The 276,546-nt window shown below is 42.3% G+C and overlaps 2 long non-coding RNA genes across 2 annotated transcripts; both read right to left on the bottom strand.

The window, feature by feature from the left end:
- Positions 1-1,362: 1,362 nt before the first annotated feature.
- On the bottom strand, positions 1,363-42,239 carry LOC128115347 (uncharacterized). Its single transcript, XR_008220133.1, has 4 exons — positions 39,595-42,239; positions 35,569-35,660; positions 6,999-7,091; positions 1,363-1,472 (listed from the first exon to the last, which is right to left on the bottom strand). It is a non-coding gene; the product is annotated as an uncharacterized LOC128115347 (long non-coding RNA).
- A 3,735-nt stretch (positions 42,240-45,974) lies between these two features.
- On the bottom strand, positions 45,975-238,170 carry LOC128115348 (uncharacterized). The gene is made up of 4 exons (XR_008220134.1): positions 238,048-238,170; positions 104,081-104,103; positions 100,431-100,533; positions 45,975-46,541 (listed from the first exon to the last, which is right to left on the bottom strand). It is a non-coding gene; the product is annotated as an uncharacterized LOC128115348 (long non-coding RNA).
- Positions 238,171-276,546: the final 38,376 nt, after the last annotated feature.

The raw sequence follows: 276,546 nt of genomic DNA, 5'->3' as shown, positions 1-276,546 counted from the left end.
GGCTTCCCTGGATGAAAGATCCTATTATTTGTACTGCATTTCATGCTAGCAGAAATATCCTAAAGGCCATGCTATGTCATATTTCCATTGGGTGACATAAATAAATATATCTGCTCACTCAAGCTAGGGCACTGGTGACAGAGCAGAGAAACAAGTCCATCAAAGCATTTATTAAGCCACTGACTATATTGGCATTATTTACAGTAACATAGGTGGGCTGTGACTCACGGGAGCCCCTTACAGAAACATCCAAGTACTATTCATGATGACTCATGAAGCTGGCATCCTTAGAACTCCCTGCCCCATTTGGAGGCTGCTAGTCCAGCTAGCCTCCTGTCCCCTGCAATGTTACCACTTATTTAACCTTGTAGAGATGCCTGCGGGGTCTTGCAACTTTCAGAGTTAGTAAGCTTTTTAAGCTTTCTGACAGAAGAACCTCTCTCCTCTAAAGGAGAGGATGCTTCTTCATTTTAAAGGAAACAGCCATGTAGCAGGCCATCTGAATGGATGCTCAGTCACAAAGTACAACCTTAAGGATTAATTGGCTTGCTGAAAATGTACTGCAAACAGAGTAGGAGCTTCCTAAGGTACAAACATTACTATTTGGAAAGGCAGAACTGTACAAAACTCTGAGAAGGCCTGCTTCCAAATAATCAGGCTTGTAAGAAAATGATACAAAAACTAGTATTCCTGTTCTCCTTAACAAATAGGCCCAGACTCTTGAATTAATTATAACTAATAGGACTAGACATGCTGCTTAAGAAATGCATGCTTTCTAATAGAATTTAGGGTGAATCTAATGCTTCACATATAGTTAGGATTATATTTTGTAAATATCTTTAATCAATTTTAATGTATACAAAAAAATCTAGTTTAACATTTGAAAATAATTCTTTTCTTGATAAATCTGTGTTCATATAAAAATAATCATAAAGAATATATAAGTAAATATTTTAAATAAAAATTAAGTTTCCAAATGTTGCTACTCAAATGATACCATTATTAAATCTTTTTATTGCACCAAGTGCAAATAATTATTTACTCTACCATTTAGGACTAGCAGTATATTACAAGATAAGTATTTTTGATGTTCTGGAACTTGTCTATTTTGCTTATCATTTATGAAATACATCTTAACGTTTATAACATGTCTACAGATGATATACTGAGACCACTCTGCAGTCATAAACATGTAAGGAGCAAAAGTCAATACATGACAAGAATGCACTGAGTGACTTTCTTTCACAGTAGAACTTACCTCTAACCCTTCACCGGTGCAGTGAGCTGAGCCCATTCAACAGTGACCTCATCTGGATCTGATTCTCACGTAGAGTTGAGATCATACTCTGTCAGTCGTTTGTGGTGTAAATGAGGTCTCACTATTTGACTCAAAAGGTCTTATTTGGGATGGTGAAATATTGTCAAGACATGCATTGCAGCTAGATTCCGTGTCCTGTTCTGTAATCTCATCACTGGGGAGACAAAAGAGAATCAGCTGTTCAAGATCATCCTGGATTGCATGAACTCATGCCTCAAAGAAAAGAACAGCATGCAAAACCTGCATGGTGTGCATGTTGGGACTGGGCTGAGATTCCTTCACTGTGTCCTGCTTTCTCTTAGGGTCTCTACTTGCTGTAAAAAGAGGCTTCTTTAAGGAGGAGGTAGTAGCTGTACTTACCTGTTGGTATAAGAATAAGATTTAGAATGTAGTTGGGGGATTATGCTGGTCAAGTAAGGAGACAATGTGGTTATTTTCCTAAGGTTTGTGACTTCACTAGTTTTCAGGAAACTGGCTAGATTTCCAATATCAAGTATAATTTCCCACTTTGTGAGTGGACTTTAAGTCTACTTAGACAGTGCCTGCATCTATGATTCAAGGAACATTGCAGGAGAGGGGAGCAAAAATGTGGTAAGAGTGAGAAAACCAGGAAGTCTAGTGGAAACAGTCTCTCTTAGAATTGGATGCATAAACAAGACCAGGCAATGGTAAGATCAATGGACATGTTAACATGGAAGGAGAAAATTTTGGGAGGTTCACCCCTAGACAAGGAACTGCAGGCAACAAATGACTGGTGGGAGAAGGAGAATTTGCCTCTCCCAGGAAAGAAGTCCCTTATTGGTTGTACAGTAGAGCAGTCCACTCTAAAACCATTTACACAAAAAAATGACTCAGCAGGCTGAGTCATGTATATACAAACATGTATATGTATGTACATATGCGTATATCTACGCATGTATGTATATAGATTCAGATCCGGCACTAAGAATATCAGAAAAATGTCTCTATTGTTAGAACATTCACTCATTTGATATATTTACATTATGATTCATAACTATCAAAATTATAGTTATGAAGTAGCAGCAAAAATAATTTTATGACTGGGAGTCACTACAACATAAAGAACTGTATAGAGGGTTGCGACATTAGTAAGGTTGAGAACCACTGCTCCAGAGGGATAGGTAGAGCCTTCTAATTAACAGAGACATCAAATTAAGCTTTTCCGTCGTATTCTCCCATGAGGGGACTTAACAAATTCCACCTCAGCTTGTACTAAATTTGTGTTTTCTCGTGTTCCTTGAAAATATTATTTGTGGCTGTTCCTGCAGGTTATTCACAGAAGCTAATTATTCAGTCGTTCAGTACTGACTTCTCAAACAGTCTCAAAGAGTAGTGTTGGCCACCTCATCAGGAGCCAAGGGAAACCATGTGGAATACTCCTTGTATTTCAGTTGGCTATACACGTTCATGCTGTTGTTTCTAGTGTCTAAAACCACTGTTTGCACTCAAAGCTCATAGCTTTTAAACATCGTGTTCTTTTTCCCTGTTTCTGCCAACGTGATTGAATTCAGTAAATGGCCCTCATGACTTGGCTAACAAATGTGCCACTTGGAAACTGACTTTTGTCACATCCTCAGTTCATTGAGAAGAAATTGTACTGTCATCACATTTGGTTTTACACTTGATTTTTTTTAATTTGTGAGTTTCAAATGTTGCGTGATAAATATTTATTAACAAATCTATTTTGTCTACTTATATAATTACTAAATGCTTTATCACATATCGTTGTGCTGTAGTTACAGCTACATCTCAGTAGATCTAAACCCACAACAGAGATCTCAGAAAAAAACTATTTAGTCAGTGTGACCGACATAGCAGATCAACAGCAAACACAGACAAATATGTAAGTAAATGTGGATGGCAAGGTACTTTAGTTGGGCTCTGGAGACAAAAAAAAAAATCCATTGATTCTGTAAGCAATAAGCCTTTGATACTTACAGACCTACCAAAAAAGGAGTCTTTCTGCCTACAGTAGGCAGCCTCAAAGAGATGGTCTGCCATCTTCTCAAAGGAGGACATCATCAACACACCCTCCATCTTGGCCAGCCAAACTTGGTAATAACCAGGACCTTACCCTGTGTCAGAGGAGATGGTCAGAAGAGTCTCAAGCCACTCCAAGAAGTTCCAAACCAAAGCAGCAGATATCCCAACACCAGAGACAACGAAACCAGCCAAGCAGGTATTCGTGGTACCACTAAAGGCAGATGGTTATCAGGTCAGCCTGATAGACAATGCAGTGGGCCCAGCAAAGGCATGGAGCTTTTCGATCACATACAGATGCTGTGCCACGAGAAATGAGGGATCTCAGTTTAAAGAAAAAGGGAGAGAGCTTCTGCTTTACTATTCTCAAGGAGCTAAAACTAGAAACAATTAGGTGCTTCCAGCCATGTAAACCCTGTGCTATACATGCACAAGACCAGTTCTGTCAACACCTTAGTGTGATGAAGCCCTACTCTTCCCTGAGGATTTTTAGCCAGGTAATGGTTGATGGGGGCAGGAACAGACAATTGTTCCAATGGTGTAAGCACTGGTAAGGTGCTCATGTTCCTGTAAATCACACTCCATTGATCCGGATATGGTAGGCAGCCCCAATGAGATTCATTGGGTTATATATAAAAAAAGAAAGAAATGTAAGTAGAAGGACTCATTAGGAAGAGGAAGGGGCTGAGTAGAGGCAGAAAGTGGACAACAGAGTAAAAGGATGTGGATATGACCAAAGCACGTTGTATACCTACATAAAAGTATCATAATAAAACCCATGCTATGCATAATTTATGCCAAAAACCTTTTTTTTTTTTTTTTTTTTTTTTTTTGGTTTTTCGAGACAGGGTTTCTCTGTGTAGAGTTTTGGTGCCTATCCTGGAACTCACTCTGTAGACCATGCTGGCCTTGAACTCACAGATCCACCTGGCTCTACCCTCCTGAGTGCTAGGATTAAAGGCATGCACCGCCACCACCAGCCGGCCAGAAAAACTTTCAATGGCTCATGAGGTTGACCTCAGGCCTCAACACACATAGAGGGGCACCCACACAATTATGTGCACACACAAGCAATAGAAATAAAATCTGTATGGCAGATTCAGTAAAATGATATATGCATTTAGAAAAAAAAAAAAAAACCAGACCAGAAGAATAAATACTTGAAACCTATCCTCAGGGTTCCTACTGTCATACATGGTCTAGTTTATGTTTTGGTGCTTGAAGTGAGCCCAGATATCAGGGATATTTACCATGACCTTGTTCTTCCTCTTTCTTACACCTCTTGTTTCTAAATGTCCTTCACTATAGTATAGTCTGATCAGGAAAGGGTCAGGAAAAGCTGATGCCCTATTGTATGGTGAGGAATCGAACACCCACAGAAGCTTTTGCCTATACTCGTGTGTGTGTGTGTGTGTGTGTGTGTGTGTGTGTGTGTGTGTGTATGTGTGTGTGTGTGTGTTGATGGATATCAAACACAGTCCCCATGCATGTTAGGCAAACGCTCTACCACTGAGCTACACCCCCAGCCATACTCTGGAAACTGCTATTGTGAAAGTAATACAGACAATGCTGTGGGATGGTCTGTATGCCAAATGTGTTGCTGATTGGTCAATAAATAAATCACTGATTGGCAGTGGCCAGGCAGGAAGTATAGGCAGGACTAACAGAGAGGAGAATTGAGAGAACAGGAAGCTGGGAGGGAGACACTGCCAGCCGCCATCAGGACAAGAAAGATGTAAAGTACCGGTAAGCCACAAGCCACGTGGCAAGGTATAGATTAATAGAAATGGATTAATTTAAGCTGTAAGAACAGTTAGCAAGAAGCCTGCCACGGCCATACAGTTTGTAACCAATATAAGTCTCTGTGTTTATTTGGTTGGGTCTGAATGGCTGTGGGACTGGCGGGTGTCAGAGATTTGTAAAACTCTAGCTACAGACAATGGGTTAAGGAACCAAGACCCCAGGTCACCATGGACATCTTGGTTTTGGTAAAGGCCAGTTTTCCTGTAGGGTAAGACTCGCGGGGAAAAAAGCCACGTTCCATCCAGCTTGTGTCATCTAACAACTGGCTGTGTTACAATTCTCACAGTGGGAATTACTAGAACTCCTGGCCACATTATAATACTCAGATCTTTTATTGGTGACACCTTACTTTCTGTCCAGGCCAGTGCTCACGGCAGTGTGCTTTACATGCCATAGATGCTCCCAGCTTTGTCAGAGAACTTCAAAACCTCTGCTAACCTGGAGCTTCCCCTCCATAGCACCTTGTAGGTTAGGAGGCCTCCTGTTGATGCTCAATAACAGAACATAGTGTCCTGCATCTCACTGATGATAGTTGTCTGGACAGCCTGGAGGTACAGATGGAGTACCTCACTGTCTCAGCATTCACCTGCAAGGTGCCAGGGGAAGTTAGCACAGGATATCTGCAGACTTTTGTGACAACAACTTTTATCCTTGGTTTCCTGGTGACCTTTGAAGAATTTATTAGTAATGTTTATGCCAACTTCTATACAATAAAATATTTTAAATTCTTATTCCTGTGTATGTGTCTTTGCCTGTATGAGTATATGTCACTTGTGTGGGGTTACATATGAAAATCAGAAAAGGATGTTAGATCTCCTGGAACTGGAGTTCCAGGAGGTTGTGAGATACCCTACTTCGGTGCTGCAACAGAACTTGTGTCTTTTTGGAAGAGCAGTGAATACTCTTATGCACCATCTCTCTAGCTGTATTTGATGTATTACTTATGTATGTTTAATATCTGTGCTTTATTCATAAATAGACTGTTTACTAAAAGCATGACCTTTTGTCTCACTGAAAATTCATTCTCAACTGAGGGAAACAAGTAGATCCCATGGAGCAAGTTCAGGAATGTCTGGAGGCCAGAGGCCAAGAGGGATGAAAAGTTTATTGATACGTGCTATACCCCAAATGTAATTCGATTCTGCCTTTTTCCCCATTTTCTTGGTCCTAAGATAAAACCAAAGACCTTGTGCATGCAAGGCAATCACTTCACTACCAAGCTGTATACCAGGCTTCTAAGTCAGTTCTACCACCAGAGTCATAAGCACACAGCAAGACAGACTTGACTGTCATTGGGGAACCACAAGATTATGGCACTTGAGAATGGTTTTCACAATTTTTCACATCTAAGACAAGCTTAAGTAGCAAAAGGCAAGGAAGGTGGCAATTATCAGTCTGCAATCACTATCCACTTCAGTTGACCTCTAGGAATGTGGTTATCGGTCAACTGTTATCTACCTCCACCAATATCTGTATGAGAGCTCTGGATAACCTTCCAATTGATAACATCACAAAATAGCCAAGCATTATTCTTAGGAGCCACAGGTGAGTGAGACAGAACTGGTCCATTCTCCATCCACAGGATATGAAGGTAGATGAAGAGATCAAATATCCTAACACCGCATGATGATAAACTGACAAACTGAGATCACACTGAGTCTCAAATAGTTTCTTGTGCATCTATAAGGACCATGTCTTGTCTACATTAGAGCCAACTCAGAAGGAGGTGACAGTTCAATGGGGTGACCCACAGCAAAGACCAGCTACATCCTCTCTTCTGCTTCTCTGGCTGTTGACCTATAAAAATCCATGACCATCAGCACCTGTCTGAGGACCCACAGTATCATTTCTTCAAAAAATTTACTCTCTGACTCACCTCCAATTGCAGAAGTCGAATCTCTCCCAGGGAGAATTGGACAAGAATAATGCAGTCATCAGGAAGAAACTCTTCCTCAGTGTAGTCTAAGATCTGCCATGGCGAAAGAACAAAGCATTAGTCTCCACTCTCATGTGCCCTCTCCCATCTGAGGGCTGCACAGGCACACTCTCCACCATAGTGTGTGGCCTCTGCTGCAGGCAGTGTACAGCCACTACTCTACCAATTCCTCAATACATTGAGAGGAAACTCAATTTCTTAGTATTAACAGGGATTCCTTCCCCCAGGCAGACATAATCACCACTGCCATCCTTGTCGAGCTGTGCTGTGATAACAGAAATGATGTAAGAAGTAGAAACAGTGAGCGCACAGGAAAGGACCAAGACTGTGTGCAGTGCACTGTTTTATTAAATCAGTGTTACTCGCAGCTATGAGTACTTTACTAGAACTCACTCAGGGAGTCCTGCAACAAATGACTTTCAGAGCTCTCACTGGGGCTAATAGTTTTAGGAGACCCCAGGTGTCCATTCCAGCAGTGAGAAGATTGTAAGGAAAATTTTTCTGACAGAGGGAGCCCTTCCTCATCCTCACCGGACCTGAAAAACATTTGCTGACATTCTTCTCCACAGGGAACCCTCTCCTGTGCATGTGACCTCCCTCTGCCTCTTGCCAGTCTACCCCTGCCCTCTATCATCTTCTGTCTTAACAGTAGACAGCATCCTCTCAACACAGGCCTTTGGGGCTAATCTGACCACAGCCAGGAGGATGCAGGTAGGCTTCCACACCCCTGGATGTTCACAGTTGCTGGTCTACAACATGGAATAGATATTTTTTCCTGTTTTTTTATTATTAAGAAATTTTCTATTCATTTTAGAATAGACGGGTAATGCCTGGGAGGCGCTCACCAACCTAAGAGAGAGCGCCTGTGTGGCCTGAGCAGGTGTCTCCATGACGGGTAAGGTGACCTGCTGACGTCCCATGAAACCTAAGCCAGAAGCTCATTTTTTAGTAAAAGGGGGACCTATAGGGCCCTGGCCCCTGTTTTGGGTAACTGTTGCCTTGCTTGCTGACCTTGACCTTGATATCCTCTCGATGCTAATTCCCTGCCTGGTTCCACCCTCCTGAATGCTTAAGGGAGGATACTTGTCTGTGTATCCTGCATAATGGGCATTAACAGGTTAGATGCAAGATTGTAAACATCAGTAGCGAACTTCTGCCCTCTGGGGTTCTCCCATTGTGCTGTAAGCCTGTATTTAAGACCTCCTTCCTCCTTCAATAAATTCAGCATGAAAAAAAAAAGAAATTTTCTATTCATTTGGGTAGTCAGCAGAGCTGGGTACATTCAGTTGAGGCAGGTCCAAGCCCTTCCTCCTATACCAAGGCTGAGCAAAGTATCCCACTATAGGCCCTGGGTTCTATCCAAAAAGCCCACTCATGCACCAGGGACTGATTCCAATCCCAATGCCAAGGGGCCCCCTAAACAATTCAACCTAAACAACTGTCTGACTTATCCAGAAGGCCTAGTCCAGTCCCATGGGGGCTCCACAGCTATTCGTCCACAGTTCATTAGTTTCCAGTAGTTTGACCTGGTCTTCTCTACATTTTCCCATCATGATCTCGATGTTCCTTGCTCAAGGCTGTCCACTCTCCCCATATTTATTCAATATAGCACTTGAAGTTCTAACTAGATCAGTAAGACAACAAAAAGAGATCAAGGGGATACAAATTGAAAAGGAAGAAGTCAAACTTTCACTATTTGCAGATGACATGTTAGTATACATATTTGACCCCAAAAATTCTACCAAGGATCTCCTACAGCTGATAAACACCTTCAGTAATGTAGCAGGATACAAGATTTACTAGGAAAAAACCCATATAGCCTACCTGTATACAAATGATAAATGGGCCGAGAAAGAAATCAGAGACACATCACCTTTTACAATAGCCACAAATAATATAAAATATCTTGGGGTAACTCTAAGCAAGTGAAAGACATGTATGACAAGAACTTTAAGTCTCTGAAGAAAGAAATTGAAAAAGATACCAGAATATGGAATGATTTCTCATGCTCATGGATAGGTAGAATTAACATAGTAAGAATGGTAATGTTACCAAAACCAATCTACAGATTCAATGTAATCCTCATCAAAATCCCAACACAATTCTTCATAGACCTGGAAAGAACAATACTCAACGTCATATGAAAAAACAAAAAACCCAGGATAGCTAAAAGAATCCTGTATAATAAAGCAACCTCTGGAGGCATCACCATCCATGACCTCAACCTCTACTATAGAGCTATAGTAATAAAAACAGTTTGGTACTAGCATAAAAACCTACATATGGACCTTTTTATTTAATGCAGTTTTTTCACAAGACTTAAAGAATAGGTATGATTATTATCCCTAAAGCAATTTGATATATCTCTAGTTCTTCTATTCCATGTCTCTTGAAAACCTAAGTCACTAGATACATACAGAGCATGGCCACCAACCAAGCAGGAGAAATACGATTCAGGGCTATTTGGGCATGGAGTAATGACACCAAGGGTGAAATGTCTGTGAAGCAGTTACTGCTCAATATTGCTAGCTCCTTTATTATTTTCTCTTTCATGTTATTGTAGCCACCCGAAAAAACCGAAACATCTATTCCATTTTTTACTATATTCAGTTTTGACTTTAGCGACTCTCTAAAAATCCAGGCATTGATCAACACAGCAAACCTGCCCTCTGAACACCACATGTTGCCCAGTTAACAAATCATAGGCATTCATGAGCACAAGGACCACTGGTCCTCTAGAAACAAGTCAGAGAGAAGCTACCTGATGGCCTTGGAAGTGTGGATGATATCTTTGATCAGAGGCACAGCCACAGTGATATTCATGGAGACTACTCCTGCAAATAAAGTCTTTAGAGCCATCGCAGTGCCTGGCTCACCAAGGCTCTGCACAGAGGGCACCCAAAATCAGGAACCATTTTGATCAGGTTGACTCTGGGCATGGCTGTGGGTTTTATAGATTGTTAACTGAGATGGACAGAATTGTTTCATTGGCTGGGACTTGAACTCTGTAACAGTGAAGAAACCTGGAACATATGAAGAGTCATTGGGCAGCACGGTAGCATTCACATCTCTCCACTCTTGACAATGGATTTGATGTGACTAGCTGACTGAGTTTCTGCCTTGATTTCCCCAAGATGGACTATAACCTGGAAATGTGCATTAAAATCAATTCTTCCTCTCATAAGATGCTGGCCCTGGGGCCTGGATGTAATGAAGATGCTAAGACACCCCTCTGTGACACTGGGGTTGCCACAAGTCAGGGAGATGTGAAAGTATTGAATAACATGCTCAGCAGCAGCACATCAGTCCCAGAGCGGGAACTCCTGCATCCTTCTGAGCCCAACCCCGTGTTTCCCCATCACTATATTACAGAGACACACAGACACCCATTGACCCACACAGCATGTCATCCTGTCCACAAGTCCCTGTGCGTACTGTCTTGCCATAACAAGTGCTACCCCAATTTCCTCTAATCTATTAAATAAAACAAGCTTCACTTCACTGGAAATTATTTCTCTATGGATTTACTGACCCTGAGAATTTTGAAATTTGGGGAATTAGATTTGGAATCACAGCCCTAAAGATGAATATCCACCTTATGGTGTATCCTTCCTTGGAGGTCAGGAGAGGCTCCTTAAAGGTCAAACCAGACAAGCACTTTACCTGCCAGGTATGGCGGGTGGACATAATAAGTGGTAATGTGTCCACTAGTTTCTTTAGTTCCAGGCTGCACTCTAAGTTCTGTGCTTCCTCAGAAAGACTTCTGGAAACTGATTTTTGACAAACTTCTTCCTTAAAAAAATATATATATAGAAGCAATTAGAATGGGAAAGTCATCTGATGAGGTCCTTACGCTCCTAGCTGCAGGTGACACTCCCTTCTGAGCAACTTTAAAGGGCTAGCCAAGGAGACTACCAGCTTTGCCCAAGAACTCTAATAACCACATTTACAGGGATAGGATATAGGTCTGAGGAACAGAGTGCAAACGCCACATGTCCAAGGGGGAGATGGCAGGAACACTCATGAAATTCTCTGCTAAGTGGCTGGCTCTTAGGGTCAGTCCTGGTATAAGAGAGTCTGATTGAAGCTAGACATGAGTCAATAGTATGGTGCGGTAATATGAAGCAGAGGTCTTAACAAAGTGGTCCCCAGAAAAATCAAAAAACAAAACAGAACAACTGGTCCTGTTATGGTCAGTCCTTATAAGAAGGGGATGACTGCTTCAGTAGAATGCTGCTTCCCATTCTTTTTTCTCAGAATGACCTCCCTGCTCCTTCTCTATGATTACGAGAGACCAAGGGGCTAGTCCAGTGTTTCAGAGAGTGAGGCCTGAATCCTGGGTCTCCTTGAATGTGATATTCATGTTTGATCTTTCTTCCTGCAAACTAAATGTCTCCTTTTCAACCTTGAGCTTCAAAAATCACTTTTCAGTTTCTAAACTACTTTCATTTTTTTTGCTTGTTTGTTTTAGGAACATGAAAGGTTACACTTTGACATATAAACTACCACAAATATCAAACCAATTCAGTAACTAAATGAGGTGGAAAATGCTCTATTTTTCTGGGAATACCTAACACTGGCAGCCTCTTACATTTTCTTTGGAAAGATAAAAAGTGCTCTGAAGATCTTAAGCCACTATTGTGAAGATGGCCTTCTGTCCTTTTCCTTGCTTATATAATAGCAATGATTGTAATTTTTTAACGTGAGAATCCATAGGCATGTTAGGTTTGAAAAGCCTTCACTGCATGCAGATTATCAGCCATGTGACTTCATACTGTTGTGTGTAGCACTTTCCTCTCAGGTTGAATCATTCCATCTGGCAGGGAAGGTCTGTGAGACAGGAAGTAAGCAACTCCAAACAGCTTCAGGGAGTTCCTGAAACCGAGCAGATTCACAAGGCCCCTCCCTCCCCAAGAGTATGTGCACAGTAAAGACTGCTGAAAGTCACAATCAGACAGGCAAGGCTGCCAAGAGAAATCCAATGAAAAGGCAGAGTCTATCCAAACTAGAATCAAAGACCAGCCGAGCTGCTTGGGAGAGGTGCCATGTGCTCCAGGTTTCTATCTTTTGTGAGTTGTCACCCAGGCTAGGCTGGACTTGGTCATGCAGATGTCTTTGAGTCATTCCTGTTCCTGTAAGTAATCTCTCTCCCACATTCCTGTAAATAACCCCAATGAAACCCATTGGTGGTTGGCATAGTTCAGTTGGTTATGAGTTCCCTGTCTGGGGTGAATCGATATTTGTTCAAGTCTCTGACGTGGACATCCCCTCTTATAACAGGAATCACCCTAATAGAGCCAGCTGTGTTTTGTTTTGTTTTGTTTTTTCCAGGAGCCAGTTTGCTAAGACCTCTGCCCCATATTATCCCACCATCCTATTGACTTGTGTTTGGCTTCAATCAGACCCTCAGTAAGTATGTCCAGTGTCATAGTCAATCAGGGTCCTTCCCGGCCACAAGCAGGAACTGTTCTTACTATTTTCAGTCAAACAGACCCCTGACACAGCAGACAGACCCCTGACACAGCAGACAGACCCCTGACACAGCAGACAGACCCCTGACACAGCAGACAGACCTCTGACACTGCAGACAGACCCCTGACACAGCAGACAGACCTCTAACACAGCAGACAGACCCCTGACACAGCAGACAGACCCCTGACACAGCAGACAGACCCCTGACACAGCAGACAGACCCCTGACACAGCAGACAGACCCCTGACACAGCAGACAGACCTCTGACACTGCAGACAGACCCCTGACACAGCAGACAGACCCCTGACACAGCAGACAGACCCCTGACACAGCAGACAGACCTCTGACACTGCAGACAGACCCCTGACACAGCAGACAGACCTCTAACACTGCAGACAGACCCCTGACACAGCAGACAGACCCCTGACACAGCAGACAGACCTCTGACACTGCAGCCACAGTTGCTGACCAGATGTCATGAGCCAATCATAAAATGATTCCTGGACCAGGAAGGGTCTGTACCCAGTCACTTTCAGAGTACACTTACCCACAGTTGGAATTCCCCAAATCCTGCTTAAAAGGAGCCTGCGAGCTTCTCTCGGAGCCCTCATTTGCCACTGTGTCAGACGGTTTAACTCCTGCATGCTGGAATTTTTTATTAACCGCTCTTGTTGATTGCACATGTGACTGGTGGTCTTTTATGGGACTTCTCATGGACCCTAGCATCCACATCTTAGGAAAAAATACTTACTGAAGCATTCATATTTTTATGGGGAAAAACAAAACAAAAATAGTTTTCCCTATAGATCTCCCAGAATGAAAACCTCTTTCTTTTATGATCTTGAGGCAAGTTAGAATATACACTAATAGGTTTCCGGAAAGTAGGCAAATGACCCAAAGATAGAGCCATAGACATCCCCTGCAGAAGGACCCAGCACTGTGTGTCACAGAAAGTACTTTTCTAGAAGGTGGCATTGGCTGACAAGACACAGCATGGTTCTCTCAATAGAAAATGAATGAATGTGACCAGACTAAACAAGGGAGCATTGACTGAATCTTTTATTCTATCTACCATCATTTCCTGTTTGCAGAACATCAGTAGTTTTCTGAAGGCTATGGTGGAAATCAATGTCTAGAATCTGATTGAAAAAGTGAGAGTTTAACTCTCTGACCTCTCACGTTTACATTCCAAGGTGGAACCAGCTGAATCATATTCCAAAGTAAAGACTACAAGAAAAGGCTAATTTCAGTGCAGTTGAAGTCTATGTCCTCTGTCATTGGCAAATGTTTATCTTCAGTGAGTCTGTGAGATATGAGATGACAGACAGATTGCTCCTCCTCCATTGGGAATGTTTATTTCAGCACTGATTGGATCTTTTAAAGCCCAGATTAACCAACTGGTAACATACACAAGTTTTCCAGGGGACATTTTTTTGAATTTGAGTTTTAATCAAACCTAAGTCCTGAGATTTATATCTGACACAGTCAGAAAACAGAGATTCTGGGTGCACGTCAATCATCTGAGGGGTCCTGACTAACCCATAGCTTCTACTTCAGTACACACTGTGGCTTCAGTTACACGTAAGACTGGAGGAATCCATGTAGGAGTCTGAGAGTGTCAAATTAATCTGCACCGTGACAAAAGAAAACAGTCCCAACAATGACCTGTTGGTGGAGAATGAGCAACGTCATTAAAGTTATGCCTAGATGTTTTCTAAAGAGAACAATTAATGTCTCCAATGAAAAAAATGACCACCTGCAGATTGCTTACTAAAAAAAAAAGGTAAAAACACCAACACTTACTAAGGAACATGTTCAGATCGTTAGATAGTGGTTACTTATCTTCCATTTAGTACATAAGAAAAACTATACTCAAGGAAATAAATGATTTTCTATTTGAGATAGAATCTTGTATATCTCTGGCTGGCCTTACTAGGTAACTGATGTTGACCTTGAACTTCTGAACCCCCTGCTCCTCCCTCACATGCACATGCTGAGATTGTAAGCAAGTGTCACTATGCTCAGTTTTATGCATTGCTGGTGTCTGACTCCAGACATTCTGCACACACATGAGATAAGCATTCTACTGCCTGGGCTATCTCGCCATCCCTGAGTTCTCATTTTCTGTCCACCACGCTATTCCTTTCCACTTAGACCTAATGAGAAAATAAACATTAACAAAAATGAGTGAAAATTTATTTTTTGAGCAAAAGAATGTAGGGTTAAATAGATTTAGTGCAGAAAACCAATACTTGGTGAGGAAATAAACTAATCATCACATGAATAACAAGTATTAGTTTATCCCTACTACCGAAGAAAATAAAAATGACCACAGTGTTAAAAAATTCAAGTAAAGGAAAATCTTTGGAGTCTGGAAGAAATCTGGGATACAAATTAATGTTTTTTTACAAAATTTTCATTTATCTTTTGGGACATGAGGAAAGCAGGCATGTCGATATTGAAGCCAATTTGTTCCACATGAGAGATAGTACAGTATGACTGGCCATTTGAGCTGTTTCCATACAAATTTCAGGGTCAGGATTTATTAGAAACAAAAGGTAACCTTGGAGCTACCAGGTCACTTTAAAAGACAGGAACTTTTCCTGCAATCTCAGATGATTGCCACTGAAAAAGCACAAGGATACCTGTATATGTATTCACAGAATAGCTATTATCAGTGAGGCTTCCCGTAAGTGACAATGACTGGTAAAATTGCACTTTGAACACGTGGCTTCTCCAGTACCTCTAATCCCACATATATTTCCAGAATCTTCAAACTGTTTAATCAATACATGGAGTCTAATTCTATTCTCTTTCAATCTTGGCGTGTAAGTGACTTGCCTATAACCAAATAATCAATGTTCTAGTGATGATGCTAAATGACAAGTTAGGTTTTATCTTTGCTAGATAGAAAACACTTTTACTGATCCCTGCCTCTTTGAAAGAAGTCCAACTGAACTGAGTCAATCTTCTTTGAAGATGTCCAAGTCAGTTCTCCCTAGACAGGCAAGGAGACATTCTGAGATGACCTGAATGGAGTGAATTACCTACTCAGCACCAGGCACGTGCCAGCCTCCTGTGTTTCTAACTCTAGTCATTATCAGACTGCAACTTCCAGAGCCAAGATGGCCCTGCCAAGGCAACCATAAGTCCTGGCTTAGACACACCAGAGAGATAACAAAACAATTGTTCTGGCTTCAGGCTCTGAGTTTGGAGTCGATCTTATTTTGCCCAGCAATCACTAATAAAAAAAATATGACCAAAGCCCTGAATATAAGAAAAGAGTGGACAGAGAGGAGGAGGAGGGATTCACCCACATGTATTGCCCGGCATTGTTTGTATGTGAGCAGTCCACCTCACACTGCTTGTGGATCTGCACAGCGAGGCTGGAGTGTCCAAGATGAGAGCCTTAGAACTGCATTCTCATTCTGAAGAGAATATATGGAGCTATACAGTGTGTGGAAGCACTCCTGGAAAACCAGTCACGGTCCATGCTCTCACTATGGGGAATAATATGCTTTGTGAACTCCAGCTGCCTAAGGATGGAAAAAGAAAAAAGACTAAAAATGAATCCATTTTGAAGCTTCTTACACATTCTCTATATTCAGTCTCAAAAGCTAAAGAACCAGAGACAAACCCTCCCCCCAAAAAAACCCCAATTCCAGAAACCTAGAAGGGCCAGTGAAGTTATCTAGCATGAAAGGCATGCATGATGTAGTGTATCCTTGGATATTTCAGACAGGTCAATATAAGAGTAAAGGAGGGAGTCTTCCTTGGCCCTAAGAATGCTATACCTCAAATTCAAGGAGTTGGAGAAGGCTCTGAGCTTGCTATGTTCATCAATAGAATAACAACCAAGGAACTGCTGTAAGGAATATGTGACCTACATAGTCCAAACATTAACCAAACAGCTGTATCCTTTGCTGTTTGTTGATATGGTGATATGGTTAGTTTTATTGCTTCATCTTATCTATAGTTTAAAAAAAAAGCAATAAGGTGACTGTAAAATCCAACATGTAATAAATACAGTCAGAAACTACAGCTTACCCTGTCTTCCAATTTGGGAACATTTTAGTTCTCTGACCAAATTGCCCATAACTTGGAAAGAGAATTAAGTTGTTTCTCCCACCTTAATCTCCTGTGCGTTAGGTTTTTTTTTTTTTTAACCTCAGTATGGGAAGGAAAACTTTATTTCAAAAGTAATTGATTAATTACTGAATCGCAAATTCAGCACAATTTGGCATCAACTCTGTAGAATTCATACTCTCATTGATGTCTCTGAATTTGTTTTATTTTGAACATTCCAAGGAGCTGGGACTACAAGAGGCCACACTGGTCTTCTCTCTAATAAGTTCTGTAAGAGATAGAAAACTTTGCAGAGACAGGACCAGGATACCTCAAGCCCAGTACCCCCAGAAGTACATTCCCAATTCCACTCCCAGGAGAGGATTCAGTGTCTGCTCTGATACCAGCTTCTTGCAGGAAAGCCAGACCAAAAGTAATGATCCAGCCAGCCACAGACCCAAACACTGCCTTGCTTGTATTGTCACTGTGAACTTGTTGTTTTCTAGACACTACAATCTCACACAACACTTCGGAGACCCTGTGTTCTCAACTGGCAGTCAATGGACAACTCCAATTCTACAGGCTGTGGGAATTTTTTTTTTTTTTTTTTTTTTTTTTTTGTCTTTTGATTGGGAGCTTGGGAGCTGCTTTGGAATAGCTAAGTAGATCTACTTGATATAGCCATCCAACAAAAATATTCTTAAAAATAAATACAAAAGGAAAAGCTACTGGGATTCAACACTTCAAGATAATCTAATTCAAATTCAGTTAGAAATTGAAAGATGCACAAACTAGCCCTTGAAACTCACAAGTAATTTTCAAAATAAAGTTGGAAGGTTTTTTAATTCCCCAAAACTACTCAGCTCCATTTTTCTACCTCCTTCCTCACAACTTCTTCTGTCTTAGAAGGCTAGCTTTTCCAGTATAGAACAGTCAGTGCATGAACGTATAAATATATAAACACTTTGCATACTCAAATGGCTGACTTAACGATGTCTTTTTACATTTGCTGTTCTTAGAAACAGACATAAATCTAGCAAATGCTTGCAGGCCTCTCCATTAGGTAAATGTGCCTGAATGGTGTTCATTATGTTGTGCATCCCCCAGTCACCACTATGAACACACATTCCCATCCTTCTTGAGTCCTGCATAGCTTTATCTATGCTGTCACCCTAATACTAGACTGCCAGAAAGAAACCCAGAGGGTGGATAAGCTTTTCCTTACAAAACAAACAAACAACAACAACAATAAAAACAAAACAAAACCTGAGAAGTTGTTTTAAAAAAAAAAATATGGGGCAGGAGAGAGGAGAACAAGGGAATCCGTGGCTGATATGTAGAACTGAATTGTATTGCAAAATTTAAAAAAAAAAAAAAAGAATATGTATGGTTTTTGTTTTGTTTTGTTTTTATTCTTCTCTCATACAATACATCCTGACTGCAGTTTCCCCTCCCTCTACTACTCCACCCAATCCCTTCTCTCAACCCCCCTCCCCCCCAGATCCACTCCTCCATTTTCCCTTCAGAAGAGAGCAGGCCTCTCAGGGATATCAACCGAACACAGCAGAACAAGATACAAGTCTAGGCACAAACCCTCATATCAGGACTAGATGACGCAACCCAGTAGGAGAAAAAGGAACTCAAGAGCAGACAAAAGAGGCAGAGACATCCCACACTCACTGCTAGGAGTACAAGAACACCAAGCTACACAACTATAACATACATGCTGAGGACCTAGCACAGACCCATGTAGGCTCTGTGATTGCTGCTTCAGTCTCTGTGAGCCTCAGTGAGCCCTGCTTAATTGATTATGCAGGCCTTGTTCTCTTGGTATTCTTGATTTTTTTTTTTTTTTGGTTTTTTTCGAGACAGGGTTTCTCTGTAGTTTTGCGCCTTTCCTGGAACTCACTTTGTAGACCAGGCTGGCCTCGAACTCACAGAGATCCGCCTGGCTCTGCCTCCCGAGTGCTGGGATTAAAGGCATGCGCCACCACCGCCCGGCTCGATTTGTTTTAAAAGCACAAGAATGAGGTAGTTCATTATGTCCTTGCCTGAAAGAGACTTAACCATACTGAAGAGTTACATATTTCAGTCTAGAAGATAAAAAGAAAGGGATTTGTATGCATGACTTAGTTTGAGATAAAGAGATAAGCCTGGAGCAGGAGCCATGTTGTGCAGGGAACAGAAGGGAACAATTTCAGTTGTCGATGTGAGAAGGTAAACAGTACACATTCCTATTGAAAGTCCTTGGAAGGGAGGTCCTTCCTCTCCTCATACCCAGGCTCACACGTTCCACTGCTTGTGGATCTGCACAACATGGCTCAAGTGTCCAAGATGCAAGTCTTAGAACAGAGTGCTCTCATTCTACAGAAAGTTTGGTCACATCTGGGGCTACAGAGGTTTGTAGAAGCACTCCTGAAAAGCCAGTCATGGTCTATGCCCTCACCTTGGGGATATGTTTTGGGAACTCCAGCTACAGATAGAACAAAACAAAACAAAACAAAAAACCATGACTTTGAAAATAAACCCATTTTGAAGCTATTTCCACATTCTCCATATTCAGTTCTCAAAAGTTACCAACCCAGAGGCAAAAGTCCAAAACACAATTCCAGAAGCTCAACAGGGCCTATGAGGAGACCTAGCTGAAATATACACATGATGACATAGATACTTCTCAAGTCAATGTAAGAGTAAAGGAGAGAGATTAGCTCCAAAGTCCACTCAGTCTTTCGGTTAGTTCCCTTGTTTGTCTGCTGACATAATGTCTCTTGCAGGTTTGAACTTGCTGTGTAGCCATGGCTGACCTTGAACTCACAAAGATGATCTGCCTCTGCCCCCCCCCAGAGTGCTGGGATTAAAGAATGTGTCACCGCTCCTGTCTTTCAAAGTCTACCTGGTCCTAGCCAGAATTTCTACATTCCAAATTTGTGTTCAAATGTGCAACTTGGACTTAAAAGGTCACTTCCAAAGATTTCACCGGAAGGACAGGGACGATGGCACATACCTTTAATCCGAGAGAGGCAGAGGCAGACAGACCTCTGAGTTCAAGATCAAGGTCAGCCAAGGCTACATGGTGAGACTACGTCTCAAAACACAAAACAAAGAGGTCACTGGGGCAAGAGAAGAGCCAACTATAATTTAAACCCAGATTAGCAAGAGGAAATTCTCAAAAATCCCCAGAGAGACGGCACGCACTTTGAGCTCTTTGAACAGCCTGAATAAAGCAATTACTATCTTTTTTTTTTTTCCCCCGAGACAGGGTTTCTCTGTGTAGTTTTGCGCCTTTCCTGGAACTCCCTCTGTAGACCAGACTGGCCTCAAACTCACAGAGACCCGCCTGCCTCCGCCTCCCGAGTGCTGGGATTAAAGGCGTGCGCCACCACCGCCTAGCTAGCCATTACTGTCTTTGTTTTTCTCCTTTTGTTTATTTCTATCCCTTTATTAGCATGTCTCATATCAAGGAAGAATATATATATTCTTTGTTCATCAACTTTAAATTTCCAGTGGAGTGGGTTAGAAGTTAGAGCCCCATTTGGTATTTTATTTGTGTGTGTGTAATATATATATATATATGTATATATATATATATATATACATATATATATATATATATACATATATATATATATATATATGTAACAGGACACAAAACAGAAAAGCTGTAAGATCACTTTGAGGAAGTAACAGGACTTATCAGGCCTGGAATTCCCGCTACTTGTGAAGTTCAGGTAGGAGGCTTTTGAATTCAAGGTCCATCTAGGCTACAGAATCAATTCAAGGCCAGCCTGGACAATTTAGTGAGACCTGTTTCAAAATAAACAGTAAAAAGATCTGTGGGGGGGGGGGGGGAGAAATTGTGAAATTTCTCCAGTTGTGGTATTGAAATATAATAATCTGTAAAATTTGAGCCGGGCGGTGGTGGTGCACGCCTTTAATCCCAGCACTCGGGAGGCAGAGGCAGGTGGATCTTTGTGAGTTCGAGGCCAGCCTGGTCTACAGTGTAAGATCCAGGAAAGGCGCAAAGCTACACAGAGAAACCCTGTCTCGAAAAACAAAAACAAACAAAAAAGAGCTGTGGGGATGAAACTTATTAGCAGAATATGGGGTTAGTATATGAGTCCTGAGGTTCAAAACCCAGTCCTGGAGAGGAAGGCATGGCTAAGTCCTTTGATGTTTGGTAATGTCACAAAACAAAATTATGTCAATATGTATAAGAAATGAAAGGCATGCTCTCTCAACCCATCTTTCTGCCTCTTGCCACCTACTCTTAGGTCACTATTCTTATTTTTGGAGAAGGTATATACAGGACAGCTATGCTGAGGTGACACGTGATTTTATAGATTTGGATATTGCCCCTCCCATTTTCCATGTGCTCATTATAGATAGTCATAATTGAATACTGAGGATACTGGACAACAAATCACTGATGGACCACTTGACTCCATCTTAAGATTAGAAGCCATTTTATTACAAGGTCAAAATAAGTTCATTCCTGTTTCTTATGAAATGTGGATTTGACCAGGTCTTGACCCATTTTCTGGAATTTGACAGGTTCCGTTCCTTGTACCCTGACCACCACCCTGATGAGATGTTCTGCCAAATAATGTTAAAACATTCAGCCAAGTTCCTATGTAACCAAAATTCCTCCGGAAATCCTTGAAAATCCCCAATCTTGCAGTTTTGGGGGTGGGGGCGCTATATAAACCCCACTGTCTTCTATGTTCGTCGCTGCCATTTTCTCAAACCCCACTTCAGGATACAAACCCCTATCTGATGGAAAATAAAGCTTGTACAATTTGACCAAAGAATTTGGGTAACGGTCTTTACTCTCTTGGTGTGGGATCAGCATCATGAAACCATTTGTCTGGATGTTCTCATATACTCACAGTGTCTACTATGGATCAGGTCCTGTGGAAGTGATGGGGATAGAGTCATGGAGACACAATTAGTGCCCTTAGGGGGCTCATTATCTAGGAAAGGAAAGTCTGCTCTAGCATGAGGTAATGGAGTAGGTCTATCAAACACATCTATCACATCCTGAGTAAGGAAAACCCCCCAGTCTACAATGGTCCGTATTTCTCATCTGGGAAGCATTATTGAAAGTAGTTCTACTCTCCACTTTTGGCCTAGTCTTCTATGAAACTGAAAATCATGCACCTGATCTCTGCAGGCTCTTTTTTAAAAATCAGGTTCACTCTTTATCCTTCTGCTAGTGACACCCACATCTCCTTGCTGTGGATATCGCTCTGTATAAATAAAATGCTGATTGGCCAGTATCCAGGCAGGGAGTATAGGCAGGACAAGCAGAGAGGAGAATTCTGGGAAGTGGAAGGCTGAGGCAGAGAGCCACTGCCAGCCACTGCCATGAAAAGCGAGATGTTAAGATACCAGTAAGCCACGAGCCACGTGGCAACTTATAGATTAATAGAAATGGGTTAGTTTAAGATATAGGAACAGCTAGCAAAAAGCCTGCCACGGCCATACAGTTTATAGAAAATATAAGTCTCTGTGTGTTTACTTGGTTGGGTCTGAGTGGCTGTGGGACTGGCAGGTGAGAGAGATTTGTCCTGACTGTGGGCCAGGAAAACTCTAGCTACACTCTACTGTCAACAAGGTTTAGGGTTTGAGAAATACCCCTGGGAAGGACACACCCAGCAGAGTTGTGCATGTGTCCTGGGATGTAAGACCACCTTCCAGGACACAGATGTAGATGTCATGGATGGATTTAGTTCATCTGAAGATGGGCTCTTCACAAGCTCTATCACAAGGAACTAGGGAGAGATTAAGAAGTAAGAACTCTAAACCCTCCAAGTCTTTGCAACAGAGGTTAAAATTTTGTGAACTATCAAGGAATCTTGAGAACTGCTTAGTTTTAAACTTCTTTAGGGATGCTGTTAAGTCAGGTTTGGAGAATACTGCCCTGGAGGCAAATATTCTTTGTCAGAGTGAGAAACTTTGCCACCTAGACTGTCTCTCGAGGCTGGGTAACGATCATTCACTAAAAGAGTGTTGTGCCGTCCTCAGACATGACCTAAAGCTATTATGGGGCTAACGGGCATGCTCGTGAGTGGAGAAGGCCAAGAGAAATACGGCACCTCTTAAACCAGAAAACACGGGCACAGAGTTCCTCTCTCACGGATTAGACAAAAACAAAGAATCATTGTCAACCTAGAGTTTAAAAAAAATCTGTCATTTAAGAAACAGAGAATAATAAGAGAAAAATCCCTTGTTTTTTAGCTAAGCATAGTAGCAGAGCTAGACTGAGATAAGAATGTCAAAATATAATTTCAGAGTTAGAAATACAACTTTCATAATATTTCAGAATAAAAACGTGTCACTTAGCTAGTAGAGGATCTGGCCAGATAAATCTGGCTTATAAGAGAATTCAAAAATACATACAGATGAATATGGATACGTATGATGGTGAGAGAAAACTTGAGGATAATGGTTGTTGGGCTAGAAACATACCTCATGTTCTCAGAGAACTGAGACTTCACTGTATGGTTTTATCTTCTCTGATGAGTAGAGACATTTGATCTCTACAGGACAAAATCCCACAATTAAATGTATAACTTCTTAAAACTTGAGTTAGTGTCTTCTAGAGCAGTGGTTCTCAACCTCTGGGTTGAGACCCTTTGGGGTCAAATGACCCTTTCACAGGGGTCACGTATCAGATATCCTACAAATCAGATATTTACATTAGGATTCAAAACAGTAGCAAAATTACCATTATGAAGTAGCAACAAAATAACTTTATGGTTGGAGTCACTACAATGTGAGGAACTGTATTACAGGGTCGTAGCGTTAGGAAGGTTGAGGACCACTGTCCTAGGGGAACTTCAAAGACTATAGCTGTAGAGTACTAAAGGGACTTTTGATGGGCCAGGATTTGGAAAAGGTAGGTATCAACATTTTTTTTTTAACTTATTTCCAAGTTTGAGGTAATTTTTCTTACCTCTGGTCGTCAACACTGTAGTGAAGTTGACACTTTACCACAAAAAGGCTTGCCTCTTGGTGTGCCAGCATAATTGATTTACCAACAACAATATGGTACAGCATTTAGTACAACTAATCTAAGGTAGTGACCCGTGGGCTGTAACTCAAGAGGCTTTGTGATGCTCTTTAGTACGCTTTTAAGAAGGCTTTTGGTTTTTTTGCATTTCTGCTCCAAGGCTAAGAAACCAAACGCCAAATCTTCATTCTCACACTATTTCATCTGATTCATCTGTACATGGGAGTGAATTCCTCTTTCTTCGGTGTCCCTCAAATCCTACTTTTTCCCTTTTGGTATTTAGAAATAAGAGTCTTACTCTACAGTCCAAACTGGATTAAACTCACCGTAACCCAGGCTAGCCTCAAACCCCTGACCGTATTTTCACCTCAGCCTGCCAAATGTTAGGATTTCAAGCCAAAGCCACTATGCCCAGATGCCTCCCAAATTTCCTAAAGTACTTAGCCTACCAGGAAGTAGGCCTTTTCTGATCACAAAGTTGGAATTCTGTCAGCGTAGAACAGGCTCCAGAACAGACCTCCAGAGGGATGTTTGGCATGCCAGTTCCACTCAGGAAGTATGCTCTAATTCCATAAGGGTGAGTTTATCATAACTAATGAATGAGATTTCTTTTCAAAGATTACCAGCAGGAATATCCTTCATTGCACCATCATCTCTTTTATTGAATTTTTGGAAACAAACATTCTACCAGAACATAAAGGGACCGAAATAAAACTGGGGATTTTTGATAGGCAGGTAAAACAGGGCATCTTTTTTTTTTTTTCAAGTTTTCTACTAGGAGGAGAGTTAGAGATCAATCATCAGGAAGAGAAATAAAAGGCTTCCACATATATTCATAACAGAGCATTAAGAAGAGAGCCAGCGACACTCTGGGATGAATGACCACAATTAGTCTGCATTTATCAGTTCATTTAGTTCTGTGGAATTAATTTTTGTTTAGCTGGAGCGTTTGTCTGCAGCCTGCTGTCATAAATTCATGTGGGTTTTTATTTTTGCTACAAAGAACTCGAAAAATAGGTGCCCCCTGGTGCCCTGTATCCGTTGTCTAAGTGACGTCAGTGGAGAACTTATCTCTATGTCAATTCCTTCGAGTAGAGTTTAAAATACCGGGCACAGGGCTGGGGAGCAAGCATTAGGACCTCGGTTTGAATACCTAGCACCCATTTAAAGAGGCATGGGAGCTGGAGAGGTAGCTTAGCAGGTAAGAGTGCTTGCTGCTCTGCCAGGCAACCAGAATTGGGTTCCCAGAACTCACATCTGAGGCTTCACCCGACTGTAGCTCCAGCTCTTAGGGGCCCTATGCCTTCTCCTGAACATACATAACATTCATTTACAGATATCCACACAAATAAGATAAACTGGGCAGTGGTGTGACCATGTGTACCTATAACCCCAGTGCTGGAACCACTGCTGGGGATAGTTTGGGAGAGGTAGACACAGGAGGCTGACTGAACCTTGCTGCCAGGCCAGGCAACCTAGCCAAGACAGTGGTCCAGTGAGACACCTTGCCTCGAGGGAATATGTGGAGTGTGAGGGAGGAAGAAGATTCCTGGCATCCTTCTCTGAACTCCAGACCTGCACATACAGGTGCACACGCTTGCATACATCGCACCCACACCCCCACAGAATACCTGATACAGTTCTTTCCACACAACTCTGAAACTGTCGCCGCAGAAACTTCAGTTTCTATTCTGTAGCTTGTACCAATGCCTCAAGAAACATGAGAGGAAAGTAAACCCACCATTGATGAGAGAGGTGGGGGAGAGAAAGGGAGGGGGAGGAGGGATGGAGGAAGGGAAGGGGAGAGGGGGAGAGAGAGGGGGGGAAAGAGGGGGAGGGAGGGAAGGAGGGAGAAGAGAGAGACAGAGACACACACAGAGAGAGAGAGAGAGAGAGAGAGAGAGAGAGAGAGAGAGAGAGAGAGAGAGAGAGAGAGAGAATGAGAGCACGAGCGCATACTGCACAGCTGTCCCATTAGGGATAACTAGCGCTTAATCTCAAGTCTTTCATTATTAAAAAATATGTTAGGGACCTGGATTCATTGATAAATTGCTAGCACCTTAAGCTGCATCTTGAGAATGCAAACTTAATAACCTTTTACTACACTGAAGAGAACAATCTTCCCTTTTCATTTGCCCTGACCCCTAAGCACTACCATGGTGTTAAACAATGTCTAAGAGGTAAGCATAACAAATTCATATGATTTTAAGGTAAAACAATACATTTCTACATTTTCAGCAACTTCTTGGGAAACCCAAAAGGTAGCTAAGCTGTAAGTCATCTGGGATGTTTTCTTCCTGGATTTAGTGGCTGACCTCAGAAAAAAAAGGTCAAAACTATTATCAGAAGAGAGATGTGGTGGCTCCCTCTTTTGGTCACTTGAGATTTTATTATTCGTGATATAAAATTCGATCAACAAGAGATGAAGCGATGAAGCAATAGAGCCATCCCATGGAATATTATTTGGCCTTAAAATAGAATGAAGTTCTATGCTCCCTACTGCGACAGGAATGTACCTTAAACAGGTATGCTAAGTGAGAGAAGCCTGTAAAGAAAGATCGCACATGATATATTTCATTTACATAAAATGTCCAGCAGAGGTAGATCCACAGACAGAGAAATACGTTGGCGGACGGAAAGAAGAAGCTGAAGGAGGAGTGACTGCTGATGAAAACAGTGGTGAGATTCTGGGGGTACAGTGTAACACGAATCTCTAAAAGGTCTTATTAATAAAAAAAACCCATGGAGCCAGGTATGGGGGTGAACGCTGAAAGATCGGAGAAACAGAACAAGCCACATGCAACCTCACCTCGCCAATTCCTCAGCTGATCCTGTTTCCTCAGTCTCTGTGTCCTCATCCAAATGGATCTCAGCTGGACTGATGCTCAAAGCCTAAAAGCTTAACACACCTAGTTCCTGGTCCTCACACCTTATATACCTTTCTGCTTCCTACCATCACTTCCTGAGATTAAAGGTGTGTGTCACCATGCCTGATGGTTTCCAGTGTGGCCTTGAACTCACAGAGATCCAGATGGATCTCTGCCTCCCAAATGATAGGATTAAAGGGGTGTGTGCCACCATTTTCTGGCTTCTGTGTCTATCTAGTGGCTGTTATGTTCTCTTTTCCCAGATAAGTTTATTAAGGTGCACAATATATTGGGGAACACAACATAGGTCAGGACTCCAAATGTGCTAAATGCACCTGATCGTATACCTGTAAAGGGTGAACTTGATGGGATGTGAATTATATATCAGAAGCCATTATGTTGTAATTCCCAGGCAATCAATAAATATATTGTGGTAGTTTGAATGAGATGCCCCCTGTAGTGTTGGGGATTTAAATGCTTGGGCCCCCATGAACAGCACTGTTTGGGGGAGGTTTAGGAGGTGTGGTTTTGTCAGAGGAAGAATATTACTAGGGGTGGACGCTAAGAGTTTAAAGATTCACATTGTTTCTATTTGACTCTGTCTACTTCCTGCTTGCAGTTAAAGATGTGAGCTCTCAGCTTGCTGTTTCCAGGCTCTGTGCCTGCTGCAATCCTCCGCTGTCATGGACCCTTTGAAGCTGTGAGCCTGAATCATCTCTTTCTTCTAGTAATCTGCCTTGGTCATGGTGTTTTGTCACAGCAATAGAAAAGTCACTAACGCATACATTTTTATATTTATTTCTCTATCGAATCAATAATAAGTCCAATGATAACAGAGTTAAATGATGGTTTGTCAAGGATATTTAAAGGCTATGGAAGAAGAATCATCATTTTCCATTGATTATTAGGTTAAGTCTACAGAGTTTCACTTTCATTTTCAATGGCTGCTGATACCTGTGTTGATGTGTTTGCATTTAATATATTTTATTATATTTTTATTTGTATGTACATATATTTCATGAGCTGTAGTTCTGTATCCAAAGTTCTATGATCCCAGCATGGAAGAAAAGGAGACAGAATATTCAGTAGACATAGCCTTCAGCTCTAAAATGATATTATTTAGATTAATTTATATTTCTCTTATTTCGAAATGGTTTATTTAATTATATTTAGAAACTTTCAAAACTGCATTATCATTGTAAAATACTATTTTACCAGTAAAATATTTTAATGTGAAAATAACTAAACAGAGCAACTACCAAGAAAACAATAACTAGGAAGGGAATCTGAAAATCATAAAGCAAAGGCAAAGTCATTCAAACAACAACAAACCTGTTAGGATGATTAATAATTTAAGCTCTTTAAAGTCTATTCTGAAAATCAACTATATCGCATAGAATTAAAAATACACATTGCTCGTAAGAGACACGCTATTCATGAAAGAAAGCTAAAACACAAGTGCGGTATGTAAAGTAGACATAAAGGAGACATTACTGTCAACACTAAAGTGCCAACAGAATTATAGATACTAAACAATAGAGCAGAGAGAGTAAATTAGCCCCAATGAATGGTTTCAGTCACACCAAAAGTCTCATTCATAAAATCCTAGGTGAGAAACAATAGAGGTGTCAAGTATATGAGGAAGTTTTTAAGAGGGTTAAGAGTAACAAACCAATACACATATTGAGGAAGAATTTTATATGCCACTCAAAAGTCCATCATGCAGCCATCAGTAATTTGAAGGACAAAAATCAGAGTTAATCAATAGGACCCTGTTGATTTACAAATGCCATGCTGTGCAAGAACTATGCTTCCCTTTCAAGTATCCATGATATATTTATACACATTGATTGAAGAATTACTGGAAAACAGAAGGGTCAAATCAACTCTGAGGGACACTAAAAAGTACATTCTACCCATGCCCTCAAAAAATTTAAACTAAGTGCTGAGTACTATAAAAATATACATATAATGCATTTTTAGTTCAATGGAACAAAGTAAGTATATAATTGTTTAGATGAGGCTTTACCCTGATTTAGTTACTTAATATTTTATAAAATGGTGTTTTTTTCAAACTGTCCCTCCTCTGAGAGACTTAATTTTACAAATAGCTTTTGACTCCATTTTAAGGGTTGGGGTAACTGTTTGCCTGAGTGGACCCACAAAAACATCATCTGTTCAGCCCTACCTCAGAGGCAAAGACTGATGTAAAAAGAGTACCACCCCATGAATTTATCATTGGGTGAATTGAGACTATACGGCCACACAGGCATATTAAATTCCTACCAAAAAGATGAAGCCCCCAAACTTATCAGAAACCAGATCAAAGAAATGGTGCAATACTCCCCACCCCCGCTTTGGACCCCGTGGAAAGATAGACACCTGCCACACTGATGGCAATGGCCACCCCCTGACCTGTCATCTGACATACAGTATGTTCATAAGAATTGATAGGTAGAGAACTCCTAACTGTCTCAAGGGCTGCTCGATCCACTTTGTTGGCGTGGCCTCTTCAGCTGCCCATTTTTTCTGTTGAACAATCTGTACCTACCATTCATCTATCTATCCACCTGTTCCAACTCTAGACCCTGCCCTACCCTTTCACTACCTACCTGGACTTAGCTTCACATCCTTACTCTCAAGCTTACTCCAGAACATGGGCAGCTTCTTTTCCAGCTGGCTTGGGGTTGTCTTCAAATCAATACAGACCCCATTTATATTTTTATCAGCCTACAACTGAAATTTATTAAAACTCAACACAACATGGTCGTCTATGCTTCTGGCATGGTTCAATCATGGCAATAATAGTAAGTATTATAGAAAGTGTAACAGAATATTAATTCACTAAATTTCTGGGCTACAGAGACTGCTATACCAAGCTAAACTTATCAGAAAGAATGGGAGGGAGAAAGGGGGAGATGAAATGAAGGAGTGAAGAAAAAATAGAATGGAAGAGGCCCATTTTAAATTTAAGAAGCCATAATCATCACCTTGGACATTAAGTTAAATATAGAAATAAGTAAATGACATCCTAAGCAAAACATAAATTAAAAATATAATTTAAAATTAATAATTTAGCACAGTAATTTAAATAGTTTAAAATAAGCCCAAGAACTTGCTTCTCTTTAAGTTAAAAAAAACAAGTTGAAATATAGCTCACACTAATCTAATTCAAGAAAAAATTTCTGAGTTAAATAAAACTTGGTAAAATGTCACAGAGCAAAAACGTGGCTTCTCAACCAGGAGACTGCTGTGCCTGATTCAATCACAGACTGCTTAAGGGAGAGCCTTCCCTAATGCATCTTTTTTGTCTGCACGTAGGACTGAAAAGCTTTACACATAAAGCCTGTTTTGCAGAAGGCTTCCCTCTTTTTGAGAACATTAAAGCAGAAATTTTTACCATATATGTTTTTCGCAACAAAGATGATTCCTGGCGTTTTACCAATACACTTCACAACTGAGAAGCATTTTTATTGCTATGGTTATCAATACTGTGGAGTCCTTTAGGAAGATCCCTGGCCAAGTACATTATTTGGCTAGGTAAGATGCCTTGTTCATCGTTGAGGAACATAGATTATGATGAATAATGTATTGGGGCTTTTTTTCATTTCTTTCTTTTTTTGCATAATGTACCTTTGATATTTACCAAAGAAGAGCTTTTCAGAAAATAAATTTAATCAAGAGCAGAGTATTCACCAGCCATGGAAAAGAAGTATTTGGGATAAAATGTATACTGTAAGCTAGCTCTGGAAACAGGGCCCAGTAGAAAGTCGAGGGGTGGGATCTGCTGCTCCTATTTCCATTCAGTTGTGCCTGGGTATCTTAAAACTCAGTCTGATGTTTCCAAAGAAAGTACGTATAACACATCAGCTTGAGCGGTTGGGAGACAACGGAGAAGTTGACTAGGTCTCTGAACCTGGCTACTAGCCTTAAGAACTGGCCCATTGTATCCTAAACCCTCTTAGAACACCAATGCCAGATTCAACCAGTGAATGATGCCCTAAGCAAAAGACCAGGCTCAACTTACACATCCCTCCCCAGGACTCAGTACATAATATTGTGAGGAAAGTAAAAATTCTAATTTCAAAAAAAAAAAAAAGGACATCAGAAACCCACCAGCCTTTGATGTATATTCAGACAGATGTCGTAAATCTCTTAATGAGTAAATGGCAACATTTTAATCAACAGCATGAGAATGAAATATGCAAAACTGCTTAGCTTTACTTGAAATAGATTTTGTTCTAACAAATCGCAGCAGGAACAGGTACTCAGTGGTCACCTCTATCAACTATCATCATTTAAGCAGCTCAGCAGTGCTTCTAAAGTTTGTTCTGTTGGGTTGGTTGGTTAGTTTGATGGCATTGTGTTGTTGTTTATTAAAAAAATTTGATTTTTATTAATATTCTTTGACACTTTCATATCTGCATGCATATATATGTAAAGTATTTTGATCATATTCATGACCATAACTCTCTCTTATCTTCTCTTATTACCACTGAACACTTTCTGCTTCCCAAGCCCTGTTGTGCTATAGTTTCTGCGATATAATGTTGCTGTGATAAAACATTCTGACAAAAGGGTTTATTTCATCTTATACTTTCAGGTCATGGTTCATCATTGAGAAAAATTGGGGCAAGAACTCAAGTCAGGAACCTGAAGAAAGGACTGTGCTATTCCATGCAGTATGACCCATGAACAGAGAATTTACTCATTTACAAGGAAGTACAGCTTGATAGCTTATTCTCAGGCTGATAGTTAGCTAGCTTTACTACACAGCCAGTATTACTTGTCCCAGGAATGTTCAACATCAGCTTAGACCTCCTCTATCAATTAACAATAAAGATAATCTGACACAGACATGCGCAAAGGCCAACCTGATCTGGGCAATCTCTCCAGTTGTGGACTTCCTTCTCACGTCACTTTAGGCTTTGTTCAGGTGATGGTTAAAGATAACTAAGAGAACCTTTTTTTTTTTTTTTTTTAAGAACCATTGAGTTTCATTAGGATTGCTTGCATGAACATTAGTGGGAGGCTATTTACTGGCTCATCTACAGCTTACCAAAGGTTAAAATACAAAAGAAAAATGACTTCCACTTCCTTGGCAGAAATTACTAGTAACTCCTTGAGAATGGGCAGAGCCTCATGAAGCCCTCCCCCATCATGACGGAATGTTGACAGCCCAATTTTTTGTGTAAGTCTTGTGCAAACAACCACAGCTGCTCTTGTTCATCAGTGCAATAGACACAGCCTGCCCATAAGAAGCATTTCTCAGAATTTCTCCCCATCTACTGAATCTCAAGGTTCTCTGTCTTCTCTTCTACCATGTTTCCGGAGCCTTTGAGGGGGTGACGCAGATGTCTTGTTTAAGGATGAACACTCTGCCATCACTTGTTCGTAGCATTGTGGTTATTTATGAGTCTATGCATTAACTGTTTCTCAATGCAAAAAAGAAGCTTATCTGGCCAAGGCTGAGTATGGAATCAATTTCTAGGTATAAACATAAATAGTTGGAAGGCAAGTTGACAGCATGTTCATTTAGCAAAATAGCAGTAGGTCCCCCCGTAAGGCATATGACTTCTTTAGCTTTGGGCTACTGATCCTGTCTATGGTACCATAAATTCTTTACTCCATTTGGACCTCAAATGCAACCAGAAAGCCATTGCATACTCATATAAAAGCCATGCCACTAATGTATCTATGCTGATTGATTTTTTTTTTTTTGGCAGCTCATAACAAACTAGAGTTATGTGGAAAGAGAAACCTCAAATGAGAAAACACCTGTAATCAACTCTATAATGTATTTTCCTGATTAATGTAGAAAGTCCTAGACCAGGAAGGGTGGTGTCATTCCTTGGTCAGTGGGCAGTAATCTATAAGAAGCAGGCTGAGCAAGCCATGAGGAACAATCTAGCCAACAGCATTTCTCCATGGTCTGCTTCAGTTCCTACCTCCAAGTTCCTTACCGTTTGAGTTCCGGCCTTGGCTTCTCTTACTGATGGACTGTGATCAGGACATATAATTCAAATAAACCCTTTCCTCCACCAAGCTGACTTTGGTCATGGTGTTTATTCCAACAATAGAAAACAAACTAAGACAGCAACAGTGGTCATATCTTGCCTGGAGAGTCACTGTTTTTGTATACAAAGTCTACCTCTGGGTAAGACCTCTGATGACTGTTCTCTCCCTGCTCTCTGCACAACACCTTCCCATACTATGAAAGCTAACCAACAAGGAAGAAGCTTAGAGCTCACTTCCAGACTGATTTCTCTGTGTCCTACAGCTATGTGGTGTCTTCAGCAACAGGGTCTTGCTTTATAGTTCTGGTAAACAAGCAAGAGTATTGGCCATAGTTTGATTTTTAAGCTCCTTTATCAACAACTGATGGAGACCAGAAATTGGAAACATTCAGTACCAAGGGATTCTGCGTTTGGCATTATCTTTCATTTCATTTTCTTTAATTTCTAATAAAAATGGTAAGCCCAACTTCTAAAGATGGCTAATTTCTAGAGACTGATTTCAGTGAAAGGAATATCATTAATACCATGCCAGCATCTACTAGAGATTCTAAGTCAGTCAGTCCTGCTTTGTCTGATACTGTGGTCACTACCCACATGTCTGTGTATGGATCTAAATTTGAATTACCCCAAACTCTCAAGTCAAAATTCAGTTCCATATATTCACCACACTTCAAGTGCTCAATAACAGATATAAAACATTTCCATCAGGGAAGAAAATTCTATTGGTACTGTACTCCAAAGGCAGAAATGAAGGCATGCCTGTGTTGTGTAGGTCCCCAAGTCTTTGTGATTCCAGAAGCTTACCATTTAATCTGACATTGAGAAGTACAAAAATGATGATACAGTGAATATCCAGAACCTGTCAGGGACCAACCTCATTGCCAGAAATGGTTAACTATTGTTTTAGCTCCTTTGTCTTAAAAACATGCTTTTTTGTAAAATGAAATATGTTTCTCTTCTTGAAAAAATTAATACATAAAATCCTCTTGTGTGATGTTGAAATAAAGTGTCTTAGGGTTTCCATTGCTGTGAAGAGACACTATGACCATAGCAACTCTTACAAAGGAAAACTTTTAATTCAGGTGATGGCTTACAGTTCAGAGGTTCAGTCTGTTGTCATCATGATGGGGAGCATGGCAGCATGCAGGCAGACATGGTGCTGGCTACATCTTTTTGTTTTGTTTTGTTTTTGTTTTTGTTTTTGTTTTTTTTTTGTTTTTTTGAGACAGGGTTTCTCTGTAGCTTTGGAGCCTGTCCTGGACTAGTTCTGTAGACCAGGCTGGCCTCAAACTCACAGAGATCCACATGCCTCTGCCTTCCGAGTGCTGGGATTACAGGTGTGCACCACCACTGCCCAGCATTATTGCATTCTTTTTTTTTTTTTTTTTTTTTTCTTGAGACAGGGTTTCTCTGTGTAGTTTTGGTGCCTGTCCTGGATTCCACTCTGTAGACTAGGCTGGCCTCGAACTCACAGAGATCTACCTGGCTCTGCCTCCCAAGTGCTGGGATTAAAGGCCTGAGCTACCATCACCTGGCCTGCTGGTACTCTTGATCAGAAAGCAATAGGAAATAGTCTCAAACACTGAGCAGTATCTTGAGCATGGGAAACCTCAAAGCCCACCCCAACAGGGACATACTTCCTCCAACAAGACCACACCTACTCCAACAAAGCCACACCTCCTAATAGTGCCACTCCCTATGAGATTATGGGGGCCAATTACATTCAAACATTAAGGAAATTAATATATCAATCAAACCAAGAAAACAGAAAGCACTTACCATTTCTTTATGACAAGAACATTAAAATTTTTCTCCCTTAGCTTAGTGTGGTGTTTTTTGCTTTGATTTTTGATACAGGGTCTCATATAGTTGGCCTGTGACTATGTAGCCAAGGATGGCTTTGAACTCCTGCCCTTTCTGCCTCCTCCCAAGTGCAAGGATTACACGTATTCACCACAATTTCCATCCAGAGCGCATCATTATCATCTACAGTTACTATATATGCAAAAGAATGTCTATCTAACTGTAACCTTTCTAGCTATAACCTCACTGTGACTTAGGACCTGTTGACCTGTCTTTCCTCAACCCTCCTTTCTCCTCAACCAGTTATCAGTCTCTGGTAACACTGGTGAGTTTCTACTCAAACTTCTAGAAACGCAGTATTTACATAGGCCCAGCTTGTTTAACACAGCATAATGTCTACCAGGTCCAGCTACATTTCTGCTAGTTAGCACGCAGACCTTAGTCCACACCTAGACTCATGTTCTGCTTTCAAACTGTTCTAAGTGTTGCATGCCCTTTCTAATCTACTCATCTTTCAAAGACCATTTCAGGGCTTGGCTGTTACCAAACCTTTCTCAACCTCTGTCCTAGTCACTTTCTCTCTTCCAAATGCTATAGTACTTATAATATTGCAAATGTACCATACTGTGTTTCTTTGAAAAGTGATAGGATTCACTAACCATGAATTAATTATATTCTGCCTCTTCATTCCCATTCTTATTTAATCTGTCTTTAAACTGACATGTGAACTTCTTCCATCAAGATGGGAACATTGATGCCCCCTCACCCCTGGAGAGATCTTTCAGTATTACTCTTGGGGAAAAGGTACCAGGTACCAGCATACAGCAGTCACCCTGACCTGTATCATTCTGGTTTTCTAGACTTCCTATTACCCACTGAGGTTTTCTGTGCTGTGTATCACTGTCCTGGCCATACTGCCCCCATAGCAGAAACCAGAACTCTAACTCTGTCTCCATTCTCCAAAATTGAGCTCAGTGAAGAATTTCTCCAACACTTTTTGATTGATATGAAGCAATTTCTCCATTTTTGCTTTGAAAAACTTCATTTTCAGAAGGTCAACATCCCCCTTCCACAGAGATTATTTTCTCTGCTTTTCTTCACTTACCTAACCTTAGTATCTGATTGCTTTGTGAATGCATAAACTTTGCAAATCAACAATAGAACTTAGATTTCTTGGAAAATTATGATCTCGTCCCATTTCCTCCCACTCACCACCAGCATATCCCCACAAAATCTCTCCTTATTTCAAATAAATGACAAATGAATAAAATTACCTGGGATGCATGAAATACATCTCTGGATTTCTGGACACCTTTTTCCTGCTTGTCTTCACAAAGTTCCTGCCTTGGCTTCTCTTACTGATAAGCTGTGATCAGGACATATAATTCAAATAAACCCTTTGAGTACACAATGCATACATGTATTTAAGCAATATCATATAATAATATGCCAACTACATACATGGGCAAAAATTTCTACTTCCAAAGACCACCAACCAAGCACTGTTGTGACTGCATTGCAAAACCCCCAAGCAAGACCACCACAGAGCCGATATCCGAAGCAAAACACACAGGGGTTTATTACAAGCCCGGGCTTGGTTCGTGTCCAACACACTGGCTAGCCAGGTAAAGGAGGTGAGCCCTGAGCTCTCAGGGTGACGGGTTTTTAAAGGCAAACACCTCAAGCAGTGTGGTACAAACCTTGGCATTATATGATTGGGTGAGGGTGTGTAACCTTTGAATTTACTGGTTTGGGGTTACAGTTATCATTTTGGGGGCAGGCCTGAACAAGTCCCAGGCTTTGTCCTTGAGCTGCCATGAGGGCTGGCTGGCCTAGCACGTACTGATTGTGGGGGCTGACTCAGTGGCCCAGGCTCTGTCCTTGAGCTGCCATGAAGGTTGGCTGCCCTCACACGTTCACAGTGACCCATGCACGTAGCTCTAAGTTGGTGAGGGGTCCCAGACAGTAAACAACTGGCTGAACCTTGAACAATCAGAGTACATGCAGAAAGGGAGCTACTGCAAGGACTATGTCTTATGTTCATGGCCCTCCCAGAAACTGCTTGCTCAAGTCCCAGGAAACTGAAATTGAGGCCTGATCTCTGAGAGAAGACTGAGCAGTCTGTTATGGCATCTGCTTGGTCCTTTCAGCACAAATCTACTAGATAAGATTGATTTAATGAAGTGAAGGAAAAACCATGGAAAGCCAAGATAGAAAAAGGAGAGCTTTCTTAGGGTTTTGGAGCTCTGATGATTCTGAAGACAGTCTAAGAATGTCCAACCTTTTCACCATGTGCCAGATGATTCCATCTATAATGTTCATGTGCAAGAACCATGCACATTTGTCTTAGGCTATACCCATAGCTAGCCTGGGCTGCGTGTGGCCTCAGGTTAAATGTGTTTGCCAGGGAAGCTGGGATCTGTTTGGGTTCGGCTGCTGTTTTTTGAAGCTGGATTAGGACAGGTAGGAGTTTAACTAGGATTCAGGTCAAGACTAAAGGTGGTGTAGTGAGATTAGATATCCAGCAATACCGGAAAAGAACCAAATGGATCTTGGGGACCCACAAGTAAAGAATCTATAGAGGTGGTACATGAGGATTTCCTTCCTCACTGCCATCTTTCCTCTCTCCCTTCTTCCCCCTTTTTTTTCTTCTTTCATCCATTGGATCCAACCCAAGTCTTTGTGCATGATGGGTGAGTACCACAGCCTTTTTCACTGGATTGTTTTAGCTGCCAAGTAATGTGGGAAGAAAGTGTGCTTCTTCCTAACGTCCTCTACATCTGTCCTCCCTGCTCCAGTGACAACCTGAGTCAGTATGCACTCCTCGACCTTGCACAGCTTTTATTTTAGGTAGATAGCTTTTGCCCCAGGGTAACGACGTTAGGCACTCTGAGTAGTACCTAACATCATTTCATATTTTAAAATTCTCAGCACAGTCCTTAAGGTGGAACCTTTAAGGTGGAACTCAGAGCCAGCACTGCCACCCACAATGCCAAGGCCATGCCAGCTAACCTGTCAATGCCGCACTAGGAGCAGAGGTACATGTGAGGTGGTAAAGCAGCGATGTTCAAATCCTAGACACTTTTTTTTTCATAAGCAAATTGTCAGGCAGGTTATTCTGAAATTGTCAACCTTCAGATAATTTTAGACATGATGTACAAACTTCCCAGATGAGCTCATGGGGTCAGAGGACCTTCTTCCCAGGGCCTCTAGCCCTTAGGTCATAAAATCAAGCTTCTTCAAGGAAGCCAAGAGAGGTCAGGCCTCATAGAGAGGTTCTGGAGAGACTCATGGAAGCAAAACATGTGTTGTATAATTCCTCATTCTTACAGTTGCAGAGTGGAGTTATTTCATCTGTCAGCTGTACAGCCCAGGAGATAAAATGAGTTCTGGAAGGTGAGGTTTTATATCTGAGACACTGCCTGCTTTACCAAAGTGGTGATGTAAGTCATTTTCACTGAGGTGGTGAGGCATGCTAGACAGAGTCCCTCTCATGGTGCTGTGTAGCCTCTGCCCCTACTGGTTAGTATTCACCTCATTTCTCTGTTTTCAGTTTGTGAGTGCTCTGACATCTACCCTTGGGTTCTTCAAAACCAATGCTTTTTTAGGGTGACCACTTGTCCCTTCATTCTGCTCTCAATTACGTCTATCATCATTTAACAGGAAGGAACCTCTACACTCTGAGGAATATGCTTGAATTTGGGTCTCTTAAATGCTCTAGAGACCCAGAGTGCCACTCTGTATGAATGGTCAGTCTACAGCAACCTCTGCAGATCCTAAATCTAAACACAAAAGAAGCATCCAATTTTGTTGGGATGAGACCAGGGTCAATGATTACCACATACAATTTATTTATTTATTTATTTTTAAATTTATTTATTATGTATACAATGTTCTGTCTGCATGTATCCCTGCAGGCCAGAAGAGGGCACCAGATCTCATTACAGATGGTTTTGAGCCACCATGTGGTTGCTGGGAATTGAACTCAGGACCATTTGGAAGAACAAGCTGTGCTCTTAACCTCTGAGCCATCTCTCCAGCCCCTACCACATACAATTTAAAGCTAAGGAGAAAGGAAAGACTCAAAACCAGCAGCTCTTTGCTAAGATCAGAATTCTGCAGGGTGGAAGCTTTAAGATCAGAATTCCTTTTCCCTCACTCAGAAAACCAATCAGGAATGGTTAGGAAGCTAGTATCTAAACTTCTGCCTGAGAAGGTGAGCTATTTTGTTCTCTTTGTTTCTCCAAACAACTAAAAGCTCTTGATGTTTATGCATGTGCTTCTGACAAATCAATCTGGTTGTGGTTTTGGTCTATCTGCCTTCTATGCTCATGAAAAAAAAAAAAAAAAAAAAAACAACTGAGCAGACACTTCTACAGAACACATACCTTTTTGTTTTTTCTTCTGTGAGAGTGTTGCTTGCCTGAAAACCTTGCTGAGTAATGATCTGAGGTCCTTGGGAAATGGCCTACCTGCTGCTGTTTACACACATGCTTATGCTAATGTAGAGTAACATAATGGAGAAGTCTTAGGACTTTAGCTGCTTGTGATGCCTTTTACTAAAATGTAAAATAAACATGAAATCAGAGAACCAAAAAAAAAAATCATAAAGTAATCAAGAGAAAAGGAAATTAACATTTTAAAACCCTAGATTCTTAATTAAATTTGAAAGTGGTCAAGGAAAAGACTTCTAATTCATACATAATAAGTGGAGAACAAGCATGGATTACTAAATATTTCCACACAATCCACTCCAGAGAAATGACAGAACAGAGTACAAATTTTTCCTCATAAGCTAACATAAAAGCCATGAGAAATCAAAAGGTTTCCAAGAACTAGGGTGTGGGGTATGTGTGTGTGTGTGTGTGTGTGTGTGTGTGTGTGTGTGTATGTATATGTCTATGCATGTGTGCACGTGTGTGTACTGTGTGCATGTGTGTATTGACAACATACAGCTGTTGTCAATATTCTTCACTTATTCACCAGAATTTTCTTCTACTTTTTTCAGTATTTCATTTCTTTACAACTTAATATTAAATGCATCACTAACTCAAAATTTCATGAATGTTGAACAAGGACCTAACTTTTGCCTCCACATGCTTCACTAGGAAAACACTAAAGTCTTCCACATTACAACCAGTCTGAACAGTTGCCACCTCACAAATATTTGTCACGTTAACAACTCGCAGTGGAAATCACCGTCCATCAACATCTCTGAAGGCATTAAAGCCAATATAGACTGGGTCTTAGTTAGGGTTTCTGTTGCTGAGAAAAGACACCATGACCACAGAAACACTTACCAGGAAAACAGTTTGAGGGGGCTCACTTGCAGTTTCAGGGATCCAGTCCATTATCATCATGATACGGAGCATGGCAGCATGCAGGCAGACATGGTGCTGGAGGAGTAGCTGGGAGTTCTACATCTTGCAGGCAACAGGAAGTCAACTGAGACTCTGGGTAGTATCTTGAGCATAAAAAACTTCAAAGTTCGCCTGCACAGTGACATGCTTCCTCTAACAAGGCCATACCCATTTCAACAAAGCCATACCTCCTAATAGTGCCACTCCCTAGAAAATTATGGGGGCCAATTACATTCAAACTACCATAGACTGTACTTTCCTTCTGCCAGAACTCATTGTAAACACCTCAAATGGAAGCATCTTCTTTAATTCTTGTAAATGCCTCTTGAGGGCCCCAACATTATTTCCATCTTACAGATGAAGAAAATAATGATTTTCAGAATTACATAGCAAACAAAAGAAGCTGTGAAAAGGGTAATTGTTATTGCTTAACAAACAAATTTGACTTTCATAAAAATTGTAGTGAGCTCAGGACACACACTGCCAGTCACAGGCACCTGAACCCTGAGCATTTTGACTTCTAAACCATCATTGTTTCTACCTATTTGATGCCTATCATTTTTTAATAAGGCTTCTGGCATATGAAAATAGCACTGATCTGCAGGAACTGTAGAGATGGACAGATTATTACTGAAACACTGTGAAATGTATATCTGCCTATTCATCCATCAGTCTACTGAGAGACAAGTGTGGATATTACTTATGAAGAAACCCAAGGAAGAGAAGAATCCTGAGCCAGTGTCTACTTAAAATTCACCTCAAGGATGTCACTGGTTGACAGAGGCAGTTCTTATGACAGTTTCAGGTTGACACCCACAGAAGCAGTCTGCAGTATTATCACAAAACATGCACACATCCTTCCACGGACACACCTGCAGACATACAGCCATGGTTTGCCATGTAGCCAAGATGTCAGGGACACCACGGCCTTTTCACATGCAAGAGAATCTTTGTTGACAATAACTATAAATTGTTTCAAATTCAGCTTCGCAGAGGCTATGGGAGATTTCTACCTCTGTGTATCTTTCTATTTCCATCTCCCCTTTCATACCCAAGTTCCAATGCCAGCAACCAATCCTGGAGTTTTCTTGCTTCCTGAATGCCAGAAAGCAACTTGCCTTCAGTATTTACCTTTGTTTCCAGTTACCAAAGCAAGAATAATCATGCAGACTGTGTTTTGTTTGACTGCCTCTCGTTCTACAGAGATAATCCTTGTGCCCTCTAGTTGGAGACTAGATCTAAAACTACTATGGGTCATGTGTTCAATCACTAAGTAACTATCAGCCCTGAATGTCCTTCTTAGTTCTTGTCTGCACATCTGATGGTCAATCCAGTGGGAAGTATATCTGTGACAAAAGTCACATATGAAATGGTGTCAGTCCTTAACGACTAAAGCTCCTGTTTGAGAAGATATTCACAAGAGTCCTATGCTAAAAAGAAATTTTCCTGAAATTATTAAACACCTTCTCTTTTAAATAGAGATGTTTGGACTTCTCAATTTGGTGTTGGGAGATCATAAAGGGGAAAATCCCAACTCTATATGGAAAAATGAGCCACACTTCTTGACAGAGCATCCCCACAGAAGCAGCGAGGAAAGGAAGAGAAGCCACAGGCTCCATGTCTAAGTTTCAGATTGTTTCCAGAGAGCGTGCTGAGCTGGTACTAAAGGAGACAGCTGTGGATGAGCCAAATGTTTGGTTGGCCTTTCTCTCACTTCCCTCTGCAGTGACATGATCCCTGTATGCTACTCTTGTTCCTTGCCATTCTCATCCTCCTGAAAGATTTTTTTTTTCAGTATCCTACAGGGTGCATTGTGAAGGTATAGATGCCTCCACTGAATATTTTCATAGAAACTAATCCTGTAAATCATCAGGCAGCTTTATAGCAAGGAACTAGGAAGCTCATTCTGGGAAACGGTGCCAGAGCTGTTGGATGGTGGAACCCTAAATCCAACTACCATTTGTCAGCCACACAGCTTCCCACATGCACTCCCATGTGGGAATAGCTCCTGTGTAATGTTTTCTGATATGTGAATAATGGTTAATATTTCTGTATGCCTTGGACATCCTCCAGTGTATGAACTTCAAATATATCCTAAATGTATCAAAGGATAAATGATGCATGATCAAGTATTACATCTGAGTTCATTTAAGCATTATTAATGGTAATAGGTCATGAATAAGCCTATGGCTCTCAAAGAGAATTAACGAATGTGGAAGCTGAAAGAGATCCCATTAAGGCTGGTTCTCTTGGCAACTGGCACAATTCGTCACAAATTAATTAGATAATGATTTTTAAAAAGCTCTAAATCATCTAATGCTAATTCAGAAGGTAAAGATTACAATTACACAGGGGCCCGACAGAAATGGCAAGTAAGGCTTACCCTACCGCAGTGAAATTGAAAAAGATTCTTCCTTCAATAGAGAAGAAATGAGCTGGGAGAGCTATCCACGAAATCCTGAAACTTACAGACTGAAAATGGGGCTTTGGACGGGGTCATTGGGAGCCACACTCAATAAACATAGTCCATGACCTATTTCATTTACATCATTGGTTTTAAATTATATTTGTGTGTGTGTGTGTGTGTGTGTGTGTGTGTGTGTGTGAGAGAGAGAGAGAGAGAGAGAGAGAGAGAGAGAGAGTGAGAGAGTGTGTGTATGTGTGTGTGTGTGTACTCCCATATGCAGATGCCCGTGTCTGTAGGTCCATACGAATGTCTATGCATGTGGACACCAGAGATCTACTTCAAGTGTCTTCTCCAATCAATCTCTACTTTATTTTTTGAGATAGAGTCTCTCATATTTAACCTGCAAATCATTGATTTGGCTAGACATGTTGGCCAATGAGCTCCAGAGGCCCATGTCTCTTCTCCTTCCAAGAACTAGGGTTACAGATGACCACCATCACTACATGCAGCTTTTACGTGAGCTTAGAGGATCCAAACATAGGTCCTCATGCTTATATGAAAACCGACTAAACAAGTATCTGCCTAGACAATAAATCATCATTTTAATGAGTGCTTATACTAAAATGCAAAGAACTGTAGCTTCACCAGCGGTTTGAAAAACTGGGGTGGGGGGGCGATGACTGGATGAGATACTGGAGCCTTATTGCAGCATCAGCAATTGTGACAGGAGAGACTCAGAACTCTGACAGGGGCAAGAAGTGGCTCCCAGGAAGTACAGACATCCCAAAATACTTCTGGAGGCAAAGAGAACAGAGTGGGGGAGAGGGAGGGAATGGGGAAGGGAGGCAAGGGAGAGAAGGAAGGGGGTAGGGAGGGAGGTTAGAGAGGTGAGTTTTGAATTTTCTAAGAATTTACCTCCTGGAAGATCAGCATTTAAGGCTAACTTCTACCTCTTTGGGGGTGACAACTCACAGCGGGGAGCTAGTCAACTCTAGCCTTGTTTTCCTCATGTCTAACCCTGCGATGCTCATGTTCAATGTGGAAGATCCGAGGGGATACGAGAAAAGAATCTAGGGTCACAGGTGTCCACCAATGCTGTGCTTGGGAAACCCTGGCTAACACAGGGCGTTACTGTATGAGCTAGAAACAGTCTTTTCAAGTGAGCACCACTGAAGACTATCCTACCAGCGGGAAGAGGTGCCACACAATCAACACAGGCTTGAGAGGGTGAGGAGCCAGTGAGCTTCTACAGTGAAAACCTGGGGAGAGGAAATGATGGAGGTACCATGTGACAGCTGGCTAATGTCTGAGTGTAGAGTTTATGTCTGATTAGCTTTCCATTTTTTTTTTTTAATGATTCAGACAAAAATGACCAGGAAAGTATCATAGATTCATATTCTACCTGGAAGATCCTTTAAGCCAAAATTTTATTCTCCTCACAGCTGATCTATTTAAAGACTTTTTTTTTTCCACATCGTGTTAATGTCTCAGAAGATAATTTTGAGTGCTGGATATGTGCCACTATACACGTGATTCAGTAGGACAAGACTTCCTTGCAAAATGTGGAAATGTGGAGCAAAATGTGGAGACGCCATCTCATTTCTCAGCCTGGTCTCCCCCAAGCAGTAAGCTGCAAGAGAGCAGGATCCATCCAGTCTCGGTCAGGAGCATCTCCTCAGTACAATGACTAGAACACGGTACATAGCAAACACATGCTTGCTAAATTAGGGAATAAACAAATGCAGGTAGAGCCTCTGCTTCAAATGTCTGTGGCACCTATGACTTAAAACATCCAGGAATTTAGCAAACTGATTTCACAGTGAGCCATTTTGGGTTGAAGCGACCAAGGAAGGCCCGTGGGATAGACCATGGTTCTCCTTGGCAAAAGGAACTTTCTGTGCCACCCTCTCTTTGTGAAATGCACTTGGTTCTTTGCTCTGCCTGGAGAGCTCTTAGCTTGTTCCTCAGGCATTCATTCTTAAGACTCAAACAAAGAAGAGAACGGATTTTTATCTAGGATACCCATACAGCTGCACTGGGAACTTCGGTTTTTAGAAAAGAGAAGATTTAAAGAGCTTGGTAGTTTTTCTCCCTTTAAGTCTTTAGTACAAAGCCTGCTAGTTAGACAATTCTGCTATGATTATTTTAAACAACGTTATGCTAATTAAGAAAGGTTACACCAAGATATTGTATAAATCTCACATTGTTCTTCTAAACACAATTTAAAAATATGTTATGAATATATTTTGTTATTATTTCTTCTAAGAATGTTCCCTTAGAAATACACCACAAAGATAGGCGACTGTAAAATATCCTTCAATATTTACATTTTCCCATTTATGAAGTTACCATGATTGATTTAGCTATTCTGTGTCTCATGGACAGTCACACTGTCCTGGGAGTGTTGCTATGATAAACAAGGCTATGAATTTCTTTTATATGCCCACTGGAATCATGTGTTAAGAGTTTCCTGAAAGTGTAAACATAAATATGGGAAATTTTGTTTGCAGGAAATGAACAATTGCTAAGAGATACTAAATTTTCCAAATTATTTCAACTTATAGCCCACAAACACTCTATGTGAATGTCCACATTTCCACATTTATACTAATACTTGATATTTTCTGACTTGTGATTTTTTCTTGAAAAACTGGTATGCATAATAAGTTATACTTAAACGTTTCATTGTGATTCAGTATTTTCTTCTGTGGTACAAAGGAAAATACTAACGAATACTTTAGTTTTGAGAGCATTTGATTTTTAACTACCAAAATTATTTAAAGAAAATAATAAAAGCCATACATATCCAGATTGGCTTTAATTAATGTGAATGTCAAGATTCTGGTTAAAGGGCATAACTAAGTGACCAGTTCATAGGAAGGATTTACCTGAAGGGTCTCCAACAAATGCCTCAAAACTTGGCAAATCCCCTCCTACCCAAAGAAACAGAAGAAAGCAAGAAAGTTATTCAGGGTACTACTTACAACTCCATTTCGAGTCCAATTTCCAGATTCTGTCCTGGGCTCATTCCTGCCTCCCGTCTCTGGAGGAGGAGGAGTCTGGCTAAGAATCCCAACTCCTTCTTGGACATGCGCTCTGGCCTCACCACTTACCAGCTTCCAGTCCTTGGGAGATACTACAGTTTGCTCATCTATAAGGTGGGGAAGAGAATAGTTCTCTAAGTGTATCGTGAATACTCGTTTGTAAATAGATGTGAGCTTAAGAAGTACGGGCCCAGTATACTATGAGCACTCATTAACTGTGAGCTCCACACACATCAGTGTTATTAGCTAACATGAGCCTTCTTGACTGAAATTTTTTATATATATTTCCAGAAATTGCAAATTCAGGTACTATTGTGTTTTGGTTTATTTGTTTTCTGGGGGATTTCGGTCCTAAATCGCCATCTCAAATGGTATCAAGCACATTTATTTGAATCTACTAGCTTTCTCAAATAACCCCTTGGACTTGAGAAATATCTATAACCTTTAGACCACTTTAAAGAATGAAATAAACTCACTGAAACTGCTTTGGTAACATAATTATTCCAACTGCACACCAAACAGAAGGCTAGAGAAGACCCAGGGTTAGCCGAGAGTGCACATGCTGCTCCTCTGAGGACCACACACAGGACATCAAGAAATAAAAAGCTCAGGCTACAAATAAGCACGTGAGGAGAGAGGGTGTCAACAGGAGAGATGGCGCATGCATTCCTGAACTCAGAATACAGATTAAGTTTGTGACTGACCCAACGGATTGGTACAAACCAGAGCACAGAGAGGCAGAGTTTGTCAGAAAGACTGGGAGAGGTCCCTGGGGCAGACATGGGGGATACAGGGACATGAAAATGGGGAGTAGAGAGAAAAAGAGGGTTGGGAAGAAAGATCAACTGTGGTTCTGAGCTACTGTCTCCACCTTCTTATACTACTGTCTATGGAATGAATGGAACACAGCCAGATATTTTCCCCAAGACAAATAAAACAAACAATACAAATAACAGTACCCGCTTCAAATGGGTTCCCTTATATAATGTCCCCAAGAAACAGACTCTGAAAGAAGTCTTTTTGTGCTTTCAAAAGAGAGTAAAGGAATGTGGGGAACAGGCTTGAGCACACGGAGAAGGTAACAAAGGTCATTGCGGAGTACCAAATGCCTCAGGGAACCCCAGAGGACACCGAGAAGCTGAGCTGGTCCTTTAGGTATTTCTAGAACTGAGGAATGAGGCCAGCTCATTTTCTAGCCCCACCCCACCTCACACACTGGTTCTTGTTGATCTAGATTCAGCTCACCTGAGGAGGGGGCAGGAGACATCTTCAAGAAGGGACTCTAAAAGCGACAACCTGAGCGGCAGGCTGGCAGGGATGAGGCCTCACTGTGGGGAGGAGGGAGGGGGTGCTCCAGGTAGCATGAAAGTAGCACCACCCATAAATTTCAGGAGCCACTCACTGTATCCGTAAAGCAAGAAAGGGATGACAAATGGCTGTAATAAAAAAGCAACGAGAAGAAAGGAAAACATTAATTTAATCCATAAAGTGTTTGCCAAGTGAAACATACTCCACAGACGTGTGTGTAAAGCAAGAAATCACAAGTGAGCAACCAAGAAAGAGATGGAAAAAAACACAACAGAGTTTAAATGAAGAACACCACTGTTAGGGAAAGAGAAACAAAAGCATGAAAAGAAATAAATATTAATAGAATAGAACTTACAGGGATGAAGAGGGGAAAGTCAGAAGATGAACAATATTGACACAAGACTTTTACAATAAAATCCATTGCTAGACACTTGTCCACTTGCAAAATTTCATACCACTGAAAATTCATCTCTTTAATATTAAAGAGAAGACTCTAAAGCTGTGTACAGAGGGACCGGGGACACACAGGAAGGTGATACAAGGAATAAACAGTTTCATCGCCAACAACACATCCATAAAGTGACCTTCGACCTAGACTTTTAACCCAGACAGCATACAAATCAATAATGAGCTCAGAAAACGTTTTCAGATACTTAAAAAATGGAGAAAATTCTCCTCTCACATTTATTTTTAAAAAATTAGTAGTTCCTTAAATATGTGCTCCAAGAAAATGTGGGGATAACCCAAATACAGAGATGAATGAAAAGTCAGAATCCAACTCAAGAAAGGAATGAAAAGATGCAGGAAACCCAGCATTAGTGTTCCTGAATTAAACTCCTCTTTCGCAGTTGTTTTTAATTCTATCTCTTCCTTCCTTGCTCACTTAAGATTTCTTGCCTTACACACACACACACACATACACACACACACACACACACTCTCACACCCCTGTGAAGTACTTTTTACTTGCCAAATACTTTATGTATTAAGTTGTTTTTCTTTCTTCACATTGCTTTTATTACATATAAATTTGTTATTTACTATAAATCCAGAAGGGAGACCTTCTACCAAGAAAGTAGTTCCTTGCTTAGAGAGTATTTTTCTTGTGAGCTGATAAACAAGGGTGGAGAGATGGACTTTTTCTTTTCTTTTACCTTTTTTTTTTTAAAAAAAAATGGAAAACGACAGGAAGAAAACTCCAAACTGTGATGCAAAAAGAAAACCAAGTCATTGGCATACAGTAGATAGTTTTAATCGACAAAAATAAATGCACTTTATTGATTTTAAACTTTTAGTCGACCCTCTCGGACAAAGCACCGGGCATTTAATTAAGGTTACAAAGAAGAATGGAAAAGTTGAAAGGTTGAAAGTAGAGGTGAAGCTCAGAAAAGCAGTTTGGTGTCCCAAGAAAGAAGGGACAAAATGTGGGCCCCTCCGATCCTCCTACACCACGGAGGCAGCCAGGAGATGCTACTAAGTGACTAACCCAGAAGCAGAACCTCGGGGGTATTAAAACACGAAATTAGCTAACAGAGAAACTAAAAGTAAACTGCTTTAAGTATCCGGGAAAGGGGGAAAGTCTCAAATTATTATAAGAGATAAACGCACATCAGAAAATCTCCAGCTAATATTTGAAGTTGACTGGCGACACAGAAGCACATATAGTTTTAAAACATAACATAAACTTCAAAGGAACACAAGTATAAATTCTATAAAGTACCCAATGTTAGTGTCTAGTTGGGAATTGGTCCGAGGGGGCCAGTAGACAATTGCTTATTAATCCTAATGCACCCTTTGACCAGGAGAGCTGGTGGGTGATGCAGGAAGAGATAATAGATGCTGGGTGGGTGGGTGGATAAGTACGTACATGTATGGGTGGGGAGAGGATAAATAGAAAGATCAAAATCAGAACAAAAAAAACTGGGAAAAGACTACAATGTGATCAGTTTCACATCCATTTTGTAACTATTATGAGCCACTTTTAATCCAAAAATTAAAAATAAGAACTTCCTGCTATTACTCTCATAATCATAGCTCTCTTGGGAAACAGCTCAAGACAGCAGCTCTTCACTGAGCACTTCTTGTGAGCTGGGAACAAAGGTCATTTCTGGACAGATACAGGTGTGACTACATCACAGGACTTGCCTTCAAACTCACGGGCCAGTTGTTTACAAAGAGAATACCAAGTTCACAGTAAGTAAAGGGAAAATTAAAGTGCATATTTAGAGTCGGCTTACAAAGGACAGTAATAAAGGCAGTGAGAAGAACGAACAGGTTGATTGCATGACATGGAGCAATCAAGCTGGAGCTCATTTCAAATTGTTGTCCCTGCCAACCAGATTCCAGGGAGCAATGCAAGCTTCCGGGAGAGAAAAGGCATCAACACTCTGACCTAGCTATGAACCCTACAAACTATCAGACCACCATGCCAGACAAGATGTAATGATGATACTCCTGGTATGAATTTGATGACCACTCCACAGGAAGTCATCTGTGTCTGGCACTGTAAACCTAGGGAGGAGAAAGGCATGGCCAGTCAGACACAGACCCCAGGAGGAAACTGAATACTGATTGCCATTTAGCTAAATTGGCCTCAAAGACGGGTGCATGGCTGGATGCCTTCTAAATATTCTTGTTGGTACCCATAAATGAATTCAGAGCAGCCTCCCTTTCCAGTGAATGGTGTCGAGACTTCTGGCTCAACAGTGTGCCTGAGAATGAGTGATGAATGAGGGCTCAGTCCTAAACAAGACGAGCATATAATCCTCTCCAGAACTCCGGAACAATGGAGAGAAGAGAGAAGAAAGAACACCAGAGTGAGAGATAGGAAGAAAGTCTCCAAAATGCTGTATTCTGGGCAAGACACAGACACCGAAACATGAACTCACTCAGCTGTGGGTGTCTGCACTGGGTCTACACAAGCATGGGCCCTGCAACAGTCAGGCATGGATGGAGGGGGGCTCAGGGGATGCTATCCTTCCCTGCTTAACTATTTGCCACTAATAGATTCAGGAAGAGGGAAGTCATTGCCGTTGCTTGCATAATCACTGGTGTCGCCCCCCTCCCAGGTTTCAGAAGACAGTTCCAACACAAGGGTCACATAGATTGTCTTGGTTCAACCAAAAGGGTCATAAAACAAACCCAAATGTCATGAATCTGGGAAAGAGACTGGTGTGAGAGGTAAATAAAAGAGAGTGGAAAAGATAAGAAAAAATGCATAATATACATGCATGAAATTGCCCAAGAAGCAAACTTATAAGAAAGTAATGAATGAAGGGGGGGGGGTGCGCAAAGGGCACAAAGGAAGAAATGAAGGGAGGAGGAGAGGAAGGAAGGAAAGAGGGAGGGAGAGAGAGAGATACAGAGAGAGAGAGAGAGAGAGAGAGAGACAGAGAGAGAGAGAGAGAGAGAGAGAGAGAGAGAGAGGAAATCACTTTCCCAGCCACAGCAGATCTGTTCATTTAGAGTCACAAGAGCCTGGAAAGCTACAGACTTCAGGATGGATTGTGCCCACATTCCCTCTCCCACTTTGCCTACTACGCACCCGGAGCAAGGTACGTAGATCATGTTGAAGTTTTAAGCCATTATTGGAATTAGGACATAGACGGCCACAAAGCACTCGTCTATAACTCAGTGCTGCTGGTGGCCACAGGACAAGATGGCGGGGGAAGACAAAGCGGTCCACTGCACACGGTGGAAAGAAGCTATTTAAAATGCCTTCTCGGAGGAAAGGGCTTCAGATTAAATGGGTAAATTCTAACTTCCTTTTAAAGGGCAGATGTTTCTTCGACAGGTTTCAGTATCTGTGCTGCAGCTATTTTATTTAATGTGCAAAACGAAGTGAGGAGCTATGCCTTCATGGCGACTTTTAATTTAAGTATTTGAAATGAGGCTTCACCTCTTACATCACTTTCTACATGAATAAATTCCCTGTACGTATGACGTGAGAGTAAGCCCAGCTGGAATTGCTTGTTAAGACAGTTATGAATACCAGCAGTCAGCAAAAAGTATAAAAGCCAAGGACACTCTAAACTGATTGATGAGGCCATCAGCATTAACCTATTAAGGATGCTAAAAATAAGTCTATTAACGTTGTCAGCATCTATTTTTTCTACTCTCATTGCAACAAATTCACAGCAAAAAAAGAAAATGATAAAGAAAATTCCATGTGAAACTGGCAGTTCAAGATAACACCACTTAACTGCTTTATAATATTATGCAATTATTTTATGGTAATCAAAAAGCACTTTAGTATGTATATTTGAATGTTTTTCCTTTACCCACGAAGTCACAGTGCCCTTGGAGTATTTACCTTGATTTGAATATTTAGGTTCAAAACAAAAGCTCAGATATTAATTTAGTAATATATCTAAAAAAAATAAAGCCCAATATAGAACACACACGTTTTTCCCAAAGACTCCTAAGAGATCAAGGCAGGAAAAGTGTGACTCTGTTGCTAAGTAGTATAGGTTAAGATCAACTGGAACAGAAAACTGTGAGCTCTAGAGGAGGCAGGCTCTTTGGCCTATGGTGGAAAAGCTATGAAATTACTTAGCGTTTCCAAGCTCCAAGTTCCTTCTCTATGAGGTAGGGATATCTACTTAACAAGTAACTGGTTGAATGAGTGATCTTATGTGAACTGTGAATCACAGCACCTGGCACAAGTAGACAATAAACATTAGTAATTTCTTTCTTTTCTCTCTCTCTTTTTTTTTTTTTTTTTTTTGGTTTTTTTGAGACAGGGTTTCTCTGTGTAGCTTTGGAGCCTGTCCTGGAACTCATAGACCAGGCTGGCCTCAAACTTACAGAGACCTACCTGCCTCTGCCTCCCAAGTGCTGGGATTAAAGGCATGCACCACCACTGCCCGGCCATTTGTAATTTCCTAACTGCTGGGAGTTGATGAAGGAGAAGCATTTGATGCCCCACAGGGTTTAAGAGACTATTGGTGCAAAGTAACCTGAGGTCACTCATCCCCCAAAGAGGTTAAGGCTTGCTTGCTGATTGAACAAAGGATTCCAAATGTTCTAGACAGAAGCCACAAAAGATGTGCTATTATTGTTCATTCCTGTAACAAACCCAAGAAGGAGCCACCGAAGGAAACAGCAAATTTGTGGATCATGGATCTTGTGGTGAGTGTGAGTAACTGGAGAGACTGCCGCAGTGGGTGATGATGTGCAGTGTGAACACACACAGAAGTAACAGTCAAGATAGACATGGGTGGCAAGGGAAAATCTACCTGTAGGATTACTGCACTCAAAAGTTATTTCTCAGGCTGGGTGGTGGCGGTGGTGGTGCACACCTTTAATCCCAGCATTTGGGAGGAAGAGCCAGACGGATCTGTGAGTTCGAGGCCAGCCTGGTCTACAGAGTGAGATCCAGGGAAGGCACCAAAACAACACAGAGAAACCTTGTCTTGAAAAAAACCAAAAAAAAAAAAAAGTTATTTCTCAGGTATTAAGGAAACTGGAATTTGAAAAAGAGACAGAGTTTTCATTTTATTTTCATTTAATTTAAATGAGTAAAGTACTTCCAAAGTGGGGAAAGAGGTCAATTTCTATATTTAGGAAGTCTACCAAGTTTTGTTTTGTTTTTTTTTACACTAAAGCCACATAATTTTCTACCCCCAAAGCAAAAGTAAATATGAACTGTGTTTCAAAAGAACTAAAAGCTTTTAAAGTATAAAACATACCCTCACAAATGTGGCAGTATAAGTCACAGATAAGTAGGAAGTAATTATATATTATGTATAGGATAAAGGACATACCCAGAAAATATAAAGAATGTTCCCAATTCAATATGCAGAAGATAAATGGCCAGCATTTATAATTGGCAAAATATTTCAATAACTATTTCACTAAAACAGATATAAGAAAGGCCAAGCACATGAAAATGCTCAATAACATACATCATGAAAAAATGCTAATTAAGGCTATGAGATGTTGTCTTAGTTTGGGGTACTATTGCTATTATAAAACATCATGACCAAAAGCAATCTGGGGAGGAAAGGGTTTACTTGGCTTGTGCTTCCAAGTCATAGTTCATCACTGAAGGTAATCAGGACAGGAACTCACACTGGGCAGGAACCTGGAAGCAGGAGCTGATGCAGAGGCCATGGAGGGGTGCTGCTTACTGGCTTGTTACTCATGACTTGCTCAGCCTGCTTTCTTATAGAACCCAGGACCACCAGCCCAGGGATGGCATCATTCACCATGGACTGAGCCCTCCCTGATCAATCATTAATTAATAAAATACAGGCTTACCTACAGCCCAATTTTATGGAGGCGTTTTCTCAATTGGGATTCCCTATTCTCAGATAACCATGCCTGTGTTAAATTTGCATAAAATTAGTCAGCACAACTGACCCCTTGTCAACGTGACATTCTATACTTTTAAGATATAAATTTCTTTTTTTGTTGTTCATCACCAAGATATGAATATTACAAATATAAAATGTATTTCAAACTTAAAATTCCCAGTCTTTGCCAACTCAAACACTTTAAAAGTTCAGTCTGTAAAAACCCAATCTCTTTTTTTTTTTTAAAGGTCAACTATGGACTCCAGTAAAGTAAGTTAAATACTTTCTTCAAGAACTAGGGGATAGTCACAATTTGAACAAAGAAAAACCACACCCCAACAGTGTAAATAATTTAGTGTCCAATATCTGGGGTTCACTCACAATTTTCTGGGCTCTCCAAGGGGCTTGGGTCACTACTTCTCCAGCTTCACCCTCTGTAACACAAACACACACACACACACACACACACACACACACACACACACACACACACACCCTTGTCTTCTAGGCTCCACACACACACACACACACACACACACACACACACACACACACACACACACCCTTGTCTTCTAGGCTACACACACACACACACACACACACACCCACCCACCCACCCACCCACCCACCCTCCCTTGTCTTCTAGGCTCCAGCTGGCTCTGCTTCACAGCTGCTGCTGTTCTTGGTGATCTTCCCATGGTACTGACATCTCCAAAATGCTGGAGTCCTCTGCTGCAACTGGGCTGCACTTTCACCAGGAACCTCTCCTGGTCCCTCTTCATGGTGCAGGGCCTCAGCTTTTTCCCATGACTTCCTCAGTCCTGGGGCTTCCATTGCTACACTGGCTGCTCTTCACCAATAGCCTCTCCTGGTGCCAAGTCTAAGCTGCTTTCCATGACCCCTTCATACTTCAAAAGCAGTACCAACTGGGAGACTCTTACCCATGACCAAATTTGGCTGCCAGCACAAGCTACAACCTTGGCTGCCTCTGGAACACAGCTTCTGTATGCTACCCCTGAGGAAACACTTTCTAGAAGACTTCATCTCCGTGGTGCTGGTCTCCTATTCATCACAGCTGATTCTTCAGCTCCAGCTAACCAGCATCCATTGTCTCAGCAAAACCAAGGTTTCACTTTTGGTCTCTTATTAATCACAGTTGATTCTTTCTCCTCAGCTGACCAGAATCACAGACTCTTAATTCAAAATAACAAACTGCTCCGATAGAGTCTTTAAACTTCCCAAGCCAGGTCTCCATCTTCTGCATTGCTCTCACCATTCTTGTTTTTCAAGCTCCTCCAGAGCAACCCACTGAGCTCTCAACACTCAATGTCTTCTCTAGCCTCAAGTTCCAAAGCTCTTCCACAATCCTCCCAAAAACACATCAAATTCTGTCCAAGTCAGATCCACCATAGCAATACTCCTCTATCCCACCCAGTACAGTAATCACTATTGCTGTGATAAAACACCATGACCAAAAGCAATTTGAGGAGGAAAGGGTTTACCTGGCTTATGCTTCCACGTCTATAGTCCATCACAAGGAAGTAAGGACCAGAACCCAACACAGAGGGATCATAGAGGCAGGAGATGATTCAGAGGACCCAGTGAGGTGCTACTTACTGGCTTGTTCCCCATAGCTTGCTCAGCCTGCTTTCTTATAGGACTCAGGACAGCCAGTCCAAGGGTGGCTCCACCCACAATGGTCTGGGTCCTCCTGCATCAATTACTAATTACAAAAATGCCTTACAGGCCTGCCCACAGCTCAATCTTATGGAGGCATTATCTCAATTGGGATTCCCTTTGTTCAGATGACTCTAGCTTGTGTCAAGCTTCTCTGGCTGCTAGCTTTCTCCTCCCAGTTTTCTCCTTCTATATAGTCTCTCTGCCTTCCAGTCCCACCTATCCTTTCTCCTGTCTTCTATTGACTGTTCTTTATTAGACCATCAGGTGTTTTAGACAGGCACAGTAACACAGCTTCACAGAGTTAAACAAATGTAACATAAACAAAACTAACACACCTTAAAATAATATTCTACTACAGCCCTGTGCTACATGAGAAAGCTAACCATGAGACAAAGAGACAGAGAATGATCCTGAAAGCAGCATTCCTCTACGATTTCTAGTTGAATTCTTTCTCTGACTTCCCCCAATATTGGACTATGATCTGGAAGTAGAAGCCAATAAACCCTTCTCTCCCCTAAGTATCTGTTGGTCAGAGTCCTTTATCTCAGCATCAGGAAGGAAATTAGAATACCACTCACAGACATGTCATTCATGTATTCATTAGAGCACCATTTATAATAACCCCAACCTAGAAGCAACCCAAATGTCCAGCTATATCAGATGGATAACTAAAATGTAATGTGTCAATGTAATTGTGATTGTCAATATGAAGAAATAAAGCACTGGAACACACTGCAACATGAATAAATCTTACAAACATACTGTTGCAAGAAACACCAGACTGAAAACTGTACTGTTCAGCATCACTTATGTAAAGTATCTAGGAGAGTGATCTATAGGAAGAGAAGATACATTTGTGGCTTCCAGGGACAAGAGTATGAATGAAGAAAGAATGCACAGGGGACATAGCGGGGATCTTTTGGGTTAGTAGAAGTTACATTGTAGTGAAGTCTGCACAGCTCTGAATTTATTAAGTTTTAACCGTGCACTCAAAATGAGTATGACACATACACTTTATTCCAGTAAATCTGCTTATAAACAAATAAATAATTTGATAACATTACTAGATGTGTCTCATCAGTGAGAAACTTTCACTTTCCAGGGATGCCAGGTGAAGTATTTGAGGGGAACAAATTATATTCCTGAACATCAGACAAGGATGAGCAGAAGAGGTAAATGCAAGGGTTAAGCATACGAAAACTAAGACTGTAAATGACTTCTCACTTGGAGTTACTACACACTAAACCCATAGAGTTCTGTGTGCTTAAACTGTGGGTGGTGACTGAAAGGGTCTCTGTAAGTATCAGGCAGGGAGGGAAGTGAACTGCAAAGAGGTGACAATGAAAACCTGGTTCAGAATGACTTTGTCAACCTGGATCAAGACTTCGGGATGTCTGATCCCAGGTGGTTTATTCCCAACAAATTAAAACATAGTATAATTTGGAAAAAAGTTTCCTGTAATACAATCCCTGGTGCATAAGGAAGCATAATTACATCAAAATTTGACTCAGGGTACATGTCATTTCTTCTAAGAAGATGGGTTCTAGACATAGGCCACCTGTACTAACTTCAGGGCCAAGGTAAAGGTCTGGCCTGGTCTTTGTCATACAGATAGCTTAGAGGTCACTTTGGCTATTAGCCACCTCTGGTCCCTGGTTATGGGAGCTTGGATGAACCCTGACTGTGATCATTACTATCCACCTCTGGTCCAGGGTGTAGGACTTTGATATGGTCTTGCCCAACAGCCAATGCAGATCACCAGGCTATTAATCACTTCTAATTCCCAGCTTTCTGGGTGGAAAAAGAGAGTTTTTCATCTTTCCCATTGGAAAGACAATCCTGTGGGCTTAACATTCCTGGCTTCTCTGGAGAACTGTGATCACAACGAGGTTCATGCCGTGCTCCCAACATCTCCTCCCTTCTAATGTTTTAAAGAAAAAATAGTGGCTATAATAGAGGTCAAGGTTGAGTGCATTGGCTCTATAGCTAGTCTAGTTAATATAGGGAAGCCTAAGAGAATTATAGGACTAGCTAACAGAGAATGGAGGAAAGGGGAAAGCCATCTTAACCAGGACGGCCATTCAAAAGGCACTTGAGAAAGTTTGTCTGTCCCTTTATGTAAATCATTAATGTGATGATCATCATTCGTGTGGGAAAAATCCGACAGGTTAAACAACACATGCCAGGAAAGAGTTGACAATCAAGATAATGCTTGAGTAACAAATAGTCTGCAGCAGATCTATTCTGTAAAACTATGGTTGTCAATTCACCCTTCTCTAGATTGGTTTCTGCTAATAGTTTTGCTAATCATCCGGGCCGTTTTTGAGACTTTTCTGTATCCCAGTAACTATTCCTGGGATAGGCAATAAAAGAGCCAGAGCAGTTGCAGCAGTTACAACAGGGTCCAGTAAGTGCAAAGAGTCATCACAATTCTCAGGAAGCGCTCTCTTAATTCTGCTGATTGATTGATTGCAAAGATTTACTGAGCAAAATGGGTGTAATACAGCCTGTTTCACATCAATCTTTATAACCTGCAGGAAGAGCAGTATAAGTAGCATTTCACACACACACACACACACACACACACACACACACACACACACACACACACACACATCTATTCCAAAGGCAGTTGTTTACCAGAGTGTGAACAAAAGTGGAATTTCAATAAAGAGGGACGGAGGGGTATACGTACATTCAAAGCATAAACAATGTGATAGCAAACCACCATTGACAAGAGTATCAGGGGATCCCTATAGAATATAGACATTCTATATTGTCCCATTATTTGTGCATAGTGCCTATGAGTGATTCCTATGCCAAATAAATTTCTTTTCAAGAGCCCAGGAATAGAAGGGTATCTTCTGAGACATAGATTGCTCCTGTCAACTGCCATGATCCAAATGAAGCCAGAAGTGACTGCGAACTGCCCAATATGGGTTCTGGGAACTGAACTTGTGTGCTCTAGAAGAGCAAGAGGTGTTCTTAACTACTGAGCAGCAATCTATCTTTAATTGATTCTATTTGTGCATCTTTTACTTTTGCTGTGTGGCCACAAGCACTTTCAGAGTAAAACCTAAGACAGACAAGTCCACAGCCCCAGGAGATGCTCAGTGAATGTCCATGGAATAAAAGGCTGAAGGAATTTAGCAATTTTTAAGAACAAAAACTTAGCACTTGGCAAAGCTTGGTCAGTCAGAAATTTTATTATTTAAATATAGTTTATTTAATCTCACCAAACATTTGAGATGTAATAGAATTTAAAGATGAATGTGGTGATATTTTACTTGTGCTGAAATGTGGTGATATTTTATTTGTATGTTAATAAATAAAATTTGCCTGGAGATCAGAGGTCATAGCCACAAACAAAAGTCAGGCAGTGGTAGCACATGCCCTTAATCTGATCACATAGCAGGCAGAGTCTCTGTGTATTCAAGGACACAGCCAAGCATGGTGACACACGCCTTTAATTCCAGTACCAACCATAGAGACCTTGAGGTCTGTACAGACAGGCAGTGCCAAGGAAGTGAGGTGGCTGGGCTAAGAGCCAATGAGAAGGCAGAACAGCAAGGCAATAAAGGTGCAGGTTAGACAGGAAGAAACGCTCTCTCTCTCTCTTGGGAAGCTATGGTGGCATGGTAAGCTAAGGTTAGCTGGTGGCTATTCCTATTTCTCTGATCTCTACGGCTTTTAACCCCTGTATTTGGCTCTGTGTTTCTTATTCAATAAGACTGTTTAGAAATTCGTCTACAGATGACTCTTCATAATAGCAGTTATTTATTTCTCAAAAAGAGAAAGAGCAAAAAAAATGAACAGAATAAGGCAGTGGATGAGCTAGAAAAAGAAAAAAGAAATAGAATTAGAGACTACTATCTGTGTGTCATCTCATGCACTCTTTGGTGGTGATGGGGTGAGTCGCCTGGCAAAGAAGAATTAAACATGAACATATTTAATGCACTGAAATACAATCAGGATGTTCTCTTGGTCCCTGGTACTCATCTGCAAGTGGCATTGGGTAAGAAGCTGGGGGCTGGGTCTCAGGTACTGACTCCATGGCTGTACTTGTTGATCATGTTGATGGCAGTCAGGCTTGCTTCCTTGCAGCTGAGAGGGAGGCTGCTTGGCAATACCTTCAAATCCCTGGCTAAGGAAGCAGCGACTTAACAGTGGTGTTTCAGAAAACATGTGGCCCTTTGCATTTCACTGTATCTTAGGCTATGAGAAAGCTACTGGGCTTGTCTCCTCCAGGACACCTCTTACAATTCATCCGCCCCACTTCTTTCCCCTTTAGGGCTCAGAGCTCGCTCACAGAATCCCCATGCCTTAAATAATAAGTGGAAAAACCAGCTACTCTGCTGTTGAATTTTGTATGTCCCAAGTAAACATCCTTAATCAAATCTCTGACATTTGGGATGCCTGGAAGGGAAGAAGCCAAGGAAAAGGTCATGTCTGGTGCTTAGCTGTAGTTTTGAGAAAGGAAATCTAGTTTTAAGTTTGATAGAGTCAAAGCATGGAGGAGTGATTTGAAGGTTGTTCCTGAGAACAGAGGTGACTCTGCTGACCCAGCACATGCCATACTGTGAGCACCCATGCCCAGCAGGTTGGCCATGGTCTGCCATTTCAACTACACTGGGAAGAACTCTGCAGAAAATAAAATTAAAATTCAGAAATTTGAAGTTATACACTCAAATGATAAAGCTAGCATGTTATGGGGCAGGGATTTGAACATGGGTCTTTCTAACGGTAAATATTCTGCCCATTGTATTATACTCTAGCGAGAAAAACACTTTCTTAAAGAAGACAAGTAGAAGGATGGTATTTTGAATAAGATTGGCCCATGTAGGCTCATATACTTGAATGCTTACTCACCAGTGTAACTATTTGAGAAGGATTCAGAGCTGTGGCCTTGTTTGAGGAAGTGTGTCACCGGAGGTGGGATTGCGGGATTCAAACACTCACACCAGACCCACTGTTTCTCTCTGTCTGCTGTCTACAGACCAGGATGTAGCTGCTCTAGTGCTGTGTGTGCCACCATGCTCCCTGCCATGATTATAACAAACTAACCCTCTGAAACTGTAAGCCAACCCCCAGTTAAATGCTTTCTTTCATAAGAGTTTCCTCGGTCATGGTGTCTTTTCATAGCAACAGAGCAGTATCTAAGACAGATGCCCCCAGTCAGGAAGAAAGTATTTTAAAGATGAAGAGGTTGGGACTCTCAACATTTGCTTCCAATTGCCATCCAGTGTGGCTCTCCCTTCAGAACCCCAGCATCCTCTGCTTCATGGCCAGTACTCTTAGGACAACGTTGTCACACAATTGGTACTTGAGTGAATTCTTTCCTGCTAGCTCCCCTGACCTTCTAGTCAAAACAGAAAGACAGTATTTCTTGTGACCATAAGGAATACTGCATAAGTGCATATCTTTAATTTCCATGCAATAATGTCCTGTGATGACTACCTGACGGAGCTCTCTACAGGTATTGCCAATTCTAAAGCTTCATAGATGTGCAGTCTTAGGCAAGCCATTTTGTACTTTTAAAACTTTAGTTTTCTCTCCTTTGTTTTGCAGGAGGAACCACAAGTGCCCATTCCTAGGACAAAGACCAAGGACAAATGAAACAAGAACCAGTGAAATATCTAATGTGTAACAAGAGTTTAAGACATGGCCACTCTTCTTGTTGGGCCAACCATAAAATTATAAGTACACTTAGGATGTTAACAATGGTCTGGAATTCCTTTATGAGCCTGATAAAGACTTTCCATGATAAGCAAGGAGCAGGGAAAGCTGTCAATGAGTTTTTTACTGACTTATCAAAAATTTTAAATGGATAACAGTAGCAGTGTGCTAGCTAGTCCATTGGACACAATGTGTTCACTGGGCTTTTGGCTCTGACGGAGTTTTCAAACATAAAATGGGAGGCACTAAATATTTTAATCAGCTGAAATAAAATTACTTAAAACTGCCTGCAGAATCGTATTCCCTAACGGCTTTGGATCTCAAATTTGTTCTCATTCAAGAGGTCAAATGTGCATTAATACGCCAAAGAGACTGTGGAATGGTGGGGAGGGAGAAGGGGAGAGGACTAACATCACAAAGCCTCTTTTTTCTTTTCTTTTCCTTTCTTTCTTGTTTTTTTGTTGTTTGTTGTTTGTTTTCAAAACAGGGTCTCATGTAGCACACACTGGCTTTGAACTTCTGATCCTTCTATGCCTACCTCCCAAGTGCTAAAATTATAGGCTTGCACTTCTAAGCCCAGTTTAGCAGTGCTGGGAATCATGCTCAGGGTGTTGTGTATGCTGGACAAGCACCTCTTAAACTGAGCTACATCCCCAGTCCCTCAGATAGAATTTATGGAGCTAAGATCAATGAACTCTCTGCACCAACATTCTGAATGAAGCTTCTAAAGCTCCAGGATTATACAAGGCTTATTACGAGGACTATAAATTGGGGGCAGAATAAGAATGATAGCAAGTCCAGAAGGAATCCAGTGGAATCAAAGAAAAAGTTGATCTGGGGTATGTTTGTACAGCAGTATGAGTTACTTCTAAGTAACTCACCACATTTGGGTCACCCAGAACTAATATGACAATGGCATTGATACGATCTTCATGGTGCATTTCTCTAGCCATTCTGTGAGATTGGACAGTCACCATCAAATACTTTTATTCAATCATTTAAAGTCAGCATGTTTAACCGTCATAATTCTCAGCTTCCCCCAGTCTGAAACAGACACATCAGAAAGTAGTATTGGGGAAGTATTTGCTATGTTGATGGTATCTTATTCAGCACAGTGCAGGCGGGGCTCTTTCTCAGTTGCTCTGAGGAACTAGAAGCGTGATAGCACAGAAGTGGACTTCCCAGGACACCAGGCATTAGACAATTATAGTATCACACCATAGGTCTGATGCGAATAGGACAGCAAGAATACCCAAAACACCAAAACTGAGGAAGAACCTGTTTCCAGATGGTAGGAGGAGCTGAGGAGTCCAGACGGTAATAGGAGTATAGGGAGAAGAGTGGTCCTAATCTCCATTCTGCAGAGCTCAAGGAGGCTGAAAACTGAAGGAATTCTGGACTTTGGGAGGATAGTCTAGAGTGGGATTGTTGCCGCCCATTGTTTGGAGAAATCTAATCATATACAATAAAGCTCAGAGTAGTAGCTAAGAAGAAAGGAGTGTACTTTCTGTAGGAAAGAGAGGACTAAAACAAGATTAACTATACACATGAACCCACCATAGTCTGAGTATCTGTTTACAACTAAGGAAGTGATCCCCACCCTGGATACAGCCCTGCCCCGTGGACGGAGTTCTAGACTTAGACTACCTATGTGACAGAGATCAGTTAAGAGTCTGTAGCTCAGCATTAAAACAATAAGACACTTCCCAGAGTCCATCTAGAGGGAGGGAAGGAGGGGAAGAGGGGGGGGAGTCACTGACTCCATATGAGCAGTGACATTTGTAATGGCACTACTGACCATGACTGTCAGATTATAAGTCCTTGCCTTTAGATAGTGGAGTGAGCTGGGATAAGAAGTCTTTGTTCATATATATTCCTCTTTTACACAGATGGCTTAAAGCCCCGGAATTTATTAGCATGGGCAGAACCTTATGTCTACGGTTTTAAAACTTAAAAATTCGATTCCCATTTCATCATGATTTCAAAAGATGAGTTCTATTAGCCTAAATAAAAAGGCTTCTTTCGTATATTATAGTGCAAATATAAAGGCTTTGTAATTAGGTAGAAGTCTTAGCTCCGTGGCTTCCTAGATGGGTACTGAAGCTGTATTTTATATAAGTAAAATCACTAAGGATTGAAGGTAGAGAAATTACATTATAACATAAATCAAGAAAATAGTAATACTTTTACATTATTTATAAGAATCAAGAAAACTAGTATTCATGGTATCTTCACTGGATTCAACAACAGAATGTATCTTGACATAATCAGAATTACAAGATAATTGATGCAATAACAGCTGAAATACCAAAATCCTAAACCAGATTTTAGCAAACTGAATTCAGCTTTGTCGATAAGAATTATATGTCAATCAACTGGGATTTAGACAAAATCTACAAGATTGGTTTAACATTTGAAAAATCAACATAACCTGCTACATCAATAAGCTAAAATATCAGTAATGCTTTACCATCATAATAGATATTTTTTAAATTGACAAAATTCACCACCCATTTAATATTTTTAAAAAATGGTTGGCAAATTATACCTCTGGAGAAGTTAGAGAAATAACAGAAAAATGAAAACAAATACAGTAAAATAAAAAATGATGATAACAGAGAAAGATAAAAACAGAGCTGGGCAGTGGTGGCACACACCTTTAATCCCAGCACTCAGGAGGCAAAGGCAGGCAGATCTTTATGAGTCTGAGACCAGCCTGGTCTACAGAGGGAGTTCCAGGATAGTCAGGGCTACACAGAGAAACCCTGTCTTGGAAAAAAAAGAAAGAAAGAAAGAAAGAAAGAAAAAAAAGACAGAAAAATACAGAATAAACTAATTGCCATTACCATGGTAATTTTGATGCCATCAAATCATAGTCTGCTCAGAAAGACCATTAAATTCCAAGAAAAAGATAATAACTATAGTTAGATATAGATAAATTTCAAAGTTTAGAAAAAGCTGATAAAGTCCCTGAAAAAAAAAAAACCACAGACAATCATATGCATAGAAGAAGAAATGGAAAATCTCAATGATGTGTATCTATTTAAAAATTAAAATCAGGCCACCAAAATTTCCCTTGGCTACCTACCATAAATACATGGTCAGATCTCATTGCCAAAAACACCACACAGGACATAGACCAATCAATTTCAAACCAACCTAGAAGCCTCCTCTCTGCTGGCTGGCTTGCACGGTGCTCACAGGTGCTATGCAGGCTGCTGGGAGGGCAAAAACATCACATCAATGGTCTTACCCAGTGATGGACCTTGAGGACTACAAGACTGACCAGCCAGGCAAGATATGCCAGCTGGTGCAATCATGCTGTAACTGTTATGGGGTAACCAATCACTTTCTGAATGGATTTGGGGCCTTCTCCACAGGAGGGAATTTCATACTGTAAGCCTGCTCAAAAGCCTGTAACTGGCTGGATAGTAGTGGCACATGCCTTTAATCCCAGCACATGGGAGATAGAGCCAGGCGGATCTCTGTGAGTTCGAGGCCAGCCTGGTCTACAGAGTGAGATCCAGGATGGGCACCAAAACTACCTAGAGAAACCCTGTCTCAAAAAACAAAAAACAAACAAACAAAAAAATCCTGTAACTGGGGAGGCCCTAGGAGAGAGCCTGTTATTGTGTTAAATTTTGCCCCCAAAGTGGTCACGTCATCAAATCTCCCTCTGAATACTTACGTTTATACCAATAGACCTGAACTGCTCTCAGCTTCGGTCAGATGAGCTTCCTTTTGCAGTGGAGAGATATGTAACTGTGCTTAGGCATAAAAAATGCTTTGCATAAGAGACCAAGTGCCCAGCCCTAGATGGGACCTATGCATTAATACTCCATCACCAAGGCTCTGCGAACATTGTGGAAGAGATGAAGAGGATGTTAGAGCTGGAGGGTGGGGAGAAGCAGTGTGAAATGCTGCCTTCTGGGCATGGCATGGCTATTGTGATCTTGAACTCACAGCTGCTGTGACTACCTGCCAACTCAAATACCTCCACCACTGATCCAGAGAGGATCTTGAGGCTCATCCCTTACTGAGGAGCTAGTGAGAATAGATATTTGCTGAGAGAGTGACAATCACTCTTTTATAAGGATGTAGCCACTGATAGGCTTCCCATGCCTTAGTGGGTGGCCCACCCCTGTGCTCTTATGTATCACTAACTGGACATAGTAGATTATCAAAAAAAAAAAAATGAAGCCATGGAGTTGGGATGTGGGAGTGTTTGGGGGGTTATCAATGGAATTTGAAGGGGGAAATGAGGGTTATGTATGATCACATTTTATTGTATGCATGGATAAAATTCTCAAAAAAGAAAATGGATACAGGCCACATACCCTCCACCAAGAAAAACATAGAAAGGGCATAGACATAAAAATAGCACACAAATCTACCAAACTCCTAGACGGTAACAGAAAACTCTAGAATACTTTAAATATGGCAATGACATTTTTAGATGAAACATCACAGGCCTGATCCATGAAGAAAATAGCATAATGAAGAACTGTTGCCTAGAATATAAAAAAGAATTATTCAAGTGCTCCATATTAGGAGATACCTTGAACAACGGAGGGACTACCCCCATACACCTGTTGAAATGGTTCAAACCCCCAAAAATCAACACCACAAAATGCTGGTGAAGCCATAAGTAACAGAGACTGAAATTCCTTGCTGGTGCACATGCAAAAATGGTACAACTGCCTTGCAAGATATTTAGTTATTTCTTGCCAAAGTGAATGTACCCCTACCATACAGCCCAGTGATTGCACTCCATGGCATTCAGCCAAATGAAAGTCCATTTTCACAGAAACACTTGTATGTGGGTGTTTATTATGTCTTTGTTCACAGATGCAAAGAATGGTCTATCCGTAGATAAGTGGATAAACAAACTGTGGCAAATTCAGGTAATGCGACATTATTTAATATTTAAAAATAAATTAGCTTAGAGGAGTCTCAAATGCATACTGCTAAGTGAATAAAGCAATCGGGAAAAGGCTGCATGCTAGATAATTCCAATTTCATGGCATTCTAAACAAGGTAAAATTCTGAAAGTGAGACCATTCCTAAGAGGGACTAGATGGAAAAGAGGGGTCAATAAGTAGAGAACAGAGGATTTTGCAGGCACTAAAACTATTCTACCTGGTATTATTATGCTGGGTGCATATCATTTTACAACTGGCCCACCAGCAGAATGCACGTTTCTTAGCAGTGAACTCTTCTGTAAAGAAGGGACTTGGAATGAAAATGGAGACAACTCAGGCTCAGCCTTGGCAACAGTATACTTGGTAGTCTGGTGCAAGATGAAGATAGTAAAGGACCATGGGCATGTGTGGTGAGGCACTCTAGAGAGAGGTACAGGAGAGCTAGGTTTGAATCCAATCTGCTGAAGTTTGTGGATACTTTCTGTTTATTCTGATAAATTTTGCTAATAAGCTAAAGCTGCCCTAAAACATGAAGCAAATTTAACTTTTTCATTCAAATTGCATTAAATGTAACTTAATAAATGATGGTGTATAGCATTAGTACCCTTATAAACTTAACTGCAACTTGTGCTTAACACCAATGTGTAGTAACAGATGGGTTCTTGGGCTTATTGTTCTGCATCCTTACTCAGTATCAACACTAGGACACCCTAAATCATCCCAACCTACAACATAACCACACATTCAAGGAACTATAAGGAAAGCATAGTCAATGTGAAATCAAGTTGGAAATCGGGCTGTATGTGTTATAACAATGAATTTTCCAGCCATGAAATTGTGATCATGAAGATTCCTGGAACTCCCAAATAGCCGAGGAATGAGACCATGCACAATAACAGAAGGTTCAGTCTAAATCACAACCAAAATAAGCACCAAAGCTGATATTGCAGCAATATAATGAGTTGCTGATCAATCATTTTTAAGCTCTTCTGTGGTATAATTTGAAAAAGAATAGCCACAAATGGCTTGGTCATTGAAAGTGATATTGTCGCCGGACGGTGGTGGTACATGCCTTTAATCCCAGCACTCGGGAGGCAGAGCCATGTGGATCTCTGTGAGTTCGAGGCCAGCCTGGTCTCCAAAGCGAGTTCCAGGAAAGGCGCAAAAGCTACACAGAGAAACCCTGTCTTGAAAAACAAACAAAAAAAAAAGTGAAGTGGTATTGTCATGTTTTGGGGACTCCAGAGGGAAAGAAAACACACCTTCCAAATACTGAGAGATGAGTCATCTGTTCAGTCTCTAATATCTGGTGAATAGCTACACCCTTCCAAACTTTCCCTTGTCTGAACCTTCTCATCTGGCAATGGTAGGTGTATAGTCTAGCTCAGTGGTTTAAGTCACACTCTGTAGTCAGACACATGGAGGCTCCAAGTCTTTAGGTAAACTGTTTATATTTTCTGAAACTCAGTCTCTTTGTCTTATAAAATAAAGCAGTATTACCAACCTTACCTGATTGTTTTGAGAATTAGAGAAATTATATTACATAGTGTTTAGTAAATGTATCATAAAGAAGAGCTATTATACTTAGTGTTAACTTCACAGACTCTTTTAATAAAAAATACACTCCTATAGTTTTTAATCTATTTATCTATATGTCTGTCTGTCTGTCCATTCACTTGCTCATTCAGCTCAACAAACACTGAATAGCTTTAATCATCATAACTTCACACGATAAATAGCCACAGTGTACCATTCAGTATGCCAAGAACAATAAGAGATATGGATTAAATGTCTACCTTGCTATAAAGCATGTGTGCAAGTTTAATCAATACTAAGATGTGGGCACAAACAATAAAAATACAAAACACGCGAGGGTGCTGAGGGACACAGGCTGCACTGGTTAAAACGTTGAGGTACTGAAAGAAAAGAGGAGCCTCATCCATAGAAGAATCAGTAATGGCTCTTGAGAGGAGGTGATGTTTAAGCTAACACTTACAAAGGGAAGGGGAGGGTGTACCCTTAGAGATGAAGGGACAAGGACTCCTCGGGCAATCTGCTGCCTTCCCTTTGCACTAGACCCCTTCTCCACAAAATCTTAGATCATGGACTTAAGAGCCACCCTCCTCTCACCTCACCAAGAAGAACCTGAAACCTGGAAGAGGAATTAGCTCCAGTTCACAAGTTTGGATGGTGGCAAATCCAAGCTGAAAATTCAGAGAGACTGACTCCCCATTCCAGAATTCATCAGTTTTATTAGCGCTCACTGAACAGCAAGTGCCTGCTTAATGCCCTGTTTAGATATTCATTTTCCACATGTCTAGTTAGAGGAGCTGAATTACAACAGGATCTGACCACCGATAACTTTGTTTGCATTTGGCATAAACACTAATCCATAAATGATGCATAGCTCTGGTCTAAGTTGAAGCATGTTACCCAGCTCACACAAATTACATCATTGCTCCTTGTCGCTGCTCTAGTATCGATCCTGATATTGAGTGTAATTTCCGCACTAATCTATATTCCTTATGAGTGTTCTTTATTTCATTCCACTAGTATGTATTGTGTCCTTCTTATACTAATAGAAACAGACACCTAGAAGGTACTCAACTGTACATTTTATTTAGGGCATACAGGTGGAGGGTTGGATCTCTTTTGTCAATAACAACCAACAGAGAACTGTAGCCCTCGAACAAAGCAAAAGCATCCAAATTCAGGGCTGGGGATGATTAAAAACGATGGAGCAACCAGCCAACGGCCAAGGTAGCCTGACAAATTGAGAACAGTATGATGTGACTTTAGATAGTAAAAGCTGGAAGAAGTCCAGATCCAAGAGACAAGGGACAGAGAAGCAGGAAGAGGTACATATGCAAAAAATAAGTGGAGAAAAAGAAATTCCTTGTTTCCCAATTTTTCTGTCCGTCCTTTTTCCTGTTGTAATGAAAGCTATACTCGTAATTATTGTGCATTAAGAGACAGAGCCTGGTTGTAAATCTTTGATTCCATTCTTCCGGCTCTCCCCATCAAAGGCCCACCCACACTGGGTTCAAATCCAAGTTTTAACTGAGTTTGGTAATGAAACAGAACAGCTGGCCTCACGGTCTGCCTTGGGCTCAGGCCTGACTGTTTAATGAAGAGTTCATTTACACATAGTTTGGATGAGATCGTCAGAATTCTCGGCATCAGGTATTAAACCAAGTCTAAGCTAATGATAATGTACTCTTGACTTCTGTTCTCCCTACTACGCCCCCATCTGCCTCCCTCAGGGTTCACAAGGATCAGGAGATTGGATTCATGCACAAGGGTATTCCTGGACTGGGTCATTACCAAATCAAAGCACTCAAAGATCTATCCGTTTATTTTCTAATGCTAGAGAGACCTGGATTTAAATTGCAGCTCTGTTAATTCCAAGAAACTAATTCGGGTGTTCTCCTCATCCTCGAAAAGCAGATTATAAGAAAAACAAAGTAGCAGAAGACAAATGAGTGAACAAAAGTGGATCTAGTTGATAAACTGTCAAGAGCTGTACATGCTGTGTATTAGAAATGACGGTGACTTCAAGGGCAAAGGGAAACGTTTTAAGCAAATGATCTCAAAGAGCTCAGCACCACTCAAGCGATGCTTCACTGGGACAGAGTGGAAAGGGCCTCCTCAAGGTCAGCACACAGAAGCCCCACAACTGCAGTCCAAGGGGCGGGGCTACATCTGGAGCTGGTAGCAGAAGCTGGCAGTGTAAGCATCCTCCAGGTGGTACTCATTTTAAAGGCAGGAAAGATGCAAGATTTAGAGACAGGGTCATGGAAAGTAGCCGAGGCTGAGCACAGTGTGGCAGAGACCCTAGTGAATCACTGGGTGGGACAATTACCCAAGGAATAGACTGACTTATATCATTTGAGAATATTTTAGTTGATCAGCCCACCATTTGCATAAAAAAAGCTCTCAGCTCTCAGAGTGAGAAGTCCTATCTTCAGGGCGCTGACCACACAGCCCATATTTGACTTGAAAGACTTCCACTGGGTAGAATTATTTTCTTTATATTCTTTTAATTTTTGCTCATGAGCTTATTCAAATTAATTTAAATATTTAGAAAACATATAGCCTTCATCCTTAGTTCCTCTCCTAGGTTCTTTTATTGTTGAGGTGGTGGGAGAGACACAATCTCTCTTATCTTAGGCCTCAAACCCATCCTGTAACAGAAGATGACCTTGAACGCCTGATCTTCCTCTGTCTCTATCTCCTTGATACTTGGGTGTTTTGGTTTCTGTTTTTTTGTTTTTTCGAGACAGGATTTCTCTGTATAGCTTTGCGCCTTTCCTGGAACTCACTCTGTAGCCCAGGCTGGCCTCGAACTCACAGAGATCCGCCTGCCTCTACCTCCTGAGTGCTGGGATTAAAGGCGTGCGCCACCACCGCCTGGCTCTGATGCTTGGGTTTTGCTTGTATGACACCATACTCCATTGACATGGTGTTAGGGATTGAACTTATGGTCTTGTACATGCTAGGCAAGTTCTCTACCAACTGAGCTACAACCCAACCCACTTCATTGATTAAAAAGAACAAAAACTATCAGTTCCGTGCATTGTCTTAAGTTCTGAAATTTAAATGATTTAGGTGGAAATCAATAAGAACATGGCATTTCATACAAAACACATGAGCACTGTTTTATCTTCTTCAAAGTTCTGGCATATTTGTTGACCCATTCTATACATAGAGAATCCATCATGTATTTCATTAGTGATATATGGAAGAAAGCCTGCCACAGACTCACAAACCCAGAGTTAGAAAAGCCGTGTTAGGTGTACGTTAAATACTCAGTCTTCCAGCTACTGGAAGCAGCCATAAGCAGGCTTTGCTCTCCTTGGCTAAATATCCCTCTTTCACATTTGATACCAGACAAGGCAGGAAAAAAACTAATCCATAAATATTTGGTCTTATTGCAATCCAGAAAAGTTTTTAAAAATATATCACAAAGAGGAAAGGAAAGGTTATTTATTTCTAGCATGCCCTCCCGGAGGGGCGGGGGGAGGGTGGGCTCAAGTTCTCCATCATAAATGGTAGAGATTAAACCTCTGGGGTCTCTTCCCTGATAACTGTCTTAAGAATTCTCACTGCATCACATCCTCCAGTCAGGGTTCTGTTTTTCTCTCTTCTACTCCCAAACAGATGAAGAGAGAAGAGCACTAAAGGGCAGTCGGGGGTCAGGAAAGGTATTGCCATGGATACAGTGTGAGACTTCAATCAGAAACCCTGATGTCTTGATACAATCCTTGCCTGGACCATATGACAGCAAGTATCTCTTACAGAAAGATGTACAGTTTCTGTGTGGAAGTCTGCCCTGGCGCTGCTATGTAATTCTCCCTGTGGCTTTCAGAGGCAAGTGTCATTGGCTTCATTCTAGAAGTGAGGGAATCAGAGCTCAGAAATTCTAGGTAACTTGTTCCTGAAGGCAGAGCAACAGGCCTAGGACCGTGAGGCCAGAGTCTTCTTCGGAATGACTTTATGTGTCGGTCTCAATTTCTCTGTCGTAGACTGGTTTTGTGTCACTGTAACCGAACATATGATGCTGAATGATTTATAAAGAAAAGAGGGTCATTTGGTTCATGGTTCTGGCAGCCGGAGAAATCCAAACAGTACAATATCGACCTCATGGCAGAGAACCGGAAGTGAGCGTTGGCACATGGAAAGAGAATGAGTCAGGAGAGCTCCATGAGAGGGCTGACAACCCATTTTCTTGGGAATGAACTCCAAGGTTAGAGCCATGCCTGGAAGAAGGTATTCGTCTCTTTTTAAGGTGCCATGCTCCTGACCCAATGACCTTCCACTAGGCTCCACCCCTTAAATTTCTTCTGCCTTTCAATTCTCTGATACTGAGGACCAGGCTCTTGGCATATGACCCTTCTTATGGAAAAACAAAACCCATAATACTCTCCCTATAGAGTGGGCTTGTGTGGTTTTCAGAAAAAAAAAAAAGAGTTAAATCAGAAAAAATTGGGAATGACTTTGAACAAACATCTTATGTACCCAAGGAGAAATAATTATGTCCCATTAAAGAAAAGTAAGCCCACAAACAGCTAAGCAAAGTTCTCTAAGGCCCTTATGAGTTCTGTGATTTAAAACAAAATTCACCACTTAGAGATTCAGGCACAGTACTAGGCTGGAGCTGCTGGATGCCTCTTCTGCATCCATCCGGCCAGTTCTCTAGCACTCACTTTGTGGTCCACAAAGTGGCAGAAGCGGCAGGGTCTGAAGACCCTCTGGAGTTAATCTGGTCTCTGTTTGCACAGCCCCATTCATTCTGCCAGCAAGCTTCTTCGTTCACAAAGCCCCAGAAGATGCACACTTCCATCTATTCCAGAAAGACAAAGAGAGGAGATCTCAAGGCAGGAGTGAGGACAAATCCTGACCCGGGTACAAAGAAGTGTCTGCACAGCTGCACATTCACCAATGTTTGGAAGAAGTCTGGAAACATTAAGCCACTGTACATGTTATTGTTTGGCCTTGTGTGATGATGGCCATACAATCGCAACTACTGTGAGCACCTGTTCATTAGTAGAGTACTTTATGGTTGACCTTGGTTTTCCCACATATTCTGTTATTTACTCATTAAAACATATCCCCCCACAGGAGGTTATATTAGCTATTTTCTTTATGCTGTGATAAAATACTGAGCTAAAGCATTTCAGAGAAGGTAATATTTTAGCTCGAGGTTTTAAGGGATCATGGCAGGAAGAGCAGGGCCATGAGTGAGTCCATACAACAGGGGGCAGCTGCTTACATTGCTGAAGCAGTCAGGAAGCAGAAAGAAAAACAGGATCAGAAATGGGGCAGAGCTATAATCCCCAAGACATGCCTCTCAGTGACCCACTTCTTCTTAGAATCCATCTCCCCAAAACTCCACACTCTCCCAAAACAGTACCACCAGCAAGGGACCAAGGGTTCAAACATAGGTGCCTGGAGTCAAGAGTGGGGTCATTTCACAATCAAGCCATAACAGAGTTGCTACCCCCCTTTTCATTTAGGTGAGTAAAATCATAGTGAATGAGCCTCTCTGGTTCTCATTGATCAATTATTGAGCCAATCCAGGACCTCGGTCTTTCTACTACATATATCACTATATTATCCCCCAAAGACAGCAGCAATTCTTCTGTAAAGTTCATGATGATGCCATCTTCCTATCAGAGTAGCAGCATTGCATGAGGCATTCCCAAGTCTCCTTACATTTCCTGCTTCTCCAAGCTTAAACTTTTTCTTATGAGTCTTGACGACATGAAGACCGTCATCTAGATCTTCCACTATTTCTACCTCCTCTGTAACTTTAATGTCGCCATCCTTACCTTGTCTAGCTACTTCTTGGCTTCCTTTACTTGTCAAGGAAATGAATAGAGATCTCATATAGTTTTCCAGCTTGGGCCTATCTGTCACTCACCACTGAGTATGTGACGAACAGATACAACAACCTCACAGGGTGTTTAATAAAGGCTTAAAGAAAATAGTCAAAGTGAACAGGTGTCATATGTAGGCAGAATCTATTTCCCCATAATCTGAGGCCCTGTGTTTCTATTCATAGGTGTTTATAAGCTAATAGGTGGTATTTTGGGCAGCCTTGCTGTTGCTTGTAAAAGGCATAGCTTTTGTTTGGCCATTCTCTGTGCCACGTGCCTGCCTGCCTGCAACAGAGCATCTTCGTGAATTTAAAGGGTATCGTGAAAAGGCCATGTAAAACGGAAGAGCCTTTATAAATGCAAAGACTTATGACACAGGTGCTATTTTAGGATCCTGCAAATCAAGCCAAAGGAAATAAGAATAAACAAAATATCATGTTCTCCATGTGGTCTGGAAAGTAGAAAGTCATTATTGTGACTGCAGGGATTAATGCCATGTGTCTAGTCTCTGTAATTGGACTGATTATATTTCAAATGCAAATGTGTAATCTAATGCAACCAGACAGTCATTTGAGACTAATTATTCTGTCTTCTTAATGCAGCACAGAGGAGCAGGTCTCTGATTCAAAGTACCAAAAGCCAAGGAAAGAGCCCTCTGGTAACTACTAAAGGCTCTCAAGTAGTAAGGGATAGGAGGAAGGAACAGACATTTTTAAAAATACTACATTGCATGCAAAGAAAGTATATATGGATGCCCAAGTATTAGGATATGAATTTTGACAGGACTTCAGGATTTAAAGGTATATTTCATTTAGTCCTGCACTCAAGGAAAACAAAATACTATGGAGATCAGTGCCCCAAATAACCAGATAGTGAATGATTTCTATTGCCCTGAGGATATAGAAAATATAAGAAAATTAGAAAAAGTATTCACTTTATAAGGAAAAAGAAATCTTTGCAGAGAATTATTTGAATTACGTTTCCATGGTGACTAACATTTCCCTGGTACACAGAATAGGATATTCCAGGGAAAGAAAACACCATGCAACATTTGGGCTAGAGAGAAGATGGGACTAGGGATTTGAAAAGGTTTTGGGCATCTGAGGGAACAGCAAGTTCTTAGCTATTTTCTGCATGCTACCCAGCTATCCATCTTATGGTAAAAGCTGTTTGTTTGGTCAGGACAAGCCCCGGGATTCTGCAGAGTATATGGCTTTCCACCTACTGTTTTTTCATACTGGTGGAAGGGAGCAAGAAAGTATAGATGCTTAATGTTGCTTCATTTCCTTCCCTGACCCTCTGGTGGAGAAAGGGGGATGATCAGGAGGCCTTGAAACGCCCACATAGCTGAATTTACATTATGTCTTCAGAAGGTTTTGATTATTACCTTTAATTCCCATCCTAAGTGTTAACCATACATGTAGACTCCAGGAGAACTAAATTGCAGCATCCCTAAAGAAATAAAGGGAAAACAGTGCTTTCAGAAACAGGTAGCTTTCCAGTGAGCAAAGCATAACTTTTATTTTCGACTTTTAGTAGAACTCTTTTCTAAGTCATTGCCTGTGTGTATTAAAAAATGATGCTCACTTATAGGCTATGATAAATTTAAAGACAGAAGGAAGAGAATGGATGAAATCACCAAAGGCACTCGAAGAAGAATGAGCAATCTAATAACTAGCCCAGAGAATCCCTCATTTTTGACATCAATGACTTTCCCCAACTTTCCTCAGTCTACTCTATACTTTAGACACATTATCAATCTTTAATCTTCAAGTTTGAGAACTTACATTTTAACTGTTAGTCTATTGGAAATGCCCAGTGTCAAGTGTTGATTAAAAAAAGAAGGGCTCTTATAGCATATTAAAATAGGATGTAAAGGGAAGAAATGCCATTCTTCCGAGTCCTTACCCATGTGATGTGTGCACATAAAAAAATGATAAGCTAAAAAGAGTTCTAGGGGCTGGAGAGATGACTCAGAGGTTAAGAGCACCGACTGTTCTTCCAGAGGTCCTGAGGTCCTGAGTTCAATTCCCAGCACCCATATGGTGGCTTACAACCATCTGTAATGAGATCTGGTACCCTCTTCTGTGTACATAATAAATAAATAAATCTTTAAAAAAAAAAAAGAGTTCTAGAAAGCATTATGGTATACAGCTAAGAGTGCTCTAATCTCTATGGGACCACCTCCACATCTACTTTTCAATATGTGTATATATTTGTATGTCCTCTTGTCTAAGGTTTCACTTCTGTAGTTTCAGTTACCAACTATGGTCTAAAAATACAGGGTATTAGGGTACAGTTAAAAAGTTTAACACAGGTTCACATAGGTTTTAGTATAGTAAGTGTTCTAATTTTAGTTGTTATTATGTGCCTAATTTTTAAGATAAACTGTATGATAAGTATGTATGTGTGTATAGTATATTATAGAATTTGGTTCTATTCATGGTTACAGGCATCTATGGAATGTCTTGTAATTTAGCACATAAGGCAGTGGTTTTCAACCTTCCTAATGCTGTAACCCCTTAACACAGTTCCTCATGTTGTAGTGACCCCAACCATAAAATTATTTTCATTGCTACTTCGTGACTAATTTTTCTATTGTTATGAATCATAACGTAAATATTTGATATGCATATTGTCTTAGGCAATCCCTGTGAAAGGGTCGTTAGACAACAGGGTCCGCCCCCCCCCCCCCCGGCCTCAAGGGGTCACAACTCACAGGTTGAGAACTGCTGATTTAAGGCTTATTGGGATTTACCACACATATATGAATAGATGATAGATAGATAGACAGACAGACAGAAGACAGACAGTAAGTCATACACACACACACACACACACACACACACACACACACACACACACACACACTTTCTAGTTTTCTAGTTGTATATACCAGGGACATCATTCTAAATCCTAATGGAGCCAGAACTTGCTGCTTTTATATAGACCCTTCTATGATTCAACAAAAACAGAAATACCAAACTGAACTTTACAATTATTGCAGGTCTCTGCCCTGAAGGAAGCATATTCTGGACATGGTACTGGGAGAAGCGAGCCCCAGACAGAGTGAGGAGAGCTCCCTGGACCAAGGAGACAAAGACTAAAGTCCACAGAAGATGAGACAGCAGCTGGAAGTTTGAAGGAAGAGTTCTAGTTGTCAATATGCTGTGGGGAGTAACTCCAGAAGTATTACTAGGGTGTCCAGAAGTACTACTAGGGTGTCCTTGAGTCTTCTCAGTAGATGCCTTTTCTTCCACAGAACTGAACAGTGCAACACCAAGGAAAACATAGACAAGTATCTCTAAGGTGAACAATCTTCAATTATGTACTAGTTAAGGACAGTCAATCTTTAATCAAGGGGGAAAAAAGTTTCTCATTGGCTGCCTGGGAAATTCATAACAGACTCGTGAGATCTCAATATGATTTTTTAAAAAAGCTCTATTTCCCCAACATAAATGCAATAAATGCAATCAAGACTTGTATTAAACTTTCAAAAAAAAAAGTCTTAGCAAATAAATAGTCTTCTACCAAGATCAAAGCCTGGTGCTATTTGTGGGGATCAAAAAAGGCCTGTGACTCAATAACATGACTTTGCCTTATCCAAAATGAATTTTAAGTCATAGATTACATGGTAAAGTCAAGAATAATGACTCATAGCCGGGGAAAAAACAGTCCATAAACTGGGATTTGAGGACATAGGGAAAATGATCAAAATAAAAAAAGAAATACAAGGGGTTATTTTAAACCAAAATAGGACTTATAGAGTAGAAAAGTAAAAATCTATAAAATTAACACACTTTGAGCCCCCAGGAGTGATCACACTTTGACATGAATCCAGCCCAGACCTTACTGCTTGTATGCTGTTTACAACTTCAGGGTTTTTTTTTTTTGTTGTTGTTGTTGTTTTGTTTTGTTTTTTTTGTAACATTAACTTTCTGTTTTAACTTTCTAACATGTAAGAAAGTTAAACAAATAAAATCACAATGAGGAAAAGCACTACAAATCCACAGATAAAGTTTAGTTATAGGTTACAGTGATTCCTAAGACCCTTTCAAGGTTTGTAACTGGTTGAAATGTTTTTAAAATCAAATATTGGATTATCATCTACTAAGTCCTTTAGTCTGAAGAAAATTTCATTTGGGCATTTAAATATTATCCAATAAAAGAGTGCAATATTGAATGAAAAACTGAAAGAAAAAAAAAACTAAACGAGATTACCAAGAATGGGTCAATATGGTGGAAAATATCAATGAAAATTAAACACAATCATAGAAAATATCGGAATACAATACACAGGAGGAAAATACTAAGAAAATAAAGACTCACTGGTTTGTGAAATGGTGTCAAGTGACCTTTCACACATTAAAACGAAGTGTCAGGAAAGGACACAGAAAAAAAAATAATTTAAGCAAATAACTGCTACAAATTTTCCAAAAATCATAGACAGATACAAGAAGCTCAACAAACCCAAAAAAGACAAACACCAACAAAAATCACACCAAGAAATACCATAATCAAATGAATGAAATCCAGGAATCAAAAGAAATATTTAAATCAGTTAAAGACTTTTTAAAGACATTTTATATAGAAAACAAAAACAAAGATAATAAACTACAGACTATTCATACAAATATATGAAAACTGGGAGGCAATGGATAGACATCTTTGAAGTGTTTTAATATGTTATAAAATTCATCTTACATAGCAAGTTCCAGGCTAGCCAGGGCTCTATAGTGAGATCCTTTCTAAAATAAACAGAAAATAAAACAAAACAAACGTTATAAAACTCAGTCTACATTATGTTTCAGACACAGGCTTAGTCTCTAATCTACTTGTTTCAGGAACTTGCATTTTAACTGGCAGTCTACTGAAAATTCCCAATGTAAAATTTTGACTAAAAAGCAAAGGCTCTCAACAGCACTTCTAAGGGACAGGAAATCAAAGGGAAATGTTAGGACTTTTCCCCTAGGCTTTAAAAACAAGGCTATGTTTACAGTGAAATTCTCATTCAAAAATTAAGACAAAATAAACTTTTTCAAGCAAGAAAATTTTGAGATCTTTGAGGGCAGAAAACCTGCCCTCCTCCACAAAAATATTGACATAAATTTTTGGTTACAGAAAAAAATGGTATCATTGAGTATATTAAAAAGGGATGAAAGTGATTGGGGTGCATTGTATGAAATTCCCAAATAATCAATAAAAATATTATGTTGGAAAAAAAGGGATAGAAATGTGTGAAGGATATATAAGAATATAAATTAAACTTTCAATTCATTAAGAGACAATGTATTGTAAAAGAAAAATTACAATGACGTATTTTAAGATATATAGCACACAGAAGTATGATGTGTGAAAACAAAACACAAAGGGTAGAATGAGAAAATGAAAATATGTTGGCAATTTCTTACGTTTTAATGGGAGTTATATGATAGTGCACAAACGTACACTACTGTAAATACAACACACATTTGAAACGCTAGAGCCACCATTGAAAGGATGAAACGAAATGTATAAATACTGTACCAAACCTAACCATAGAACGAAATATTAAAAACCTGTGAGAACTTATTACCAAAATCTGGTAAAATGTTTTAAGAAAAATAAAACACAGTAGCTCGGCAACTTTTAAATATATTAGTAAATAAAATCGAGAAACATAATTAAAAAGAGTTACACAATCTGACCAATTTTTTCCAGGGGACACAAAGTTGGATTAGAATTTAAAACTTGGCAATGTAATCTACCATAGTCTCAAAATAAAAGAGGAAAGGCCCATGATTGCCTATGAGAGTGCAGAAAATATGTTGCCATCATTTACCACCCACTCATGATTATTAAAAACACTTTTAACAGTCTAGAAATTGAAAGTGACTCCTGCAAGGGAATAAATGGCATCCACAAAAGCCAACAGCTAACATCACGGTTATTTTTCTTTTTTTAGATCTTTAAATTACTTTTTAATAACGCATACAAAGTAATGAGTTTCATTATGGCATTTTCATACAGACTTTATCTAACATCATAGTTAATGGTGAGAGGCTAAACATTCTAAGACTAAAACAAAAATCATTAATATTCAGTGTCAAAACTTGAACTTAGAATTCTCCTTGAAGACGTTAGCCCATGCATTAATTCAAGAGAAAAAAAAATTAAATCTCCATTATCATATAAACAACATATGTCCACATACCGACGTGTCCATACCTGGAAAATCTTAAGAAATCCATGGGTACAGGGCTACTAAAACTTATCAATGTATTTAGACAGATAACACAAAGATCAATGGTTCTATATGTAAATAACAACGTTTAAAAATATGTGCCTATCATGTATGTTAGGTATCATACTAAACAAAGAGCGGCTTATAGAATACTTTTTTGTATAACAAAAATTAATCATTTAACAAGGAAAGATTGTTGTTTTTTTTTTTTTTCCAGACAGGGTTTCTCTGTGTAGCTTTGCGCCTTTCCTGGAGCTCACTCTGTAGACCAGGCTGGCCTCAAACTCACAGAGATCCGCCTGCCTCTGCCTCCCGAGTGCTAGGATTAAAGGCGTGCACCAAAGAAAGATATTTTTAATGTAAGTCAATACCGAAAGGTCATGTGCATGTGGATTTTAAAATAAATCAAAAGAATCATTAACTGGGAAAACAAAAGCTTTAACATGAAAGAAGAAATACATATTAATAATCTAGATTGTAATTTATCAGAAAAAAATATTTCTAAGCTTTTGGGCACCTAATAATATCATCTCAAAAATCTATAAACCAATACTGATAGACTTGTAAATTCAGCATCATCTTGGAATAATGTGAATGAATAACTATAAAATACAATGAGTAGTAAAAATCCCCTTTGTTTTAAGTTTTTAAAAACATAAAGGGTTAGAAAAAACTTTAACAAAGTATATATAAGTTGTCAAAAATAGCCCCATGAAACATATATTGTGGTTTGGAAGATGGCATGTTGAAAATACCCCTCCATTTCCACTGTAGTCTATTTTCAGTAAGATCTCAAGAAACATTTATTAGTTTGTAAAGTATTTTGAAATTAACAGTGAAGTACAAAGCCCAAATCCAGAAGAAGCACTACCTGATTTCAAAACGCTGAAGCCACAATAATCAGAAGACTGTATCCGGTGTGTGAAAAGCCAAGAACACCAAAGACTGTGGATACAGCCTCGTGCCCATAGGCACACCACACAGCTGTCCCAGGGCAGACAGCCACCCTCAAAGGTGAACCAAGCAAAATCATTCTACGCTTCTCTTTCTGCTGTTGCATGGCAACCTGACACAGAATTTCTGACCTTGCCTGCTCAACAGCATGCTTGCTCAGGTTAGCTTTTCCTCTGCGGCCCCTTTTCTCAGCTACTAGAAGGTTTATGGTCAAGTCCGGCTCTGGTTATTTATTGATAAGTCTAAGCTGATCGATGACATGATTGGCTTCTTCAGTGGTACTTTTCACTGATGTCCACTACAAAAGGAAGAGAGGTCGATACTGACTGGGCTTCGGGCAACAAAAAAAAAAAAGGAGTTGAATTCTAGAGTTGCAATCTGCATGGCCATGTTACCAACAGAATGTGGAAAATACCAGAGACCTAAAATTGTATATATTGCTCAGTGAAAGTGAAGACACAGGAGACGGGAAGATCAGTTCTGTTTTGTATTTCTGGGTGACAGTTGTTTTTCATGTTTGTGTCGACTGAAAAGACACTGCGTGTTCTCTTCTAACAGCAACGCTCCCTCCTTTAGGAGACAGAAGTTTAGAGTTGCCATCCATAGAATAAAGCGGGCTTTCCTATCTCCAGCAACATGGACCAAACATATGGAAAGTGTGAAGGAAGACAAGCTGGCCCGCTCCTCCTGGCCCTCCAAGGGCTGGGAAAGGGTAAAGGATCTCTGGTGTTTCTTTAACGGCTGGGATTTCCAAGTCAAACATCATACTGGAGGAATGCAGGACAAACTGGTGGGAGAGCTATAAAGACAAATATTGACTCACTTTTAAAAGTGTCTAGCTTGAAGCTGCCTAGCAATGAGATGGAGATGCAGCCTTTGGGCCTGCTCACCTTGGCCCAGACTTAACTTCCTTCATGGTGATCCAGGTCCAGACCACAGGTCACTTTTTAATGTTAGTTTGCCATTCTTGCCATCAAGAATTGAAGATTATGTACTTTTATGTATTTCTTGGAGAAAGATGGGAATAACACACACAAAACACTGCTCACGATTAAATGATTACAATTCCCATCGCCACTCTGATCTACGCTGTGGGATGGTCTTTCTGAATGCTGTGAGTGTGCGTTGCTACCATTGGTTAATACAGAAGCTGCTCTGGCCTATGGCAAGGCTGAATAGAGCCAGGTGGGGAATCCAAGTAAAGATACCGGGAGAAGAAAGGTGGAGTCAGGGGAGATGCCAGCTTGCTGCCCAAGAGCAACATGCCAGCAGACAGGTAACACCATGGCCATGCGGCAAAATATATATTAATAGAAACGGGTTAATTTAAGATGAACGAGCTAGCTAGCAAGAAGCCTGCGCCATAGATCAAACAGTTTGTAATTAATATTAAGCCTCTGACTGGTTATTCAGGTACCAGAGGGTGGGAGAGATTTATCCATCTACAATGTTAGAAAGCTGAGTGGGGTAGATGCCAGTCCACAGCCCAAAGAGCAACATGCCAACAGACCAGTAATGCCACAGCCAGGTGGCAATACATAAATGAATAGAAATGGGTTAATTTGAGATGAAAGAGCTAGGTAGCAAGAAGTTTGAGCCATAGACAAAACAGTTTATAATCAATATAAGCTGCTGTATGTTTATTTGGGACCTAGTGGCTGCGGGACACAGGAAAACGTCTGGCTACTGATCCATACATTTCTATAGCATCTTTTACCACATTGGACTTGTCAAAGTTTCCCTTAGCAAATGAGAAGCCAGCCTCCTCCTCATTCTCCAGCTCTGATGATATGCACAACACAGAAACAAACCAGTTTAGTTTGCTTTTTAAATAAGCCCAGGAGATGGTAAGATGGTTCAGTGAGTAAAGGTGCTTCCTCCAAGCCTGATGACCCAAGTTCAATCCCCAGGACCCACATGGTGGAGGGAAGGAACCAACTCCACAGTAAACTCTTAGCACAAAGTGCTTTTTCAAACATGTTTTCAGAGAAAAATGAACCATAGATATTTTTCCTTAATTTTTAAATTACATTTTGTTTCTTTTAACAGGAAGGGGTGTATGAGCATGACAGTGCTCCTGTGAGTGTGTGGTAGTCAGAAGTCAGGTTTTAGGAGTCACTTCTCTCCTACTATGTGGATCCTGGGAAGCAATCTCTGGTCACCAGGACTGGCAGCAGGTACCGTACACACAGAGTCATCTGGCTTACTCAATTTTCTTTCTTGTGACCCTGAGAGGATGGCATTTTCCTGAGAAGTGACAAGTCCAAGTTCTTTCTATTCTGATCTTGGAATTTAAAAAAAAAAAAAATCATCCTGTGAATGGTTTCAATCTCACTTCTTCCAAGAGACACTTGCTAGAAGAGAATAGCCACAAGGACATGGTTGTTGGTTTTTTGTTTTGTTTTGTTTTGTTTTTGTTTGTTTGTTTTTCAAGACAAGGTTTACCTATGTAACAGCCCTGGCTGTCCTGGAACTCATTTGCTTTGTAGATCAGGTTGGCCTTGAACTCACAGAGATCCATCTGCCTCCTGAGTCCTGGGATTAAAGGCATGCACCACCATACCCCGCTTTTTTTTTTTTTTTTTTTTTTTTTGGATTAATGAGACTTTGTAAAAAAGTCAGTTGTTCCACCCGGGAACAATAACTTAAGATCAACAATATCCATAGTCTTGAAAATGGTGCCTTTTCCAAATAAAAAGAGGAAACTTACACATAATCAAGTTTAATTTTTATATGCTGCTAAACTTCAAATGCAGAGACACTCTTGTTTATGAATCTGAATTTATAGATTGTAACTGATGTTCAGATCCCATCGATGCCGGTGGTTTTTCTTTGTGGCTTGGTGTCGGGCATTTCTGATCCCCTTCCCCCCACCCATCCTTCTCTCTCCTGACCCTGTGTAGAGTTGCAACGTGAGGAATCAGAAAGGAAACCTTGTTTCCCACATGCATGTCTTCCTGAAAATGTTTGCCCTTTTTCTACATTTAAAAGACTTTCATAAAGGTTAAGAACTCTGAAAGCCATGAATTACAAAGTGCCTTTGACAATGAAGATGATTTCTGACAACACCTAATGTTCCTGTCACATTTCTCAATGCATCCTAAGAAGTGACCAGCAGACAAGTTAATGGCTATTTGTTTTAGAGGAAAGTTAGGAGCAGACAAAATTGAGTCCAACCCAAAGCTCTTCTATTTATTATTCATTCATTCAAATGGTATCTTTTATGGTTCACAGCACACAAAACCCATTCCAGTCTCTATTTTTTCTTTTTCATTTCCCCAAAGACATCAGTAGTTTCAAAGTTAACAGATGGACAATCACTCAGCTAATGGCTAACTGATCTGAGGACCACGGCTTTCCCTCCCAAAGGAATAATTTCACTGAAGTTAGAATGGATTCAACTGTTACAGCCCTTCAAGGACATTCTGGAAGCCCAACATTTTCTCCATTTTCCAGGAGAGGATGGGCAGAGCCTGAAGGCTATCAGGGAAACATGGAAACTCTGCAAAGGTATCTATTTCATCCTGGGGGATATAAAATCAATGTCTCTCACACTATGCAGCTGCTAGGTTCTTTCCAAGATGCTACTTAGAATATGCATCCTTGTCCTGGGCTTTTGCTACCTCTTCACAAAGTATTTTTAAGTGCTCACAAATTTTAAGAAAAATTTTATGAACTGTTTTGAGGTATGACTTCTCTAACTATAGAGGAATAGCAATGGGTCATTGGGGTCCTCAGTGTGTTCCGAGGGGCTGTAAGGAAGATTTCAAATGCAGAGACACTCTTGTTTGTGAATCTGAATTTATAGATTGTAACCGATGTTGAGATCCCATCGATGCCGGTGGTTTTTCTTTGCGGCTTGATGTCCTGCATTTCTGGTCCCCTTCCCTCCTAACCATCCTTCTCTCTGCTGACCCTGTTTAGAGTTGCAACGTGAGGAATCAGATAGGAAACCTTGTTTCCCATGTGCTAACTCAACTGTAAGGAAGGGCCTCTGGTAGTTCACATTTTAACCATCCCTTTTTCCTCCTGCAAATTGACACTACCTTAGGATAGGTTCTCTGCCCTGGGATTCCTGTTCCTCCGTGGCTAACATTCTACCCTGAGCTCCGATTTCTTCCTAAGCTTTTCTTTGCCTTCTCTACAAACTGCCTGTCTCCTGGGACGCAATCTCCTCTCTCTAAGCAACACACTTTCCCAAATCCATTTTCCCAGAAGTTACAGTATACCCTCCTCATTGTATTCAGTTCAACCTCTGCAAGATTCCTATTTACTATCTTTTTTTTCCAGTTGACTAATTTGTATAAATGCTTCAAGCTCCATTCCCTCCCTCCCAACAACCAGAAAATAAAGGAAAAGAACCCCTGAAGTGCTCCTAGCTCCTTTTTTAGAACTCCTCAAATGTCAAGAGAGATTCAAGTGAAAATTCTAGGCTGAATTTTAGGTCAGTCATTTAGCAGATAAACACTGGAGAGCATCCCTGTGCCCTACAATCGGAGCCTCCGTCACTGCCCACCTGACCAAAGTGCTCTTCACATTGAACTCTGATCATAATTAGGGACTGAGTGAGAGGGTGAGGCCCCATCTTTGTCCGGGTAAAGTGCTCCTTCTCATAAAGTATTTTATGTGTTCAAGAAGGAATAGGGATTTAATGTAGCATTTCCATCACTGACCTCATTGATCAACTAAAACAAGGTATTTCATGAATTACCCCAGCATCTCTGATCCAAGTTTTAATTCAACTATAAAAATCAATATGATATACAATCATGTTCCTTCCTAGAATTTTAATATTCCAAGAACTCCATAAACCAGAAATGTTGGGGAAATAATCTGTTATGAGAGTGATCCTCTCAATGGAAATGTCTTTTTAAACTTTAACTTTTCAGTCAACCGTAAACCCCACTGAGAAATGCATTCACTTTATAGCTTGTCTGACTTCCCCTTGCAGTGTGACCTAATGCTCTGTGCCCTGAAGGGAGCTGGTCTTCCCTTCCTGACACTGTCAAGAACCATGCTCCCTTTCTCTGGGAAGATAAGTATTTTTGTTTTGATTGGATTTGCTTGATATTCTGTGTTGGTTGAGAGACTATCTAAGCAGGAAGAGTGCCAGGAGCTCTTCAAGCATGGCTTCTCATTTCACAGATGAGGAAACCAAGATAAGAAAAGAGTGATGGACAAAATCCACTCAGCTAGAACATAAATCACTCATCTCCTACCCCAGTGCAGTGGTGGTCCTCTCTCTGGAGCCCTGATGCAGATATCCACCACTGGAACTCAACGTGTGTGTGTGTGTGTGTGTGTGTGTGTGTGTGTGTGTGTGTGTGTGTGCGCATGCGTGCACACGTGCACATACATGCTCAAACTATATTTAAAAGAACTTCTGGGTGTTTCCCATCCTACCAGCCTCAAGAACAATCACATTATACTAAACACTGAGTGTCTTTTCACTAAGCTAGGTGGCTAAGGCTCTGGAGAAGAAAACCAGGGTAAGCTACCAGAGAGACGAGATCTGCCTTGTCCTCCTGCAAGTCCTGGGGTCAGTGGCTGTGACACAGACTGAGCACTTACGGAACGCACACTGATGAGAAACTTCTCCTTGCTACTTCAGAACTCTTTAGACTCAGTGAGTGGGTGACCACATGTATCTGCCATCCCCACTGGGTTTGAGTGTGTTCGGAGCTGCAATTATGCACCCTTTGCCCATGTTTAATATGTGCCAGGCACTTAGGAGAATCATGCTAAATTCATGGTGTTCATAAACTTCAATTAGCTGGGGGGGGGGGTGGTTTCCTGGAAGAATAGTGCTAACAGAGGGGATTCGGAGGCTGCGTCTGCTTCTCCTCCCTTAGCTACTCTGGAGTGCCCTGCACTCGGTCGCTTCACAGTCACTACAGCCATAGTTGGTCCCCACGCAAAACAGGCAGTTTGGGGTAAAGAACACAAGGAGCACCTTACCCATGCTCCCTCCTAGCCTAAATCGAAACCATCCAGCTTCCGCTGCTTTTCTGTGCCTGTGTAATTTGAAGCCAGGGGCAGAGACCCAGAACAAAGCAGGTAAAGTAACCCGGGAAAAGACAAGCTAACTCGTTCCGTCAACGTCTACTTCGCATTCAGAGTGGGAAAAAAAAAAATAGAGAGGTTTTCAAGCATAAAACAGTCCTTCTATTTCCACTATCAAAGAGAAATCAGAAAGAGAAAGTGCTTCATAAACAGCACCTTTCCATGGGCATCAAATTGCTCTGCTGACAGGATTTTTAATCAAAAAGTCCAAAGAAGAAGGATGAGTGGAATTTACAAAGAAGCACCCAGAGAGAATAAATGGAGACGTTTGTTGGGCTTCTCCGGGAGAAAACAGACAGCAAACACAGGTGTCTCCCCACTGTAGTCTCTGAGACTGTCTATTGGGTAGTTGATGCTGGGTCCCCGAATACACTGACCCAGACAGCATTGGCATTCCTCGGAACATGGGCTGTCACCAGGATTCTCGCTGTGCACACCGATCAGAAGGAAGGAGTCCCCATTTGGACAATAGCCACCTTCCTGGGGTCTTTGACGCCACGGGGTCATTTATGTCCTGAACTTCCAGTTCTAACCAAGTTAGGTGACTTGACTCATTTCTTTTTTTTTTTTTTCGAGACAGGGTTTCTCTGTGTAGCTTTGCGCCTCTCCTGGAACTCACTTGGTAGCCCAGGCTGGCCTCGAACTCACAGAGATCCGCCTGGCTCTGCCTCCCGAGTGCTGGGATTAAAGGCGTGCGCCACCACCGCCCGGCTTGACTCATTTCTTAAACCACTTGGACATGCAGTGTGAGTCACACTTGGCTGCATACATCCCTGCTTGCCACAGAGAATTTCTGAACACGAAGATCTTTATTTACTTTAAAACCTTAGCACCTTAGACTGCAGATATCGGCCCCTCAGAAGGAAAGAAGGTAGAGGGAAGAGGAAAGGAGACGACGTCACTTCTTGGGCTGGTATTATCACCGGACCCTGAGGACTGTGAGGAAACATCAACAGTTAGCTGCAAGGCTCAAAATAAGAGTAACTGCATGTTGGAGCTGGAGAGTGGGATTTGTTGGGAAAGTACATGCCGTGCGAGTATGAGAACTTGAATCTGATCCCTTAAACTGATAGTGGCATATACCTGTGATCCCTGTGCTTGGGATGCAGAAACAGGCAGATAGATCTCTGGAACTCACTCACTAAGAAGCCTAGCCTACTTGCTGAGCTGTGGTCTAGTGAGAGACTCCGGCTCAAAACCGATGGAGAAAGAGGGATAGCACCCCAAGAAATAGCACCTAACCATGGTTTCAGCCATCTGCACACATGTGCACACACATGCACATATAAATAAGTAGCTGTAAGTCTTCTCTTACGTTTTCTCCAATGTTCCTGGTAAGTTTCCCAAAATCCTGTTATGAAAGTCATGATTCTTTTCTTCCCTACAGTGAATGCAGATCTCAGAACATAGTAGGCTTAATCCACAGTGGGTGTGGTGACGTGTCTGGAATCAGTTTACCGGTAATAGTACAACTCCCAGCAGAATGTCTCAAGCCCAGTGAAATAGGTTTACCTCCTCTGGTTCCCTAATAACACGATGTCATCATATCAGAACGGTCAACAGAGTTGGAGAATCCAAGCTCTGATCCTGTATAAATTGATAGCTGCCAAGTCCTAAATACAGGAAGAAAATAATTCATCCTATAAAAAAAAGTGACATGGTTCTTGCTGGCTTCTCCATGACTAGGCCTCAGCGAATTCATAGAAGGTAAAGGTAGAGAGCAAATCACCAGAGACAGAAAGATGTGTGACATGCAGGGCTGCCTTGAAGAGCTCATGGTCTTTGGCGGAGCAAAGAAAGATGAGCAGACATATAATGGAAGACTCTCATGTGGCCTGATAAGAGCCATGTGGAAGAGAACATGCACAGGAAGTCAGAGGATGAGCCAAGTAATTCTGCATGTAGTGGAAAGACTGGGAGGTGGAAGGTTCTTCCAAAAAGGTGACAGTTGAGTTAGAAATGTATATGCTGAGGGGCATTACCCAGAGAAGACGAAAAAGCATTATCATCCAGACTCCCAGCACATGAGAGTGAAAGGACACTAGGGATCCCATTGTATGCCTGGGCCACTACGAGGCAGCTACTAGTTCTGCTGCATCCGAGCTTTGATGGTTGGTGTTGTTTATTCAATACAACCTAGAGTCTCCTGGGAAGAGAGCCCTCAATGATAGATGATCTGCGTTGGGTTGACCTCTGAGCACATCTATGAGAAATTGTTCTAAGTTCATTGATGTAGGAAGACTCATCCCGAAATGGGCAGCTCCCTTCCCTAGGCCGGGTATTCTGAACTGTGTAAAAGTAGAGAGATTAAGCTGAGCATAGGCAAGCAAGTGGGAATGCATGAATTCATTTCTCTCTCCTCTCATGGATGTGATATGAATAGGTGTTTGAAAACCCTGCCTTGACTTACCCACAATGATGAACTATAACCCGGAACTGTTTTTGGTTTGGGCATTTTATCACAGAAATAGAAATAAAATTAGTACACCAGCATCCGAAGCATTTCCTTGGAGAAATATTGTCCAACACAATCCTAAATTAGTCCTAGGTTTTATTTAGTCTAATGGATCCAGCTTCCTGCCTTTCTGAGCTCTTTTCTTGGATTGAACTGCAGCATAGTTTCTATTTATACACTGCAGAGCCCCCACAGAATGCACTCCGGGAGGAACGGCTCCCTCTGGAACTGTACAGTGTAAAAACTGAACAGCCATGGTCACACTAGTACTGTAACTTCACAAAGAAATCACTGCTGATCAATATCTAATGACTAGTCTGAACCCCATAAAAAGGCATGCTCTCAGCATTCAGGATATAGCATCTGTTGCTGACCGGACATTTTGCAAACCCTCTGTAATGAACATTTCACAGATTAGAACCTGAGGCCCAAAGACTAGTTGGGCTGCCCAAGTTCAGTGGTATAATCAGAAGCCCTAGACAATTCGCATGGGTTTCTTGTTTTGCCTGTGTGGATTCCAAGATGATAGTTTTTCAAATCTGGCCGGACAAAAATAGAGATCAGAAAGTACAAAGTCATTGGAAACGAATGTCTGACTTCACCTTCACAGGCACTAGCCCAGCCAGTCAGGGCATCCTGCTCAGCCTCCCTCACTGTCGGGAAAGAAGTGGCCAATAATGACAGGGCAAAACCAGAGACTTCAGACCAATGGCTAACAATATGACTGCCTCAGCCTGACATATACATGATGTCAACACACTTTCATTTATTTGAGGGTTTCCAATGACCAGGGGAATGGAAACATGGCTGAATTCTGGGAATTCATGGTGCAATTTCTCCATGCTCAGTTTACTTTAAGTGGATGGCTATATTTGCTCGTGAATGTTTACTTGGTCTGATTGCTTTTATGTAGATATATATTTTTAAATAAGAGTCAACACAAGCAGGGACCACTTTGGAAGCGGGAATCCCTAAAAACAAGAAGATTCCTGGTAGAAAGGGCAAAGAACCCTGGGAATGGTGATCCCAGGAAAACTTCCTACCCTGTCTGTCTCTCCATGAAGCCAGTTTGTGACAAGGCCCAGCCCCTAGGCAGTAACATCCACCTATGCAGAAACATGTGAGCCTAAGCCACCACTGAGCTCCATCAGTCCCTACCCAAGAATCCTGCTCAGAAGCTGATTACAAATGTCACTTCTTTGTAATAAAAACTACGGTTGACTTGTTCTGATGTTTTACACATTCCCTTCATTGAAGACTTCTGTGTATACATCTATGGACATGGAGTTCTTTGTACATGTCCTACAGGGAAGGAAGACAGCTACTATCTGCCAATACAGGCTAAGCACTGCTTAAGAGTTGAGGACTGTCATCACATTCCTGGTTTGAGCAGCTTGTAAAAGAAATTCCTCATTTGAGGTTTTGGGAGGGGGTGTGTGTGATACAGGATTTGGGAGCAGGGAGTAAATATGATCAAAACATGTTGTACAGAATTCTCAAAGAACTAGTTGTTTAGTTATAAATAAATGGGGATTTTTTTTCTATTCTGATAAAAATTTAGAGCTGGGCATGGTGGCTCATGTCTTTAATTTCAGCACTCAAAAGACAGGGGCAGGAAGATCTCTGGGAGTTCAAGGCCAGCCTGGTCTACAGAGCAAGTTCTGTGACAGCCAGGGCTATACAGAGAAACCCTGTCTTGAAACCTCTCCCCAAAAGCAATTATAGGGAGAGAGTCAATGTAGCCACATTCTAAGCATTGGCAGAAGGTAGCAGAAGGCAAATCAAAGATCCAGGACATAAGAAATGTCAGTGCATCAGCCTCATTGTATGTCACCAAACTACAACAGCGATGGTCCTCTCATGCCCACCTGCAGTCGCTGTAAGTATCCCTGGAAATAGAGCTGATGAGGCTTTGAACTATTCGAAGCTCGTACATCACTAATGCTGCTCTCTGTAGGTCTATAGCAGAGCTCATGCAGTTAGGAAGTAGACTATGTCCTTCAGTGATGCATTCCTTGATTTATATGGGGGGGGTGGAGGGTTGGTATGAGACTCGGTTTGTTCCATTAAATAGAAAGAGGCACCAGAATCATGAAAAGAAACATCGAAAAGAGACTTTGCACTCCTCTGTACCCATGTGCTCAAGAATACCTCAGAACCCTGGCTCTCACTATGTTGTCTCTATCCTTAGGTGGCTCCCCCTACAGAATGGTAAAGTGGACAGGATCCATCCTAATTTTACTACCTACCAGTCCGGCAATCTGCGTGTTTAGTCCACTCTCATCATAAAGACACTTGCTGATCCTGAGCTCCTGATGAACCTTCAAGAGAAGACCAGCGTCTCCCTGGCTACACAATTCACAGGGGAGTTTCCCACAGGGAGCAGAGATGCTAGGACCAACAAAAGAAGAGGCTTCTGGACCTGCTTAAATGGCAGGTATCCAGCAGAAAGGTAATGAAGTAGCGGAAGTTTGAACAATGAGAGGAAAACATTGGTCCACCCACTTGGCCAGAAGCTCACGACGGGTCTCACAACATACCTGACAGTAATCAAGAAGGGATGGTTTTCTTGCTACATAAAAGTGATTTTCATTGATGCTTTCCAAATTTAACTCCAGCAAAAGTGTATACTCAGCAATGAAATTATGACTTAAAAACCACCCAACACAGATTGTTTATCTGACAGATCTCCCGATGGACACCTTTCTAAATTGTATAGCAAACAAATAAATAAAGGATGTATTACCAATTTTCAGAATTCATGACTTTAGTACTATCAAACACAAATCCAAATATTTGAGTGTAAGACACATATGTACAGAGAATCTTTCTTACATTTACTTATTTACCCAACAGTGGCTTAGAACCTGTCAAGTCCAGGGCCTGCATGCTATCCCAGGCAGCCAGTTTAAAAGATAACATCAGGCTACATCCCATTGCAAGGTAAAAACAAGATTGTTTTGGCCTCCATGAAAGCCTAATTGTAACACAGCAGGGAGTCGCATGGTGGGTTAGTTACTTTCCTTAGCAGGAAGGACAGACAAGGTCTTCCTAGAGAGTTGGTTGCTCAATGTGACAAATGAGAGTTGATACTCAATTCCATAAAGAGAAATCTCTCTGCCTAGATGGGCTCCTCCAGTTCATAATGATGGACAAATCAGAAAAAAAATGTATAAGTCAATAATTCATGTCTAAGGAAGTAAAATGGCTGACAATTGGGGTTGGGCAGCTCACGGTCACTTATTCTCTGGATTTGGACTTGTTGTATATTTCTGTAATAGTCTTCATAGGAGGAGGAGAAGGAGGAAGAAGAACAGAAGGAGGAAGAGGAAAAGGAAGAAGAGACTTATATGATGAGGGGTGAGAGCTGTACTTATCAGTGAGTAGATGTGAGAGATGTATGTGTCGATCACACATACAAGCTATGCAGGCTTAGGAAGATGGTAGTTACAGGTTCTCCTCCCAGGTCCATGACCTCTTCAATCATGGGTAGTTAGTTAGCTAGGCTCACAGGACAAGGCAGGCATGAGAAGACCTTAAGTCCAATTTAAATGGCTGTTGGTTACCCCCATGACACAAGGGCCACCACTGCACACTTGAGGCTGTCTTGCCATGCTGACCATTGTTGTGGTTTGCGAACGTTACATCTGTGTAGGCCTATTGATTCCTTGTCTCCTTTGACAGCTTACAAAGTACCTTTCAGTACTGCGAGAGCCAGTCTTCAGGGATGAATCCTGAAGTTCCAGATGAATCCCTTCAAGTCCTATGTCTGAAGTGTGTGGTGTCTTCAGAAATAGGGTCTATCTTTACGTTCTGAGAGACAACCAAAGGCAATGAAATAGCCAATACTGTTTTAAGAGTCTCTTAGACCCCAATCAACAACTAGAAGGGAGGATTCCTTTGCCTATCATTGGAGTACTGTTATATAGCCTACATATCCTCAAGGGGAATGTTATCACCCTGCTTGGAACAATTCCAGCTAATATATATATATATATATATATATATATATATATATATATATATATTATATATATATAATACATGTATTATTGTGTCTATTATATCTATATATACATGTGTGTACATATTATATGTGCATGTATGTATATTTTAATGGAATCTTATAGAATAATATTTATAAAATATTATTTCCCCATAGCTTTTTTCAAATACCATTTGACCATATAGTTATGGATCAATGGAGGGTAATTATGTGGAAATTCACCGAGCCGCCACTAGAGGGAGAGCTAACAAAGAGCTGGGCATAAATACAGGGGCATCTGCCTTTTTTTCACTATGTTTTTATTTGACATAGTATTTTCATTACTTCTTTGAAATTTTGTGCATGCACACAATGCATGGCAGGAGAGAGGGGAAAATAAAAAGATAGCAATGTTATCTCTAGAAACATAACTTTTACAAGCAACTGGAGTTCATAAGGAGCAACAGTAACAGCAACTGTCAAAATAACTTCCCACCCCTCCTTCGCCCAGCTTTCTCGAACCTTGCTGAAGATGATCCTGATGCCCTGACCTTAATGGGCCACCGACTTATGAGAATTTGGGGGGTTGGGGATGACAGAGGACAACATCAAGTCTTGGGACTTGCCTTCCCACTTTGTTTGAGACATGATCTCTCTGCCATTCATAAGCCAGGCCGGCAAGCTCCTCTTTCCCAGTAGGGAGGCTCTGACATTACAGACTTTTGTGTTACTGTGTTCAGTTTTTAAGTGGGTTCTGGGGATCCAATCTCGGGTCATCAACTTGGTTCAGAAAGCACTTTTACCCACAGAACCATCTGCCCACGTACGAGATGTTCTCTTTGGTCCATAGCTGTATTGTTTATGTGTTTCATTAATCCTGTAGTTTTGCTTTTGTGGATAGCACCATGATGAAGGATAATTATCTCTTTGAATAGTCAAAGGTGTTCCTCCCCCCACCCAAAAAAAAATTCTCTTTAGCTACACGGACTTTTCTTTAAAAAAAAAATGGAGAAATGGAACTTGGTGGTTACCTTGAGACAAGGATTCTGTATTCATACAACTGGAAGAGCAAGGTGGGGACAATAAGTGGCATGTAACATGGCTATGATCCATGCATAGGGGACTGTAATAGAGGCACCTAAGCACTAGGAAGAGCACTGTGGGAGCTGTGGAGTCATATAAAGTTCTATTTTTCCATACTGCCTTTCACTAATTGCCAGATGTTGAGCAAGATGCCTCCCTTACCTTCATTTCCTCCCCCATAAAAATAGCCCCAAAGAAGCAGCCTGTACGAGACATGACACCATGGAAAGGGGTCACGGTCATAAGAGTGAGGCTCTTCTCAGGAGGGAGAAGGGAAGGAACATTAGAAATAACAAAGAGACAGTGAGATAGCCGAGAAGTTCAGAGAAAGGAAAGGCTGGACAGGAGAAGTGAGGAGTCAGTCCGCCTGGCTCACCAGCAGAAGAGAGAAGTCGAAGGCTATGATCTACTAATTAAAGCAGGTGGCCCTGGTACAAAAGACTGACAGTCCTAACCAATGGACAAGCTCCTGGTTCTCATACACTGTAAACCCAATGGGCTGATCTTGTATGGTAATGACTCCTCCTGCATGGTAAGTCAGCGCTGGAGAAGAAATCCATTCTGTTCTTGTCCATACCCTGGAATGCTTTAGCCAGGTGCTAGCATGGGAGGAAGGGACATTCCTCAAGATTGAGCTACTGTGGGCGAACAAGGAACAGTCCCCAGCCAGGATTCCCGGGATCACCCTGCCACAGTCTCTGGGAGGAAGAGGACCACACAAAGAAATCCTAGAGGAGGGCTTAATGCAGACATACTGATGTGTGAACCCACAAAAGTCTATTTAATAATTTATTAAGGGGTCCAAAGGAAGTACAGACTCAGTAATACAGGACAAGGAAGAAGCCGCTGCTGATCCTGCTGGTCTGGTGGCTGCTGTCCTCTCTTTCTGCCCAGGGATGATAGGGACCAATTGCAATGCTTGCTTCTTCTCCAACCACTCAAGAGAGTGCACGACCTATTCCTCTGCTCTTCTGCCCCAAAGTCACTGGCTGAATGGAACGAATTCCCACACACCACACTGAGAAGTTCAGGACACAAGAGGCTTGTGTTGGGCAGGGCATAGTGGCTGGTGGTCCCAAATGCCATGAAAAGGAGCAAACTGCATCACATAAATCTGACTGGAAACTGACCTTTCAGAGACAGGGGCCAGCAGGTGGCACCAACTCCAGAGTTGCATGCAGTTTTTTTTTTCCATGGACAAGACTGAGAACCCCAAAGTTCAGGTTTAGTAGAGCACTCAATTTCAGCATCCTCCCTCCCTCCCACGGTACGCTTCATGCTGACAGGCTTGAAGGCACTGAGATTAGTACTTCAAAATAGATCTCAGTTCTCTGTTTACTTCCTTTACTCCCCCAATATACTGCAGAGTTATCTCTTGGCTCGGACATTAGCCATCGGAGGGTATACCCACTGAAGCCTCTCCCCAGAATACAGTACTGATGGCTGGCCTCAGCATCAGCGTAAACAAGACAAACACAAGAGATTCCAGTTTCTAGGGACCAGCTTCTCACTTGACAGACTCTAATGTCAGGGGATCCAGAAAGAAAACACTCCAATACTTGGTTGTTTTTCTCTTCTTATTTCTCTCCTTATATTTTATCTTTACTTTTGACTCTAAATATTTTTCCTTTTTTAATTGTATAGGATTTTCCTCTTATATTTCTCTGGTTTTCACACATTTTTATCAGTGGCACAATCAGATTTTTTTCTCTTCTTTTTTCCCCTTCCTCCTAACTTTTTTCTTTTTTTCCCCTTTTTAAAAAATTTAATTCAGTTTTAATTTACTTCAGTTTCTTCTCTCAGTTTTTTGTTCTATGCTTCATTCTTTTAGTTCATTCATTTACTCTTTTTACTTTTGCCCCTTATTGGTTTTATTAATTTTTAATTTCAAAGTTTACACCATTTTTCCCAGTTTTGTTCTATAGGCATTGGTGGTCACTTAAAATCAACTTGAAACACATTTTTATGCCTGTTGGTATTGTTGCTATGCAACGGTTGGTTCTTTCTTCTCTCTGAGACACTGGAGGGACTATTCAGGACAAGACCACTCGCCAATGAGATCCCAGGTAAAGCTGGAAGGTAAGTTTACCCAAACAAATGCACAAATCAGGACATATGAACATTAAAAAAGAAACATGAAAATTACAACATGACTCCCCCAAAACATCATGCTGAGCTAAAAACTAAATTCAAAGATGTTGAAATGTCTCAGTGAGCATTAGAAAAAAAAAATCTACTGATAAGAGTGGTCAATGATTTCAAAATAGATACAAACAAAGACATAAATGAAATAAGGAAATCAATTTAAGACCTGGATATAAAAGTTGGTGATTAATAAGAAAAGCATCATCTTTGGTAAAAAAAATTTGAGCAAAAATTGGAGTTCTAGGGGGGAAAAAATGGAAAACTGAAGTTAATTAAAAACAAAGTAGAAAGCTTCACCAATAAGCTAGGTCAAGTAGAAGAAGGAACATTAGAGATATAAGATAGGATTGAGGAAATACTCCATTTCATATAAATTAAACTAAATAAGCATTACTACAACTCATAAGAACTTTGGAACATAATCAAGAGACTCAATCTAAGAATCCATGAGTTAGAAGGAAATGAGATAAAAGCTAATATTATTTTAAAAAAATTCAGCAAAACTGCAGCAGAAGCCAGGTGTGGTGGCATATTCCTTTAATCCCAGCACTCAGGAAGCAGAGCCAGGTAGAGATCCGTGAGTATCAAAACTGGTCTACATAGTGAGTTCCAGACCAGTCAGAGCTAGCTAAACAGTGAGACTTGTCTCAAAACCAAAACAAAATAACAAAGGACAGTCATGTACTTGTACTTTCTCATTGGGACCACAAGCTCACAAATAATGATACAGACTTGTTATTAATTATGAATGCTTGGTATTAGCTTATGCTTGTTCCTAACTAGTTCTTATAACTTAAATTAACCCTTATTTTTTAATCAAAGTTCTTCCACGTGGCTCATTATCTCATCTCTTACTGCCCATCCTTCTTCCTCTGTGTCTGTGTCCAGTTGGCAACTCCGCCTTTCTCCTCCCCAGAGTTCTCTCGCTGCCTGGAAGTCCCACCTATCCTCCCCTGTCCAGCTATTGGCCGTTCAGCTTTTTATTACACCCATCACAGCAATACATCTTCACACAGTGTACAAATATCCCACAACAGAGCCAAGCACAAGAGTCATTTGAGCCCCCAAATAGAAAGGTTCAGAAAATAACCTAGCAACAATGCATTATGGTTAAAACACTAAGACCATAGGACAAAGAAGCAATACTAATTAACTGCATTACAGACTACACAAAGTCAAACAACGTGCCTGAATCACAGTTTGAAAGCACGCTGTCAGACAGCATGGAATGTTTTTATGGAACTTGATTTCTCAAGAAAGAATGGTGTGTTAGTGTGTCAGTAAAAGTAAGAATGACTGGCAGGAAGCCATTTTCACACACACACACACACACACACACACACACACACACACACACACATATAGATTGACAAAGGAGGCCACTTTCAGACAGAACTTGGATAGCACAAAGAGGATGTCAAGGAGAGAGCTTACAGAGAATGCACACTGGTGGAAGACACATGAGATGCTGATCAAAACCGCAATGCTAGACCGTTTGTCAACAGAAGACTAAAAGAAGCTGTAGCTGGGTCACTGAGGACAGGTCAAGCTATAGTTTCAATGAGCAAATACTATGAGGAGGAAGATGCTTTTCAGAATAATCTCTATCATTCAGATTTCTGACCACACTTTTCATGCTTAGCATGCTGCATTTTTACATGGTGGAATCTCATTGCTGGGAATACCTTTATCTTTGTACTGTTCCCACTAGAGAAAAAACAATCAGGACAGATGTTATTCTAGCATTTAAGAATTCAATGTTGGGATGGAGAGATGACTAAGAGGTTAAGAGCACCGACTGCTCTTCCAGAGGTCCCGAGTTCAATTCCCAGCACCCACATAGTGGCTTACAAACATCTGTAATGAGATTTGGCACCCTCTTCTGTATACATAATAAATAAATCTTAAAAAAAAACTCAGTGTTGGATGGGTTTGTTTTTTTTTAAATGTATCACCAAATGGAACCTTGCTTTTCAAAGTAAACTTCATTCAACCCAAACTCATTTGAAAAGAGCAGAGGTTGCCATTGTCTTTACAGTTGTTGCTATTGTATTAATTGATGCTTCAATTCAAGTTGGTGCATTTGGCATGTGAAACTCAATTATCTTTCTAGAAGCCTGGGGGGGTTCTTGAAATAATGTGAAAAATTAAATCTATTTAATGTAGACAGAATTAAATAGCTGTTTGGAATAAGATTTTTCCCCCCAAGGGGCTTTTGATAAATTTAAAATAATAATTCTCGTCTTCTTCCTCCCACATTTAGAAAATACAGGGAAATGTATTTGTTGAATAAATAGTGAACAAATGTTGGCAACATGAATCAGGGGCGGGGCTACATAGTATCAAAGTTTATCTAAAATGCATCATCTGAAAGGCACTAGAACTCTGTAGAGCAGAATGGAATGTACCCGTCTGTTGACTTCCTGTCCTGTATACATAACTTGAGAGACATGTTGGATGCTAAGAGATGTTATTAAAAAACAAAGGTGATTCTCCCTTATCGAATAAGCTGAGAAAAATTGATGTAAACAGCATAAGACTTCCATCCAGAGGGATTTTCATGCACAGCCATGAGCTACAAAAAGTTAAAAAGCCCTTAGATGGGCGCATACGATGTAGGAAGCATTTCCCACACCAATTAGATCATGGAACATTTGTCCTCCAATCAACCCTTCTTGGAGACCATGTTTTAGTAGACAATACATTAGGACACAAAGATGGTGAGGTCACATCTCCACCTAGGGAACGCCTGCTCTCAAAGCAGATGGTAAAGCAAAGACCCAAACCCTCGACAGAGGACATGCTAAGTTTCCAAGATTTGGACAAAGTTCTAAGGTTCAATGACATTATGAAACATAAGCTTAAATATACTGCATTGATCTGTTCTTAAATTTGGATTTTGTTTTCTCTGTTAAACTGCTATCTCAGGGCTGGGATGCACCCCGTGGTTGAGTGCTGCCCAGGTTCTCAAACTGAATTCCAGTACCACAAAGAAAAATAAATAAATACATACAAGTTTTAAAAGATTTTACAACTATAGTCTCACAGAAACTATATGTGGAGGGAATTCCCTTCCATACTGCTTCGGAAACTGAAGGCTATAGAGTTACATTTTCTTGGCCAGTCTGAGACATACATTCCTCTGAATACCGGAGACTTGACGTCTGCTCTGCCGGGTTCCAGAACCGGAACTCTTTCTACTCACAGCAATCAAATATTTAAAAACTTTCCCTCTCAAAGACACCTGTGAAATAACTGAGTAATATGAAAGCATAAAAATGGTCAACGATGGGGCTGGAGCACATAAGAGCATTGGCTGCTCTTTCAGAGGTCCTGAGATCAATTCCCAGCACCCACATGGTAGCTCACAACCTTCTGTAACTGTAATCTAAGACAGCTAACAGGAAAAAGAGTAGAATAAAATGCAGAGCCCAATGAACGTCAAGACCTCTGCCCAGTCTGTTACCCTTCCAAATCCTGAGCAATTCCTTTTGCTTTTACTCATTTCCATAGTGTTTGCTTTTCAGTACACCCACATTATATTGGAGTTAGACATGCACGCATTTTAAGCTTATTTTCAAACAGAATAATCTATAATCTGGCTTCCCACATAGAGTCAGGTGTGTATGACACCCATTCACCTCACCAAGTCAGAATTCCAATAGCTTTGTTTTATCAAGAGATTGAAAATATAAATTTTAAATATCTCAACCACTCCAAGTCCATGCCTCAGTTTCCATGAAATTGCCACTCCTGCTTTATTGATTAAGTTCAGAACAGAAGGAAAGGAAAAGATAAAATATTTGGATATATAGAGAGATTAATAATATGTTAGTACTCTCTCTGTTTTAATGTATGTGTCTGTGTATGTATGTCAGTGTGTGTGCATGTGTGTGTGTAGGTGTATGTGTATAAGTATGTCTGTGTGTATGTATCTGTCTGTATAAGTGTGTGTGTGTGTGTGTGTATTGCCATGTGAGCGCAAGGGGTTGTGAATGACTAGACATGGATGTTGGAAACTGAACTTGGATTCTCTGGAAAAGCAGCGAACTTTCTTCATCTCTCCAGCCCAGAGAGATGTCTGTATTGAATTTCTTTGCTGAACGAAGTAGGATTATGTATGTCCACTCAAAGCTAAGCCTACCGATTCTACCGAAGTATCAATAGCTTCACTGAGAATGTGTAACCAAAACGATAACAACAAAATGTTGATGGGCTAACAGTTCCTTACTCCGTGTTTAACACAAAAATAAGCATGCACACAGGAAGATAAACATCCCTTTAAGGATGTCAGATTTTAATATGTATTCCACAGCCAAGAATGTTTTTGTGCTTTCTTAAGTAGCTAAATGCTAATATCTAAACCAAAAATCAATCAAAAAAACCTGGCAAACAAAACACAAAAGCCCACCAGCATTCTCAAAGCAATCAGTTCTCAGTCTGCTGTCTCACAGATCAGTCCTTTTAGAGAGCCAGGACATGTTGTTACTGGAAGGCTGGGGACATGAGAGGAAATGAATTGAGTCTGCAGTTTTGTGAGACAACAAAATCCCATAGTCTCCAGAAACTCCACTGATAATTAGCATTCTATCTTTGATCCAGGAAAGAAAACCCATTGCAGCTGCCAGATTCACATCTGTATCTCTTCTCAGTAATATGTGTGAGGTACGTTACTGCTGTGGAATGTTCTGTATGGCAAATGTGTTGCTAATTAGTTAATAAATAAAACACTGATTGGCCATTGGCTAAGCAGGAAGTGTAGGCGGGACAAGGAGGAGAATAAAGCTGGGAAGTGGAAGGCTGAGTCAGAGAGACACTGCCAGCCGCCACGATGAGAAACAGCATGTGAAGATGCCGGTAAGCCACGAGCCATGTGGCAAGGTATAGATTTATAAAAATGGATTAATTTAAGCTGAAAGAACAGTTAGCAAGAAGCCTGCCATGGCCATACAGTTTGAAACCAATACAAGTCTCTGTGTTTACTTGGTCGGGTCTGAGTGGCTGTGGGACTGGCAGGTGAGAGAGATTTGCCCTGACTGTGGGCCAGGCAGGAAAACTCCAGGTACACGTTACATCTGCCTACGCGATGTTGGCAAACATCCCCCCCGCCCTTATTTCAGATGTGAACGTTAATATAAAATTGGCCCAAACTTCACCTTCAGTGGAAGAGATTGTCCCCAGCTCCAATCTCTAATCTTACATCCGCTTCACCTGCAGATCCACAATCCCAGTTTCAACCAATGGATGGCATCATGTGGCCTGCAATCGTGCAGAGGAAAAATCAGTCAGATAAAAAAACAAAGGACTGCTTGTTTTGTTTTGTTTTCTGCTGTTCGATTAATATGGTTGATAAGTAAATGTTTAAGACATTCAACAAAAGCATGCTTCTAGACTCACCCCAACTTCATCTCTCCCAAGAAGCCACTTCCTTTTTCTCCTTTAAAGCTTTACGTTTTTCTAAAATTCTTCAGTCTCTTTTTCTCAAGACTGGTTTATGTTTAGTGTCTTCCTCTCAAAGCACTTCTGAGTATTAATTGTGCCTTCTCGTCTTAAGGGGACAAAGTCTCGCTACTATAACCGAATCTGCACCCCCTAGGCCACCCAGCATGGCAGCATACACCCAGACCTAGGTGCATACAAATCATTGCCGGACACATTCCGATCGACTCACTTACACTCAAATCCCTACCAACAATGGTGAGCCCCCACCTCGATCATTTCTCCGGCACACTCACACACTCATTTACAGAGGCAAGTGAGTCCTGAGAAGGGATCATCTACACTTCTATTTTGGTTTTTTACTTATTTACTTTTGGAGATGGTACAGAATTAGATCTTGGGAACATGAATGATAAATCAGCTTTATTTATCTTACAGGCCACACGGTATGTTTCAAATGCTTACAGAGTGTGCACAGTCTCTCTCTCTCTCTCTCTCTCTCTCTCTCTCTCTCTCTCTCTCTCTCTCTCTCTCTCTCTCTCTCTCTCCTTGATGAATTCTGTTCCTTATATCTATACAGCATGATCATTTTGCCTTTGTTTCTAACTCTTCATTTTAAATGAAAGAATCTCAGGAAAACACTAAGTGGTAATTGCACTTCCCCCCTAAAAACTACATCCCCATCACCTCATTCTCTCTTGTAATGCCCACCAAGAGCACACAGCACAGGCATCTGCCCAGCTGGACTCAAATCCAGCCAAGAGGTGACTCATCCTTCTGTTTGCTAGCGATTTAGGAGAAATTTATCTTTTGCTTCAATTAGTCAATAAGAAAGGCCAAAAGTCACTTGAATGGCAGTGCTCTGGTCCTGCAGAAATAGCAAATCTAACACAGCCAAGATCAGCAATCAGAAATCCAAGTGTCCCCCCACTAAAGGCCTCAGAAATATCTCCCCTCTGTTCCATTCCAGAGAGCAGATGTTAGGCCCACCAGTGAGAGGCCAGCAAAGGAGAAGGAGACAGCAACTCATGAAGTCAGAGGCCCCATGGGTTGGAACCCATCTGCCTTACAGCCTTTAGCAGCCCGTTGTAATATTTACACAGTGCTTATTACTGGTCAGTCAGCATTTCAAGTGCTGCCCATATATTAACTTGTTTATATACCTCATAATCAGTCTTTGGGGAAGGTAACGTTACATTTGGGGGAACTGAAGCACAGAAAATTGACCTGTGCTTTGGAAGCACCCAAGGTGCATTACAGAGGGAAGATACCAGAGGCCAGCCCTTCACCACTATTGTGGTTTGAATGTGAAATGCCCCCCAAAGGATCATGGGTTGGAAAGCTTGGTTCCCCAGCTGTTGGTCCTATTTTAAAAGGTCTGGAAACTTAGGAAATGAAGCCCTACTGGAGGAAGTGAGTCACTTGAGATTTGCTAGCCCATCCCCACTTTCTGTCTGCTTTCTGATTCTTGGCTAGTGATACAAATGTGACCAGCCACCTCAGCTCCTGCATGGGCTTGTCCCCCTTTGATGGAGCATATCTTGTCAAACTGTAAGCCTAAATAAATCCTTCCACCTTTAAACTGCTTTTTCTCAGGTATTTGACCAGAGCAGTGAAAACAGTCACTAACATAATCATATGCTAGCAGTAGGGGAGGTGGATTGGTGTGATCTGGGGAGGGGAACATCTTAGTCAGGGTTTTCATTACTGTGAAGAGATACCATGACCACAGCAACTCTTATAAAGAAAACATTTAATTGGGCTGGCTCGCTTACAGTTACAGAGGTCCAGTCCATTATCATCACGGTGGGGAACATGGTGGCATGCAGGCAGATGTGGTGCTGGCTACATCTTGGCTTGCAGAGAACAGGAAGTCAACTGACTCCCTGGGTGGTATCCTGAGCATAGGAAACCTCAGAGCCCACCCATACAATGGCACACTTCCTCCAACAAGACAATACCCATTCCAACAAAGCCACACCTCCTAATAGGGCCACTCCCTATGGGCTTATGGGGGCCAAATACTTTAAAACTACCACAGGAAAGATGATCATTCATCCCCTGGATCAAATCCTACCTCAACCACACTATGCAGTGTGACCATAGAAAGCAGTGCTGTATTTTTATATATATATATATACATTTCATTGATTAAGACAAAGACCTGCTCACTTGAAAAGCCAAAGGTGCTGACCTACAGAAGGATCGATGCTCCGAACTGACCAGGTCAGAGGCCTCTCCCTGCTCAACAAGCAGGAAATGAAAATCGGGGAGCCTATTCCTCTAGACTTCCTGTTCTCCGCAGTCATCGGGAGCGTAACCAGTTATGGCAGAGGTCTGCCATACCTGCTCTGTTCCATGTTTATGCATAACTGCAGGAAAAAACCTGTCACAGACTAGGTGGCTCCTTTGTCTCCTGTAGCACAGACTCAGCAACGGCTGAGGAGAAAGTGTACTACAGCAGAGAACACAGGGGACTGCTCTGTAGGTAGGGGAGCCAGGAATGTAGGTGCATATAATCATCTTATGAAGAAGACTTTGAATATTCATGCATCTTCCCTCCAAAGGGTTTGAATATTCATGATTTTTTTTTGCAACAGAGGGCAGACTTTCGGTATACATCTGCCACTGGGTACATGCCTCAAAATGTGCCTAGATTTGTGCCAACTCCTCTTTGGGACATGTCTTTTACTATGATAATAAAGCAAAGGTTAATTTCAGACAAGAGTGTCTTCCTGTGCATGTTCAAGGTTAGGGGGAGTTCTGTGACTCTTAGAGCTGGAAGGTCAGGGGTGGGAGGCTTAGATGAAAACCCTCTCACTCTCCTTCATACCCTAGAAACTGATGGGTGTCTTTTATACCTCAGGAGGCTGGCGCTTGCTATACCCTCGATCTAATGGTTTAGACCTCGGTCACTGCTTCTTCTAAACACCATGCTCTCAATAACCCCAAACAGTTTACACCTTTGCTGTGTCCTGTGGCTTTACTTTCTTGACTGTCACAGGCCAGATCATAACTGAACAGTGCTGGGCTCCTTCTCTTAACACATACTTTCAAAATACACCTAATGGCCCAAACAAAACAGCTGGTCCTCACTGAAGAATGCCGGGCTTCATGTCTTCCCACGCCACCAAACTGTCATCAAGTGACGACAGCTAGCCTCCCAGCTATCTCGTTAGTCCCACCCTCTCTACTCCCATGGCTGCTGCTCCGGTGCCTTGTCTCATCATCTGTCACTCACATGACTGTGGCTGAAGCAGCCTCTTTATCAGTCATCGCCCTCCCTCCTCAGCTCAGCCACCCTGGACTGTCCTCCATTTAAAATGTAGATCAAGCCATGTAATGCTAGGAAAAAAAAAGAAAGTACCTGAGTAGCTTTCCAAGACATACCTGAGAAAAGAAAAAGAAAAACACATTAGCATAGGATAGCATAGTGCTGTGTCTTTAGGTTAGTAAACAACACGCTGGCATTTGTATGGTCCCGCAAAACATTTGCACAGCTATTCCTCCTTTAATCTTGGCAAGAAAAATCTCAGCCACCAAGAAGCCCTTTAGCCACTTCCTACGTTCTCTCTGTTCCAACTGCACCAACATACTTGTTTTTCCCGCCTTTACCCTGTTCTTTCATACACGAGTCTATTTTTCAGTATCAAATGCTATCTTCTATATTCTGCATCTTATGAAAACCACTGTTTTCCCCTCCACTCTGTCCTTTTGTCTTGCTATTTTTATATCAGCTCATCGCAGCAGTCAGTCCTCAGTGATCCCTTCTGGGACACTCTACAATCCTACCCCCCAGGGGCTGGAAAACAGACAGATAAATATGTTTTATAAATAAAGCTTTATTGGAACATCACCATACTCCTTAATTTATAATTGTCTATGGCTACCTTTGCACGATGTCAAAACATCAACAGGGTTGGAGAATTATATCAGAGGAATCACTCTAAAATATTTAACATCTGGTCCTTCACAGAAAATATTTGACAGCCTCTGTTTTGCTTTATTTTTAGGTCAACTGAATACCAGAGGCATGCCAAGACTCCAGTCTATGAGATCTCACTAGGATGCTATGACCCAGCTGTGATTCCATGAGAAAATCTTGACAAGCAGATTACTATACAGGTTATAATTCTAAATTCATAGATGCTAAAATGTTCTTAAGACACTGGTTTTAGGTGACTCTCTCACACCAGACTATGACTTCAGGGTTCCAAATTAGCAATGGTCCACTCTTTGGGTTGTGCCTATGGGTCAAACGTGGGGGTGCTATGACACTTCTCACATAGCTGCCCGTCACTCATAACATCTAGGAGTAGAGACGCTGTGAATGCCACTTACACTCCTTGCAACAGTGTGTTCCCTTTACGTGATACCATGGGAAGTACACCATCCCCTCCATAGGCTCCACCCCCCATCCTGGGTGGTCCCCTGGGAGTGCCCTGTTGAATTCTTCTGAAGAATTTACACAGAACTGACTTTTAAACAACTTCCCTTCTTGCCTTAGAATGAGGGAGTTACCATGTGCTACACAAGACTGATCTCAATTAGTTTCCTAAGCCAACAAGAGGGATGATCATTCTTTGCATGAGCGGACCCTCTTCTTACTCTTCCCCCAGACCCCCCATCTACCTTCTCTAATGGTGTCTACATGTGGAAGACAAGCATAAAGCCAACACTGAAAGAGGGGGTCTTAATCTAGGAGGGCAGTGGTAAAAACATGTATCATTCTGCGTTTAGGCTACAAAATCCTTTAACGTGACCAGAAAGCAAATGATCAGTCACATTGCTGGGCAGTCTATGAGACATCTCACTACGTTAATGATAACCACCAAGTTTTAAGAGTCACTGAGAGCCAGTGGATGCTGTGAGTGATGGCGGTCCTAGCCTTCCATAAATGGTTCTAGAAAACCGCCATGATAAGCGGCTCAGTATGGTTTCAACGTGAACAGATTCTGAAAAGTATCATGGTGATTGACAACAGCATGTCTACCTTTTCCTTGTGGTTAGAAGATATGAAATTAGCCTGGGACAGCACACCTAGCAAAGAACTTGACAAGCTCTTTCCTGAACTGGACCAGAAAGAGAGGTTACCTGGAAACGATGCCGAATCTTCAAATGTGCTGATTGATCGGAAAATAACAAAACAGCCAACAGCCCTTTTCTGCCCTTATCTCAAATTTGCAGTGATCTGCTTTATCTAGCCTGAGCCCATTAACTTTGCAATATATTTTTTTAATCAAGCTGTTTATACACACGAGAGCCTTACCTAAAACATTTGTATGTGTTCATTATTAAACAATCCCCCATGACTGTTTGGCTCGATCATTTGCATTTGGCAACCACTGATCAAATCCGGGGCTTTAAACCTGGCAAGGGCTACTTGCCAGCAGAAGCCTGGGAGTGATTCTGGCTCCTTCACTCAACAGCTGTGACAGACCGAACAATTCCACCTCTCAGCATCTGTTACTTCAGGTATTAAATGTCCCACACTAACTATTTCCTTGCAACGTTGATGCTAGTGTTTAAAGGCAGTATGCAAGAAGGACTAAGTCTAGTCAGCTCTGAGGAATTATGGGAGATAGAAAGAACCTAGTCGTTCATTTTATTTACTTATTTTTAACAGACTTCAAAATGGCATTTGTTATATAAAGACATAGTTTCAAGTCTATCAGTATATAATATCAATATAAATAGTCCCTCATTTAATTAGAAGCCACAGACTAATTTGACGAATTAAAAAAAAAATTAAGGCCCATAGATTTTTTCAATACTTCACCCAAGATCACAAGCTAATAAAGCAAAATGTGCCGGGATTCAAACCCATCTTTACTATGCTCTACTGTCTCTGGGGGGGGGGGGGGGAGGAAGCTATTAATATCATTCAATAAGTGGTAATATTTTATTGTGATTATTATTTATAATAATAAAGGAGAAAATTAAAACCAAAATAGAAGCAGAGCTAAAAACAGACCACGGCTCTAATGTTTCCCAGCTCAGCATCTTATCCACTCATCTGAACCATACCCTATGGAGAGGAGATCTGCGTAAGAGGTAATACAATTGAGCCTCTTCTGGTGAATGAGATTGTTCATCCAGAATACCAGGTGTTGGAACTGAAAAGGGGGAGACTTTTATCCATAATAGATTATCATTGCAAACAGAGATGAACAGGAAGCCAGCCCTGTAGATGAAAAGGAGAGACCATCCCACGCTCAAATGGCACATAGCTTTGAGAGCCACTGCATCAGGTTATGCAAACAGTGGCGCCATGACGCCACCCATAAAACACATTAGCGACCCCGCTAAGTGTCGACGTCTGAGAGGATTGGAGAATGTGCTGTGAAGACCCTGCAGTGATGAAAGTCAGGCTTAGTCCTAACCCGTTAAAACTACAGGCAGAATCCCAAGGCATAGAGTGGTTTCCACCTTCTCCTCAAATTCCTCTTCAACCCATTATTAGGAAACCCACCTTTCTCTTTCTTTTCTGAGACGGCAGCAGAAAAGACCCAGACAGGGGCCAGTGACATGGCTCAGGAGGCCAAAAGACCTTGGCTTCCAAGCTGATGACCTTAGTTCTGTCCTGGAGCTCACAAGAAAAAGCTAGATAGTCTAGATGTGATAGCTCACATCTGTAATCCCAGCATTCCTAAGGCATCATTGGAGGCGATGAGAAGAGAACCGCCTGGAAGCTTTAGAGTCAGCTAGCTCAGAGAGTGCAGAGCAGCGGAGACTCTGTGAACAAGGTCGAAGGAGAAAACTGACCCATGAGAGTGACACACACACACACACACACACACACACACACACACACACACAGAGCACGAATCTTAAATGGTCTTATTAATAAGAACAAACCTGAAGCCAGGTACTGGGGTGAATGCTGGAAGATCAGAGAAACAGAACAAGGCACAGCCACCTCACCTCGCCAATTCCTCAGCTGATCCTGTTTCCTCAAACTGGAAGCCTCTGAGTCCTCATCCAGAATGAATCTCAGCTGAACTGTTGCTGGAAAGCCTAAAAGCTTAGCTAGCTATAGTTCCTCGTACTCACGCCTTAAATACCTTTCTGCCTCCTGCCATTACTGCCTGGGATTAAAGGCGTGAGTCACCATGCTTGGCTGTATCCTTGAACACACAGAAATCCAGGCAGATCTCTGCCTCTGGAATGCTAGGATTAAAGACGTGTGCTACCACTGCCTAACCTCTATGGTTAATATTGTGGCTGTTCTGTACTCTGACCCCAGATAAGTTTATTAGAGTGCGCAAAATTTTGGGGAAGACAATACCACCACACACACACACACACACACACACACACACACACACACACACACACACACACACGCCCCAGTAGCAGTGACAGTCACATAGTTCTTTTGTAAATTCTAAGGTTGGTTGCAACTACTCAGCTGCTCCGTGAGTGGCTTAATTTGGTCTGTTGTCTCTGACCCCTGGCACAAATCCTTCTCCCATGTGGACTCCATCTACAAAACCTGGCACCTCCTCTGCGTTCACCAAGGGCTTAAGTCTGAGCTCACAACAAGTGTCAGGATCTAGGCATCCATTTTCCCCCAAACTTGTGGTCAACACCTTGACCGCTCCGCGGAGTGTCTTTGCACGCTTGGGTCTCAAAACTTGCTTTCGCTTTCACTTCATGGTAGACACTCAGACCCATCTTGAGGTCAGGCAGGTATTTGATCTCCCTCTTCTAACCCTCTCTACCTTTCTATTTCCTTCACTTCTCACTTCATCTTCCCATTTCCAGAACAATCCTCAGGCCGGCACCATTTACTCCAGTAACCACGAGCCACATGTGGCTGAATTTTCTACATCGTTCACGGTGAGCAAGTCTAGTACTTGTAACAGAGCTAGAAGTCGATTTTCAAAGATTGTGTAGGATCAGGCCTAAACCCGAGCCGTGCCCAATATTTCATGAGTTAAAATTAATCATGAGTTTGTAGTTCCAGGAAAGTACAGCTCTCAAATTGTCTGTGGCCAATGATCCATAGAAACAAGTCTGTCATCTTCTAGTGGTTTTGTCATTTCATTTGAGCACAGTAAATGGGTAGGAAAACAGAGTTAAAAATGAAAAAAAAAAACCCCTCTCTATTTATTTTCAATAAATAAGGGAGAGTTAAGGAAGGGCGAGGAACTCTAATTCTCGGCAGCTGCTAAACTCAGCAGACTCTAATAATTAGGGTTTGAATTGCTCTAAGCTCCATCTTTGACTCCCAAAGAAGCAGCTGAGAAAGCAGTGCATGATGCCCAGACAAACAGCATCAGTGTTGTCAGTGAATTTTCCAGAAACACAAGTAGTCTGGAGGCCTCACGTCAGACATGCGGAATTCAGAAGTCCAGGGTAGGACCCAGCAGCTGCATTTTAACTGCTCCTCCAGGGGAGTCTAATACTGTCTGAGGGCTGAGAACCACTAACCTTACTCCTCTGAACAATGGCTTCTTCCCTAACAAGTGAGAGATAATAAAACCTGAACTTAAAAGCGTTGCAAGGCTTGGTGAGAAGATGAGTGTGTAAAGGACCCTGCAGCAAAGTGCACACAAGGGATTGCCTCACTATTTTCTCCCTCAAGATGTTTTATGAATCTCGAACCTCATTAGTCTTATCAAGAAAAACCAGGAGTCAGATATCGGTGTGAAAGCTGAAAGATCAGAGAAGCAGAGCAGCAGCCACTAGAGACTTCTTACCTCTCTCGAACCTTAGACCCAAAGGGGTTGAGATCCTCTCTCCACCCACCTTATATTTCTGTCACCACCTCCCAAGTGCTGGGATTAAAGGCCTGAGCCACCGCCGCCTGGCCTCTATGGTTAACTAGTGGCTAGCTCTGCCCTCTGATCTCCAGGCAAGCTTTATTTGTAACACAAACAAAATATCACACAACAGTTTTAGAAGAAACAGGAATGTAGCTCAGTTGGTAGAAGGCTTGTGAAGTATGAACAAAGCCCCGTGTTCAATCTCCAGCACCAAGAAAACCAGGTATGGTGGTGCAAGACATCATCTCAGCTCTAGGAGTGGAAGCAGCAGGATCAGAAGTTCAAAGTCATCCCTTCTCTACTACTCCTGGCCATATACCCAAAGAACTCCATAGCCCACTAACCACAGAGATACTTATGTGCACACACATATTCTTTTTTGCTCCATGTATGATAGCTAGCAAATGGAATCGGCTTAAATGACCATCAACTGATGGATTGATGAAATGAAAATGGGGTGCATATACCAATTGAAATTTTAGTCAGCTGTCTTCTGGGATTTAGCTGGCCACTGGTGATACTTATTCTTCAGAGGACAGCTTCACTCCCATGCCCACATGAGGGACCCTGTTTGAACCCTGCGGCTCACAAAGAAAAATAAATGAACGAATATAAGAAAGTGAGACAGTGAGAAGGAGGGAGGTTGGTGGGAGAGGGGGGTAGATAAGAGAAGATGGGGGAATAAGTCTGACCAAAATGCATTATGTACATAAATGAAATTGTCAAAAAATAAATTAATTTTTAAAACTAAAAAAAAAAAAAGGAAGCACCGTGTTATCCTTGTAATCTCATCTACCTAGCAAGTGTTGCTGAAATTCTTTCCCCACGTCAGGTGGAAACATCTACTCCTCCTAGTAAGGTTCCAGTGACAAACCCAGGTATGTCTCTGTCAAAGCTGACACAGGAGAACCAAGGTGTTTACCAGGCTTACTTCCAGGCAGTGGGTGCAGGGCCACAGGAAGAAGCCTGAGCGGCCTTAAAGCAGCCACACTGGAAGGTCTACACTCATCATAAATGATGACTCCCCATGGCGGTGTAGATAGAGTCCTTTCCTGGTGCTTCCCAGCCTATATACTTCTAGCCTGTCCCCGAGACTACATCATTTAGGGCAGAATTGGATACAACTGGTTGGGAGGAGTGGCTGGATAGTCAGATGAGGGTCTCCTGACCCTTTCCATCCCTCTCTTCTATGAGGGGATATCAACAGTCAATAAGTGTAGCTGTGATAACCATTTGCATCATGGAGATGGTAGCACTTTATCCTGGAGGATGGTCCTCTACTGCAGCAAATTTGAAGACAGCTTCACATATACAAAACTTTGTCTCTAAAATAAGTAAATAACTATCCTTAAAAATCTACACTTTCTATTTGGAATGAGTGATCTTTTTTTTTCTCTTTAACGCATTTAGTTATTTGCCTCATAGAAACAATAGCTACGCATCTGTTTGAGTAAACAAAATAATATATCAGACAGAGAAGAACAAGACATCATCTTGAAAACGTTCCTTTTTGCAAAATACATTGCTATACAGTGAGATGGAATGGGTTCTTAATTGAGATCTATGAAAATCTATACGCCCTTTCAGTACGAGCCACCTGGGAAGGCAGAGGGGGTAAGCAGTTTAGAACAGGGTTGTGCATCTTAATGTACACAGGTTGTTTCAAGCACCTACACACCCATGTGAATAACACTACTGCTCAGAACGCCTGGGTGGTACACCCTTCCTGCCCTTTACCCTACAAAATTCATCTCCATCAGGAGGCAAAGAGACAGAGAGCAAGTTCTACCATGTACTTGAGTAATATTGAGATGCTGTTCCCACACTCCTCTCTTCCCTAGTTGATATCATCACTTTGAAATACCCCATCATACACACACACACACACACACACACACACACACACACACACACACACACCTGCTTGCCATGTCGATCAACTTTGCAAACTCTCCACCCTTCAGACCCAGACAATAGGGAGTAATATTGCCCCTATGCACCCGATGCTCACATTCAGTGGCCAAAACCATAACCAGAGACCCTCATTCCCCACCCCAAGTGGCATCTCCCTGCTCTGGAGATACTTGATAATCAGTCCTGAACCACAATAATAGATATAATTACTCCACACTTGAAATGCACAAGACCATGTGTTTAGTGAGACTCTGCTGTCCTTGTGACCTAGAAGTCCATGTTCCTCTGCACATTTGGTTCCCATGGCCACCGTAGGGAATTTCCACAAAGTGGGAGATTAACTGCCCATGTCCTGGGGCCAGGAATCTAAAATGTGCTTCAGTGGACAGAGGTCAAGTCACCTGCAGACGTGAGGCTTGTGAAGACTCCAAAGGAGAATGATGTTTCTGCCTTTACTAGCATCCAGGCTGTGTCCCTTACCTGGCTTTGGCTACTTCTACCACTGTGACAAGGCTAGCTGTGTTGCATCCAGCTTCAGTTCCAGTGCCACATTTGTCCTTTGTCGTCAAGCTCCTCTCTGCCTCACGCTCATGAAGACGCTGTGCCTACATTTAGGACCCGGCTGACTAGTCCAGCCCATTCTCCCAACCTTAACAACCTTAATAAATCACATCTACAAAGTCCTTTCCCCATGCAGACAGCATTTACAGATTGCAGCAAGAAGGACTTGGACGGCACTGGAGGCCGTGAGTCAACCTGTCATTCAGTAACAAATGTCTCTTTCTCTTAGAGTGATAAATCTTTTCTACAATAAGTGACAAGTCTTTAGGAATGTTACTTTTCCTAGCATTTGGTTTATAAGATGAAAAATAACCCTCCTGAGTTAACGTGGTGAAGAACATTTCTTGGTATTTATGCAGGCTTGAGTGAAAAGGTAGACGGGGGTGTCGTCCCATCTACACTCCCAGGCCTGGGATTCTGTCTTGAGAAACAGGGAGAATGAAGTCTTCTTGTGAAGATAAAGTGAGTCAGTGTGTGACAAGGGGCTAATATTGCCTTGTAGAGCAATAGATCTGTCTCAATTTCTTCCTTGTTCTGCAAGAAACGGGTTGCTGGGGAATAACTTCTTGGATCCAGTGAACCTTGGCATTCTGTCATGGGTACCCTAAGTGGGGTGCCTCTTCCTTTTTCACTGTTCTGAGCACTCTCGTGATCCCTCAGGACTCCTTTGCCAGTATTCCATCTTCTAACTGCTCCTGCAACAAGCCTAGGGTGACATTATTTCCAAGAACACAGGCTGACTTCCAAGTTACCTGTTCCCGCTCTTATTTCCTTCTTTCTCCTTCCCTCAAGTATGTGAACTAAGAAGAGAAAAGTCCTCTCTTTCCTCCTTGTGAGGCTAAAAACAAAGCTTCCATAAAAAGCAAGCAGTTTGAAGAGCTAGATTGGCTGACTAGAAATTTGGTTTTTGCTGTGTCGTCCTCTTTTTCCCCTTTATGCTGACACAACTTGGGCTATTCATAGTTTGGAAGCTGATAAGCACATCCGAGTGTTGTAAGGAATGGATGGTTTATATTGGCATGCTGCGAAGACTCCGAGTCTGCTCCAGGCATTTCAGCCTCCAGAATACTATGCTTGCATGTCCTCATAGCACTAAGATACTGAATGCTTCTGGGTGCTAAGATAGAATCAGGGTGTTAACTCATAATTCCTGGAATCCTCCATTTTATTTAACAAATTAAGACAAAGACTTGGGGACATTCAAAGATTTGTTCAAGACCTCGCAGCTTAATGAACGCAACGCTTCACTGTGGTGGGTTAAAACACATCAGATGGAGACTCACAAGACCAAGGCTTCATTGGGTCAGTGCATGGTTATTAGCAAAGCACTCTCCTGGGGCTCAGGTCTCAATCTCTGACTTGGGTGGAGATGGTTTTCAGGTCTCCTCTGCAATCACCTCCCCACAGATGTAATAACGATGCACACAGGCAAGCACATTGACATTCTCTGGGAACTCTGCAAACCACGGTTGCACACATCCCATCTCTTTGCCAGGAATCCATGAGAAAAAAAATGATTAATATCTTCTTTCTAGGCATGAAGGGTCTAGAGGTATTTGAAGCACTCTTGAAATAGAAATAAGGGAAGATGGGGTCTATCTGTTGAGAACAGATAGAACAAGATGGCCATGAGGAAGAAAGAAGGGAACTTACTAAATGAAGAACCAGGAGCAGCACCCATAACTCAAATCTTTCCCCTTGAAGGCAATGTTCTCATCATAGAACCAAAGTAAAAAAAAAAGAGGTATCTACTGATCCTCTAATGCTTGTAAATACATTTCATATACACATCTGAACATCCATGAGTACAGGTACACATGCATGCATACAGACACAGAGGCTTGCATTGATTCCACATTGACAGATATGTAGCCATGTCCTCTCAGTTGAAGCATTACCTACTAGAGGGATATTCCTCAAGACTTAGGAAGTAAAGAAAACTCGTAAGTCTCAGGAGGCTCCTGAAACTTACAAAGTACAAAAGATCTCATCCCAAGGCTGTATAAGCACTAAAAGTCACTGGGCAGAGGAGACACTCTAACTGAACACACCAACTGAAAGTCCTACAGGAAGATCTAAGGATGCAGCTTTTGTAAGCTGTTTACTATACTGGGGTGGACTATTCAGAGATGTAATTGCCTTTGAAATACCATGCTCTTGTAAGCAGTCCTTTGCTCATTCAACTCTTAGCAAACCCAACAAACTCAATGATTCACTAAGATGAATTTGGATAGTCATTTCTTCAGTATAGCATTGGTTCCCTATCTGGGGTAAACAGATACTCGCTCCTGCTCCCTCAAGACAAGTCACATAACAGTAGACATATTAACCATTAACCTGATTCTATGGCATGCTTTAAAAGTCATAACAATGTGTACTTCTGGATCCTTGGAGAATTCTCTGTCCCTGGCTGCAACAACACTGAGTCAAATTGGTTACCAGGAACATTGGGCATGACAGAGTAGTTCTTGATGTCCATATTTTATGGGCTATCTCATGGAGTGGGGATACTAGAAAGGGAGCAGAACATTGATAAATGTAGAATGAAAAATGTGATCACATTCTGAAAACCGAGAAATGACTGTAACATAAATATCTTTATGACCACACAACTTCTTTGTCTTTCAAAACATGGATATAAATAACATAGGACAGGTGTTTCAGTAAACTGAAATACAGAGATGTTTTTCATATTTAATTATGCATTAATTTATTGAGTCCATGACTGTTCACAGACTTTTTGTTACATCTCATGCATGGCAGTTTGAAGAAAGGTTAAAGTGATCCTTTACCCATTAGGAAACTTCTTTGTAATGTGGAAGAAAAGAATGCTAAATGGTAATTATATCAGATAGGATGTCATTACTGCAGTAATGTGCTCTGCCCAATAGAATGTGGTTGTAAGTTAAAATGGACAGAATGGTCAAAAATAGTGGAATAGTGACACTCTAGTACATGTCTGCCAGAGAGTCAAGTTTTGATATCTAGGGATATGGAGAAAGACATTGCAAATGGACATAAAAAAAAAAAAAAAGCATGGATAGCCTTAAGGAAGGAAACTGATGTAACATGGGAACATTGGCCAACACACTTGCCTGGAGTATGGGAATACCTGGTGGGTATAATAATAAGAAAAGCTTAAATCAGATTCCTTGGATGCTTGTGATGTTGGTGCTGAGTCTGAGGACAATGGAAAGCCACAGGGAATGTTTTATGGTTACAGCAATCCTAAAGCAGGATTAGTCACCCAGGAAAGGGTGACCTGGGCAAAGGGAAGACTGAATGCAGGGAAATGAGTGTGAAAGATGACTCTGTTGTAGTGCAGACAAGAAGATGAAGAGACAATGATGGGCAGCTCCTTCCCAAGGTGACTCTGGAGCCCAATATTTCTCTCCCCACCTCAGAGATATCCACAGAATCATATGTTCTGTATGAGCGAAGAGAAATGAAAAGAAAGCACACCGACAATAACATGGAGGAAGCCAACTGCATAGAAAATGTGTGTAATTATGATCCTACTGCTTAAGATTCTAATCATTACAAGGAAACTAGCAACATGCAGAGGGAAGATCATGACACATGGAGAGAATAACTCGTTCCATACAAATGAAGACCATTTGAGATATTAAAAGGCTGTTTAGTAATATTCTGAAAGAAGTTCTACAAAATGTAACAGAGTGGCGTGTAAATATGACAGATAAAAAGAAAAACCCTTCAAAGTTAATGTTTAATGCTCAGTGGCACAGGGCTTGTCCAACATGTTCAAGACCCTGGGTCTAATATTCATTATCACTAAATAAATAAACCAAGAAATAAATAAAAATAATGTCTAGAAAATATAGCAGAAAAAAAGTAAAATTTGAGTAAAATTTAAGAGCTGTAGATTATTTTAGGAGATTGTGGTCACTAAAGACTTCATTAGGTAAAAGGCAGAGATATGTAAGTTGTGGGATAGAAATCTGTCATAGGTATTAAATTTCAAAGAGTCAGGGAAAGAAGTTGTAGTGGAAGGTTCTGAAAGAAAGGTTTATGTAGCTGAAAGTTTTCCTGTGTCCCACCCAGTCTGCAGCTGCTCAGACCCAAGTAAACACACAGAGGCTTATATTAACTATAACTGCTTGGCTATTAGCTCAGGCTAACTACTGACTAACTCTTACACTTAAACTCAGCCCATTTCTGTTAATCTATATGTCACCACATGTTCCGTGACTTTACCTGTGTGCTATTACATGCTGCTCCCTGGACGGCGGACTGGCGTCTCCTCACTCTGCCTTCCTCTCCCAGAATTCTCCTTGTCTGCTTATCATGCCTATACTTTCTGCCTGGCTACTGGCCAATCAGCTTTTTATTTATCAACCAATCAGAGCAACACATTCACAGCATACAGAACATCCTACAGCAGGTTTGAAAGTCAGAGCAGCCAATAGCCAGGCAGTCAACCCGAGGAGCTGTCCATGCTTAGACATTACAACGGGACTTCAAAGGGAAGGCCTCATAGAGAGGTCTCGCAGAAGCTGAGCCACTTAGAAACTTCCCAGCTCTACTTGCACTGATCTGCTGCTGTGTGTTCGCTGTGTGATAATGGCCCTGAGGTTGCTGTGGTCCACAGTGATAACAGGAAGAGATCTAGACATATAGCCGAACACAACAAGGATGGGCTAAAAACCACAGTCCCTCTGATTTTGACTGTCACCACCAGTAAACCACAGCAACCCTCAGGGACCAGTAGTCACTAGTTTGCTCTGGCCTTCCAACTCCTATAGTCACATCTCTATTGGCCAGACCCGACCCAGCTACAGAGGAAATTCCCACTTAACCATGTGGTTCAAGCACAAATCACCAGAATGGTCCAAAGTCTGTTTGATAAACTCTTGAAAGAACAGAAAAAAAATACACTTGGGGAAAACTATTACCCAAATAAAGATAAAGTCTTCAGATTAAAACAACACAATGAAGGGTAGATTATCATTTGTGAAAATCCACACTTAACACATCTTTGTGAAATTTCCAAGCATGTGATCGTAATTTGATGCTCATATGGGCTCTCAGAAACAATAAATCACATAAAAGCAACAATGGCTGTCTCTAAATATCTTGTCAGAGATGAGGAAGCAGATCCATGCCTTCACATCTCTCATGCAAAATGACATAGAACCTCGATTCCACACCCCTGTCAAGTGCAAGGGCAAGATACAGTCATTTAGAAGTGCAAATGTCAAGGTATCTGTAAGCTTGTTTTCAATGTAGGCTTTCAGCAAAAGCTAGAGAAGATTTTCAAACGTCACAGGAAGTCTAAACAAAGAAGACGGGCGACCCTTGAAACATATCATCCACCCAAGTATCAAAGAAGAATCTCTCAAGATAACGACTGTCAGTGGGACTTGACAAATTGAAATGATTTGTTTCAGATGTGAACAGGAAGGCAGTGGGCTCTCACAAATCCACCTTTACAAGCTGTAGGCACATTCTGAGCTGATGGAAATGGTCACTGATAGAAGTAAAAAATAAAAAAAAAGTTTTCATAAATATGTATTAAAAACTTTTAAAAGCCACCATTTAAACATAAAACAAACTAAAATTAGCAAATGGTAATAAAAGAAGCATTTGATCTAGATGTTGAAAATACTCTGTTAAATAATGAATAGACAAGAAAAATTCAACCCCAGTATATTATTGGGTCTTCACTGGACAAATTAAGATAAAAATATTAGTACACATTTATTTCTGTTTCTATTCTGTTTTTATTATCAAGTAAAAAGACTAAAACAACAATTATCAAAAATCATGGAGGGAAAATAAGAATACTATATGCTTATTGACAACTTGACATTTGTATTTCTAAACTATGTATTTTTCCTAGCAAAAGTAAAATAAATATTTCTTAAATAAAATTTATGTCTAATACAAAATCATATGTAGACATATAAAATATAGAGTCAGGAGCAGACAAAGACAAGCAACTCCACAAATGCATAACAGAATTAGTGGAGTAAGTGCATCACTTAGGATTAGGGAGAAAACTCGCCAAAATGATGACAAACAGAAGCAATGAATGTTTAATGTCTCTTAATCCTAGGAAAGAGAACTGGGGTGTAGGAGCGTTGTTTCCATTCTAAGCACTTCTATGTTATCTTATTTTCATCATAACTGTGCATTACTTTGGTTTTTAAAAATGAAAGCAAATGATTTTGATTACTGTAGCATAGCTGTGCGAGAGAATTATTTAGTTGCTTTTAGGAAACACATTTAATAATTTAGTCATAAAGGAAATCATATCTGCAACTTACTCTTAAATGCTTCAGAAAAGAATATAGTATGTGAGTGTCAAGATAGACTATGAATAACATAAAAAGACCACTTTAAAGGATTCTGAGTGAAGTCTTTTATGCAAGAATTCCTTGTACTGCTCTTGTAACCTTCTACAAACTTGAAATGATTTGCAAGCAAATAATAGTAAATAAAGAAAAGCAAAATTTTAAATCATTCAAAACATACTAGCAAGACATAATGACATCTTAACTTGTCAAGAATATAATTTAGAAAAAACATGTACCACCTTTATATAGTCCTCACCCCATAACTATAATAAACACAGAAAATTGGAGCATGATAGACAATTAAAATTGTGACTATAAAGAAGAATTATGAAGAGGAGGCCAGAGAGGAAAGGGGCATTGAGAGGAATAGCATGGGTACCCTGGGGTATGGAAGAGAAAGAAATGAGCAATAAAGGGGAAGCTTAAGTATGGCATAGGTTCCCACAGCTATGGAAAGAATCTAAGAAAGGAGGAAAAAATGGAAAACATTACTGTGCACATTGGTTTTGTAAACTTGGCACAAACCTAGACATATTGGGGAATCTTAATAATTGAGGAAAATGCCTCCATAATTTCATCCTGTAGGCAAGTATATAGGGCATTTTCTTATTTGATTGATGTTGGAATACCCAGCCAGTTGTGGGTGGTACTATCCCTGAACCAGTCGCTCTGAGTGTTATAAGAAAACAAGCCAAGGAAGCTACCAGGAACAACCCAACAAGCAGCATTTCCTCCAAGGATTCTACTTCAGTGCTTGCCTCTAGATTACTGCCTTAAGTTCCTGCCCTAACTTCCTTCCCTTCCTGATGGACTGTGACCTGAAGTGTAAGCCAAATAAACCCTTTTCTCCCCAAGTTGCTTCTGGCATAGTGTCTTATCACAGAAATGGAAACTCTAACAAAGACAACAACACAGAGACACGGAATCCAAGAACATAGTAAGGGAAGTTGATTTTTAACAAATAGAAATTGTTGGTCAACGTTTAATTAAAGTGTAAGTGTGGGAGAGTAGCAGTCAGGCTATACTAGGAATGAGGGAAGGTGGAGAAGTAATAGCAGGGATTAATGCAAAGAATGATTAAAGACAAAGGGAACTTCATCACAGGTTACTTTTCTCCTTGCTATGACAGAGTCCCTGACAAGAAGCAGCTTCAGGGACTCACAGATTTATAGCCGGGGAGGTGTGTAGGAACAGCTCACAGCTGTGGCGGTCGCAGTGAAAGGCTGCTTGCTCACATCTTGGCAGACCAAGAAACAGAGACAACTGAAATCAGAGCTAAACTTCGAGGTCTGTCTCCCATCAACACACCTCCTCTAGTTAGGCCCCATCACCAAAAGGTTCCAAAACTTTCAAAAAAGCACCACCAGCCGGGAACTACGTGTTCAAGCATCTGAGCCCATGGGGGACATTCGTGCGTGTGGTAACACATTCTCTCATGGAATCCTCCAGAGTGGGATGGTTGTGTGTGTTTGTTATAGATTAAAAATAAAGTCTTGGTTTCTGGACATCCTTCCCAAGTCCCTTCTGCTCTAACCCACCTCGGCCGTGGGACTCATCTGTAACAGTGACTATGGGGGGGGGGGGGGGGTCTTGTGCAAAGATTTTAAGGCCCATTCGGGTTGTCTTCCCTCCATTAGAACCAAATCAGCAAACATAGCATCGAGGTCTCAAAATGAACCGGGCGACACAAATTTGTAATAAACTTGAACACAATTCTCAGAAAAGATAGTAAGCATTTTTCAATCCATGTCTCCAAACGGAAAACAACTCATTTAATACAGAAAATATTTCCGCCAAGCCTCCTTCATTTGACCTTTCAATTAAAGGTCTAACCCATTATTTTGATTGCTTTCCCTTTAAAAGCTCTTGGAGCTTTTCTGAAAATAAATTGATTAGTGATACTATTCATTGCATGAAACAATAAACAAAAACATATTCAGTGAAAGATATGAATAATAGTTGAGCCTATATTAAAACATATATGTTGGTTTATTTTTAAAGACTATTACCAAACAACTGAAGTTCCCTTATTTATTTCCTAATACAATTCATGACAATGACAGTGAATCTTTGAGGCATTAAAAAAAACCAGAAAAAGCAAGGGAAATTTCAAATCAATGCCCAATCAGTAGAAAATATAATCTCCCAATATTGCAAAATACTTCATAAATTCTACCAATGAAGTCGGAGCCAAGCCACGTTTGTAAGCTGTGCCAAACTGATTTAAGCTAATCAATGTTGTTCTTAAGAAAGCCCTGTACAATTTGAATCCTGCCCTTGAGAGGTCCTTTACTCAATTTAGGAAGAAAGGGGAGAGAGATACAAAGAACGCAACTGGTAATCACTAGAAAAAAAATTTATGGCACCCATTTTAAGATTCGGTTTCTTAGGGGTTGAGGATTTAGCTCAGTGGTAGAGCGCTTGCCTAGCAAGTGCAAGGCCCTGGGCTCAGTCCTCAGCTCCAGAAAAAAAAAAAAGATTCGGTTTCTTATCTCAGAGTACAATTTTCCTCTCTCTCTCTCTCTCTCTCTCTCTCTCTCTCTCTCTCTCTCTCTCTCTCCTCCTTTCTTCCCTTCCTTTCAGCATCTGCCTCAGTAGGAAACATGGAACAAAATATTCTTTATCAGAATGCCTTCTCAATCTCCTCCTTTTCCATCTCGGTTTTAGTTCTAGGGAAATAAAAGCAAGCCACAGCTACACCATTTCTAAGCCTAGAGCTATTTCATTTTTAGTCAAATACTTTAAGCTCCATAAAGTATATGAAGCCATATTTTCAGACTTCAAAAAATATAGCAAGCAGGTCTTTTCTCAGCATCATTTAATATTCGACAACTCGTTCCTAAATGATTTTGCCATCTGAACACACTCTTTATCACAGAGTTTCTCTCCAGTTGGGTGGGGTTCTTTGAATTTGCTTTCACTATATAATTTTAAACTCATTTTTTGAAGCACAGAAAGATGACTTTTTTTCTGTTGCTGACAAGATAGGAAATAATTCTTTAAGATGCATTTATGTTCAAGAACCATATATTTGTTCCAATACCCAGGAGTGAAATGCTTTTGAGAAATAGCATGTTCGGTAATAGCACACTGCAGAAGTAATAGGAGAGACAGCACTTGGAATGCTATTACATGGCTGCCTATATCTCTTCATCAAGTTCATGTTCACAGTTTGAAACTCTGTCCTTCCAGGACTTCCGCCTCAAACCGATGCTTTCCCACCATCTTTGGCCTGTCTAGCTGTCTCATGTTGCTATCTGGCATGGTGTTTTATGATGTTTTCTATGCATTTAGATTACGCTGAGGATGTTTAATTCATCCTGATGCTCCCAGAGCCAAGCTCAGTATCTGGATTCTTAAAAATATCGGGAAACTCCTATGGAGAAGGAACTAAACCTTCAATCTCCCCCCCTACCCCACCCCCGCCAACTCCAGATCTGGCTGATTTAGCTGTCATTTGAGTAAAAGCACGAGAGCATGGGGACAGTGGTTCTCAGTATCCTCCAATACCCACCAGACAGAAAGCAGCCATCAGGCTTACTTCCACCCACACCCCCTGGTCACAAACTGTGTAGTCGATGCAATTCCTGTGGAGAATTTAAGACATAGCAGTGCTTCAGGTGTAGGATTTACATCCACTCAGACTTAGTCAGTTCGGAAAGTCTAGGCTGTAGGGAGAGAAAAGTCAGATCACCCAGCAGTCTGTGGCCAAACAGAATGCCACAGCAGGTGTTCCGCTCACCCTGCTGGGTGTGATAGATAAAAAAAAATCAAGGAGTTGGTTCACATAAAACAAACTGTTAATCTCTAAGATGCTTGGTATGGCCTTTTTGGCAATGCTTACTTAAGCAGCTTTATATATGGCCTCAAATTTGTCTTTTGCTATCCATGTTTGTTGGCTTACTTTATTGAGACAGGGTCTCATGTATCCCAGGCTGGCCTTATTGGTAAGGACGACTTGGAACCTCCGATTCTTCTGCTTCCATCTCCCAGGTTCTGGGGCTTCTAGGTAGGCACCATCATGTCCATTTTATGGGGTGCTGGGCATCAGTTTCAGGTCTTTGTGTTGGTAGGTAAGCACCCTAGCAACTGAGCTATATCCTCAGCCTTCCCATTTGCTGTTTTTATTTATCTTTAACTAGCACACTTTTCCTCTAAGGCCTCTTTACTCAAGTTCTTGTGAACCAGAAACAGTCTCCTCAGATGTTTTCTGACACAGGAAGATTTGCCTCATCTATCTATTGTTTGAAATTCACTTCCTTAGTCAGGTATGGACTCATCAGATTAAGTCCATTCTTTATTTAGCATATATTGAATACCTACTACACATCAGAAACTACGCTGTGCCTGTGCCTTAGCAAAGATCCAGAAGCATTCCTGCAGTTCACTGTCCCTCTACAGCAGTGGTTCTCAACCTGTGGGTTGTGACCCCAATAAGAGTCATATATCAGATATCCTGAATATCAGATATTTACTTTATAATCCATCACGACAGCAAAATTATAGTTATGAAACATTGCAATGAAATAATTTTATGGTTGAGGAATTGTATTAAAGGGTCATAGCATTAGGAAGGTTGAGAACCACTGTTCTATACCTTTCTCTTACCTCCCTCCAATTCTTTTTTTTTTTTTTTTTTTTTTTTTTTTTTTTTTTTTTTTTTGGTTTTTCGAGACAGGGTTTCTCTGTGCAGCTTTGCGCCTTTCCTGGGACTCACTTGGTAGCCCAGGCTGGCCTCGAACTCACAGAAATCCGCCTGGCTCTGCCTCCCGAGTGCTGGGATTAAAGGCGTGCGCCACCACCGCCCGGCTACCTCCCTCCAATTCTTAGTCACCCTTTAAGGTATCAGTTCAGGCCTGCTTCCCCCATGATTCTACCTCACCACGTAACCCAAGACTACAATGGGCTCTCATCTCCTGATTTTCTGAAGTCAATGTACTCTGCTCTGCTAGGGAACCTCTAACATCAACTGAATTAAATTGAATTGTATGAAAACATTTTTCCTAGGTCAAAACATAACACAGTAGCTACCATGCATGCTACTGCCAACAAAGGAGATGAAAAATGAAGCAATACGGACTTCCTAATGATGGCTTGGAATAGTCTAAGCTGACTCAGCTGCCCAAGGAATTCAAAATAGTTGGATGCCAGTTTTGAAGCAGGTCTCTGGTTACAGTCCATGGGACTCTGCCAGTGTTCCATCAGTAGTCTTTATCAAGACCTTCAGGGAAGTCATGTGGGCCAACAGAGCACAAAGTCATAAAGTTGGAAAATAGAGTAATTACATTGGACTATCTTGAAACTGAAATTAATTTTAAAGTATCTTGACCAAAATGGACAAAATGGAGTTCAAGGGAACATGTATACCGCCCCCCCCCCCCAGATCCCTTTAAGGAGCAAGAATAATGGCTTTCCAGGGCAGTAGTAGTTTTCTAGGTTCAGGGTGGTTACAAGAAAATTTAAAGAATGGTTGAAGAGATTCCACTGCTGTTGGGGGAAGGGAGGCAACAGGGAAGGTGACTGGTCAGGTTTCCAATCCAACCTGCAGCCAGCCATATAGGTGAGATCAAGGAGTAGACTGTGTAGTAGGTGGGCAAGGACCATCCTGCTTCAGTACCTCAGTATGAGTTCAATATTGCAGTGACTACTCTGAAAGTGACCCAGAACTGTAGTCTCAAGAACGAGAGCAACATAAATAAATGAAGACATTTCTGCTTGTTTAAAAACATGAATTGTATAAATAATCACAAGGAGGGTGATTTAGCTCACAGACTCCAGGGATGAGTCTCCTAGTGTTGCTGCTATGCTGCTAAAGTCTGCATGACATCAGATTGCTCTCTAAATGCATGTCTCTCTACCCACGGATTAGTGCAACTCTCAGACCTCATCAGAGAAGTTTCTTTGAGCATCGAACAGTGGTTAACATGGAAACTCACACCTGATCAAAGCACAGAGAGTAAGTGCCAGCAGAGCACTCATCCACAAATGGACATCCATATCACTCCTCTCCCAGGGGACAAAAAGATTGTAAGAACCAGAAGTCAGGAAGAACCAGAGTGCAATAATAGTGTTTCCTGGAAATGATGGGACAGCTTCACTCAGGAACTCACAGCCACTACAGTTGCCTGCACCAGACCTGCACAATATAAAGCCAACCAACATTCCATCCTGAAGGGGGGAGGGTGCTCATGAGACCCCACCTCCAACCAAGAAGCTATCAACGGTTGATGACTTCTAAGAGAGTCAGTTTTCTTTATGGGTGTGGCCTCTGGTAGGCTGACCATCATGCTCTAGTTAATGACCTCACACACAAAAGTATATAGTCAGTACAAGTTGGACTTCATGGGTTATCTAAAAATAATAAAGAAATAAAAAATAAATAAGACACGAAGTTTGAGGTGGGTTGAGTATAGATAGTGGCTTTGGGAAGAACTAGGGGGAGAAGTAGGGGGGTTAGTATGATCAAAATACGTTGTATGGAATTCTCAAAGAATTGATAAAAATGGTATACTAAAAATGAAAAAAGAAGGGTGACAAGCATTGATGGAAGATTTTTAAAAGTTGTTTTTACTGAGAGTTATGAAATATTCCAAATATCGACTGACCACAAGCATTATCTTGAGCCAACGGGAGTCTGTGGCTGAACCGTAACTGGCAAAGTCCTTAGGCAGTAAAAGGATTCCAGTGCCAGCTCTATGGAAACTACAGAATTCTGGGACCTCCCTGCATGAGTCACCTCTGTGCATTCGACTCCCAGGGAAGTCTTAACAGCAGAGCAATGAGGCATGATGCTCTAAGGACAAGGATGTACGCTGAAGTAGTGGAGGATCAGTATTTGCAATTGTGGGGTATGCTTGAAGGAGCTTAGGCTGTTTAATCTGAAAGAAATGAGGCTCGAGGGAGCTATGGAAGCTTTCTCACCATGATTGAAGGGCTGTCATAGGCACAAATGGAATTGACTTACTCTTGTGAATAGAGGACTTATAAAGATCAAGGAACAAAGTCATAAGAGGAAGTAGAGTGTAGTGTAGAGTAGGGAACTTCTAAAGATAAGAGCTGTCCAGAAATAGTGTGAGCCACTAGAGCAGTGGTTCCCAACCTGTGGGTCTTATTATGATTCATAAGAGTAGTAAAATTGCAGTTATGAAGTAGCAACAAAATAATTCTATGGTTAGGGGTTACTACAACTTGAGGAACTGTATTAAAGAGTTGCAGCATAAGGAAGGTTGAGAACCACTGCACTCGAGGAAGTAAATGCCATTGCTGCAGAATAATCCTTCTGCACACTGTGTAAATTACACTGTGATTGGCTTAATAAAGAAGCTGGACAGGACAAGGTTAGATGGGAAAACCAGACTAAGGACACTGAAAAGAAGAAGGGTGGAGTCAGAGGAGTCGCCAGTGAGTCATGCAGAGGAAACAGGAGGTGCAAAATGAAAGAGAAGTCATGCCACATGGCAGAGTGTAGATTAATATAAGTGGGTTAATTTAAGTTGTAAGAGCTAGTTAGTAATTAGCCTGAGCTATTGCTCAAGCATTTATTATTAATATTGAGCCTCAGTATTGGTTATTTAGGAACTTGTGGGCAGGAAGGAAAAATCCACCTACATGTCATGCCTATGGAGGGCTCAGCCATCTGTCATTTGCCACCCTTAGAGGTGATCATGAATGTCTAAGTCTGAGGAGAACATTGGCATACATACCCTTCAAGTTCCAAGTAATCCCAATGTTTCTTGATATTGACAAACTATGAACCTGAGTGATCAGTCTAAAACAAACCACTCTTTCTCAAGCCCCATTTTATGGATGAGAAAACCAAGGTGTCTGGAGATGAATGGAAAGACCACAGCAGGGTGATTGTAGAGCCTAGACCAAAACCCAGACCTCCTTGGACCTTGCTAATTTTGCTTCCCCTCTGAACTTGATACTTCCAAAATGGATCCTGACCCACTGCCCAGCTTTATCTTAAAATAGTTGATTCAATGTGAGAAATAACTCTACGTGCACTTGAACACGTTTCCCACATGCACAATGGAGAAAATATATTCTACTGGAAAATAAAAAAGACTAGTAGTGTACGTGTGCCAACTCTCTTCAGGCTGTCAGTGTTCACATTCCCCAATATCTATTTATTGTTCTCTGAGCTAGTCTCATAGCTACAAAAAGTAAATAGAATACTACCTCGTGCCAAGGGGTTCATTGATCCAATGTACTAGAGAGGAGCAAAGGATGCCCATGACAATGCAGTGAATGAATGTCTGATAGAGACAAGTTTTATAAAGTTCTATGTTGTAAAAAAAAAATCATATTCAGGAAAACTAGAGAAGGAATCACAGAGCATGTGACACTTGAATCCCAACTTGAGGTATGTAGAAAGGAGGCCTGGAGAATAGAACATACCATGATAGAGGTGGGAAAGTTTAGATAGGGTTTGGGGAGCTCCAGGGAGCTGAAACATGCAATAACTCAAGGAAGTAATAGGCACTAGAACCATGGTTAAAACCAGTGCTTAAGAATTCAGAATTGACTGCACGCAGAAGTGCCTGGTTACATGCTTGTTTTTAGAGGATCACTGTGGAAGCTCTATTCAAGATGAGCATCATGCTGATTATATTAGACAAGGTTAGACTAGTAGTATAGCTGATATTCATGTCCTTATTATTGGATTGGGTCTCTTTCCCAACTTACTAATGGCATGACAGTCATATTTCTTGGAAATATCATAAAAAGAGAAAAGTAAAAATGTCAAGAATGTCTAAATCTCCCTTTCTTCCTTGTTTCAAATGACAGCCAGTATTTTAGTCCAGGTACAGTGTTAGTATAACGTGCATCCCTCTCACTGGTCTAGGCCACGGGAGACCTCAGCAAATGTCTAACAAATATACACTTAAAAAAAAATAGCATCATTTTTGAGAACTACAGATGAGATACAACAGAAGGAAAATTATATTTTAACTTTGAAACAATTGGGACAAAAAATCATGTATTGGCAAATGATAATTATACATACACTTGTGGAGGACAATGTTTATATGTATGTGTGTGTATGCAAACATGTTACAAGATGATTAAATTAAACTCAACCTATTTATCACCTCTCATAATCATCTTTCTGTGGCATGAATATTTAAAATCTACTTCCCTAGCAATTTCCATAGCAATGTTATACGGTTATGGCTATGGTCACCATGTTATGAAATAGGTCTCAGAACCTCCTATCTTCCATTTGATGGAAACTTTATATCCTTACCCAAATTCTCCCTTTTCTTACTCAACTGCCTATCCCTGTCTCTCACTCATCACCATTCTACTATCTATATATGTAAGATCATGGGGTATTTATTTTTTAGTGTCTGGCTTATTTCACTTAGCACAATGTCCTAATTTTTCTCTAACCACTACCCCCAATACATTCTTCACCAATGGGTCTCTCTAGGTGAGTGTAGTCTATTCTTTTTGCTATACTAACTCTTTTAGATATCTTTGGTAACATATGTTGAGTTTTTTTTACCTTCCAGCCTAGCTTAGTATGGATATAGTTTGATCAATTTCTACTCTAGAAGTTGATCCTTGTTGGCTAGTACCCATCAATACAGTGCATTCCTTTGACTACATTGTTATTTTGAGATAGCCGCCATTCCTAGCCAAGGACACAAAACACCATGAAGCATTTGCTGGCATTCGCAGAGAAGAGAGCTGTGGCCTTTTCCATGAATTTAAAGGCGAAGAATGGGAATGCAATGCCAGGAACTCAGGCAGCCATCCTCTGATCATGAAGCAAGGACTTTGCTGAGAATTAGCCCTTGTCAGAGCCAATCATTAGAGAGAAACCACTGCCAGGCCAGGTGTGAGTCAAGTTCACCAATGGGATTTCCATCATATGCATTAGCCACTCACATTCTTTTACTTATTCTAGTAATTTGAATAAGAGTCTCAAGTCACCCACAACTGAAATCTCCTAATAGATGTGACTTCAGAAGAAATTAATAGGATAAAGCTATGGTTTTACTCCATATTCCTATTTAAAAAGTATTTGGGAGTTAATTTTTTTCCCCCAAAAATCACATCTGTATACCTTTCTAGATTTGTAAAGGTACCTTTGAAGACCATTCTTCAACTTCTGTGCTTCCAACGTATTGTGAAGCTTTTCTGGCACTGGCTGTGTCTAGTAGAGTAAACATCCATTCCCTCACTTCATGTCTTACTGACTCCTAGGTTCTAGTAAGCAACAGCAGTTTCGTGCTTCTCTTTGGGTTTCCCACAGGCCCCATATCAGGTCCTGTCTCACAGCAGGTACTTACAAAGCTAGCTGAGTGGGTTGGCATTTGTTCTTTCTCGGTTCCAGTGTGACACCCTCCCCGGCTGAACATCAAGCGTGGAGCTAGCTGCCTGACTCCTCTGTGCTTTTCAAAGCCCAGTTGAGAAATCACGAACTCAGTGAAAATGTTTTCTTCTGAATCGCTCACACACATGTGATAGGAATGACGATCCCAAGAGCAACAAGAACCAGTCACATATTTGGGAGGGCAAGGTTAATATTTAAGTGGTATTTTTAGGAACAAGACAGCATTAAAGAAAATTCTGTCATCTTATTTTTATAGACGGACAGAATAATGTCTTGTCAAGAGTGAAACACAAACCCAGTCACAGAAAAACACAACTGCTACAGCCAAGTTCCTTAATACATAATAATAATTCATTTTCTCTGATTTAAAAGATCAAGGCAAAGACTACTGAATCAATTAACATAAGCCATCTCCTTTGGCTTGATGGTCATTTTAGCTGTCATCAGAGAAAATCCTGTCAATTAATTAGTCTGACTTCCCATTGTCATCTTGGATCATGTTTGAAAACTGTTTGTAATGAATAGAACAAAAGGAAAGGAAAGACACAAACTTTTCTGGAGTGCTTGAGTGCATTAATCAGTTTTTAAACTGCTTGAATTTGTTATTCCTCTTAATCCTTACGACAATTCTCAATTCCTCACTCAGTGGATGTTTCTTTAGTGATGGGCACTGGATGGCGGTAAACAATAGAAAACTACAGAGGGGAAAACGTTAGAAACAATGGGTCTTTGCTTCTACTGGTGGTAGAAGCGTGGGGACTGAATTGCTAAAGTCATTAAGGTGAAACTCCTCTAGAGAAGAGATATTTTCAGTGCTGGTCAATGAGCGAGAAGCATCCATGGAAAGATCAAAGATGATGATCTCAGCAGAAAGAAGAGTCACATTAAAGATGCTGACTGAGGTAGTCACGAGCTGAGATGAGATCCAAGAAGGTAGGACATTCCTCACTCCATTTACAGACAAGGGCATTGAAGAACACAGAGCTTCAATAAATTATGGTCCTGGAGCTAGAGTGCTCCAGATCTATGATTTAAATTCAGACTTAAGAGTCTGTGCTTTTTCCAGCAACAGTTCTACAGAGCTGAAAAGGACGAACTCAAGAGCATAGATCTTTAGCCAAACATCCGACTATCGTGGCATTTATGTTAGCAATCAAAGCAGCACCTGAGTAAAGGAAATAATGAAAATAGCAATAAATAATGCAGGGAGCAGTTATCGCCCAACTTTTCTCCAGGTTGAGGGAAAGGAGGTGCTAAATCTTAATAGGAAATGAAGAACGTGGGAGCATCAGTAACATCCTGTTACATCTGCAGAGTATTTTGCAGGTCATATATTCAGCTCTTTCTCCAAACAACCTGGGTAAGCAGAACAAAACCAAAAGATCGACTTTTGGGTTTTTGCTATAAATGAAAACTTTGAAAGCTTGAGGAAGACAATGTTTTTGTCCAAGGTTACAAGCCAGGGAGAAACAGAGACTGACTCAGACTGTATTGTAGGGTCCTGGCTCTGAAATCGCTATCCTTCCCTCCCTAATTATGGGATCACTGTTCTGAAACAAGAAGCCAAGAGCAGTGATCTGTTGTTGAAAGGGGAGAGGAGAGAAGAGAAGGACAGAGGAAAAAGAGGAAGGAGGGGGAGACAAGGGAGGAGAGGAAAGGGTGGGGAGAGAATAGAAGGGAAGAGGAGAGAAGAGGAGGGGAAGGGGGGAAAGGAGGAGAAAGGGAGGGGAAGGGAGGGAGGGGAAGGGAGGGAAGAGGAGGGGAAAGGGAAGGGAGGGAGAGGAGAGGAGAGGAGAAGAGTGTGTGCCTGGTGTTCTTGGAGGACAGGCAATAGCATCACACTCCCTGGAATTGGAGTCACAGATGGTTGTAAACCTCTATGTGGGTGCTGGACAGTGAACCCTGCTTCTCTGCCAGAGCAGCAAGTGCCCTTAACCAATGAGCCATCTCACCAGACCCACTGCTTAGGCCTTTTATATACTAATTTAAAGAAGTAGAAAATAATTTCCACTTATTTCTATTGCTATGCCAAGCGTAGGTATTTCGAAACAATGACAGAAGTTGTCTTTTGTGGTGTTGGTGATAGACCTGGACCTGAGTAAGCAACCTTCTCAAATCCTAGTCATATTGCTATCTACCTTTTATGTATTATAAAGATGTATACAGATAAGAAAACTGGAGATTTATACTAAAAGTACATTTCTGGACACCCAGTAGAAAAAGGCAAAGTATTCCCTTTCAGGTTTTGGTCCAATTTCATATGGCCTCTATCAAGGCACATGCTACCATGCCAGGATGGTTGGGTTTGGTTTTATTTTGTTTTTGGATGTGTGTGTGGGGGGTTTGTTTTTTGAAACAGTCCCACATTGTTGTCCAGGCTGGCCTAAAACTTACTCTGTAGGCCAGGCTGATCCCACCCTCCTCCTTTAAGTTAAGTATTAGAATTATAAATGTGACTCAGTGCACTTAGATATTTCTGGGGAAAGATTAAATCATGATCCAGGGGTGGTGATGCATACCTTTAATCTCAGAACTGTTGAGCCAGAGGAAAGAAAATTAAAATTTCTATGCTACCCTGGACTACATAGGGAGATTCGGTCTCAAAAACAGACAACTGAAAAATCCCAAAGTTGGGTTGTTCCTCTGACACAGAGGAAGTCTTTCTTTTGTCATAACAAGCACTCATAAAAGGCAAATTATGTATTTTAAATACACGGAAGGAACACTGAAACCGAGTAGTAGACTACAGAGATAAAGGCTCAGTTCATTGCAACACTGCTCACTTTCAGGTCTACGAGTCCCATCCTGCTCTCTCCATCATTATCACCTTCATCCACAGCCCCACCTTGTCCATCTATACCACTCCAGCACATTCCTGATGAGTTTCTTGGCCTCTGAGTCTCCTTTTCCTGTCTACTTTTAAATAGCAACCAGAGTGATACGTGCAGAGACCTAATTAATCGCATCAATCACCTGTTTAAAATCCCAGAGTTGCTTTTAACTTCTCCTTTGACCAAAATTCTTCACGTTCAGTTTTCAAGACCCAGTGTGCCTTGGTGTCAGCTGGGTACTCTCAGCCCTCTGAATCTCTCCCTTGCGACACTTAGTAGAGATGTAATTAAATATGTAACTATGCAATTATTTGCCCAGGGCGTCTCAGGTCTATTGAAGGAGGCTAGGGGTGCTGGCCTTCCATACAGAACAAAGCTCATAACCTCCATAAATGTCTTGAGGTAGAAGGCATGAGGCTGCCAGGTTAGGAATCTTAATTTTTTTGAATATTACAAACCTTTGAAGATTTTTGAGCCTAAAGAAACATACAGAAAAATTTTAACCAATTTCCCCTGGAAAATTATTGAGAGAATTTAGCTCCACCTCTTCCATTTATTCCTCTGAAGGCCTCCAGTATATGTTGGAAGTTTTTAGAATGAAGCCCCCCCCACCCCCGGAGGCAATGGAAGTCTGTTGAAGAAGTTAATATTTTACAGGGGTAGTTTCAGGAACCACTCTGGTGCCAGCTTTCTGAGGCAAGAAGTATAAACAGTTCACGCTCTGTGTCGCCCTAGGCCAAGGAAGAGGCAAGATGTCTAACCTTCACGTTGCAGAAGCTCCCGAGCATCAGCTGAGCCTCGGGCCGTAGCTCAGAAAGATTTAGCAGCACTGAAGTGAAACCCAGGCAGAGCCTGGGATTTATTTCTAGAGATTGTCACAATACATAACCAGCTCACAGATTTGCATAAACATCCATTTATAGGTTGTCAATATAAATATAATGGATGTGTGCGTTCGAGTTCGTTTGCTCATTCATCTTGAGGAACTCCTAGGCAGCTGCAGGGAACAGAGACTGTGTGTGCTATGTCTACTCATGGGAATCCAGATAGGGAGGGGGGAATAGCTGAATTTAGTCCAAAACACTGTTTTCTTTTCAAGGCCATCTGTGCAGACATACCCCAGAGGCCCTTTAAAGTAAAAGTGAATGCTTCATTATTGTCCTGGAATAGTTCTCTGGCTTTAATAAGAGGGCCCTGATTTTATAAACGAGAAAGGGCCAAGTTCCCTGGAATGGTGGATTAACTCACTTTGGAAAAATAAATTAATTTTGTCCCTGAGTAAACTTTGCTGTATGATTCAGTCTTTTATTTTTCACTTGAAACTAATATTCTAGTACATTGAGTTCTGCATCTGGATAATGCTTTGGCTTCTGTGTCAGAGTTACATTGTTTTTTTTTTTTTGTGTGTGTGTGTGTGTATGCATGTTTTTTGTGTGTATGCGTGTGTGTGTGTGTGTGTGTGTGTGTGTGTGTGTGTGTGTGTGTGTGTGTGTGATGGAGTGTAGGTGGGCATGTTCGGGTGGGCAGGTGGGTGGGTGGGTACAGCTGGAGGCCAGAGGTCAATGCAGGTGTTTCCCTCCTCACTCTCCACAATGTTGACGATGGAGTCTCAGAACCTAGAACTCACCAACACATCTAGACTGGCAGGCCAGGATCTCACTGTTTCCACTTCTCCAGCATTGCGATTAGAGGAGCACATGGCTGCACCTGCCCTTTTTATGTGCATGCCAAGGACTGAAGCCATATCCTCAAGCTTGCATGGCAAGCACATTAGTGACTAGGCTATTTCTCTAACCCACATTTCTACGTTCGATCGTTTTTCAACATGATATTTGTTTATGTTGTGGGAAAATGTTTCCTTCTTTAAAAAGAAATCTTGGGGCTAATTTCCTCAGTGTATGCAATACTGTGAAATAAGTGAAGGGAAGGGGTCACTTGCTCGGCTTTGTGGAGCACTCACGAGGCTTGCCCTCCATTAGAGGCGAGATGAGCACACAGTCTCTTTCAAAGCTTCACTAAAGCATCATCATTTCTATCCCTCATGCCAAAGCGTATTATGGCTAACATGTTCTTTAGTTTTGATACTAGGTACCCAGTTTCAACTTTGCATGGTTTGTCGGGTGTAGCGAATGCCAAATGTTTAAGTTTCCGTCCCTGACACTCTAACACAATGCCCATTTGGTTTTTACATGGACCCTTATGATCAGGACAAGGGAAACCCACAGAGCCCTGACTGCTGCAGCTCACCCTTATGTCACAGAAGCTACACCCATGTTCCTCCAGGGTGACTTCATAGAGGGGTGTGGATGTGACTAGTGGTCAAGTTCTTGGTGGGAAGGGCCACCCTAACAGTCAGTCTGTTAAGTGAGTTAGAAAGAGGTGGGACTAAAGGGTGGTAGATCAGAATTTGCAACCAACTTAATGTGAGACCCAGCTAAGCCCAGATTTTATCAGTCAAGAAATGAACATAGTTCTGCATCCAAAATCGGTTGTCAGTTCCACTGAGAGGCCTGGTGTGCTCGCACTTGGCACATGACAGAACCTGACTGTGAAGTTAAAATTATGTGGTTGAAAGCTGAACCTGGGCTACCGAACCCTTGATAGCAAGGACTTTCTCATTTCGCTGGGATCTCCACTACTCGCCTGACCAGCCCATGGGAGGCTACAGAGGAGCAGGTGGTGGACACTGTCTCTGGGAATGAGTGACCTCATTGGGTGCTTCTGACTCTTATATTTTTCCCTTCTCACGGGGCTGGGAATGGTGCCTGGTATTTGATGCCTTAAATTTTCTGCAAGGTCTAGGCAGATAACTTAAGCTTACTTTGTAAACATGAGGACCTCAGTTTGATGCCCAGACTTATTAGAAAAATGCTAACAGTGGAGCATCGCTACTTGTATTTATAATCTCAGCCCTTGGGAGACAGATGCTGGAAGATCCCTAGTCAATCAGACTAGCCCACTTAGTAAGTGAGAGACCCTGTCTCAAAAAAAATCAATGTGACTGAGAAATGGTACCCAAGGTGTCCATCTGGCTTAAACACATCAACATGTATGCACAGACACAGACACATAAAGACACTAAAAGTTCTGCCATTAAGTTAACAGGATGACATTATTGTGGCCTGCCCTCTTATTCCCTGGTGCACGCTAACATCTCTGGTTTCAATAAACTCTAAGCTGGAAAGGAGAATTCAGAGAAGCAATTGATGGGGAAGGCTTATTGGGTCTGGCGAGGCAGAAACAACCTCTCAGTTGACCTAGAGGAAGAGCTGCCATGGCCTCATGAACAAAATAGAGAGAGAGCGTAGAGGCAAGGTGAAGCTCTGGAGAATGGTCGTCATAGACAACGGATCCTGGGCTGCAGCTCCCTTCCCTGACGAAGGTCAACTCTAAAGTACAACTCCAAGGAGCAGAAGAGAGTGATAAGGGCTGCATGCAAAAAGGGAGGACAAACCCAAGCTGAATGAACTGATCTCCTTGACGCTCCTGTAACTCTGATCATGTCTCCAGAGAAGGACTTGTACTCACTGGATCCACCAGTGTTCACTCCTTGGCGTGTGTCTCAGTGTGCTGTGTGCTGCTGTGATAGAATGCCTGAGACTGGGTAAGTTTAGATGACCAGAAATTTGTTTCTTGAGCCCCCAAGATGGTTTAGTGGGTAAAGACACCTGAGTTTGATCCCAGAATCAACACAGTGGAAGGAGAGAATGCACTACCCCAGGTAAGCCATGTTGAGATATATGATAGATTGGTATGTGATAGAAAGATGATAGATAGATAGATAGACAGATTACTATGACAGATAATAGATAGATTGATGATAGATGGATAAATGACAGATAGGTAGATAGATAAGTGACTGAGAAATGACAGATAGATGACAGATGGATAAATGATGGTAAATAGGTAGATAGACAGATACATGATAGATAGATAGATAGATAGATAGATAGATGATAGATAGATAGATAGATAGATAGATAGATAGATAGACAGACAGACAGGTAGGTGATAGAAATACATACATACATACATACATACATACATACATACATGAGCAGGTAACAGATGGTCAGACAGACAGATGGAGAGATACAGGTGTGTGGCCTACTATGGACACAAGCACAAATGCATGTTTAGTAAATTCTGCGGAAGCCTGACTATGAATCAGACTTTTGGTTGCCAAGGGTTCCAGTCTGAAAAGAACCTTCTCCAGTACTTCCCATCACACTGAGAGTCGAACAAATCCTGTCCCCAGATGACAAGTTTCCTCTGGTCAAGCCCATCTCCCATCTCAGGCCTCAGTTCAGATCCAGCTTTTTAGATCATTGAGCCTACTTAGTACCTGATCCGCCCCAGAGCCCCTAATGCAGCTATGCTTTCTACTCAGCATCTTTCTCCCCTCTGAGTTCCCTTCTCATCGTTCAGATTTCAAATGAAACGTCACTTCCTCTAGGAGGCCCTCACTGACCAGTCCATTTGAGGTAGTCCTGAACATTAGCCTACCTTGAGGTTGTTTTCTCATCAGGACACTTTTCCTTAGTTTCTTGTTGATCATCTGGGTGGCTTGTTCCAAGGGAGGATCTCTCAGAGCAGTCTGCTCTGCTCCCTGATCTATGAGCTTAGAGCAATAGATGCTCCTCACAGATTTGTTACACACAATTCATGTAACAATTCATATAGCCAAGCAAATACACCCCAGGTCAGTGGCTGCAGTTACTTCCCTGGGACCTCAGGAGCCAGGCTACAACCTATGTCAACTCCAGCCCGACAGCAGCTCCCAGTGGAGTTGGCACCAAGATTTAAAGCAAGGTTGATCACTAAGTGGCTGAGCTGTGATCGTTGGATCACAACAGTTCAACTGGAGTAACTCATGACCCTGAGCAAAATCTGAAATTGTTCACATTTTAGAGTCCTTCCAGGGACTGCGAAGACGGCTCAGTCAGCAAAGTACTGCCACTCAGGCATGAAGATGTGAGTTTCAGTCCTACACACCCACATAACAAGTTCTGTCTCTGTGATCACAGCAGTGAAGGGACAGAGAGAGGAAGGCTCCAGGAGCTTATGGGTCCACCAGCCCAGTCCAATCAGTTAGCTCCAAGTTCGGCGAGTAATCCTGACCCCCGAAAAAAATGAGGTGAGAGTTATGGGTGAAGATACCTGTGATCTAGAAGATACTAGAGATGTCTAATCTCCACCACCTGTGAGCAAACACTCACACCAGCTTATATATGCACACTGCAGGCTTGAGCGCTCATGCACACATACACGATAAAGAAATCCTTACAAATGTTTTTTAACTGATGTCAACAGCAAGTTCGATGCATAGACAATATAGGTGATCTAGGTGTTTCCTTTTCCTGTAACAGCCTCTGCTTTGTTTTGCTTTGCTTACCCTGCCTTGATTTCCACAGTGCTGGGGATTACAGCCATGCCCCACTACCAGGCTGGGTTTTCTTTGTAATGTGTTGCTAAACACAAACTCGTTTGATGTTATGAACTGTGACTCACAAATGCGCCCAGCCCTGTTCTTAGTTCAGCCTCCAGTCTCCACAAAATTGGAAGCTACTTTGGACATAGTTCCCTGACAACAGATCCTTGGCAATATGGTTGTAAGCCTTTGCTTCTGAGTGTGACTACTTCTAATGCCATGTGTAAGATCTTACAACGTTTTTCTGGATCTAGCTTGTTTCATTTAGCATGATGCCCCTCAGGTTCACCTGCACTGTTGTAAGTTAGAGGATTTCTTTCCTTTTAGGCTAGAATAATACTTTGCCATGTGTCTATACTACACTTCCTTTATTCATCCTTCAATAGACGTTTCGGTTGTTTCTACAATGTTAGCTGTTGTAAACAATGCTGCCATTCACAACAGATGCATACATCACTTCAAAGCCTAAATTTCGATTCCTTTGGTACATCAGCTGTGGCTACACTGTTGGTCCTATCATGTTTCTTTTTTTTTCAGTTCTGAGGACGCTCCATAATGTTCTCTATAGTGCCCATAAACCATCATCGAGCATCCATATCACAAAATAAAATATTTAAATGAGAACAAAGTACAAGAGCAACATATTCTGTCCTTGCCCACCCCTCCAGGGTCATGTGGACTCATCTGATCTGGAGCTCGAATTTTTCTCAGAAGTTTTAGTGTGTATGCCCTACCCCTAGTTTCTTGTCCTAAATGACTCATCACACTCTGAATCCCTGAGTTTCCCAGGGATTTCCAGCTCTGCCTTGGGCATTCTCGTGGAAGCAAAGCCAGACAGACACATTGGGTATGAGCTGGTGAGGATGCTTGCTGGTCTCTGCTGGATCTGGTTCTCTGCCAGTATAATTGCTAGTGAGGACTATGCTAGTACCCAACTACCTTGAGCCTCATCATCTCTGAAGAGTAACACTGAAAGTGGTTGCCTTGCTATCTCCCAGCAGCAGACAACTTACAAACACACATAACTAACCTCCCCTGTCATCGGGAAGGAAGTGCGTGTAGATCATTCAGAAATTCAATTTACATTGACTGAGCCTGTGATGACTTTCATGTGGGAGTCACCAGTATGTAAATAGTGGCTCTGATCCTCAAGAAGTTCGCTGTCTGTCAGGGTAGAGAAATACATAGAACCTGGTCCTAACATACATCTAAGAAAAATCTGATGAAAATGTTTAAAAACTATGAAGCTGTCCCAGACAGGAAAAAAAAATTATAAGAGATTGCTGTCCATCTGAATGAAATCTACACAAAAAGGAAGAGGGAAATGGTGGTGGATGTGGTGAGCAAGAGAGGAAAGATTATAGCAGGAGAGAAGCCTGGAAGAAGCAGAGGGGACAGAGGGATGGATGGAGGAAGAGGACTGAGCTAGGTACCGTCAGAGCTACACACAGTCACTCAGGTGCGGGCACAGTCAGTGGGGTGCACAGTCAGAGCTACACACAGTCAGAGCTACACACAGTCAGAGCTCCACACAGTCACAGCTCCACACAGTCACAGCTCCACACAGTCACTCAGGATTCAGGTGCAGGCACAGTCAGTGGAGTGTAGCTCTGAAGAGGGGGGAAAGTGAGGTAATGGGAGAAGGTTGATCAGATGTGGGCTCCGGAGACTTTGGGGGCTTTGCTAAAAAGTTTAGTGATGTTTTGTTGTTGTTGTTATTATCGCTGTGGTTGAGGCTCCTGTTGTTTGGGGGCAATTGTGTCCAATAAAAATCGCTGAATGCTCCCAGCTGTTTTAGAAAATGCACTAAGGTGGCTGATTGGAAGGAAGCTGTGCTGGGGAGCCCGTGGCAGGGGAAATCTGCAGTTGTGAATTGTTGAGTCTTAGGGGACCCCACTGGAAGGCTCTGTGGAGAGGAGAGGGGGGCACCCAAAGCTAGAGGTTCTGTGTATGCAGGCAGCCATTCCCTTGGCAATGGGCTACCTGGCCAATGTCTGAGCCCTCCGTCTGCATCCCGGGATGTATGGATAAACACAGCTCTGGGCTGCGCACTCCACAGCCACACACCAGTAGGTGCCTCACTCAGGACCCAGCTGGAAACCACACCGCCCAATTCCAAGCTGTCCAGTCACCCACAAGCCCTCCTTCCCGTGAGGAGCCTTGGTGCATGCAAGCACCAGCGAGCTGACTCACGCACTCTTATTGGCTGCACAAATATTTGTGGAGTTCACCCCAATGATTAAATCCTTTCGACAAAGGGAACAGACTTTACGGTGCTCTTTATTAGTTATTGGATTTTCCATCTCTCGCTGTGGGGGTGGAGGAGAAGACGCAGCAAAGGCAAACAGTTTGAAATGGATTGTTTGCTTCCCCCCCCAGGGTAATTTCCTGGCAACTGACAAAATACACGGAGGAGCAGAAGCCGTTGCCGACTTAGTGTAAGACCGTTTTCTTTGTATTTTTAGATCTAAAAGATCTCTGAAGACCCAATTTCCTTCCTTTCAAAATGAGAATAACAACAGTAATCTCGGCAAGTATCTGTGATATCTGTGAGCAGGTGCACCACCATACGGCAGTGGATAGGCAGTACATTGCAAAGGCCGGGGGAGGGGCTGCACAAAGATTGCCGTGTAGACGGATGGCACCTGCTTGAACTTGGCAGTGTACCACCTGTGGGCAACATATGAGGCAGCACCCGCTCTGAGAGAGGGGCAAGGGAGAGTGTGGAAGTTCCTCACAAACCCTTCAATATCATGGCCACTGCCACAGCCAAGTCATGCCTCAACCCCAGAGGTGAACACCTGCCTCTAGCCAGGCGTATGACTGAGCAGTGAGCATCTTGAATTGAAATACACACAACAGGCATAAAGATCGTTGCCGTGCAAATGGGAACTCTACCAAGCCGTTTGACCTGGAAAGGGAAATCAATTAGGAATCACAGAAAGACAGGCCACATACTAATAATAGCAGATGTATACTAAGTGTTCATTCCACAAATTTGCATACACATGCAGACCTCGTTTATCCACTGGTCTAGTCCTCATTACCACCCTGTGAAGTGAGTGCTGATACCATTCCCTTGATTATATTCAGAAAATTATACCCAGGGACATTAGCTACCATGGGATGATGCCATCTTTACCAGAGGCCAGACTTTCTACCACCTCGTTGGTCTCAGCAGAGAACAAAGGAACTTATACAAATCTGGGCATCACGACTCACTCTGTGTCAGAAACAGTTAGTGCCCACAGCTCAGGCAAAGACTGTGTATGGACCTGCCCTCGCTGCTCTGTGGCCTCCTCGGGTCTCAGAAAGACAGAAAGTATACATGAGCAGGCTGTGCTCACCAGAACTACACACTGAGTCTGGGAAAATATAAGAACAAAGGCAACAGAAGACAAGCACTAAATCAGGAAAACGCATCCAGCCATGTGGACGACACAGCTGGATGTTTAGCATAAGAGGACAGTTTCCAGCAGGGCTATCTGAAGGGGCTAGAATCCCACTGAAGTCTTAAAAGAGAGATACTGAAAGGAAGTAGTAGAGAGAGGTGTCTGTCCCCAAATTTCCCTCTAAGGACTATAGTATGGGTGTAAAAATGAGACAGAATTGACCTGGTTATGATAACAGAGTTACTACTTGTCAAAGTCAGCTAGAGGGGGAAAATATAAATATTCCAGTTGAGGCAGCTGCTACAAACCGAAACTTAGGTTTTTCTTATTTTCTTTTATTGCTTCTTTGATGAGGGATACGTGCTATAGCATCTTAAAGCAATTAGGACCATGACTTACATTGCATTGCATATGTCTCTCATTTCATGAGCTCATGATGTTAAAACCTGATAGATTCCAAATGATTCCTTCTCCCCCAGGAACACTGTGCTACTGTTGGGTACTCCAGTCTCTACTATCTTCCTTCATTCCTGTGACATGTTGGTGGCTGATGGAACCAAAATTGTGAGTGACGGAAAGACAACCAGCGTGGAGTGCTGAGTGGAGTGAAAGTCTAGGCCAACAAGCTTACGAAGTCTACCCATTCAGACAGAACAGAGAGTGATAACAAAGTTTCTGGAACTAAATGTGGGAGATCCAACACCAAGATCAGTCAGCTGCTGCTGGACCACAGCCACGCAGCCACTCCAGCTCCATTTGGACCACAGTTTCCTTTACCTCCTCTCCTGCCAGTCCCCCTCCCCCATCTTCCTTTCTGCCCCTCCCCAATCCACTCCTCCTCTTCTTTTTATTCAGAAAAGGGCAGGTCTCCCGTGGATATCACCAAAACAAGGCATATCAAGTTGCACTAAGACTAAGCACTTCCCCTTGTATTGAGGCTGGGTCCACATTATTTTTTAAGGCAGAGCCTCTCACTCAACCTGAAGCTCACCAATTTGGTGAGGTTAGCTGAGCAGTGAGCTCCTGGAATTGACCTGGCTCCACCATCCCATTCCAACTCTGGGGCTACAGAGTCACACCACAGCCACATTTCCCATGGATGCTGGCTATCCAAACTCAGCTCTTCATGATTGCATAACAAGCATTGTATCAACTGAGTCATGTACTCAGATCCCTGAAACTTTTTTTGTAAAACCTTTACTTCAAAATATTCCTGCTCCCTCAACTTGGATTATTTCTGCCCTTTGAGGAAACCTTGGGTATTTCATAGGGTCCCCAGAGGCAAATAGGAAAGCAAGTCATGATTAACTTGGTTTCTCATGTGATCCATGGTTCCTTTCTCCCCAGTAAACCATTCCACTCAGGAGAGCCAGAAGGAAGGCTGGTCTGCGCACACCTTCCTATAGTCATATGAAGCTTCTCACCCGCAGCTCTTTCTGCCTGCCTTGAAAATGGACTTCTTGGTTCTCTGCTCTTGTTTGGAACTTCACTCCTGTGGTAGTTTGAATGTAATTGCCCCCCATAATCCCATTAGGAGCTGTGTCTTTGTTGGAGTGGGTGTGGTCTTGTTGGAGGAAGTGTGTCATTGTAGGGGGTGGGCTTTGAAGTCTCCTATGCTCAGGATACCACCCAGTGTGCCAGCCAACTTCTTGTTGCCTGCAAGCCAAGATGTAGGACTTTCAGCTCCAGCACCACAACTGCCCGCACACTGCCATGCTCCCCATCATGATGATAATGGAATGAACCTCTGAAACTATAAGGGAACCACCCCAATGAAGTGTTTTCTTTATAAGAGTTACCATGGTCATGGAGTCTCTTCATAGCAAAAAAACCCAAATAAGACAATTCCTGTCCCAACTCTTGCTTCCCAGACATGATGCTCTCCGTGACTTTCAGTCTCCTCCTGTGTCCTGGCTTTCTTCCACTTCCTTTCTTACTGGACCACACATCCATACCTACAACACTGAAGTCACTTGGATCCTCCCCGGTCTTTATTCTGAACCCCTTTCTGGTCTATTGCATGTCCTTTGTTCCTCATTTCCTCTAATGTTTTTTGTCCTCTATCACCCACATTCAGTGCCTCATCAGGATCTTCTCGTGGTCACTCCCCTCCCTCATTACTCCATCCCTTCCGCACCCAACTTAGATGCTATGGCTTGTCATTTTAAACTCTTTCCCTTCTCCTCCTCCTCAATCAAATCCACTTCTTCCTTCTGAAACTAAGGGATGGGTAGCTGGAAAGCCATATACTCTGCCTCCCTTCTTCCTGATTCCATACAAGGGATGATAGGGGAAAAGTATGCCCACCAATCCTGAGCTCAGGCTGGAGATAAAGCTCACTGCCCTTCTGATCAGCCTCCCTTGAAGTTCAGGTTTACAAATGATTAATTCATGACCAGCACTTTGCACTGCCTGGCAGTTTTTCTCACTTCCAACTCCACTTGCTCTCCCATCTGCTCAAGAGCTCTCTGGTATCTTTACCTTTCTTCTCCTGGCTCCAGCAATTTTGCCATCCCCACTCTTGTCTGATTACGCTGCTTCTTAATTCATGGGGCAGCAATCAGCACAGGTATGTCATGAGCTCCCATCAGGACGTCTTCCAGTGACTACAGATATGTAGTCTGTGCACTTCCAGAGGCACAAGCCAAAATGTAAGTCAGATTATGTCCCTTTGCTCAAAATTCCAATAATCTCTGGTGTGTGTGTGTGTGTGTGTGTGTGTGTGTGTGTGTGTGTGTGTGTGTGTGTGTAATGTGTATAAGCGTATGTGCATATGAGTACTTGTGTATGTGTGTGTATGCAGAGGTCAGGGGTCCATGTGAACTATCTCCCTCAGCTACTCTCCAAATTCACTTTTGTCTTGGGGATGGGGTCTTTCACTGAACCCGGAACTTTGCAGTTGGCTAGACTAGCAGGTCAGTGAGTCCTAGGCATCTGCCCATCTCCACTCCCCAGCTGAGGTTACTGGCATGCTCTTCTGTACCTACCTTTAAACATTTTTAAATGTATTTTTATTGATTTAGAGTGTGTGTGTGTGTGTGTGTGTGTGTGTGTGTGTGTGTGTGTGTGTGAGAGAGAGAGAGAGAGAGAGAGAGAGAGAGAGAGAGAGAGAGAGAGAGAGAGAGAGAGAGAGAGAGATGTGGTCGTGCAAGGCTGCAAGGCTGGAGGAAGTTGATGGTTAAAGTCCCACCGCATTAAGCAGATGTCAAAAGACAATTGGAGGATTTGGTTCTTTCCTTCCACCACGTGGGTCCCAGGAACGGAACTCAGTCGATCAGGCTTTGTAACAGACACCTTTATCTGCTGAGGCCCCTCACCACTCCGCCCCAGGCTTTTCACAGGGGTACTCAGATCTAAACTCAAGCTCTCATGCTCGCAAGGCAACTCCCCTGATGGAGCCATCTCTCTACACTCTTCACTCGGGATTTTTTAAGTCCAGAAATCCTAACTCAGGAATCATCTTTTCTTCATGCTCTTCAGTGCCTCTCACACTCACTCTTCCCTTGCACCCTCCATCTGCAGAGCTGACTGGCCTGCTATTCCTGAACCGCTGCTAGTACACACCCACCTCAAGACCCTTGCACAGGCTTCCCCGCCTACAATGCTCCGCTCCCTGATAGCCCAAGGTTTCCCTCCTTCGCATCTCCTCAGTTCTCCTGTTCAAGAATGAACTGATCAAAGAAGCCTTTCCTAATCGATTGGCAATGGACATGATTCCAGCCTTGATACTCTCGGCCCTGATTCCCACTCATTTGAGCCCTGCACGTGGCTCCGGCCATTGTTGCTCCTGCTGTTACTGAGTCAAGAGTTTGGATGTAAACTCTTTGAGAACCAGACTTTGTTTTCTTTGACTCCCGGCTGTGCACAAAAGTCCCCAGTATACAGCGTGTGGCATCCGATGGGTGCTCAAGAAACATTTGAGCAAATGAGCTAATTTGGCTTACAACTTTGGCTTTCATATTAGATTTCACTCCAATCAAAAGTGTCTCTCCTAAAAATAAAGTCCAAAAAACCACTGCTCTAGATTACAGAAGCTATTACTTGGAAAGATTTAGTCCACTGTTTCAAAAACATTTTGAAATAATAGCCCTATTTTAGGCATCCCAGGCTCCGAACTTGCCAGAGATAGGATTAAATCCCAGAGACCCTGATTCCAAAAGTAAACTATCACACCTCTTGCGTCTACCATTTGGGGTTTTAAATGCTCCTTTTCTGCCACACAAACTGAAAGTTCCCACTGTGGGGCTGAGACACGGTGATAACGACCTCCCCCACACAGCACCGCCAACATGACAAAATGATATGGCAGTGTTTCTTGCATCCTGACAGGAGTCACAGAACAGTGCCCCGCAATGAATGGCACTGGGTCCGTTGCCCATTTGTGAACGGCTCTCAGTGTCGCCTCTCTGTCTGATTATTTTTTAAGCCAGCCTGGCTGACTTTGCTTGGTTCATCCCACCAGCACCTGGGGAAAGCTGCTTTGAGATGATAAAGCCAGGGAGATGCATTAGCTACTTGCTGAGAGCTTTTGATTTATTTTTTTCAAATCCTCTCTGGGCACCAATTTTCTAACCCATTCATCCTTTCCCAGGAGAATGTAAGTAGCATGAGAATGCAGACGTAATGGGTCTAAGCCACTGCAGGCTCACACTGTCTTAAACAGTACCTAGCACTTATTTGTCATTAGTTGTCGGGCAAGTAAATTAATATAGATACTGTCTCAGTTGGGTTTTCTGTTGCTGTGAAGGGACACCATGACCATGAAACTCTTATAAAGGAAAATATTTCATTGGAGCTGGCTTACCGTTCAGAGGTTTAGTCCATTATCATCATGGCAGAAGCATGGTGGCACACAGGCAGACATGGTACAGGAGAAGGAACTGAGAGTTCTACATCTTGATCTGCAGGCAGTAGAAAGAGACTGAATCATCCTAGGCCTGGCTTGAGCTTCTGAGACCTCAAATCCTACCCCCTAGTGACACACTTCCTCGGCGGGGGGGGGGGGGGGGGACCACAACTACTAAAACAAGGCCACCTTGTTGTTAGTGACCATCTGATTGTTAGTGACCATGTACCCTGCAGGGGATATAAAAAGACAAGTTTTATAACTTTTAAGTTGGAGGTATCGATAATTTGGGTACCATTAGGGACTAGAAATGAGACAGTAACATTACCACTAGGGTTTCAGTTGGATGTGGGGTGAAGTCACACATGCAGATACCATCCATATGCAAAACAGAATGAAACAATGATAGATAAAGCTGTATGCAATATAGGAATACCAAGAAAGGATCGATTAAATCAAACGTGAGTCTGTGAGAGTGAGCTGAAGCTGTGACTTGAAGGATAAGGATGAATCCATCAACCAACAATACAAGAAACAGCAAGAAGAAACAGGATGGTCCCTGCCTCACACATTCCTCCAAAACAATGAGATGCACGCCAGAGATACCCTCTGCAACACAGGAACATTTTAAAACCAGATAAGTCACGGTCGACAGACACTCGTACAAAATACAGTTAAGATGTCAGGAAAAATCATTAGCGTGCTTAAAAGGTTATAAAATGCTCAAAGTCATTTTCTGACCTTACCTGGCTTTTAAACCAAAAGTTACATCAAGAGGCACTACCGTCCTACACTCAAGTTCACAGCATCCAAGAAAAAGATGGGTACCACTGCTGAGCATTTGGAAACATATAAACATTTGTCAGGTCTTAGAGGGAGATGGACAATGATCAGCAACAGACAGACACAGTATTGAACTGCAAAATGGCAACCTGGAACCCCTCCCACTTACAGCCCCTACCCTCCAGGAACTTGAGAATTCTATCAAGAATGTGGGGCCAGGGCAGAACTAGAGGCTATGGGAGGCCTTTAACCCTGACATTCTATTAATTCCATTTTTTTCCCAAGAATTTTTTTTCTAAGGAATTGGGCAGTTGTGTTAAGCTTGTATTCATGCTGGCATTGTCCAACCCACATTGGCACAAGTTAGCTGAGCCCTCTCACTGCATATGCAGCGTTCTAACTTAGGAACCTCAAAAATGTCACAGAAGGGGTAAAGTGTTCTGCACCTGTGTGGTAGAACAGCTATTTCTAATGCTGTTGTTGTTTTTTAAGGAAATTCCCTAAGTATTCAAATATAAACTCATATTTAAGTTAAATGGAATAGGCCTGTCATGCCTTCTGAAACAAAAGCCCCCCCCGTAGTTGGTGCAGCTGGCCAGTTACCCTATAAGCCTGTATTTCCTAAAGACCACATTTCCAAGTCACATTTCCACAGACCTAAGACGGAGAGAGTCCATTAGCTGCGGTCTCAAAGGAAAGGACTCTTTTCGGCAGAGCTCTGTGGCACTAACAGGAATAAGTCAAGGAGAAAGCCCTGTGAACCCTTCTACTTATCATTGTGCTGGAAATCCCAGCCAGTGCCTGAAGCTAGCCAAGGAGAGAAGGGTTTAAAAGCCAGGGGAACAGACAAAAGCACTGTCTTTGCAAGTCACAGGTTTTCTAGGTCCAGATGCATGGTGGTCTATAGGTCCATTATGAAAATCCCTTAGAGATCTTACGAAATTTGCTAGTTATAAAAACCAGCTCTATCTCTACCTGGTAACACTAAACATCTACAAATTTAAATTTTAGAAAAATATACCTTTAGAATAACACAAACAGCAAAGAAAACCCTGAGAATATCTAAGACCAAATATAACAAATGATGAGAGATCCTGAATGTTACTGGATGAGACTGAAGATAAACAGCAAAAGATAATTAAAAGAGTTACATAACATCCTTGGAAAAGACAATTCCAGATTCTTGCCAATTCTCCCCCAAATATATGCAAGGATTCAGTGCATCAGCCATGAAAATCCAGATAGAATTTTGTGGCATACTTAAAAATCTGACTCTAAACTGAATACACACCTGAATAATACTGGGGTGGCTGGCCCTACCAGATGACAAACCTTAGTTTTCAAAGGGCAAAAAAGAAAGAAAGAATCAAAGGAATTAAGAAAAAATAGAAATATTTTATGGGCATAATAAAAGGTCACATATTTGTTTAATGGCAAAGTTAGAGTTGGGAGTCAGTAGAGAAATGAAAGTGAGCTCGATACTATATCCTAGAGGATTTGATTCTCTAGATAAAGAAATAATTGAAATTTGATCCCTATCTCACAATATAGCCAAAATCTGTTCCTAATTAGTGAATTCTTAGTTGTAAAAGATTTAGAAGACACTGTCAGAGAATTGTATTTTGGTCTTTCCATAGCAAGGATTTTTAAAAAAAAAATGAATAAAATGTAAGGGAAAACATTGAATAAATGTACCTAAATTAAAATAAATAAACTTATATTCATTAAATGACATTACCAAAGAAGTTATAAGTCCGACCTCAAACTAGAATATATAACTGATAAAAGTTAATATGTGGGTTATATAAATAACTTATAGAAAATAATAAGGAAAAACTTATAAGAACAATAGACAACATGCAAAGAATAGATACTTCATAGTGAAAAGAAATACAGGCATTCTATAATGGTATGAAAAATATTCAATGTCCTCAGTAGTTGGGCAAAAGGAAGCTAAAACCACATCAAATTTAACACATTTACAAAATCTAAATGTTGGTCAAAGAACTTGAATAATTTGAATAAGAAAATAGCATTGAATTAGAACCTATAATATAAAATGAACATCCATGGGTCCATACTGATATAAATAAATGATTATATCAATTAATAAATGACAAGAAAACCACAGCTGAAAGACTGCAAATAAACCATGTAAAGACTGCATTCTTTTGGAGGCATTGTATTTAATCTTGACTGTCAACTTGACGAAACTTTTAGAAGACAGACTATGAAGGTGCTTCCAGCAAGATTTAATGAAGGAAGACCCATCCTGAATGCAGACAGCTCAATGCTGTTAACTCAACAAACAGAAGAAAATGAACTGAGCCTCAGCATTCATCTCTCACTCCTTCCTGACAATTCACACAGGGTGACCACCAGACTCATACTCCTGCCTCTATGTCTTCTCTGCCATGATAGACTGTGCCTTCAAACTGTGAAACAAAATGAACCCTTCCTGTTTTAACTCATTTTGTGACCAAAACAGCAATGAGAATAATAACTCATACAGGAAGAAAAACAAAACATGTCACACCTAAAGCCAAGCATGGTGCAGCATGCCTATAATCTCAGCACTTGGGGGACAGAAGTAGAAGGATTGGGAGTTCAAGGCCAACCTTGGCTATATGCTATCTTGTCTCAGTGAAAACAAAAGAGTTGGGAGAGGAGAGAATGAAAAGAAAAGAACAAAAATAAAATCACTTGTCAGACCTTAAATGTGTCTTGTGCATAGTGATGACTTCCTTTCCTGGTACACAGGACAGAATGAGTGAAGAAAGAATAGGAGGGGGAGGACAAGGGCAAGGAAGAGGAAGAGGAGGGGGAGGAGGAGGAGAAGGGGAGGAGGGGGAGGGCCTAGGCAAGGAAGAGGAGGGGGAGGAGGAGGAGGAGAAGGAAGAGGAAAAAGAGGAAGGAGGAGGAGGAAGAGGAAGGAGGAGGAGAAAGAGGAAGGAGAAGGAGGAAGAGGAAGGAGAAGGAAAAGGAAGAGGAGGAGGAAGAAGACGGAGGAGGAGGAGGAGGAGGAGGAGGAGGAGGAGGAGGAGAAGGAGAAGAAGAAGAAGAAGAAGAAGAAGAAGAAGAAGAAGAAGAAGAAGAAGAAGAAGAAGAAGAAGAAGAAGAAAGATCTACCACAGAGAAACTTGGCAAATGCTGCTTCAGACAGAAGATCCAAGTCAAGACCGTCTGTCATAAATCATACCACCTCTATGCACTCATGGTACAGCGGCATGGTGGTGGCATTCTTTCTCTGTAACCTTCCTGCCAAATGCTCATAACCAAAACTAACCATGAGAGAAATGTCAGAGACATTCCAACACAGGGCCATCTTCTGGATGAGCTTCCTCGGCACTTAGGAAAATTGACAAGGTCTGCAAACGACCACTGTGGGCCAGCTTTAGCCTGCCATCTGCTTCTGTAAATAAAATTTTACTGGGACATAAGCATTCTCTTCCATCTGCACACTGTCTGTGTCTGCACTGTGATGGCAGAGGAATTCTGGCTGACACACAATGTCTTCCAAAGGGCGGGGCGGGGGGGGGGGAGTGTCTTCTACCTGGTTTGCTTTGTGTTGGAGGGGTGTGCTTGTGTGAGTGAATATGGAGGGCAGAGGATAACTTCAAGTGTCCTACCTCAGGCACCATCTACTATTTGTTTGGGACAGCGTCTCTCATTGGCCAGGAACTGCCGGATAGAGTAGGCTAGCTGGCCAGCAAGCTCCAGGGAGAGGCCTCTCTCTGACTACCATCTCACCATCACTGAGACTACTAGTGTGCGACCTCCACCTCTAGCTTTCATTTACATGGGTTCTGCGGGGGCTAAACGCAGGTCCTCACACATGTAAGGCAAGCACTTTCCTGACGGAGACATCTCCCCAGCCCCAACCTAGTTCTTTACAGGAAAAAAAAGTCATGGACCCCTTCATTTCCAAAGTCGTCAAGGACCGACTTCCCATTTCCATAGCTTTTTCTTCTGCCTTGTTTCCTTTCGGCCTCAAAGAACTCTGTGGCCTTAAAGGCTTACGTGATAAGGGCCCACATAGATAATCTAGAATAATCCCCTTATATTAAACCCCGCTGTCTGTATTATAGTTGCGAAATCACTTTGCTGTGCAATAGAACATCTTCATAGGCTACAGAGACCTTTGTTAAGAACACATGGTAGTGTTGCTCTGTCCCTGCCACAAGCTGAGTACCCATCCAGAGTAAAGATGATGGGTACACAAGGACCGCTGCTCTCCATCACAGCCCCTGGCAGACATAGTTCATTTCCCGTATGTACTCTGGTATCCTTCCTTCCATGTACTGCCTGTTCATTGGCTTCGGTCTGTAAAGCCAAACATACCTCTACCTAGTATCAATTAGTAGAAAGCCACAGGACAAGAATTTGAAAGGTATCCTCTTTAGTCTATCTGTCATTGTGAAAGTCACTTACCGCGATCATAAAGAGGGAACGATTGACCCTGGAGGCATCCTTCATCCCAGGAATTGATCCGGATTCATACCCTTCATTGCTTATCTGAATTCTTTCACCAGCTTGGAAGCAAGGGCTTTGCTTATGAACGAGAGAGGGGGAGTTTCCTCCTAGACGTCAAGGGGCATCTTGGAAACATCAGAGCTGGCAAATGACAGCTGAGGGTCTAAACTCTCGCTGACTTGGAATTGAATTTGTTTCCTGTGATTTGTCACACTACAAGAGGTGACAAAACGACAAGAGCCATTCTCCCACTGACCCCATGATCAGTCAGGGACAGAACTGTGGGCTTCGCCTGCCAACCTTGCCATGCTATCGCATGCCTCAAGGCTAAAGTCCTTGAAGCCAATGGTAATGCATCAGTCTGGTTAATCTCTTTGCCCACTAAGTCTCATGGGAGACCCACTCCGTTCCACAAATGTCCAGGGTCAGGCTTTCCAACATTAACCTCCTCCCTGCTCTGGAACTCCATTTAGTCTTTCTGGCTTTCCCTTCTTTAACCCATCTCTGTCCATCCAGAGCACTTGCCTCCACTTGACATTCCCTACTCAGTGCTGGATGAGGCAACTCGGGGTTTTAGTCCCGTGAGTGCTCTCATGAACAGCATGGCGCCATGTGTTACCTCTGTGTGCTGTTTTCTGTAGCCTAACATAACTCTCGAACAATGCTGAAGCCTAAAGGCTGCAGTGCCCATTTTACAGATGAGCTATCAGCGAAGACAAGTACCTTGTCCTGGGTCACATGCTTAATAAACCGCTGAGCTTGGATTTAAACCATTGCCTGACATCAGGAGTTCCAAGTTCAAGAGTACTAATTTTGATTTCTGGGCAAAGTTTATCTTACAAATTCAAATGTCCTTCCATAATCAAGAAAAATCATAAATGGCCAAGGTGAATCTCGTCTCTAGACCCTTTTTTCTTTTAGATCTTTCCTCGGAAGTCATGCTGCAGATTATCCCAAGGCTTCCGGAGTCCAAAGAAACCTTCCAACCCCTGTTCCATCATTCATCAATTTCCACCAGGGTTCTCACCTCCCTAATGCTCAGAGTCTTCGTCTATAAGCTGAGGTCATAGCACACTTCCGGAACACCTACAGTTCTCAGGGTATGGACCTCCACCACCCTACCCCCAGTATTCTTCAGGATCGAGTTAAAAATGCATATGCTTAGGCTTTAACCTCTGATCCCCAGTTCACAAATTCTGGGGCTGGATCAAACCCCTGAACTCCCATCCCTTGTAGCAGCTCTGGTGGCCTTTGAAAGCTGACGACTGCTGACTTCGATGGCTATTTTGAGCATTAGATGGAGTGATGTCGAAACTGCTAAGCCTGGCCCCTAAATGCAGTAACTCTGAGAAATTTAGTATTTCTGATTCAAGAAAAAGGAGGAATGGAGGACTGATGAGTCACTAACGCTTTAGTGTAAACTAGTTTGACGTATTTCCTAGGAATTATTTGAGCCTATAAAATGCTATGATTTAGTAGATATTTTAAGAACCATTTGACATGCAAGTGGCAGAATTGGGACTCAGAAATGTGACCATTTTCCCCAAAGTTACCTGGAAACGCAGAATAGAATTCAGACTACTAACTCTGCACTCAGTTTATTTGCCACCCCGCCCCCATTCCTATTTAGCATTAAACCCCAGCACACGAAGGAGGACGCATCTGATCAAGAATTTCCAAGGTTCTCACACTGGCAGTGCCAGGGACTGACTGCCGTGTGGGAATACAAAGTCTCCTCCTGCCTGGGGACCTGACTAGTTGACCTGCTCCACTTACTGATGAAGGCAGGAAAGTGTAACCCTGGTCTTACAGGAAGCCGTCCATCCTCATTCCTGCTAAAATAAATGATAGATAGACAGATAGATAGATAGATAGATAGATAGATAGATAGATAGATAGATAGATAGATAGGTAGATAGATAGATAGATGGATAGATAGATGATAGATAGATAGATAGACAGACAGACAGATAGATAAATCACTCTAACCAATACTCACTCAAAGGCTGTTTCAAACAGATCTAAATGGGTCATTCGCTGTAATGTGCTCCCTGTATTAGCCTCCTAGTCTTATATGGCAACTCCTGGTATGCTGTGAGTCAGAACTAGCAAAATGTCCTGGTGAAGTGATGGTTAATCTTGTTTCTCAACTTGACTCAATTTACAGTCGTTTAGGAGACAAGAAACACCCTGAGCATGTCTTAGAAGCTGTTTCCAAAGAGGACTGACTGAGGTGGGAAGACCCGCCACTCTAAACAAGCTGGAGTTCCGGGCTGAATAAAAAGGGAAAAGGGAATTAAACAGCAGCAGCCATCTCGCTTGGCTTCCTGACTGAAGATGTCGTGGAACCAGCCACCTGAAGCACCTACATCCATACCTTCCCCGCCATGAAGGACTGCCCCCTCAAGCCTGGAGCTGAAACAAACCCTCCCTTAAACAGATGTTGTCCGGTGTTCTGTCACAGCAAAGAGAAAAGTGACTAATGTATTTGTAAATCTCACTGCTTGACTTGTATTAAAGTGTAACTGGCATTTTCTTACATTTTGTCTTCCTGCATCCAGCACCTTGGAAAGTCCTCATATAGAAAGAACGTACTTAATAATAAATCTTAAAAAAAAAACAACCCTTCTGTCCATAAACATCTTCTCTCCTCTTGGCCACAGGATCCACTTTGAGTGGACATGAGAGTTTTCTTCTTGAGAACATCTGGATTCTCCTATTTTCCCCCCAAGAACCAGTGTGTCTCATGCACAGAGGAAGAAGAACTGCCTGAAGTCTTCAGCCTCTCAGACCACAGAAGGGTGAGCTGTTCTAGGCTTTGTCATCCCAGGCTGAAAGAGGCTTCAGCTGATGCTAACGTGAGAGGCACTCTTCAGCAAGCAGTCCTTAGCAAACTCTGCCTGTTCCCATAACAGGGTCTTACTCTCCAGGTCAGAGCATAATAGACATAATAACCCTTCCTCCTCTCCATCAAGGAGGGAGAATGACAGAAGTCAGAAAAGTAGGTGGCTGGGGGCAGGACAGAAGGACAAACACATTGAGAAGCTCTAGCTTGCAACCTATCCTGCCCATTACACCATTGTCTCTACTCAGCTGGGGTGGAATATCCACAGCCAGCCCAAGGATGTCCTACCCTCACAAGAAGTCTTCATTCCCTCATCCTTAGAAGGGACTAAGGTCCCTTACCCTGGGTACCATTTCTGCTCTTGATGACTCCGCCATCTTGATGTCTGTCTGTCTGTCTGTGTGTCCCACTGTGGTGTTCAACTCTGCCTTCACCAGATTTGCACAGGGCCACCCCTTCCTTCACCAACAGGCCAGCCACCGCTGTTCACAAGGTCACTCCTGGGCTTCTCTCCAACTACGATTTTCTGCACAAAAGAGCTCCAAATGTTCTTTGTTTCCCAACTCCACTTAGGTCCCGAGAGCACTGAGTCAGGCCAGTTTTTTATTTATTGCCATGGTGCAAGTTCATAGCTTCTGTTTCCACACCAAAAAAAAAAAAAAAAAAAAAAAAAGAGAACTAATAGTAAATGTCCTACGTACAGGACTGCAGTAGGGATCAGTAAGAGAATATATGTGCAAATGTCTACCAGTGCCTGGCACTAGGTAAGGAGAACTTTTGTTGGTTATTATTGGCAAAATAGTAACCTTTTTCTTGTCCGATAAGGAACCAATCTTGTTTCTGCATGCAGCATACATTTTGCGACTCTTTGACAAATACCACCTTCAGAAATCTTAGCCTGCAGTCAAAGCTTACATCCTGCATTTTCACTCGGAGAAGCGACATTAAAGGCTTTCATTCAAACAGATCCTTTTTAGGAGTGTCTAGTCATCTCACTGCCTGGGGACACAGAGCACAGGTCACAGGGCCAGAGTTCAGATGTACTCATGGCCAGGACAGCCCACAGTGATGCGTTCTCAGAGTATAGGCTGAGGACCATCTGTACCACAATCTCAGATGTCAAAATGAGCTAACAGCAGGGTCTTGAAGAGACACTTAAAACAGACAGTCCCTGACTTGACACAAGTTCAACTTAAAATCGTTTAACTTCACCATGGTGGGAAAACGACCCGCACAATCACTCTGCCTTTCACATTCAGTACAGGGTTCAGTAAGTTACGTCAGATAGTCAGCATTTCCGAGTAAAACAGGCCTTGTGTTGCAGGGTGCTATCTATCTGACTGTAAGCTAATGTGAGTATTCAGAGCACATTTACTGACTTTCTGTAAATGGTGAATTAAATAGATGTTCAGCTTGCAGTATTTCCAATTTATGGGTTTACTAACGTCTAAATAGGCACACTTCTGTTCACAAGAGCCAAGAGAGTCAACAACTCAGGTATCTGCTGACAAGTGAATGGATAAGCAAAATGTGGAAGACAGATGCGATGGAATGCTGTCAGCCTTAGGAGGTAAAGTGCTAAGTGATATAAACAAGACACAAAAGGACAAACACTGTATGACGTGCATGGACTAGTAAGATTTATAGGCACAGGAAATAGAGTGGTGGTTGCCAAGAAATAGGGAGAGTGGGAGTGGGATGTTAATGTCTAATGGGTAATAGGTTTCCCTCATAGGCTGATGATGTAACACAGTGGTACACCGTTTTCCTCGAACAATAAGGCCCTGGTTCCAATCTATGGCACTGCAAATATATAAATATTCAGAGTTATAAGATAAAAAGAACCCCAAAGATGGGTGATGGTGAGAATTGTACACTTAGAAATGTTTCAGATGGGGTCAGTGAGATAGCTCAGGGGATAAAGGCAGTTTAGCATCCTGAGATAAACCTCTGGAACCCATGTGATAGGAGAGAAGTTACTCCCACAAGTTGTCCTCTGATCTCTATAGATGCTCATGCACGCACATGCACACTCACAATAAATAAATCAAATATAGCAAAAGAAATGCTAGTCTTAAAAAAGAAAAGGTTAAGATAGCAAATTGTATATTACATATTTCTAATAAATTGTGACTGTGTATGTGTGATATGCGTACTTGTTTGTGTGTTCACAGGGGCATGTGGAGAGCTGAAACTGACTTCAGGCATCTACTTTGTTTTTTTCTTGACCTTAAGTGTTTGAAGTAGGGTCTCTCACTGGACTCAAACTTTGTTTATTCAGCTAGGCTGCCTGACCAGTGAGCTCCGGGAATCTTCTTGTTCTCCACCACCCCCCAGTACTGAGGTCACGGATGTGGGATGCTGTTCCTGGCTTTGGCATTCATTCTGTAGATCTGATGTCTAATGGGTAATAGGTTTCCGTCATGGGCTGAGGATCCTCATACTCTTTAATAACTGAGCCAAGTTCTCAGCTCCACATGTTGGACATCCTGTAATAGAGTTACTTACAATAATAATTTAAAAAAACAAAATGATGATTTTTCATCCATTCTCAAAAGCGGTGTCTGACAGCAGCTTTAAGAACTCTTAACTGACTCTGGACAAAATGCATCATCCCTGCTCTGCCACACATAAATAGCTTATAGGAAACAGTAGTGCAGGGATATACGTACCCATGCATGGGCTGGACCGCCTACAAAACTCCAAATATCACCAAGAAGATACCATCATTCCCTACTAACTAGAAGGGTGCAATTCAATTTCCTTTTGCTTAGATTGAGGAAATTGGGCTAGGTGACTTACAGCCTCCAGACTTGGCGGTCCCCTGATGGATCTAGCATTTCTGGGCACACACACTGGCTCCCTCGTCCTCTGGACAGCATCCTTGCCTGAGGTAACGAAGCCCTGTCTTGCTCTCTGTACCAATTAAAACCTCTTTGCCAGATAAGCACTCGGGAAGAGAGAAGCCTGTGGCTGGTCTGGGAGAAAGGGGAACCGCAGCCGCCACTACAAGATGCGACCAGCAGTCTCTTCTGCTCTTCACTTAGCTCAACTTCCTAACTGGCCAGCCTCTCCTTCCCTGACACTCTCAGATCTAGTACAGACAAAGAAGAGTAGGAAATGGGAGAAGGAAAGACTCTATGTAAGATGACCAGCTAAGACACTTTTCAATGGTCCGGATGAAACTGGGGTGCTTTATAGGCAATAGAAAGAAAGAAAAAAAATGGATTCAATTTTCTCTGCTGTGACAAAAGACACAACAAAAATCACCTTGAAATGCTGAAGATTTATTCTGGTTTATGGTTTTGGAGGTTTTATTCCTTGGTCATCCGGCCCCGATGTCTTTGGAGCTATGCTGAGAATCTGATGGGAGTGAGAACATGGGGCAGAGGAATACCATTTACCTCACAGCAGCTGGGAGAGATGGTGGGCAACAGGGGTCTCAGTCCCAGGGACCTAACTCCCTCCAAGTAGGACCTTCTTCTTAAAGCTTCTATCACCAGTTAGTCAATGACACCATACCTGCACTAAACCTTCATCTATGAGACTTTGGGGGTTGAGACAAGAGAACTGAGAAGCTCATGGGCCAGCCAGCCTAGAGCAAGCAGAATCACAGAAGCAACAAGAAAGCCCTAACTCAACAAGGTAAAAGTGGAGAACCAACTCCCAAAAGTTGTCTAAAACACACACACACACACACACACACACACACACACACACACACACACACACACACACACACTATGATATACCTATATCCGCACTCACACACATCAAATAAAATAAAATTTAAAATTAGGAAAAAATATGTGAAAACTTTCCATGAATTTTTTTAAACATATGGTCTCATGTATCCCAGGCTGGGCTATATGTTGTAGGATGACCTTAAACTTCCAATTCTTCTGCCTCTCCCTCCCAAGTGCTGGAATTACAAGTATGTACCTCCACACCTTGTATACATGACGTTAAGGATTAAACCCAGGGCTTCATGCTTGCTAAGCAAACTCTCTGCCAAGTGAGCTACAGCCTCAGCCCTCCTTTGAAAGATACACATTCTGGTAAATAAACACCTTTAAACATCAAGATCCTAGGGCGTTAGCTGGGTTTGGCGACTGGGTAGATCAATGGAGAAGGACCAAGCACCTCCCAGTACAAGCTACAGACTAGAGCCGCCTTCCTGGAGGAGAAGGGAAAAGTTCACTGTAAGTCAAGTTGGGATTTCCCTAATTTCCTCTGCTTGACATTTCAATGTCTGAATAAAACTGGGAGTGACCGCGGTTTCCACCACAAGCTAGGAAACAACCAGCATGCTCAGGAGAGTTATACCCCCAAACAAACAAGAGTACCTGCTCCTATGATTGAGTGCTTCACATTCAATTTACACTAATTTGTGTGGGTGGGCAGGTGGGCGAGGGGATTTTATGTACCTCGTGATAGTCTTGAACTCTCTGTGTAGCTGAGGATGACTTTGAACTCCTAATTCTCTTTCATCTGCCTCTTCTTTTTTAATTGAGAAAGCATTTTTTTTTCATAAAATATATTCTGGTTATGGTTTCTCTTACCCCGACTCCTTCCAGATCTTCTTCACCTTCCTCCTCACCCAAATCAGCTTCTCTCTCTCTCTCTCTCTCTCTCTCTCTCTCTCTCTCTCTCTCTCTCTCTCTCTCTCTCTCTCTCTCTCTCACACACACACACACACACACACACTCTCTCTCTCTCTCTCTCTCTCTCTCTCTCTCTCTCACACACACACACACACACACACACTCTCTCTCTTTTTCTCTCTCTCTCTCACACACACACACTCTTATTAGAAAATGGACAGGAATCTGAAAAAATAGTAAGATAAAACAAAAACAAATAAACCAGAATAGAACAAAAAAAAGCAAATAAACACAAAAAAGAGGCCAAAAAAAGTACAGGAAACACATACTCACAGAAATCCCATAAAACACAAAACCAGAAGCCATAATATGAAAGCAAAAGACCTGTAAGTTTTTTTTAAAATGCCCAAACAAGGCACTGTGAGTCGAAAAACAAAACAAGACAAAAACAACAAAACTCTAAAAACACTATTGAGTTTGTTTTGTGTCGGCTCTCCAGTCCTGGGCATGGGCACACCTGTCCTTATGTGTGGTTTGTATACCCAGTGACACTCTGTTGGAGAAAACTAATTTCTCCTTAGAGAGCAGTTGTCAGTTGGAGATAGGTTCCGGGTTAGAGATAGGAGATCATGCTCACTTGCCCCTCTCAGTGCTGGGACCCCCCATCCAACTTGAACCTGTGCTGGCCTTGTGCCTGCTGCAACTGTCTCTTTGAGTTGCAATGTACATCTACCTCTTAAGTGCCATGATTATAGGCATCTGTTACCATGAAAGAAAGTAATTGAAAAAGTGTATTTTAAAAAGATCACTGGAAAGCATATGAAGAGTACATGAAATGCAGAAAGAGCAGAAGGTAAATGATCACTGAATTGCTCAGTCGTTTAGCTGAGGGCTCTGACATATTGAAAGATGCTACAACAGTGGGAATAGTAAGAGATAACCAATTATACACGCATGGATTGAACAAGGCATAATAGGGGGAAAGGAGAATTAAGGGTGGCCTCTACACTCATAGCTAGCACAATGGAGGGCATGGTTTTATGAAGATGCCCAGTCAAGGAAGGAAGAAGTTTATCAACAGAAACATTTCCATATTAAGTTGTCTTGTTAAATATGTTAGTCATTTGTACAGTTGGTTATAAATCAAAGGTCACATGCAGGTGTATCAGTCTAATTGGTTTTTTCTGCTGAGTATCATGATCATGTAAAGTCATGAGAACAGATGACAAAATACAGACTGAGATGAGAAACCAGTCAGGTAAGTACAACTAGGGGGCTAAGGGCAGGAAGGAGGGCAATTGTGTAGGTGAGAAACAGAATATCCTCATCAGGATCCTGCAGGAAAGAGTGTTCGGTCTACTTGGCTGCCACTGAGAAGTCCACGAAATGGGAGGACAGTGTAGGATGCTGAGAAGTCAAAGAAATATAAAAACATAGCAAGGTAGAGATCATCCATGACTTTGAAGAGAGCCATTAGAGTGAAATGACATTAGAAAACATGGAAAGCATTGAGAGTGGAGTAGGAAGGGAGAAAATGCAAAGAGTGAGCATAGAGAAATCTTTTGAGCAGTTTTGTTATTTAGAGGTTAAAGGTTAAATGAGGCTTTGCTTTTAATGGAGGGGAGCCAGGGATATAAAATTGGGATCATTCAATGCTTCCATTGTAATAGGAACTGTGACAGACTGTACATACAAATCTAAGTCACGACATGGATTTAGTGACTGTCACTGCCCAATGGCAGATATCTCACTAATAGCATGTGTTCTGGATAGTTTGTGTCAACTTGGCAGAAGCTAGAGTCACCTAAGAGGCAACCTTAGCTGAGCAAGTGTGTCCATACAATGGGGCTATAGTCATCAATGAGTTCCTTTTAGGAAATGTTGAGCCGGGCGGTGGTGGCGCACGCCTTTAATCCCAGCACTTGGGAGGCAGAGCCAGGTGGATCTCTGTGAGTTCGAGGCCAGCCTGGGCTACCAAGTGAGTTCCAGGAAAAGGCACAAAGCTACACAGAGAAACCCTGTCTCGAAAAACCAAAAAAAAAAAAAAAAAAAGGAAATGTTGAGGAATACTTCATGTGGTCATGATGGAAAATGTTGTCAGAAGATCATGGGACTTCAGTCCTGGAAGGGACTTTGGAGATTTCCCACTTCAGTATCCTTGCTGTGTAAGCAGGAAAATACACATCCAGATTGGTGAAATCTCTGGTTACTAGCTGCAAAACCCAAATTAGTAATACTGTCTCCTACCCAAGCTACACTGGAACCAGCCCCCATGGTCAGGATCCAGAAAAGCAAAGAGTCATTTCAATCCATCGAACAGCCGACTGAAGTGTTGAATATTAGGGAACCAGCCTTTCTGGGTTCACACAGAGCCCCTGGTCATTCCTGAAGGGCTTATCCTTTAATTCATGCAAGAATTATTAGCATATCTCTGATTTTTTTTTCTGTAGGAGTTTCTGACTCATTGTTAGACCCAACAAGTTCTTACAGTGACGGAGCAGAATTCAGAAAACCCACACAAGTGGGACTACCAAGCAAGGATGGAGTTGCTGCTAACTCACTCAAAAACACCAAGTTCTCTACTCTTTCGTTGGGCAATGCCAATCAAGCCAGGCTTCTCTCTGTTACTATATTACCATCTCCAGGTATACATGGGACTATCCAAGCTTCCAGAACACCTCAGGGATGCTTTCAAAGCTGGCGTTTGAGAGGTTTTTTCCCCCTCGGTATGGAAAGGAAAAGTTCTCAAGCCCCCATGCTTTGATATTGCTGTGCATCACATCTTTTGTTCCCCCGTCACAGAGGCTCTGGTTTCAATTTACAGATGGAAGAATTAAGCAAAGGTGACACACAGGCCAGGAACACCAAAGCAACTCTATAATCCCCCGGAGGCTGCTGGGAATAAAGCAGGGCTTCCAAATCAGCCATACAATGGGTTTTCTTATTTCACATAATGATACAAAGGTGTTCTCGAACAAAATGGAATATCAAATTATGTTCACAGGCTTTTTGGGATTTGTCATTTCTTTTTCATGGAGCATAATTGCAGCAACCCAGGCTCTCATGGAAGGTGTCTCAATAGTGACAATGTCTGTCTATAAATCAGCACACCCAAGAAGTAAGTACCACCATTGACTCAGAGCAACTCGCAGACAAAGGCCAAAGCCTAGGTCATTGTTACCAGAGCATAATGGAGATTCCACCTTTTGTGAGGATGTGCAATGATGCTAATAGGCACAATTATTGTTCTTGAGGGCAGAAGTCCTGGAATATAGGACCAAGAGAGGACAAGAGAAAACTAATAGATCATTAAGATGCCTGGAGGGAAGTTCCTTTGGCAACTGTAAATGTATTATCCAGGACCAATGTGAAGATAAGAATGAACTTAATTAGTTGGAAATACCTTTGCACACTGACAAAGCTGAGGGCTAAAGAAATTGGAACCTAGTTGAAATAGTCTCTGTAGACAGAACTGTTGAGAAGTCAAGATGGAATTCTCTGTAACTGATCCCACTGCTCGTTGTTAGTTCTATAAGTTTCAATAATTATGTGTAGTAAGTGTGAAAAACTGAGATTTTTTTTTAAAGACCTAGTTTCAGATCTTGCCCCTGCAATGCATTAGTTCAGCAACTTGAGCCATTTATTAACATTCTAAAGCTCCAGTCTATAATAGATAGAGAACGTCAGGAGTGGCCATTAAGATACTGTATTGGACTTTCCAAATCACTGCTCTGAAATTCTCTTCTTTTATCATCCATTTATGTGTCATGTACTCTGGCTTTTCTCATTATCTGTTCAGTCATACACCCCACTGTACTCATTCCAATGCCTTTGAGTATGTAGAGAAGATGTGGTGTCCATTTGTCTAGGTGTACACCCAAATGTGAGACCCAAAGGAAGGATAAGGCTGAATCTCTGGCCTCTGGGACTTTTCAGCAGTGTTGAAGAGATGGAATGCACATGCCTACAAGAAGTTAAATGCCACACAGGGTCATCTGTACTTTGTGCCCTGCAAATGGTACATATATTAGTGTGGGAAAAGATCAGAAACCAAGGGCAAAGAAAATTGCTTTAAAGAGAAAGACTAGTCTGGAAAGGTGGATAGAACTCAGAGTGTCCCCTATTTAATTAGATTGGAAGACAAAAAAAAAAATAGAAGATAGGGAGAGAATTTATACCTCCATCTCAAAGCCCAGCATATAAGAGGGGGTCTCATTCTCCCAAGTGGATTCCATCTACTGCATTCCTAAAGACCATGCCAAGCCTTCTACAAATCACAAAAGAGGAACAATGACAGTTCAGCCACCTGTGGAAGAAGAACCTTCATGTTGGAACAAATTCACACCAACATTCATGCCACATTCCAAAAACACATTCAATAAGTTTGGTTACAACTAAATCAGTGCTTTTCTATGCATCAAGGTATGCATCCATTAGTAAGTTAGAGCTCTGGGGTCCAAGAAGTAGATTCAAAACAATGCATCAGACAGTTCATAAGCGCTCATGTTTAGCAAAAGCTAATTAATGGGAAAAGGATCATTCAGGTGTGGTCCTTGATATTAAGGAAATCATAGGCCAAAAACATGAGTTAGACATCTCTCTTTAGAGCTAAAAGACCATATGAGCTAAGAGATGTACAGGAAGATACATATACTGTTGCTGACTAGAGAAAGAAGCCTGATAAAGGAGAAACTAGGAAATGTTTTTTCAGGAACTAGACATGGTATCACTAATCCATTTCTTTATCTATAAACTGAAGATAATTATCATACCTATATCATAGCATTGTGATATCACAACTATATATTCCTCATTAGCTCCTTTTTGCTACTGAGAATGGCCTTGGTGGATGGGAAACATCACATGGGTAATGGATGAGAACAATTTGGAATCACAGAGAAGGCAATAGCTGACTTCACGGGGCTGTTTATTACATAGCCAAGGAGAAAATATTCAGAGAGCTGAAGGTGGCATAGCCAAGGGTGTACCCAGGGAACAGGAAGCATTCTCTGGGTAGGAAAACAGAAATGTCACATAGATGAGGCTTACAAACAATTTGAAGAGGGCCTTGAATGCCAGTCTGGAGATTTAACAGCGACTCTTAGCATTTACTCAAGCTTCCATTATGAGAAATAATCCAGTCATCCATATCATCTTAAGCTGGCAAGGCTCACAGATGGATCAGTTCTGAGAGTGGCATCCCCACTTAACTATCAGACTGAATGCAGTCTTGGAAGCATCAAAATTGCAAGTTTTCAATAGAAGCAGGCAAAGATATTGATCAGTGCTTTCTTTTGTACCTTATGACTCCTGGACTGGACAAATGTCAGCTGCATTTTTCTGAGAACTTCTGTCTCAGCCTCACTCAGCAGGATAAAGATCAGACAGACTGAGCAATTCAAGTGCCAGAGAAAGTCTTTAGCTGTAAGTGCATAGTACTTAAGACCAAGTACAAAACTCCCTTTCAGGCCAACTTTTCTTTGCTGGAGAAAAATAATAATTAAGAGACACAACATCATCCTGAAACAGTCAAGAAACAATGAGTGTTGAGTATCCATGAGAATGAGTCTGTACCCATGCTATCCAAGGAAGGAAGTGTCAGGAAATTCAGAAGGTCTACAGCACCTGAAGAAAAGTTTGCAGAGATGAACAACAGGAGGTGGAAGGACACCATGGAAGTGAGAAATCCTACTCATGTATTAGTGAGTGTTTACCGAGTATTTGGTATGTACTGGATACTGCCCAGGGCTTAATAGCAGCCATGGCAGAGTTTCTATCACCATTTCATTTAAAAATAAATAAGGGAGACATGAAACAGATGCAAAAGAAAATAGTAAGTATATGATACAATGTTACACAGTAAGTACTTTGAAGGAAGATAATGTCAGGTCAAAGGAATCAAAATATACTATAGATTGAACAGTCAGGATGTGTCTGCCAGGGATTCCCCAACCAAATATAACCTACTTGTGGCTTGAACAATAGAAACTTATGTTCTCACAGTTCAGAAAGTTGGACACCCAGCATTAAGTCCTTTACTTCCAAATATAACCTCATTTTGAGCTTCTGAGGCTGCAGCTTCAACATATGAATTTGGAGAAGAAGGAAGAGCTCTACCCTTAATAGTGTTTTTGTTTGTTTGTTTGTTTGTTTTTTGTGGTGGGGACAATTGAACAGACTAAATGCCTGGTGGGATAAGCCATGGAGCTGTGAGACAGTGCAAAACACCACTCCTTATGTTCTTGATTGTAGGGTGGCTGGGAAAGTGGAGGCAGATAGCTGGAGATGACATTGGAGAAGTAGCCAGAAGTCAAACTACACATGGCTTAGAAGCTACATCAGGTCAAGGTTTGGGGATTTGAGCAGAGAAAGATTTAGAAGATTTTGAGCAGGCCAGTAGCATTGTGATACATATTCTAAAACTGGTACTCTAGACTTTAAGTGAGAGTATAAATGAAGAGGAACATAAAGTAGGCAACTGTAGCAGATAAAGGATGGTGGTTCAACCCAAGCTTAGAGACAGGCAGGAATATTTCTATCTTACATTATCTCCTCAGCTTCCAAGCAAGAATAAAATGAGCAAACAGAATTAGAGGCAAGTTCACCATCCTTCCCTTCAAGAAGAGAAGGCCAGGAGCAGGAGAGATGGATTAGTAGTTAAGTGTATTGGTTGGTCTGGCAGAGGACCCAGAACCCACAAGGAAGTTCACAACTATAATTCCAGGTCTATGGGATCTTATGTTCTCTTCTGAGCTCCATGGGCACCAGACATGTGCATGGTATGCTTATATACATTCAGGTAAAACACTCAGAACATGAAAAGTAAAAAATAAGTAAATCTAGAAGAAGAAGAAGAAGAAGAAGAAGAAGAAGAAGAAGAAGAAGAAGAAGAAGAAGAAGAAGAAGAAGAAGAAGAAGAGGAAGAGGAAGAGGAAGAGGAAGAGGAAGAGGAAGAGGAAGAGGAAGAGGAAGAGGAAGAGGAAGAAGAGGAGGAGGAGGAGGAGGAGGAGGAGGAGGAGGAGGAGGAGAAAGAGGAGGAGAAAAAGAAGAAGAAATCCAAGTCAGCAACTGAGTATAGATTCACCAGAGTTAAACTGCAGACATTCTATAGGAACTCCAATTTTAAACCACCTCACTCAAATCAACAGATATGCACTGCTATGAACTCAGTATGTATTATATTCCCCTCCAAAAAAAAAAAAAAAAAATCTGTTGAAACGTCTATCCCCAAAATGATGGAATGTGGAAAGGAAGCTTTTGTTATGTGTTCTAGTTTCCTTCCTATCTCCCTGACTAAAAGCAACTTAGGGAAGAAAAGGGTTTGTTTGGATTTCACTTCTAGGTCATCGTTTACCACTGAGGGACACCAGAGCATGAATTCAACCAGACACAATAAAGGAACTTTACTTGCTCGCTCACATAGGCTCATATTAACTAGCTTCCTTAAGCAGCCTAGAACCACCTGCCCAGGGAATGGTGCTGCCCATAGTGGGCTAGGCCCTCCCACATTAATTAACTGTCAAGACGATCTCCCCCAAAGACATGCCTGCAGGCCACTCTGATCTGGCCAATCCCTCAATTTAAGACTCCCTTCTCAAGTGACTCTCAGCTGTGTAAACTTGACACTTAACACTAACTAGGCCAATAGGAATATTAGTTATTATTCTCATTGTTATAATCAAATATCTGATGAGAAGCAAGTTAAAGGAGATTGGATTTATTCTACATTATAGTTGAATGGGATGCATTCCATCATGGTGGAAGAGACTAGCAGTGAAGAAAACTTTGGAGCGTGAAAAGGAAATTGGACAAGCATATGAAAACTTCAAGTCCCACCCCCAATGACCCACTTCCTTCAGTGAGCATCCACTTCTTAAAGGTTCTACAGATTTCTAAAACAGTATCACCAGCTGAAGACAGCATGTTCAATACATGAAACCATGAGGGATATTTCACTCACACCACAATATTCTGTCCCTGGCCCCCGTTGACTCCAGTCTATCACATAATGCAGAATACATTCGTTTCAACTTCAAATAATCCCCACAGTTTTTGGTAGTGTCAACCTTTTTCAAAAGCTCGAAATCCCTCTTAAGACTCAAGGCAATCTCTTTAACTGTGAGATCCTGCAAAGACAGAAAACAAATCCCATAATTCTAATATAAAATGTCACAGATTAAACATTTCTGTACCAAAAGGGAATAATGGGGCCATAGCAGGACAGACCAGATCAAAAGAAAACCAAAACCCAGCAGTGCAAACGCCAAACCCACAGTTCCATGTCCTGCATATGGAGCTTATGATAGAATCATCTGGGTCCCAAAAAGCTTGGGTAGCCCTGCTCCTTCAGCGCTGATGTATGTAGCATACATAGCCGCTCTTTAGGGCCAGTTCCACTGTTATTCCTCAGCTTTCCTAGGCAGATGTCTTGTGGTCTTGGTATCCCTAATATCTTCAGGTATCCACTATAACTTAATTTTCATCTTTCCAATTTCACAAAACAGCCTTGTGGTGTCTCTTTGCAGATAATCCAATCTTGCCACACATTATCTGGCCTGAAGCCAGAGGGCAAGACCTTATAATGCCCTCGATCTTACATCTTTCATACGTGTAAAACCAATACCATATAGACAATGCCACCAAGTTTTGGCAGCTTGAGATGGTGTCTGGTCCCAGTGGACCAAAGCTGTAGTTATATCTGTGTGCCTTGGTTGAAAGAATCTGAAAATGCTTTCCTGATCAATTTATTTTGAATGGGGAGACCCTTCACTCTCATTCTCAGTTCAGGTTTTCGCTTTTCAAATAAATTTGCATCTTCACATATTAGACATCAATGAGTAAGGGGTTCTACCCTCAGGGCATATTTTCTATCTCTCCTATACAGAACACATTTCTCTTTAACAGTTAGAGCCTCTTTTTCGACACACTTTCGGCTGCAAGTTTAAACTTTCATGAACTCTTTTCTTCAACAAACTGCAGTTTTTACATTTTCCTTCCCAACTTATTGTTCTTCATGGTGTACCTGAATCAAAATGGTGAGCAATGACCATGCCACAGTCTGAATGCTCTCCCACCTTAAAATTCCCCCTGCTACACACATTAGTCCATTACTTTTAATTTTAACATCATTCAAGCTCTCAGGACATTGGCTTCTTGAATAAACCAGATACAGATTCTCTGTTTGAATATATACAGAATGGTCTCTTGTCTGGTTCCCAATAGAGTCCTTGTTCCCTAAGAAATTACAAGAGCCTGGCCAACACTTTCTGAATTCCTTCAGTTTCCTAGCCTTCGAAACTCCCATCAAAATAGTCCACTGACCTCTGCTTACAGCATTTGAGAGCCTATTCCAAAGTTCTAAAATCTTCCAACTTCCTGTTTTAAGTCAGTCCCAAAGACCTAAGAACCACATGGGGGATGGTGGTTATTAAACAACAGCCCACTTTCCAGCACCAAGATTCTGCATTAGATATTTTTCCAAGTGCTGTGACCAAATACCAACAAGAAGCAAATGAAAGGCATGATGATGCTTTATTCTGGCTCACAGTTTGACAGGAGACATTTCAGGATGGTAGGAGGGCATGGTGACAGGAGCGGGAGTCAGTTGGCTACCTTTTGTCAGCAGTCAGGAAGCATGGGTGAATAAGAGATGAGCAGGGCTCTACAGTCTCAAGGTCCACCCTCATTGACCCACTTCCTTCAATGACGGTCCACCTCTTAAAGGTGCCACAACCCTCCAGTGTTGCCATCTGGGGGTCAAGTGCTGAGGTGCTTAAGTCTATGGGGGATATTTAACATTCAAAGCACAACAGAGGGCAGTTACGTCATGAGAGTAGGGTCCCCATGAATGGGATCAGAGCTGTATAAGGAGGCTTCAGAAAAATTTGTGAAAGATTCATTCTAACTCTCTCTCTCTCTCTCTCTCTCTCTCTCTCTCTCTCTCTCTCTCTCTGTGTGTGTGTGTGTGTGTGTGTGTCTGTGTCTCTCTGTGTGTGAGTGTGCTGAGAGAGAGAGAGAATACAGTAAACAAGGAATAGAAGCTTCAGCACCTTAATTTTAAATTTCACAGCTTATGGAATAGTGAAAATACATGTTTACTGTTAAATCCACCAGAAATATGTAATTTTTATTATGGGAGTCCAAGCTGAGCAGGACACCCATCAACTTCACTCCGCTAATGGTAAGATCAACAAGGAGTGTGTGTGGGCTTCCCCTTGCTTTGAAGCAACCTCCGTGGGTTTAAAAGCATAGCTGGGCAAACATTTCCACAGTCAACTCTTAATTAGATACTATTAGAGCAGAAAATTGGTGGGTAATTCAAATACCTAATTTTTTCCTATTGCATTAAACAGACTTCCCCGTCCTTTTGACATATTTCTCTCTCTTGACCTATTTTATGTCAATATGTTAAAATTGTCATTCAAGCATAAGGAACAGTAAATGCCTCTTGCCAATAAATAATTCAACCTGAATAATTCCCCTGACAAAATTCTAGCATTCAGAGTTCTTCAGACACAATAATCAACATAATTTGCAGTTGGGTAGGACTTCCTCATTTTAAAAGGAGTTTAAATTAACCATCATTTCCCCCTATTTACTGCTCAGAACTGTTCAAGGGACTCATAACGGTCTGTCTGTCTTCTTTGTGCTGATGGAATTCCTGTTTGTCACAGAAGTGTCAGCCTTTAACCAAAATGGTTCGTCTCTGCAGTGAAGCCCAGACCTCGTCCCTAGCTGGAGTTAGCATTTAAGAGCAAGCAGTCTGTATGTTTGGTCTCGACTTCCTTACCTCTCCTCAGTTCTGAAATCTATGCATTGTGAATCAGTTGAGCCACATGCTCTTTCCACCTCTGCCTCTCGTGAGGCATCCTAAGGTGTTCTGTGGGAGTGAGGGGTATTCAGTTGAAGGAAGCTGTGATACTCCAGTCAGCAACCCCAGTGGCAGATATACTGCTCACTTCCCTACCTACCAGCTACTGTCTCTTTTATATTGCATTCAACACCAGTGAAATGACTTTGGATTTTGGAATTGATAGTTACGCCGTATAAATAAAAGTCCTTAAAATCCAAGCAAAAATAATTTTAATATCCAGAAAGAAATTGGGCAATTGACTCTGACATAATTAAGGAAAGAAATGCTGATAATTATAATTGGGTCATGTTAGAACTGCTTTATTTTAGATTATTTTTTATATGTTCCTGTATGTGAATGTGTGGGTTTATGTTCACCATAGGCATGCAATTGCCTTCAGAAGTCAGAAGAGGACATTGGATCCTCTGGAACTAGAGTGACAGGCAGTTGTAAGCCACCCAATGGAAACAGAACCATGGTCTTCTGCAAAAGCTGTATGTGATTTTAACCCACTGATTCATTGCTCCTGGTCCTAGGATTGCTTTGAATTTTACTGTAAGATGTTTAAATATCTTTTTTTTTTAAATTAAAAAATGCACAATCTCAACCTAATGGGGGTAAAGATTTTCTTGAGTGTCCAGGGTTAACTTGAACATACCTTGTCATAAATGATGAGGGTTATATGACTAATGCCCTTAGATTATGGCAGTCATGATACAGACAGGTCCCCATGAGAGGATTTTGCTGTCAAGAAAAATCTAGTCAATTTGTGAACCAAAATAGCTTGTTGTATAAGTTAATGTGGTTGGAAAATGTGTCTATCCAACTAGTTTATGGTGATATAACTATTTAACTAGTAGACAAGCATCTTTACAACCAAGTTATTTACACTGAAGTTTCTAACTATATAAAAAAAATCGAATGGTTTTTATATTTAGTCATCATGAAAAGGAAGTTAGGGAAACTGTAGGGAAGTATTTCATACACAAAAGTCTTCTGTAGTTTCATACACAGGATGTAGGTATATAGCAAATATACTTGGCAACCTGTAAGTTTTAATAGTTCTGTTTAAACTCAAAAGAAAATTCATGGGCTGCGAGCCAATCTGAAATGTCTGAAAAGGCATCTAGGAGAAATTGAAACCTAGATGCAATGGGAGAAGTTTGGTCAGTTCACCTTGCAAGGCATTCTGGGCTCTGATGAAATTTGCAGCATAAAATCTTAAGAATTCGAGCTTTGGGGAACAGAAAAAAACAAATGTCATTTTGAAATGACTTCTACTTCAGTGCTTCCACTAGCGCCTTGTTTTTTTCAACCTTCATTTGCTTAATAAACGTTCAGTGGTACTGTGTGACAGGCATGTCCCCTGCCTTCACAACTTCAGTTTATGATTTGATGAATTCAGGCCAGTCGGTAAAAAAATCAGCAGCCTGTGCACTCAACCAGGGGTCAACAGACCCATACTGCATTGACCTACTAGTCTATTTCATGTTGTGGGTTGTGACTTGGAAAGTTTAAGGTAAGAAGAATGGGTTTTGTATGAGGGACAGATACAGATCTTTAGGGGACAGAGGGTGAAATGTGGTACCTTGCAGAGTGACAATCTCAAGTACGTCCATGCCCTAGCCTGGTATACATTAAATCCTAAATGACAAAACAGAATGCACAGCAGAGGTTAAGATTGCCAAGCTTGAGGCTGGAGAGGTGATCACGGGCTATCTGGTAGGCCTAATCAAATTACAGAAGTTCTTGAAAGGAGTGAGCCTTTTCCAGGTATGCTTAGATCAAGAGGGTGACGGATCTGAGAGATGTAGTAGAAGAAGAAGTTGTCACAAGCCAAGAAATTTGACGGCCTCTGGAAGCTAGGGGAAAAAAAAAAACAGAAAAGAGGCTATCCCTTGTATAGGTCTGGTAAGATAGGAGTCAAGATGTCAGCAATATCTGGAAATGGAACACAGTTGGTCTACACTGTGATTTGAGCCTACCCAGTTGCATTCTGAACTTCTGAGCTACGAAATTATTTATTAGTAAGTGTGTTATTTAAGCCATAGAACACTAATACATCAGATCAGGCAACTGAAAGAAAGCTCAGTTTTCCTCACCTGCAAAGTGAAGATAAAGGTATCGACAGGATTGTCATTAATTGGATTCGATGATGACCAACTGAGTGTTCTGTTCTGTGGCTGTCAATAGGCTACTTAAGCAGAGGCTGCCTTTCTTTTTTATGGCTTCACTAAAGAGCTTTTCAAAGGAGGTAGAAGAAATACTTCTTACCCCAATGCATAAAAGGCGCAGACTTTTGTCCTAAGCCTGGTACCAACAAGCTACCTCTGAGCTCAGACAACACCTGCCCCCTTTCTGGGCTGAAGCTTTTCAAACTGAGGGATGTGAGCCAGAAGATTCATTTCTGAGGGCACCTCCTTATCTGACACGGCTGAATAATATAAATGAAAACCATAAAACTTTCGCATCCAAGTATGAAGAAGAAAGATATGATAACGAGGATTCAATCCAATATTCAGAAGTGAATGGCCTTCTGAGAAAGCAGCAGGCTTGAGCTGGCCGCTTCCACAGCAGCTGCCCCAGCCAGGTCTATGGAGTGTGGGAGACGTACCCACCTTCAAAAGCCTCCAGGTCCCAAACTCCCATGGCATTCAGACCTCACACAAGGCTCCAGGAAGTCATCCCACTGTAATCCCTACGATGACTCCCGACGTTAATCGGGACACTTCGAGAACAACACAGAAATCAAAGGCCTCATTCAGCCGGTCCTGCAGACCCAAAGCTACAGGATCTCTGCAACACCCGGCAACAGCAGGATATCCAAGAGCCGTCCCAGGGAGGGCCCAGATCGATAGTGTAGTAGAAACCAGAGGCCTCAAACCAAACCAATGCCTCTTTGCAATGAACACTTGCACGTAAAGATATATGGACATATGGGTTTACTGCATGACTCACTATATCATACTACAGCTTCGATGATGAGGGTTTTTTTTCTTTTTTCCTTTTAAATTTTATTAGGGGCGGGGTGTTGTAAGGGCAGAGGGCAGATATGAAGGGAAGGGGAATGAATAGGATCGAGGCGCATGATGTGAAAGACACAAAAGATAAATAAAAAGAAAATTTTTTTTAAAAAGCTCCACTTAGAAACAGCCACCAAATGGTCAAATATCTGGAAATACTCTTTGCTGCAGCTTAAGTGTGACTCGGGGGAAATGGGTGGGAAAACCATGAGAGAAGAGAGGGAGTCTGGGCTCACTGAGTAGAAGAGGAAAATAAAAAGTGTGGCTACAGTGGAATATTTCTGTCTAGCTTATCAAAGGGTAAACATTTTCCCCTTGGGAAGTTGTTTCAGGCCAAAGTCGGATGTAGTGATCAGGTCTAAGCAAAACTAACTCCCTCACTGTGAGCCTGGGATACCTGAAGGGTCCTCATGCTTCAAAGGGTAAACATTTTCCCCTTGGGAAGTTGTTTCAGGCCAAAGTCGGATGTAGTGATCAGGTCTAAGCAAAACTAACTCCCTCACTGTGAGCCTGGGATACCTGAAGGGTCCTCATGCTTCCTAGGCACGTTCTTTTCCTCCAAGCTCTCTCCCCAGCCCATTCCCAGCTTTTGAATGTTGCTCTGTTGTGGCTGTTTTAACAAACACCACTAGAGCTCAGTTGTGCTATACAATAACAGCATGGATCATGAAATGAGAAATTAAAACGGCGCAATAGAGCAGAGCCATTGATCACTACTTTCCCTAACCTGGAAAGGGAACACCCTTCCACCACGCCTTTGTACTCAAACCTTTGAGCATCTTTCAAAAGAGTCATAACTTTAAAATAATGAGGTGACCGTAGAGGGAGTTATAAACTAAGTCATTTTTATTCATGAGCATAGGAAAATTATCTCATAATAATATTAGTAAAAATGGGCAACGTGTTTTTAATCATACAGTTGTTTACTATTTTCTGATATGTACCTAGTGAGTTTTCAGGCATTTCCACCCATTACCCTGTATCTTCCCTTTTCTGCTGAAACCTTTCTTCCCAGTAAGTCTCCTCCACATTTTATTTGCATTTTTATAACTATTGAATTTATTCTTTAACAATTGAATACCTGTACACCACGCACTCTAATGACTCTACCCACCCCAGCCACTCTAGACATCCTCCTACCCATATTTGGAAACTATTTCTTCATCACGTTCCGTGGAACAGGATTGGAGTGGGCGGCGATACTCTCAACTGGACCTCAGAGAAATCGAGTGACTTGCCCAAGCTCATGGAGCCATCAAATGGCGGACCCAGGCTTTAACTTCAGATTTGTGTAATGACAAGTCCTGTAACTGTTATCTAGAATTGCTCTCGATTTATCTGTCTAATTTCTTTTTATTTTCTTGATCAATCCATCCAAATGAGAAATGAGTCACTTACACGTCCGAATCTTGGTTTCCTCATGTATAAAACTGGAGTGATGATGTGCTTTTCTTACAGTGTATTCATGAGGCTTAAATGAGACAATTTGAAAGTCCTTAGACATGAGGCCTAGCTTTTCAAGAGCTGTTAGTGGGAACTAGTCACAGTGGCAATGACCACAGCTCTGATGGCTGTGAGCTAGTGGCTACTTCAATCTTAAAAGGAAGGAGATCTTGATCCAGATGTGCCAATGGCTGCTGGAAGAGCACAATTCAGTCCTTGACCCTGGTTCATGATTCAGTCTCTTAGCTACATCCCCAATGTGGTGCTTTGCCCTGGAAATCTCCAAGATCCATAGGTTGCCCTCTGAGAAGGAAGAAACAGAGAAAAAGGCCAAGATTCATTCCCAGGTCAGTTAATGGAGCTGTGGCTTCCTCTCACCAGCCACCATCAGCAAGCTATAGGATCTGAATTCATTGCTCCTGGGTGGCTGGAGAAGATACGGTGTTTCTTGCAGAGTAAAAGACTTTAGGGTTCTGTTGGCCATCACTGAGTCCCAAAGTCGTGCTTTGGATCTCGTCAGCTCACTTCTAGCCAGCTTTCCATTTGAGCTATTTGGCTGAGCAGTTACATTAGAATATAACTAGGTTTTGTTTCAGAGACTGGAATGTACATATTATCATAATGCCTTTAGACCCAGAAGCATTTCTTAGCAGGAGACTAAAGGTTGGTGGTTGCTATGAGGTGTATATGGCTCCCATGGGCCTGCTCTGGATTAGTACCCTGTATGCTTTAAATGCCATCAATGTGCCCTGCAGTAGATAATTTGACTGGAATGATCTGGAAAGGTCTGGGACATCTAACACTCTCCATCCCCTCAAAGAAGTTTATATAAGGTCTTTGGGAAACAGAAGAATGCCCCTCCCCATTTTCTAAAACACCATGCTTTCTTTATGGCAACTCCTTGTTTTTATAATAATTTAGGTCCTAATAGCACCCAAAGTCTTGGGTGCCAGAAGCTTAACCCTCAGGGCAGCACTCATGGGAAACGGTGGGGTCTTTCACAGGTGTTTCTATAGAAACACAAACATCTCATGTCCTCATTCTTCTGAGGCTTCTAGCTCCAATTCAGGTGAGAATTGGACACCCCTGAGTAACTGCGGAACCAGGAAAGTGAAAGAAAGGCACCATTGCAGAGCGCGGAGCAGGAGACGAGTGAATAGCCGGGTACGGTGATCTGAAGGGGGAAATGGGAAAGACTGGGGGCTCTAATTAGGGGGGAGATTAATACAAAAGAAGGAGGGAGGAGGGCAAAATAATAGTAAAGATGTCTGAAAAAGTCACAGGAATCATATTACTAACTATTTAAAAGTACCTCTAATACATATAAATCAGTATATAAATGTATAGTTTAAATGAAATTTTATCATACAGGCTGACAATCCTCCCTCCAAGAGCAAAACAGCATCTAACAAAACCCCCCACACCAGGCATATAAAGCCACAGTCCCCAAACCAGGCCAATTGATCATGGACTGGAATCTTCAAGTGCGAACCAACGTAAACCTTTCTCTTTTGTGTGTTTGTGTGTGCATGTGTTCACATAAGTTCTTATGCAGATGCATGTGTGTCTGTGTGCATGTAGAGGCCAAAGGACAGCCTTGACTCATTCCTCAGGTTTCATCCATCTTAGTTTTTAACAAGTTTTCTTACTGACCCGGAACTAGTCCACTAGGCTGTCTGATCACTGAGTCTTGAGAATCTGCCTGCCTGTCTCTGCCTCCCCAGCACTGAGATTACAATCATACTGCACCACACCTGGATTATATGTGGTTTTGGGGGAATAAAACCCAGATCCTTATGCTTACAAGGAAAATTTTTCTCCCTTAGTCAGTGCTAAGAGAAGTTGAACTGTGAATGTAGAAAGCTGTGAACTAGAGACTGAAAGGTTGAGATTTGAATCCTGGACCTGTTCTTTCCTGGGAGATTTTTGATGTTACTTTGTTGGTGTTGGAGGTAGCCATGGTTATTTTGCTTTGTTTAGTTTGTGTGGTGTTTGCAGTGGGACCCAGGGCTTTACACATGGTAGGCATGAACTCCAGCACTGAACTACAACACCAGCCCCGTGTTCTAGTTTTATGACTCATTTAATTTCCTTGAGCATGCTCTTTCTTAGAAAGATGTGTGTGGAGAGTCCCTCCTCAGGCTTAAAATAAAGCAAGCAAGAGTATGGATATGGACGCTAAATCATAATGAAAGTCTGCATACAATCTAAAACCCATCTTGATATGCCAGAGTTGTACAATCATTTTCTCCAAGATAAAACATTCCATCCTAGAGGGAAGCTCCATGAGACTTAGGAAGCAGACAACTCAACAGCTTCAAGGAGTCCCTGAAACTGACCAGATTCACTAAGCCCCTCCCTTTCCAAGCTTATATAAATTGTAAAGATATCTGAGAGACTCTCAGACAAGGCACGCTGCCTGGAAGGAGCAGAGACAAGTCACACTTCCTAGAAAAGACTCAAACCAACTGAGCTACTTGGAAAAAATATTCTCCTCCTGTTATGCTGCCTACAGGTGTTTGGTTGGCATCTCCAGCTCACCCCTGCTTGATCAGGCCATTCCTACCTCTCCAAACCCTGCCCTCTCAGAAAAACTGCCCAAGAGGGGCTCTCCCCTACAGCTGCCAGCTGCACAATCCCCACCAAAAGCATTATAATTGGGCACAAACCCAGCTTGTGGAGGACACGACATCACCCCCGCACTTACAGGTTATTTAAGCCCCTCCTCTAGACCAGCCATGTGATTTTTTCCTGCTCCCTTCCCGTGCCTCGATCTCTGGGGGCTGTAGTGTCACCTGGGAGTGCTTTGTCTAAATAAACCCAATCTTTTACTTTTTAATTTGGCTTGATCTGGCTTACTGCATCGGCAGAGAAACGTATCATTGGGGTACAGAAAACTTATCAATAGGTTGTACAGAGCACTCCAGGTTTCTGACTTTCATGCGCTGGGGTGATTTTTGGTGATGCCACTATCTTTGGTTCATTTCTGTTTCTGTAAGTAACCCCTCACCTGTATTCTCGTAAAACTCATTGGCTCCCCAAATTGAACTTCGTTTGGTACCCTTACTTCAGTCTGTCACTGGTTCCCTATCTAAGGTGAGGAGACATTTGTTCCTGTCTCCCCAGGAATAGTGTCACACAACAGCCAACAGACTGGGTAGCACACACAACCATGACACAATCTTCCATGGATTTCAGGGGTTCATGGTCTCGTTTATGAGAACAAGAAATTCAGCCAGGCTCCAGGTGGACTGGAGGCCACAGGGGGTGAATTCCCGCTGGCAACAGAAGGCAGCTGGATTTCTTGGGAGTGAGCAGGGACTGCAATTGGTCTTTAGAGGCTCTTGGGAGTTTAACAGAAAAATCATTTGAAAGCAAGGTGTAAGAAGAAAAGGGAGACCCAAGTTCTGGTTCTCAGATGAACTCAAGATTTAAGGTGCACTCCTTAAACGTGAAATTCAAAGGCCTATTTTGAGAACTCTGATGGAACCTCTGTACCCTGTATATGGAACACACTGCCCTGAGTTTCAAGAGGCTCACTGTATCTCTCCATCCATTTGATTTCAGAATTTTGTTCCTTTTCCTATTTCACTCTTAGTGTTACCTTTTGTGTCTGTATTGATTTTTCTTGGATTTTTTTTTCTATGTATAGGTCATGATGCTGCTTCATGCAATCCAAGGAATGTGAGCTCTGCCTCTTGTCCAACTTCAGAACTAACTAAGGGACTAAGGAAAGGCTGAGGGTGTAACTCAGTTGATACAAGGCTTTCCTAAGACTCGTGGCACCCTGGGTTCAGTCCCTAACACCTCATAAAACACAGCATGATGGCTGCAGTCCTAGCTCTCAGGTGGTAGGATCAAAAGTTCAAAGTCATCCTCAGCTACACAGCAAGTTCAAGGACATCCTGAGCTGTGCGAGACCCTGCTAGGAAAAAAAGTTCAACTGAGGAAAGAAAATAAGCCATGGAGATGAAGACCAGTGTGTCGTCTTTATCAGTGACAAAGCTATTTGGAGTGATGTGACTTACAGTGTGTCAACCATGAAGATCCTAACACTCCCTGTCTCCATATTGGACCATGGGCCAGTACATGGAAGGAAAATACTAACTAAGCCTGTAGAACACACCCTCTTAATCAAGATCAGATCTGCAAAATGCCCAAGGAAAGAGATTGCCTGAGGGGGTTCCACCTGCTTAGGACTTTTGATATATCCTCTCTACTGGAACAAGAGCATGTACAACAACACCCCCCTTTCTCTCTCTCTCTCTCTCTCTCTCTCTCTCTCTCTCTCTCTCTCTCTCTCAAAGAGGAACTTCCTTGACTTCTCATTGGAAGAAACATCCTGGAGAATAAGAGCAAGACTATTTGTAGTAAACCCTTCCTTATCAGAGGAGCCAGGCATAGAAACATTTACTCTGAGGAAGCACTTTCTATCTCCCATTCACATGTTCAATTATGTAATAGATATACACTGAGCTCCGAATATGCTGCCAATTACTGTACTGACGGGGGTGGGGGGGAGATGAAATAATGGCATGGATCCTGGACTATCTGTCAGGAGGATGAGAGAGACACAAAACCATTAACCCCACTAATAGCAGGTGTCACACGCTGTCCTAGGCAACGGATGAAGGCTGCATTATGCTGTGAATGTGTTCCTATGAACATATCAGGCAGCTGGACAAGATCAGTAAAAGAAGCATGCCCAGGTAGTACCCTAGAAGACAGGAAGGTTCTAGGTTTGTCAATCGACTCTCTTCTTCCTTGCTTTATCATGTACAATAACCACTTGATCCTAGAGTTTGTTAATATCTGCCTTCTGTCCCATCTCCACGTCGGTGAGTTTTTAAATCTCAAACATTGTATCTGACATGCTGACCTTTCATGGGACATTTATCCGGTGTGATGAGTGACTAGCCCCCAGTGTTCTCCTAAAAAATACTCTGCCAATATCCTGTAACAAGGAGGTGACAGAATTCTGCAGGGGCCATTGAATTATGTAGGTCCTAGAGAGATCTTCATTCCATAGATAAACCAGAATATAAGCCCAAAAAAGCTCCACGTGGAGAGATGATATTGAGACACGTGTGTTTTTAAGAAATAAGTAACACAAATATCAATGAACTATGGCTGGCTATTGAATGATCCATGATAATAAAGTTAAACAACATAAGAAACAGATTGAGAATTTCTGTAGTTTGGATCTTGAATCTTTCCCCAAATGGCTGTATGTTGAAGACTTCTTCCTCAGGGTGGGCTCTTGAGAAGTGGTCCAGCATTCAGCTTAAGGAGCCTTGTGAAATGCTTTGGAAGAAGCTGGGTTTTTAAATAATATTCCTGGACTCTTGGCCTTTTTCTTCCTTTAGTTTTTTGGACATGTGATGAACAGTTTGTTCCACCCTATTCTCCCTACCACTGCCATCCTGGACCTCACCAAAACCCTGAACCTAACGGCTCTGCCTAATCATCAACTAAAACTTCTAAAACCATGAAGCAAATTAAATGTTTTTTCTTTCTGGTGCTTTCTTATAGTGACAGAAGTCAGACACAAAGTGATTTTGTTCCAAAAGATCAATGAAATTTAGTATTGCAAACCCATAGTTAATATAGATAAGAAGCAGAATCGATGCATGGAAATACCACCTGATTTTGAAATTCATCAATAATATTATTAATTAATCATAATTCTAAAAGTGATGCCTCTATGAATATATAAAAGATATTCAAAATAGTTTCCCCATACTGCCTGTGAATGACAGAATCAGAGTTAACAGAGAACCAAGAACAAAGAAGCCTTGCCCAGTTTGGACTGAATGGCAGAAATGAACAGTCCCATCATTTGTAACCAGAAAAAGACAAAAGCAGTGAGCAGGTTGGATGGCTACTGTGTCAGGTTATGGTTATCAGAATTCAGAATGGGACCCTAGGAAATCACATAGGAAGTAGCATTGATCCACAGGGAATTCCAAGAAGAAAGGGGATCCATGGAACAGACTAGGTTTCAAGATTAAAAGAACAAAAAATAGATAAATAATAAATAAAAACTGACTTAGTTGCGTGTGGTCCTGGCCCCTTTTGTGGGCAATGCGTTGTGACACAGACTCACGTTTGAACACTTGGTCTCCAGCTGATGGCGCTGTTCAGGAAGGTTGTGTACCCTTTAAAGAGTTAAGAGTTGTGTTAGAACCATGGTTCTCAGCCTATGGGGCTCGACCCCTTAGCAGTTAAATGTCCCTTTCACAGGGGTCGCATATCAGATATTGACCTTGCGATTCCTAACAGGAGCAAAATTACAGTTATGAAGTAGCAATGAAATAGTTCTATAGTTGGGAGTCACCATAACATGAGGAACTGTATTAAAGGGTCACAGCATTAGGAAGGTTGAGAACCGCTGTGTTAGAAGAAGGGGGTTCCTTGAAGCTTTAGAGTCCGGCCCCATTTCCTATTCACTGTCTGCTTTTTCAGAATGGATATAGTGTGAGCACCCAGCCTGTTCCTATCATCATGCCTTCCCTGCCCCCGTCATGTGTTATACCCTTCCCCATCATGATCTATATCCTGTTGGAATGTAAGCCAAAAGAAATCCTTTGCCACTGAAGTGGCTGTTGTCAGAGTATTTTGCCACAGCGATAAGAAAGTAATTTAGACACGGTGTTCTTTCAGAAACCCTTGCTTTCTACATTCCCACAATCGCATCTACAATATTTTTAAAAGAAAAGTTCAATGGTGTCAGGTTGCACGTACGATCTGATGAGATAGTGGGAAAGGTCATGTTGGCTTGTCCAGGAAGAAGAGTCTGTATACAAACAAGCCGTGGGCTACCGAAGAGGAACACATAGAGGAAATGGCATTTATTAAAGAAACTTCAGTATTCGCCCCTGTGTCCAAAGCAGTAAGCACGTTGCTTTTTCTCTTTACCTTTTCGTATGCAAACTATAGATACGTGTGAAGCAGTGGAGAGGACAGGAGAGGCAAGGAGTAGAAATGAAATCTGGTCAAAACCACAAAGAATTAGCTGAAACCTGACCTGAGGCAAATAGTTGAGTGAAATATAGAATTCCAAATTGCACGCCCTTTGCTACCAAGTCCCTGCTCTTACCATTCTCATCTCTCATTTAGATTTTCCTACTGGAGCTCAGTATGACAAGGTCTGAGCTTGTGGCCTGGCCAAGAGAATGTGATTTATAGCATCTCCAGTACCACTAACTCAGTTGTTATTCAGAAGTAACAGTTGGGATGCATTCTACTCTTACGATATAAAAGGTTTTGAAAACAGGGTAATGCCCGATGATCAAACAGCTGGGCTATTTTACAGCGGGGAAATAAAAATATCTATTACTTCCCTCCAAGAGGCTCCAGAAGTGTGTGTATTACTCTATATTCTTTGTATCATAACTTGAAACTGTTTCACTGTCTGAAAACACCAGAGGGTTTCAGTTTATCAGTCATAGAACTAACAGTGTTCCCATGAGCATGGACACTCTCCATCATATTCCTAGAGTTTAGAAGGCAAAGAAATGCTTTGATACATGTAGGCTTTGGCAAGCCCATTGAGCTGAAGAGCTCCCCGGAATTTACAGAAAATACAATGCATTGTAGTGACAAGCACACTTTCTGTGAATGAAACGAAGACAAGGGTCTAGAATATCCCATTTCTCCCTTCTGTGTAACCCACTTACATCCTTGAAGACTTCCTTCAACTGACCTCCGATTTACTCTTATATACTAAACAATTTCATCAAGATGCCTTTGTTCACATCTACCCTGGCAACTAAAAGCATCTCTTCACGCAGGTCAGGGCTCGGTAAACCTAAGACGTGTCTTTCTGTGCCACAGTGTGGTTTGTCGGGATCCATTTCTTTGTCATAAGACATGGTCTTTGCTCGTTTGGTCCCCAATTTAGAGCCTCCTCTGGATCAGGAGAGCCGCTGGTTTGGAAATCTGGGGGACGGAATACGCGGCGTGTTCAATACGTCTGAAAGCAAGGTCCTCACTACCCCACTTTTAGATGTGTTTTTTGCCTTGCAAGGCAGCAGCAGGCTAGAGAGCAGACAGAAGCAAACAAGAAGTTGCTGAATAAGGAGTGATGGACACAGGAAAAGGAGGAAGCAGAAGAAAGCAAAGAAAACAAACACGAATCAGGAGCAAAATCAAGACAAGCTGGCAGCGAAAATGAACTTTAATGGGACCAGTCTCGGGAAATCAACAACGTGAAGCTGAATCCGCTGCAGATTCAATTAAAATCATAGAAATTTCTGAAAAGTATTCAGGATGCTTGAATTCATGCATTAATGTCTTTGTTATCAGGAGTTTGCTCTTCAGGGAGGAAGGGAGCAGCTGGGAAGGAGACATGGAGAAGAAGGAGAAGTGGGGGAGACGGAAAGTGAGAAAACAGCACCAGAGCCACAGCTGTGTGCACCCCGCGGCTGGGTGTCTTCCTCCTGACTGTCACCCAGACGAGTAATTATAATGAGCACTACAGCCCAGTGGCTGGTGTCTGGGGTTAGCTGCAGCAGTAGGCAGATGTTCTGGGAGCATAGACATGACTTGTCATCACGCCATCCGCATATAGAGAATTCTGCACCCAAGAAGAAACACTCTTCCCAGCAGTTCAAGGCAGTTTATAAAATCAAGTTCTGATCTGTGGCTAGGATAGGCATAGCAAAGGATGGCTGGTAGAGAGTATTCGGAATTGGCAGGCAAGAGTTTGTTGAGAGCTTTGGGAGTATCTATTTCCTTCTCTTTTCTAGATTTCCCAAGGGAAAGCCCTCTTTAAGATTTGAGGGTATGGAGTAAACAATACTGTAGAAAACCATGTAAGCTTTTCATAAACAAAAAAGAGGAACAGGGCGTTCTTGTTTCCTTTCTACTCAGCCTTTGAGTTTTCAGAAATCTTAGTTGCAACAAAGTATCAAATGTGAACTTGCACAAAACCAGGGAGAAAGTTTTGAAAAGGAGCAAGCACTATGCGCATTTTGCAAGCATCTGTTCAGCCAATCATGGACCTAACAGGATCTTCATTGTCTGTATTAAACATGTATATATGTTTTCTTATCACTGTTCCTTAAATAACAAAAGAAAGTAAGACAACTCGCTACTATCATTTGTACTGTCTGGGGTCCTATAGATAACCTAGAGATGTTTCGTAGCATTCAGGAGAATGGGTAAAGGCTAAAGGTAACTACTATGTCATTTTATGGGTGGGAGGGTTGACTGTCCATTAGATTTTGGTCTCCTACATTGAAGTCTGTCCACGTTAGCTTTAACTGTCAGTGTGACATGGCCTGTATATAACTACCTAAGGGGAGAAAAAGGCCTTTCATCTGAGTGATTATATCAGGTTGGTCTGTGAACTTGTAGGGGAAGGGATTGTCTTGCTTTTCTTATATTTTGGTTGTGAGCCTAGCCTTTAACGGCTGAGCCATCTCTCCAGCCCTGTCTTGCTTTTCTTAACTGATGTTGGAATGTCTAGTGTTCTGTGGGTAGCACTATTATCTGGGCATGGTCCTGAGTTAGATAAGAAAGCTAGCTAAACACGAGGCTATAGGTGACTAATGTAACCATTATAGTGAATATATATATAATATATAATATATATTAATGACTAATATAACCATATAGTGAATAGTATAACCAGTATTCCTCCATGGTTTCTGCCTTGAAGTTCCTCTTTGACTTCCTGCTGTAACTTCCCTTAATGATGGACTGTGACCTGGAAGTATAAACCAAATAAGCCCTTTTCTCTCCAAGTTGCTTTTGGTCAGTGTTTTATCACAAGATTAGAAAGGAAACTGGACCAGAGTCTTAGAACCGGTAACTCACAGACACCAAGGAAAACCTGTGTGCCAGTGAGTCTCTGTCTACGTCCCCCAAACCACAGTCCACCCCCTGCTCTGCTCTATGTGCCGTCTGGACTCCGCTGCCTGCTGGGTTCAGAGACATCAAATGACAGGAGAAGTGGAGTGTTTCTCCCCCAGCCCCCTCCCAGTTGGTTTGCAGTGTGAGCTGCTGTTCACTCCACAGCTGGATGTCCTCTCGGGCACCCTGATTTGTTGAGTTTGACATGGTCTTTTGTCTTTTTGCCCAGGTTACACTGTTGCAAATATCTCAGTGTTCATCATGCCCCCAGTACCACCCCCAATACCAGTCAGCTCTCTATAAACATCCTAGCCATTAATCACTCAAGCCGCTCCAAGTGGCTCTCTGTTTCTTGTCACAACTCTGAAAGAGTGACTGGGGTATGTCTTGGGTTACCTAGCATAATGTCTTATACTGGGTGACCCATAAACCATGGAAATTTATTTCTCACGGTTCTAGAAGGTGGGCATTCTGAGGCCAATGCAAAGAAATCTTGATTGCCTGCTGAAGGCTCATTCTTGGTTCCTGATTTTTCTCTGTGCCCCCACACATTGGAAGAAGCAAAGGTATGCTCTGGTGCCCCCTTCACGGACACTATTACGGTTGAATGTAAAATATTCCTGCCAAGTTCACACATTTGAACAGTTTTCCCAGGTGGTAAAACTGTTTTCAAGGGTTGTGGAACCTTTAAGGAGCTCAGTCTCACTGGAAGACATGGGTCGTGGGAAAAGGACCTCGAGGTTTACAGCTTGTCCTTGCTGGTCTGCTTTCTACTTCCTGTTCAGCTGAAGAGTGAGCGGGTAAGGAGTCCCAGGATGCATCTTGTCATTGCTATAAAGCTACATACTCCTATGTCTTCTCTGTCCTGAGGGACCACATCCCCTCAAACCCTGGGCCAAGATAAACACTTCCTTCCTAAAGTTTCTTCTTGCTGTATTTGGTTACACCGTGATGAGAAAGCTCCAGGACTAACCCCATTCACAAGGTCTTGCTCCTGTGACCTAGTGACCACCTAATATAGGGGGCACAAGAGTCAGTCCATGGCAGTGTGCTTTAATCTTGTTATCAGACTTATAACAATGGAATACCCTATAATGTTCCTCTGTCAGGGACCAAAGACGGGAAATGCTCTCATGGTGTGAAAAACAATGATGGTATCTCTCCAGGAAAAGGTGTTTTTAATCTTGCAATCTGTATGTGGCTATAAGGAGACGGGGAGAGAAAATAGGGAAAGGGGTAGAAAGAGACAGGAGAGCCACTATGGAATTCTTGGGATAAGCAAGTGCAGCCAGTCTGTGGAGAGCAAGAAAAAAATATAAACACAAGATAATCAGCAAGTGTGGAGGAGGGATACCATACCAGGAGTTTATAAAAATCAAGGGCAAAGCCCTACAAACCTTTCTGCAACCTTGTCCACCAGAGAACCCACAAGTCCTGCCCTGTGTCAGCAGGGGCACAGAGCTGTGCAGGAGGTGAATGGTAATCCATTCTGAAACATCACTGGAGACTTGTCAGGGGAGGGAGGGTCACCTAAGCAGCTCCAAGCAGGGTGAGGTGAGCTTGGAAAGTTCCCTTTGGCTGAAGAGCATCTGTTATCTAACGGTTCCTTAGGGATGTAAAGGACCAATTTGAACTCAACCCAACCTTGCAGAGTTCACCTACAGGCAAAATGTCAAACATCCATAATTAGTAAGATAATTTAATTAAAGTGTTCAGCAAATCTAGTTAGAATGTGGTCTGTAGCATCCTGAGTAAGTCTTTCTCATGCTGGCCAGCTGGTCTTGAAGAAAAATCTTCCTTTTAGGAACTAAAGAAACTACTTGTTTTATATCTGAAAATATTTGATGATAGACATACCTGACCAACCATCTTTGATTTAACATGTACCAGGTGGATAGATAATCTGTCCAGATGACTTGGCACAGGGAAGTAAAGAGATGTGGAATTTGTCTCAGGAGACAGAATTATTGGAAGAGAAGAAGGAAGGGAGGGAGGGAAGGAGGGAGAGAGGAGAAAATGAAAAGGAAGGGAAAATAGAGCAAAAAGTCATAAATACCCCCTGAGCCAATTTCCTCCTTTTTTCTCATTTTACAGAAGAGTAAACACTCCTAGCCTCTCACACATTCAGAACCAGAATCCCAAAACCTGCATGCATATCCCAAATGTTCCTGTCTAGATATTATAACCTTCTAGGCTTACATCTGTGGTAGTTTGAATAAGAACATCCCCTCCCTAGGCTCATATACATATATTTGAGTGCTACGTCACCAGGGAGTGGCACTACTTGGGAAGGATTAGGAGGTGTGGCCTTGTTGGAGTAGGTGTGGCATTGTTGGAGGAAGTGTGTTACTGGGGGTGGAATTTGGGGTTTCAAAAGTCCATGCCAGGCCTTGGCTTGTACTACCTCCCCTTTTCTCTGCCTACAGATCAGGATGTAGCCCTCACTTACTGCTCCAGCACCTGCCATCATGTTCCCTGCTAGAGTAATTATGAACTAAGTCTCTGAAACAATAAGCAAGTCCCCTAGTTAAACACTTTCTTTCCTAAGAGTTGCCTTGATCATGGTTTGTCTTCACAGTAATAGAACAGCGATTAAGATAACATCTAACTCTCCAGGTCCACTCTTCCAGACAATTACTTTTTTTTTTTAAAGACTTATTATGTATGTAGTGTTCTTCCTACAGACCAGAAGAGGGCACCAGATCTCATTACAGATGGTTGTGAGCCACCATGTGGTTGCTGGGAATTGAACTCTGGACCTCTGGAAGAGCAGCCAGTACCCTTAACCTCTAATGCATCTCTCCATCCCCCAGACAATTACCCTTAAAACTTTGCACAGATTGAAGAGATGTTCACATTCCACTTGGTTGGTTTTGCCAGGAGGGCACATTGTTAGCAGTTTTGGAGTGTGCATTGACTGGAAAAATGACCATTTGGGTCACTATGAAAAGTTACACATTCACTGCAAAGTCACCAGTACAGCTTTCTTTGGGCTTCTACCCATGGGAAAATATCAGGATCTTATCTCAAATCAGGCCCCTTCCTTGAAATGATTTGACCAGTATGTTTATTGTAAGAGTAGAGATTGTTCTATGAGTCGGGATAACATTGAATAGGCCATCATTCCATGTTATGAAAACAGTTTCAAAAAGGTCATGGAGGAAGGAAGTCATTCTCACTGGAACATTTACATGATAGCTTGGATCTGGACCAGCGTGGAAATTCATAATTACCTAGCAGGGACCTTTGGAAAGGTCCATGTGGTCAAGGGCTGGTCCCCAGCAGGTCAAAATGTTGGGAGGTGGTGGAATATTCAAGAGGCAGGACTTATTGAGAGGTCTTTTAGATCACTGGGGATGGGACCTTGAAGCAGCTTGTGGTACCTAGCCTATTTTTCCTCTCACTTGCTTGACAGCTGTGAAACGATCATTTCCCCCTGCCATGTGATCTCCCTGGGATGCGATACTACAGGTCTGAAGCCACAGAGCCAACCTATTACAGACTGAAACACTAAAGCTTTGCGCCAAAATAACACCTTGCTGTATATAAGCTGATGATCACAGGGATTTGCTATGCTAAGGGAAAGGCTGACTAGCCTAATTCACAAACTGATTTCCCTGTGGTCCCTTCATTGGTTCTCCAGTGTCATCGGTGGCACCTCCTGTCTACAAGGACTCTCACTTTTGAGTCTCAGAAGAGAAGGCAGCTGCTCCATGTGTTTTGACTATATTCTATGACCACTGAGACAGTAGATAGGCTGAGTTGTTCATATTGACATAACTGATAACCTTCCCTCTATAGATACCTGGTCTTTCCTCAAATAAGAACCACTTTGGAGGGAGATACATCTCTTTGCACTTATCACCTAAGCAGTTAGTCTCAGGCTTGGAATGCTAGTGTCTACTTTGCCCCCCGCCAGCAAAAAAGTAAAAAAAAATCAGCTAATCAAAATTTCCCTCCTTTCCTCTCCCTGCCCCTCAGGAGTCACAGTTGGAGATTATTAAAAACACAAAAGGATTATGGGTAACCTCATAGAACATGGAAGCAAGTAGGAGAAAAATCAGTCCTGGTACAGTTCTACATCCTCATTAAGGGAGGATGGCTAAGCAATGTGAGCTGCCTGTCATAATTAAGCTGTTTCAGTGGGACTGAGGTCATTCAGACAGGCATTGAGTACTAGATTCCATACATTAGGGAATGAAATCCATGGGGCAAGGCAAGTTTTTTATAGACACCTAGCTAGGGAATGAAAGAGCCTAAGACAAGGAACTTTTAAAAAGCTTCCCCTTATTCTGTTGGGTGGATTAACTCTTTATCTCCCAAATATAAAGCAGAGCTAATTACACCTGATTAATAACATAACAGCAAAAATCAGATCAGATGAAATGATGCTCAAGAACAATATGGTTCTGATTTATACAAATATCATGAAGGATTATACCTCCTTTATTGCTGTAGTTTTCCAGAAGTCTTGACTAAGCAAAACTAAACAGGTCAAAGAAGCATGAAAGCCTTCAGTCAATACTTCCTTATGTAGCACAGGCATTCTGACATATGCCAGAGGTTCCAAAACACATTTTCCTTCCACTCCAAAATAACTACACCAAAATAAATAAAAAAAATACACATGTCATAACCCCCTACACATAGCTGCACCATGTGCTTTACAGACTCAGGTAGCCTGACTTAAAGTTACAAATGGTTGCCCCATTCTTACCAACAGACAGGATATAGCCGCTACAGAACACCATGCCAGCAACACAATGTTTTATCTCAACAGAAAGTTGACCCTGGCATCTCCAAATGCCTCTGTGACTGGTGAGAAGCAGCCTTTTCAGACATTCCCAGGCTCTGGCTTGAGATTCCCTGGACCGTTCATCAGACTAGGATCTATGACATAGTCCGTCAATGTGGCAGAGTTATCTGTCAAATTTCAAGAGACCTAAGCAGGGCTTTAAGTACCTCATAAATCAAAAGCTTAACAGGCGCTACTGTTTACAGCTGCCTCAAGTTACATTATCACCACCATCCCCGTTAATGACGGCATCGGACTGAGACGAGCTTTTTCTTCCATAAGGAGCTTGCATATTTCTGGTCCTCAGGGAACAAAAGACAAAAGGTAGTTCTGGTGTGCCCTCCAATTTGCATATAAAGCTGGCTTTGCTGCTATGTTAAGAGTTAAGAACAAGTCTGCCTACATTTTCAAGCAACATTAAATACTTAAATAAGAAACAATTGTAGGAGTCCAAAGACATCACTAGAGGCCACATACATACAAAAGGAAGAAAGATAAAAGACCTGCCAGTTGTTCATTGTTTTTATTGCTCCAGCCTGAAACATGGATTAGAGGAGAGCTGTAGAATTTCGTGACAGCACAGTGGTGAGTCCCAGCAGTGAGACTCTGTGACTTCTCTATACCGTATCTACACCCCCCCCCACACACACATACATGGGCACACACACACACTCTAGGCTGGTAATTTCCCAAGTGAAGCCATAAGGGATCCACTTGTACCATCAACAGTCCCATGTGGTGCCCTCCAACTCGTTGGTGTTACTTCAAATATTGTCCCTGGAATTATTTTCTGTCAAGGCTCAGGCAGGGAGGAACATCTGACCAGAACACGGTCTATGATTTCCTCTTACCTGAGACAGCTAGCTCTTAGTTCAACTATAATAGAAAACATCCCCCTGTTCAGGTCTTAAGGACTGCCATAAAATTATCTCCAATTTATTGTATATTGTAAACCAAAAGGACGCGGGTAATAACCTTAAGCATAAGCAATATTATTTTCTTCCAAAGGGAAATAACCCTAATAAATGTGCATAAAAAGCTTTCATAAACAGGCCTGAAAGTATTTTGCCTTTCTTCTACCAACCCCCCACCTTGTGAGATAGTAAGCAACAGGATTTTATAAAATTCTCTCAAACAGCAGGGAAAAAAAATCTTAGTCATTATTCCTGCCCTAAGAAAGCAAATAAAACAATGTACTCAATTAAGCAAATCTTGAGCTTTGTTGTGGGTCTGGATAAATAATCAGATCGATCTGGCTGCAAGGTCTCAGAGCCCAGCAGAAGATGAACACTTCAGCAAGGACAAAGAGAGAGAAGAATTGGGGTTCAAGGAGTCGTACTAGGGTCTTCTCCCCTGGAAACACAGCCAGCGGGAACAGGGTGACACAGTGACTCAGTCCATTCTCTTAGGACACTCAGCAAGGAATAAGGGAGCTAAAAAGAAGACAGAACTGATTCACTCTAGGCTCAGGAAAGAGTATCTTTTCAGACTCACCCAAAGCCCCATTATCTCAAAACAAAACAAAACAAAAAGCCTCATGTCTATAAGCTGTCCGTGTACCTTCATTTAAAACAGGGCATCCCACCTGACCGAAAAGCAAGAAGCTCCCAGCTTTCTGACTTGGAAGACACTGCTTGGCTCAGTCCAGCTGCAAGTAGCCCAGGCTGGCCAGTTTCCTGCAATGTGACACTGTGTCCTTCAGTAGTGTGTCTGCCTGCAACTATAGGCTACATGGGATGCCTGGCATGGTGGTCAGTGCCCTGGATGATGAGCTCGAGGTCCCCCACACCCACACCCACCCAACCCTATTTTTTCCCTCCCTCTGTGTCCACAGTACCAATGAGATCACTCAACAGAGCTGGTGAGAAGTCTGTATCACCAGGAAGGAGCTCTGGAGGCCTATCCTGTTCTCTGTCTACAGGAAGTATTTGTAAGCGGATCCTCACTCCTGCTCTTCAGGGAGTAACATCAATTGTGTTTGTTTGGCCTACCAAGCCTTGTCTGCCTGCCACTGCCAGGCTGGCTCATGAGCTTTGCACGTTAATATTCCCGGCATTGCCTTGGCTCTCAGGTACCACTCAGATGCCCTTCAGCTGAGCTGTTCCCATGGTAAATGTTAACTCTGGCCTCTTCATAATGGGTTCCAACCACAATGCTTCTCTCCTTTGCGGCACACTGCTGGAACAAGGAGCTACATACCCAGCTCTGACTCCCAACACTCTACACAATGCCCAGCAGCGTTGGTACTCTGGGAATGTATGTCTATGATAAGCAAGCTGGGCCTACCCTGATAATCAGATTGGTGAGTACCCTAACTGTCATCATAGAGCCTTCATCCAGTAACTGATGGGAGCAGATGCAGAGATCCACAGCAAGGCACCAGGCTGAGCTCCTGGAGTCCAGTCGAAGAAAGGGAAGAAGAATTATATGACCAAGGTGGGGCGTCAAGGTCATGATGGGGAAATCTACAGAGACAACTGAACCAAGCTCATAGGAACTCACAAACTTTAGACTGACAGTTATGGAACCTGCATGGGACCAGACTAGACCCTCTGCATACAGGCAACAGTTGTGTAGCTTGGTCTGTTTGAGGGGCCCCAGGCAGTGCGATCAGGATTTATCCCTGGAGCATGAACTGGCTTTCTGGATCCCATTATCTGTGGTGGGATGCCTTGCTCAGCCTTAATGCAAGGGGGAGGGGCTTGGTCCTGCCCCAACTGAATGTACCAAGCTTTGCTGACTCCCCATGGGAGCCCTTACCCTTTTGGAGGAGGGGATAGGGGGGTGGGTCAGGTGAGAGGAAGACTGGGAGGAAGCGGGAGGAGGGATGAGAGGGGGATCCGTGGTTGGTAAGTAAAATGAATAAAAATATTTCTTAAATTAAAAATAAATAATTAAAGAGCATCTCTTTATTTCTTTCTTCTTTCCTTCCTCCCTTTCTTTCCCTTTCCCTTTTGATTCTTTCTTTAAATTTTGAACAAGAAATTTCCAAATCGATAGAGTAAATCTTCTGGGACTTGCTGTGGTTTCAAAGTGAGCTGTTCCTCCATAGGCCTCAACGTTTGAACCCTTGATCTGCAGATGGGTAGTAATGAGGAAGATTGTGAAACATTTAAGACATAGTTTAAGAGACAGGGCCTCACAGGGAGAAGTGTGTCACTGGGGTGGGGCTGGAACTTGAGGTTCTATAACCCAGCACTACTTCCTGTTCACCCTCTGCTTCCGGAACGCAGATGCAATGCGGCTAACAAGCTTCCTGTTCCTGCTGTAATGCCCTCCCCGTTATGATGGACCGTATTCCTCTGGAGATGTAAGCGAACCAAAGCTCTTCTCCCTGAAGTTGCTTTTGTCAGAGTCTTTTCTCACAACAAGTTAAGTACCCGTGACAAGACCGAATGGAGGAAAGAATTAAGTACGTGACAACCTGGATAAAAAAATGTGGGCCGGAAATAGAAAATTGAAGGCTAGCATGGAGTCGATAGTTTTCTCCAGTCCTGCCTGGCCCACGGTGCTGCGTTTCTCTGGTTCTGCCTGGCCCCATGGTCCCTCAGCTGCTTATAAAATAATCACTCAGAGGCTTAATATTATTTATAAACAGTATGGCCTATGGCATGCCTCTTGCTAGCTAGCTCTTATATCTTAAATTAACCTATTTCTATTAATCTATGTTTTGCCACGTATTCCGTGGCTTTACCAGTCTGCTGGCATGTTGCTCCTTGGGCGGCAGGTTGGTGTCTCTTTAGACCCCACTTTCCTCTTTCCTGTCTCTCTCCTTGCATTTCCCACCTGCCTCTAAGATGCCTCGCCATAGGCCACAGCAGCTTATTTATTAACCAATGGGAACAACATATATTCACGTACAGAAAAACATCCTCCAGCACTAGCACATGATAGATTGTTTCACTTTTATTGAAGGAAGCAGGAGACAGTCTATAGATGCTAAAGGGGATCTTCAGATTGGAAAAAAAAAGTCCCCCCCCCAAAAAAAAACCATACAAATGGAGGGTCCTAGTAGAGTTGCCTAACAACTCAGAACAGAATGGGTAGATGAAGAGAGAAAGACAAACTGGGGAAAATGGAAGGTTCAAAGTACTGGCGGCCCAGGAGGCAGAGGGACAGGCGTTAAGGAAGATCATGTCTCTGAGAGGGTGGGAGGCTGTGAGATCTCTAACATGAGTGAGCTGGAGGACATGTACTGAAGGGTAACTGGGCAACAAGACCACTGAGTGGGGAGAAAGGAGGAATTGCGTAGCCAAGGCCTGTGTTGCTTTACATAGATCTTGAGGCCACCAGCATGGCAGGACCAGGTAAGAGGAAGTGACATTGGTTCCAGTCCTAAAGAGTGGTGTTTACCCATGATGAGGAAGTAAGTGCTGGACTCTCTGCAGCTAGAAGGAAGAGTCAGGATGTTTCAGGATGGTATCCATTCCCTTGCCTGCTACATCTCTAACCCCTTACATCCGGGAGTTACACACAGCTTTTCCCCAACACGTGCCAACAGGCATCTCTATGGAACTTCACATTATCTCTCTTCCTTTAACGAACTATAGGCTCCGTCCTTTGTTCAGTCTTTTGGAAGCTACTATCTCCTTCTTACTATTGCCTTTGGAACCTGACCCCTAATCTCCAGCTGTGGCAGGTCATGCTGGACAAATACCCATATGCTCTTGTATGATTTGGGAGATTTGTCACAATCTGAATCTTAAGCATTAGCCCAGCAGCCAGCAAGAGGCTGAGGACAAGGGCATGCTCTAAAGGCAGTTCTATCAGAAGATAACATGACACCTGGCTGGCAATGTGGAGAGATGAGACAGGCCAGGGCCATGGTAATTTGAATGGGAGTCCATATTTGTCCATTTGAGAACAGTCTAAGATTCTTCACCATGGCAGGAGTGAACACAGCTCATGCTGGTGAAGTCAAAATTTTGATTGAAATATGGTCAACTGGTCAAAAGCATCATTTGCTCTCTACTAAACTGATAACTCAGTAATGAAACAGAAAGCTAGGGCAGCATTCTCTAGAATTCTAGACACTCTAGTCCTGGGGATTCCCTCCGGCATCTCTGCTTTCTCACCAGTGTGTGAGGATTCTCAGGTCAGCAGATCGGAGCTTTAGGTAGCAGCCTGTGGCTTCTACAGATGGAGACCTATTGCTGAGACAGAGTAGGTTATTTGCTCAAATCACAGGGCAGCTGAGTACCAGACTCGGAGTGCACTCTGCCCTCTTGATGCTCTCACTCACCCTTTCCATTACTGCGTGATACCTTCAGGAGAATAAGATTCAGTCCTGGAGAAATACCTTTTCCTCTCAAGTAATTTAGCAGCCGTGATGTTTTCCATTATTACTACATATAAATACTGCTCACAGAGCTCCCTCAGAAATTGCCATGAAGACTTACTCATGGCATTGCATATTAGTCTGTGATAAAGGGTTGTGGAGAAATCTAGAATATTCTGACAATGTCTTATAGAAGATATTTCATACGCTTACAACAGCTACATCGTCTCAATTTGCTAGGATAGTAATATCCTCACTTCCCAAACATTACATCTTCTTATTTCATATCAATTTCCAAGTAGCTATTTTCTGTTCATGCTAATGATCTCTTAAAATGATTGCTAAGCACATTTAACTTTATAATGCCACAAGACTTTTCAAATAAACCAATTCACAAATCAGAGAAATTTGACTATGAATTCTAATCTGTGATTATGGAAAAATAACATAGTAGAATATTTTTCTCCTCTCCTTTCTGTATATTTAAGGTTCCTTTTCACAAATTTGTAACTGTATCCTAAAGATCTAAGAAAGAAGGAGATTATGTGAACACCTAAGTTTCTGAGGGGAAAGTGATAATCATGTCAACTTTGGTTTAGGAGTGGTCACAGAGATGGAAAGGGGGAATCCAGGGAGAACTCTCTAAGTATCTCCACTGCTCATCCAAACTGAAGACACACGAGAGCTGGTAATACTGAGGTGGAGTGCATGGGGCTTCTCACTAGGCTTTTCAATATCTACATCACATTTCAACTTTCTTCAAATCACATCTTGCAGCAACTGAGTCTTCAGACACACACACACACACACACACACACGACACACACACACACACACATATATATACATATATATATGGCCATACACACACATGCACACACATACACTCACAGACCCACATATACTCACATGCACATACAAACATGCATATGTACACAGACCTGCACACACACACATACGTATACACACATGTACACACAAATAACAGTTGCTTAAACTAATAAAGCAATTATCTTAAGAAAAGCAATATTGATTCGAATGGTGATTTAAAAATGCAATTACAGAAATTGGGAAGTGATTATTCTATAGAGAAAAGGAGAAGAAAGGAAAAAAGGAAGGAAGAAAGGAAGGAGGGAAGGAAGGACAAAAAAGATAAATTAGTAAAAAAATATAGAAAGAAAATTTCTAAAAGTTAAAATATTTATTAGCAACACACTTTAAGTAGACCATGTGTCAAAAACAAATCACAAAACCATAAAATTAATTTTGTGTCAAACTATAATGAAATAAAAATACAGAGAGGCTTATGGAGTGTCAGAATTTATAGTCTTAACTACATCTACTGAAATAAAGCAAACTAATAATCTGTAGTCTAATTATTCATCTCCAGAAGTCAGAAAAAAGATATAAAACCAAATCCAAAGACAGTAGATGATAATAAATAACAAAGATAGCAGATATTAATAAAATATAAAACAAAATAACAGAGAAAATTTACCAAGCTCAAAGGTTCTTTCTAGAAACAAAAATAATAGATAACCCCTTAACAAAAGATGAAAAAATAAAAACTACCAACATGGGAAGTTTTTAACACTATTCTAGTTTGTACAGGAAGAAATTTAATAGGCAAGAAAAATGTACTAAAAGTGGTTACATAGAAATAAATCTGAAATTTTGGAAGAAATGGACAAATTCCTTGAAAAACACACTGACCATGTCTTAGTTTGGGTTACTATTGCTATGATGAAACACCATGACCAAAAGCAAGTTGAGGAGGAGAGAGTATATTTGGCTCACACTTACACTTCACTGTTCATCACTGAAGGAAGTCAGGACAGAAATTCAACAGGGCAGGAACCTGGAGGCAGGAGCTGATGCAGAGGCCATGAAAGGGTGCTGCTTACTGGCTTGCTCCTCATGGCTTTTTTTCTCATGCTTTCTTACAGAACCCAGGACCACTAGCTCAGGGATTCTCCAACCACAATGGGCTGGGCCCTCCTACACCAATCACTAATGAAGAAAACCTACTACAGGCTTGCCTGTAGTCCCATCTAAGGGGGGTGTGTTTTCTCAATTGGGGTTCCCTTCTCTCAGAAGACTCTAGCCTGTGTCAAGTTGTTATAAAATTATCCGGCACAAAGCACATCATTATAAGAAGAAATGTGAAATCTCAATGATACATATATATTTATTTTAAAATTGAGAAGTTAGTATAAGATATTCTCCTGTAATATCTTAAATTTTAGAACGAGATAACTTCCCTGGTGCTTTTACTTCCAAGTACTTCAGGAAGAAATGGGTAACAATAAAACTACACACCTTTTATCAGAGTAGGATATGAAGATAGGTTCCATCAAGCCACCATAACATTAATACATAAGAGTCACTCAAAATTTTTTCAAGGAAAATTGGGTCATTTCCTTGATGATAAAGACTCATAAAGGCACTAGGATAGGAAGTTTTCTTCAACTAATGTATCTATGCATCAAATACCGTCCTGAGTAGGAAATACTGATAATTTTCTCCTGAGGCTAGGGCTGAAGCAAAGACGCCCACTGCTACCATGTCCGTGGAGTTTTGGGTGGGTAATTCTACTGTATGCAGCAAGGCTGGAGAAAGAGGCTAGAGCCAGAAGTCTTGGGAAAGATGCAACTCAAGTCACTGTCTAATTATGTCCATGAAAGCTGTAAGAGTCAATAGATGAACTGTTAGAATTATTACGTATATAGTATACCTTTGTATTGGCAATGATAAGAAATTTGAGTTTTTAAAAACACATTACAAAAGCATCTTCAATAAAAATAAAAACCCCTAAGGATGTATAGAGCAACACTCATGTAAAATGTCTATACTGAAAACTGTTACATAAAGACTAATTAAAGGGGACTGGAGAGCTGATTCAGTGTTTATGAACACATGCTGCTCTTACAGAGGCCTCCAGTTTGGTTCCCAGCATCTGCAGTGAGTGCCCTCTTCTGGTCTCTTTTGGAACCTGCACGCATATGTATATACCACACACAAACACCCACTCATACACACCGATAAAACAATCTTCTCTTTAAAGACTAAAGAAAACATATATGGATAAATACTGACGTGGTTAAATACACCTTGGTAACTGGAAGATTCAGTTGAAAAGATTTCAAGTCTCTCCCAAATTAATAAAGTTAAGCAGCTGTTTATGAGGGAGTGAATGAACATGGAGAATATGTATGGAATAAAATTAGCTGAACACAGAGAGATAGACGCCATGTGAACTTGCTCATATTTTAAAATGTTAATATAATACAACTAGGAAAAATAGTGGTTCCTGGAGGTTGCGATGGGTGAGGGGTGACTAGAGGAGTTGGCCAGGGCTACAAAGTGAGCTCTGAAGTTCTGCTGTACAATCGAGAGCTTTTGTCACAAAAATGTGTATCTCAGCACAGTTTGAAGAGAAGATTTTGAACATCCTCACCACAAAGAAATGATAAATGAGGTGACTAATGTCCTAATTATCCTGATTTAACCATTTTCCATGTAATAATATCTCAAAATATTAACTATACCCTATAAAATGTATGATTATTAAATGTCAATTTAACATAGAAATTTATGACCATACCAATCCTAGCACAATTCAGGAGGAAATAAAAGCCAGTGAATCAATTTCAACCATGCTAAGATTGTACTTAAGCATATAGGATTCAGTCATGTGATCAGTAGGAAGATTCACAATGGAAAATGGTACGTGTATTCCTCAAAGCACATGCACAAGAATGTTCATGGGCACACAATAGACAAATAAACATAAACAATAGAGTAAATGTTATTGTTAAAGAATAAATTGAAAACCATATTCTTTAAAACTATTACTAGAAACCATTAAACAGCAGAGTCCATAAAAAAAAGAAACCTCAATAAAGTTAGAGTATGTGATTTAATTACAACGTTTACAAACAACTTAATGAGAGCATCAGAAGTCAAGGTTACATCTAGGTGGTGATGGGGGGCTGCGGCACACACCTTTAATCCCAGCTCTCGGGAAGCAGGGGCAGGCGGATCTCTATAAGTTCTAGGCCAGCCTGGTCTACAGAGCGAGTTCCAGGACAGGCACCAAAACTACACAGAGAAACCCTGTCCCGAAAAACCAAAGGAGGAGGAAGAGGCAAGGTTCCAGTTGGTTAACTCTGTCAAATATCTCCACAGAGGAGAAGCTGTATAGGGAGTTCCCCTGATGCTGGGTATCCGAAAGAGCTTTAACTCATGACTATTGGTCCAGAGGCCCTCTTGTGATCTCTGTACTTTTATACTCCAATCAAAATGTTTGTGAAAAGAGTAAGTGTGTAAAAATAGGATATAAATATTAACATTAAACACGAAAGAAGAACTGTAGAGATGTCCCAATGGTTAAGAGTGCTTCCTGCTCTTCCAGAGGACAATTCTTCCAGAGTCCAACTCCCAACACCCATGTTAGGGGGTGCTCACAACCACCTGTAACTGCTGCTCCGGGGATCCAACACCACCTTCTGGCCCCCATGGACACTGCATTCATACACAAACTCCTCCACAGATACAGTCTACGTACAATTAAAAATAAAGCTCTTTGTTTTTAAAGCAAACACATAGCCCATACATGACTACAGAGAGTGTGTACACAGGAGTATGTGGAAACCAGTCCAACATCATTGCTCTGCCCAAGGATACTGATCTACAGAGAGATGTAAAGCTAGCTTGGGATAGGAGGGTTTGTGCTGAAAAGGCAGCGACTTAACCAGGAGTGTAAGAATTCAGCTGCGAAGATGAGCCCTGTGCATGGGCTGGCACTCTTTTCCCCAGAACAGCTACAGCAACTGAGTACTCGAACTAAACACGGCTCCCCCCAACAGTGTTCACAGAACACTGTGTCAGGTGGAGGGAACTCTGACTTCTGCCCAGACAAGGCTCTGCAGCTGAGGCCCCAACACACTCCTGAGACCACTTCTTGCTGGATAGAGCTGAAGTCCCCGGAAGCTTAGTGACTTTTGAAAGTCCCAGACACTGGGAGGATTTGGAGGTCATTTTATCCATATCCTCAGCTGCTAGAGGGGGAGCTGAGGCCAGGGAGGGAAGGGAACTTAATGAGAGCCACAGCTCATCACCAGAACCACTGTCACCTTCTCTAGACACCTCCTCTCTGTACAGTGAGTCAAAGTCATTATAAAGAGAGCGAGAGAGAGCGAGCAACATGGCATTCCATCTAGCTCATATCTGTGGTTAAAAGAAATGGCCCATTTGATGTTTTATGTTTCAATTTTCTGTATCCTAATAAAAGTGCCTAACTTCCAAGAGGCTGCTGCTGTATGTGGGCATGATATCAATTTACAGTCTGTGAGGGAAATACCGAGATCCCCTGGAACAGAAAAATCCAGGAATTAAAACAGCACTGTCAAAACCACACCAAGAATGGGAACTTCCCAACTTTACCGCCCAATCAGAAACTGAGAGGGTTCATGGTTCACATGTTTTTTTCTAGTTGCTTAGTACAGGACTTTAGGAATATAATTATAAAAACCTGTGATCCAGCTGAACGGCACAACAGGTAAAGATGTGTGCAGTCAAGTCTGACATTCCAAGTTCAATCCCCAGGGCCCACATGGTGGAAAGAGAAAACCAATTTCCACTAGCTTTCCTCTTAGCTGACTTCCTTAAGTATATTGTGTCACATATACACAGTCTCCCTCCCCCCCCCTCTCTAACACACACACACAGGTATGCACATGCATACACATGCAAAAAATAATAAACAAAATATCAAAACTATTTTTTAAACTTTGTGCTATTCTGGCTCCTGCTCTCATAACCTCAGAAAAGCCTCCCAGGGACATGAAAGTTTTGGGCTGAATTTGCACCCTCATGGTCCTGCCTCTGGAGGTTTCCCATGCTGCATGCAATCTGTTCCGGCAAAGTGTAATAGCGTTATTGTGGAGTGGAGAGTGGTGGCCATATTTTTTCTCACTCCTCAGTCTACAGCAGGGTTTGAGACCATCGGGGCTGCTGAGTGGATGGGGAATTGGTAAGTTCTCAGCTGTGGGAACTGTCCAATGTATCATAGGACGCTGACCAGAATTCTTTATTTCTAGATGCCAACAGAATGCCATCTTCTGGTTATGACAAACAAAACTGTCCCCAGATGCTGTCCAGCACCAGATGCGAGGCAAAGCCATCCTGAACTGAGACTACCGGGTTAAAGCATAGAGTTAAAATGCAACATTTACTTCTCAGGTACCCAAGAGAAGTTGGCAGAAGAGATAAGTCACAAAATGAACAGCAAGAGCTGCCTTTGGCCTGGAGCCTGCTCTATAAAAGCCTTGTGCTGGGTCCTTATGCATAATGCCTCATTTTATCATCCCGATCCTCTAGTTCATCAGATCCATCGATTCTCTCAGTTGCACAACAGCACTCGTTCTAGACGGTGTAAGCAAAAATGCGATCCGAGTCATGGTGTATGATAATACATACCTAACTGCATGCCCAGCCTGCCAGAAAGTCAGGCCAGAGCTTGACACCTGAGAACAATGCCCAAGGAACTCTCCATAGCACCCCAACAGCACAGGTGCCCAGTACCCATAGTGCACTTGGCCTGTACTACTGACGCTGGCTGCAAACACAATTGTGTGGCCTCCAAGACCCGTCGACTCTGTTACTGCCATCTCCAGAATATTCATTCTCTCCTGTTGTTGGTCTAAGGAGTATACCCTAAACACAGCATTTGCCACCAGACCTTTGCCTAGCAAAGCCACACCAGGTCCAAAGCAGAAGAGGCTGGGGTCACATGGGTTCCATGAATCAGGAAAATTCTTCAAAATGAGCAAGTGCCTTTAACACATCCTAAATGGTAATGAAACTTGTTAAATAATCACCATGCCAAGCCTTGTGGTACATGCCTATAATCCTAGCCTTCAACAGGCTGAGACAAGGCAACCACAGGGACAAGGCCATCCTGGACTACATAACAATATTGTCAAAAAACGAACACAATGGCATTTATTGTTTCTGGGTCTATACAAAGACAAGGGACAGTGATATTTATATATAAATGCTAGATAGTCGTGTGTGTGTGTGTGTGCATATGTGTGCAGCAGAGGCCAAAAATGGGCATTGGGTCCCATGGTAGTTGTGGGCCCTGCAATATAAGTGCTGAGAACCAAACTCAGGTCCTTTGGAAGAGTGGTAAGCTCTTTTAATGACTGACCCATCTCAACAGCCCCAAGAAAGCCTCTTATATCCACACTGTGGATTTGTATTTGGGTACTAAGGTGCAGCTTGTGAAAATGTCTCACAGATTTAAAAAAAAAAAAAAAAAAAAAGCTTTTTTTTTTTTTTTTTTTTTTTTTTTTTTGTCCTTAACAGAAATACCTTTGAATGAAAAGACCTGCCATTATCTAAGTGGGTCACACTGGAGAATCCACAAGCCCTCTAAGTTTCAGCCTTCTTGATTTTAAAGTCAGAAGATTGTTGCACGAATCCTAATTGGTCTTAATAAAGACCCAGAGTCAGATATCAGGGTGAAAGCTGAAGGAACAGAGAAGCAGAGCAGCCGGTCACTAGTTCTTACCTCTACCAAATCCCCAGGCTGAAAAGAACAAAGCTCCTGTCTCTTTTTGCCTTATATTCCTTTCTCTGTCCTGTCTCTACCTCCCGAGTGCTGAGATTAAAGGTGCAAGATTCCAAGTGCTGGGATCAAAGGTGTGTGCCACCACTGCCTGGCTGTTTCCCTTTTAGACTCCATCAATCTTGTATAGCCCAGGGTGGCCTTGAACTCATAGAGATCCCTTTGCCTCTGCCTCCCTAGTGCTGCGATTAAAGGTGTGTGCCACCACTGCCTGGCTTCTATGGCTAGTGAGTGGCTTAGCTCTGCCCTCTGATCTTCAGGCAAGCTTCATTTGTTAGATCACAGACAAAATATAATCACAGAAGATGTCTATGTAAAGGATGGTTGTGAATGGGGCATGTGCGGAGGACATGCCTCCCAGATAGGTGCTTTCTAAGCACACATGTCTAAGTGACAAGGAGCATCAACCTAAGGAGTGTTCCTACAGTGGGGTTCAGGAGCCTGTGTTTCTTCCTCAGTCACTCTTACCAAGTATTCTCGCAGTCTCTGCTAGAAGTGACCACGACATCCATAAGTTCTTCCGTCATGGTCCATAACATATTTCTTCCTCCCCATACCCCCACCACTGTGAGCCCTGCATCTTCAGCAATTAGGTCCAGTGGCTAACATTCATTTATTCATTCAACAAGTACATATGCTGTGCCTACTACCTTGCCAGCTGCTAGGCACACAAACAAGACAGAGGTTCCTGTCCACAGTGTGAACCATCTTGTAGGATGCCCACTGTTTGTTGAGTGATTTATTGACCCCATGTTGAGTTGGTCTACAGGACCCATGAGTGAATTATTATAGTTGCAGAGAGGGTGTGATGTGGGATCTTATATGACGGAATGAAAACAACTTGGCAAGCCCTCCTGTGCAAATGGTAATTTGTGAGCTTCAGGAAGAGGATGATTTAAGCTGTTGCCTTCTGTGGCAGTTTGCTCACTATCAATCGTCAGTAGAACATTACCAAGGTTTGAATTAAGCCCCCCATCCATATGCTGAAGTCTTAACACATGAGAATGTATTTGAGGAAAGCGTCTTCTATTTGTTTGTGTGTGTGTGTGCTGTTTATATGTGTGTGTTCTGTGTACACCTGTGAGTGTAGACATGCCTGCATGTGCGTGTGAAGGCCACAGGTTGATGCCTGCTATTGTTCACTATCTGTCTCCACCTTAATTTTTGAGACATACCCTCCGAGTATGCTGAGACATACACAGCAAACACTTTACTCACTCAACAGGGCGGAGCCTATTCCAGTAGGTCTCCTGCCCTTTAGGAGAACGCAAGGACACAGACCCACAGAGAGAAGACCGTGTGAAGACCCAGGAGAAAACAGCCATCTAGAGCCAAGAAGAAAGATCTCAGAAAAATCAACCTTTCCAGGACCATAATCTAAGACTTCAGTCTCCAGAAATAAGGGGAAATAAATGTCAATTTTATGAGCCATCCAGTCTATGGTACATTGTTATGGCAGCCTAAGCAGACCAATACAGTTCATAATAAGTTTCTTCCAAAATCTTTCTGTCCGTAAACTTATTTCTACAGGATGCTTATGTTCGCTTCCTGTTTCTTCACACAAAAAATGACACTTTTTAAGTTTGGGAACTATGTGCATTGTGTACATTTGTACAATGATTGCTCGCAGACACAAATTCTAGAAAAACCAGAATTATGCCTGGGAGTGAGAACTCAGGCACCAAAGCTCTGTTAGTCCCAGCTAATACACTAACGCAGTAAGCCTGGACACGGAGACTTAGAGGTCTCCCTGTCCAGTGTACAGAAATACCGGAGGAAGAGGAGAAAGCTTTAGTGGTGGTGGTAGGACACGGAGTCAAGATGTTGAAGCCAGAGATGGGGTGGAGCTGTAGGTCAAGATGATTAAGCCAGAGATGGTAAGGATTTAAGGAAGCCTAGGGCATTGTGGTGTCCATCATGAATCGTGCACCATGCTCAGGCTGAGTATAGAGTATCACAGAAGCTGGGAGGGTGAGTTTTCAGAGGGGATGTTATCAGCATGGGGTGCTGGCCCCTAGAGTGCAAGGAGAGCAGGAGGCTACCAGGAGATGGGGGGTGGTCTAAGAGTCTGGCAGATTGGGAGATCAGAAGGGCGAGAAGGCGCCCGTTGGCTCATGACTGAACCCTGAGCTTTTGCTTCCTCTTTTGTGAAATAGCCACAGTTGCACCTGTCACTGGAGGCTTCTGTGAAAATCGGGTGGGAATTAGAAGAGGAGCTTCGAGACCACCAGAATCTGCGCTTTGGGGACAGGGCTCCATTCAGCTCAAAAGATAGATGAGTTATCCTAAACTTGACAATCAGTCACAGGTGCTTCTAACACCCATCAAATTAATGCTCGACTTTATCTATCACAGAAGGTTGAGCCAATCCCAGCATAGCCACAATTGCCTTGAAATCTAAAAGTCTTTAACTTTTTTTAAATTAACTGTACTAATATTTAATTATCTTTAACATAGCAATTGATTGCTAGAAAACCATCTTTTCTTTCTGGGCTCGGAGAATAAAGTAAAACGTACTAGCCTTCGATCTGTGGTGGAAGAAGGCCCATCCAGTCTCACAACCTGGGATCGTCACTCCACTGTAAACTGTCCTTCAGGCCACATACTGTCTCTTCTCCAATCCCAGCCCCAGTCACTGCTTCAGAGCTGCACTCTGGCCTATCTTGCCCACAAACATTACCCATCCAAATGCCAATCCATCCATTCTTCCGTTCTGACAACAGAAATGTCTTCACTTCTCTCTTCCTTGTTCTCCTCAAAGATACTGCCATTCTACAACCGGCCACATTCCCTCTAACTCATGCTCTAACCGTGTCTAAAGGGACATTGCTAGAACTGAAATTTAATTACATTATTTCTTTGCTCATAAGCACCACATAAATAAGTATTAACTACTGGATCAAGAACAAGTATGCATCCATAGCCCTCTCCGGCCTCAGATACTCCAACCTGACCTAGGTGGCACTCACTACATTTTCTGCTCTGGCAATCTTTAGTGTTTCACTATTTTCAGACAAGTAAGAACATATATCTCTTCAACTCAAGCTCTAATAAACATTGGACAGAACTCAGTCAGCTGCTCTCTTTCTGTGTCCCTGGCTTCTAGAAGTCAAATACTGAAGGCTGTTTTCTTGATGCTAGAGACCCCAAAATAGTTTCAATGTTCCCTTTACCACCACCTACCAATGCATGTCCTTAGTGTCCTCTGACACCTACAGCCAGCATCAGGAGTCTCTCTGAAATAGGCCCACAGGGCAACTTGGGCTTTAATGTCAATGAACATCATGTGTTTCCTGGTGGTAACTTTCGTTAGTGATGAGACAGTGAGAGACCACAAAGATGGAGTCAATGTCATAGCTTGGTACTAGAACAGAAACAGCAGCCATTACAATATACACACTCAAATGCCACACAATTCAATCCTAGGCCACCCAGACAAAACTAGAGAAGAAGGGAGAGACATCATGCAAAGTCACATGGCCATATCCTGCCTCCTAACCCTAAACAAAAACCCATGGCACTTTCTTAAAGTTTTCAAGATCCAACATTCTGTTGGAAGTCCCTGAAAAAGAGCCCTAGTGTTCCTTGTGGACAAGAAAGAGGCAAGACATCTGCTGGACATCAATTCTAGCTACCCACCCAATGGGCATCCCAAAATAGCTTACCTGATGTCTTAGGGCATCTATTGCTTTGATTAAACACAGTGATCAAAAGGCAAGTTGGGGAGGAAAGGGTTTATTTGGCTTACACTTCTACATCACTGCTTATCATCAAAGGAAGTCAGGACAGGAACTCAAAGCAGGTGTGAACGTGGAGGCAGAGCTGATGCAGAGGCCACAGAGGGGTGCTGCTTACTGTCTCTCTCCTCGTGGCTTGCTTAGCCTGTTTTCTTCTAGAATCCAGGACCATTAGCCCAAGGATGGCACCACTCATCAATCACTAATTAAGAAAACGCTCTACTGCCGTGCCTACATTCCGATCTTAAGGAGGCATTTCCTCAAGTGAGGCTCCCTTCTCTCTGATGCCCCTAGCTTCTGTCAAGTTGACATAATACTAGCCAGGATACATGATCTTCACATTAGTTCTACCAAGCACAAATTACTTGGAGCATTTTACCAAAATGAGAATGTTAAATTTCAGAGACAACAAGCAACTCATTTTAGCCCCTCCTCCCTGACAGGCATGCTGTCAATCACACCCCATTAACCAATCACCACTCTACTCATAGTGAATGCCCAACTATCAAAAAGCACTGGGGCAGCTCAGGCTCCACCCCCTCCATCTTCTCCCATCTCCATCTTGCAAAGCTCTGAATTTCAAAATCAGAAGACAGCATAAAGCCACCCTCACCAGAACGATGGGCTATCTCTCCATCCCTGTGTTTAGGGAACAGTCATGTTTGCCTCAGAGATGACTAAGATCATAAAATGAGGTAAGAAAAGGACCTGGCACACAGAAAATGTACTAGATGGAAGCTTTTGTCTAAATTATTGACTCTCCATACACTCCAATCTCGTCTAGATGATGCCAGCTTTTCCAGTGACTTCTAACAAATAACATATGACTGAACAAGACCTCCAACAGGTCAGGTCTGAACATGGGGCTCAAACTAGTCCTGAAAGCTTAAGGACTGGCCAGAGAGAGTCCATGGGCCTGAAGAAGGAAGCTTTTCCCCACTTCAGAAACCCATTCTTCTAAGAAGACTTCCTTAGCTGACAGCAGTGAGGAGACGGCCATTTTCTGCAGTGGCACAGACAGCAGGCAAGACAAGCCTTGAGATCATCCTTTGCAAGTGTCTGCCCACCATGCTATGTTCCTCTAAGGCCAAGGGTTATCACTGTGAAGACCTTACTGGTATCTCCTCAACATGTAGTGGAGCACAACACCTTGCCTGGTTGGGAGGTCAGATAACAGCTAAGTATACAGCTCAGGATTTAGCCCCTCGTGCATCTGTCTGAAGGACAGAGGTCAGTCTGGGTCAGTTGTTTGTCCACTATAATACCTGACACCCAATCAGAAGTCAATAAACCCATTATCTTCCTCATTAATCATAGAACATGATTCAAATGCCGCTGTGGCAAAATCCATTATTTCTGGACCTTTGTGTTTGGATGAAATTTGATCTTTGGAGAATGAATCTACAAGATTCACAGTTCAAACATTTTTAATAATTATTCTCTTTCTGTACAGAAAGGTAGGTCAGCTTTCTACAGTGAATTCTCCCAAAGTCTGACTTGACTCATTGCATATACTACAAATGGCTTCCCTCCTAATCAGTGTCGTTCTTCACAGACTTATTTGAAATATATCATGAAAACTATTTCACAGTTAAGTCTTTGTCTCATGGGGCACTGTAAGAAAAACAGTGAGCCCTTTCAGAGATTGCACTTAACCTCTGAAATGCTGACCTGTTTGAGTATCTAACCCAGGAAAGAAAAACATTTGCTACATTTTCAAGGAAAGCATTTCCAATGGTCCCCCTCCTACTGCTAACTTTGCTGTTTTGTCCAAATTCTCTCAGCGAAGCATCAAAGCACATTGTGGGCAAAGCTGGTCTGCCAATCGAGGACCTGAGCCACAAAAATAAAGATGGCGGAGGCTGATTCTCATGTAGACAAGAGGCTGAGCACCATGGGCTAAGCATCCTTTCTCCAGAAATCCCAGACTGATACATCCCTGGCCAGATACTAGACCCAAGAGAAAACAGTTTACCTGGTACATACATCCCCAGTATCACAGAGGGTCTTAGAAAGCTGAGAATTCAGGTTATATTAACACTGTAGACAAGACTGTGAACCCAATTTTCCTTTAATTTGGGGCCACTTAATGCCTTTCATCAACTCCCATTGTCTTAGTTTAACAAATGGAATCATAAATTATGCAATCGACAGCAATTGCACTTATTTGCAATTAGAATTTGTCAGTGTTCTCCTTATAAATAATTAATATTAGGATAACCTTGATGGAGCAGATACATTTTTGGAGGGGTACTGTTGAATATTTAGGAACTCTCCATTTTGGATTAAAATCACAAGACAGCAAGTAGCTCCAAATAACTTTCAACTCAGAAAGTCCACAGAAAGTGTTTTTAGTTAAAACCAAGAAGCAAAGCACATAATTCTACGGGATTTTGTGGCAGAGAGAATGGCAAACAGAAGCATCATATTGTGTGACTTTCGACAGCATGAAAGCTCCTTCGAGGACTCTAGATCAGTTTGTGGGAGCTATCTTTGAGATTCTATTTTCTCCATCTACAGAGTGAAGGCATAGAGAACTGGAACTCTCAAGTTTCATTTTCAGTTTTTCTGATGCTCTCAGGATTTATGACTGCAGAAACAAGTCCCTGAGGATCTATATGCAAAAGTATATTTCCACATAATGATGCTCAATTGGTCTAATACCTTCTTTTATGCATTTAAAAACATTATTTGCTAAAAGAATCCATCCCCTTCACTCAGAGTACCAAAGAGGTTTAGCATGCATACATACACACACACACACACACACACACACACACACATACACAGAGAGAGAGAGAAACACAGAGTTGAATCACAGATAGAATAAGATAAACACATATGTAGCAAACACCGAAATTCTAACCTGATGCAAATTTTAAAATGTAGGAGACAAGAAATCCTGAAAAGGCAAATCTGGAAAGGACACTTTCAATCATCCTCCCCCAGAGCTGCCTCATGGGTATGGAGAGGAGCCCCTAAATCCATAGGGCAATCCAATAGTCTCCTCTCCAGAGCAGGAATTCCTCCTCAGTCCACCAGGAAGTGTGGGAAGCCCAAGACAGTCACCCCTATTCATCATAACAACAGTTGCCATGAGGTGGAGCACAACCCATCTTAGCCTTAAGGGGAAGGGATCACGATATGGCGGGTGACTTGCCAGAAGATGTAGGCTCAGAGCAAAGACTTAGCACTTTGTCATGGCAGTCATCAGTCCTGGATACAACGTGAAGTAGATATTACCAATCAAGTCTAGAAATGTGATTTTTGCATAACACAAAAATTAAATGCAATCTAAAAGTCCTATAAGTGTAAGAAATGCTGAATAACCCCTGTCATGGGAAAACAGGCCAAAACGTCCCATTTTCTAGGCTAAGGACAGAAATTTCCAGAGCCACTCTGAGGACTCCGTCTAAGGCAGTACTGCTTGGTCTGAGAGAGGCCGGGGATCCCAAAACAAAAGGCAGGTTTGTAGCTTTACTTTCTGTCTCTGCATTTCTGTGTTGTATTTCTAAAATGAAATCTTGATCAGAACTCTGAGCTTACAAGGACACTCATTTCTTGTGCTCTGCTCACAGTAAGAGCGGCCCCGTGAGTGTGGACGGTAGCCAATAAATGCATAGGACAACCCAACTCAAGGCAAAACTTTGTAACTGCTGATGCTTGACAAGCAGTTGTGTGCCAAGGTCTGAGCTCAGAGTCCATAAAAGACATGAATAAGATATAAAGCCAGGAGATTAAGCTCAAAAAAATAAAAAAGGTAATACAAGACAATATAATCAGCCATAACACAAGAGCACGCCAAAAGTACAGAGAAATTCACTTTAACTGGGGAAATATATGATGAGCACATGAAAAGATGGATTAGGGACCTGGGAAGTATCATTCAAACTGATTCTTTTTCTTCTATCTGTACCATCAGATAAGGTATGGGAGTCAGGTGAATAGGCAGCAGCTGAGAAGTAATCCAAGAATTACGTGGATGTAAAGCAAAGAAAAAAATTGTCAGCAGTCCTAAAGAGATGACCCAAGTTGAACACAAAGCCCTGTACATATCTACAGCTGGACCATCCTGAATTTATCTGGTCTTGGAATGGCTGGGCCTCGTTAGAACTAAAAGGGGAAGACTTCAAACAACAAGAAAAAAAAGCTGGGGGCATAAGTCATTGTTAGAAAAAAAAAAAAAACGTAATCAACATTTTAAGTAGAAGAAGATCTATCAAACTCAATTCCTTTAGAAAAGTCACTCTTGGAGGGGCTGGTGAAGGGGCTATATGGGAACAGAAGAATTGGAAACATAGAGTAGCAAAGCTTCTAGAAAAGTCTGGCACTCAGTAACAACAGGGAAATTGTTACAGAATTCTAAGAGTAAACCCAAAGCTGTTTCCTAGGAACTTTAATGAAGGGGGTTGTTTCCCAGAAATTCGTTCATTCAGCAAAATGCTAAACTTACATCTTGTTAGGTTACACCTGATACTTCGTGGACAGAATGCTTGATATGGAACAAACACACCAACCATGAAGCAAAGGGTTAAGTCAGTCATCTGAAAAGCGAATTTAGCAATGCTAGCTCTCTTTCACATTGAAAAGAGATGTTCGCCTGATGTACACCTGCATGTCTGTTCCTCAGTGGAACCCACCTGGTCATTGTCCTGTGGAAATACTGAGAAGTCATGTCATCTGGCCTTTGATTGGCCAAGAGGGGAGATGGAAGGGTGGGAATGGAGGAGGAGGGGCAATGAGGAGGAGGATGAAAGCAGTGATGCAAGAACAGAAGCCATCTTGGGGAGGCACATGAGGAGAGGCTGTGGGCTGCGGAGGAGTGACCCACTGCATATTTCAAGGTTGTGGGATCCTCGAACCTTCCTGCCACAACCCCACCGCACTTTGCTCTCAGCTTGGCTGACGAAGGGATAAATGTTCAAAACAAATCCTTCCTACTGTTGTTGACCCTACTTGAGAGAATTATAAGTTCAGCAATGTGGGGGTCAATGGCATTGTGAGAAGAGATAAGACATTTTCCCTTCACCACAGACAACATGGTATTATATTTATTCCACCCTCTCCCTTTCATGTCGAAAACATACTACTATGATGTTTGTGTTCCAGATATAGTAGCAGCCTCTGGGCATAAAAATGATTGAACAGATTGATGGATGAACAAAAGTATGGAAGAATATATTAATGAGAGTGTGCTGGATATTTTTATGTCAACTTGACACAAGCTAGAGTCATCAGGAGAGGAGAGAGTCACAATTGAGATAATGCCTCCATAAGATCAAGCTATAGGCAAACCTGTAGAGCATTTTCTTAATTAGTGATTGGTGGGGGAGGGTCCAGCCCATGGTGGGTGGTATCATCCCTGGGATGGTGGTCCTGGGTTCTATAAAAAAGCAGACTGAGCAAGGCATGGGGAGCAAGCCTGTAAGCAGCACCCCTCCATGGCCTCTGCATCAGCTCCTACCTCCAGGTTCCTGACCTGCTTCAGTTTGTGCCCTGACTTCCTTCAGTGATGAACAGTGATGTGTGAGTGCAAGCTGAATAAACCCTTTCCTCTCCAAGTTTCTTTGACCATGGCATTTCATCATGGCAATAGTAACCCTAACTTAGACAGTGAGTGAGTAATAACAAAATTATTCACCTTGCATGCCCAGTGTAGTATGAGCTTAGTTTCCCATGATTATATTGTTCACCCCAAAAACACAGCTCTGGTATCAAAGGAAATAACAGATAGTTTGTTCTGGAGCCAAATATAAGTGACCATTGCCAAGAAACACAGATTCAGAATACCCCACAAATACTGTGTTCCAAACATGGTAGCAGGTTCGTAATGTTTTTATAGGGACAGAACAAAAGAAGTTTTAAACTGGGAGTTTTTTTTCAAATCCACTGGTGGGTACATCAGGTAGCTGGATTACGGAAAGTCAGGCAAAGCTCTGCTACAGGCCTCAGAGGCTGCCCAATAACATTCCTAGCCTTTGGATTAATGAAAGCCAGTGGGCTGTTTGTACATTCCAGAAGCATGGTAGCTCCAATACAGAGGTAGGAGATAATTGACCACTTTAGGAGTCTAGAGCTGGCTGGAGACTGTTTGTCTCTAGATCTGCAATGTTCCAGCTCTCCAAAACTGCAGAATCTATCAGCTTCATAGAATACTTAACATAGCTGCGACTACCCACCCACCCCCCCCCCCCGCCGCCCCAGGAACTTCAGTCCATACTCTATCATAAAAATGGAATAAATCTCTGAAGAACCATAAAGAGCAGATGAATTGAGTGATCTCTTGCTGTGAGGCCTTAGAGAAGTAATCTGCGACTTCAGAGTCTCCATTTCCTTATCCATGCTGCACAAATAAAACTTTCCAGTTCACCTCATAAGGTTATTAGGAAGACAAAATGAGATGATTATGCACTTGCTAAACACAGCATATGATATTATAATAAGAGAAACACTTTCAACTTTAATTTGCTTGCAACCATGAATGTAATTTAAACTGGAGGCTTGATGTTCACCTTGCATGCTTTGAAGTGTCAGTCAGTTAAATTAATAATGTAAACAGGATGAGGGAGGGGGGCGGGCATTTAAGCCACTTAATTTTGTCTAACCACAATTGGTGTGCTAATTCTGGATCTTACTTGGCTATACACCAAAACAAGGTCCTTCAGGACAGTGTTACTCATTGTATTCTAGGGAGTTTGCATACTTGAAGGAAATACAACTGCATTTCTCTTAAAAATAGATTACAACTTCATTTTCTTTTATTTTTGGTGGCTGCATTAACCCAGAACTCCGTATCCTCCTTGGTCTGCATAAGGACTGACAATTGAATACTGGCAGAGAGGACTTCAGAAGTGAAGGCAGATGACCAACAATTTGGTGATTTTTACAAAACAAGCTGTTCTGAGCACGGAGAACCCAAGCAGGGGTTCCAGAGCATGGGCTCTTAGACTGATTCGGAATTACACCTGGGAAGGGATGGTGATGCAGCATAGTTGGTAGAATGCTTGCCTGGGCCTGGGTTCCATCCCTACCATGGTACACTCAGGGCATTCTGGTACAGAGCAAATTGCAGGAAGAGTCATAACATAGACATGTCATATCACCAGCCCTTTCTGCCTTTACATCATTCCTGGGTCAATACATGGGTTTTATGTTCGGGTCTGGGAGTTGGGAAGGAGTCTGCAACTCTCCAGCGTTTTAATTCCAAATCAGCCAATGGTTCGACCATCTAGACACTTTCCCTTCTACAGACCATGTGAGATTTCAGTAAGGCAATGAGAAAGATCATTCCCTATGTGCACCATGATTAGTTAGCTGTAGCCAAGAATGCCTAACTAAGCACAGGCTAGACCACACCGTTCATTTCCAGAACCATGCCTGTCCCACATGGGAAAGAAAAGCCTTACCATGTGGCCCTTGTCTCCTGAGGAGTCCACCATGCCTTCTGAAAGGTGATTAGACGAACGATCTAGAGTGTTGCATATGCCAGGCAAGCATTCTACCACTGAGCAACGTCACAGGCTTTGACCACTGAAACTGGAGAAGTCAGATCTCCCACCACTGTGCCTGGCAAAGAGCTGTTCCAGGTCTAAGCTTCCTTAGGTTGCTGTCTGATGGACATTTCATACCATGTTGTATCATGTATTTACTTATAATCCACTACTTTTCTAGAAAGATTGGAGCTGTCTTTCCACAGCCACAGATCAAAGATCAATAATATCAATACAGAACAAAGAAATCAGGGTGCCAGCAAATACATTAGTCACAATGAGCTGCAGCTGAATGAAATAAACTGGTGTGTGTGTGTGTGTGTGTGTGTGTGTGTGTGTGTGTGTGTGTGTGTGTGTGTGTCTTCTTTGGAGACTCGTCTATTGGCTTGGTTTTTTTTAATCCATTTATTTCCTTTTGCTCTGACTTAAAATGCCCTTGTCTACAAATTCAATTATATATGTTCCTTCAAGATTTTGTTTTAAATTGGTTTTTCTCCCAACATTCTGAAATGTAGTTTCTAACTTCTTCATCTGGCAATTTTTAATTGGATATAAAGTGTTGAGACATTGACCTTACTGGATACTGGCTATTCATTAATTTCAAATTTATTCTTTTGCTTCATTTGAGATGAAATTTTTTGGCAACAATGTCATCCTTTGAGAATTGTTGTTAAGCTTTAGTACTCAGGGACAAATCAGTCTTCAATCTACCCACAATGGTTCTCAACCTGTGGGTAACAACCCAGATCACATATCAGATATCCCACATATCAGATATTTACATTTCAATTCATAACAGTAGCAAAATTATAGTTATGAAGTAGTAACGAAAATAATTTCATGGTTGGGGAGGGAGTCACCACAACATGAGGAACTGTATGAAAGGGTTGCAGCATCAGGAAGGTTGAGAACCACTGCTCTAGGACCACACACATCCAATGCATACAAGTCTGAACACTTCCATAGCTATGGAAATTGAGGTTTCCACTCTGGTTTCTGAGGATGTCGCCTCTTCCCAGCTCTGGGTGACCTTTGAGAATTCTTCACCTTTCCTGGATCATTCTTCTTCTGCCCCTTATGGTCTCCTCACTTGTACCTGCCAATCAGCCTGCACTTCTAATATCCCCAGGGCACTCTGTTTAGGTCTTTCCTTCATGAAGATCCATCTGTGTGCTCAACCTATGCATTCAGGTGTCTCTAGACTCCCAGCTCTGACCCATTCCGGAAGACACAAGTTTCTTTGGAGACCATCTTTCTGTACAGCAGCCTAGAGCCTCAAGCTGGGCAGTCCTCAGAAGTCTCACCTCTCCTCTCCCCTGTATCTCTACCATGGCTCTCATATACCGCCTGATGTCCAGTGTCTGGCCACTGTTTCATAAACATTCTCAGGTCCCGTTTTGTCTGTTGCTTCAAATGGGAAGGGAAATCCTATCTCATCACCCTAGTTTGGCCTGAAGCATGAGTGTGTATTGATTTTCTTAGGTACATGTCTTTGTGATTTATTTTTCTGGTTGCCTTGGATATTACAACATAGGTCTTTCAATTGTTGCTGTTAACATTCAAGAAAAATTATACTTTTAAATGAATGTTGAAGAGCCTCACAACCATATATTTTCTTTCATTCCTCTGCTTCTTAGTATTCTTGTTGTATATATCTCTCTGTATATCGTATGCCACAATATATTTCTATGAATATTTTTAACTGCTGTTACTTACTAAAGCATTTTAAGATAATTTTTTTATTAAGAATTTTTTTTTATTCATTTTGCAAAGCAGTAAAAGATCCCCTTCTTCCCTCCTCCCACCCTTCTAACCTTCCCCTCCCAAACCACTCCCCATTCCCTCCTACAAGAAGGTAAGGCCTCCCATGGGGAGGTACATTTAGTAGATGCAGGTCCAAGCCCCTCCCCTGCCTCAAGGCTGTGCAAGGTGTCCCATCACAGGTAGTGGGCTCCAAAAAGCATTTTTTAAAGGACTTTTATATTTGTTTACATTCTTTGGAAGTCCTTTATTCTTCTTTTAAAGTTTATTTATTTATGTGTATATTATGTACGTGCCTAAATGTATATATGTGTATCCCTTGTATGCAGGAGCCCGGGGAGGTCAGAAGAGACATACAATCCCTTGAAACAAGGGTTACAGATGGTTGTGAGCCACATGTGGGTGCTGGGATCCCAATCCAGGTCTTCTGCAAGAGCAGTAAGTACTCTTAACCATTAAGCCATCTCTCGAGCTCAGGCTTTTTATTCTTAACTTTAGTTCTAGAATATTATCTGGACTTTTATTATTTTGAGGCAATTGAACTGTTTTTTATTTTATTGTTTTTAACATATAAATTTTTGGAAGCCTGTTTGTCTCCATTTCAGAGGATGCTTCCATTCGGTATAGGCTGAAAGTTTTTTTCTCTTGTTCAGAATTACTGCCCAGTGCTTTGGGTGTCAAATCTTCGTGATAAGAAGATAGAATCACTCCTATCATTGTTCTTTGTTGCTTTAATTACACTTAACATTTTTTATTTTCCTGTTATTTCCCATGCTTTCATTCTGTGTCCAGGTACAGATTTTTTTTTTGTCTTTAACTATCTTAGGGTTGACTTTTTATTATTATTGTTAGTTTATTTGTTTTTGTTTTGCTTTCAATACATCCTGACCACAGTTTCCCCTTCCTCCACTATTTCCAGTCCCCTCTACACACCTCCCCGCTCCCCCAGATCCACTCCTCTCCATTTCCCTTCAGAAAATAGCAGGCCTCCCAGGGATATGAACTGCACAAGGCATACCAAGATACACTAAGACTAGGCACAAACCTTCATATCAAGGCTGGGCAAGGCAACCTAGTAGGAGGAAAAGGGTCCCAAGAGCAGACAAAATAGTCAAAGATACCTCCATTCCCACACAAAACACCAAGCTAACAACCATAATATATATGCAGAGGACCTAGCTTAGACCCCTGCGTGCTCTATGATTGCTGCTTCAGACCCTAAGAACCCCTCAGAGTCCTGCTTAGTTGATTCTGTGGCCCCGTGTTCTCCTGGTGTCATCAACCTGTTAGGGTGGCTGGGAGTGCTGTGTTCAGGGTTGACTTTTTGAAGGACAATGAGCACCAATATCCTTCACAATTTTTTTTTAAGGTCTAGACCAATTGATATCACGATATTTTTTCTGCATTATTCTTCATCTTCTTCTCCTAGGATACCAATCCATATGGAGTAAAACTTTCCCCAACAGATTTCAATCTGTCTTGTCTTTACTTTTAATATTTGAATAATTATTTGAGAATTTCACACATGCATACCATCTGTGTTGACCATAGTCATCCTATTTTTAATTCCTGTCATTGAATCTCCTTTTGGCTACTTTAAATTCATCTGTCTTCAAGTTCACTGGTCCTTTTCTCTGTTTGGCCTGTTTTGCTCTTAGAAACATCTATCAGATCCTTTATTGTTTGCATTGTTTATTTAGTTCCTGGAAACCCCACTTGGCTTAAAACTATCCTCTACAATTTTGTGTTATTGCAGTCACATAAAGTAGGTTGTGTGCTATTTCGACTGGACTCTTTAATCTTTTCATCACAGATATCCTTGAGACTTAGTCTGGCATTTAATCATCTGAGCTGTTGTCTTTTCTGCCTTCGCTGGCTGTGATATTTTCTTGCTTCTCTGTGTGTCTTGTAACCGTTGGTCATACAGCCGACATTTTATCTGAATCTTACCTCCAGAGGAGAACATACTTTTTCTTCTATGTATTTTTACAGTGAAGGCCTTAGTCAATGTCATTTCTTTTTTCTATGTACCACAGCTTTATTCTAGCCTCAGTATGATCTGGCTCATTCCCTACGGCATCAGTCATTTTGGGAGTGGCTTCAGACTCTGCCTTCTACCAGACTTGGGTTTTTGAAGCTGCCACAATTCTGGGGGGCTTTTTAAGATTTATAATTGAGTAGACAGATTCCAAGCTGTGTGGAAACTCTTCTTGCACTGTAGTGTGTCTGCCAGATTTATGAGGTCTGAGGGGGTTCTCTTTGCTCTTCAGCCCCTGTTTTCTGTGGATTAAGGGTTTGTTTATCCCTGCTGGCCCTGCTCAAGTCTTCAGAAGACAGCTTCACTATCTATTGTGAAGTCCAGTAATGCCTTACGTTTGGTGTACAGGTCATCTATTGCCCCAGCCTGTGCTGCCTGAGTACTGGACCGCCACTCATTAATTTCTTTCAGCTCTTTTATCATGGTCCTTCCCAACGGTGGGTACCCCTTTCTACCCCTGCAGATGTACTATGTGCCTCATAATACTCTCGGTGTTCTTGACCTGCCTGGAGCTGTTGATCCACTCTAAGAACTCAGTGAAGGCCTGCTGTTAACATAAGCCCCAGCTTATGACTAATCTGTATGTCTGCCATATATTAGAATTCTGTTCAAACTTCAGCTAACTGTCTCTATTGTAAACTAGGTAATGTGTACATATTTTTATTATTTGACAATTTTATTCATTCATATAATAGTTTTGATCAAATCCATATCCTATTCATTCCCTTTTCAGTCCTTCCCTATCTCCCAACTTCATCTGCTCATTCTTTAAAAAGAAGAAGAAAACCTACTGAGTCTTCTTTGTCTTGCCTCATGTACATGGCTATAGGGCCATCTACCAAGGCATGGGTATCCTTTCAAGTACCACATCCATGAAGACCTTGCTATTCCTACAGCAGCTATCACTTGCCAGTAGTTCCTCAGCAGGGGTGGGACTTCCTGAATTCTTTCCCATCCCTGCTGGGATTTGGGCTGGCTTGATCTTGTGCCAGACTTGTGCACACAGTCACAGCCACCGTGAGTTCATTTGTGCAACAGATCTGTCGTGTCTGTTTCACTTCAGATGTTCACAAGTTCTGACTTCTGTTCCTCCCAGAACTCCATAAGGGACACAGACAGCGAAGAGTCCTTTACCTTTTCTACAGAACTGGTCTTTTTAGACTTTAAGCAATCTAGCTGAGTGCATGTACAGAGATATCTGTAGTTTAGGCTGTTACAGCTTCTTTCTGTTGCTTAGTTTGTAAGGTGTGGATATTTCCTTATAGGTTTATACATTAAAGGGGGAGCAGGAATTTATACATGTGCCTTTTTTCTTTTCTTTCTTTCTTTCTTTCTTTCTTTCTTTCTTTCTTTCTTTCTTTCTTTCTTTCTTTCTTTATTTCAATTTCCTAACTCACCCAACATGCCTGGCAATTTCAGCAGGTACAGTATTGTGGAGAAATTTCAAGCGAATTTATTCACACTAACTTTTATGTTGGTAGGCCGAAAGAGAAATGCTCTCATCAGACCATCCCCAAAGAGAAGGAATGTTGCTGTAGAGTGCAGTGGTAGAGTGCTTGCCTAGTATGTGTTGGGTCCTAAGTCCAAAGCTCATTACCAGAAAGAGACACAGAGACAGACAGACAGACAGACAGAAAGGGATGCGCACCCTATTTTCATTTTAGACTTTTCTCTAATGCCAGCATTAACCAGTTCTTGAACAGGCAAAGTCAGATAGCGCTGATTTCAATAGACATCCTTTCCTAATGACGCTCATGTGGTACCTTTAAATTGCATTCGCTACTATATGCTCAACTTCTGGGCAGTGTGTGGCAGAGAGCAAGCACTAAAGAATCACCGGTTAAATAACTGTTTGATCATTGAACTCCTGAAGACAGACAGGAAAGGGAAAGAGTCACACATACCAAACGTCTACCTTGTCTTCAAAATTGTTTCACACACTTGATCTACATTGTTTTACTTAATCCTTAAAAGAGTTCTGCTGGGGGGCTGGAGAGATGGCTCAGGGGTTCAGAGCACTGGCTGCTCTTCCAGAGGCCCCGAGTTCAATTCCCATCACCCACATGGCAGCTCACAACTGTCTGGGACTCCGGTTCCAGGGATCTGACACCTTTGCACGGACATACATGCAGGCAAAACAGCAGTGCACATAAAAAAATTAGTTCTGCTGGACATCATTATAATGCTTTGATGAACTAATGCTTCAAGCCTGTCAGCAGGCACACAGCTCCACAAAACCCACCTGGACTCCAGCTTCCGGAGGCTTTCATACTCTACCACCCTGCCTTTCGTAAGACACAGCCTCAAAAGAATGAGAAAAGTAAGGAGCAGCCTGTCTGGAACCTTAGCCCTAAAATAGTAAGACATCTTTTCTCAATTGTAATCCAAATCTGCATCCGAGAAGAAAAAAAAGCAAGTGTACCCATTTGGATTCTGTTTATGCATTGGCATCCAGAATGATAATAGAATTCAAAGTAATGTCAATGCATATGAGTGAATCAAAATACAGCTACCATTCTAACGTCATGCATGTGTAAAAAATGTACAAATAAAACCTGAGACTCATGGCCTGGCAGTTAAGATCACTTGCTGCTCTTGTAGAGGACTGGATTTTAGTTCCTAGCATCCACATGATGGCGCATGCCTGTCCATAAGTCCAGTTCCAGGGCCTCTGATGTTGTCTTCTGGCCTCTCAGGTACTGCATAGACATGGTCCATTTATATCCAAGCAGATAAGACACTCGTACATAAAAAAATAAAAATAAATAACTTTTTTTAAAGTGTGAATAGAAGAACACACTTTTTATTTTATTTGTGTATGTGTTCAGATGGCTAACTTTTTGCCATGTACTTTTTTAATTTAAAATTTTTTTCATTTTTACATACCAACCACAATTCCCCCTCCCTCCCCTCCTCCTGCTCCTCACACCTCTCCCTCATGCCACCCCCATTCACTCCTCAGAGAGGGTCAGGTCTCCCATGGAGAGACAGCAAAGCCTGGTACATCCAGTTGAGGCAGAACCAAGCCCTTCTCCCTACATCAAGGCTGAGCAAGGCATCCCACCTTAGGGAATGGGCTCTAAAAAGCCAGCTCATGCATCAGGGATAAATTTAATGAAATGTGATATTTCATAGTTTTAAGTAGCATAAAGCCCTTTGTTTTCTTCAAGTAAATGCATTTCCCAATTATCATAACTTTTTTGTTCATATTTTAAAAATATTTATGTACTTTTATTTTATGTGTATATTTGTGTATTTCCTTGATACACATGACTGTGGGTGCTCACGGAGTCCAAAAGATGGTGTCTGGCCCACTGGGCCTAAAGTCACAGCAGTTGTGAGCTGAGAATTGAACTTGGGTCCTCTGCAAAAGCAACAAGCACTCTTAACTGCTGAGCCATCTCTCCAACTCCCATATCACAATCTCTCTTTTTTTTTAAAAATTAAGTTACATGTTGAAAGTTTTAAATTTCCTATAAATAGCCCATTTTTCTATCAAACATTAGAATTTGAGTAAAGTGTTTTCTGTCATAGCGTTGCCATTCTGAGTGAATTATTCACCCAGTTTTCGGGAGCACCATAAAAATGTGATCAGGAGGCAGTTAAAGAACCTAAATGTCTCAGGGAGGAGAGGGCGAAAGGAGTCCAACTCTCAAAAGCAGTCACATCCATTTGGGGACCCACAGAAAGGAGACCCAACAATAAAATATCAGAAGGCTCTTGTTGCCTAACCAAGAGTGCCTGAGGAGGAGCAATATATATAACACACTGTGAGCAATAGCCAGCAGAACTTACTATTGGGAAGTATTTTTTTCTACCAAATTGCTATTCTGCTTTCTCCATGGATGCAATTCAACCCACTTCATCTTCGTCTGGACTCCCAGGAAACTCAGTATCAGATTATAGAGAAAACTCCTGAGCAGGCTAAATATTGTCCTGCACACACATACATTCCCGACATACTGAAATTTATATGGAAAAACGTGTATTCAAATACATGTACATGAGTCGACAAATGGCCAGTAAGCCAAGGAAAACATTTAATGTCCTTAATCTTTAGGGAAATGCACATCAAGAACACAATTAAAACTACTTCACACCCCCTGAGATCACTGTAACTTTGAAAAATGGAAAAGTAGTAAAAATTGAAGAAATTTGAATCTTCGTGAATCAATGGGGATAGAAAAACTGTGCAGCCACTTGAGAAAGTGGTTTAGTATTCCTCAATAAACTGTCATGTGACTTGGCAGCCTTGTATTTAAACACACGTTTTCAAGAGGTTTAAAATCCTCTGTCCACACAAAAATGAATATATGAATATTCACGACATCGTTATCATAACAGGTAAAAGGTGGACACAACTGATCATCGATCGATGGTAGATTTTAAAGAAGTGTGTGTACTCATACCACAGAGTATCAGTCACTAAAGAAGCATTGACTCAGACTATACCACAGATGAACTTTAGCGCGTGATGCTGAGTCAAAGTAACAAAATACAAAAGGCCCCATATTGCATGTCCCCAGCTATCTGAAATGCCTGGAATGGACACATCTGTTGAGACAGAACACAGACCAGTGGTACGAGGTTACTAGAGGAAGGGGCAGAGTATGATGACTGTGAATAGGTACCGGGTTTCTTTAGGGTGGTTACAAAAATTGGGAGGAATCGGGTAGCGGTAATGGCTTTGAAAGATTGTGAATATAGTTTTAAAAAGCATACTGGGTAAGCGGGATTGTTTCAAAACAGCGAGTAAATTTTTCAGAATGTGAATTGTCATTTAATTTAAAACACGAACAGACACACACATGTGCATGCACATACACGTACAAATGCACGCATACATGAACAAGCACACATACATCTAGTGTGAGTCCTTGGAAAAGCTGATATGCTCTATTTCAGCTTCATGCTTGTGTGGTTTGTCCCTGGTGTTCAGTTTATTTTACCAGTTATTGATGCTAAATTTTATTTTGCCATATAAATAAACCACATTTATGTATTCTACAGTCAATATGCCTCAGGGCTGGTTTCCAACTTGGCACTCCTACAGATAATGTGGCCATACACATTCTTGTATACGGGCTTGACTGAATACATGTCAGCATTTCTCCAGCGTTACACCTAGGAGTGGAATTTGGGAATTTGCTGCTCGTATTCCAGTGATTCTATGCTGGTCCTCATAAGAGATAATCTACAAATGGTCAGAGAACCAAGACAGTGATGACGGCATGCTGAGGTACCCATGAAGCAATGGGGCACTCCTTAGCAAGGGGAAGCTAAGGAGAAATGGTAGGCTCCAGGGATCTGAGCTAGAAAAAGATCTAGGCTGGATGCAAAAGTGACTCAGAGTTAAAGGGTACAGAGGGATCCCCCAAGGATAGTGCGAGGCATACGAGCGAAGGGGACAAGAAACAAGGCCTGGTATCCAAGGGGAGAGTGGGAACAGAAGCCTTAAGACAGAAGCGACTCACCTTTGCTGGCAGATCTCAGGGTGTATGCCCTGTAGAAACTGAGGGAGTATTTAAAGAGACGGATTCTATTACAGTCCCTGAAATATGCTTCGAACAAAACTTTTTCCAGACTGAGCACTCACGTTGGCTTCATTACAAATTTCCATGGTCTTCCCCCACCCCCGCACCCCCCACACACATTTGGTACAAGAAGGGACTATCCATAGAGAGGATATGGCTTCTGGTACTATTCCTTTTTAAAAATAACTCAAACACCTTATTAACAGAGTTGACTTTGGCACGTTCCCCACGACAGCTTGACTCGCTGCGATGGGATGCGGCAGCTTTGTAAAACCAGCAACCTTGGAATCTAGCACCCCAGCACTTTTGGCTGGCTCCTATCTAACCGTGGTGAATTTTTCTGTAACTGGCTTGTAAAATCCATTAGTTCTGGCATTCAAGGAACACAGAGGCGAGGTGGGTGATCCCGGTAAGGTCGACATCTCCTCCGGGGGGGTTGTGATAATAAAACAAAATGGATCAAGGGATGTGTAGTGACTGGGGTTTACTCCGTCGCGCCCCGGGGAAATTCAATCGTTGTAAGGATCCAGAAATTATTGAAATGTGGTTCCTTCTTCCCTCAAGGGCCTGACATTTAAATGAGAAAGGAGGCAAACACTCAGTGAGCTCCAGAATGGTGCAAAATGGCATAAATACGAATGTAAAAGACAAGCAGCAGGCTGTGGCTATAAACATGAGCGAGCTTCCTCCCTCACTCTGAGTGACAAATGCGAGCTTCCCAAGAAAGGAAAATTATCTCGAATAATGAATGGAGCTCTACAAATAGAAGGAATCTAAATAGCACGAGAAAATGCCAGAATGTCAAAGCATATACCACATAACATCTCCAAAGAGCCCAGCCTTCCTGTGCTTACGGCAATGGTACGGGAGTGTGTGCACATGCGCGGTCAAGGTCAACATCAGGTGTTGTTCCTCGGTACCTATCTACCTTGGTGGGTTTTTTTTTTGTTTTTTGTTTTTTGTTTTTTTTTGAGATAAGATTATTCACGTGAACCCGGGGCTTACCAATTCAACTAGGCTGACTGAACAGTGAGCCAGCCCCCAGGGCCCTCCTGTCTCAATTTATCAGCACTGGGATTACACCACACCCAGCTTTTTTTTTTGTGTGGGTGTTGGGGATGAAACTCAAGCGCCCCCCCCCGCCCCCCGTGCTTAGACAGCAGACACTTTGATAACTGAGCCATCTTCCCAGTCCTAGACCAAGGATTCTTAAAGTATTGCCCCAGAGCAGCAAGCAGCATGGGTATCACTGGACCTTTGTTAGAAACGTGAAGAAGCCTCTGTGTCCTATCACTAACTCAGAAACACTCACTGGGTACAGGGTGGGAAGGTAGACCTGCCCAAGCCCCCCGGAGTCACTCTGATCACATTCTAGCTCTCTGAGAACCATTGTGATGCAATGTGAGAGGAGACCAGAAAATGGTGAGTCTGAATTGTGGGAAGCGAAATGCAAACTCAGAAATTGGGGTTTGATGGTGTAGGCGTTAGGAAGTCACTGTGCAATTTTGAGCTAAGGAGGAATGTGATCAGGACCGTACACTTCAATAGGAAACTCCAGGAGTACACAGAAGCATCGGCAAAGGGAATGAGGTGCAGAGAGAAAACTCTAGACACCTATACTAGAAAAATCTCCGCACTAGAATATATGCTTCGGTCCAGGGACATAAACATAAAAGTCAATGTTCTCCTTATCAGAGAATAACTTTAAATGAGTGAGCATTCAGTTTGGTTCTGCAATAGAAAAATCCCAGACCTTGGCATTTTTATGCAATGTCATAAAATGACATCTTTTAGCAAGAAAAGACTTACTCAGTGCCCTGCATTTTTTTTCAAGTATCTATCATGTATTCATGGTTTTTCTTTTTTTTAAATTTTATAATTTAATTTAATTTTACATATCAGACATGGATTCCCCTGTCCTCCCTCCTCTCACCCCACCCCACCCCGCCCTCCCCCCAGCACACCCCCCATTCCCATCTCTTCCAGGACAAGGACTCCCCTGGGGATTCAGCTCAGCCTGGTAGATTCAGTCGAGGCAGGTCCAGTCCCCTCCTCCCTTCACCCAGGCTGAGCAAAGTATCCCAGCATAGAGGCCCCAGGCTCCTAACAGCCAGCACCCAGGCAGTGGGATCAAGACCTGTCCTTAGTGCCCTGCATTTCTTTCAGTGCCTTTCATACATTATCTCATACAATCTACGCTCAACGGTTACATGGAAGGATTAGAGACTTCCCAATACCATGCACAGAAGCAACAAAAGCCAAGACCTAGGAGAGCTCAAACTCAGGGGGACAGGAAAACATCTCCCCTACAACAAAACTTCTCTTTTTCTGACAGACCATGCAGCTGATAGCGTACCTAACTTCTCTCTTGGTGCTTGCTTTGATGGCAGCCAGCCCTTATGATGGTACAAACCCACACATCACATCCTCCACCAAATATCTAATGCCTCCTTCAAAAATAATGATGAGCATGCTTTCTTCCTTATGCCAGCCACAGAAGCAGCTTTCCCACACTGGTCCAGTTCTGAACCTTAACCTCTTCCCACATTAAAACCACCAACACAACATTCCATTCTTCAATGACCTGGTGGACCCTGATGATAGAGATGCGTGGGACTTTGGAGATGATGCGATCTAATGCCACCTCCACTTTCTAGACATAGAAAAGAAGCCAAACGGGGAAAATTTCACTCAAAGTGCTCATAGAACTTCAATCAGGTTTCCTAACCCAGAGATCTTTCTACCTCACCATGATCTGCACTGTATCCTCACCTTGCATCATTATCTAGCACAGTAAACTTCCAGAGCAGTAGCTGACACATATTAAGTATGAAAGAAATATTCCTGACTGAATAAATGAAATTTCCATCAATGAATCCCACTCAGTTCTTTCTGGCAAAGTCACTCATCCATCCTTTCTTTTCATATCCCTCACAACCTGGTTGGAATCTCTTCCTTTCAGTTACCAAAGAGGCAACCATATTGCCAATTCCTTCATTTCACTCTCTAGATTAAAAAATAACTCATTTTATTTCTACATATAAAAAAAATGTCTCAGGGCTGGAGAGTCAGCTACATGGTTAAAAGCAACTGTTGTTGTTGCCCAGTACCTGGGATTGGTTCCCAGCACTCACCTGGCAGCTCATAACCAGCTGCAACCCCAGCTGTGCAGTGTCCAACATCTTCTTCCGGCCTCTGCAGACACTACATGCATATGGTACACATTTATGCATGCAAAACACATACACATAAAGTAAAAAATTAATCTCAAGAAGTCTGTCCTTTGAGTAACTTTGGAGACTGTGTAATGATTGATAGTATTCTTTTAAAGAAAAGCAGTGCTATTTACAAGTGCCTACAGCAAAATGTAGCATGGTGTGATAAATAAGTGCTCTGAGGTCTACCTCGAGAAAGACTGTGTTTATCAATTTGATTATTTGTAAATGGATACTTCCAAAGGCCTAAAACCTAAGTTCCCTCCAGGGAGACTCAACCTCTTTGCTGGCAACAGCTTACACACTTGTTTACACAGCTACACTAGTTGACCTGCATCCATTTTATTAACCCATTAACTGCCATGTTCAGTTGTAATACTGCCATGTTCAGGCATAATACTCATATATGTAAAAATAATAAGTGAACATTAAATCTTGTTTTAAAGACTAGATTTGTCCTCAAGCGGCTCTGCAGGAGAGCCTAGGTAAGTAGACCACTAGCCCCAGGAGTGCTGTATAGAAAAGCCAAGGACGTTCTGAGACGAGGTGCCTGAGCTAAACTGAAGAAATCGGAGATTGCTTCTCTGGGAGAAGGGTTGGCAAAGCTTCTTGGATGGGACAGCAATGATGAGGGGGTTATCTAGGTGCAGAGAATAGGTGGTAGTGGTGTTCAGGCAAAGGCAAGAGCCTGGGAAAGTGTGAAGTCTGTTAAAGCAATTCTCCTTGGCCTGGAAAGGCGATGTGATCTCAGGAGCCCCCCGGCATCATAGACTTGCCCGGTGCCAGAGCCCAGGGGATACACGATGCTTAGGTTATTTTTGCTTCTTGAAAAACACACATCTTGGACCAGAGAAGGGGCCAACTAGTTATTTCATGAATGTCCAGAGCAGATTTTCTCAGATGTAGCCTACGGGCCACTTGCCTCAGACCTGCATTTGTTACTTTGTTTTTTTTTTTTAATTGCCCCCACAGACCACTCTCTATCTGATGCCACATTCTTTATTTTGCTGCTCAAATTGTACCAGCTTTGGGCTATTGAGAGGTGTTTCCATTCATACCCAACACCTTCGTGTGTGTGTGTGTGTGTGTGTGTGTGTGTGTGTGTGTGTGTGTGTGTGTGTGTATGTACATGTAGGTAAATGTTCATGTGGTGGCGGAGGGGGGGGTGTTCACGTGTATGTCTGAGCATGTGAAGGTCAGAGGTCAATGTCACCATCTTCATTTACTCTTCCACTTAGATTTTGACACAAGATCCTTCACTAAATGTTGCGTCTGCTTCAACTACACTCACTGGCCAGCAAGCTGCAGAGGTTCCTCTGTGTCTGCCACCTTAGTGATAGAATTACAGCTATGGACCACTGAAGGCAGATTTGATATGGGTGCCGGGGATTTGACTTTGGTTCTCAGGTTTGCACAGCAAGAACATTACCTTCAGCCCTATCCTGTCCTTTTAACACCTGATGAACGGGATTGTTCATGTCTGTATTGCTCTAGGTTTTGATTGTAATGGTGGTAACACGGGCGCACATGTCTGTCAAACTTACAGAACTGTACATTACTAAAGAGTGGGTTCTAATGGATTAAATTATATCTTCATTTAAAATAAAATCAGAACTATGAACTGCCAGTAAGTTAACACAGACTAATGCTTCGATGTACAGACAAACAGAAGAGAGCATATGGCGTGTTCTAACTACTGGAAATGATGCAAACACAGACAAGGGGCTGAGATCAGTGCAATTTTGACAATCAATTCAAGTACCAGAAAACAGATAAGCTGCTTCCTTTTAATAACATTTTGTATGACATTGTAATAACAAAAGCAAATTTATTTATAGAAGCTGTAAAATTGTATACTCATGTTATAGACTTTGTAAATAGCTGTTTATCTAGTATCTGCATATCTAATACATCTAGCAGATGTGTAGAAAGCTGTACAAATTCTACACAGAGACTGAGTCAAGTCTTCATTTTAAACACTAACAAAGTCTGCCTGTTTGTGGTGGTGACTTCAGGCCCATAGAAGACTGTGATGTCCTGTTATACAGATTATTAAAACTAACTCAAGCTCATTTTCTCACCAGAATATGAATTTACATTTCTTCCCCAGAATCAGTATTTAATAATATATTTTTATGTCTAACCTTAAGGTAGTCTACATATATATGCACATATATATGCACATATATATGTACATATATATATATATATATATATATATATATATATATGTTAAGTGGAAGTTAATAGTATCGGTTTATTCTTATCACTCTCAGATGCACGGTAAGGATGGGACCCTATTTCCAGAAACATGTTTCCTGATACAACATCTACCCAGGACACCCTCTGCTTTACTCCTCTTCTCCTTGACATAGCCAACAAATATTTACTGGGTATCTAAGGTCCAAGGAAAGATACTCAGTCCTAAAGAGGTTACACGAACAAAAAGGTGTTAGCCGGGGGACTCAGTCTAGTACATATACGGACAGAGAGCAAGACGGATATAGCCTCTCTCTCTCTCTTTTTCTCTTTGTCTCTCTCTCTCTCTCTCTCTCTCTCTCTCTCTCTCTCTCTCTCTCTCACACACACACACACACACACACACACACACACACACACGCACACACACACGCATGGTGGGGAAGCAACAGAATATGATATACAAATGAGAACAACAGATAAGGACCAGAGAAAGCGAATGAATAGCAACCCCATGGTGAGACTCTGTTATAGTGTGTGTGTGTTGGGGTTGGGGAGGGAGTAGTGTCAACAGGGCTCAGTGGTAAAGAACATAGACCGTTCTTCCAGAGGACCTGAACTGGGTTCCCAGCACCCATCTGAGGTTGACAATCATTTGTAACTCTAGATCCAAGGGAACCAATGTGCTCCTCTGGCCTCTGTGGGGGGCCTGTATTCAACGTGTCCAAACCCACACTCAGACACAGACATGTGCCCATAATGAAAAACTAAACTCTTGAAAGAAATTTTATTCCAGCAGTTAGCTCCATCCGCTAGATAGTAGAAATTAACATAGTAAAGGAAGGCTTGGAAAATAAAATTGCTAAAGATTCCCAGAAAATAGTTTAGTGTGGCTATTTTGGTTTGGGTTTTAGTTTTGGTTTTTGGTTGCTGTTGTTTAATTTAAGTCAAGTAGGAGAGTGAGCTGACACCATGCACGGAGAGCTGCAGCAGCAAAGGTGAGATACAATCCTGTCACTTAAGGAACCCTGCATGCCGTTTGGATGATTGCACAGTTGGATGAGTGCATAGGCCATAAGGTACGCAGGGATATAAGGGATCTAAGACATAAGGTCTGCTAGTATTTGCAAGCTGACTACAGAGGAATTTCCATGCCATAATAAGACACTTGGACAACTCGGGGGGGGGGGGGGTGATGGAGGGAGGGGCTAATAGAGATTCTTCAGCCAAGAGGAGGCTGGACACCATGGCAACCGACTTCAGGAAACTTCAATTTGAAGCAGATGCAGTGTGGAAAGGAATGTGACTATGAAGGTCTCACAACCTTGTGGGTATCGGCAGAGCCCTGAAAAGGATGCTTGGCCCCCTCTGCATTTGCACTCTGGTCTGGAGACTTTCTACAGCCACTCATAAGTCATACTCAATAGAGCCAGCCTCTTCCCACACATGAAGTCTGGCTCTGTTCCAGAGGAGAGTCACTTCTAAAAGTCACCACACTGGTGATGGTTCACAGGCCCAGCAAAGCCCAGCCCTTACTCAGGGCAACCAGCTCTAGCCTTGTTCCTCCCAGGGGCTGACTGCCTAACGCCAACTACTGGGTTTGAAGAATGAACTCAAGCAAATCTCCTAAACAATTCACTGAGAAGTAAGGTAAGAGGAATGCTGGCATCCTTCCCTTCCTGTAGTCCTTGGCCTTGGGAAAGTTGCTTATAGATGCAAGTTCTCGGAATCCAGCAGGATTCATTTGTTAGAAGTGTGGGAGCCCACTCTCTGGGTAGCAATTCATACTCTCACATGAGGGAGGTGGGAGTATTTAAGGAGCCTTTTGTTGAATCCATCTGGAAGCAACCAATTCTCTCACGACTTATTTCAAAAGTTTGAGTTCTTCTGTGTCAGGATTTTCTTTAAGAGGTAAAAGATGGACAGGAGAGCTGTATACTGTCAACTACAGAGCACTGTTAAGAGCAAATGATGACTTGAATGAATGGACACAGTTGCCATGTTCTTGGATCAGAAGGATTCATATTTTTAAGATGTCAGTGTTTCGTGCATTCATCTATGTACTAAATGTAATCCAATATAATCCCCATCAGAAGCCCAAGGAGAAGCCAGGTAGGGCAGCACACACCAGTAATCTTAGCCCTTGGGAAGTAAAAGCAAGAAAACCAGGAGATTGTGCTCTTCTTGAACCACACAGCCATTTCAAGGCCAGCCTGGGCTACATGAGACCCTGACTTAAAAAAAACAAAAGAGAATCTCAAAAGAATTTTTATTTGTCTAAACTGCAAAGCTAGTTCTAACAAATAGAGTAGCATAAAGGTTATATACATAGCCATAATAGCTTGGAAGAAAAAAACCAGGCTGCAGCACTTACCTAAACTGATCTTAAGACTTACTATAATGCCACAATTGTTAAGAAGTTGGGATATTGACACAAGCATAGCCCTGCCCAGCAACAGAACATAATGGAAGATCCATAAAAAGCCACACACGACAAAGACAAAGTTATGTAAGACACAGTATCTACTTTCAAGAGGTTTTAAGTCTACTGGAGATTATGAGTGAGCTAAAAATGATACTTTAGTGTAATAAATGCTACCAGAACCCTGATAGGGGTCCCCTTACTCACCAGAGAGAACCTGGGACATTTCACTCGAATAGCTGAATGAAAGATCAACTGAACTTGCAAGAAGACAGGGTGAGACAGCAGCATTCTGGGTAGCAGCATTTGGGCAAGAGAGGGGGCACAAATGGGCACAAGACAGTTGGGTAAATCACTGGCTACTATACAGAGCGCTGCAACAGTTCATGCTGGGAGTGGAAAGAGATTACATGGGAATGTGAGATCTACAACGCAAGCCTTGCAGAACTAAAGGGAGACTGACTGGGATTTATTCCACAGGCGACCAAAGCCATCAGGAAAATTTGGCATGTGCCTTTGACGTGCTCATATTTGTGTTCAGAAATATTACTACTCCGTTAGCAGGATTAAAAAGTGGATTCAGTAAATTAGAATTGGAGGTAGAAAGACCAAGCAGGATGTTACCCTGTTTCAGGTTGGGAAGCACTGGAGGCTTCCCCCCAAGGCAAAGACAATCAGTGAGAGTGATATGTTCAAAGCTGTTATGGGGGGTGGGGGAGGGGTACCGTGAGGGGGTGACTGGATATGAGGTAGAGAAGGGAAAAGGAATGGATGACAAATGTCTCTCTCACAGCTGCTTTTTGTCAGGTTTAGCCTGAAGTCTCTGGTTTCATTTGAAAGTGAAAACATTCAAAGATCTCTCTCAGTCAACAACCTACCCTAGAGCAGCGGCCGGGAGGTAACACTGAGTAGAGCATTATAGACCACCTGTGTGGTTACAGCGCCGCCTACTATTTCCAATTCCTGCTCACTTTTCTACTGGCATCCTTAGGTTGTACCCACCAAGTACCTGGGAGGATATGTACAAACAGAAGGCGCAGAATGTGATTCTGGCATTGTGTCTCAGCTGGGGTTAAAACGAAAGCATTCTCAACCAGTAAATGAGACATGAGTCCACCCCGGGTCCATACTCCCTTTCCTAGTCATGTTTTGAGGTCTTCGCTGGTCTACAAATGATTTATCAGCTTTGAGTCCGGCCAAGCTGGAGCCTAGTGCTTTCCAGGCACTAGACTATAAATGGCTGAAGAAATAATGGGAAAGGAGCAGAGTTGAAAGGCCATTGGGCAACTGTTTTTCTTTAGATTTGTCTGGACTGAGTAACCAGCCAACTAGGGTCAGGCCACCCCACCCTTCATTACTCAATGAGACAACTCATGTGACCGTATCTCTGAGCAGTCACTGGAGCTCGTCCTCAAGAGCCTACAGCCCTGTAGTAGATATTCTCAAGACCCTAAACCAGAAACGTTCCACCTACCAAGAGAGCTCCTTTAAAAGGCTGGCTTTGGTTTTTAAAGGAAGGCAAGCAGAAAGAAGCCAGCCCTATTACGAGTATGAATGAGGAAGGAATGCCCTGTGTGCTGGCCTAGGTGGTTCCTGAAAACATGGGTCCTGACTAGGTGTTGTTAAATCCTTTCCCTGGAGGAGACATACTCAACATCTACCCCTCTTCTGAGAGTCCCAGCTTCTTAATGAGATAAGATCTCAGCTAGGTTCACTCTGAGGAACCAGCGAGTTTATTAGGCTTGCTTACAGAACAATGGGGGTATAAACTTAAAACAGTCACACTGAAAGGTCTGTATCCGACATGAATGACGACTCCCCCATGACCACATGGATGGAGCCCTCCTGCTATCCTGCCCAGTTTATGTACTCCTAGCCCCTCCCTGGGGCCACATGCCATTACAGCAGAATTGCACGCACCTGGTTGACAGGAGTGACTGGATACTCCAGTGAGGGTCCCATGACTGTCTCCAGCACTCCTTTCTAGGAGGGAAGGTCAACAGTCAATAAACCATGATCCACTGATCTTTGACAAGGTGATATAGCTGAACTCATGAAGATGGCTTTGAGGTCATTATTACACAGCTCTGTGACAGTGAGGGAGCCACCACACCATCTCTAAGCAACAGTGACACCATGAGTGGGTTTACAAATGAAACAATCAGCTATGCTCGCTTCTCCTCCAAATTGCACGCACTTGTTGCTCCCTGATGATACTGGGATGCATATTTTCATGATCCAATGAAGACAGTGTTTTTGGAAATACTTAATCCTTTCATATAGTCTTGCTTTTCATATAGTTTCACAAAGTCTCACCACTATGTAGACCAGGCTGGCCTCAGACTCACAGTGATTCACCTCCCAAGTGGTGGGATTAAAGATGTGCATCCTCACACAAACTTGAAAATAATTATTCACTGACAGACTCGGGACCTGTTGGGGGGGGGCGGGGGGTGGGAGTCAACACACTCATCTAGAAAGCTTGTTCCAGCTTATTCCTCCAATCCCAATAAAAGGGCTGTGATTACAGCTTTTGCCCATTTTTGGGAATCTCTGATGTCTAAGTCACTGATAAATGTTGATTTAATGTTTATTTATGTACAGTGGGAAGGGAAAGAAAAGGATCTAAACACATGCTTGGTCAAGAGACATGACTGGATGAGGCTGGATCCTGGAAGGGCAAGAATTGGCTTACAAGCTTTGTGTGTTTTTCACAAAGCAAAAAAAATCAGGACAGAGTCCAGCAGAGGCCTTGCAAATGAGAAGTCCAACCAATCAAAACTAAGCAAGGACCAGTCTTAAAGCCCTATATTGTTGTCTTGCTTTAGGTTGCTATGGCAAAAATACCACATAATAAGTGGTTCTGAACAGAAAACAGAAGTTATGTTTCTATAGTTCTGGGGACATGAAAGACCAAGACCAGGGAGGAAGCTTGGCAGATCCAGATGAAAGTGCTCACCTCACCAGGTGGCGGTGGCGCACACCTTTAATCCCAGCACTCAGGAGGCAGAGCCAGGTGGATCTCTGTGAGTTCGAGGCCAGCCTGGTCTACAGAGCGAGATCCAGGACAGATACCAAAACGACACAGAGAAACCCTGTCTCGGAAAAAAAGAAAAAGAAAAAAAATGATGAAATTACTCTTGTGGGTGTGTGGATGGCAATGGCCTTGTGTTCTTCTGGTGTCAAGCAGAGAATAAAGAGGCAGGTGTTCTCCTATCCCATCTCATAAAGATGAAATCTCATGGAGAAGGCTCTCCCTTCATGATCACCTCCCAAAGCTTCCCCTTCCCTACCCTTACCTTTGTTGGTGGTGGAGTTTTCATGTTGTTTTCTGTTATGTTGTTGTTGTTTGTTTTGTTAATTGGTGGTGGTAGAGGTAAGATTGGGGGTTTTGTTTTGCATTTTTGGTGTTTTGGAGAATCTCTGTTCACCAGGCTGACCTCAAACTCTTGGCAGTTCTCCTGCCTCCACCTCCCTAGTGCTAGAATAGCAGGTGTGAGTCACCAGGCCTGGTTACAATCAGCTCTTAAATTAATGGATAAGTCTACTAAGTCACTGGGTTACTCAAATCCCGAATTTTCTTTTTAAATTAAAAGGGAATTCAGCAGATCGGCTAACACCACTTGGTCTGTGTAGCCCAACGATGGCTATTTGCACAGTGGAAAAGCTACGAAGCCAGTAGCCGCTCACACCGTGAGGCTGCCCGTCTTAGCCGTGGCAGTCTGGTGCTGAAGGACGAGGGGATTCCAGGAGAGCCACCAGCCTTCAGTTGACGTCGGAAGCCTGAAGAAGTTGGATTCTGTATCAAGGAAGAATGTTCAAGAGCAGGAGCAATGGGGCAGAAGAACACACTAGAGAGACATGAAGGCAGAGTAAAAAAAAGCCAAAGCCTTCGTTATTAAAGGCCATACTTGGGTTTCCTTGAGTTGTTTTAGGTTGGGTTGTTTTTGTTTGTTTGTTTGTTGTTTTTTTGTTTTGTTTTGGTTTGGTTTTGGGTTTTTTTTGTTGTTTTGGTTTGGTTTTTTGTTTTGTTTTGTTTTATTTTTGTCTTTTTTGAGACTGAGTTTTCACTCTAGACAGTGTTGCCCAGGCTGGTATCAAAATGATTGGAATCTTTCCCCAGTGCTGGGATTACAGGTCTGAACCATCACACTTTACTTGAGATTTCAACATGTGGATTTAGGGGGACACAAGTGTGCAGTCTATATTAATTATATACTATACCAGAGAACTTCATTGCTAGCTGAATCTATTCATGTTCCTAAATTCTCCAATACTCTTACAGTTAATATATATATATATATATATATATATATATATATATATATATATATTTATCTTGGCCAATGGGTCTTAAGAAGTGATATGCGTTATCTCTAAAGCATGTAGGATGGTGCTCAACCCTCCAGGTCACTTGTCCTCTGTGGAGATTGGGACATCATCTTTTCCAAACGGCAAAGAGAGACGATGCAAGAGACTGAGCTCATTAAACGATGGCTGGACAGGGAACTGCCCTCGGCGGCTTCCCAAATCACGAGTGAGAAATAGATGTTTATGCATTAAGCTACTGAGACTTTGGATTTGCTTGTTATCATGCTAAAGCCTAGATTAGCCAGACTAACAAAGATAACAAGCAAGAAATCAAATCAGAGACTTGGGCCCGTGTGCTTATGAAATAGATTTATTCCCTGAGTCTGTGGTTAAACAAGAACTAAGTAAGAATTAAAGCCAGAGCAGAGGCAGCTGCTGGTGTGCAGAGCCTCACTTCACTACAGGCTTTCTCCCACGTTATAGGACAGGCAGAAGGGGCTAAGTAGCCCATGGACTTTGTGGTGTACTGAAACTGGAGCAGGAAAAGCCAGAGCTACACCAGAGTGGGCTTTTCTGTGCTGTACTTGGTACCCCGGGTGCTAAAATACTGTCCCTTTCTCCACTGCCAAACACTCTGAGAGCCACATACTTCTAGGCCTTCTGGTAGATGTTAGAGTACCTAAGATAAACCCACTATTTCTTTCTTGTGACTGTGACAAAGTATGCCACAAGAAGCAATGTGAGGCAGGAAGGATTTATTGGGGCTCATGGTCTGAACTATGATACATACACAGCAGGGATATGATAGGTAGGTAGGTAGGTAGGTAGATAGATAGATAGATAGATAGATAGATAGATAGATAGATAGATACGTAGGTAGGTAGATAGATAGACTGAAAAGATACATACATACATACATATATACATACATACATACATACATACATACATACATACATAGCAGGGAAGGCAGAGCAGTGGGAGTGATTGGAAGTTCTGCAGGCAGAGGTGTATGGATACCTGTTGACATCCCATCAAACCAGGAAATGGAGGAGGACAGGAAGTTGCACAAGGCTGTAAAGCTCAAACGCCTGCCCCCTAGAGACCTACTTCCTCTAGCTGTGCTCCCCTTTCCCTTCCAGAACAGAGCCACTAGCTGGGGACCGTGTTCAGACAAATGAGCCTGTGCGGGACATTTTCTATACACACCATAAGTAGCCTGCTCTGCCTCGAGCTTGTGTCCCAGACACACCGTGCACTAGTGAGTAGGTCATGTCCCTGCCTGTGTTCCACGTCTCTGATTATCAAATGGAATATCTGAGTTTGAGGACAGCAAAACACTCTGCAAACTAGATTTCCTTTGAAAAGACTATTTGGAAACATAAAAAGAAATTAATTTATGGACTGGGGCTGGGGAGATTACTCAGTGTATAACAGCATTTGCTTTGTAAACATGAGGATCTGAGTGTGCTATCATGGAAAAAGCTGGGTGTAGGCAGCCATGTTGGTGAGACTGGGTTTGGAGGGAGAAAAGAGTAAACTGATATGATTATATTATAATCTCAAAACAGGTATTTTTTTTAATCTGCTCATAGCTATGCATACCTGTATCTCAACCTGGGGAGGAGGGGAGCAGAGACAGATGGATCTGGAGAACTCACTGGCTAGCCAGCCTAGTCAAAGCAGCGAGTGGTTCCATGAGAGACTGTCTCAAGGCATTAAGGTGAAGAGTGATAGAGGAAACACCTGAAATCATGATCTGGCCCTCATGTGTATATGTAGGGGTACATACATCCTCACATGCATGTGCCCTACCACATAACTCACACACACATATGCACATACACACATGCAAAGAAATTGCAGGACTGTTGAACAGAGCTCCCACATGCTGACATTATGCAAAAAAGAATCTGAATATCTCCAAAGTCAAATACCACCACCAGTTCTTTTAAAATGTTAGCTATAGAAAGCACCCTCCTGATGATGAAAAATACCCCCCCCACACACACACCATAAGCTGGTCGACTTGGAAAACATTTATTCCTGCCACACACCCAGGGAGGACACCTTGAGGAACCACATGCTCCCTCTTGTTATATCAGATAATTGGCTGCAGAGATCAGCTTATCTGTACTAAATGAGAATTACATGCCCCAGAGTTCCTTTACCTATTGACGGCTACACTCATCTTCGGAGAGGTTTAACAGAAAAAAATGCATTGCCTCCATAAAATGTTATGCTAGTATTGATCTTTTTTTTTTTCTGTTTGTATAGAACCTCCATATTTCTCTGTCACTCACTGATCAACCTGGTCTTTTTATATATATATCAAATATGAGAGTAGTTCAAGGACTTCACATTGAATTCTGTTTATGTCCCTCTAAAGGAACATTCTGCTTTTTATTACGGGAGATTGCCTATGAAAATACAGCAAGGACGGCTCTTATAAGTGATCTACTACTGAAATTCAATTCACATGCTGCCCTGTACCTATCCTTCCCTAAAAGTATCGCATGGCACAGGATAAGATAAAGAACATGTGCTTAGTTATAAGGCAAACCTCGTTTTTAATTTCCCGTTCAGAAACCCATTGGCTCTATGAATCTTAACTTAGCATGACACTTAACCATTCTCAGCCTTGGGAAAAGCAGGGTTTCAGTACCATATGGGATTTTTATGAGAATGGTACACCCACCACACATTCGGTAGCATCTTATTATTAGATGGTTAGAAATGAAAGCATCGGAATGACCTCAGTCCAATGCCTTACAGAGAAAGAACTGCTAAGACAAGAAAGGAACTCGCCCAGCTCAGTGGTTGGCCTTACAAGCTTTTGAATCCACTTCCGTGGTGCTGTGGCCCCCACCACTCACTTCTCTGTCCCAGATTTTATCAAAGACATCCTAATTAATAACTCCAGTGGAGGCGTTTTGATTGATAGATTCCTGGGCCTCCTACAGATTTTGTAGGCTCGGGATTTCTAAGACCTCCTGCACTCTGCACACCCAGAATCCCTCACTCCCTCACAGTGCCAGGGCCAGTTGATAGTACCTGGTTTGTCTCCCTGATTTTAGTGTCCCCAGAATATTTCTCTAGGACACTTTCATTGTATAGTTACACTCTTCTTGTCCTTCCTAAATAATCATTCCCAGATTTGGACCTCCCAAACTAGATAGACAGCTCCCACCTGTCTACATGGAGGACCCTCAGATGCTTCATCCTCCATCCCCAGCACCAAAACTTAATTCTGGGAATGCTATACCAAGTCCCCCCCCATTGCTCTTCATGTGGGTAGGACTACCATCTCACCCAGACACACCACAAACAAGCAGGATTTGTCTTCTAACTCTGGTTTTCTCCGTACTCTACTCCTGAGCTTAGTACGTCTAGGATCATTCTGTGCTGCGCATCAATATAATACCACCACGTTCCAGCTTAGGTCTTCATCGCACTCCCTGAGAATTACTTCCCCATTCACCTTACTATGGAGTCTCCCAGCCTCTGACTATACAGCCTTCACACAAGCAGAATAAACTGTCAGCAAGAAGGTACCTCTAAGAGTGGCCTCAGACAAACGACCTGTTTTCTAAACATGACAAAACAAGGACATTGAGCCAAAAGGTGACCCAACCGCATCACAAAGTTTGCTTCTCATTCAGCTAACCTTTTGAAATAGCAACATTTACTTGAGCAAAGAGGCAGAACGCTGACAAGTAGCATTGGTTTTTTTTGTAGCACTGCCAAGAAGCTTTGGAATGGGCCTCCATATACAAAATTCTAGAGCCCTGGTATGTGCTGGAAGACACCCTGATCTGAGGCCTCCTTCTCCCTCTAGTACCATTTGTCACCATGATCAACTCCATCATTTCTGTCTCATCAGTCCACATCTGTGTCTGGTCCTCTCTGTCCATAGAAACCACTTTTACAGGAATTACACAATGATGTATTTTCACCTTTCTGTTGTCATACCCTGTTATCTCCATCGTGTGCCCTGCTCATCATCTCATTTCATCGCATTCACATTACAAAGAAATTGGACATCCTTCTGCTCATGTTTTATGATCATGTGATTACAGGTCTCTACGTAAAAACATTAACTCGTACTGTCCTGGTCTCCTTTCTGTTGTTTTGATAGAATACACTAAGTAAAAGCAAGTGATAGAAGAAAGGGTTTTTTTGTTTGGTAGGGGTTTTTTGATCATTTGTGGTGGTTGTTGTTTTGTTTTGTTTTGTTTTTTAGCTTACACTCAAGGCAGGAACTTCCAACTGCTAGTCACATCCCATCCACAGTCAATGGTAAAGAGTAATAAATGCATCCATGCTCATTTACCTGTGTTCAGCTTGGTTTCTCGACTATTACACAGTCCAGGACCCCAGCCTAGGGGATGGTGCTGCCTACTGTGAGCCGAATCTTTCCACATCAATTAATTTAATTAATAGAATCCTTCACAGTCACAACCTTAGGCCAACCCAATGCACACAGCCCCTCAGTGAGACGCTTGCCCAGTGATTCTAGGTTGTATCATGATGACAAAGCTGACCATCCCATGCATAAAACAGCTGCTCCGAAAGCAAATGAACTCTCCCATCCCAGTGACCTGACAACACTGACTTTCATCTCCTACTCACTGGAAACTCCGTGCAGAATGAACCAGTAGCTGCTTCCTATGACTCCATTGCATGGACCGGATTCTGTCGTTTCGAGATGGCACTGGCACCGAGGGCCTGGAATTTGTCTTTTGGATCTTTGGTTCTCATCTGATGAGATGAAAGAGGGAGAAAATGCAAACTCATTTTAGGAGGTGGGAACGGAAGTGGACTCTACCACTCTTCTCAAATCTATTAACCCAAAGCCAGTCATGCAGTCTTACCTGAACTCAGGCGGACTCAGAAACATGACTAATTATGAGCCCGAGTTTGGGGGCGGGGGCAAGGACCGCTTCATGAGTACCAAGCAGAGCCCTCACCACATCACCCCTGGACTTCCAGCAGTTATCAGTGGCTCTTGGGACTTACTTCCTTAGTGAATAAACAGCTGGTCTCTTGTGTTTACCAAGTAGTTACTGCATCATACACCAGGTCTGAAACAGAGCAAGGAGACTGGTAGCATGAAGACACGGAGGAGAGCTGCCTTCAGCTGGTTATGATGGGTGTGCTGTCAAAGGCCATGACAGACACAGGAAGACTGCTAGATCAACACAGAGCAGGTGGGCCAGAAAGCCAGGTTCATTTTCTTTGAAGGTGAGAGCATCTTGTTTCTCCATGAGGCCTCCATCTAACCTCCTTTGGGATTTGAGACAAGCTGACTACTTGGGGGGAAAAAACCTTCTGAAGTGGCCCCCTCATTCATCCTTCAATTTATAGGTTTCATTTCCACAAGCTTAAAGATGGGCAATAAAAGTCTTACATTCCATTTCTAATGATGTCACATTTTTCCATATATTTCGGATCCCTAGAAAAATCTTCAAATGTTCTCCTTAAACTCAAATAACTTTCTCATTTTTTAACTGAAACCATTCCCCCATAAGCCCTTGATTTCAAATTTTATGGCACCCTTTAAACAAAATGTAAATTTGGAGCTCAAACAGCTTAACAAACATCCCTTTAAAGGAATAGTGTTTAATAATCTGACCAACTGCACAATCAAAGTTCAGAAAGATATTAATAGAAGATGGTATGATTCACGAAAAACACATCACACTACTAGAGTATGAAACAATCTGTTTTAAACATTTGCATGGAAATACCCATGATCCGCTTTTAGGAATGGTATTGAAGCATTTTTTTGTTTGTTTTCTGGTTGAAGATAACTATTAAGATCTTTGTTACCTAATAAGTATAACATGATAAAAACAGATAATCAAATGACCCACAACAGATGGGCTGTAGAAGCATAGAACTAGCAACTGTGAACTCTCAGTTTTATGGAATACAGACTCCAACCATAGCATCCTAGTCTTCAGAGGCACAGGGAAACATGAGCTGAGCATCCTGCTGTAACCTCTCCCAAGAAGTCACCAATCTCCCCTTTACCACATCCTCAGTCCACAAACCAGCATCAGGCTGAGATGACATCCTTACCATGCTTCATCTCCTTTTTAATGACAGCAGATGGAGATTTATGAAGCCAAGGATCACACCAGGGCTTGCCTTCAAGCCTCCAGCCTGCCACCAATGACATGTAGGTAGCAAGTCTTTCCTTGTACCTGTGATCTGCCCTGTCTTCTTTTAGCCAACATCCAAGTAGTACTTCCTGCATACTTCTCATGGATGCATTGTAATACTGGTCATGCTCAGGGCACTGGCTGGTACCCTAGCTGGCTGCTATAAAGCAGAAAATACACTTCAAGACACTGATAATCTGAATAAAAGAAAAGGCTTATAGAAACCAATAGATATATCTCAAAAAAATATTTACTGAATATCTGTTGATGCCAAATATTGCACTTAGCCTGAGGATTAAGGTATATGAAAAAAGATGTCTTCTTAGTTAGGCTTACTATTGCTGTGATAAAACTCCATGACCAAAGCAACTTGGGAAGGAAAGGGTTTATTTGGCTTATGCTTCCACATCACTGTTCATCATTGAGGGAAGTCAGGACAGGAACTCAAACAGAGTTGGAGGCAGGAACTGATGCTGAGGCTGTGGAGGGATGCTGCTTACTGGCTTGTTCCCCATGGATTGCTCAGTCTGCTTTCTTATAGAACCCAGGACCACCAGCGCAGGAATGATACCACCCACAATAGGCTGGGCTGTCCCCCATCAATTACTAATTAAGAAAATGCCTTACAGCTGGATCTTATAGAGGCATTATTTTAATTGATGTTCCCTCCACTCAGATGACATTAGCTGTATCAAGTTGAAATAAAATTATCTAGCTCATAAGATTGACACAAACAATATGTGAATAAAATCTGTATGAATAAAGAAAGCCCTTAGGGTATAAATGTGGTAATGATATTGGCAAGAGGGGTAATAAATTATATAAAAAAGTATAACAGCACTTATTGAGTAGCATTGAGTAGCTGTATGCTTTATAGCAAACATACTAATTGCTTTATCTCCATAATAATTACATAAGTGATAGCATGATTATCCTCATTATGCAATTGAGAAAACTAATGCAGAGAGATCAAGGAACTTACCCAAGGTCACTTGCATCCAATAGTAGGGACAGAATCCAGTAGGCTACAGATGTTTGGGATGTGAACAACATGGAACCAGAGAAGCATCTGCAGAAGTTGTAGCACGGCTAGTTCTTACAGAAGAGTAGAGGATTGCAGAGGGAGAAGAAGCCGGGACTTTCCAGGAGGAGATACAGCGTGGGCAAAGGCAGTGGGGAACGGGAGGCTGGGGAGCATTCAGACTGAACTGTCGGAAGCTGGAGTTCAGAGCAAGGTGCATGCAGGGGGAAAGTGTAGAAAGATACACAGAAAAGAAGTGGACAGAGTTCCAGATCTGTTTGTATTGTACTGGGGAGTGTGGACATTTGCTTGCAGGGGGTGGGAAGTGGTGCCCATTCTGGGGTCCTGGCCAGCTGTTTGTTGTTGCAGTTGTTGTCAAACACTGGTCTCCCCTCAACGCTCTGGCCCTACCTGCTTCTCATTTCCATTCAGCTACTTGTGACATTTTTCATTCAACTAATAAACTCCTCTCCCTGTCCTTTCAGTCTTTAAGAGTTTGTGGGACATGGTCACAATCTCAAATATTTGCCCCCTTCAACGCGAGTTGAGAGTTCGTGATTTTAATTAAAATTCACCAGCGTTTAAAATAATGAAAACAACTGCACATAGACAATCACTTTATAAAGCGTAAGTTAAAAGTGAAAGTCTAAATTATGGGATGGAGCCTCCAGAAAGGAATTGCACTTATTGAGAAGAGGGTGGAAAGGAGCATAAAGAAGAGAGAAAAGATAAGATGAAGCCAAAGATAAATAGGAAGGGTCACAGCGTTTGGCTACAAGCACTTTATAAAAGCAACTCGGAATTACAAATAGAGATAATACATGCAGCTGACACACTCTACATCCTCTGTTTCTATTGTGGGATTCTTGTCATTCTAAGCCTGGCTCCCCATGTCTAGAAACCACAATGTGGAATTGCTCACTGGCCTTGCTGGGTGTAGGACTGTCTACTGTACCTAACCTATCCATCTATCCCCTCTCATTGCTGGCTTTATATAGAAATTTCCACATATGGAGTTGGGGGCTGCTACTCACAGGGTCGCCAAGAATCCTCATATCAGCCCAATCAACCTTGTACTTAAATTACTCTTAAATCTTGAACAAAAGAAGACTTAGTGAATGGCCACCATGTCATCCTGTGGTGGACCAGAGAGGAGACAAGAAGGAGCCAGTTTTCCACACAGGAGGAGTCTGTCTATACATGATCCAAGCAATAAAAAAATAGCAGAACATTGAAAAACAATAATAAAAACAAGTTGTCTATTATGCTAATTTTTAAAAAATGATTACAGACAAAATCCAGTTCTCTATTATGGCAGAACATGTCTACTGCAGCCCTGCCCCTTGAGTGTCACTGGAGTGTCCAGCTGATGGCTGGGTGTCAGTGGGACTTAGCTTCTGGCTTTGTCACTTTGGTTAGTGTCACTGATTAAAACAATTGTCAGAAAGCATCCCTGTACACTTCTCCTGAGCAGTGTCCTTCTGAACTCAAGAAAGACTCCATACTGTTCTCTGGTTTCAGACAATGTATTCACGGACTTCAAGGGACATTCCACGCATTGTGTGTGTGGAGGGGTGGCTGCGGGGGGGGGGGGGGGGGATGGCTTCTGCAAGTTTCCTGTGTGTGGAAGTAGATTGCTAGAAGCTGAGGGCCTTGAGTCACCTGGAGAAGGAGAGATTAGTTCTGACGGCACTCTGCCCCACGTGACTCTTTCTGTTGGTTGGAAATGGAGCCTCCACTGCACGGGAATGGACAGGTAGGAGAGGATGTAAAGGAAGAGGAAAGTAGCTGTTGCATGGATTAAAAATAATAATAATAATAAATGAATGAATGAATTTTTTAGAAAAGCCAGTGTCCTACAGGGGTTTATACCCATGATCCTCTGAAAATCGTGACTATAGTGTCCATAGGCTGTGGAGAACCAGGGAGACATCTACCTCTGAAAACTATTTCAAATGATTCCATTTTATTTCTCTTTGTTCGATACTGGGGATTGAACCTAAGTTCTTGTATATGCTAGACAGGCTCTCCCCAACCCCTCACCCTCATTTCCCTCCCTCTCTCACACCATCCCTTTCTCTCCCTCCCTCTCATTTGCAAATCACCTGTAGAAATGTCCCCTCCATCTCTCCTCCTCCCCTCCCCCTCTTCCTGCCACCTCTCTCCATTCTCCACTACAGACTTTTAGTGTGAAGAAAAACTTTGAGGCAGCAGATTGGGAGGTGGGTGTCTGCCAACGGCAGATTTCATCTGCGAGGAAGAGGTCTGAACACTCCCCAGTTAATCATTCTTATCCTTTCCCATCCTTCCTTAATTGAGTGCTAACTGAATAGCAGAAGAGTAGGTGCCCTGGGAATCCTGAGAGGAAATACCAGTGGAACTGAAAATGCTTGGTGACCTGTGCTAGCTCTACTTCAATCAAAAATTTTCCCAGCTAGTAAAACTAAGGGCCGCTTTAGGGGTCTTATGGAAACCTAATACTGTAGGAGCTTCCTAAAATACACACATATATGAGGGTGATCTGATGGAAATCACCAAAGAACAGAGGAGAAAGAGTACCAACTGGACAACTCTCAACAAATGAAGCTTCCAGTACCAGGAATGAGTTACATCTCGCTGAGTTGCTACTGGCCAAAAGGCCCCACAGGAACCCCCAAACAACCCAGGCTACTGGCAAGGCTATTGGTTGCTTTCCACAAACTGATGGTAAGGCCCAATTGCTGAAGAAAACACATACACAACTCACTGAATATGGAGAAGTCAAGCTGGGGCCAACCTAGAACCTTCACACCTGCAGACTGGTGTTCACAGGACTGGAAGGTACTCTGTATGCTACCAAAGACCAAAGGTAAACACCAACCTGTGGCGAGCCACAAGACTATGTCATAAGAAGTCCAGCTGTGTATGAAAGCTATACCTTGACCAGGCCAAGGGTCAGTCAAGTGGGAAGCCATCTAGCATGGACTAATTGGTGTTACACAGCTTAATATTCAGCTATGCCTTGTTGTGAGTTTCTTGTGCTCACAATTCCCATAGAATGTGTATGTGAACTTCCTGCTCTGGCCAGTACTTAGATAAGGTCATGTAGCCAAAGCCAAGCAGGTGGTAGATGTAAAGCTTTGTTTCTTATGCAAATGAAGCTCGGACCATTCCCTTGCCTTGAGGTCTATCCTAATGGCTCTCCAGAGCAATTGACTGAGAACAAAAGATGTTTTTACGCATCAAGGTGGAAGGTAGGGTGAAGCAACATTCCTGAGGGGGCAAAGAACCCAGTGGAGGGGAAGAAAGAACAGGCATTTTCTGTAGAGGAGACAGAAGGGCATGACCAGGGAGAAGGGAAGAACACACAGGTTTTGTAGATGGTAAGGCAGAACTCTTGTGGAGTTCATCAGAGCCAGGAGTAGAGAGCAAGTAGAGATAGAGGGCGAAGAAACAGAGGACAGAGATGAGGCTGGAAGCATAAGAGCTTAGTTGTTAGCAGGACTATGAGAGGCAGTAAATAAGGGGACAGAGAAGAACTCAGTGTCAGGATGGAACTGAAGCTATGGAGACAGGATTTCACCCCAGAGAAATAAAGTAGACGGATAAAGAGCTTGGTGTGTCCAGATTTATTCCTGCCCTGAAAGCCTGATGGAGCTGTAGCTGTAAAGATAGAATTTTGTCTTAGAGGAATAAAGTTAACAGACATAAGAGCATAATGCACGTAGTTTTTTTTTCCCTCAGATATCCCATGCCAGACGGACATAGTGTCTTCCACGGACTCTGGGCAATCCATACCAACCCAACTATAAACACTTCAGTCCACAGTGGTGACCTACCTGCCTGCAGAATATGCTGGTGTGATAGCAGCACAAAGTTTGAGAGAGTAACCAACCAATACCTGATTTTACTTGAGGCCTACTCCAGGAGATGGAACTCATCTGACACTGTTCAGGTGTCCAAGATAGGTGTCTGTCTAGTCTCAGATAGGCCATGGACTTGAGACAATAAAGCAAATACTATTGCTCTGTTAAAGGAACATGGCAAAAATAGTCTTCTAATGACATTCTGCTATTCTCACAGATCAGTGTCTTGCTCAGCCATCATCAGAGACACTTCCTCCTTCAGCAGACTGGGAACAAACAAAACAAATAAACAAGAAAAGGAGCCAAAGAGACAGCACAAGACACATATATAGATGCAGAGACACACAGTATTGCACACACAGGAATCCCACAAAAACACAAAACCAGAAGCCATAATATATACACAAAAGACCTGTGAGGTGGGGGGGGGGGGGGGAAGCAAGCCCTGACAAAGCATTATGGGACAGAGAACTGCCAAAGATGCCATTGAATTTGTTTTGTGTCAATCATCTACTACTGGTTTGTATCCCCATTAGACTTCATTGGAGAAAGTTAATTTTTTTTTTTTATTTAAGAATGGCTATCAAGTGGAAACAGTTTCTAGGTAAGGGGTGGGGACTTGTGTCCACATCTCCTCTCAGCTCTGGGACCCCATCTGGTCTGGTGCAGACCCATGCAGGCCCTGTGCATGCTGCCACAGTCTGTGAGTTTATACGTGTGTTGGTCCTGCTGTGTTTAGAAGGCCAAGTTTCTTTGGTGTCTTCCATTCCCTCTGGCTCTTACACTCCTTCTGCCTCCTCTTCCACAGAGCTCCCTAATCCCTGAGGGGAGGGATTTGATGAAGACAAGTTTTCTCGCTCTCTATACATTGTCTTGCTGTGGGTCTCTGTATTTGTTCCCATCTACTAAACAGACATCTGTCTTGGATGCCCGAGCAGTGTCAGGTGTCAGGATCCTGCCCTCACTCTGGCACATGCGCAGCTTGGGGGTCCTGTGCCTTGCGTTTTACATCATCAGCGGGTGCTGGCGACTAGTACCCTTAAAAAAACAGGACGTGGATCCCCACCCTCTCTCTCTGTGTTCCCTCTCAGCTCCCTGCTCTCTGCTCTGCTCCCCGCTTCCTTCCCTAACCAGACTTGGCTCCCCTCCCTCTCCCCTATGTCTTTTCCCTCTTAATGAAGATCTAAAAACTACCACTGGGTTCTGTCATGAACGTGACCTTTTCTGCCAGTAACCAGCGCCGCAACCAGCGCCAGCCATTTATCTATCATCAGGTATGGGTTCCATCTCCTGGAGTAGGCCTTAAGTAAAACCAGATATTGGTTGGCTACTGCCTGTCTAGGTCAGGGTCAAAGAACTAGAAAAATGACAGAACTAGAGCAGCCTAGTCTTCTGAACCCTTATCTCCAATGACCTAGTTGGGGTTTCTATTAAAACACCATGACCATAAGCAAATTAGGAAGGAAAGGATTTATTTGGCTTACACATCCACATCACAGTCTATAATCAAAGGAAGTCAGGACAAGAACTCAAGTCAGGAACTGAAGCAGAAAGCCATGCTTTCTGGCTTGCTCAGCTTACTTTCTTATATCACCTAGGCCCACCTGCCCCAAAGTGACACCTTCTCCAATGAGCTGGGCCCACCCACATCCATCTCCAGTCAAGAAAATGCACATTAGAGGCAGTTTCTCAATTAAGAGTCTCTCTTCCCAAGCCGGGCAGTGGTGGCACACGTCTTTAATCCCAGCACTTGGGAGGCAGAGCCAGGTGGATCTCTGTGAGTTCGAGGCCAGCCTGGGCTACAGAGTGAGTTGTAGAAATGACTCTAGCTTGTGTCAAGCTGACATAAAATTAACCAATACATTCAGCTCTGAGGACTCACTGCTTTTAGATATGGCTTCCTTTATACCACCAACCTAGTTTTTTGATTCATGCACTAGACAAATGTTCATTAAGCACCAACCCCATGACTTCAGCAGCAGTAGAGGGTGTCAAGGATGTCTTTCCTCAAAGGGACCAGATACCTGACCAGAAAACTGGCTTGCGATCACTTATAAACTGCTGCCCTCAAGTCACCCATTTGGCTTCTGTCTCAATGATACTAAGGGTCTTTGTAAATAGATTCTTTTTTTAACCAAAAGCAAGAAAAGCTAAGTTGTGGGTGTAGAGATGACTCAGCTGGCAAAGTATTTGGTACATATGCTTGAGGACTCGAATTCACCCCGCAGCACCTACTTAAAGAGCCAAAGCATCATGATATGAACTTGTGACCTCTGTGCTGGGGAGGAGAGATGGATCCCTAAGGCTCTCTAGCCAGCCAACACAACCTAAATAGCAAGTGCTAGGTCCCAGCTGTGGCAAACCACAAGCAAATGATGTAGGAAGTCCAGCTGTACATAATAAGCTATACTTCCACCGACCAAGGGTCCGTCAAATGGGAAGCCATTTATCACGGAATATTTAGTGTTACACAGCTTTAATACTAAGATGCTTTTCGTTATGAATTTCTTGTGCTCATAATTCCCATAGAATGTATATGTGTGAGCATCCTGCTTGGGCCAGTACTTGGATAAGGTCACCAGGCAGGATCTTCTGCCTCTAAGCTCCCTCCTCCCTTTTTAGTATTTGAATTGGGTAGATCTGCGTTTTGCAAATATTCCCTTTTAGCTACATCCAAAGATAGGACCAGCTCCTAACAAAGCATTGAAGGACAAGTGAGAAACAGAACAGCTACCAGACCACCTGCTAGGCCCTAGAAGCCCCTGAACTAAGGTAAAATGTCCTCCTGTCCTGTCCTGTCCTTTTGGAGGCAACCTGGCTCCTAGATGCATAGCTTTGTTTTTTGTGTAGATGAAGCTCAGACCACCCCCTTCCTTCAGGCCTAGGGGCATGGCAGAGAGATTGACTGAGAACGAAGGAGGTTTTTGCATATCCAGGTGGTGTGAAAGGTGGACTGGGGTTCCTGAGACGCAGTGACTGTGGGAGAGAAGAGAGGAAGACAGAGATTCTGTAGAGGGTAAGGCGGATCTCGTGTACAGTTTTCTGAGAGTCAAGGGTAAGGAGCCAGGAAGGAGAAATGGAGGATGAAGGAACAGAGAATGAAGATGAGGTCAAAAACATAGGAGCTTACTAAAACTACGAGAACAGGAAAAGTGGGCACAGAGAGGAGCTAAATGTGAGGATGGAGCTGAAGCTGTGTAGATAGAATTTTGTCATAGAGGAATAAAGTAAACGGACAAAAGAGCTTGGTGTATCTAGATTCATTCCCATGCCGATGGGAGCATCTCTCCTGGGCCCCCTGGGAAAGAAATTAAGAGGCTGGACCTCAAAATTTCCAAAACCCAGCAAGAAACCCCGTCCAACAAGATGGATGGCTCCTGGGGAATGGCATCCAAGCTTGAGCTCCTGCCTCCATGTGCACACATGTGCACACCTCCTACACACGAACATACACATTGTAAACACACACACATACACAAAAAGCAGGAAACGGGGCCTTGTAGAACTTTACACAATAACTCTGGTGGAGAAGCAGCCAATGAGCAATGCTCATATTGGCTGCTCCCCTGAAGACTTACAGGAAAAAATAATCCTAGTGGTTCCAACAGCCAGCTGCAGCCCAGACTTATGAACACCTATTCTTTTATTCAGCCACTTAGAAAAGCTCAGGGAGTTTTAATAGAGAGAGCAAGACATTTCTGCACGGAGAAGCTCACTCCAGGGCATCTAATGAAGAGCGGACCGCTTTAAATATTTAGAGCTGAGCTAAGACACAGAACCCACAACAAGGGGTCTGTCAGATGCATCTTCATTTGTCTGTGGTGAGAAACAGCAGAGAACAGGAAGTAGTTTTCAATTAGCCAGTGGCACAAGACATGCCTGAGCCCTCAGCAACCCTCAGTCAGAAGTAAATACGATTTGCATTAGTGGCAAGATATCCGTAAAGCCTGTTTGGAACCAAAGCTACTATATATTGATGAAGCCACGTTCATGTGGGTGAAGCATGAAAGTGTCTGCATTGATTTGAATGAGAATACACCCCCTTTAGGCTCATATATTCACATGCAGGATTAGGAGGTACGGCCTTGGTGGTGGAGGTATGCCACTGGGGGTTGGCTTTGAGGTTTCAAAAACCCACACCAGGTCCAGCTTCAGCCTCTGTCTCTCTGTCTCTGTGTCTCTTTCTGTGTCTCTGTCTCTCTGTCTCTGTCTCTCTCTGCCTCTGTCTCTATCTCTCTGTGTTCCTGTCTCTCTCTGCCTGCAGACCTGGATGTAAAGCTGTAAGGCTCTCAACTACTGTATGAGCACCATGCCTGCCTGCATGCCACCGTGCCCCGCACCATGATGATAAAGGACTAACCCTCTGAAACTGTAAGCAAGCCCCCAATGAAATTCTTTTATGTGTTGCTCTGGTCATGGTGCTTCCTCACAGCAACTGAATACTAAGACAGTGTCTGTCTCCCACCCTGGGTTGGTGATACCAGGACCCACAGAGTCTGAGTTGCAAAGAACAGCGACTGTGAGCACTTGTTGGAAGCAAAACACCGTGCTGGGTTGGAGAAGGGGCGAAGGGGAGTCAGAGCGAGTTAGACAAAGAATCCGATGACCCCACGGAAGCCTTCCTCATTCCACAGGTAACATTCACTAGTGGGTTAACAGAGGCAGAGAAGTAATGCAGAACACCAAATGTCAACACCACACTGCCGCTGAGCCCTCCTGGCTTCAATCTCCAGAGCAGAGAAAACCTTCCAATCCGTTCTCCATCTACCTTTACTCGCTGAGCTAACAGGAGTGTGTCCAATCAGGATTCTCTTTCTAAAAGCATAGAGACACATAAACTTCTTCAAGTGTTGTCATAACACAACCGGCTTTTTTCCATAATAAACATGGCCCCGTCGCCTCTGCAGATTTTCCATGGGCCGGTCACTTTGCACCAAGGACTACTTCGTGGCCAGTTAATGGCTGCTTTCGGTTTCCTCTGTTCACAACTGATTTCTGATTTTTGCTGGAGAGAGAGAGGGCATGGTCCCCTAGAAGAAATGATTCTCTAGAAGCCTAGTAAGAATAACTGAGGGAGAAGTCACCCATTTTTGGTGGCAGCGTCACAGAGCTAGTGACAGTCTTTTCATTCCAGGCCTTCACAATAAAATCCTGGGGCGGGGGTTCTGGAATGTTAGAGTTTTGGGATGTTTAGAGGTACAATAAGAAAATTAAAGCAAATGAAGAAACTCAGTCCTCTGCCTGCCAGAGACCTCCACTTTCCGTTCTGAGCCATCTAATGGATTCTAGTCATGCTCACTATATCCTGATTATTATGCTATTTAGATGTTATCTGCTGGTTTATCCCTAACAAGAACAAAGAAACCAGCACCAGGTGTGTGTACACACATTGTCCAGTTTTTTCAAATACACATCGTCACATTTCCAGTTAAATCATCCTTCAGTGTTCACATTCTAAGAAATATGAGGATGCTATTCACAAATGAGATAAGGAGGGCACTATGACCCGACTCCTTTTCCTGAGAAATCTACGGAATTCCTGAAAAAGAATAATTACTTTAGGTTTTCTAAATGTGTCTATCATGGTTTTCCCATATGCCTCAACCCTGAGGAAATAGTCTCAATATCAGATGCATTAAGTAATCTATATTTTCTTTTCATATATGTTATACCATAGTTTAAACAGGAAGCGGGCCCCAAAAAAGGTATTGGGTGTTTAAAACTTGGTTGCCAGGCTGAGGTACTATATGGGAGGTCATCATCATCTCATCAATGTCTTACTCTGTTGGTGAGTTCATAGTTGAATGGGCTACTGGGGTGGGACCTAGTTAGAGGAAGTGGGCCACCCGGATGCTTGCCATTGACGGCAATCCCTCGGACCCTTTCCAGTCTTTCTTGTTTTTGATCTGCTACCCTGCCACCATGAGGTGAGCAGCTAGCTTCCTCACCCTCCCAGCCATAATGCTCTGTTTCACCACAGGCCTAACGGCCATGGAGGTGACCATCACGGACTAAAACTTCTAAACCAAAGAGCTAAACAAACCTTGCTTTAGGTCGATTTTCTTAGGCATATTGGCACAGTGCTGAAGAAGCCGGCAAATACACACGTGAGTGTTTGCACACTCCTTGCACACTCTTTGGCGTCACCTCTGAGGTGCCTGTTTCTTGCTCCATCCTGGCTTGGCTGCCGTCTTGCCCACTATCTGAGTCCCATGCTGAGCTTTCCCTAGCAAACCACTACTGGAACCACCCTCCATGCTCCTCCTGTACAATTCTGGTTCCTGTATCTCACTTATTTCTATCTTCCTTGTGATTTATGCGTTCATCTTTATGGGGCCTATCTTTTCAAAGTTCCCCACGAAAAGGATACACTAAAAATAGAATTTATTTTGGACTTTAAATTTGCCTTTATTTTATCTTTATGATTTACTGACATTTTGGCTGGTTATACAATGGTGAAGTAGAAATCACTTTTTCTCAAAATGTTAAAGTTACCCAATATCACCTTCTGATTTCTCTCTAATACTGAAAAAGTAAGTTTTAGGCCTAGGAAGACGGCTCGGTCTGCAAAGTGATTGTCTTTGAAAGTGTGAAGACCTGAGTTTGGGTCTCGGTGTGTGTGTAAATGCTGGATGAGTGTAATTCCCACAGTCGAGAAGCAAAGAAAGGAAGCCTAAACCAGCCAGATCAGCAAGCTCTGGGTTCAAGTGGGAGACCCCCAACTCAATATGGTGTGGAAGGATCCAGAAAAACACCTGATGCCAAGCTCTGTCTTCCACAGGTATGCGCGCACACACAGGTACACATACACACATTAAAAAAAAATGCTTTAATTCTTGTTCCTTTTTTTTTTTAATGTAAACTGCTCTTTTCTTTGGGAAGAAATTCACAGCTCCCTGAGATGGTGTTTCACCTCTCTGAAAATTTATATCTTTAAAACTCACCGGACTGAGCTATAGTCTTTAAATATTTGGTTGTTTCTGATCAGTTTTCCTGAATTTTTGGTTTTTTTTTTTTTTTTGCTTGTTTTGTTTGATTGTTTTTTTTTTTTTTTTTTTTTAGCGTGTTGTACTTTCTCTCTTTCCTTGTGGCTGATATCAGAGGTCTTACACTGGCTCATACCTTCTGTTCTTTAACTGTTTCCAACCTTCTGATCCAGTTCCCAGGGCATTTAATTCAGTTAATTTCCTAAATCTTCAAGTGAATAATTAAGAATTTGCCTAGTTTTAATTTCTCCATCAGGAGGTGGTAAATAAAAAGGAAGAAAAAGAAGAGAGGGAGAGGTGGGGGAGAGGAGGAAGAGGAAACTCCACAACCTTCTGTCCCACTTCCCAAGGCTCCTATTGCCTGTAGTGATGGAGAGTGACATCTTAGGATAAAATACTTAGCAACCTCGCCAAGTCCTACGGTATAAACTGTGAAGCATTGGAAATGTCTATGCCATCACATGATTTCCTCTAGTGGCTTGGGAGATGTCTCGGTGAGTAAAACACTATCACACAGAAGTGATGTCTGAATGTAACACATCATAGCAATACACAACATAGTGGGAGCGTGGGGAGAGGAATAAAGGGAGGGGTAGAAAGAGAGAGGGAGAGGAGGTAGAGAGAGGGGGGGGAAAGACTGTATGAAGCAAGAAGCCAGAATTGGTGGGAGGGGCAAGTATTGTTCTATTGACTTCTAAAAGCTAAGTTAGGGTCTCATGAGAACTACCTTCCCCTCTGCTAAGGGCATGTTCACAATGATCTAATTACCATATATTCCTTTTACATGGTGGTGGGTTTCCTGGAGACATCTTCATACTTGAATAGGTAATTTGACCATGTTCCCATGCCCACTCCCTTTACCCAGTCATTCCCCCAGATTCCTGCTTCTATGTTCATGTTCTCCATATCACGTATGATTGCATGTATCTATATATTAAAAAATCTCAGATCCCAAGACAGACCATGTCATATTTGTCTTTCTGAGTCTCAATTTTCTTAATATGATCATCTCTAGTTGTACCTATTTTCCTGCAGACAACATAATTTCATTTTTTAAATCATAGCTAAATAAAATTCCATTATGGAGAGAGGCCAATTTTTTTTTCTCCATTCATTCATTAATGTACACCTAGGCTGATTCCATAACTTGGTTATTGTGAACAGAATAGCAATAAACACAAGTGGGCAAGCACCTCTGTTCTACATTAGTTAAGAGCCTTTTGGGTATACACCTACTGTGCTGGCTACTTTTATTTATTATTTATTTATTTTATTTTATTTTTTGAGACAGGCTTTCTCCGTGTAGCTTTGGTGCCTTTCCTGGAACTCACTCTGTGGCCCAGGATGGCCTTGAACTCACAGAGATCCGCCTGTCTCTGCCTCCCAAGTGCTGGGATTAGAGGTATGTGTCACCACTGCCTGCTGCTGGCTATTTTTATGTCAACACAAGCTAGAGTCATCAGAGAGGAGGGATGCTCCATTGAGAAAATGCCTCCACAAGACTGGGCTGTAGGCAAGCCTATAGGGGATTTTCTTAGTAATTGATATGGAAGGGTCCAGCCCATTGTGGGTGGGGCCATCCTTGGGCTGGTGGTACTGCAGTCATGTAAGAAAGCAGACTGAGCAATCCATGGAGAGCAGGCTAATAAACAGCATTCCTCCATGGTCTCTGCATCAGCTCTCGCTGCCAGGCTCCAGCCCTGATTGAGGTCCTGCCCTGACTTCCTGCAGTGATGGACTATGATGTAGAAGTGTAAGCCAAATAAACCCCTTTCCTCCCCAACTTGCTTTAGTCCTGGTGTTTCATCGGATAGTATCCCTAACTACGACACCCAGGAACAGTATCACTAGTTCATATGATAATTCTAGCTTCAGATTTTTGAGAGCCTTTCATACTAATTGACATTCCTCACTAACATCAGTGTATAAGGTTCCCTTCGCCCTCACATCCTTGCCAATGTTTATTGATACCTCTTAACATTGCCACCTGGGAAATCAAGCTTTCAAGTATGAGTCCGTGGGACACACACTATCCTATAGTGATAAACAACAAGATCAGGAAGCTAGACAAGGCCCTGAAGCTCAGGGTCCCCTCAAGCCGGACTTGAACCATCCCACCCTCTACAGTACCAGCAGCTGGTGTTGCTGACTCGGCAGTATAGGTCATCTGTATGTCTATGTGGACCAGGATGACTCGGGGAGGTTGAAATGTTTTTAAATGCACATCCCTCTCCAAATCCAATCTGGACTGGCCACCGCATCCTTTTATTGTCTGAGTGTGGAACATGCGAGGAATGGCAATTATGAGATTTTGAAAGATCCATTGGCACCATTAGAATGAAATTCATCTTCCGAACAAAGAAAACTCGCTTGCTTTTGCATACAAATAAAACTCGCACAAAAGCCTGGGCTAGCTCCCATTTTTCTCCTTGGTAGAGTTTCTGTCTTCTAGAAGTGAAATTTATTTCAAGAGATAGCATGCTTGGAAACTTCGTTCTTTGTTGGAAATACCCTGAGCCCTGTGAAGGAACAGATAGGGTGACGTGAGGTTGAGAATTAGTCATGCCTGTCAGAATAACTACAGCCATTTACTCGGTGCCTACTGTGTGCTGGGTGCATTTTCTACATGATATCATTCAATCCTCCAGTAATTCTCTGAGATAGGTATTGCCATCCCCACTTCATTAAAAAAAAATCACAGAAGCGTGAAGAGGTGAATTCATTTACTCAAGGAATACGATAATGACGCAGAACTCATAGGCTGCTCTGATCCCAAGCTGTGCTTCCTCACCACCAAACACACGGAACCTTCTTCTAGCAAGAAAGGGGAGTAGCCTTGTTGATATGCCACACTGTAGTGTGCTAGGCCAAGGGTGTCTAAAGTTCACAGATGGGAAAGCCAGGCTTGCTTTGGAACTCCCTGTATGGACCAACTGGTAAAAACTAGCAAACGAGGCATCTTTCAGAATGACTTCCTTACAAAGGAAAGCGATCTTGGCAGATTTCAGCTAAGTGGCAATGTTGAGCACATTCTTCTGTCTCTGTTAAGTGGTAAGCTTAGGAAAAATGTCCCCAGACTTGAAGGCAGACAGACAGACCCCAGCTCCACTGTCCATTGGCCATGCGACCTTGGACAAGGCATGTAGCTTTCTCCAGTCTTAGTGGGGTTATGGGAACAATAAGCTGATCAACCCAGCTAACATATTGTCTAGCTCCAAAAGGGGTCCAGGAAAAAGAGAGCTTGTGGGAGTATACCCACACCACAGGGAAGAACATCTTAACCGAGCCCACCCATGTCTTAGCTGACTCCAGAAACTAGCAGCAAGGGCACAGCATGAACATAAGGACTGTCCCCGGTTAAAAGAGTCCCCAGACACTCATGAATTAATTCTGTCACCACAGGATAAGGGATTTAATATTTTGGTGAGTTATCACTGAAATCCAAAGCCCAGCCCTGGCAAAATAATTCAGGATGGCAAATAAAAGGCAAACGCATCTGTCTTTTCCATTAAAGTCGAAATGAGGAATGATAAAAATGTGAGGAAACACCTAAGTCACCCTGACTCAGGACACTCTGACCCATCTATCAACCATACACATTTAAAACTAGGAGCATTGCATTTTGAGCAAATCATTTGGGAGAAGAAAAAAAAATTCTTCAACTTAAGTATTTCCCAGTTTTTTTCTATTAGTTGTAGGACTGCAAATACCACACCCGAGAGGGATTGCATATTGTTTTGATGGTTCGGGGCATACGAATATATGACACAAATAACCAAGGACAGGAAATCTGTCACACACCCCAGATGAGACTTTAGGGCAACGGAGCTGCTTCCAAGCACATCCATCACAGACGTGATTGTGAACCTTAGACAGCAGCTATCTGGGCAGGTTTGGGCTGCAATACGCTATAGTCACTTAAAGCTTCATCAACGCTGTGGCTAATACCTGCCTGCCTCTCCACTCTCTCTTCCCATTGAGGAGATAGATGCCCTGTCTTAGTTAGGGTTTCCACTGCTGCAGTGAAACACCATGACCAAAAAGCGAGTTGGGGAGGAAAGGAGTTTATTTGACTTACACTTCAGCATTGCTGTTCATCACTGAAGGAAGTCAGGACAGGAACTCAAACATGGCAGGATCCTGGAGGCAGGAGCTAATGCAGAGGCCCTGGAGGGGTGCTGCTTGCTCGATTGTTTCCCCTGGTTTATTCAGCTCACCTTCTTATAGAACCCAGGAACAATAGCCCAGGTTGGCACCATCCACCACGGACTGGGTCCTTCCCCACTGATCACTAAATGAGAAAACGCCTTACAGCTGGATCTCATGGAGGCATCTCCTCAGCTGAGGCTCCTTCCTCTGATGACTCTAGCCTGTGTCAAGTTGACACACAAAACCAGCCAGGACACTCCCCAAACTCCAGTCCCTAGTCAGCTTCTCCCCTCCCTCCAAGATGCGCTGGACCCAACTAAATGGAATTGGGGTGACAATTCCATTCATGGTTGTCCCAGCACTGACCGTGATCATACCACACATCAGATGAGGGCAAATATGCTTTGCTTTTATTATTTAACTTTTTCCTTTGAGCATAATTTGAAATTTCCAGAAACATTATACAGTAAGTAAAGTAGCCTTCACCCAGCTTGCCTGAATGATAGTGTCTTACTAAAGCGCGCGCGCGCGCACACACACACACACACACACACACACAAAATAATTAAACTATGTATGTGGGACATAGTTTAACGTTGGTAAAATATTAACTAAACCTGAGGTCGGTGTCTTACAGCTGAAAACCACATTGCAATGAAAACCTCTTGCACAAATGCTGCCGTCCTTTCAAGCTGCATCGACAAGTGTGTGTGATCAGAAGATAAAAGTGCAAGGGCTAGGAAGACAGCTCTGTGGGAAGCGTGCTTGCTGTGCAAACAAGAGGAGACGCCCTGTCTTAGGGTTTCCATCACTGCAGTGAAACACCACGACCAAAGAGCAAGTTGGGGAGGAAAGGGTTTATTTGACTTACACTTCAGCATTCCTGTTCATCACTGAAGGAATTCAGGACAGGAACTCACACAGGGCAAGATCCTGGAGGCAGGAGTGGATCCCCAAAACCTAAGTAAAATCTGGCGACCACAGGGTATGCCTGTAATCCTGGAACAGGGAGGTGAGGAACACAGGCAGATCCCTGAAGGTCAGTGGCAGTCAGTCTACGCAAGATTGGGAACTCTAGGTTTAGTAAGAGCACCTCCCTTAAATATTAAAGTGGAACGTGATGGAGTAAGACACTGAACATTTACCTTTGGCCTCCGTACAGACACACAGTGACAATCAGACACATATGCGCACACACACACACACACACACACACACACACACATGCACGCACGCACGCAGTAAATGTACAGATAGTTCTGTGTGGTGTTGCCAACTTCTTGCCTAATGACCTATCCCAGCTGCTTCCCGGCAGCAGCACATGCACACCCTGTCCTTCTCGCTAATGGGATATGTTGTTACACTTCTTAATCTTCGTTCATCTGATCCATGGGAAGAAGTATTGTGGGATTTCATTTCCATTTCTCTAATCACGAATGAGTTCGTACATTTTTCATCGTTTGAGAACCATCTGTCTCGCTTTAATTAACATCCTAAGGAACGGCACAGAAGAGAAACTTGGTCAAAATATCCACTCACCCCAGCTGCATGTAGGCAGAAAGTAAGGATCACAGGCTCTCTGGTCCAAAGGCAGCCCTTGTCTTTCTCCTGGCCCTCTGCCTCAGAGTCCTGGAGTGCACCCTGCAACCAGACACCGGGCCCTATCCTCTCCCTCAAGAAACTCTAATCACGGGCTTAGAATCAAATTAACCTGGAGTCTCTAATGCAAATCACCTTTGAGGCTTTCCGTTTATTTCTAAAATGAGGAAAAAGTGAAATCTCTCTGTTTCATACAAGAATGACTGAGATACAGACACATGAAACTTCTCCTCAGTACTCAACAAGCAAGAGACCCTCCTAAATTGTCAGCTCTCCCGGACTGCCTTCCCCACCCACACAGGCTACCAAACAGACCATCATGAACTATGACACCTTCCTGTGCAAACATCCATGAAAGAAGCTTGAATACAGACATTTCTTGACTATGGAGCAAGTAGACAGGATGGATTCTTGAGAACCAAAATGTAGGCACCATGTCATCTGGAGCAAGCAAATAATCGGGGGTGGGGGGTGGTGGATAAAGTAGCCAGATTCAACCAATATAAATCTAAGATACCTTGTTAAGTTCGAAAGACACTGGGATATAATGATTCCTGAGCCTTAGAAAACTCAAATATTACCTTAAGCACTAAACTAGTTAACTTTACATGTTGCCTCATGGTTCCAAGAAGATACGGTCCATCACAGTGAGAAAGGCGTAGCGGCAGGGGCAGGTGGCTGGTTATATTCTCTACCGAGCCCAGAAGCATAAGAAGCAGGAAGTAAAGCCTGCCTACAAAACATCAAGGCCCACCCCTAGTGACCTACTTCCTCCAGCAAGACTCCACCTCCTAAAGGTTCCACAAACTTCCCAAATAGTGCCAGCAGTTGGAGAGTATATGTTCAAGCACATGAGCCTCGAAGGGAACGTTTCACACCAAAACCACAAGCACACTCACTAAACACGGTCATTCAATGAGACTATGTTTTCCAGGAAAATATGACACTTGAATTTGAATTTTTCAGTGAACAATTAACTTGGGGTCATAAACGTGTCCCACATATTCAGCTACCTGAAACTCAAATTTAACTGACTTGTATTTTATCTGGAAACTCCAGTAGCAGGCCTCCCCATCTTTCTGATCATCACCTGCCTGTTTCCCTACATAGAAGGCAAATGGCCCAAACTGCAGTGTCCACTCTGCATAGACTACTAGAATAGCTGATACCGAAGGCAAGAGAGAAGTGAATTATACAGGTAATTGTACCAAATAAAGAAATGCTTCCGTGATGAAGTGCTCAGCAGCTATACAGGGTAGGACTCTTTCAGATTCTAACAGTAAAACTTAATTCAAAGGGGAGAGTCCATAAGCATGGTCTATTTTATCCAACGTAGCTGATAGGTTGTATAGGAGCTAGAGTTGGCTTAGATGTGTCAGAACAAAGGGACTTAATGATGTCATTAAGAGCCACTGGTGTACTGGTCTACATCTACAATGTCAGCACTTGGGAGGTAGATACAGGAGGACTAGGAGTTCAAGGCTAGCCTTGGCTACATTGCAAGCCTGAGGCCAGCCTGGGGACAACCCGAAAATTTGTCTCTAGAAACCAACAGCAAACAAAATTTGTTTTTTCTCCATTTCCTGGCTGTGCTTTTCTCTGTCTTATTTAATCGAAGTTTGTTACTCAGTCAATCCTCCAGGAACAAGAGAGATTCTCATTGTTAATGATCCAAGAATAACAGACGGAAAGAATCAACCCAGAGATATGATGACTCAGTCAGGATTGAACTACAGTCTTCGAAATAAAGCAACCCGACTTTGCATCAAGTCGGAGAAATAATAAAGTCTAATAATCCCCTTATCCTGTCTTCCCAAAACAGCGATGAAACTACATACGAAAATACCTTTATAAATTGCAGGGCATTAACAGAAAACAAAATAATCTTAAGATCCTATTAGCGCTACTAACCAAAACTCCAAAGGTATCAAATCAAAGGAGGTGACTTGAGGGAGACCAGCTCCCTCTTATTCCCCCAGAGTACTCTGGAGCAGGGAGAAATGAGGAATAATGTAGATAGAAAAAAAAAGGAGAGAGACAGTTAGAAAACAAAGCATAGGCTCAGGAGGGCCTGGGACCAAACCCACCAGCCCCTTCTGTCTCTACTAAAGGGCTTTTAAAGGAATGCCAAGGGGTGGAACAAAAGACCTCCCCCAGCACAGCCAAGTGTAGACCATCGCAGGCACCTGGTGACCATGCACGTGGTCCAGCCATCTCCTAATGTAGCCCTGCTGTGTAAAGCAAGCTCAGATCTCACTAGGAAAGCTTTGTGGGCTCCCACAGTGACTGAAGTCTGTAAAACTCCAAGAAAGCAAGCATGTGTGTGTCTAAACTCTTCAAGACACCCCTCACTTTCCCAAACACATACTCTACAGATGTCAGGTTTTTCTAAAGTGGCCTTCTAACCTAGCAGTCGTATCCTACAGAGATTGGTCTGGTCTGAATGGAAGAATTCTATAATTAATAAATGCTGCAAGCTTGAAATTACTTGCCTTAATAGGGGAAGAATAAAAGCCTTTCCGGAGACCAGTCAGCCCTGAAATCAAACAAACAGCTTAAAATGATGGCTGGAGATAGACACTAGGATGAAGTCAGGGGAGTCACGCCTCTCACAGGAAAGATTGATGGGAACTGGCAGTAGAATCCAGGCAAGCGATTATGCAAGTTTGATGCAGAGACATCCCTCTAGAAGAAGCAAGAAAAGTACCCCGAGGGTCTTCAGTAGAGAACACTGCACAGAGCAAAGCCATGGTGCACAGAGAGCAAGCACAGAACTCCTGAATTCACCCTGGGTCTAGATGCTCAGATCTCCTCTGCGTCTCTACCGCCTAGAACCTTTCTCTGTATTAGTGTTCAGGATATATGAAACCAAACAGCAGGCAAGAGTTGGCCCAAGTTCCTGACACTGCTCAGAAAGGTAGAAAGTCGGACATGTGCTCTATCACTAGAAGCATAGTAATAGGCTTTTGAAGTTTAAGAAAGGAAAAACTGGGTGAAATCACATCTCCTCAGCAAAGCAGTAAGTTCTAAGGAGCCCCACATGGGCCAGTCTCTGCATGGAGTTGCACTCAAAGGAAATGGAAGCAGAATCGTGGAAGCTTCAAAGAAAGATGCAAGTCTTTAAAGTGAACGATGAGTACAGGCGTCCTGTAGAGATTCATCACCCCCAAACCTTATCTCAACCATTTGTACTACCCTGGCACTCTCAGCATTAATGCCAACCAAGCCAACCAAAGTAAGAATAGAAAGCTAACCACTCCCTACCTGCAAAGTGGCTCTACTGAGTGACCAGGAATGACCAGAGCTCAGGTCTCAGTGTTGGCAAGTCCCTCAGGCGGGCACACATGCTGTGGCACCCTAACATTCTTGTCTTCTGCACCTAGCATCCTTGTCTTCAGCACCCTAACATCCTTGTCTTTGGTACCCTAGCATCCTTGTCTTCTGCACCTAGCATCCTTGTCTTCGGCACCTAGCATCCTTGTCTTCTGCACCTAGCATCCTTGTCTTCTGCACCTAGCATCCTTGTCTTCGGCACCCTAGCATCCTGGTCTTCGGCACCCTAGCATCCTGGTCTTCAGCACACTAGCATCCTTGTCCTCGGTGGGTTTGCAAATCAGCCAGTCATGAAAACAGCAAGTGACCCTTTCGTGTGGTTCATTTCAAACATTATCCATCGTGGTTATATGGAGCAGTCCAAGATCAAGGTGTTGGTAGAATCTTTCCTTACAGAGACACTAATTCTATCATGAAGATCCTACTTTCCTGACCTCCATGAGCCCTGGCTGCCTCCAACAGGCCCTGTCAACAGTGACCACAGCATTGTGAGTCGGGGTTCCAACACAGGATTTTTTGTAAGACACAAATATTGTGTCTATAAACAGTGTGTGTGTGTGTGTGTGTGTGTGTGTGTGTGTGTGTGTGTGTGTGTGTTTCAAGACAGAGTTTCTCTGTGTATCCCTGGCTATCCTGGAACTCACTCTGTAGACCAGGCTGGCTGCCTGCCTCTCCCTCCCGACTGCTGGGATTAAAGGCATGTGCCACCACCACCACTGCCCCCCTCTATAAATCCACAGGTTGGCAAAAGTACTTGTTATCCACGAAAGTCTTGACTTATTTTTTTAATAAATAAGAATCATTGTAATGATTTTTCACATTGTGTGTGTATATACATGTACATGTGCATGTACATGCGTGTGTGTGTGTGTGTGTGTGTGTGTGTGTGTGTGTGTGTGTGTGTGGTCTTTGCAATCCCAAACCTGCACATCCATGTGGAGTTCAGAAGACAACCTCAGGTGGCACTCCTTGCCTTTCATCTTGTTTGGGATAGGATCTTTTTTTGTTGTTTGCTACTGTTGCACAGGGCAAGCTAGGTGACCTGTGAGTTTCTGGAGATTGTCCTTTCTCTGCTTCCCATCTTCCTGCAGGAGCACTGGAGTGACTGACCCATGCTACTGCTCCCAGCTGCTGGGGATTCGAACTCAGGTCCGAATCGGTCTTAGCGAGCACTTTACCTACTGACTCATGTCCCCAACCACAGTATAGTGTCTTAGATTCATTAGCATGATGATCGTTGAAGATTTTTAGTAAGAGCAAGAATATTTTTTAAAAACTCCATGAATAATATGGATCCCAAAACCCCAACAGCTGGAGGCGCTCAGCACCTAGGCCTCTCAGACCATAACATCTTCCTGTTCACCCACAGCTCAGGGCCCGGCACCTTCACCTGTGTTCTGCCCATCACCATTTCCTAATGAATTCCTCTTGAAAGCTGTTGTCAGCTGGAAGCTTGTTGTTGTTGCTTAAAACCAAAAGAATCTCAATGGATACAGGGTCTTTCTTATTCATGTCCACTAAGGCTCCTAGACCTAAGAATGTGAGCAGGACTTGGGAGAAGTACAAAAAAGGGAAGAGCCCTTTGTCCTAGGAATTAAGAATATCTAGTTCTTGCTTTTTTTTTTTTTTCTGAGAAATGGTGTGACTCCATATGAGACCTCCTCAGCATATCTCAGGGTCCTCATCTATGAAATGCTAAATGGTTCTGTGAGCCTTTCCACTTCTGACAGCTTATAATTTTATTTTGAGCTCAGAAAGGGCTGATGGATGTGTTTATTTAAAATTGCTCGGCTGATGTTCCGCTCGTACCCTGCAATCCTACAAAGCTCCGTGCCAACCCTGAGATCCAGCCAGCAACGGAGCAAAGAAACAATCCAGACATCGGCATAGGTTTGGAAAGCAGGGTGTCTGGGCTTCCTCGAGTCACGCTTCTGCCTCTCCAACCGTATAATACATGGAGTAACCTAACCGCAAAGACTGGACCATGAACAACAATGCAGAACTCAAAACAGAATTACTCCACAGGACATAGGGAAAGATGGGAAAGAGTCCCCTGAAATCTTTTTCATTGAACTACTCTCTCTCTGTCCCCATATTTTCATGCAAAGGTGTCTACCATTTCCCATTTGTCCCTGCAAACAATCTCCTGATGTCATCCCTTCCCTGTGTCCCACACCTAAGCAGCACCCACCAAGACCTTCCTCAGATTTAGGATTTTCCCAGTGTGCTCTGAGTCTGTTTGCCCTCTACTTGCTGGTTCCGTGGATTTTTGCAAGGTCTCCTGAAATAAGTTACATATTAATTCAACCAAAATGTACCAAGGGCAATGGTTCACTTTGTCAACTTGACACAGTCTAGAACATTGGAAGACTCTCAGTGAGAAATTGTTGAGATCAAGTTGGGCTGTGGGCATGTGTGGCTCCGGGGTGAGGTATACGTTTTGATTAAGCTATCTGCTGTGGGAGGACACAGCCGTGAGTGGGCAGTACCTTTCTCAGGGATTGCAATCCTGAACTGTGTTCAAATAGAGAAGGCAAAACTGAGCAGCAGGCCAAACTGCATGTGTTCATTTCTCTCTCTGTTCGGGGCTCTGGATATGATAGGAAGAGCTGCTTTCAATTTGTGCAGCTTTGACTTCCCCGCTGGGGTGGGCCATAGCCTAGAATAGTGAGGTTAAAAAACAAACCTCTTTCTCCCCTGAATTGCTTTGTGTCAGGGTATTTTATCACAGCAGCAGAAGCGAAATTAAGACGCTGAGCTCTTCTCTTGTCCATATAACCAGGGAGGAGAAGGTACCACTGGGAAAATGAGAGATATACTTCACAACCAGATACAGACTCCATTACCCATTTCAGTTACAGAGTTTAATGATTATAAATGCATGCACTCATCATGCCTGTGTATAATCCCTAGGCTTGAAGTTAAAAGTGATCTCATATAACCCAGACTGCCTGTGACTCTCCAGCTGAGCCAGTGGTATCATAGTCTGAATGCAAAAGGGACAGCTACTGATCTTGCAAAGGTCAAAGAGGGTTGGAGGAAGTTCAGCATTCTCCAAGACCTGGTGCTATTCGGGGTGCTTTTCTTGGAGGGGGGCTCTTCCGATCCCCTCTGGACACAGATCTGAGGCAGGTGAGTGCCTGGCTTGAGCCCCTGGCTTGAGCCCCTGGCTCATGCAGTCTGACTTGTGCGCCATTGCTGATAGAGGGATAACAAGAGAAACATCCTTATATCCTCGGGAATTCCATGAAGTCCCTTGGAGGAGCAAAGCTTTTCCATAGCTGAAGCTTGAGTTTGAGAAGGCAGAGCACTCCCGGACAGACAGACGCTCAAGTGACTTTCTGTCTCTTTTCTTGGTGACTGTCCTGCCAAAGCACCATCCCATCTACATGTCCAACTGATCCCCACCTTTCTCTGTTCTCCACACTGGAAGGTGAAATTAACATTTCATCATGTGACTTCCCAAATGCTCACAGGATAAAGACCAGAACTATTGCTAACCCACCAGGCTGGTCTGCCTGGCTACCTCTCGGCTTCACTCACTCCTGTTCCCAGGCAGCCACCCCAGTCTGACTCAGCAACGCACTGGCTTCTCCTGCCCAAGAACTCTGCATTGGCTGCTGCCTCTGCCAAGAACACTCCCCTTTAACTGCCTGCAACTACCCCTTAACTCATATTCTTCCTTCGATCTCGGTTTGCACCTCAGTCCTTGTGGGAAGGATTGTTCCTGTGTGTCCTCACGCCAACATTGGTCATAAATGAACTGCTTCGTTTCTATTTACAGTTCCTTGATTATAGTCCATCTTGCCCATGAAAGCGCTCACAAGAGCAAAGGTTGGGACGTTGTTTTGTTGCTTAACTCCGTTATTCCACTCGCTAGCACAAGATGTGATAAAGACAGAAAGAAGGGAAGGAGGGATGGGAGTGTCAATGGCTGCTACAGTGACCTGAGAGGATGCAATTGTATAGGGGAAAAGAGACAAGGAAGCCGGGCGGTGGTGATGCACACCTTTAATCCCAGCACTCGGGAGGCAGGGGCAGGCGGATCTCTGTGAGTTCGAGGCCAGCCTGGACTATAAAGTGTGTCCCAGGAAAGGTGCAAAGCTACACAGAGAAACCCTGGCTCGAAAAACCAAAAAGAAAAACAAACAAACAACAACAACAACAAAAAAAAAAGGAGCCAGGAAGCAAGAGCAGCCAGCAGATGGGAGCTGGAAGAGACCACAGTGAAGCATCATGTAGAACATGAATGGCCGTCAAGGCACAGGAAGAACAGTTGGGGCTGGGAGGATGAATCAGCCATTAAGTATTTTCTGTGCAAACATGAGGACCTGACTGTGAGCCCGAGGACCTATGTCAAAAGCTGGGCCAGGGACTATGTACTATAATCCCAATACTGGGAGATGGAGACAGGTGGCTTCTAGGGACAGACTAGCCAGCCAGCCTAGCTGAATCAGGCTACTAAGAGATCCTGTCTGCAGGGTGAGGAGCTACCTGCCTCAACTTGAGGTGCCATGCGTTGTTCAAGCCCATGGGAGGCCTGCACCTTTCTGAAGGGAGATGAAGGAGGAGTGGATGGGGAGTGGGGGTAGACGGCAGCCAGGGAGAGGGAACAGAAGGAGAGGAGGGAGGGGAAACTGTGGTCAGTATGTAAAATAAACAGGAAAAAATGTTAATTAAATTTAAAAAAAAAAAGAGATCCTGTCTCAAAAAATAAAGAAGATTGTAACAGAATAATGACACGGGAAACTGTCTCCTACTATCCACAAGCATATGCACAAGCATGCCCAGGTACCTACACACGCGTGCAAGCGCATACACACATGTGCAAGAGAATGGCCAGACAATTATAAGGAAGGAATATGGTTATTGTTCAAGGTTTCTGAGAGTATGAGGACAGATGTGTTCGGTGGTGAGACTTCAGAAAGGGCAGTTCCAGGGCAGTGACACGGGAGAGGCTCAGCCAGGAGGACTGGAAGGGAGCATGCACAGAGGGAGGGAAGGATATCATTGTGCACCGTCCTTAGGAAGCTTGGGTTAGCTCAGGAAAGCAAGAGTGTAGGGGTAGACAAGATGGACATTTTTATCTGAATATACCAGCAGTAGAAAGAGGGGGCCTCAGTGGCAGGAAAAGCGATAAGTAAACGTGTGATGGAAGTGCTGAAGGGGATACACAAAGCTGGTACCAAACAACATGCAACTACTACTCAAGACCTGGGAGACTGTCCGATCACCAAGCACATGGTCAGGACAGAATGAATGAATGAATGAATGAATGAATGAATAAGATAAATATGGACAGACATAGGTGAGGGATCTATCTCTGAGAAATATTGAGTGCTGTAGTTTGGACCACTGCTCCCCACCCCGGGCCCATATTAAAGGTTTGGTTTCCTGTATAACACTATTGGGAGACAATGATACCTTAAGGAAGCGAGATGTCTGTAGAGATGGCTCTGAAGTTAAGAGCACCTGCAAAGGACCCAGGGTTGGTTCCCAGCCCCCACATGACAGCTTATAATCCTCCCTGCCTCCAGGTCCAGCTAGTCTTTATGGGCTTTTAAATATAGGATCGTGTCATCTGCAAACAAGAATGATTTAATGTCTTTCTTTCCTCTTTGGATCCTTCTTATTTCTTTTCCTTGGCTTATTACTCTAGCTCAGACTTTAAGGACTGTATGACTAAGAGTAGGCATCCTTATGTTAATTTAATTAAAGTACTTAAAGTTGAATATGCATATAACAGTATTTTTGTAGTACAGCTGCCATTCCGTATACGGCACACTGCAAAAGATCAAAAGTCCTGAAAGACCCCGTAAAATAGTCAGATTCACCATCAGATGTCAAGGATTTAAGCTCAGCTCATGGAATGAAGCCTTAGCTGCAAGCATATTAGTAATTAATAAAATCAGAAAGAAAGTAGCATGTGTTTAACACTGTCAGTCGTAGTGGGTAGCTGTTCCAGCTTTGACCCGGAAGTACCACCCCTATTGAGGCTTCCGGTAACTGTCACGCCTACAAGGTGGGGCCAAGACAGGAACCCTTAAGACCCAAGATCTGGATGTGCGGGCTCCCTTGGTTCCTGGATCCTGGATGCTGGAGGTAGACCGAGCAGAGTTCTCCAGAGAACACCGCTGGACTGCACTTCACCTCTCCCGAACCCTGTAACCTATCCCTTTACTTGTAAGTTACCCCACAAAATAAACCTCCCTGTTAACTACATGGAGTGGCCTTAGTCCTTCCACCAATAGTCAGTCAGCTTCCTCTCACCTTGACAAACTGAGGGAAGACTATTTCAGCTGAATTTCAGAGACTTTAGAAGACAGTCTCTTGGTGCTATCACTTCTGACCTGGGTGGAGCAGAGCAGCATACCAGGGACCATTTGGTGAAACTGAGCCACTCACCTTGTAACAGGAAGGTAAGAGAGAGCCAGTAGGGGGTGGGGAGGCAGGGAGAGAGAAAGAATGGAGACAAGGTACACTCGTCAAGGGCGTGCACTCTGTGATCTACATCCTCCAAGTAGCTCCTACCCCCGACAGTTTCCAAGGCCTCCAAAGAATCTATTCAATTATGAACATATCAATGGACCAATGCATGAGTACCATCAGGGATCTCATCTGCCAATCATTCCAATCAAGCCTTGAGCTATCAGGAGACATTTCATGTTCAAACATAAGACGTGCCTATTATAGTACTTGTGATATGAATTACCTTAACGTTGTGAGCTGGACCTTGACAGCCCCTTTTGGAAGGTTGAGAAAAGGGAGGCTTCAGGGAAATTAGGTAACCTAATCTTAGCGATCCATCAAGAGGGTGGGAAAATCCGTCCCTGAACCACTTGACTTCCCAGGTCTGTGCTGTTTTTCTGCTTGACTCACACACATCAACCTGGCAACCGCTCTATCATATCATACCTTTCTCATCCACAGGAGCTCTTTCCTTTCCACTATTGTCCGAGCATGGTCACACAGCAGCATTGAGCTTATTTCCATTGAATGAAGGAGATGCTCAGGCCCCTTTCTACAGGGCTGGAGCTGATTGAGCTCAACCCCTGCCAGGTGGGGGGCTGGGGTTGACACAAGAGACTCCATAGGGTAGACTCACACAGACAGGGATCTAAAATGGGGTCACACAGAGACTGTAGACTGAGGTAATGGTTGGGAACTGGAGTGAGATGATTTGCCTCAACCCAAGGGTGAATGGTGGACAAGAGTCGAAGCTGGAAGTCAGACTCCAGATCATACCCAGATGAAGAGGACACAGTGAGGGGCCTAAGACCTTGTTTTTATTCTTTGAACCTTGTGGGGAGCTTGCAATTCTCTTCTATGGGCTGCAGAACTATGAAGCTGGCCCAGAGACAAAGGCTATAGGCAAGCATGAGCCCATTCCTATCAAAGCCAGCACCCTCAAGAACCTGAGAAGGATTCAGAAATCCTACAGACCTCCAGCCATGAGGTGACATTGTGCCTGGACCATCTCTCTAGGATCCGGGTACTAGGCAGTAGAAAGGATAAAGATGTGGATTCTGAGTACTCTGACTCTCATGGGTCCTTTTCTCTGTGACACCATGCTTCTTGAACCAGGATCCTTTGCCTCTAGAATGAGCCAAGTTGGCCCAAAGAAGGATGGAGCAACCATCCAACCCAGGGCTTTGCATTCTGCCTAGCCCAGGATTAAAATTTCATATGCTGAAATTGCCATCTATAGAGAGACTCCCCAGCCACAATAGAATTGCTGACAGAACTTATGAATCCATCATTAGCTCTTCAGAAACAAGGAGGCTATTTCTTACCAACTCTCAGCGATGAATGGGTGTGCCACACATGCTGACAAACATCTTTCCCGGTTTATAAATACCAGAGCACATGTTCCCACTCCAATGGGAATCGAGCCCGTTTGCCCGCTGCAGACGAGGCACAATTTCATCAGCTAATTGCTACTGGAGAAACAGCTCCGTGTCTGCTTTTGTACATCTGGCTTTACAGTACCATGAACTTTTCAATACAATGCACATTCACAGTGGTGGCTGGCAGGACGCACTTGAAAGGAAAGCTGTGTTCAAATGCTACGCATGTTTCAGGAACCAAATGTTCTATTTATTGACAATTTTTTTGTTTATTTGTTTTTAGTGATGCACTAAAGTCCACTAGGAACCCAATGTATAGCTGTGTCTCTTCTTTGTCTTTCTTATGAGCAAAAAAAAAAAAAGTCTCTGATGGAAGAATATTAAGTGTTTGTAGGAATACACTGAAGGCATGCTCATATCTTCACAATCATGATTCCTTTCATATATTAAGACACTGAAGCTTGGAGAGGGGAAGGGGCTGCCTTGAGCCTCCTCAGAGGAAAATAAACAAATCTAGAACAGAAGCAAAAGATCAAAAGGTGTTCTAACCCTTAATTAAGTGATCTTGCCCATCTTTGAGTCCATTGCATTTCTAACGTTTTTTTTTTTTTTTTTTTTGGTTGTTGTTGTTTTAATCTTTACAATTCTCTCTACAGTTTATATTTCTGTAATAGTATTTATGATTCTGTTCTTTTGGGGTTTTACATTTTCTAATTTAAAATCTGCATCAGTGGTTTTTCACACAATTAAACCTTTTAAATTATCTTTGTTTTGATACCTGTAATAGTTTCAACAGTTCCTGAGCCGGCATGAGTACCACCTAAGATAAGCTAACTGAAGCCATGGTAGTATAACATGGAAAGCCATTTATGGATATATACTGCATACCAAACACTACACTGGGTACTATAAGCAGCCCATCCCATTTAATTTTTTCTCATTTCTATGAGATGATTGGTATTATCTCCATACACAAACCAAAACTATAGGCTCATAGAGGTTAAAGAACTTGACCATCCCCTGTGCCCACTGGTGCCACAGTGGCATGACTATTATGGAGTTAACCAACTGCTTTCTGACTGAATTTGAGTTCTGACTGACAGGAGTGAACACACACCTGGTGCTATAAGCCTGGTCAAAAGCCTATGGCTAGCTGGGTGATGGTGGCACACGCCTTTAATCCCAGCACTCGGGAGGCAGAGCCAGGCAGATCTCTGTGAGTTCAAGGCCAGCCTGTTCTATAGAGTGAGATCCAGGACAGGCATCAAAACTGCACATGGAGAAACCCTATCTCGAAAAACCAAAAAAGAAAAAAAGCCTATGGCTGAGGATTAGAATGTACGGCTCATGTTTTCCTAATACGCAAGTATCCTAACTGCCTCCTTAACATTTACACTATACCCACCTACTAGTGCCGCTGTCCACCTGGATCAGAGAAGCTTGTTTCTGCAGAGAGCAAGCACTGATACAAGGACTCACAATTGGTCAAATGCTGAGGATAGGTGATGAATGAGTGGTCAAACAAGACACCTACAAGGCCCAGAAAGCATCACAGAAAATGGGTTAGAAAGACTTTGAGAGCCAGAGGATGGATAGGAGCCCTATAAAATGCTGCCTTCTGGACATGAAGTGACCAGTGTGATCACGAACACATGGAGGTACTGCTCACGCGTGTGCGAGTGTGCGTCCATACACACACACACACACACACACACACACACACACACACACACACACACACAAAGACACAGGAAAGAGGAGAACTAGGGGGGGAAGACAGGAGTCAGCAAGAAAGAGTGGAGAGGGGTAAGGGTAATGGGGGTGAATATGATCATAATCAATGCTACACATGCATGTAGCTGTTTAAATAAATAATAGTAAAGTTTTAAAACTTTGATCAAAGACAAAGCAAATATTCAAATTCGGATTGTCTGATGCAAAAACCTGTGTTATTAGTCACTGTTCCCGCTGTTTGTCATTTCTAATCCTTAAGATGCATTGATGTTAGCACATCATTGAAACAAAAGCTGCTTAGTGGTTGTGTGACTGCCTGGGGTTATCCTCAGCTATGGATGCAGGAGCCCTTAAAGATACCCAGGTCCCAGTCCCTGGGACCTGTGACTGTCACCTTATATCACAAGAAGACTGCAGATGGGGTTAAGATTTTTATGTCGGGAGAGTAGCCAAGTGGATGTGACACAGATGTGGAGGCAACGTGGCCGTGGGGACACAGACTAGTGTGACATGGCAGCAAGCCAAGGGTGCCCGCAGCTCTTGGAGGCTGAAAGAGGCAAGCGGCAAATTGTCCCCCTAAAACCTCCAGCGGAACCAGCTCTGTTGCCACCTTAATTTTAGCTCCTACCTCCCAAGTTCAGAATTGGAAAACAAATTTCCATTGCTTCAGATCACCAAGTACATGGTAACTTGTTATAGCTGCAATAGAAAACACAAAGGCTTGGGAAAGTTATGAGGCTCTCAACTGAAATACCGGCATCACTTGGATGTTCCTAAAACTGGGGGGAACTTAATACTTTCTCCTTCCTTTTAGAAAAAATAATCAAGATACTAGACATCAACTTGGAGGCACCACACACAAATAAGTACACATACACACAAGAACATGCACACATCCATGTGCACCGTGTGTGTGTGTGTGTGTGTGTGTGTGTGTGTGTGTGTGTGTGTGTGTGCTTAAATAAGAAAGAAGAGGGAGGAAAGACAGAAACCAGAGCTGTGTCTATGAAATAACTAGAAAGTAAGAGTCAGGCAATACCACCTAGGATTAGTATTCACAATACTGAGGAATTATCACAAATTTCTGTTTTATTGATAGCACTGTAATCTTGTTCAGACCCAAAAAAAGAGTTCTTTTAAAGATGTTCACTGAAATGGTTATGGATCAAATGATTCTTGCTTCAAAATAAACATGGGAAGGAAGCGGTGCGCCGTGGAAGGTATGAAGTAAGTTTCCAATGAGTTCACATAATTGCTGAAGTTGGACAGTAGGCATGAGAAGGTATGCTACACCACTCTTGGTACTTGGCAATATAGGAAATTTTTGTAATGGAGGAAGGTGGGGTGGGGAGATAGCTCGGTGGAAAAAACACTTGCTGTATAATCCTGAGGGCTAGAGTTCAGATCCCTACAATCCAGGTGAAAGGTTAAGTGTGTTAGGAACCTACAATCTTAGACTCAGGAAGCAAAGACGAGGGTCCCTGGGGAAATCTGGCTAGCTAGACTAGCCAGAACTGGTGAGTTCTGGGTTCAGTGAGAGACCCTGCCTCAATAAACAGAGAATAATTGAGGAAGATACTGGAAGTCCATTTGTGCACGTACACACACACACACACACACACACACACACACACACACACACACACAAACATGCACACATATATTTATACCATATATATATACATATATATGAATATTAACTTAAGATGTGTTACATTTATTTATACTGTGGAATATTGTTTAATGATGCAAAGATATGTTACATTCCAACATGTTGCATTTGTCTAACTCTGTAAAGCTGTGTTACTTAGCCTGTGATTTGGTCTAATAATGAGCTGAATGGCCAATAGCTAGGCAGGAGAGAGAAATAGGCAGGGCTGGCAGGCAGAGAATATAAACAGGAGAAGAAGAAAGAAGGGGGAAGAGCAAAAGAAGAAGGAGAGGAGGATGCCAGGAGCCAGCCACCTAGCCATGGAGTAAGAAGGAAAGAAAGTTATATAGACTAGAGAAAGGTAAAAATCAACTAATATATACGTGTGTGTGTGTGTGTGTGTGTGTGTGTGTGTGTGTGTGTGTGTGTGTGTGTGTGTGTTTTAATTAGGAAAGAGAGGGAACAGACAGGCAGGAGCCAGAGCTGTGACTATGTTCCAGTACGGATTTGGTCTTTATATTGTCACATGACCTTGAACAATTCCTTTCTCTTCCTCACTGTAAAATTCAGAGTGGTATGACCTCTGAAGGCCCCTCCATGCTGCCCCAAGTTGTCAAGTCCCGTGACCTTAAGCAGTGCTTACCCATCTAAGACCTTTTTTTCCTCCAGCTCCCCCCTCCTCTCTCCTATTCCCCTAAATGCTCTGGCATCCTGCCTGGGAAGGACAAAGTTAACAGATGCTGCAAATGACCAAGGTTAAGCCACCCGTGATGTAAGAACAAATCAAAGTCACGCACCCATGGTTTCTCAAGAAACCTTTCACCCAGCCTGGCGACCAGAACCACAGAAGCCTTCACTCCTGCCACCAGACACAGAGAGATGGACAGCCTTGTGTAAATGCACTCAACAACTGGAGCTTTAAGGTAGCCAACTCCCAGGGCCCCAACGGCTGAAGTTCAGACCTCAATGGCTAGGACTCCACTGGCCGAGAACAAAAGAAAAACCAGTTGGCAGATTAAAACTGGTTCTTATTATGCAAATTCATAATGTAAACAAAGTTGGAAAGAACCTAGCCAGCTTGGAGGGAACATAAATTATCAAGTGGGAGGGATACAAAGCAATCACCCACTCGCCCCCAGTTCTGAGTGTTCCTCACTTCCTGATAGTACAGCTATGAACCATGGAGTTAACAGGAAACCCCAGGCTCCCCATCTCCGCTTCTCACTATGCTAGCACACACACGTTTGTCTGAGAACTTAAGGAACACTTTTTTCCTAACAGAAGGCAAGCTCACTACACTAAATGGAACCATACTGAAACTGCTGTTATCCTATATCAGAAATAATAGATATTGACAATTACATATGGTACAAAACCACCCTTTTATGGATGTCGGCAAACTCTTCTAGACAGTGCTGTGTATCCACCCTCACAAAATACAGCAGAGGTCTCCAAGCCCCAAGGCAATGAATAGCTTACTATGACCCTCCAGATGGGGACAACCGCAAGCGTTCCCCCAAAACTGTTGAGTTAAATACGAAATTAACACAAGATGGAGTACGGGACATGTCCATAAGTGTCTGAGAGACCACATAGTTACGGTGAAACAGACACAATCAGAGGGAGAAGACCGAGCAGTTGAAGGTCTGCCTGTAACTTAGCAGCTGATCCTCCACCAGACAAAAGGGGTAGGAACGCCTCAAGGTGAAGGGTACTGCCATTAGAATTGGGTGTTCAGCGAAAGGGGAGAAAGAGATCAGCAAGCAGTGTATGCGGTGGGAGGCAGCCTGTGAGGGCATGGGGACCTTTGACGGCACCAGTGAGGGTTTTATCCCCAACTGGACTCAGCTAGGCTCAGAACAGAGACCCCCAAACAGCTCTGGTGTATCACCTCCTCCAGGAAGCCAAGCTGTTCCTTCTCTTCTTCTTCCTCTCACTCGCCTCCTGGCCCTTTTTTTTTTTCTCTGCCCCCAGGGTGAAGGACTGGGAAGGAGATTGTCCTTTAGCAGAGTTCATGGCCGTCCAAACCTCTAGTGCTGATGATAAAACAAGGCAAACGAAGCAGAAAGAGAAAGAGTTCCTAGAGTAAGAACAATAATAATAATAATAATAATAATAATAATAATAATAATAATAATTTTAAAAAATTGAGTGAGTTGTAAGGTAACAAACACTCCCTGAAGCAGTCAGCTCAAATGAACCCCAGGGTCATCAGCACAGAAACATCATGGAGCTTGTCTGGTTTCCTTTTGCTGCCAATCCATGCTCTCGGTCATCCTGTGAAATGGGTGTTTAACCCCCAAGTCCATCCTTCCAGACAGAACGAGCCTGTGTCTCTCCCTACAGGAAGAGAGAGATCTGTGAGGAGTGTGGGAACAGGGAGTGGGGTGAGGAGGTACTGGGGAGCCATAGGAAAGACCAGAGAGGAGGCACAGCGGACAGTGAGGTCACGGGGTGACCACCGAGGGACTGCCCCGGAGCACAGGCAGGAGCAGTTCTACTTAGTACTGATTCAGAACGTTCCCTCTGCTCCCCGCCAGTTGAAACCTACTCAGATTCCTGGACAACGAGTTGTTTTCACTACATCTCCTACACAGCGTCCCTCAGGGCCTGTTCTAGCTTCACGGTTATTCTAGAAATGCCTGTGAGTGACTACGTCTGGTTTCTGGATCAGGAAAGGAAAGGGACCCGGTCCAGGATGCCCCTTTGACTCAGACACCAATTCTGACTGCACTTGCTGCTCGTCTTCTCTTCGGGAGCAGCTGTTCTGTGTGTACCTCAAATCCAGTCCCCTGGGTGGCAGCTCAGAGGCCAGCTTTGGAATCTGCCTCCCTGGGCTCAAAGCCCGGCTGCGTGACCCACCGTGTGAACTTCCCAAGCTTACCTCAGCTTCTGCATCTTCAAATGAAGATGGAAATCAACTCTAGGTGCTGGGGACGTTGCGGGAAGATAAATGAGATGATGTCAGCAAAATACTCACTTAGGTCTGTCTCCTGCTGCTGCTGCTGCTGCTGCTGTTACTCCAGCAATGGCCATTTAAGCAGGCTTCAGTTACTTCACTACTGGTTAGAAAATCTTTAATAAGGATCCCAACTCCTACTTTTACGTCATAAAACCTGCATTTACGACAACATCAAAAAGGCATTTTGGTTGAAAAATGTTTTCCCAAACGAGTAGAATTCTGATGGCACACTCATGTAAAAAATAAATAAATAAATAAAAGCAAAAAAAAAAAAAAAAAAACCCAGCCAGTTTAGAAGCAAACTCTTTCTTTGTGTCTATCTCAGACGTCACAGACATAGCCAGAAGAATGGGGAGCTCTACAGGGACCGACACCCACTATATAGGTTTTCAATGAGATGCATCTCCACACATAGAATGTGGCACAATAAATCCCTGTGGCTTCCCTGTTCAAAAGAGCTCAGGGACCAAACCGGCGGCCAGCCTGACAGCACCAGTTAGCTTCTTGCTATGTCTCCAAAATGGAGTCTGAGGCTACATTCCCTCCATGTGGGATGGGTCTGTGATGTTGGCTCTGGCAATGATTAGTGTGTTTCCTTTTGTGGTGTGGAGTTTCTGTGTGAAAGCAGCCATCCCTCTGTCTATGGCAGTTGGAAAATGCTGGCTCATTTTGTGGCCTTCGAGATTCAGCACTCACTGCTCTGCATAATGACCCACATCTGTGTGTCTGTGTATTTCTCCTTTCCTCCACTCACCAAGTGGCTCTGTGCTGGTGAGTGGGTGGGCTTACCCAGGTCCATTCAATGTTCACGTTTTTTGTCCTGGAAGCACAAATTATTATAAAATTCAAAACGCACTGGAAACACATCCAGATAAGGCATACTATTCATTTATAGATCTCAAACACCTACATGTTTAATCATTTTAATTATTTTACATGAGGCAGAATGATTTAATCACTGATGTGTTCTTCTACCTACCAACCGCAAGCATATGGAACAAAAAAAACTAGCATATCATTGGGTATACTCAAAACAAAACACATGTGCATGTGCAGATACACATGTGTCGGGGAGTGTGCTCATGGGTGCATATGTATGTAAAAGTAAGAGGACAATCTGGAATATCATTCTTCAGTGATAAGCTAGGCTGGCTAGCCAATGAACCCATCTACTTTTTAAAAAAAAAAAAAAAAAAAAACTGAAGCCGGGCGGTGGTGGCGCACGCCTTTAATCCCAGCACTCGGGAGGCAGAGCCAGGTGGATCTCTGTGAGTTCGAGGCCAGCCTGGACTACCAAGTGAGTCCCAGGAAAGGCGCAAAGCTACACAGAGAAACCCTGTCTTGGAAAACCAAAAAACAAAACAAAACAAAACAAAACAAAAACTGTAGGTTTTGAGGATAGAACTCAGGTCCCCATGAGAGCACATCACCTCAGTTGCCATGACAAAATTCTTGACATTGTGACAGGAGTATTTCCCTTCTGTGGTGGTTTGAATGCAAATGGCCAGCTGAGCAGCGGTGGTGCACGCCTTTAATCCCAGCACCAGGGAGGCAGAGGCAGGTGGATCTCTGAGTTTGAGGCCAGCCTGGTCTACAGAGCAAAATCCAGGACAGACTCCAGAGCGACACAGAGAAACCCTGTCTTGAAAAACCAAAGGAAAAAAAAAAAGAAATGAAAAGAAAAGAAGGAAAATGGCCTACAGGTTCATAGGGAGTGGCACTACTAGGAGGTGTGGCCTTGCTGGAGTATATGTAGCTTTGTTGGAGGAAGTGGGCTACTAGGGCAAGCTTTGAGGCCAAAGAAGCTGAAGTCTTGCCAGTGTGTCTCAGTCACCTT

This window comes from Peromyscus californicus, unplaced genomic scaffold (assembly GCF_007827085.1).
Source record: "Peromyscus californicus insignis strain IS unplaced genomic scaffold, ASM782708v3 Scaffold_1__1_contigs__length_55948999, whole genome shotgun sequence".
Taxonomy (NCBI): Eukaryota; Metazoa; Chordata; class Mammalia; order Rodentia; family Cricetidae; genus Peromyscus; species Peromyscus californicus.
The sequence above is the reverse complement of the archived record's forward strand: the minus strand, read 5'-3'. Positions and strand labels throughout refer to the sequence as shown.